General features: G+C 38.4%; 1 long non-coding RNA gene across 1 annotated transcript; it reads left to right on the top strand.

Annotated features, from left to right (window-relative positions):
* The first annotated feature begins 9,442 nt into the window (after positions 1-9,442).
* LOC149209396 (uncharacterized) lies at positions 9,443-15,947 on the top strand. Its single transcript, XR_016252216.1, has 2 exons — positions 9,443-13,149; positions 14,781-15,947. It is a non-coding gene; the product is annotated as an uncharacterized LOC149209396 (long non-coding RNA).
* The last annotated feature ends 272,411 nt before the right edge of the window (positions 15,948-288,358 follow it).

Below are 288,358 nucleotides of genomic sequence, written 5' to 3'. Positions count from 1 at the left end.
CATTGTCACTTTGTAAAAGACCCTTGCGGGCACTTGTATCAAGAAAAAGAAAATTTATTTTTTGTATCTAGAAGTCTCTAGAGGGTTCTCAAGAACAAGTTGGCCAACCAACTAAAGTCAGCCTAGAGTGGGCTTAAAAAGCCACTTGGAAGGCTATATAAGGAAGAACTTCGACCTCCATTTGGACACACATCAAGCATACAAGTTTGGGTTCGATCTACAATTGGAAAGAAGTGCGAAAATCCTAGAAAACAAGGAGAAGGATAATGAAGGAAGAAAGAAGCTCTTGGAGAAATTGAAAGCCTGGAATCTATCCTTTATTGTCCACACATCTCGAATCACCCCTTCTTCTAGGGTTTCTAGGGTCCAAAATTGCAGAGAAAGTTGTAGTGTAGATTGTTTGGGTAAGGACAGAAGGCTAGAAGAATCATTATCTTGAGGGGATGTTTCTTCGCTATCCTTGGAAGAGTCTTGTCTTTTTTTGCAGGAGGAAGGTTAGTTGGCTAGCTTGGTTCTTGGTGGGAGCCCTGGTCTAAGGTTTGGTCTTGGAAGTCTCCTTTGAATTTGAATCTACCAAAGAAGAAGTTCTTTCTGGGTTTTTCCATGGCTTGGGGCCTATGTCTTGTGTTCATGTGATCTATATTGTTTTGGCATTTATTTGATGATAAGAACATAAGCATAATTAAGAAGATGAACATAATGTCACAAATAACTGTCAAGTAAGGAAAACATGAATTAAAATGCTGCCCTAATCAATTTTCCAACAAAATATATTGTAAACATGTAAATATAAAATAAGAAGACACGAAGACAACATTGGAATATGAATCCCAAGGGTCTCTCTCTCCTATGTGTATAGATTAATGTTCCTCTTAATAGAAAATACAATTCTGGAGTTACCATCAATTTTTTAAGACTCCGACTCCGACTCCGACTCGGCCGAGGATCGACTCCGACTCCGAAACGGTAATGACTCGGCCGGCTCGATTTCAATGACTCGGTCGTTGTAAAAAATACATTAAATATTTTTTTTTTTATTAAAAAACATAATTTTAAATATTTTAAACATAATTTTAAAGATTTTCATTCATGTTTCCAGAATCCAAACACACAGCATTATAATATAGATGGAAGACTAGGGGGTTATTCCCCCAATCATGGAGGGATATGTTAATAAGCTAGCATAGAAAATATAACGGGACATTCCCAAACAAACCAATTCTTAGAGAGATTGGTAAGCACTACCAAAGTTTGTTGATGGAAAGTGTGGTTGTCTTGAAATAAAACTATTTTTCAACAAGAACTTGATAACCCAAGGATCACAACTGCAAAGGCATGTGGATTAATGATGAAAACCATCAAAGTGTGGGGAATTAAAGGCCATAACACCCTATTTCTAGATCAACAAGAGAAAGATTGGATAGTTGACCTCCTTATGGGGTAAACCACTTGATGAATCTCAACATTCCAACAACCCTCACAAAGACGAAAAAGCTAGCTTTGAAAGGAGGTAGACTTCAAACAATTGCAATAATCACCACACAATCATATTCTTCGTTTCATAAAGAGTTAAAGGGCAACCCAATGGTAACAATTGTTGAGACAATCATCCTTGATCCACATGAAGATCAAGAATTCAGCTTTGAAAGGACATCAAGAATAACATAACGTAACCATGTTGAAGCTTCGCATTAAAGGGCTAAAACTCCTGGACCCAAGTTGCATCAAGAATATAATTGTCATCAGGGATCCTTCTTTAGTCATCAAACTTATGAATAATGTGACTACTCTGACTGATGGCAAACTTGCTCGGCATATTTTGAGAATCCAAAAGGAATCATATTGCTATGGAAATGTAAGTATTTCCATGATCTAATGGGGCATAGTTTTTTGGTAGATAGCCTCATCAATAATGCTTCAAAATTGAATGGTGGAGTTTTAAAAACAATGAGGAATATCCTCCTTCCGATACAATAGTTTTTATAACAAAAGTCATCCTTGAATGCATGCCCTCCATGCTGCATTTTAAATGAGGCGCAGATCATATAGATGGGGGAAATTTTCAATTGACATTATCACTCCTGTACCTTTGTACACTGCTCAGTTAACGAATAGCTGGCACTTTGAATTGATCTTGACATCAAAGTGTAACGAAGGTGAGATTATGGAGCCATTCATAGGTTTTGGTAACTCTGGTTTGGAGAGTCAGAATTGGAGCAGAGCTCTGTAAAGCTTGCCACCCCTTCAACTGCTTTCTTTCAATTCAACTCCAGCATATCACCTGGGAAGTAACCGTCCCTTTAGGCATGTCTGGATTGGAGCAGAGCTCTGTAAAGCTTGTCACCCCTTCAACTGCTTTCTTTCAATTCAACTCCGGCAGATCACCAGGGAAGTAACAGTCACTTTAGGCAATGTCTGGTTGAACTTTCAGTAGTATGCTTGGGCACTCTTGATTTATTTATAAAATGTGGGTACAAAGTGGCCTGTGTGGAGAGCCTTTTCTTTGGGTTTGGAAAGGAATTGGGTATATTGTCTCCATGCCAACCAGTAAGGACAGTGAGTATGCTTGCAATCTCTGTGAATTTGTGTTCAAAAACAATCTGAGTCAGTTTTCTTTTGGCTAGTCTAGTTGAAGTTTTTTTTTTTTACTTTTCAAATCTCGTCTGTGAAGAGGGAGATTGGTGGCAAAGACCTGTAATCACTTCGATCCTCTTGCAGGATTTTGGTTTGAGACCTTTGGACTGGCCTGCCAAGATTGAGGGGAATATGGATAGCTAAGGTAACAACAGAAACTACATCCGTGAAATCCATAGGATTCTTCACAAGCACAATGAATCCATCACTGGCAATAGGACTTCAATCTTCTCTGTTACAACCAAAGTTCGTGTGCTTGAATAAATTTGGAACAATCAGAATGTGATGATCATTGAAACTTTTCTCCAACAAATGAGATGAATTCAGGCTTTAGAAGCAGAATGTTCCTCGCTTTGAAATATGGTATGCAATTTAAACAAGGGTATAGAGTCTGCAAGATCTAATCTCAAATGCCAATGGGATATGTTCAAGGTGAGATAAACGAGAAAGAAGCAGCACATCAAATGCTGGAAGAAGTGGCCATGGAAAATCAAGAATCACAGCCCGCATATGTCAGCTAGGTGAAAAATCCCAAAAAAATGAATATTTTAATGCGGTTTACGTGTGCCTGGCCGTTCCCTTGTGACTCGGCCGAGTCATGGGTGACTCGGCCAACCGGACCGTTTCCAAGGCCGGGTCACTCCCTCCAGCTGCAACTCGGATCAACTCGGCCGTTTCAGTTTCGAAACGGCTGGTTTTTAAAACACTGGTTACCATATCCTTGATCTGACAATATACTACTATTAGTACTAATATCTTTATTTATAGCCAGGTCTATGATAATAGGTATGTAATATTATTCTTACCATTGACAATATCTATTAATCTTATTATTTAATGTTATTTTTATTAATGCCATTACATTATTAGGGTAGGATCAATTCTTTACTTTATACTTTAGCACTCTACTATTATTAGATAATTATATATTCTAGGGTTTTAGCTTTTATTATACAATATTATTATTATTATATTTAATTGATTAATCTCTTCCTTCCCATTATTTTTTCATTCTTCTTCCTTTCTAGGGTTTTTTTTTTCTTTGTATTTTTGACAAGTCTCTTGTTTAACCCACTTTTTCCCCTCCCTTTTATTGCTTCTCCCTTACCCTGAATCTATTAATGATTAGCTCCTCCCTTTTCCTTAATTGGCATTTGGTCCTGAAGATGAATCCAGCCAAGGATTTGAAACGTTGACTTTTGAGGAAGATGGACATTGTGGAAAATTCTCTAAGAAGCTCACAATTAAATATAAAAATGTCCAAGTGGGGAATATATAGTGTATATAATAAAAGGGGTTATGTTTAGTAGTTTGTGTTGGGAATTGTTTCTCGAGCAGGAACATCTCACATAGGTTCATTGTGAACGTGCAGAAAGTGGTTCAAGACATTTTGAGGGTGACCACCTAGGAAAAATGGTATTTAATTCTATTTTGTAATTCACTTAGGAAGTTAGGGTAACGTGAAATATCTTATATTTTTCAGTTGAGTCTAATAAAGTGCATGTAATGCATTAGTGACTTAGATTTAATATCAACTATACATATCAAGGTCATATTAGGTTTTGGAGATTAGGGTTTCAGAAAAGCATAAATAAGACACAATAGAGAGAACAATGTACAGGTGAAAAGTTGAGCAGGTTTAGTGACCAGAGGAGAGAAAACACAGAGCAGGAAGAGGATCGACTTGTAGTTTTTCAGCAGGTTGAAGAGGCAGCCATACAGTTGCATGGTTCCACACAGGTGGTCTGTACAGCCACACAGAAACCATACAGGCTGTACAGCTGTTTTTTTTTCCTTTTTGTGCAGGCTGTACTTTCTCAAAAGGCCATCCAGCTGAGTTTGAGATGATTTTTTGTAATTATTCAGCTGCTGTTTTAGCAGCTTGTGGAAGTTTCCTTTTAAGTTTGAATGAGGAACAAAAAAGCTGTTTTTGAAGGAGAAATTATCTGTGTATGTGTGGAACTGTTTAATGCAGTGTTGCAAACATCTCGATAACATCCCGACTTTATCTTGAAATCACGATTTTTTGGCCTAGCTAATGTTTTCAGATTTTTACAGATATTTTGATGGTATCTTAATTTTTCCGATGTTTACCGATTTTTACCAATATTTTACCGATTTTTATGATTTTTTGGTTTTTTGAACCCTTGCCGATTTTATCCTGATGCCGATGTTCGCAACATTGGAATTTATTGCTTTCACTGTTTACTTTTTCCAGCTATTGTGTGATTGATGCTATGGTTTGAAATTTAATTTCTGCATTAATTAAATCCAATGACTTATTTGTTTAATTGAGAGATCGAAAGGATAGCAGTCACCTAGGGTTGGAAATTTCTATAGTTTGTTTATCCATTCATTTATCCATCCAAGGATATGCCTGTTCTTGTACTTTATCCCGATAATTTTATTATTCCATGATAAACATGGAAGTAATGGACAGTAACATTAGATGCATCAAGTTGCCATTGAATGACATGTTTTCTATTCTCATTAAGTTATTAACGTGTCAAGGCTACTGCACATTAGTATTATTATAACCAATGTTTTAAAACTCCGACTCGGACTCCGACTCGCCCGAGGGTCGACGACTCCGACTCCGACTCTGACTCGGTATCGACTCGGCCGGTTCGATTTCAATGACTCGGTTGTTGTAAAAAAAACATTAAATATTTATTTTTTATAAAACCACATAATTTTAAAGATTTTCATTCATGTTTCCAAACACACAGCATTAGAATATAGATAGAAGACAACGTATGATCAAACTAGGCTAATGAATATATCCATTATATTAAAATGGGACCCAGTGCACTGTCCAATACATACACAATGATGACATAGAGATCATAACAAAAACACATAACCAAGGAGGCTAGAAATGGCCTCTACAACAAAAGTCTGTGACCAGTACTACTGGCTACTGCTAGAGTTGCCAACATCATCTGGCTCAGTGTTACTTGGGAGCAGGAGCGAAAGCGGGAGTGGGAGCGACATTTTCGGAAGCTCCCGATTTGGGAGCGAATCCCGAAGGAGTTCGAAAATCGATGTCACTAACATCAAGGTACATAAAGGGATTGGTGCTCTTGATTAAATACGAGTTCCATACCCTAATACATGACAAAATTCAATGGAAACATTGCAATCCCCCAATCCTGAAATGTTGGATTTTGAGTGAAATCTAAAATTCTACTTTCTCCATATGAAATCCAATGAGGCCGGAACCACTGTCAAACATCCTGAGTCATTTCATGGTAATGTTAAAAATTTAAGTAAAATCCTTTTACTCTAAGAATTTAACATTACCATGAATAGCATTGCCTTAGTAGGGCAATATGATCAAATACTAGCGTTTGGGAGAGGGGAATGGACCCCAAAGAGTCAAGACTAGCAAACTAATTCATAAACCCCTTTGGAGTCCCCTACACTTAGAAAAATTAAAAAAATAAATAAAAAAGGTGTGTTTTTATGGTTCACTGGCCACTGTCAGCTACCCGGCCGAGTAGTTACGGATCCGGCCAAGTCGGTCGAGTCAGTCATAACTCGGCCGGCCGAACCGAATTTTCTGTCGGGTTGATTTTTTTTTTTGGTTTTTTTATTTTATTTTATTTTCTTCTTTTTTCCGGCTCGGACCAACTCGGCCGAGTCGGTTCCGAGCCGGCCGGATCTTAAAACAATGATTATAACTCCTTACTTTTCTTTCTACCCAAGGGAGATTTATTGGGCTATAGCAGAATTGCTCGGAAGAAAGAGAATTTCCGACTAATACTTGGAACTCTTAATCTGAACCAGCTCAGGCTGATTTGTATTATTATCTGCAATTGTTGATGTAAATTCACTTGCCACTTTCTTATTGAAGAGAACTTATTGGTTTTCAGTATATGCTTGAAGATGCTTGCATCTTATGCAGCCTTTAAGCATTGTTATGAGTTGAAGTGCCCACCTTAATTGGATCATTGTTGTTAGCAGATTCAGTGTCATCAGTAACTTTCCCTTTTTGTTAATTGGCATTGAATGAGTACTTTTTGATTGAGGTTTCAGATAACCAAGTGACTCTAGAAGAAGAGGTGAAGTGCTTGTAAGATTAAGAGGATTTCTCCATGTTTATGATGATGTACTATTTAATGGGTCATGAATTATCCAGAATTTACAATTTCAATGATTTATTAACTTCAGTGTTGCACTTAAAGTGGTAGTGGAGTAATGTCCCATATACAGTTATTTAAAAGAATGATTGATTAACACATGCAATTCTTGTTAATTTTGACACATTGTTGAGTTCATTAATGAGTGTGAAATTTGGTGAAGTATGGTACTTAAGAAATGTTTTGCAATTGTGCTGTACCTGAAAAGTTTCCTCCAAGGAATCTACCAACAATTTAAAAAGTTGGATTGAAATTATTGTTGACAAGTCTGTTGTGTTAGGCTGAGGAATAGCTCCATAGATCAATGCATTTCATAAAGGTGAGCTATACATCAATACAAAGATAAGTGACCTTTGGTTTCATCTTCCAGGAGGTTTGAATGACTCTTCTTATCCACCTATGACTCTTCATATTCCTTGTAAGTTAACATTTACAAGAATATTTACAATTTTTACATGACTCTCAAGGATTAGGTGTCTAACCTTTTCTCTTCCAAGTGCATTGGTGAAGATTTCTGCAATTTGCTCACTTGTAAAACAATGTCTCAAATGAATAGTCTTGGCCTCAACATGATATTGAATCAAATGGTACTTTTTGTTGATATGCTTTGTTCGATCATGGAATCTGGGATTCTTGGCTAACTGGATTGCACTAATATTGCCTACTAGAAGAGAATTAAAATTCATCTGTTTCTCTTGCAAATCTTCAAGTCTTTTCTTGAGCCACACAATCTCCTTTGTTCATTCTGCAACTGCCACATATTTTGCCTCTGTTGTGGAATTTTTTAGAACTCACTGTTTGCATGGTTCCTCTAGTATATAGCCGTTGATCCACGACTCATGAGATAGCCTGAAGTTGACACTCCAATTTCTTTATCCCCATTAAAGTCTGAGTTAGAATATCTAATTGGGTTGAATTCATCCACCTTGAAGACACGAGTCCAAGTGTTGAGTTCCCTTTAGGTATTTTAGAATTCTTTTTGTAGCAGACCAATGTCCTTCACAAGGTTTATGCATAAACTTGAAAAGAATTCTAACAACAAATGAAATATCTAGTGTGGTGGTGGTGATGTAGATAAGACTTCCCACATGTTTGTACTTGATTGCATCCTCAAATTCATTCCTTTCAAATTCTGTTCCATTGGAGTAGAGAGGGTTAATTTCAACCATGCCAAACTTTTTGAATAATTTTCCAATGTCCTGTTAGTAGATGAATATTTACTTTGGATTTTGAGTCACTTCAATAGCCAAATAGTAGGGAAGGTGTCCTAAGTCTATCATCTCAAAGCCTTTGTTCAACTCTTTCTTTATGGATGCAATATAGCTTTCATTGTTCCCTATTATCAATATATCATCTTCATTTACTACAACTACAAGATATACAACAAATTTTCCAATATTCTTGACAAACACAGTTGCATCATCAAGTTTAAAGTGCTTGAAATTCAATTTTAGAAGATGCTTAGTTAGCTTTTCATACAAGGCTCACTATGTTTGTCCTTTCACAACAAAACCTTTTGGCTAAGACATGAAGACATTCTCTTTCAAGTCTCCATTCAAGAAAATAGTTTTCACATCTATTTGATGAACTTATCATCCATTTTGTACTACCAAGGCAAACATGGTATGAATGGTGGCCCATTTTGTTGTGGGGGCAAAAATCTCCTCATAATCAATGCCTTCTTTTTGTGCAAATCCTTTTTGCCACGAGCCTTGTTTTGTTCTTGTCAATTGAGTCATCTGACTTGTACTTGTTTTTGAAGAACCGCTTGAAATTGATTGGTTTGGTTTTGAATGGAGGGTCCACCAACTTCCATTTCCCATTCTTGATGAGAGCATCACTCCTTTTGCATGGCTTCTTTGAACACATCACGAGAAGCAACTTCTTCAAAGGAAATTGGTTCGAAGTTAGTAGATAAATTCAATTCACAATCATATGAAACATCTATATCAACTACATCACATCCATCTTGTATAGTGCAGCCTTTGGTTCATCTTTTTTTGACCTCATCAGGATCAACACTTTCAAGTGTCTTTATGAGCCACTTTGGTGGACCTTTTTGATATGATATAGGCTCCATCAAGGCTCAACCTTTCAATCCTTTCAATCACATCATCCAATTGAACTTCTTGATTTGATGAAGTGGCCTAAACTTCATGAGGGGGAGATGGTGCTTCAGAATTTCAGAGATTGATCCAAGATAGGGATTGTCTCCCTTCAAGATGTGGAATTTCATCATCAAATTCATAATATGTCCTTACATGGGTGAGTCTATCTAGATTCCAAATGATCAAGTTGCTATGCAACGAGTTTGTCATTCTTGGGAGATTCAAGAAAAAATATATCTCTACAAACAATGGACTTCTTATTTATCTCATCGTAAAGACAACATGCCTTGGTGGTATTTGTGTACCCCAAGAAGATGCACTTCCAACTCCTTGCGTCGAGCTTGTTTCTTTGCTCTTTAGGAATTAAGGCATAGCAAGTGGAACTAAAGACCTTGAGATGCCTTACCAAAGGAATGTGTCCATACCACATTTCATATGGAGTCTTGTTTACAAGAGAATGAGATGGACATTTGTTTTTACATATACTACAAATGGAATCACATCAAACCAAAACATCAACTTCACATTTTTGAAAAACATCTTGGAATGAACCATATTTAAAAGAGCCTTGTTCATTCTTTTAGCTACACTATTTCTTTGAGGATTTTGTGGAACTATGGTTGGATGTTGAATCCCATGTTGGTGAAGATAGTTTTCAAATTCATTAGATGTATATTCTCCGCAATTATTAGTATGAAGAGTGCTGAAATGTGATTGTGCTTCATTTTGGATCTATACATGAATATTTTTAAAGGCTTCAAAAGCCTGAGATTTATATTTGAATAAGTACCCTTGAAACATTTTGGTGTAATCATTAATGTAAGACATGATATATTTATTTCCATAATCGATGGAACAGGCATGGGGCCACAAAATTAGAATGTACCAATCTAAGTTTTCTACATACTTTGAAAGTGGAATCATGGAAGGGTTGTTTTCTATGTTTTCCAAGGATACAAACATCACATTACTTCAGTTTCCTAGAAATAGTAGGCAAACTGGAAACACCGTTCTTTTTCAACAAAGGTTGTCATAACTAATGTGTCCACATCTAGCATGCAATAAGGGACTAGATGGCAGTGTACCTTCATTATGGTGAGAGAGGTATGTTGAATTCTATGCATGAACCCATGTAGCTTTCAACTTTAGCAATCTTTCATCCCCCACTCCTATTGTAATGACCATGTTGTTAGAAGCCTCCATTATTTCAACTTTGCCATTGAAGATATGAATGGAGTGGCCTTGCTGTTGAATATGCACAAAGAGACATCAAGTTCTTTCTCATTTCCTAGTGATGCAAATTCTCGAAGGTTTAAAAGTTGATTTGTTTGCAACATAGACTATACCATTTAAATTGTCATTGAGATCTTCAAAGACGTCTCTTCAAAAGGTTACGTGACATGTTTTACCTATTTCAAGCAACCATGCGTCTCGTCAAGTAGCAAACAAAGTATGAAATAAGTCTTCATTTACTCCTATTGCAATGGGCAACAATATAATAAGCATAATTAGTTGCTTTACCTTTCGCTAGATCTGATGCTTTAAGTTTGTCTCCGTTTGATCTTGCTTGTCCTTGATCTTCTTCCAGGGGATTTTGCATATCTTTGCCTCATGCCCATTTTTCCCACAATGGACACAATGAAGATTAGATCTCTCACCTTGATTGTACCTGCCCCTCAGCTTTGAAATTCTTTTTCCACATCTTCTTTTATTGCCTTCTTCTCTAAAGTAATCATGTGATTGGTTCCTCCCTTTTTGAGGAAGGCATACAATCTCTCTAGTGGGTTGAGTTGTCTTCTTCCATAAACTTTTGCACGTTCTGCAAATTTCTCCACGAAAGAGTCAAATGTTATGGACTTGCTTTGGTCACTACCTTGCACAGATCCAAGGTAGTGGGAATGTGCAAGATAAAGGGCCTTGATGAAGGCTATGAGAGGAATGTCCATCTTCACTTCAGTGGCATCTATGTCATGCATGATGGTTTTAATCTCAAAAGCTGAAGCCATGGGATCATCATCTTTCAACTCTAGGTTGAAGAGCCTTACCAACAATTGTATGAGTTCCAATTCTAAGTGTGAGTCATACAAGTCCTCCAATTTCTTTAAAGCACCATAAAAATCCTTAGTAGAAACAATATGGTGACTCATCATGTCACTTACTATTGCGACAGTTAGGGAATATGCTTCTCTGTCTTTGTTCTTCCATATGTCAAGCTCCTTATCTGATGCAGGCTTGGTAGGTCCACTATCATCCTCTCCTTCATAGATGCAATGCCACAAATTGTTAAAAGTCAGTGTGTTTGATCCCTTTAGACATTATGGGTGGTTTTCCTTGCTAGTTAGCATCATGTCAACAATGGAGATGAAAGAATGCATCTTTGACAAAGCTCTAAGCTGGGTTTTGTATAAGAAAAAATTGCTGCAATAATAATAATTTCTACAATATTGGTGGGAAAACAAATTCCAAAATAGCTCTGAAATATCTTTGAAGTGCCAAATATACAACAACTTTCGATTAGACAACAAGGACTTTCGCTTGATAAAAATGTGCCTTTGACAAGTGAGCAGTAAAATCGTGTAATTGTCTTCCTTTAGGAATGAAGGTCTGAAATCTTCTAGTCACATGTCAGGCTTCAATGACCTTAGAGGGATGTCTTGCTGAAACAATTCTAGCTATGTTGCCTATCACATCGAGCTTAAAATCCATAGAATCTAGCAAAAAGCCGTAGCCTATTTCAGCAAATTTACCTCTAAGATGTGTTGGATACCAAAGCTTCAAAAGCTAAACCCTAACTTCTGATAGGAGGTTGGTCAAGGTCTTCTCCAACTATGCCAAATTTTGTTGGACAACCACTAAATCAATTGGGACAAAATGGAAACCTACCAATTCTTTTATCGAGACGGAATAGTTGGGTAGTTTTGGCTAATTTTGAGAAATAAAATAATGGCAAGTTGATTTGTTTTGGCATGAAACGTTCCCTTTTTTCCAGGTTGGCTGTAGGTTCTTAGAGGAGCATGGAAGAGAGAGAGGCTGTGAGTTGAGGGAACGGGTGTGGAGTAGAGGAAACTAGCATGGGAGCATAGTTGAGCCAAGGGATTGGACATTGAGCAAAGGTGTTGATGTCTATAGCAGTGAACTTTACTTCTGCATAGGCTAAGTGTCAAGCATGCAAGGAGTCATCCAAGACCTTCTTAGGAACTTGCTCATGTTGAGTAAGTGTCTATTATGATCTTTTTCCTAAGTTTAACTTAGGAAGAACACATTGATTAATCAATTTATTAATGTTGGCTATTGGCTAAGGTTGTCTAAGGAAAAGTAAATTATTCAGTTTAGCGACTTAGATTTAATCTCAACCATTGATATCAAGTGGGTTATGATTTATCATTTAATCTTAGCCCTCGATCACTTTGGAGATTAGGGCTTTAGATCTAGCTTAATCAAGAATTATAAACACAACTTAAGGGAAGGAGGAAGACACAACACAAGTGGCAACTAATTTCTACATATGAGAGAGATTTTTTCAAATGAGTGAGATAAGGGCTGAAGAGAAAAGAAAAATTGCAGCAGTGAGAGAAAATTCTGAAGAGGGAGATTGAATTGAGGTCTTCCAGCAAAGAGGGCTGTACCAGTTTCTGATCACAAGACAACATCAGCTTGCATGTGCCGCACAAGGAGAGGCCAAAAATCACACATGCCGCATGGAGGAGAGATTTAGTAGGTTCTCACGTGTGGTAGGGATGCACTAGAGTGGCCGTACAACAGTCTTGGGGTGCAGATCAGAATTTTCAGGGGGCCAAATTCTCAGGTTCAGTTTTTTTAAATTTCTGTATTTCTCTGTGGAGCATTATCCTTATAAGGGAGTGCTTATTTATTTGAGAAATAAAAGTGAATGATAGATTGGAGGGTTCATATTTTTTCTGCTCTGTGATTGATTTCCTACTTGTGCTTCTGCTGTTAGAAATTTTACTGTAATTTCAGAAAATAATTCACTGGGCTAAATAAACTTCTGGGTTATAAAAACTACTTATGATATAAATCAGATCTGGTATTTAGGAAATTAACAAGAGGAAACAGGCGTGGGAATGGCAGAATAACATTGGGAGAAGCAGAGACAGGACTACTCTTGATAGGAGAAGCAAAGTTCAGATCTAACGAGGGGCCATTTCTGTATGCAAGAGGAGAGAACCACGGAGTTAAGAATAGACAGCTCTGATACCATTGTCAAGCTCAGGAATAACTCCAATGGATCAATGAATTACATTAAGGTGAGCCATACATTACTACAAAAAGAAGTGATTTTTGGTTTCATCTTTCAAAAGGTCCGAATGACTCTTTCTATTCACCTATGACTCTTCATATTCCTCCTAAGTTAATATATACAAGAATATTTACAATTTACCATAATCTCTAAGGATTAGGTGTCTAACATGATGATTTGTTGGTTTATTAGTATGGTGTTACCTCCTGCACAATTTTTGTTCCAATGATTTATTGAGAGGTGCCTTGTATCAGATCAATATAGTTATATATTGTCACCAGGCTTGTTCCAATGGCACAATGGCTGAGAAGAATAATTTATCTAGCGTGGTGGTGCCTCAAAAATTTTTGGTATCAAGATTTATTAATAGGCATCTTACATCACATCAACATAGTGGATCAGATTGTTATTAATTGGTGCCAATGGGTTCTACTGCCACAATGATCTATGATTTTGTTTTCTTTCGACAAAAAGTCATCTCTCTTTTTGTTTCAGGTGGAAACAATTAGGGATACATTCAGGAATGACTTGCAAAATGCATCTAAACTACCTGGAGACTGAAACAACTAAGGATTAACCACCAAATTCTGGTTACTGTTGGGGCATTTACCCATTTTGGATCAAAGCAGAATGTACGAAAGCAACAAAAAGGACAGTCTAGTAGGCTGTAACCATCCTAGACTTTAGCATAAAGTATCCTGTCCTGGGATAGGGCACATGCCCAAACTAGCGATCTTGTGATTTTTGTTGGTTCTAGTACCAAAATATTGATCAGGTCCTTAGGGGGCTTTGACAGCAAAGATGATCTGGGTCTTGGTGGCAGCAGATCAAATTTCAAGCTAAACTTCATGTGATTTACAGCCTCCACACTGTGACTCAGGAATGATCTTGCATTCAATTCGCATGGAATGTCAACTGGCTTGCAATAAAATATGGGGATCACTAGCTATAGCTATAACTTCGATCTCTAGACACATGGCTTCTGTAATACAAGTGCTTAGCTCATGACATTCGACATGATTGTGAGGTGTAGGTTTGACAAAATTGAAGTACCCAGTATACAAATGATCCAAATATCACAATAACATGCTCACAACCTTAATGTGAAAATCATATTAATTGTAATGATACCATTCACCACGACATTTTCCCTTGGCCCCCGGTTAAGAAAATTTGGTCATCCATGAGCTATCTGACCCTTAGGCCAAGCAAGAAAGGAGGGCTAAGAAATTGTAATTTAGCATACTGCAAAGGATAACATATTTAATAAATAAGCAGTAACAGTCAGATGACATCCCAAAAGAAATCATTTGTCATAGTGAATCTTGGAATGAAGTATGTTTATAATTATAATTAGGAGATGTAAAGTATCTCATTAGGTTCTTTAAGATCTGTATAATTTAATCAGATTGTAAAAAAGTTACATCTAAGAGAACCTTACCAACATGCTTTCTCAACACATATCATGTATTATTTGGATTAAACTATTGGTACAATGTGGGATGCAATCTTGTATATTCTATGCAAACAATTTTTTTCACTTCTATTTATTTTTTATTATTTTTTAATTACTATGTGGCTTGGTTTGCAGTAGTGTTGTTTGTTCTGTCTAATGGTTTTATTCCATGCTACCTGCAGTTTATGACATAACTATCGCTTACAAACATCGATGCCCTCTTTTCATGGATAATGCCTTTGGGACCGATCCAGCTGAGGTCCATGTCCATGTTCGTCGAATAACCTTGCATGAAATCCCGACCTCGGAGAATGAAGCTGCTGCTTGGCTTGTTGAAGCTTTTCGCCTAAAAGATGAACTGCTTTCGAATTTCTACAAAGAAGGGTCTTTCCCCAACCCTGGAACTGAAGAGGAACTCCCTAATTTCAAGTGCTGCTTGAACTTTCTTGTAATAATCGGCTTAAGTTTAATTCTTTTAATTTTAACTTTTTCTTCCTCTATGTGGATAAAAGTGTATGTTGCGTCAAGTTGTGTGTATCTCGCTGCTGCTACATACTTCAACAGCAGGCCAAAACCCATATTTGGATTTCTAAACAGGAGGAATCGTGGAAATAGCAATATATCATCAGATCAAGGTGGTAATTAAATACTCTGTTCCCAAATTCTCTCTCTCCCTTGCACACTAAAGAAAAACTGTGTATTGGATACATTTAATTTTTTGGGGCTAAATGTATTTGTTCTGTGCCCTCAACAACCGAGGCCACCTTTCGTACATGTCTACGGAGTTGGTATTCAACTTTATTTTTTAGATGCACATATCTGTAATTTTGATGATACACTCTTTTGCTCAGAAGTACTTATTTATGGAGAGATTGCATTATCATATGCGCGTCTCGGTTTTCGATAATATCAGAATGTCTCAAGTGATGCAGATTGTTCCAAGTACTAGAAGAGCGCATTCGCTGTTGATTGATCAGGTTCCAAGGATTTAAAACATAGCAAGGCACATATTAGAACAACAATGCATTTTCCTGCAAAAGATGTTGCTCCGAGATTATTAAAATGTTATCATGTTCATATTTCTGCAGTAGTTGATTTTTTTAATGATTTTGGGCTGAAGAAGCCGAGGGTCCAAGTGTAACTCCATACTTATTATTCCTGTTTTCTCATTAGTTTGAAGGTTCATATCGAATCCAAATGTAACTCGATACTTTTTAGGGACCTATTCTCTCATGAGGACTTGGAGGTCCCCATCAATCCAATAGCTGAATAGCTCCCAATATCATATGAGTTTCAACTTTGTGTGATAAAACATACATCTATGAATCATGAGATCTGTTGTTAAGAAATATTTGATACAGCATTAAGGGCATCTTGTGTACATTAATAACATTCCATTCACACCATGGACATTATACTTCTGGCAAAATTCAATAATTGAGATAGCTTGAAATGACATTAGGGTTTGAAGAGGAAAACATTTTATTGCAAAGGTAACAATGAATTAACAAGCTTTGGGGATTAATATTTCTTTGGGATATATGCTTGATAATGCTTAATTATTTGTAATTTGGATTCTATGTAAAGATAACAATTAGATTATAAATCTGCATATAAGTTAATATTTCTTTGGGATATATGCTTGATAATGCTTAATTTGTAATTTGGATTCTATGTAAAGATAACAATTAGATTATAAATCTGCATATAAGTAATGTGTTGTTAAAATTCTTCACTAGTCTAGATAATTATATTTGTTTTTTTTTAAATGTTTTCCGATTAGGATGAGCCTAGGTTGGGACCAGTCCTAATGTTGGATGGAAGAATGATATGCCCACCTACTAGATGTTGTTACAACTCCCAAGGAAGGACAAGGAATGATTGAAGGAAAGAGATGAGAGGTGATGACACTATGTCAAAGCTAGCAAAGGCAAGATGTGAGGTTCTAGGATGGGCCTAGTGAAGGCTAAAGGCAAGAGGAAGCAATGTTAGAATAGAAGTAGAGAAGGAAAAAGGTGAAAGACAACATTGCTTAAGATAGGCATATTGAAAGCAAGAGGTCACAACGCTAAGGCAAAACTAGCAAAAGCAAGGGACAAAAGCTTGAGGGAGATGTCAAAGACATGGTTGAGGAAGCAACCCTATAGTTGTAGCTAAAGTCACCAAGTTCGGTGAATAAAATTGACTAAATTTTAAATTTGTCGAATTTCAATGTTGGGTGAATTTATTCAATGAAATTTGCAAATCTCAAGTCGAACAAGCCAAACACGAACATGAATAATTCACGAAATTTGTCTAAAATTCTATTGAATTTGTTTCAAGTTTGTTATGAAATCAAAGGAAATTCAAAGAGGCTTGTAATAAAAAAATAAGAAAACAATAAAACTCGAAAGGCTAAAACCTATTAGCTTTTAAAAAAAAATTCTAGTTTAATGTTGTCTTTGAAAGTCAAATTTGAAATTCCAATTTGCTTGCACTAACAAAATATTGTCTTTGAATGTCAAACTAGACAACAAGGAAGAGAGTAATACAGTTAAGTTAGTTTTGAGAGAATGTTGGGAGTCGTGTTGTTAATTTACATAGAAAACCGTTTTTTAATAATATTTTTCATTTATATTTGTTTATCTGCACAATAATTTCACAAAATTTGTTTAAAATTCTATTGAAATTTGTTTCAAGTTTGTTGTGAAATCACAAGAAATTCAAAGAGGTTCGTAATAACAAAAATTAAAAAAAAAAACAATAAACTCGAAAGGTTAAACCTACTAGCTTTAAAAAAAAAATTCCAGGTTGCCTACACTAGCAAATTGTTGCCTTTAAATGTCTAACTTGAAATTCCAGGTTGCCAGCGCTAATGAAATATTGTCCTTGAATGCCAAACTAGACAACAAGGAAGAGAACAATACAAGTTAAGTTAGTTTTGGGAGGGATGTTAAGAGTTGTGTTGTTAATATACATAGAATACATTTTTTTTAATAATATTTTTCGTTTATATTTGTTTATCTTCACAATTTTGATATGTTAATTTTTTTTTATTTATACTATACACACTTAAATTATATAAATTTATATATTTATAAACAATTATAATAGAAGTGTAATATTTCAATAAAATATAAAAGTTAAATATATAAAAGAAACACATGTAAATTAAAAAAATATTTTAATCTTCAAGTTTTATTGTCATATATATATATATATATATATATATAATATTTGTACCATACACTTTTAAATTATATAAATTTATATATTTATAAATAGTTATGGTAGAAGTATAATATTTCAATAAAATATAAAAGTTGAATATATATATATATATATATATATAACCGGTTCAATTCTCCGCCTTATTTGAATGTTATTCTTGGAAATAGCCATGTTGAATATATATATAGTAAGTTTGATAATGGTGAGACTACAACATGGCTATTTCCAAGAATAACATTCAAATAAGGCAGAGAATTTTCCAAGAATAACATTCAAATAAGGCGGAGAATTGCACTAGTTACTTAACATCCAGGAGTGTCTTAACAACACACCTAATCACCGTCTATCCAAGATCTTATGGACATAAACATATGTATATTAAAAATATTTCAATTTTTAAATTTTGTTGTGGTATATATATATATATATATATATACTTTTTAATTTTTCTAGTATGTTGAACTTAATACCACATTTTATTTTCAAAATTTTAAATGTAGAGTTTTTGTCAAATATTGAAGTTGTCGAACTCGAACACAAACAAAAACGAAGTGATTTAGAGTTGTAGTTTAATGAGACATTATAACCAAAACCAACTTGTTACGTAAAAAATTTGTCTACAAAGAAGTTATTTTAAGTTGGACCATGCCAGAGGCTGTGAAAATTCCAAACTGGAATCCTATTGTAGCAACGAGAAATTATTCTCCTAATTATTAATTTTATTTAACAATTTATTTGCTGTTTCCTACGGCAAATACTGAATAAAGCACACTGCAATCTACACAAATAAAACCGTGGAAGAATAAAACATGGAAGAAATGCTACCATACACATAAAATTAACACAATTATTTTTGGACAAAAGTCCCCGAAAAAACCTAATGCGGGAAAATCGATGCAACAAGTGAGGCTTTTTATTATTCAGCAACAATGAAATAATCCGAGTACAATCTGGATGCCAAATACTGGCAATCCTATAGAGAAAATACTAACAAAAATCTAGTGAGGAATCTTCCTCACCCCACAGGCAAATCCAGGCTTTGACCACAGTTTCAAGTGAGCCATCCAAATTGCCTCTGCGCTGGCTTTGCGTCACCCTAGCGCAGTCCCTTCTGTGCTCAGTCTGAATCAACCTATCAAGCCATCTAGTCTGCTGCTATCGGGGAAAATGTCTCTCCTGGCCTCTGGAACCTCTGTTTAACTTCTGGCACTGAAACTCGTCTTTCCCCAACAGAATTGAAGCTGCCTCTAGAGGCTACTATGCTGCCCCAACGTTAGCCTCTCTGCAAATGCATAAACTAGATGTGGAAATCTTCTTCTGAATTCACTCTCTGCCCCTCTCTCACGGCTTCAATCTATAGCTCTCTCTCTGGCAATTGACAGCTGCTACTCTGGAAATCAATCTGCTCATGAAATCAACCTCTTTGGTGATTTCCCCATCACCACATCAAATTCCTCTTATAACCCTCTATTGGAGCACCAACAACCAAGATTAATTAATGACTAGGAACATCGTTGGATCGATCCGTGTGAGTTTCTAGATGATTCTTGTCTTGACTTAATTAATATTGATTATTTAACCATATTTCCTAAGTTTCGAATTTAGAAATATTTAAAAATTGGTTAATAATCTAATTAAGTCATTTCTAGGCGGAATTTCTAGAAACAATTTTTGGGTTTTGGGATCTCATGTATTCTAGCCTCTCCACAAAATTTCAAAGCTAGAACACACCCGATGCTATAAAAACTAACACTCTCTCTTAGCGAGGAATGAGTTCTAGTGCTACTGCACACCCTATAGCAACACCCTGTCTCTATATCATCTCATGTAACGTTGCTGATGTCTGTCCATACTTCCCACCAACCACTACGCAACTTTGATATACGCTGCATCTGTGTTGCTGCTGACCCTATTGTACTACTGCCAAAACTGCAAATCCCTCTCATATGTTGCTGTTGCAACTGAAAAACATCCAAAACACTGAATCAAATGTGATCAGTATAATGCATCTGTCACTCGAGTCCCTGACTGTTGCTAGTATCTACACTGTTTATTATGAAACCAACTCACAAAAAGATAGAAAAGATAGATGAACACCTTAGAAATCAGTCTCTTTGAGGGGGAAACCTCCTTTACATTACACAAATGAACAATTCTTGGATGATACAAATGACAAGATCTCCTTTCTATATCTAGGAGTCTAAGGGGACATAATATAATTAGAACCGACATAACAATAATAATGTAATGGCACAATAATAACAATAGTGGGCTTCTATGGGGCACAATAATAACAATATGGGGATTACATGGGCACAACAATATAATAAGGGGGACGTACCTTTTGTAACAGTTGCACCTCGTGTAGATCAAAATATTGCTCTCTCTGTAGTATCCAATTTAATGGATCCTTGCCATCAAACTTCCTCATATTTCCTTTTCTTGATTTTAGGAGCTCGATCTTGAAACAACTATAACTCTGTAATTTCAGATCTCCAAGTTCTGAAATTGCGTCCTGCAGTAGCCCTCTGAGTTCTCTTTCTAACCCCGCAAGTCTGATCAAGATTGGATTCTACAAGGAAGAGTTATGTCAAATCTCCCATGATGCCCTGATTATAGACTTGTTCAGTAGAGCGAACTTGTACGAAGTGCCACGTGTCACTGTTTCAACCATTGGACCTGAAACCGATACACAGAAAGCTACAGTCCGTCCTCTTTCTGTAACTTCTTACGAAATTTCAATCTAATGCTCAAAGAGTGACGATTTTCCCAAGGTCACCTATTTGAGATGTAATTTGGGAACCTGCAGAAACCCTAAATGTCTTGCACTGTATCTCCGAAAATATAACAAAACAAGATTTGAAATTCGGGCCCGAGCTTCACCAAGTTTTCGGCTCAAATGGGTTTTAATTTTAGAGTCTGAAACTTTGTAGAAAAACAATTATAGTGAAAATGCCACGATGACCTGTTTGAGATGGAATTCTAGAGCTTGCAAAAACCCTAACTTCCTCAGATCATATCTCCAAAAATATAGCGAGACAAGATTTGAAATTCGGACCTGAGGTTCAATGAGATGTTGTCTCAAATGGGTTTTGTTTTTAGCTTCTGAAACGTTGCAAAAAAAATGTTATAGCAAAAATTCCACGATGACTTGTTTGGAGCAGCGAAACCTTAGAATCCAAAGCGTTGATACCAAATGTTATGAAACCAACTCACAAAAAGATAGAAAAGATAGATGAACGCCTTAGAAATCAACCTCTTCGAGGGGGAACCTCCTTTACATTACACAAATGAACAATTCTTGGATGATACAAATGACAAGACCTCTTTTCTATATATAGGAGTCTAAGGGGACATATTATAATTAGAACCGACATAACAATAATAATGTAAGGGCACAATAACAACAATAGTGGGCTTCTATGGGGCACAATAATAACAATATGGGGACTACATGGGCACAACAATATAATAAGGGGGTTGTACTAATAACAATAAGGGGTTAAACTAGTAGTATAGGGACCTAACATTGTCACTAAAGAATCTGCGCTACTGTTGACTTTGCATTGTGCTAACTGCACTGCTGCCAACTTTGCACTGCGCTCCCCAGCTTCTGACTGCTACTAGTCTCTGCAAATGTCACTCTAGCATCTGCCTGCATCAATTGTCACTGATCCATCCTTCTACTGAAAACTGTGGCCCTCGTAGCAAGGTATTGATCCATGAGGTGGATTCCTCAAGGATCTTGCCCATCTGTAGCACTTTGTGGCTACAACTCCAAATCAGCCCACCCCACTCCTGGAGCTATGTTGGTGATCATAGCGAAGTATTCCCCCAACCTGGAGGATAGCTTATCGATTTCAGCATGCACTGCAGCCTGGTCCGCTTCTCCTCTTTGTCCTTCGTTCTGAGAGGACACTGGTTACTATAGTGATCGAGTTCACCACACCTGAAACACTTGACCTTCGATAGGTCCTTATTCTTCCTCTACAGCTCTCCATGTCCCTCACTGGGAACCTTAAATGCAAGGGCCACATTCTCCTCCTCCTTTACCTGCTTCAATCCACTGTTGCTTCCACTAATGGATCTTTTCAATAGAGATCGTCTCAACTCATCCTACTATAAATCGGCCCACATCCTGTCCCACCTTGGTAAGATATCATTGCCCAAGGTACTTTGGAAAAATACTTGCCACTCCTCTAAGACACTGTTGAGTGCTAATCACACTAGCTTCATGGGTTGAGACACTTCCCTAATAGCTGACAACTGGTCGCGTACCTCCTGAATCCTGGTGAGGAAGGGGTCGATGCCTTCCCCTTTCTGCATCCTGATGCATCTCAACTTTTCCTCTAAGTACATCTTCTAGTGCTCGTAAGTTCCTTGGTATAACGTGGAGAGAGTCTCTAACATCTCTTTGGAAGTACCTTTTCCAAGTATATGTGAGACAATATGGTCCCAGACTCTATCTAGGATCAACCTATTTGCCCGTGTGATCTCCTTTTTGTACTCTTTCAGCTGATCTGCATCCATCCTCAGAAAAACCCAATGCGGGAAAACTGGTGCAACATATGAGGGTTTTATTTTAGTATGCAACAATGAAATATGAGTACAATATATGGATGCCCAACTGGAAATCCAATCAGCGAGTATCTAGCAAAAATAATTAGAGAAAACAATTCTCTCACCCACAGGCAATCTTGGCTATGGCTTCTATGGAAAACAGGTCATCCAAACCCTAGCATAAGCCCTTTTGCACTGCCTCTGCGCTTCCTCTCACACGTATGGTTTGAATCTGCCTATGATAAAGCTGTCTAGCTTGCCTCTATCATTGGAAGTGACTCTTCGGCACTCTGGAAGACTTTCCCGGCCTCTGGAAATAGAATCGACCTCCTCCTCAACTAAATCGAATTGCTCTGCTTCAGCTACCACGCAGTCCCTGTGCTGCTTCAACATGGATCACTTCTGTCACTTGCTGCTGTCTCTTCAGATCACTGTCTGTGCCCCTGATCCAAATTGGATCATTATATTGTGTCATCCATCTCGATGCACTTGGAGTGGAAAAAGGTGGAGGAATTAGCTCACGGGACTGTTTTTACCGGCGGGACCCACTTTGGTGACACGGGGTCTGAAACCTTCTGGGAGTGTTTTGGGGCATCAAACGACATTTTTTAGGGGTAAAACTTTGCCACTTAAGCACAACACTTTTTCATGCTATTCTGCACACAGAGATATTTCCAACGGCGCAAGAACCACGTCAATCAGAGTCCGTATGCAAAAGTTACGCCACTCAGAAGTTGACCTTCTTGTTTTCACACCTATGGTTCGGGAGGATGCCGCGTCAGCCCCCATTATTCATGGAAAAGGGGCCAACCACGTGTTTGTGATGTAAAATACTCTAAAAGAGTCTATTTTGAACCTCTAGTTAAGAGTTGTAGTCAAACTTAACCACTAGTAGGCTATCAGGATGTGTTATAACCGGGCCAATAGGAGGAAGAGGAATTCCATTCTTTCAAGAGAATTTTGTTCCATAGTTGAGAAAAAATAGCCAGGAGAGATGGTGGTAGAGTACACACAGAGGATCTGTGCACTGTAGCAGCCTACGGGCCACATGCATTACTTTTTTGTATCTGCAGCCATATTTCCAGACAGAGAAAGAGAGCAAAACAACCTCAATTTCTAGTTGGGTTTTCTCCTGAAAGGGTTTCCCAGAGAGCATATCTTGTGTATTATATGTATGTGAGCTTATTTTTTCGTTCTCTACTTTTATGTTTGATTTAATTTTACATTCATGCACTAATTACAATGAATTTTACAGATTTAGAAAGTAAATAAAACTATAATAATGTAGAATCTCATATTTTAAATATAATATTATCAGATTTGTTGTGAGGAGCTGTCCAGTGGAATATCCACAACAATCTACGGATCATTTGGTATCAGAGCAGGTTTCTTTGGATATTTTGTGGAGATTACAGGGATCTAGATCGGCGGGGTCGAAAATCGTAAAACCCTAATCATGGGTGACAAATCTATAAACGAACTTCGGGATCCTGTAGAGGTGAGGTTTTCGCGGCTCGAAGAACAAGTCACGGATATAAAATGCAATGTAAACCTCCTTATGGCATCCCTAAGCAATAAGATAGGGATATTTAGAGAAGAAGGGGGTTCGAATGTAGAGGATAAATTAGAAGGGGGATCGGGAAGACGCAGACAACCAATTGAAGAAAGAACCTGGAAAAGATCAGCCCAGTTCGAGTGCTGTGAACCAATCCCTGTTTAAAGTGGAAGCAAAATTTGTTATGAAGCCATACCACGACAAGAATGACACTCTGAAGCTGAACCACTAGTTGTAACAACTGGAAGTTTATTTCAGTGTCCATCATATCGAGGAAGGGCATAAGATCTCATTCGCATGACTGAAATTGGAGGGCCATGCACTGACTTGGTGGGATAGACACACAAAAACCATAAGGTTGGAGGGAGAACCTCTAGTGACTAAGTGGGAGGGTTTCAAAACCCTCATTAATTCATATTTTTATCCCATTGGGTACGTGGAAGATCAATGGATCTGGTGGCATTACTTCAGGAAAAGCCGAGTCAAAGTGTTTAGGAGTACACCACAAAATGCAGAAAGATGGCTATAATGTTGGGTATCTCTCCAAAGAACCCAAATGTACTCCTCAAGTATTTGGGGGGTCTGCACTGCCATCTGTGTGAGCAAGTGATGTTGTTCAAGCCCAAAATGGTGGACGAGACTTGTGTACAGGCATAGTACTTGGAGAACATAGGCTTGAAAAGAGCGCAATCAAGTGGATCAAAGCAAAATGAGCAACAAGATTCTTCTAAGGATGGGAAGAAGAAGCAAAAAGGGGGAAAAGATAAAAAGACGACAACCACAAAACACCAGTGCAAAGATCCTAGCAACCACTACAACCACTGCAACATTGATGGCCACATAGAAGAGAAGTGTTGGAAGTTGCATCTAGATCTAAACTCGAAGAACAAGAAGAAAGATAGGAAGAAGAATAATCTCATGGCCACTGATTCAAGAAGCCAAGTTCTCAGAGGTGGATGAGAAGATCGTTTGTACATCAGTGCAGAAGAAGGTGAATTTGAGTAGCTTTCAATAACAAGAAGAGAAATAAATGACCAAACTCTTCCATGTAAAGATATAGGTCAAGAAGACGAAGATTGATGCTCTGTTTGACTCAAGATCTCAAGAAAATCTCATTGCAGCAGATCTGGTCAAGAAGTTGAGGCTAGAAGTTCATGATCATCCAAACCCATATCCACTAGGATGGGTACATAAATATGCAGAGCTGAAGGTAACATAACAGTGCAAAATTATATTTGTTAGCAGTGTTGATTTTATTGATGAAGTAGATTTGGATGTGGTTCCCCTTGATGTATGTGGAGTCGTTCGGGAGTCCATATATGTACATGCATGATGCAATATTCATGAGGAGAGATAACTAGTACCGGCTCACCAAGGATGGAAAATCGTTCATCATCAACACGCACAGAGACAAGTCGAAAATTTTACTAGTAAGTTCCAACTAGGGCAAGAAATTGATCATTTCCAACAAGAAATATGTTTTATTGTTTTTAAGAGAAATTCATTCTGTAGAGGAGTTAATAAGAGGCAAGGCATCCCTAGAGGGGTATACTAAGAAACAAAAACAACAATTGGAGGAGTTGTTACAGACATACAAGGACGTGTTCTGAGAGCCTAAAGGGTTATCCCCTTAGGGAGAAGTGGAGCATGAGATCCAACTATTTCCAGACTCCCGATTTCCAAATATTGGGATGTATAGGCAGTCTGTTATAGAAGCAAGTGAGGTGAAGAAACAATTGCAGCAACTACTAGAACAAGGTGTCATTCAACCGAGTACATCACCATGTGGGTCACCCATCATCATTGTGACAAAGAAGGATGGGACTTGGAGACTGTGTGTAGATTATAGGGCGTTGAATAAAATTACGTTCAAGAACAGATACCCCCTGCCCAAGATAGACGATATGCTAGATCAGTTGCAACAAGAAAATCACTTCACCATGATGGACTTGAAGTCTGGATATCACCAAGCTCGAGTCAAAGAAGAAGATATATGGAAGACCACCTTCAAAATCAGACAAGGTTTGTATGAGTGGTTAGTTATGCCATTTGGCCTATGTAATGCACCAACTACATTTATGAGATTTATGAATGATGTACCACGCCCTTTATAGATTCATTTGTTATTGTCTATTTGGATGATATACTGGTATATAGCGCTACCTGGGAGTAGCATATTTCACATTTTATGCAGGTGCTGGAAACATTGAAGAAGCACCAACGGCTAGCAAATCTCAAGAAGTGTGAGTTTGCACAATAGTCCTTGGTGTATTCGGGATATGTGATTGGTGGAGGAGAATTGAACATAGATACTTCCAAGATGGAGGCCATCATGAAATAGCCGGTACCTACTAATGTTATTGAGGTTAGGAGTTTCATTGGAGTAGCACAGTACCCGAGGAAATTCATAGCCTCGTTTTCAACGGTAGCAACGTCGCTCCATGCCATAACAACAAGTGGTAAGAGTTTCTAGTGGGGAAAAGGGCAACAAAAGGCTTTCGATGAGTTAAAGAAGAAGATCAATGAAGCACCAGTTCTGGAATTACCAAACTTGCAACGACCCTTTGAAGTGGAGACATATGCGAGTGGGTATGCTATGGGAGCTGTCTTGATGCAAGGAGGAAGGCCTGTTTGCTACCATTTTGAAGTATTTAATGGGGAAATTATTAACTAACCTACCTATGATAAGGAGATCTATGCCATGGTGCAAGATGTGAAGAAGTGGAAGCACTATCTAATGGGAAAGGAGACAATAATCCACACAGATCACCAGCCGTTACAGTACTTGCAGGCCCAGAATAAGCTACAACAGACTAGGCACTACAAGTGGATGGAGTTTTTACAACATTTCATTTGGTGATAAAGTATAAGAAGGGAAGCACAAACAAGTTGGTTGATATGATTTCAAGGCCACCCACATCAAATATTACAACTTTGGGGACTCTTATGCACATGGATCCATTCACCCATGATGCATACATAGAGGCATATTCAGAAGATGAAGACTTCAAGGAGGTGTATCAGTAGTTGCAGAGTTAGAGTTATGTGCACGATGGCGACATCATCGTTGACTACCATCTCCAGGATGGATTACTCTATAGGATGGATAAGCTATTTGTTCCTAAAGGTGAGCATTTGCAACTGATTAGAGAGGCTCACACCTCCAAGGTTGCAGGGAACTTTGGTGTAGGGAATACCATGGATAACTTGCAGAGGTACATGTATTGGCCCAATATGCAGGAGCATGTAGCTAGGTTCATAAGGGGATGAATGCTTTGTTGTACCGACAAGCCTAGCAACAGGAAACAAGATCTGTATCATCCATTACCTATACCTACTTATCCTTGGGAAAACATTTCCATGGACTTTGTGGGAGGTTTACCGAAAACTAGGAAGGGACATGACTACTTGTTCATGGTAGTTGACAGGTTCAACAAGATGTGTGTTCTGATGCCCTATAAAAAGACCATCAACAGACAAGAAGAAACAAACTTGTTCTTTGGACAGGTCTGGGTACACTTTGGGATACCAAGGAGCATCATTTCAGATAGGGATACAATATTTCTCAGTGCATTCTAGACTACATTGTGGGAGAAGATGGACATGAATTTGAAGATATATACAACATTCCATCCATAGACAGATGGGCAGACAGAAGTAGTCAATAGGAATTTGGTGCAGCTTCTGAGGGGTTATAACCAGAAGCATCCGAAGACCTGGGATGAAAATCTGGTATATATACAACATTCTTATAATAGAGCAGTCCACACTTCTATAGGAAAGTCCCCATTTGAAACTTGTTTTGGATATTTTCCACCTTCACCTTTGGATATTGCATATGGGTGGCAAAGAGGAGTGAAGGAAGACTTTACAGGAGATGCTTTGAAGGATGATAAATTTATAGAGAAGATCAGGAAGATCCATATATAGGTACAAGAAACACTGCAGAAGTCGCAGGTGAAGTATAAGGCCAGACATGATCAGCACAGAACAAAGAAATCATTCAAGGTGGGAGATAGAGTATGGCTACAGTTGAACAAGGAGAGGTTGCAGGGGCATGGTAAGAAAATCAAGGCTTTAAGGTATGGTCCCTTTGAGATAATGGAAAAGGTGGGTGATAATGCCTATCGACTCAGTTTACCACCATATATGCGCATTTACTCAGTTGTAAATGTAGAGAATTTGAAACTCTATGAGCCTTCCATGCTAGACCAAGAAGAGGAACATGTCCTACCTTCTGTGGAGGATTTGGCACTAGACGCTCAGGAAAAGTTGACAGAAGATACAATTTTGCAGAAGAGATCCAGAACTACAAGATAAGGGCAACAAGACCTTTGGCATATTGGGTTGAAGGGACAACTTCTAGGCAAAGCTAAATGGTACACCAGAGAGAAGGTGGAGGAAAAATTTCCTCACCTCATTCAGTAAAATATTTTGGGGACCAAAAGCCTCCAAAAATGGGGAGGTGTGATCTGAATTGGATCATTATATTTTTTTTCATCCATCTCAATGCATTTGGAGTGGAAAAAGTGTAGGAATCAGCTCAAGGACCGTTTTTACCAGTGGGACCTAGTTTGGCGAAATAGGGTCTGAAACCTTATGGGAGCATTTTGGGGCATCAAATGATGTTTTTTAGGGGTAAACTTGGCCACCAAAGCGCAACATATTTTCATGCTATTCTACACATAGAGAGCTTTCCAATGATGCAAGAATCACGTCAATTGGAGTCCGTATGAAAAAGTTATGTTCTTCAGAAGTTTACCTTCCTGTTTCACACCTACAGTTCGGGATGATGCCGCTTCAGCTGCCATTATTCATGGAAAAGGGGCTAGCCACGTGTTTTTGATGTAAAAGACTCTATAAGAGTTTATTTTGTAACTCTAGTTAAGAGTTGATGTAGTCAAACTTAACCACTAGTAGGCTATCAGGCTGTGTTATAACCGGGCCACTAGGAGGAAGAGGAATTCCATTATTTCGAGAGAATTTTGTTCCATAGTTGAGAAAAGATGGCCAGGGGAAATAGGAGGTAGAGCACACAAAGAGGATTTGTGCACTATAGCAACCCATACCACAAACATTACTTCTTTGTATCTGCAACCATATTTCCAGACAGAGAAAGAGAGCGAAGCGACCTCACCTTTCAGCTGGGTTTTCTCCTGAAAGGGTTTCCCAGAGAGAATATCTTGTGTATTATGTGTGTGTAAGCTTATTTTTTCATTCTCTACTTTTCTGCTTGATTTAATTTTACACGCATGCACTAATTACAGTTAATTTTATAGATCTAGAAATTAAATAAAACTGTAACAGTGTAGAATCTCAGATTTTAAATGTAATATCTGTTGTGAGGAGCTGTCAAGTGGAATATCCACGAAAGTTTACTGACCAGCCCCTCACTGACCATGCTTCGATATATTGCTCTCTGGAAATCACTGCTACTCTCACAAAATCGATCTGCCAAAGAAATCGAAATACAAAAGTGTCTTCTCCAAGATCCCATCGACTTCCTCTTATAATCCACTGTTGGAGCACCAACGACCAAGATTAAAATTTAATCAATGGATACGATCATCTTGGATTCGAATTGTGTAAGTTTCTAGATGATTCTCACCTTATCTCAATTAACACTGATTAATTAACCATATTCTCTAAGTTTAGAGTTAGGAAATATTTAAAAAATGGATAATTGTCTAATTGAGACATTTCTAAGTGGAATTTCCAGAAACAATTTATGGGTTTTGGAGATCTCATATATTCTACGTTCTCCACCAAATTTTGTGGCTAGAACATATTCGATGCTACAAAAACTAACACTCCCACTTAGCGAGGAATGTATTCTAATGCTGCACACCCTGCCACAACACTGTCTCTGTATCATCTCTTGTCATGCTGCTGATGTATGGCTATTGCTGCCCACCAACTATTGTGCAACTTTGATGCTGCATCTGTGCTACTGTTGACAGTGCCATACTGCTGCCAACACTACATTTGCACTGCCACTCCCTCTCATCTGTTGATGCTGCAACTACAACTACTGCAACTGAGAAGCATGCAAAATACTGAATTAACTGTGTTCAGTATGATGCATCTACCTCCAGAGTCTTTGACTACTACTAGCATCTACATTGTCACTGAAGAATCTATGCTACTATCAACTCTGCACTGAGCCACCTGCTCTGCTATTAACACTGCATTTCTCTCCTCAGTATCTGAATGCTACTAGTACGCAATTGTCACTCTGGTTCTGACTGCATCAACTACCACTGATCCATACTTCCATTGAATATTGTGGGTTGTTGTAGCCAGGTAATGATCCATGAGGAGGACACCTCAAGGATCTTGCCCAAATATATGCAACTCTGAGAGTTTGATCTACTCAAACTGCTGCTGCTACCTCTATACTGCTGTTGCAACTACTACAATAATGAGTCTGGTCTCTCAGATCATGAAGCACTAGCTTCCATAGGAATGATCCCTCTGAAACTAGACATACCCCGAGTCTAGATCTCCCTATGGGAAGTCCCTCTACTCCTTCCTGACAACTCGCACTGTCCTTCTGCATTGGAAACTGGACTGTGAAGTTCTGCACTGGGAATATTCTGGCTGGAACTACACCTGCATATTGCAGTTGGGAAATTCGCACTAACTATGTCATTGGTTCTAGATCTGCCACTATCTCCTGGGTACTGACTACAACTAGATTTATAGTTGTCATATGAATGAATGGCTGCATCTATTGACACTAAACCTACTACTGTGATACTATGTGTTGGGTGTGGAGCCTGATTGTCTTATGTATTCAAAGGTATCGCTGCATTGGACCCCAGTTTGTAATGGGACGGCAACGTCGCCCATAAATTATTTGCTACAGGGGGGGTCCAGGGGGGGGCGGTTGCGACCTTTGGGAGCCCCCCCCAGGCGGGGGGGTCGGGGGTAGCGCCCCCAAAGCTAAGAATAGATGTAAAATTGCCTTGTAAAATGTTGTAATTTCATAGTCAATCTGGACCGTTCATTAGGCAGAGATCTGACTGTAGAAGTTATGTTTAATTTATGGTTTTTTGCCCTAGATGACAACCCCTCACTATATATGAAGGAATTGTATTGTGTCTATGTAGATCTGTACTCTGAGTGAGGAAGAGAGAGGAGATTGAGAGCGAAGAGGGAATTACAATGGATCTACTGTAGGTTGTATCTCTTCAGTTTGCTGGATAATATAAAAGGAAGGATTGGCTGTTTCTCCGTGGACGTAGCCTAAACTAGGTGAACAACGTATATCTGTGTCTCTCTTGTTTTACGTGTTTTTTGTGTTTATATTTCTGCAATATTTTATGTGTTCTATTGCTCTGTAATATATAATTTTCTAACACTATGGGCTCTTGTAGAAAAGGCGATGGTCTTGCTGCAACAATCTAGAATTGATCTCCTTGTTGCAACTGTGTCGGACCCTGCCCATCTAGCACATTGGAGTTTCATACTACTCCTCCTCTTGGATCTGGTGCCCCACTATATCCTTTTGAGACTAGTCCCTGGCTGGGAACCTTTCTTTCTTTGCAAATCACACTTCCTTCAACACCTATTTCTGACAACTGGAAGTCGAACTACTGCTCAGATCTGCATTCTGGCTAACTTGCACAGTCTCCTATGGAAATATCGTACGATCATCCTTGCAAAGCTATCAAATCTGTGAAACTCAAAACTAGAGAAAATAAACCCGAAAATATCCCTCTTTCCCACTATTTGGCTGCTATATTTTATACTTGCACTCCCTCTGGAGTGAGGAAATATGCACTCAACTACTACCAATCTGCTGCTGGAAAAAATCGAACTTCTGAAACTTGAAGTCCCCTGAGAGAATTTTTCCCTCTGTTGTGTGTGCTTTTCTCTTCCACCCGACGTTGGTTCTGCTGCAACACAAACCCTCTACGTCCAGCCAGAAATATGATCAATGAAAATATGAGCTGCAGCTGCTCCCTCTGACTTCTGGAATCACTCTCCTGGGAAAATCGAATTTTGTGCACCCCTGCAACTGAAAATTGAATTGTAGGTCGAGCAATTTTGCCTGCCTGTTTGAGCACTGCACTGCCTCAAGAATTTTGGCTTGTTGCTCCCTCTGAGTAACGAAATTATTTATTTTCGGTTTTGAGCTTTTGGTTGATCACTTATACTCTGACACCATGTGAAAATTCCAAACTAGAATCCTATTATAGTAACTGGAAATTATTCTCTTAATTGTTAATTTTATTTAACAATTTATTTGCTGTTTCCTACGAAAAATACTGAATAAATCACACTGCAATCTACACAAAAAACTGTGGAAGAATAAAATGTTGGAAGAAATGCTAGCACACACACATAAAATTAACACAATTATTTCTGGACAAAAGTCCCTGGAAGAACTCAATGCGGGAAAACTGGTGCAACAGTTGAGGGTTTTATTATTAAGCAACAGTGAAATAATTTGAGTAAAATCTGGATGCCAAATACTGGTAATCCTGCAAAGAAAATACTGACAAAATTCTAGTGAGGAATTTTCCTCAACCCACAAGCAAATCCAGGGTCTGACTGCAGCTCCAAGTGAGCCATACAAACTGCCTCTATGCTGGATCTGTGTCACCCTAGCACAGTACCTTTTGCGATCAATCTAAATCAACCTCTCCTCAAGCTATCTAGTCTGTTGCTATGAGGGAAAATGTCTCTCCTAGCCTTCATAATCTTTGTCTAGCTTTTAGCACCGAAACTCGTCTTTTCCCAACAAAATCGACAGTGCTTCTAGAGGCTACTACATTGCCCCAATGCCAACCTCTTTGTGGCTCTCTCGCCTCTACAAATGCACTCACCAGATCTGAAAATCTTCCTCCAGCTTCACTATCTTTGCTCCTCTATCGCTGTTTCTATCTCCAGCTCTCTCTTCGACAACTAGTTGCTGCTACTCTAGAAACCGATTTGCTCATGAAAACGAACCTCTCTAGTGATTTCTCCATCACCACATCGACCTCCTCTTATAATCCTCTATTAGAGCACCAATGACTAGGATTAAAACTTAATCAATGGCTAGGATCATATCTGGATCGATATGTGTGAGTTTCGAGATGTTCTTGCCTTGAGTTGATTAATACTCATTAATTAACCATATTCCCTAAGTTTAGACTTAGGAAATATTTAAAAATTGGTTAATAATCTAATTAAGTCATTTCTAGGTAGAATTTCTAGAAATGATTTATAGGTTTGGGAGATATCATGTATTCTAGCCTCTCCACAAAATTTCAAGGCTAGAACACATCCTATGCTACAAAAACTAACAAAGACAACCTAGTTGGGGTCAACCGCTAACAAGGTGACCGGGAAAAGATGAGAAATGTAAAGAAGAGGAGATACAACCTTTAGCAAATCAAGTTAGGGGAGACGGAAAGAGGTGAAGTGAGGGAACTAATGGTATCTTAAGGTAGATAATACTTATCCATAGAATATCCAACATGGCCCCACAAAGGTCCCACTGAAGGATAATGCTTCACTCAACTTGGTAAACTATATTAAAATATGGGGATCTTATGAGGTTAATATAACCTTGAGCAATTTCCAATGAACTAGGAATAAAGGGTGAAGCTTTCCTTGAGTGTTTAGAGGACACACACAAGAGGATAAGAAGTGAGGTGAGAGGGGAAAAAAGGAGGGAATGGAATCCAAAAGGGAGGAGAGTGACTGGTCCAAGTAGCTCAAGGTAGGAAAATAAAAGAGAGAGGATCAAGAAAATTGGTAACCTAGTGGGGTGCGTGGAAGGATTCTCTAGGACATTTGAGGATAAAAGGTATCCTAGTATAGAAGAAGAGTTTGACCTAATTTAGGTGGATTATGGAGGCTTCCAAAGAAGAGGAGGCGATGGCTTGAAATATTCCTAGAGACTACAAGGAAGAGACTAAGGGATGAATCTCATGATAAGCCTTAGGGTAGAGGGAGAGAGGAGTGTTATTTTTATGAACCTAATAAGTCTTTCCTTTGTGGAAAAAAAGAGCTCACTTGTGAGAGTTAGGGGAAGGCCATCACTGCATCCAACCAAGGGCGTTTGAGGATGATATTATACTCCAAGTTTTCCTAGAGCACCATAAAATGGGTGTCCATTGTCTTGGGGCCAAGAGTCAAAGGGATCACTATAACTCGAGTTTTGGTCTTGAATTTGTTGGATTCATGAAGGGCCATAAGGGAAAGAGAGAAGAAATTAACACTGAGAGTGTGAAAGATAAGATTCATTATGATGTTAATGGAAATAAAGGATCAACAACAATTTGTTTGATGAAGTTATCATGACAAAGCTCAATGAAGAATGAGTTAACCATAATGGCCTTTTGATCCTCTATGAAAGGATATAGGAGAGATGAAAAGGAAAAAAAGGATCTTGACCTTGGGTAAGATTGGGGGAGAATTCAAAGGGATTCGATCATATGATATATTCGTTCATGGCATACTCGAAGGAAGTCCATTAAATACATTCTTAAGACATGAAATGATAGCATTTGGACTATGAACTGAAAGAAGATGCACATTACCACCTAAAATAGGCGGTAGAGGAGGGGAGAGTTCAGAGGAATTGAGAGGATATTTCCTTTGGATTTGAGTGATGACCTTGACCCCTTGAGATAAAAGGAGGTAATTGGCATTGTGAGGTTTAGTTCTTGTGGAGGCAGATTTGGCAAGAGACCCTCCTAGTACATTTGAAGGATGATACATAGGTCAATGAGGTTTAGTAGAGAATTAGATGAAGGCAACACCCTTTTTGGGGTGAGATATGGATGGTACAAAATTCAATGAGGTTAATTAGAGAATTAGATGAAGGGAACTCCCTTTTTGGATGAGATATGGATACCACTTTGGATCCAATATTTAGCAGTGTCTAGGCACTTTTGACAACTTGGATCCTTTTTGCAACCTTGGAAGAGCATTTATCAGAAGGATGGGTTAGTGAGAGATTTCCCCTTAGAAGATTTAAAAGGAAATTCTTCTTCTACTTCATCTAAATAATTAGAGTTATGCTTGGTATAACCTTCTTGTTCTTTTTATAATTCTTTGGAGAGTTAGGCACAAGGTCCCTATATATCTCAATTTTAAAATTTACATTTGTGACAACAATTTTTGGTTTTGGCATCATGCTAATTTGACCTTTTTTTTTCACTCAATTGTTTATCTTTTTCGCATTGCTCTATGTTATGAGAGTTACACTTGTGGCGTTTACACCACTTGTTAGTCTTAGGAGGGATCAAATTTCACTTTTTCCTTTTCTTGGGCCAGGGTACCTTTGTCAACTCATCCCTTGTTAGATTTCTATTGGAGACTTGGGGTATTAGGTGTCTTACATTTTGAATATCCAATAATATCATTATCATAGGTATTTTTGAGTCAAAGGAGTTGGTTATGGTGTCTTTAGTAGAGAGGTGATCTTTGATATAAACTTTGAATTTGTTATCAAAATTTAAAGCATCGATAAAAATGTGGAAGGGTTTCTTCTTGTAGATTTACATAGAATTGTGCAAAGCCATATGCCATCAATAATGGAAAGTTGAATTAGGTTCATTTTCTTCTTGTTTAAGGTTAAAAAGGGTAAGAATATTATACTCATCTATTCTATAAATGTTGAATATTGTTGGATGAATTGGTTTGAATATCATAATCCAACCCTTCATGTAGACAATGGAACCAATGAAGTGCATCACTTGTTGGAGAGGTGAACGAGCTTTACAATGATATTTTTGCCTAAGTTATCTTGGTGTTAGAAATAATAAGGTATTCAAAATGGTTCTCCAGATCTTCCCATTGGTCTCATTGAATTTAGGGAATTTGGGAAAGTTGGGAGGAAACCATCCCACTGCAATTTGAAGTGCAAAGGACTGCCTAGATATTTAGGTGAAGGAAGGCCTATATAAGGTGCTCCTTCTATCAGTAGGGCCTAAATTTTGATTAGGGTAACCACTATAGGGATTTAATTTGTTTTTTGAGGGTGGTGCCTTGTCATCACCTCCTATACTTGGTTGAGGATACAAGCGTCTATTGCAAGATGCAAGGGTGTTGAACATGCTCATACTTGAGCTCCAAATTTCTTGAAATTAGTGTTTTGGAGTTGTATCATTGTTGTATAAACACTTGTCAAGGTGATGAGGACCCTATTAGCATGCATACTTGGTTTTTTAGTTTGATATATGTTAGGATGTATGGCAATTGGTTCATGGATTATGAAGAAGTTGATATGATTCATTGTCTCACATTCAAGGCTCTTGTTGTATGAATACTTGGATGAGGCTAAAAGTCTTGGGGTAGAATGTGGACATTCCCTTGGTTGATATTTGGAAAGGCTTGAGAATTTTAATTTTGAGGTTGCATGTGCACTTGGCTTGTTTGGATATATATTTGCAATAGGGTTTGCAAATTTTTACAAACGTATTGAAACTCATGGATCCAAAGGACAAGGGAATGGTTGAAGGGGAGACCCAAGATCAGGTCGGGTTATGGCTAGTGACTGGAAGAACTAGATGAGAGAAAGACATGAGGGGAGACAAACTATGAACATGGATCTTTGTTGAGGAGATTTGGGAAGGATTGGTTGAGGGTAATAATAATCTATGTGAAATGAGAAGCTACCCTAATATTCAAAATAGACATGGGATTCAAGCTAGTCAATAATATTAGGACATTGAGAATGATGACTTTTTATAAATTTAAGACCTTGAGAGAACTCTAGTTCAACAACTCGAACTAGTGAGAAAGAGGGGTATCATGAGCATCCAAATAACTTGCCACATTAATGATTCTAGCATGACTCATAACTTCTATTGTAGTGAGAGACAAACCAAGAAGATATTTGTTTGGGAAGACTGTAATTAGGAAAAGGGTTGGAGACAAGGAAGTGGAACATTCCATCTCTCATAGAAAAATGACACAATATTTTGTATGGTGGAGTACATTATTAACACAAGGGAAAGTTTGTGTAAGAGGTAAGGATTGAGAAGAATTCCTTAGCGGGGTCACCAAAATGTAGCATGATGATTAGAGTGAGGCATCAATGTATGATATGGAGGAAGGATAAATTAGAGTCAATACTTGGTTTTATGGAAAAACCATGAAACCCTAGGAGAGATAAAGATAGGAAGAAAAGAGGGAAATAATGTGTTATGAAGAATTTGGTATCTACGGATAAATACTAGTTCCCTAGATAAGTAGCCATAATATCTAGAACAATAGTTTAAATCAATTTAACCTTTTCCTATAAACAATAGATAAGACAAAGAGAATGAGAGGACCTACTTGTACTTTTTCTTTCCTCTTGTCTCCTTTGTATCGGTCCCGTCGCTCCTTCCCGTACTTAACACGCTTGAGAAGTACCCGTAAACATCAATAGAAGACAAAGAACCAATCAAAGCAAAAGATCTATTGATTACAAGTAAATGGACTCAGATACATTCACACATATAAGCATCATATATCAAGATAATCATATGGAAAAAGGTGTAAATACTTTATTGAATAGAAGGAAGAATTACAACCATGAATCCTGGTTCGAAGTCACTACTCCAACTTTGGTTCCATCCACATCACATCATAAGCATGACATTCCGACAACATAATGACACTTACAATAGTCTCAATTCTCAAACTAACATTATCTCCTTACATTTCATTAAAGTCCAGCCCTTGATCACTTAGATGAGTGCTCAATTTATAGGAAGATGGAGGAGGTTTTGTCATCAATGAGGGTACTGAATGACCTTCCAAACTTAGAATTAGTTCCATGGAGGAAGGGATGAGAGGATAGGAGGTATCTTAACTCATTCCTCATCCATTTTCGAGCTCATAGGAGATGATAAGTGTGGGGATCTTCTAGAAGGCTCCAGAAGATAAGAATATTTCCCAAACCCGATGTGAATTTCGCTCAAACTTGCCCAACGCAGGTCAAACAGGGCCTAAGTGCTTTGCAGAGCACCCTGGCATGGACTTAACTACTCTGTAGCGGACCCTTACATGGGCCTACTTGTGCTGGTCCCTCTAGAGGTCATTTCAGGATGTCTTCAGGCCATGAAACTGTCTGGGAAGGAGGCATTAAAAAGGTTGACTTGTTTAGGTCATGTAGCGACTGAAATTAGGGTTTGTTGAGCCCTAAAACATTGATCTGGATGATGGGAGTGATGTGCCCAAATGGATATATAACAGCTGCCCCCTAAAGCATGAAGTTGAAAAATGTTAATGTCGAGTGAAATTCTTTACGATGTGATGAGGAGGTTCCGAAGTGGTTGGTGACCTGCATCGATTACAATACATAATATCATGATATTTTGATTTTTTCTCATGAATTGCTGAGGGAAGGCATACCCATGCTCAACATATAAACTTTCATTACAAGTACATAGACAATCGTCTACAGATATAGACCCATGATCGGAATGACCATCAATGTAAAGCCATTGTACGGATGATTTGGTACATTTCCTGAAATCGCAGCCCGGATGGATGAAACTAGATCCGGGGTCTTCTATCTCGTTCAATCGTTTGCTCAAGTATGAGTCTAACCATGTGAATATGTGATCTGAAGTCAAACATGGGAAGACACCGTCTGATTACCAGCCAATGATGTAAGCCGTTAATAGACGCGAGAGAAATCACCGATAATGATAATGATGCTCAAGGTACTGCAGTACATTTTGCATGGTGTGAATGGATGTTTTAATGTCGAACACCATACAAAGTCTTTCGGTTGAAGGCCAGTGATGTCAACTTATCATCGGAAGTGAGAAGCTTTCCATTGATGTATGCAAGCCTCAAGGTACTGGAAGGGTGTTTCTAAGTCAACTTCTTGGATAATGTGTTGATGTCAACAAGAAGCGACTCGTTGCAGGAGGGCCTTGATGTATCCCACATCAATGACACGAAATGAGTGTAATTATTTTGGAGACGGAATTTGACTAACGACACAAGGTTCAGGAATGGCGGTCATGAAAATGAAGGTTTATGGTATTGCAAAGGATGAATTTTGACTGAATGACTTCTCTTGAACATGTCGACGACACTGAAATGAATTGGTAGCATTGACCCAAAACAAAGTGATGGATGGTATGATATACCAACAGTATGATAACCATCAAGCTGATAACCCAACCCAAATAGTCATGGTGATGAAGTGAAAGTGTCATGTTCAAGAGCGACCTGCTACCAAAAGTGGTTTACCCCTTTTTCCATTTTCCCTAGTCATTGCTGACCAATACCTCTTTATTTTTTATCAAGCTTGAGGAGGATAACATATGCTTGTTGTATAATTCCAACTTTAGGGTGAATCCATCGCTATGTGATGTTTTAACGAGTCTGGCGAAGGTGAAACTTGGCCTTGTCATGATCGACAAGTTTGTCACTATTTGATGTTTTAACGAGTTTAACGACAATGATAAATCGATCCCTTTCATGTTTAGAGAGTTTGAAAAGGGACGAAAAGAAACTCCACAGTTCTTTTTCATAGATTTGTCTCTCAAGCCTGAAAAAGCGTAAAACAATACGAGAGAGAACCTATTGACCATTTTCGGTCAACGTGTTCCTTTTTTGTAGATAATCTATCTCAGCCCGAAAAAGGGTTAAACTTATACTGAGTAGATGTCATTTCCAATCTGTTAACGAGCTGAAAAGGACAAGTGTTAGAGAGTCTGAAAAGAGCTTAAAGAGGACTCCAAGGGGGTTCCTTTTTCGATGTTTAACAGAGCTTGAAAAAGAGATAAAAGTATGCTCTGTGGTCAAAGATACAACTTACAATCGAGCACGTCAAATTCTATAAGTCAGTTGTAAAACCTACTCAAAACACCACCAAATGGATTAAACATACCTGTTTCATGAGTAAAAATAGGTAAATACTAAAGTTTATTCGATTAATGAACATGAAATAAACATAAAACAAGTATTTACCATGTCATTTTTACCATTTAATATTTACCATTCAATTTTGTGCTTTGGGCTAGTTTTTTACCTCGAACTTCAGCAGCTGATTGCGAGAGATTCTGTGGACCATTTCTCGTGCCGTCTGGACCAGGTAGGAGATCTACCCCTCCTCTTTCTTTTAATGTCATTCTTTTACTATTTCATTCAAGTTTTAGGGTGTTTTTGGGCCTCTAGGGTTATATTTTTCACCCTAGGATCAGCGCATGCTTGCATGTCAAAAATTGTGCTGAAGAGCACCTAGATAGAAGGTTGCCTACTTTGCAGCACACTGTCTCCTTGCCTGGGCTGCGCTGGGCGAGTTTCCCAAACTTGTTTCACCTGTTTGCTCCAAAATTTGTCCTGTTTTTTTGCATGGAAAGGATCCTAATTAAGCTTATGGTTTGATTTTAGGCCTTCATCGGATTAGAATGACTAAGAGAGCATGAAGAACAAGACATGATTTCCATAAATAATTTGGGTACAGTTGAGGCCCTCAAAAACTGTGGGTTGCTCAAATACTTCAGGTTGTCCAAAATGAGGCAACAAATAGAACTATTGCAGTTCCTAGTTCATGCATGGGATCCGACAGATCAGGCTTTTCACATAGGGGACAAAGTGGTCCCTATTATGATCGATGATGTTTACTTTCTTACCGGGCTGTCGAGGCGAGGTGCCCCCATCTCACTTTCAGGATTTGCCCGTGGAGGTGAATCGGTGAGGGATTACATTCGACAGTTTTGTCGGCCAGGTACACAACCTAGCAAGGATGGGAAAATAAACATCAAGGATGTAAGTGATTTTCCTTTGAGAACTATCCTTTTCACTATCACAAAGTTGGCTGGAAGTGTGACACTTCATCTGGTGAACAGATCATATATGCAGTATGCACTAGAGTGTCTTGAGCCAAAAGTATTCAACTGGTGTGAGGCCGTGCTTTCTTATTTGAAAGAACAACTCACAAAGGTAAAAGTGGTAAGACGAAGAATTTTAGCTATGGTTCGACCTTAATCGCTTTTTCCTTAGAAATAATTCCATTGATGCAACCACATCATGTAATGTTGGGTGTAGCTGTTCTAGAGATCCACAGATGCAGAGGTGGGTCAAATTGATGGCTAAACATGCGGGTCGGTCAACAATAATTTTTTCCATTACATCCTTTAGTTGGCTCGATTGACAACAAAATTTCATTGAGGAGCATCCATACTCAGGGATGGATTTTCGTGGAGATCCATATTTGATTTTACCAGTGGGCACTCAGTGGGGTGCTATAGGTAAATTATTTGACCAAAATGTTTTTGATTTTCAAGTTTCTACATGTTTTTGTGTTTTTTTGTTTCCAAGACTAAATTAAATCATTCTCATGCATGCAGATGTGGGTACTATTTGACCTATGAGGCACCAATAGGAGGCAGGTGGGCCAGCGAGGATGAACATCGAGAGAGCGGTTCTCCAGGATTTGGATTTGGCTGAGACCTTGGCAGAGTTGTAGGATCATGTGGAGGGATTAACCCTTGGTATTCTAGATGTCCAGATCAAGGAGTTACCTATGAAGCTGCAACATCATACTATTGGTGTTCCAGGCCGTTGGATGTGGCTCTTGTGCATGATAGCTCAGGCTGTGACCTGTTATCATGAGCATCACTAGGTCTACTTAGGATGTTTTTGCATGCATTTTGAGTTTTTAGGTCAGATGACCAAACGTGTCTTGGACACAAATTTTGTAAAAACTTTTAAAACATCTATCTATTTTTACTTTCAGAGTTTTTATACGTATGGCTATATGCAATCCTATTCAACTAATGATGTGAATTGAAAATTTTCTTTTACATGTGTTGCAAATGTCTGTTTAACACATAATTCACTAATGGGTCGGTTAATGTGTTAAAGTTTCTGGAAATATGTTGATATTTAATGTACTCAAAATGTCTTTCCAAAAGACGAACTCTGAGGAACATACAAAGAATTGATGGATTTCAGACAGTATAAATGTTTGTCAGATGATGATTCGGCAGATGCCAAGTGAAATGGCATCAGAGAGAAGTTCGATCAACGCGCTATACTTAGTGATATTGTTCGTCGATCAACCGATACAAATCCCTTGAAAACTCACTAACTCGCCACTTGGAGTGAAAATGGCCCATGTTGTAGAAGATAGGTTCTGTGTATTACGACTAGCACCATCGACGTAACCAACAAATGGTTTCAAAGGTTCCGACATTTGCAACAAATGCAAAGCGGATTACTTGACCACATAAAAACTCTAAAATACACATTGACACACACACATGCAATTAAAGCGTATATACAATGATTTTTACTACACTTAATTAAGCGTAATAATGTTTGAGATATAACCAATTTCGGGGTTGTGACAATGGAATTCCCTCATAATACACCAACTCATAGGCACCTTTTGCCAAAACACACTTGACAATATAAGGACCCATCCAAAGTGGTTCAAATTTTCCTGCTCCTAGTTTATCAGCTTCCTGATCGTAAGGCAAGACCAAGTCTCCTTCTGAGAAAACGTGAGGCTTGACATTTATGTCATATTGTGCCTTGATTCATTTCTTATGCGCTTTGTTAGCCAATGCAACTTCACGACGGGTTTCATCCAGATGGATAAGTTCCAAGAAACGCACTTCTTCTTCAGAAGTGTTGGGTAACAGGTCAATCACGAGTTTGAGAGATGAGATTTTGCATTGTATTGGAAATATTACCTCTAGACCATACACCAATTAAAAGGGTGTGAATCCAGTTGCATTCTTCACTGAGGTTCGATATTCCCACAAGTCAGAGTACAGGATTAAATGCTAGTTTCGTTTATGAACCCATATCATTCTTTGAAGCATTCTCTTCAGGACTTTGTTGATGGCCTCAACTTGTCCATTCGCTTGCAGATAATAAGGGGTAGAAATATCATGTGAAAGTCCTAACTTAGCAATCAAATCAGCGATCATGTGATTGCGAAAATGCGATCCATGATCTGTAACTATAGCTTGTGGTACACCAAACTGTGCAACCACGTGGTTGAAAAAGAAAAGAGTAGCCGTTTCACCACTATTGTTTAATGTTGGCATCGCCCCGGCCCATTTGGTAAAATAGTCAACGACGACTATAATGTACCCATGCCCCCCGGCCCAAGTGGGGTTACATGTCAAGAAGTCAATGCCCCATTTGGCTGGTCCAATAGCGACGACAAGACGCAATGGTGCAGGTGGTAATCTAGGTTTATGATCATAGATCTGGCATGCGTGACAACTTCTTATAGCAATTATGCAATATTTGAATATACTAGGCCACAAGTAACCAACACGGACAATTCTCTGCGCGGTAGCATAACTAGATAAGTGTCCACCACAAGCACCTGAATGGAAATCATTCAAAACTTTCTCGGCTTCCTCATGTGTGAGGCACTTTCGGTAAAATCGTATAAATACCATGACGGTAAAGAGTGTCGCCAACGATCAGATAATTTTGGCTTGGTGTTAGATACGTCGCTATTGCGAGTGAGAGGTATCAGGCCGGAAAGTTTGGGTCTAGAGATAAATCAGTATATCTCCATACCATGTGTCAGATGACGAAATTAGGAACAGAGACTCATCTAGAATTGATGGTTCTGATGTTGAATCGATAGAAGTCGAGGGAAGGTCACAAAGTAGCTCGGTGAAAACTAGAGATTTCTTTGATTTGGACTTGATGAATTCCAGATCAAACTCCTGCAAAATGACTATCCATTTTGAGTATTTGCCCCCCAACAATTGACGTGACAAAATATATGTCATAGGGTTGCAATTCTAAATGAAAATGGTCTTCCAGAATAGGATATAGTGGCGAAATCTCTGTACAGCTTGAACAACTGTCAAAGCTAGTTTCTCAACATAAGAGTACTTACTTTCTGTATCATTGAGATTGCGGCTCAAATAATATATAAGATGTTCAATCCCATCTTCCTCTTGGACTAAAACCATTCCAATGGTTGTATCTGCAACGACAAGATACAAGAAGTAGTCGTTTTGATAATTCGGGGAATACATTAATGAGGCTCTAATCAAAGTATCTTTAAGAGCATCAAAGGAAGCTTGCGAAACCTGATCCCAATGGAAGGGTATCCCATTTTTCAATAAACGAGTAAATTCTTTATCCATTTCAACATAATTGGGAATAAACCTCCTCAGAAAGTTAGCCTTCCCTTGGAGTCTCTGTAACTGAAGCAGATTTGAAGGTGGAGGCAAGTCAAGAATTACCTGAACCTTGAATGGATCGAGTCGAATTCCCTCCTTAGACACTATGAATCCAAGAAAATGACCAGAACCAACACAAAACACACATTTTTGTGGATTGAGTCATCTTTTGTAGCGTCGACACTATAAAAATATAGCTCTTAAATGCTGCGGGTGATCAGATTGCTTTCGTGAATGAGCAAGTAAATCATCAAGGTATGGTTGAACAATATGTTTGATGTCATGGAAGGCATAATTCATTTCCCTCAGAAATGTGGCCCCTGTGTTCTTTAAACCAAATGGGAGTTTCCGATAAGCGAATGCGCCCCACGGACAAATAAAAGCAGTTTTAGATTGGTCCTGTGGGCAGATATTGATTTGATTGTAGCCGGAAAAACCATCCATAAACGAGAATATTTCACATCCAACACATTCATCAATAATCTGGTCGATAAAGGGAGTGGGATAATTGTCTTTTGGATAAGCCTGATTTACATCCCTATAATCGACACACACTCGTATTGTCCCTTGTTTCTTCATGACAGGAACAATATTGGAAACCCAGTCGGTAAGAGGAACAGGGTAAATGAAACTAGCATGCAAAAGTTTTTCAACTTCTGCCTTAATGGAAGCAACCTTCTTTGGATGAACAGGTCAGAGGCATTGTCATACTAGTTTGACATCAGGATACATTTTGATTTCATGTTCAACTATACTAGAGTCTATACCTGGCATCTCCTCATATGACCATGAAAATATATCTCGAAATTCATGAAAAAGAGCACGATAAATATCAAGTTCTGATGGAGAACAAGATTTTCCAACATGAATGTTTTCTACAATGTTAGGTTTGGTCGAAATATTTACAGAAATGGTTTCTTCAATATTTGACAAGTTTCACTCGAAATCTACTGTATCTATGAAAATAAAATTCGAAAGGAAATCGACAACTGAAGGATGATTAAGTTCATTTGAATAATCTTTGATGTGATCTGGAAGATGGGAATGATGATGATAATCCTCCCATGGTTCTCCTTCCATCATCATTGATTGGATGATTCCTTCATCAATAGAAAATATACGTGAAAAAGGATCGGAAGAAGTACCAAATTCTAATGAACGATCTACCCATACAATTGACGAAAATGGATTTGGGTTCGCCATGCAAGCCAAAAATATTGATTGCTATGCTAGCTCAATAGGGCTTAGTGGCATGATTTCATCACTACTGTCAGCTGAAGTGGAAGATATCATGTTGCAAGTCTCAACTTTTTCCACTTTCGCAAAATTTCATGGTGGTGGTAGTGAAAAATTACCCATTAGGGAATAGTATTTAAAGAGACCTACACCAATGTTTTGGAGAGATAGCGGGGGACCGTGTACCAATGGAATGCTTCCAGTAACCCGTGAACTAGAGGCGAAGAAAGTGAGTTGGTCGATAACTGTGATTCTACCTTTATGAGGAAATGCAATCATACAAAAGTATGTTGAAACCACAACAGCCATTCATAAACCCACGACCTTCCTAGCAAAATGTTGTAGTCAAGGGGTCTGTCAACTACCTCAACTTCAACTGTTACGTTTTTCCTCCTAGTTCAATTTGTAGATTATTCAATATTCCACAAGGCGTATATGTGCGACCGTCAAAAGCTTTTAATGTTGTTGGTGAATGTGACAACGGCGATGAACCAAGTGTTTTCCAACAACTCATAGACATTATACAAGTATATGCCCCCTCGTCAATAATGGTTCGATGAACAAGTTTATTCAAGGCATTTACTTGAATTAGAAATGCTAATTGTGCTGGTATCAGTTGGATCAATTCCACCAATTGCTGACAACAAAGCTTGCTTTTGGGAGGGACAATTTTGTAGCACCTCAAGTGTAGACATAGTAGAAGGTGACTGAGCCAAATATTCTACTATGTTATAGTTCTGTGTAGCTCAAGCTCAAGGGTTAAATTTCGATTTGTGTACAACTCCCTTAGGCGGTTTTATTGTTAACTCTAGTGCAATAGGTGGTGGAATAGGATCATTCAAAGTTTTAGTCGAAGGGTTAGGTTAATCAACCTGGTTATTTGATGACGACGATTGATTTCCATAATATTTACTTCATGTTGATACCAAAAAATCATCTTGCTGCTTAAAGGCGAATAGCATAAGCACTTGGGAAGTGGAAGCTTGGTCTGTAGCAACCATATTTGTCTCCAGTTTTGGAAAAGGATTAGTCAATACCACAAATGTATTAGAAGTCTTCAGAAGTTTTGAGACTTCAGAGTGGTGCGGACAATCTCGCGTAAAATGCTCATCGTTACAGATCAAACACGGGTAACGAGGTTTCCTAGCCGAAGAAGAGGAATCAAATGATTTCTCTTGAGGGGAGTTATTTTGTTTCTTCTTGTTTTCCCCTTTTTCTTACCTCCTGGTTGCTTTTCATTCTTGCCCTTATCAGATGACACAACATTGATTTCAGAAGTAAGAGTATTATCAGGTGCATTTGTAGTTTGATTGGTAATGGCAAGTGTTTGACCAGATGGTCTACCTGCTGATTGTGTGCTTGAAGAACCAATCACACCGTCGCTGGCATGAGAGTCCTTACTCAATGGTGGAGGAGGAACAGTGAAAGCTGGTCAGGGTGCATTCAGAATCTTGTCATAGAGCGTGCTAGACTGTGTATATATCAAGTCCAAATATTGGGCACGAGCAATTACTTGCTCTTCTGTGACAACTCCACCTTTCGCCACATCCTCAGTGATAGATGGTAGCAAAGATTTTATAAACCACTCAGCTAGAAGCTAATCAAGAACATAAGTTTTAACCATTCGACGATGATGACGCCACTCATGAATATGATCAGAGATATGAGTAGTAGTAGTATGTTTAAATTTGGTTAATAGTTCCATTCCAGTCTTATATCGTATGGGTAACTGGAAGTAGGTTAAAAAAGTGGTAGCTAAAGCAGTGAAGTTATCGAAAGAAGCTCGTGGTAACTTGATGTACCACTTTGTAGCCGGACCAGTAAGTGTTCTTTGGAAAAGGAAAAGTCTAACATAATCATCATTCAAGGATTTTGATGAACACCATAAATGAAAAGTCATGACATGGTTGGACGGGTCTTCTCCAGGGTTTCCATTGAATTTCGGAATATCGGAAGGTAACTTATGAGGAATCACCGGCCACCAAGGTGCATAAAGAATTGGGTCATTGGTGAGCCGATTTAGATCTGGTAACTCAAGTGTCACAACGAAAGGCAATTGTCTATTGAGGTCAGGTTGAGCATATCCAGGGTAAGATGGAATTGCCTGGGAAATGGGCCTTTGCATACCAACATAAGGCATCTGTTGCTGGTAACCTTGATATGGGTAAGTTTGTTGAGAAAATCTGGTGTAAGGTTGTTGTTGTTGTTGTGCACCAGGGTAAATTTGCTGTTGTCCAAACCCAGCATAGGCTTGTTGACCAAGGCCTGGATAAACTTGTTGCTGACCAAACCCAACATAAGCTTGTTGTCCAAGTCCATGTTGAGGTTGGTATTGCTAGAATTGTTGTTGTTGATATTGGGGCTGCCAAGGCTGTTGAATCAACTGTTGTTGTTGTTGGTACAATGGTTGTTGATTTAACGATTTTTGTTGCCCACCAATGTAAGGTTGACCAAGTTGTGAATACACTAAACCAGTGTAAGTCTGAGTCATTCCAATAAAAGGTAAACTAACTTGAAGTTGTTGGGCTCCAGACACAAGTGGTTTTTGTAAAACTACCTAAGAAGGCTGGATCTGTATACCTGAAACTTGGGGGTCTGATGTTGAAGGGCCAACTTGCATAGGTTGCAATACAACAATATGGGCTTGTGACCGTGGCACAATTGTAACAACAGGTGTTGTAGATATGGATGATACAACTTGCATAGGTTGTGATGGATACATAAGCCTAGGTTGAATGGGCATGGTTGGTTTCCACTGACATACAATCATTCCAGGCTGACCTAAAGACGACGACATACCAACATATGGTTTCCCCCCAGAATAAGGAGGATAAGGAGAATATGCATATTGTTCTCCATATTGGGGTAGTCGAGTGTTAAACGGATACAGAGGACGGTAACCAGATGAACCACCTTTATATGAACTTGATGGGTCTAGCTGTTCGGTACCAGTAAATGAGGAACCAGATAAAATACCAGTAGAGGACATTGGTGAAGACCAAAGGCTAGAAGCAACAACTGAGCAGGTTCCTGATAAAGATTGGTAACTCAATGGGATGGACAAAAAACCATACAAGTATGACTCAAGTGTCATAGTAAACATCGAAGAGGTTGTGATAGAAGATTCTGTCGTGGCTGTAGCAGATGGTACGGTCTAGGATGTTGACTCTGCCATAGTCAAATGTCCAAATAAGTTTCCTAACGAATCAATAAGTGTCTGAAAATAATCAAGATCGAAAGGAGCAGTGAAATGAGGAGTATGAGGATACAGCTAAAGTCCAGTTCCAAAAAGAAATGGAGTTCTAGGTGATTCTACCTTAGGTTCCTCTTCTATTGAAATCAAACCAGGTGGAAGAACTTCACCGTCTGGTCCGTAATAGATTTCTGGTTGTTGCTGAGGTAAAGAGGAGGTCTCAACGTTACGGATGTTTGAGGATCTACCAGTCAATCTTCTTCCGGTAAGGTAACAACTTCTGATTGTTCCACCTCAAGATCCAAATGTTCTAGTAAAAGAACAAGTTCAGGTTGGGCTTTGTGAACAACTTCTGGCTCATAAGTAACTTTTGATTGAACCATGATGGGTTCGGGATGTAGTTCTAGTTGAACAAATTTAGGTTCAGAAGTAATTTCTTGTTGAACAACTTTAGATTGAGAATCAACTTGTTGTTGAACAACTTGGGTTACCATTTCACTAGATTCAGTTCTAGTTTCCTCAGGTAATTGTGGAGATTCCACTTCAGTAACAGATGTACCAGTAACCGTAGGAGTAACTGGGGTCACAATACTTACCGGTATAGGTGTTTCTGGTAATTCAGATGAAGAACCAGATGTTTGTGAAGTACTGGATCTAGTCAAACAAGACCGCTTTGATCGAATAGGTGTAGCTTCGGGTGGTAAAGGCAGTTTACTCGCTGCTCTCTGCGAACGACGGGGTAAGGGTTGATTTTCCTCCACGATTGCTGATTGATTTTATTACAAAAAAGAAATAAAAAAAAGGGGTAAGCTAGGAAAAAGGTTTACCAAGCAACTGTGAACTGCAGAATACCTCCTGGCAAACCAAGAAGTACGGGCAGGCAATCTCCCCGAATGTTGTGTTCGGTGTATCATAGTGTACAAGGCGACTGATTTGGTTTCCTAAGGATGGATAGAAACCTAATGTTTTCCTCCCATATATACCTGAAAGTATGTGGAGGCCCAATCCATATTAGCACTATCTAATTCAAAACCGCACAGTGAGAGCATTACCATATACTTTCCATACTGTAACACCACCCTATATACCCAAAGGTACATGGATGAGCTACGATATACTCACGTACGTGGAATGAGATATCACACTCGGGATGTATTGCAGACAAGTTAGTGACAACTGCTATGTTTTATGACGCCGGAACACGTCTCTAGCCTAGAACCTCTAAATGTTATTTGTTAGGTGACAATGCTCCATTAAGTAAATTGATGTTAATTTTAAGTTGATCTTGCTTAAGAATTTGCCTTTCAAGGTTCACCACGTGATGTATTTTCAATTCCTAGAATGCAACTAATATGATAAGCATTCTTTCCATTCAATTTAATAATGAAAATCTTAGCTAATAGGCGTAGAACAATCAAATTTCTTTCAATCAAAGAGAAAATAGCACAATTTAATGAAATTTCCCTAAACTATTCCTATGAGCACACACAATCTTTTTTAATGCACGATGCAAGTTTTTTTGTTTTGTTTTTTTTGTTTGTTTGTTTGTTTTGTTTTGTTTTGTTTTTTTTTTGTTTGTTTTTGTTTTGTTTTGTTTTGTTTTTTGTTTTTTGTTTTTGTTTTTGTTTTGTTTTTTTTGTTTTTTGTTTTGTTTTTTGTTTTGTTTTGTTTTTGTTTTGTTTTTTTTGTTTTGTTTTGTTTTTGTTTTTATTTTTGTTTTTTCTTCTTCTTCTTCTCTCTTTTTTTTTTTTTTTCGATTCCCTTAATGTCATGATGAAAAAAAGGAAACTAATGCACATACAATCAATCAATATTTTTACAAGAACGAAGACCTTACGACAATTCTGTTTCGAACGAAAAAAAGACTTTTACGACACTTTCTTTCTAACAAAGATTAATTGACTATAATCTAACTTTGACGATGAATCGATAATGACAAAGAAATCATTTAAGAAACATTAATCAATCAAGTCAAAAAATGGCTAGAAAAGGAGATACAATCTTGGTTTTAGAGACATGACACTGATTGATCATTCAGCAAGCAATCAAACAGAAGAAATTTGGTGAAAAACCTTATCCAAAGGTGGAAAACTGACCCAAGGAGGATCAACGCAACCCTGAATGGGAGACAATGCGCTTTAGAGAACTGTCCCTAAGCCAAGGGTGCTCTGTAGCGCATTGTGTCCCTCACAAGCCTGCGCTGGTGACAGTAAGCCATTTCAAGAGGTAAATAAATACAGTTTTTGACCAAAATTCACTTCAATAAGGCTGAAATACAATCAATGAAAGGAAGTAAGGTCTGCTAGAGTGTCTTAGGATGTGTATAAGCTACTTGGAATGATGATCGTTCCCCAGTATGGTCGCCAATTTGTTATGAAGAATTTGGTATCTACAGATAAATACTAATTCCCTAGATAAGTAGCCATATCTAGAACAACAGTTTAAAGCACTTTAACCTTTTTCTATAAACAATAGATAAGACAAAGAGAATGAGAGGACCTACTTGTACTTTCACTTTCCTCTTGTCTCCTTTGTATCGGTCCCGTCGCTCCTTCCCATACTTAACACGCTTGAGAAGTACCTGTAAACATCAACAGAAGACAAAGAACCAATCAAAGCAAAAGATATATTGATTACAAGTAAATGGAATCAGATACATTCAAACATATAAGCATCATATATCAACATAATCATATGGAAAAAGGTGTAAATACATTATTGAATAGAAGGAAGAATTACAACCATGGAGCCTTATTTGGAGTCACTCCTCCATCTTTGGTTCCATCCACATCACATCATAAGCATGACATTCCAGCAGCATAATGACACTTACAATAGTCTCAATTCTCAAACTAACATTATCTCCTTACAATTCATCAAAGTCCAACCCTTGATCACTTAGATGAGTGCTCAATTTATAGGAATATGGAGGAGGTTTTGTCATCAATGAGGGTATTGAATGGCCTTCCAAACTTAGAATTAGTTCCATGGAGGAAGGGATGAGAGGATAGGAGGTATCTTAACTCATTCCTCATCCATTTTCGAGCTCATAGGAGATGATAAGTGTGGGCATCTTCTAGAAGGCTCCAGGAGATAAGAATATTCCCCAAACCTGATGTGAATTTCGCTCAAACTTTCCCAGCGTAGGTCAAAGAGGGCCTAAGTGCTCCGTAGAGCACACTGACATGGACTTAACTACTCTACAACGCACCCTTGCATGGGCCTACCTGCGCTGGTCCCTCTAGAGGTCATTTCAGGATGCCTTCAGGCCATGAAACTGTCTGGGAAGGAGGCATTCAAAAGGTTGACTTGTTTAGGGCATGTAGCAACTGAAATTAGGGTTTGATGAGCCCTAAAACACTGATCTGGATGATGGGAGTGATGTGCCCAAATGGATATGTAACAGAATGTGACTAGGTTAACTCAGGTTTTAGGGTTAGCTATGTGACTTAGGGATGTAGAATAATTAGGGATAAAAAATAACTAAACATACAGACAAATTAAGAAAGGAAGGCAAATCAACTATGGTTAGTTTATTGGTTTCTTTCTTGACCTTATTAACCTAAATGATGAAGATGAAAAGAGATGAAAATGAACTCACCCAAAAAAGTGTTGTAGGAGATGAAACTTCTTAAGCTAGAGCCGTGCTCCATTTGAATGAACCTACACACATTATGAAACCTTCTTGCAAATAGGAGTTGATCTTGATCTCTAATACAATGTGATAAAACACCTATCTCTACCATGTAAAATAATGAAACAATGTTGTATGTTGACCCAAAGTGTCATTAGAAAGGTGATACCTCTTTTAACCTAACTATGATGGAACATCCCTTGAGGTAGAAGGATTAAATCAACTAAGGTGAGAGAAGGTCTATGTTAGGATTAAAAATAATATGAGAGAAATAATGGTAACAATCAAATACATAAAAATAACACAAATAAACCATGCACACCATGATTTACACGTGTTGTTTTTTTTTCCCAGAGGAAAAATCATAACTTTCATTATATAAAATATTGAAAATTACATGTTGTCGATGCTTTAAAAGCATATCCAAAATGGTGATCTACGCTGACCATGATGCAAAATATACCCCAATATAAATATCTTGGAGAAGATCATACCGAAAGTCAATCACATATGTTCAAAAACTTGTATCCATTCCTATTAACTAACTATCATCCTATATATATATATATACAATGTGGAAAATATAACTTTAAAAAAGTATAATAGTTCATATGATGTCAAGTAAGTGTTGTATCTTGTAATAGATTGTCGATAAAAGGCCTGTGGTAATACTATAAGTGGTTTGGATTAATCTATTATGATATCAACCAAGTACCAAGCTCCTTCAACGCGGCTTCCTTGGACAAACCGTCAGAAATAGTATTCCTTTCCATGTAAACGTGAAGATAGGAAACACAATCAAAATGTGATTTTAATAAAATTACTTCGTCCAACAAATTTATGAGTGTGTGAATGTGACATTCTGACTATTGATTGAAAGATTTAATGATAATTCTATAATCTTCAAATATTTGTAGCCGTCGACACCCTTTTTCAATGGAAAAGAGGAGTAATCTTAGACTGTTGATCTCTGCAAAATTATTTGTACCCATAGCCAGGCCCATTTTTAATTTGAAATAATGGTTATCATTTAGATAAAGGACTGCACCACCTCCACTTCTACCCTATTGAGATGATCCATCGAAATATGCCCATGGAATTGAACGATCAATAGTCTCAACAATAATGTTCTGTGGGTCCTGTTGCTGCTCTTCATCAGGGATAAAGTTGTAAATAGCTGTTATTTCGGCTCCTATTAGATCCAATTGTTTGATTGAATCATGGAATATTTTTTGATTCCTACCAAGCCAAATACCCCAATAGACCAAAAGGGGAATATTTCTAAGTTTATGAGACTATGCCGCTTCCCACCATGAAATCCAATTTCGTTGATATTATCCCCCTGCCATCTTATACGAACATCTAGAGCCCGCTAAATTAGATTCGAAATTTGTGTAGAATAAGAACAATGTAAAAATAAATGGTTGACAATCTCATCATTGTTATGGCGCATCACACACAATGATGGGACCTAAAAAGATCTTGTTTCAGATTTTCCCCAGTAGGAACTTTGTTCTCTAATAAACACCACATAAACAATCTAGCTTTAGCTAGGCTCTTCAGTTTCCATAACTGTCTCCACCACCAGGATAGCGCTTCAGGTTCATGATCAACATAAATAAATATATATCCTTCTTTAGGAGTATACCTACCACGAGGAGAGTATATCCATATGAGTTCATCATTTTGATCGTGAATTCTAATATGTGATGCCAATAAGGAATTTTTGAAATGAAGCCACCTCTAATGCCATTGTTATGGTAGATTTAGTTCCTGAGTTTTTAGACATTTTTGTCCCCAAATAGAAGAATTATCCTGGTCAAAAATCTGGTTTAATGTCTTTTTTCCCATATCTGACATAATTTCAATTAGTTTAGGTGGGAGGAGGTGAGAATTGCCACTTCTAGACCACAGATCGATCCCAATATGAACCTTCTCACCCGATCCCACATGCCAAGCTAATACAAACTGATATATCCAAAGGAATTTAGTACTACCCTTGAAACCGTCGAAATGTTCAATATGTTCTTATTCGGAAGTCGGATCCAATCCTCCAATGAGAGATTTACGTGTGTTATTTTTGTGTATGTGGTTGTTACCATTATTTCTCTCATATTATTTTTAATCCTAACAAGTGGTATTAGAGCCACGGGTTGAGGTTAAAGATGAAACATAAGCTTAATGGGTTTTGATCAACAAGTGTAAGAACGCAAGGGGCCAGAATCCATGTTATGCAACCATCTCACAAAATAGAAGAAAAGATAGATCAACGACTTCAAAATCAGCCACTTCAAGGGGGAACCTCCTTTACGTTACACAAATGAACAATTCTTCGATGATACAATGAAAAGACCTCCTTTCTATATATAGGAGTCTAAAGGGTCCCAATACAATCAAAACCCACATAACAATAATATTTTAGGGGCACAAAAATAACAATAATGAGCTTCTATGGGGCACAATAATAACAACATGGTGACTATATGGGCACAATAATACAATAAGGGGGTTGCACTAATAATAATAAGGGGTTACACTAGTAGTATAGGGACCTAACATGTCCCTCTCCTTCAAAAAGTGTTGTCCTCAACGCTTGAGTAGTTCTAGATGCTCCTGTATAAAATTTTCATCCTCCCATGTGGAATCTTCCGCGGGTAAGTTCTTCCACTCGATGAGATACTCTGAAATTGATCGTTTTCGTAGTTGTCGATTTCTTGTTTCTATGACTGCTTCACATTCCGATATGATTTTTCCTTCCTCTTCAAGTTATAGCAATATTGTTTGAACTGGGATCTTCTGTAACTTTTGAATGAGTGCCCACACTTCTTCGTCATTCTTCCATTCATCCCTTGCTTCGTTTATCCAATCTGGTTGGATAATAGAAATGACACAAAAAATCCTTCCACGTCCTCATCCTTTCTTGAGAGTGCATCTACAACAACATTTTGCTTCCCTTTTTTGTATATGATTTCAAAGTCATAACCCAACATCTTTGTGACCCATTTTTGTTGTTCTTTTGAAGATAATATTTGTTCTAAAAAGTATTTAAGACTATCATGATCCGTTTTTACCTTGAAGTGTCTTCCCATTAGGTATGGTCGCCATTTCTTAAGTGCATATAGTATTTCCAAAATTTCCTTCTCATAAATAGCTTTGTGTAAATACTTTCCTTTGATTGGACGACTTTCGAAAGCAATGGGTCTTTCTTCTTGGATTAAAACATCACCAATTCCATTTCCTAAGGAATCACATTCCACAATAAAGGTTTTTGTGAAGTCTGGCGTAGCCAAGACCAGTGCTTGGAACATTGCCTCATTAAGATGTTCAAAGGCCTTCGTTGCTTCTGGAGTCCAAGAAAATGCATATATATTTAGTGATGTTGTTAGAGGTGTTGCCATTCTCCCATAATTACTAAAAAACTTGAGATAATACTCTTTCAACCCGAGAAATCCTCGTAGATGCTTAATGGATGTGGGAATTTTCCATTCCTTAATGGATTTAATTTTTCTAGGCTCTACCTTAACACCTTCATGAGATACAATATGACCCAAATATTCCACCTCTTGTACTCCAAAGAAACATTTGGAGCTTTCTGCCTATATTTGTTTCTCCTCCTATAATTTTGACACCCTGTCAACATGTTGAACATGATCCTCCCAAGACTTGTTGTAGATTAATATATCATCAAAAAATACTAACACAAATTTTCTAAGGAAGGGTTTGAAAATGGAATTCATTAGACCTTGAAATGTAGAAGGTGCATTGGTAAGGCCAAAAGGCATGACCAAAAATTCTTAATGACCCTCATGAGTTCTAAATGATGTTTTTGGAAGGTCTCCAGTCTTCATTCTAAGTTGATGATATCCTAAATGAAGATCCAACTTGGTGAAGTGAATTGCTCCATGTAATTCATCAATAATTCATCGATGATTGGAATGGGAAATTTACCTTTAATAGTGAGCTTTTTGAGCTCCATATAATCTATACACATGCACCATGATCCATCCTTCTTGTGCACTAATACTAATGGAGCAGAGAAAGAAATTTGACCAGGTTGAAGTATACCAGCCTCTAGCATTTCTGCCACCATACATTCAATTTCATTCTTTTGGGCATAGGGATATCTGTAAGGCCCAATGTTTGGAGGAACACTTCATGGAATCAAATGAATAGCATGATCATGATCAAAAATAGGTGGGAGGCCTTTGGGAGTCTCAAATACCTTGGAATGATTATCCAAGACTTTTTGGAGATCTGGAGAAATAGATGATTTCGATGTGGGAACCTTTAGCGAACATAATTGTGCAATTACGCCTCGTTGTTATTTATTTAGAATATTTTTTCATTCCGTCAGAGCTTATTATATTTCCTGGTGTTAAATTGGAAACTAGGGACAAACTCCATGTGGGTTAGCTTATTTCTGGCAGCTGATATTTTTATTGGATCCCTCTCGTCGAGAGGTGTAGAATTGATCCAAAGATCATTCGATTCCGATAAGTATTTATGGAGATATGAATTTATTTTGTTTATGTAATTATTATCAAGCCGACCAGCACTTATGTAGGCTCTAGAAGCCCAACCGACGTGTCTATTCATCATCCTCGTTTTAGTATAAATAGATGAGGATTTGATATCATTTGCACACATCTCTTGTGATCTCTCTCCACGTGTTTGGGTTTTGTGGACAGAGAGATCTAAAGGAGAATACGTTTCTCTAAAGGCTGATCTAGCCTTACCCTAGCTGCTGATGATGCCCTAATCCAACGCAGTCATGAAGACATCTATACACAGTCAAAGTGATGCTCTAACTCATTGCTAAGGAGTGGCTTAATACGTTGTTCATGGAGTCACACTTGTATGTTGTTCATGGTTATGTTGTACAGTCAACGTGATGCCCTAATTATACACAAGGCAGAGATCCTTACAGGCAATCAGACTCCATACAGACACAACATAATGACTCCATACGGACGCAGCATAATCTATGTATCAGGTCAATACATGAAACAGAATCATGGTGATAAAGTCGCAGAGGGTAGCTGCATTAAAGGTGAAGTAAAGTCGCAGTATATATGCAGCCGCAGTGATAACAAACATGTAGAGCCGCAGGCAATAATACAACGCAACAAGATATATATATTCGCAGGCAATGGCACTATATATATATCCGCAGGTCATGAAGGTCTGTTCATGATGAAGGATATTACGCTGTCCAGGAAGCACCATATACGCAGGTCATGAAGGTCTGTTCATGATGAAGGATATTACGCTGTCCAGGAAGCACCATATACGCAGGTCATGATCCGCTGTAAGTGGAAACACCCCAATCCAATCCACAGTAAATGAAGACACCATATACGCAGACAAAGTGGAGACGTATTAGATGCAGTCAAGGTAACAAAGCCACCGTCATGATAACCTAGCCACAGTAAGCAGCAGAAGGATGATCTACATACGTTGTAATGGGAGTCAACAACATGAAGACTCTATACAACAGTCTATACGCAGCCATGGAACATGTGGCCTTGGAAACATCGAAACGCAGTCATGAACCAACGCAGTCATGAAGACTGATCCAACGCAGTCAACACGCTGTTATAAAGACTCATTCGCAGGTCATACGCAGATATGGAGACACTATTATATGTTGGAAGACCTGATACGACACACAGCGTGGACAGTCTATACGCTGTCATCATACGCAGCAATGGAAACTCTTTATACACAGCCGCAATTATGAAGAGGAATCACTGTAATGGCATGAAGCCATAGAGAGTCGCTTTCAAGCAAAGTCACAGTCAAGGTCATGGAGCCATAGTGAGTTCAGTCTCCTCGAATGGATTTAAGAACTAAAGCGTATCCATTCTCGGCATGGCAATCTTGATATGACAAGGAGCAGTTTTGATTTCGGTGGCAGTCCTGTCGCATACTTGTTATAGTCTTGCCATAAGAATTTAATGAGAAGATCCTTCGCATAAGTATCATCACTACATTCAGATATAGCTCAACATGTTTCGAAGAAGTGACAAGGACAACATGATGAAGAATGAGATCATGATCAATGGACAACATGATAGATAAGATCATGGGCAGCATAGTGATCATGAGCAGCGTAATGATGCATGTTGCAGCATGATGGTGCTACATGGTAAGGTGCAGCAAATGGACGAAAGGCAGCACTACGATAGGTATCTATGCTTAGATCTAGAGAAAGTCAAAGTGTTGACTTATTTTGTAAATGTACTCTCTCTCTCTCTTTCTCTGCTGAACTTTGAAGAACATAAAAGAAGAATTGATCAAGGGTTTCCCCACACATTGTGGGGTTTGTCCCTGGCTTGCGCCACATCCTGTGTCCTCTTGTCTTGGCTTGTCTTCTGCATATTATATTTATGTTCTATCTGCAATTTATCGTAATGCTGATGTGATTGCTAACTGTGAAAATTTAAATAAATTGCTCTAGCATAGAACATACCAAAAATTAATATGGTATCAGAGCTGAGGTGAAGACAATGCCCAAGCAAGAGTGAAATAGCAATCACCGAAGAAAGTTGGGACAAGACAGAAGGATCAATGGGTTCCTAATAATTCACCGAGGGTGAATTCAAAGCAAAGAATGTTATCAGAATGACGCAGCGGAAGATTTTGATGGTCCATCTTAAGATCACTTCATTGGGAAGTTCGGATCTAAGGGTGGAAGGAAAGGTGGATGCCTTGTTGAAATAAGTTCGGCCGTTATGCAAAGGAGTGTCCGAATGGCAGAGACACATCTCTTGATGAAGATAACAATCATTCCTGGGACATATTCAATGATCAAAAGAATGACTGGTAATGCAGGTCATCAAGGAAATGGTCGACTCTTCCACGAAAGCAAGGAACCCCAAAATCTCTTTTATGTACCTGATCGAACCTGATGTCCATCTCGGAAATGGAAGTCAAAGGTTACAAGGTGGCACTTATCAATGGAAAGGTACGTGTTTGAAAATAGATCTTTTAAAGATGTTTTTGAGTTCAGGGTTGTATCAAGTTGCAGGAAGTCCACTGGGGACCATGTCCATTGACTCAGCACCGGAGGTCTGTGAGTCAAATGGTGACTAGGATGCCTGAATTCAAAAGGAAGCATGAAGGTACATGTCTGAAATGTACCAAAGGAAAATATTATAAGGGTACCATTCCCCTCATGCAGCAAGTTCACAGGTTTGGAACAACCCGAGGAGTTTGAGAATCATGATCAAGGAATCTCATGCAGCTGAGATTCACTAGGAGTGAAACCGATCCAAACCATTACTCGAAGGTTGTGGATGATAAACCTCTCGTACCGGCACCTATGTCTGACAGGTGCAGACCCTCTCATTTATAGGAGACAGAGGGAGTTGGATTCTGAATGTGGGAAGATAAGATGCAAGCTTGTGACTGCCTCAAGGATCTTAACTTTCAGAAGTTATATGGTAATGATGTCGGACCAGATTTGGGAAATGCCTCTGAGTTTCATAAACTCATTCGAATTGATGTTCTTGGAGAACCTCCGTCTGGACATGTGTGTTGCAGTTAGCATGGTGAGCTCATATTTGGTTGAGCCTCACTAGATTGGTGCCAAGAATCTTCTAAGATATCTTCAGGGCACAATCTCTCATGAATTGAGAAACATTGCCGGAAATATGAAACCACATGATTATTCGAATGATGAGTGGGTAGGCAGTATGGAGGATCACTATAGCACTTCTCAGTGCTGTTTCTCTTTGGAATCTGCCTCGATATCCTGGATGAGCAGGAAGCAGAAGTCAGTGACTTTGAGCACCATCAAGGCAGAATACATTGCTGATAGTATGGCCATTTGTGAGGCAGTCTAGTTGCTGAAGCTATTCAGTGAGTTGTTTGTACACATGATGAATAACACTATGATTCTCTATGAAAACCAGAGATGGGATTCAATTATTGAGGAATCCCGTATTTGAAAATTGCTCCAGCGGACAGACATCAGATATTGCCTTATCTGGGATATGGAAAGTCGATGATCAAGGAGGCTCCATCACACTGAGATGATGTACAGGACAGAGCCCTAAGGAAATATCAAATTTGTGATTTTCCCGAACGATTTGAAGTTGTCGAGAGACCTTTGTAAAAGGGTCCTGCATGCTGCATACATTGAGCTCTAGGAGCTTTGGGGGTCTTGCAGTTCTATTGGAGCAACATACGACCACAGAGTGACTCACCCTTCCCTGGTGGTGCGCACTGAAACAAGATGATTCGCTCTCTTGTGGGACAAGATGATTCTCTCTCTTGTGGGAAAAGATGATTCGCTCTCTTGTGTAGCAGGATTGATGTGTTCTCCTGTGAGGCCTGGATTGATGTGTTCTCCATGGCGATTGTAGCAGGATTGATGTGTTCTCCTGTGAGGCCTAGATTGATGTGTTCTCCATGGTGATTGTAGCAGGATTGATGTTTTCTCCTGTGAGGCCTGGATTGATGTGTTCTCCATGGCGATTGTAGCAGGATTGATGTGTTCTCCTGTGAGGCCTGGATTGATGTGTTCTCCATGGCAGCCTGGATTGATGTGTTCTCCATGGCGATTGTAGTAGGATTGATGTGTTCTCCTATGAGGACAAGATTGATTAAGTTCTCCTGTCGAGGCATCCTACCCATGCAGTCTGGGACTCATGGGAAGTACCTCTCATTTGATCAATGAGCAGGGAAATGAAGTTAGGGACCATAGTAGTACCGATGGACGCATCGTTGTATCTACTGTACTCCCTGCGCTAGGATGTCCTCCATTGATTTGGGATCAATGATACTGGTCTGGGACCAGTGGTAGGAGTTATACATGCTATGACGCTGACTTCGGGTCGGCTGAGACTGGTCTGGGACCAGTGGTACATACTCCGAGACTGACTTCGTGTCAGTGCAGTACTGGTCTAGGACCAGTGAGAGTGGTACATACTATGACACTGACTTCGGGTCGGTTGAGACTGGTCTGGGACCAGTGGTACACTCTCTGAGACTGCGATATTGGTCTGGGACCAGTGGTAGGAGTGGTACTTACTATGAAGCTGACTTCGGGTCAGTTGAGACCGGTCTGGGACTAGTGGTATGCACTCTGAGACTGACTTCAGGTCAGTGGAGAATGATATGACTCATTCTCGATCAATTCTTCTTCTTCATAGTTTAGCGGAGATGAGCAGAGCAGAGTAGAGCCAGCAGAGCAAAGCTAGTAGAGCTGAGCTGAGCAGAGCAGAGCCAGTAGAGCTAAGCAGAGCAGAGCTAGCAGAGCCAGCAGCGCTGAGCAGAGCAGAGTCGAGCCAACAGAGCTGAGCAAAGCCAGCAGAGCTGAACAGAGCCAGCAGAGCTAGGCAGAGTAGTGCAAGGCACTAATGGCAGAGATAGTACAAGTCGTACATATGGATCAACGGATGGAGTTCTCCGTAGTTGAGAGGGAGTGTTAAATTGGCAACTAGGGACAAAATCCATGTGGGTTAGCTTATTTTTGGCAACTGATATTTTTATTGGATCCCTCTCGTCAAGAGGTGTAGAATTGATCCAAAGATCATCCGATTCCGATAAGTATTTATGGAGATATGAATTTATTTTGTTTATGTATTTATTATCAAGCCGACCAACACTTATGTAGGCTCTAGAAGCCCAACTGACATGTCTATTCATCATCCTCGTTTTAGTATAAATAGATGAGGATTTGATATCATTTGCACACATCTCTTGTGATCTCTCTCCACGTGTTTGGGTTTTGTGGACAGAGAGATCTAAAGGAGAATATGTTTCTCTAAAGGCTGATCTAGCCTTACCCTAGCTGCTGATGATTCCCTAATCCAACGCAGTCATGAAGACATCTATACACAGTCAAAGTGATGCTCTAACTCGTTGCTAAGGAGTGGCTTAATATGTTGTTCATGGAGTCACACTTGTATGTTGTTCATGGTTATGTTGTACAGTCAATGTGATGCCCTAATTATACACAAGGCAGAGATCCTTACAGGCAATCAGACTCCATACGGACGCAACATAATGACTCCATACGGACGCAGCATAATCTATATATTAGGTCAATACATGAAGCAGAATCATGGTGATAAAGCCGCAGAGGGTAGCTGCATTAAAGGTGAAGTAAAGTCGTAGTCTATATGCAACCGCAGTGATAACAAACACGCAGAGCCGCAGGCAATAATACAATGCAACAAGATATATATATTCGTAGGCAATGGCAATATATATATATACACAGGTCATGAAGGTCTGCTCATGATGAAAGATATTACGCTGTCCAGGAAGCACCATATACGCAGGTCATGAAGGTCTGTTCATGATGAAGGATATTACACTGTCCAGGAAGCACCATATATGCAAGTCAAGATCCGCTGTAAGTGGAAACACCCCAATCCAATCCACCATAAATGAAGACACCATATACGCAGACAAAGTGGAGACGTATTAGATGCAGTCAAGGTAACAAAGCCATCGTCATGATAACCTAGCCGCAGTAAGCAGCAAAAGAATGATCTAGATACGTTGTAATGGGAGTCAATAGCATGAAGACTCTATACAACAGTCTATACGCAGCCATGGAACATGTGGCCTTGGAAACATCGAAACGCAGTCATGAACCAACGCAGTCATAAAGTCTGATCCAATGGAGTCAACACGCTGTTATAAAGACTCATTCGCAGGTCATACACAAATATGGAGACACTATTATATGTTGGAAGACCTGATACGACACAGAGCGTGGACAGTCTATATGCTGTCATCATACACAACAACGAAACTCTTTATACACAGCCGCAGTTATGAAGAGGAATCACTGTAATGGCATGAAGCCACAGAGAGTCGCTTTCAAGCAAAGTCATAGTCAAGGTCATGGAGCCGTAGTGAGTTCAGTCTCCTCGAATGGATTAAGGAACTAAAGCCTATCCATTCTCGGCATGGCAATCTTGATATGACAAGGAGCAGTTTTGATTTCGGTGGCAGTCCTGTAGCAGACTTGTTATAGTCTTGCTATAAGAATTCAATGAGAAGATCCTTGGCATAAGTATCATCACTACATTCAGATCTAGCTCAACATGTTTCGAAGAAGTGACAAGGACAACATGATGAAGAATGAGATCATGATCAATGGACAACATGATAGATAAGATCATGGGCAACATAGTGATCATGAGCAGCGTAATGAGGCATGTTGCAGCATGATGGTGCTACATGGTAAGGTGCAACAAATGGACGAAAGGCAACACTATGATAGGTATCTATGCTTAGATCTAGAGAAAGTCAAAGTGTTGACTTATGTTGTAAATGTACTCTCTATCTCTCTCTTTCTCTGCTGAACTTTTAAGAACATAAAAGAAGAATTGATCAAGGGTTTCCCCACACATTGTGGGGTTTGTCCTTGGCTTGCGCCACATCCTGTGTCCTCTTGTCTTGGCTTGTCTTCTGCATATTATATTTATGTTCTATCTGCAATTTATCGTAATGCTGATGTGATTGCTAACTGTGAAAGTTTAAATAAATTGCTCTAGCATAGAACATACCAAAAATTAACACCTGGCTTCCTTGCGATACCCCTTAATTCAACTTCCTTTGCTTCCAAAGAAAAATTCATGAAAAGTTCTTGAAAGTTAAAAGCTATTGTACCCAAGGATTGTAGCCATTGGACTCCTAGTACAACATTAGCACCACCCATTGGAATGGAAAGCATTGGACTATTCAATACATATTCTCCCATGGATAGCTTGATATTATGGCACTTTCTAGAGCAATTTATGGTTCCTCCACTTGCAACCATCACTTGACACTCTAGTGATGGATATAGGAAGCAATTCAATTCCTTGGCTATCTTACAATGAATAAAATTATGGGTACTACCCGAATCTTGATAGTTTGAGGAGTGGTAATTCTGGCCAATGCATTACAAGATATGGTCAGATTCATTTCTTCTTTCTCTAGGGTTTGTTCCTGGTGTATATCCTATTCTTTTGACATTTCTTGTTCCTTTTCTTCCTCCTCTTCACAATATGTGTAAAATAATTTATTCTCAGCACACTTATGACCTTTAGTGTATTTGTTATCACAACTGTAACAAAGCCCTTTTGCTATTTTTTCTTCCAATGGTTGTGGTGACAACCTTGTAGGTTTTGGAAGACTATGGGAAACAAAAATTCCATCCTTATAGTTGTGAGTGGTAGGCTTCCTTGTTGCCATAATTTTTCTTTCCATTTTTCTTGCCAACCTGAATGCCTTCTCCAATGAATCAGGTTCCCAAAGGCAAACCTCATGTTGAATGTTATCCTTTAAAGTCCCTATAAACAGATCAATCCTATGATACTCTGTAATATCATTTACCCTTATATTCAATTTTTGGAAGTCCTCAATGTGCTCCATCATTTAACCATTTTTTTTGAGATTTATCAATTGGCTAAAAAAGGTGTTGCTTTTTGTATCCTCATAATGTGCTATGATTTCTTCCATAAAAATTGCCCAAGTGAAAATTTGTTTACGAGAGCAAAGCCATCGATACCATAAAAACTAATTTGGTTCCAAATATAAAGTTGCAATGCATACTTTTTGTGTGTTTTTCACATTATGGAGATCAAAATATTGCTCCATCTGTAGTATCCATGTTACGAGATCCTTGCCATCAAACTTCCTCATATCTATCTTTAGAACATGGTGGGCCTTCAATCCAACGTTAGAGTCTATGAAATCATGATTAACATTTCTTTTGTTCTCATCGTGAGTTTCCTTTACTACCCTTTCGCCATTAGTAAGCATTTCTTGTAGCAAAATTGTCAAATCTGTCTTCAAATCTTCCATGTTGCCTTTAAGTTTTTCTTCTATACCATCCATCTTAGCGTCCATGCCTTTATTTAAACCATCCATATTATATTCCATGCCATCCATCTTAGCTTCCATGCCTTTCTTTAAACGATCCATCTTAGCTTCTGTTACTTTTTGTGAGAGTGAATTTTGTTGCACTTGGTCTCGCAATTTTGATATACCATGTTGCATTTCTTCCTCTTCTTCATGAGTCATGTTAGAGATTTCAGGTTGCTTACTAGATGTTTCCATTTTCTTTCTTCAGGGCATCAATTAATGATAATTATGCTTCACTATTCCCTTTGAATTCCTTCAAACTATTTTTTCAAACCAAACTTATGCAAAAATTTAAAAAAACTACGCACCTTTTTTCACTTTGTAGGAGTTCGATATTGAATCTATTGTATCTATGTAATTTCGGATCTCCAAGGTCTGAAATTTTATCTCGCAGTAGCCCTCTGAGTCCTATTTCCAACCCCCCAAATCGAATCAAGATTGGATTCTCCAAGGAAGAGTTATGCCAAATCTACCACGATGACTTGATTATAAATTAGTTCAGTAGAGAGAACTTGTACGAAGTGCCATGTGTCACTGTTTTAACCTTAGGACTTGAAATCAATACAAAGAAAAATAAAAGCCATCCTATTTCTGTAACGTTTTACGAAATTGTAATCTGATGCTTAGAGAAAAAGTTATGACGATTTTCCCCAGGTCACCTGTTTGAGATATAATTCGTGATCCTGCAAAAACCCTAACGTTGTTGGATCCTATATCCGAAACTATAGCGATAAAATATGTGGAATTTGGACCCGAGGTTCATAAATATTTCGGGTCAAATGGGTTTTAATTTCAGCTTCTGAAATGTCGTAGAAAAAATGTTATAGTGAAAATTCCACGATGACCTGTTTGGTGTAGTGAAACCCTAGAATCCAAAGGTTCTGATACCAAATGTTATGCAACCAGCTCACAAAATATAAGCAAAGATAGATCAACAAATTCAAAATCAACCTCTTCAAAGGGGAAACCTCCTTTACATTACACAAATGAATAATTCTTTGATGATACAAATGACAAGACCTCCTTTCTATATATAGGAGTCTAAGGGGTCCCAATACAATCAAAGCCTACATAACAATAATATTGCAGGGGCACAACAATAACAATAGTGGGCTTCTATGGGGCATAATAATAACAACATGGGGACTATATGGGCACAATAATACAATAAGGGGGTTGCACTAATAACAATAAGGGGTTACACTAGTAGTATAGGGACCTAACAGTGGTGTTGAAGGTAGCATAACTAAGATGAGCAAGTTTGCGAATGTTGTATGTAGTGAATTGAGAAAGAGAAAATGTACACATTATGTGAAACCATCGTTAGATTTTTGGTAGACCTAGATTAGCATAGATTCTACGGAATTGGCCCCAAGGAATCTTACTTTTTTGTTGGTCGAAGATGACAATCAGGCAATTAGGGTTTCAAATTGGAAATGAGGGAAATGTATTGTTAGGTAAAATTGACTCAGTGAGTCAAAGTTTCTTGGTCAAACAATGGTGGTTTTGGACACATGGTTTTGCTTTCTTGTGGTTTCATCCTATGGATTGCATGTGATGAAGCCTTTAAAAGGCTTGGGAAGAATTCATTGTAATGGGATTAGAGGAAGAAATTCTGGCTCACTTGGTTGGGTTAGCCGAATTTGGCTAAGGGACTAATAGATCTTGTTAGTTGTTTTTTCCATTTTTGGGGTTTTCCAAGATAAATATTGTGTGCATTATTTGTTTTTTTGTTATTGGCTAATATTTATCTCACTTTCTCTAGTTTTTATGTGGTATTAGATCCTCGATTGGCTTGGAATCACTAGCGAGAGTGGCTTGGGTGATGGATTCATTTATTTGGATGTCGGTTTGGAGTATCTAGCAATAGAGGTGTTGAGGCCACACAATTCCCAAGGGCATGATACATATCTAAATTGAGTGCACTGAGTTTAGTTTGATGATGTCTTAATATTTTATAGCGAAGTAGATGTCTACTTACTTCCCTATATAAGGAAATGACGGGCCAATAATGTTGTGTGTTGATGGCAGCGTGAGTATTCCTACGAGTGATGGTGTCAAGCAAGGATGAATATTAGGAGAAGAATATAATTCACTCTGGAATTAGCAAGGTTTTGGTCTCAAAACAAGATTTCACGTGGGTGGTTTAGTGTCACGTGAGGTGTGGTGTGAGCTCCAATGGGAAATTAGCTAGTTTTTCCCTAGATTGATATTTACCAAAATGAAACTTGCGTGTTATATGGTTTGTTGTTATTATTGGTTAATTTATTTCGCTTTGGTAATTTTAAAAATATACAAAAATACAGAAGCATTGGGACAAGGTGGGTATGATTGGGAGGTGATACTGGTATGATGTGTATGTGAGATTGGGAATGAAGGGGAAAAAAGATGGGTATCAAGTAAGAAATTGAATTAGTCTATCTATGAATTAAGGGGACTTGATATGAGAGAGCTAATCAGTTAGTGAATGATGGGGAGAATCTCTGTGTGAGAGAAGGGCATGTGTGATATGTTAGTGAATGATAGTTATGTGAGATGGGTAATGATGGGAATGAAACTTGTCCTTCGATGGGGAATGCAATTTATAGCAAAAAAATTTAAGTAGTATTTTCCTCCCCTACCAAATAAATAGTAAAATGGGCCTCAATCTCAGAGAACCCGTTTGCTTCCATTCAAGCATTCGTTCTAGGTCCTATTATTCTTATTCTATTGGAGTAATATAATTGAAATAAGAGAGGAGGTTTGAAGATACTTTACAAACATGAGAGGACTACTATAAGTAGAAAGGAAAAAATATCAAGGTGTAAGTGAATGGTTAATTGTGGGATCGAAGGCCTATACTATAGATATTTTGTTTAAATGATGCTCTCAAGTATGTGTAATATGACATTAGTACAACCCAAGGCCATTAAGGAACAAAATGAAACATCCTAATCAACTGTGGTTTAGGTAAGGGTATTGAAGCCTTAGTTATAACTAAAATAATGGGAAAATATCTCACTTAAGTACCCAATGTTGATTTTTGATAGCTTGGGAGGTACTCCAAGCCCTAGGGTTCATGGTTTGGAGGTTGGAGCGCTGCAATAAGACATTGTGGGCTTAGAACCCAAGATGTGGGCTTTTCACCCAAGCTGGTGGGTCTGAATCTGTGATGAATTTTGGACATATGATGAATGGAGATGATAGAGCACATTGAGGAGAATCCAACGCACCAAAAATCATTGAATTTCGAGCTGTCTACAATGAGATATGGATTTTTAAAATTTATTATATGTGGCTATAGGTTAATTTGGGAGAAAAGAGTAGGCCGACTTGTGTCCAAATTAGAGTTGTTAAGACCACATGTAGCCCTCACATTTGTGTATAAATTGAGGTGTGTTAAGAGGTTATATTGCATCATCTAAGTGCAAACAAGTCAATATATATTCTCTTTTTTGGGGCGCAGGTCAAGGAGTAAGAACACTGAGGTAGAAGCAGTCGTTTGGGTGAGTTTAGGGTTGATTTGCCTCTGTAGTGAAGGCCAAGTTCACTTGGGAGAGGGTCGAGTGATTTGGGAGGAGATCTAGGTAGTGTGGGTGAATTTTGGAACTATGTTTTGTTATAGGTATGGGCCGCAGACCTTCCTAAAGTTACAACAGGTGTGTAGTCCTTGTTTGAGGAAGATGAGAGGTCTAGCATCCTACTTGGACTAGGCCGCAATCAAGGGAAGGTACAACACAAAACTTGAACCAATTATGGAGCATAAACATAGGAGTTTGCAATGGGGTTTGGGGCTGTTGTGAAGCCCTAACCAGAATTGTCATCTAAGAGTTTAAGTGAAAAAAACCCATGGTCAAGAAGATGTATGATTAGTACCTTATTGTTGACAATGTTTCCTAAGTCGATGATCTGTTTTGGTAGCTTGTAGTAGGCAAAGAGGAGGGGTAGACTTGGTGGTTATATACCCTAACCAGTGGAAAAATGCTACAGTGAATGATAAACAATTGTATTCAGAACCTTTAGACTGTTGGAGGGTAGCATGTAGTTAGCCCAAGTGCATCCCTTGATTACTTGTCACAAAGGGAACTTGGAAGCTAAATGTGGGTGATGTTTGGAGCCTAATGTGTAACACTTTGATGGAAAAAAGTGGCTGATAGATTGGAAGTTTCCTAGCTCAGGTATTGGCCAACCTAGAGGAGAATATTGGATGAGCCAAATTTGATTGTAGCAAAAGTGACTTGCAACAGTGATAACCGACAACCCTCCTAGAGTCTCTATGTGTTGTTTCTTGATGTACTAAGGGGAAACTAGACAATAGATCAGAAGAAAAGGACTGACATGACGAGATATGACATAGAGGTCGTGATTGTCATTGTATCTTGTATTCTTGTACCATTGGATATTTGAGGGCCATTATCCTTGGTACGGGAGCCCTGAATAGTTGTATTATATGTTGATTAATATAACGAAGTTGGGTTTGAAAATTTGTAAAATGTTGTCTATATTTGTGCATGTGAGATTTATTACTGCTTGTATTCCTCTGTGCAAAGTAGCTTTGTTGAGATTCTTGGTTCAGTAGCACTAGAGATTTAAGATTCTATCCTAAAAACCAGGGTCATGGAAATTCAACATGGTATCCGAGCATGTTTAAGCTACTTTAGAAGCCAGTGAATCAAAGAACGCACTGAGAAGTACAACTTAAGAGGGAGTTGGCAACATTGTAGGTGAAGGGCTCACTACAATGTTGAAGTTGTAGGTTGGTCTCTGGTTCGAGGACATGTTGAAAGGATTGTCCAACTATAGTCCATGGAAGGAAAGGATCAAGTTGGTCTCGCAGGTCAACAGGATCTGGGAGTTCATCAAGAAAGCCATCAAGAAGACAACTGACCCTAAGGAGCTAGAAGTGTATGAGGACTTGGATACGAAGGTGAGATTGATCATCCTAGATGGTGTGAAGGATCCCAAATACCTCATTTTTCTGGGAAGAACACTACACATGAGATGTGGATGGATCTTCATAATTTTTTCTAGAATAAGAACTAGAACCATGTAATGGTATTAGAGGATAAGTTTAAGTCCACAAATATGTTGTAGGGCGAAGGAGTGACTTCGTATTTGATGAGGCTGTCTCAGGTCAAATATGAGCGTGCTACCGTCGGTGTGACTATTTTAGATTCAGATATGGTGAGGATTGCTTTGAAAGGGTTCACTGAGGAATGGAAGCCCTTGATAAAGGGGATTGTTGCCAGAGATAAGTTTCGAGACTGGAATATGCTATGGGACAATTTCATTCAGGAGGAGTTGTGAGACAAGGATCTTCATCCAAAGAAGAAGGCTTCAGATGAGGACGTGGCACTTGAAACACGAATGAAGGGAAATCAGAAGAAGGAATTGAGTAAAGTCAAGGGTTTCAACTATGGAGAAATGGGTAATTTTTCGTTGAGATTTTCTATGAAAAAGAAAATGGGAAATGACTCAGAAGAAGAAAGGAAAGCAGGTTTCCAATGTTTCCACTTATGCTGAGATAGATGTTCTCACTAGGAGGTTAGACGAGGAATAATTTTCTATGATCTCTCATATATCGTGGGGTAAAATCTATTAGGATGCATGGTATGTGGACAATGGTGATCGAAACATATGACAAGGTCATAGGAGGTATTCAAGACTCTAGTTGAGTGGGACTCGAAGTTGCACATGGTGTTGGGCGACAAGAATCAGAAGGAGATCTAAGGATCGATATTTGTGCCATTCAAGATGGAGGTAGGATAGGTGATGTGGGTCCAAGATGTACTATTTGTTCCAGGACTCAGATATAGCGTGATATCTGTCTCAGTGATCGAGAAGAAGGGGTTTAAGTTCTTATTCCAGGATAGAAAGGCAAGATTCAGGCCCAAAGGCTCTAGCTCTGCAAGTATTCTATTTGGAGTTAGAGAGAATGGTATATATAGGCTAATTGGAAAGCCTATGGATCATGAGAAGAAGAAGGAGGAGGACCAGGTATAGGTTATAGAGAAGCAGTTGCAGGTGCAGGCTTCAGAGGTATATGTATGGGTTCCAGAGAAGAAGGTCCAAGCTCCAAAGGCTCATAGGGAGTCGAGTTCTAGAGGGAGTTTGCAGGTTCAAAGGGAGACTTTGCAGCCCAAGAAGAGAGAGTGATCAGTGGGGAGTAAGGGTGCATCTACAGCTTCCAAGAAGGAAACATGGAGGGATTGGAAAATGATACAGGAAAAGAATAAAAAGTAGGAATCTTCCAGTGACAGTGACACTTCCGAGAGAGGCGTAGTTCATACTATAGGGATTGCTGCTATTGTGAGCACCAGGAGTTGGGCAAGTGTTGTGGGTAGTGATGATGATGATGAGATACTTCCTAGTCTTGGAGGTACCTCCCTCACTAAGAGGGAGTGTTGATTTTTTATAGCTTGGGAGGTAGTGCAAGCCTTATGGTTCAAGGTTTTGAGGTTGGAGTGCCAAAATAGGGCATTTTGGGCTTGGAACCCAAGATGTGGGCTTTGCACCCATGCTGGAGGGTGTGAATCTGTGATGGATGGAGATGATAAATGACGTTAAGAGAATCCAACACAACAAAAATCATCGAATTCAGAGTCGTCTACAATGAGATATGAGTTTTTGAAAGTTATTATATGTGGTGATAGGTTAATTTAGGAGAAACAAGAAGGTCGACTTGTGTCCAAATTAGAGTTGTTGACACCACATTTAGCCCTCACATTTATGTATAAATTGAGGTGATTTGAGAGGTTATTTTGTATCAAACAAGTGAAAATAAGTCAAGAGATATTGTCTATTTTGGGCCGCAGGTCAAGGAGAAAGAACAATGAGGTAGAAGGAGCCATTTGAGTGAGTTTAGGGTTGTTTTACCTCTGCAGTGAAGACCAAGTTCACTTGGGATAGGGCCGAGTGGTTTGAGAGGAGATTTGGGCAGTGTGGTTACATTTTGGAGCTGCATTTTATTACAGGTATTGGCCATAGAACTTCTTGAAGTTACAACAGGTGTGCAGTCCCTATTTCAGGAAGTCGAGTGGTATAACATTCTTCTTGGAATATGCCACAATTAAGGGAAGGTACAACACAAAACTTGAACCAATTCTTGAGCATAAATACAAGAGTTTGCAGAAGGATTAAGGGATGTTATGAAGCCCTAACCAGAACTGTCATCTTAGACTTTAAGTACACATAACCCATGGTCAAGAAGAGGTATGATTAGTCCCTTATTGTTGATAGTGTTTTCTAAGTGAATTATTTATTTGGTAGCCTATTGTAGACAAATAGGAGGGGAAGACTTGGTGGTTAGATGCCCTAACCAATGGGAAATTTCTATGGTGAATGATAGACAACTATATTGGGAACCTTTGGACCGTTGGAGGGAAGCATGTAGGTAGCCCAAGTGTAGCCCTTGATCAGTTGTCACAAAGGGAACTTGGCAACTAAAGGTGGGTGATGTTTGGATCCTAATGTGCAACACTTTGATGGACAAAAGTGACTACTAGATTGGCAGTTGCATAGCTTAAGTATTGGCCACCCTAGAGGAGCAGATTGGATGAGCCAAATTTCATTGTAGCAGAAGTGACTTGCAACAGTGATAACAAACAACCCTCTTGGAGTATCTATGCATTTTTCGTTGATGGAATAAGGGCCAACTAGAGAGCAGGTCGGAAGTGAAGGATCAACATGATGAGAAATGACATAGAGCTTGTGATTGTGATTGTATCTTGTATTATTGTACCATTGGATGTTTAAGGGCCATTATCCCTGGTACGAGAGCCCTAGACAATTGTATTATATGTTGATTAATATAACAAAGTTGGATTGAAAATTTTGTAAAAAGTTGTCTATATTTGTGCATGTGTGATTTGTTGCCATTTATATTCTACTGTGCAAAGTAGCTTTGTTGAGATTCTTGGTTTGTTAGCATCAGAGATTTAATATTCTATCCTAGACACCAAGGTTGTGGAAATTCAACACCCTAGAGGGTATAATAAAGTCAATCTAGTGACCACGAATCAAAGGAAAGGGGTAAGGACATAGGGAACCCCACTTAAGTTCTAAGCATCCAAAAGTGATGGTTCATCTATACTAGGTCAAGGTGACTTGAGAGAAAGTGATTAAGCATATGGAAGTTTTCATAATGAAGGATGAGAGGTGACTAAGTCATCATAAACAAGGTCATGTATACAAATTCCACATATGTAGGTCATATTTTTATACTTATAAGGGAATAGGTGTATCTGAGTGCTAGAGAAATAAAGCCACACATTATGGACTTTGTGTAGTTAGGGTGTTTAGTGAGTATCCATATTTATGTTAAGAATGGAGTTCTTCAACCAATATTAGAAAACCATCAGACGACCTCTTTGTTTAAAAACAAAACTAATGGGGACATGAGAAAAACTAGAAAACAAAAGCAATGATGTAGAGGTACTGTGAACATGAGGACTTACACATATAGTGTTGTACTTAGAAGGGTTAAAATCATTCTACATCATAGCTAGAGTGCTTGGGAGAAATGAGTTCAGGAAATATTTTTCTAAAAGAGGATGGGGATATGGAATATTGTTATGTGCAAGGAGTCTTACTTAAGTGTGAGGTATACTTAAGATTGGAAAATTGCTGAGGGAATAGAATAATGTGAGAGAAACTAAGAATGGACAAGAAGAAAAAAGTCCATTAAATGGGGGGATACATGGGAGGATGATGTGATATGAATTGTAGTTGAACTACTCTCATTCTTGCCATGTAGTGGAGTTGAATTACTCTCATGCATCCTAATTGTGCGACCAACTTGAAAAACTAGGAGTGAAGTATATGCTTGGAAAATAGTAGGTAAGTGAAGGAAATATAGTTGAGGTCGTGTTCACTCATGGAATTCTTCCTGCACGATAGTTTTTACAAGAGGAGGGTTATAGGGAGAAAAATATATTGGAGTATGAATTATAAGCATGTGCATGTGTAAGAGGTGTGGACATTTCTATTAGAGGAGAGGTAGAAAAAATAAAACAAGATGAAGCCTCTTTAGTGTATCCTTGTGGTTGTAGTAGGATTGACTACAATGTTTAGATCACGGCCTTAATGTCTTCCATTATTTTATTATGAAACTATTGTTGCTACTATGAAAATCCCTACTGTTTTTCAACATATTCTTATTGTTGATTTTCAATAATAGGCCTTATACTCTTGCATTTGTTTGAGCAACACTTGGGAAAAGTTGGAATTGTAACAATGTGTTGATTAAGTAGAACTTTTACAAAGAGTGTTGAGACTTGGGAGATGTTTAAATAAATAAGGTTTTACATTCAAACTAGTTATGTATGAGTTACATGAAAAATGAAGAAAAATAAGAAGGTCCAAATTGATAAAGCATTTCTATTTACCAATTATCAAAATTTTAAGTGCTCACCCCTTAACTCCCAGAGACAAATTTTGAATTAGAACTGTAGTCCCATGGCTTGTAAATCTTAGATAAATATATTGAGTAAGGAAAAAACCTAAAAAGTAATCACAATAAAAATACCCTTGAGAAGCTCTAGTATTAAAGATTTGATACTAATTAATATGAGCACAATATGGATGATCAAAAGAAGCCCAGACAATAATTCAAAAGAATATAATTGCCAAAAATATTCACACATTTTATATATTCATACGAATTACCATACAAAACACAAAATTGTGAGGAGAATGATCAAAACTGACTTAAATATCCAATACAAAACCATAAGTAAGCAGATAACTAAGTTATACCGAAATAACAATCAGTATGAACCTCTCACAACATTAATTGTAATACAAACTAAATATATTCCATTGGATGTAAAATGTCTTTGGTCAAACAATGTATATACAAACGTATTTTACATTTATATTTACATGACAAAATACATAATATTTAAAAACTAAGTTAAAAAATAATGATATATTGAACTACAAATAAAGTACGTTATAAAACATGCTTAGACATATTAAAGCCAAAACTCATGCATTTTATTAAATCCAAAAACTAAAATAAATATTAAATGATTTGTATTATTGAATTGATACAAGAACAAATGTGTGAACTATATATATTTGTAATCCAAACCATTTTGACAAAAAATGTTTATTGATATGCATTTTGGATCTTTACCGTTTAAAATTTTAAAATTACATTTTATTCAATACTTTAGGTTTAACATGCTAAATTAGATTTATAAATTTTGTAAAGAAAAATTGGTATGAATTTGAAAGAGTACTAAATGCCTTATACTTAGTCTATAATTATAATTATTACTCCAAACCATTTTGATTTCATTGATATGCACTTTGGATCTCTTTCTTACATATATATAACACTAAATTTCTTATACTTAGTCTATAATTATAAACACTAGTCCAAACTAATTTGAAAAAAATGTTCATTGATATGCATTTTTGACCTCTATCTCTTAAATTTTAAAATGATATCTCATTCAATATTTTATGTTTAACATGCTTAGTCTATATTTTTTTGTAAGTTTGGAATGGTGAGGCTACATCATTGTCATGTCCAAGAATAACACCCGAATAGGGCGGGGAATTCAACAATGACTTAACATCTAGGAATGCCTTAACAACACACCCAATCACCATCTATCCAAGACCTCGTATACATTCTTAGTCTATAATTATAACCATTAGTCCAAACCATTTTGATAAAAAATGTACATTAATATGCACTTTGGACCTCTACCTATTAAATTTTAAAATGACATCTCATTCAATATTTTTATGCTTATCATGCTATATAAGATCTTGTTGACAGTGCTGGACCCGCTAACATGTCAAGGGGGTCTCCTGGTAAGAAGTCCCAACTAGACCTTCGACCGTTTGGATTAGGAGTCCCTGCTGGTATTATGATACAGGTGTTGTCCTTGATGGCAACTCACTCAGATGAAATATAACAGTACAACATATTAACAACAAAAAATTACAGATCAGACTACAAAGAATGAAGAAAGAGAGGTATATGCAAGTTCACCATGACCAAGCTGCGTATACATGCAGGTTCACTAAACACAAGTAGCGTATACGTACACACGCACTTTAATAGAAGGAAAAGCGCGTATATCTTGGAAAATTAAGTTTTGGTCCCTGGTATTGGTCCATGGTATTTTGATCCATGGTATTGGTCCAAGGTATTTGGTCCGAGGTATTAACCCTAGGTATTTGGTCCAAGTTGGTCCTAAGTGGTTTTGGTCCATGGTATTGAGAAAGGCCTAAAACTATATAAGGAGGAGAAGATCATTAGGCCAAGTGTGCATGGATTGAATATTTGATGATATGTGAGATCTAGTATGTAGGTTATCGGCTTATGGTGCTTTTCTTGATCTGAACCAAGGATGATCCTTAGCGGTTGATGAGAGATAAGATTTAATTATGGATCGGGATCTTAAGGCTTGAAATGAATTATCATTATGTGGTTTGATCATGTATAGTCTAGATCTGAATACTGATGCATGTGTTGTTTTGTTAATGTTATGATCTGGGTCTAACTAAAGTCAGGAATAGCTGCAAAATTATGAATTAATATTTGCAGACATATACGCTGGTTCTCTTTGTTAAAATCGTGTATACACACTGGTTTGGCTCATTAGAGTAGCATATACATTATGAAATATGATATTTGAATTTGCAGTTGGTTCTAGTGGTTGTTGTAGAGTTCTGGGTTCTGCTTTGTGTTCTGGTGACTGTGTTATGATGACAGTATTTTGAATGTTCAGATTGATTGATTATGATTTGCTTCAGTAATGATGGGTTGTCAATGATTGATTGATTCAGTTGTGGTTGATTCAGAGATTGATGATTGAGTTTTAGCAATTGGTTGATACAGATGTATCTGATGGTGGTATTGTATTTGTGATTGATTTTGAGCTTCAATGTTGTTGATGGGTCCAGTATGAAAATTGGATGAAACGTGGCCTTCAGATTGTGGTGTTGTGTTCTAGGAGTATCCAGTCTGAAAATTTATGAAACATGGTCCCTGGAGGAAGAGAGAAGGTCGTAGCCTTCTGTAGGTCGGCGCCTACGTACTAGTAAACATATCGGCTAGTACAAGAGTTAGGGGGTTGTAGCTCCCTTCCAGTAGAAGCTGGAGAACGAGAGAAGGTTGTAGCCAAAAGACTGGCTCCCAAAATCCTGTACTATGAGTTATGAGGTTCTATATATAACAAAGGGTGGGGTGACCTTTGAAATTCCCCTTTGACTCTTTGAATACCCTCATGAACCTTCAACTCCTTTACAAATAACTATTTACATTACATAGTGACTGTTCACATTCCATTAATGATTCTTGGAATTTCACTTACAATATATTTACAAATAATAATACAATTTCCACATATACCCATGTGGGAAAAATAGGCTTGAGTCAACGTAAAAATACAAACACCATCACTCAGAAGCTTGGGGAAGGACCAACTCGGAAACACCCTCTCGAAGGTCTTCTGTGACGAAATGATACCAACCTTGGTACTGTGCTATGGTGTCCCCGTATAGTTTAGTGATGTATTTCTGGAAACAGACCCTTGCCTCCATGGCTTCCGGGTATATGGTTATGGAACCTTTGTCCAAATCATCTTGAAGCATGCATAACATTTTTTTGAGTGTGGCTAGACCACCGATGTACTTCTCCATGTTTTCTGGGCTCAGCTGTAAGTCATCGCTGGTGGCCTCCCGCATTAACTGCTCCATGTACCTCTCAACCTCTAGCTAGACTTGGCTCTTCTTAATGGCTTGGGTGAGGGAACCGCTTGAAGAAATATCGTGTGTCCTCACCATGACATCTAGACTCTTGAACAACCGTGCATAGGAAGCCTCAATGCTAGTGATGAGTAGAGGGAGATTCTCATAGTTTCAGATCAACATCCGAATCCATGCTTTGTCTAGATCTTCCTGTGGCTTCATTATTTTCTGCAAGTAAAGTGGGGCTCCCTTGTACCTCATTGTCCATTTCTGTACATGTGCAATAACAACATGTATTTCTTTAAGAGTTTGGGAAACCTTAATGCACCGCTGCTGAAAACCATACAGATGGACAAATGCCTTGTGCACAGTGACAAATCCGTCATAAAGTTTCTACATGGTGGTCTCAAGAGTCGATACTTCAACAAGTATCACTTTTATCATCTCTACCATAGCGAATATTTTGGATTGTTCCGTCCACTACTTGGCCTCTTGCAAGTCCTTTTCCATCCAATCATTCTCTGCTAACAAGAACTTGACAGTTGAGCTCGTGGCTTCTGCATAAGCCTTAGAGGCATTGACCATGGCAGCTGGATGTTTCCTAACATCTGACACAATCACCCTTTCCTCTATATGTGCATGTGATGCATGATCATCCGAGAGATTCTTTCCCCGTGCCTTTACAATCCTTTTTTGTGACTCATCAAATGATAGATTGTACACATTCGTCACGATCATCATCAAGGAGAAAAACTTCTTCTTGCTTTCTCGGGACCGGTTCTGATTCTGGAGGTGGTGGAGATTGAGATACGACCTCAAATATTCTCAACATGAGGTCAGTATCTTAGTTGTGTGGCTCCTATTATAACTCCATGGCCGTTTCTTCAACCATTTTCTCAATCTACCGAGCAAGTTCCCAAATCTGCACCTGATGACCCTCGTCTTCATTTGGTGGTTATTTTGACTCCTCAACCTGTATAGGTGCATTTTTCTTTGTCATTGTGCCTTGCCTTTCTTCCTGTTCCTGTTTCTGCTTCTTTTCACTCTCTCTATCTTATCTCCTTCTCTTCTTTCAGCTTCTTCTCTATTTCTTGCAACTTCCTTTCTACATCCTCCAACCTTTTTATTGGGCATCGGATCCCCCCACAACATGTTTTGGGGCTCAAAGCCTAGGGTTTGGTCAAATGTATTGTAAGACTCCGTGAATTGCGGGCGCAGAGCGCGAAGTATAGGTTGAGTCATAGGGTTTTCCACCCTAAGTGTTGTAATGCAATGTCATGTCGGCCTACCCATGGTCCGTGGACCATGGGATTGTATAAATAGAGCGAGGCTCTAAGTTGTAAAGATAGCTAACTAGCGAATTGGAGATAGATGAATACGAATGGTTCGAGCATAGAGTAAGAGTCTAAGTGTATTGGGTCATAGTAGTAGGAAGAGGCTCTGCAGCTGAGTGCACAGAGGCCTAGTAGAGTCCACAGCTGAGTGCGTGGACCCCTGCAGCTGAGTGCGCAGGGCGAAGTTGAGTCTGTAACCCAAGAAGAAGAGTAATAAAGAGAAGTTTGATTCTAAATACTGTGTATCTGGTTTTGTATGATTTTCTATGCATTTATACTGTTTTGTTTATCACGCGCACTTATATGAATGTTGGATATACTGTTAATTATCACTAGACTTACACAGATAAGTTAAGTAATCAGATAATAACAGGTTAATAGTAAGGAACTTGGGTAATAATACGGATCGCGCCCTGAGTAGGGCTGCACGAAGGCAACATCACAGGTTGCGAGGGACTAATAGATGCGCGTAGCGACGTGCGCGCAGGGTCAAACCGCAGACCACCAGAGCTCATCAGACATCCCCAGGGTGCGGAAACCTGGTTCTAGCACCCTCCCATACTACTTCGGGTGAGACCTTAGTCTGTGCTCCGTGGACTATTGCCGAAAGGGCCAGTAGTACCGGGATTTGTTTGGCTAAATCACCTCTGAACCTGGGTCAGGCCCCTACAAGCCAACAAACGGTTCCATTGCCGGGATCGGGATCTGTATAAGGGATGTCTGATGGCGTACCACTGGAATCCAACAAAGAAAGAAATTGAAGGGTGGTTGGACAAGAATATTCACGAGTTCGCGGCACAGGGAAACATAAATCTGCGGGTATATAAGGAACAGTGGTTGGAATGCTACTTGTATATGGAAATCCACGAAATTTTCTTTGCATCCTTTCCTTCTGAGCTGTATGAGTGGATCGTGAAGCTAGCAGACAGTTAGGGAAGGTGTAGGCTCGACAAACCAATCGTGTGGACTCCGGAATTAGTGCACAGACTAGAAGCGTCAGGAGATAAGATCGCATGAGCTATGGACCATTGGCTCGACCGAATTATAGGAGGATTTATCACTGAGTTCGTGGTAGATACGACCATCAGCTACAATGAGGTAGAGCGACATTTCCTCAAGGGGCCGCGAGGTAAGTATATCAAATCTTTGAACACTTGGATTAAGATGCTATTGTGTGAAAAGCGGGTTATGTGAATAAATTAATGTTTGGGACTACGCGAAGTGGGAAGATCTACAGAAGCAGAAGTAGTGAAGAATTAGAAACCAATCCCTTAATTCCCCCTCACGGGAAAGCGAGGAAGAGCTTGCGAAAGTTTCTCTGAGAAGCACGGTGTTGAGTTCCAAAACTGCCTCTTTCTTAAGCAACTTTCTCATCCTTTTTCCTTTGCTTTTCCATGAAAAATGCTTCCTTAATCATCAAAATCCATTGCACATTGCCTCAAGGAGTACATTTCAGTGATTTAAAAGTTATATTGTTATGTTTGTAGAACCTGAAGAAACTTACATCAAGTAGAACTCTATTTTTGCACGATTCTTAGTGAATGGATCCGAGGCAGTCTCCTGAAGCCAAGGACGTCGTTTGCCACCTGCAAAAACAGAATCCAACAGCCACTATTAGAAGATTTATTTTTCAAGGAAACCGAAGACAAGATTTCCGAATACATTACATGTCTACGTGTTTTGCTATAGATGACTTCTCTCTTCAAACAATTGTATATTTTTCCTATAAATACCAGCGTTTAGAACGCAGAACAAGTTAATGTTTTTGGTTATGTAATAGTGCAATTTCCGCTTTGTAGTGTGAGAGACTCAGTGCTCTGTTTTTAATATAATAACTCTGTTTTCAATGGATACCTGAAGCGTGTGAAGTGTTGATTCTGTGTTGATAATCCGAAACCTTGCAGAGGGTCCCTGCATGGTCAAGGGTACATTTTATTTCTGTTTGTCTTCCTTAGTTTAATTGTCAATTCACTATGTGTTTTTCATCATGTTCGTAATCGTTTTCTAACTCTGTGTATATTGCAGTGTGTTTCATTTCTTCACTAACTTAGAGTAGTTTTCTTCCAGCGTAGAATAGTCCTTTAGCTTTCATTGCTCTCTAGTCTCTTAACTGTAGTTTTAAGTTGATGTCAGTAGCATAATTTGATTTACTTCATCTACTGTTCCTTAGTTTCTAGATTTTAAATTAAGTTGTTCAATGCCTTTTTCTTATTAGTGTAGTCACTCATGATATAAATGAATGTTTCCAAAAGCCTTTCGTTGATGGTCAATCCTCAAACTAAATGGTGAAATGTTGTATTTATGAACGAGTCTTTCATTGCAATTGTTGTTCATTAGATTTGAGTTAAGCAGTTTAATGCCATTTTATTATCAGTTTAGTAACTCATGATATAAATGGATGTTTCCAAGAACCCTTTCAGTTGATGGTTAATCCTGAGACTAAGTGGTGAAATGTTGCATTTATGAATGAGCCTTTTCTTTGCACTTTCTTGTTTACTTTTCTTAGAATGGTGAAGAATGAAATCTCTCAAAATTGCTATCATAAGGAGGTAGTTCTCCCTGAATTATGTAGCTGAGTGACAGTAATACTTCATTTAGCCTTGCTTACATAATAGAATAATTGCAATTTCATTTTTCACTTAGTTTAGTTGCAATTCCATCTTCAGTTGTTTATTTAGCTTTAATTTTGCAAGTAGATTAGATAGTAGAAGTAATCTTATTTCCAGTATTTCATTTTTGATTTATCATAGATAGCTGTCATTTCATTTTCTCATTTAAGCTTTGGTTTTGTAGTTAAGTAGATAGTAGTTTTAAAGTCCTTTCAGTTCATGTTTTGGAAATAATTATAATAGCAAGAAGAGGGGCTATGTTTTCACCTTCTTGTTTAAAAACTTTACTTCCAAATTTGGCCTAAAAGCACTTTTAGCTCTCACTTCATTTCTCTAGGTTCTTAGCAGCAGTAGATTAATATTTTAATTACATTGTAGAACATTAGGAATCAAAAGAACAAAACCCCAAAACAAACATAAACTTAAAAATAGTGAGGTAAGAAAGGGTCATCTAGCACATATAGTGCACTACACTTCATCAGTTTATGATACCTGGATTGATAATTTATGTAGCAATTTAGGACACTAAATTGACTGAAAATTTTGGCGCCGTTGCCAGGGAAGTGTAACTAGGTAGCCTTCTTTCTTACATTCATAAAAAAAAAATATCAAAAACAACAAAACAAAACAATGACATGCATAGAGAAAGAGATTCTAGGGGTAGATTTATAGCTAGGGGCAGAAGTTCGATTTTCACAACTCCACCTACTCCACCAAGAGTTAGAAAGGACACATCTCCATCCCAGACTCATACTCCCAGCCTTAGGATTCTTGGAATTCAAGGGGCAACAACTTAGTTAGAAGATTCTCCCACTTCATCTACTAAAATAGACCTAGGAGAGAAGACCTTTTTCACCTCTACAGGGGAGCCTATTGTGATTGAGGAAGTAGGAATACATAGTGAAGAGGAAGAAGTAGAAACTCTCTCCCATAATCCATTAATAGAAGAACTAGAGGACTCTGAAGGAACTATAATGGCAGAAGAAGAACAAGATGGAGAATTATCACTATTTGGAGGAGGGGATAGACGGAGAGGTAGAGGAGACAATGGAGGAGGTAGAGGAAATAGGGAAATAGATAAATCATTTGGATTCCCTATAGTAGATTAGGAAACAAATACAACAATGAAAAACATCTCACCATCTATCCTCCCAAACTTTTATGGGTTTAGAAGTGAGGACCCTGAAACATTTTTGTTTGAGTTTGAAGTCTTGTGCAGAGCCTATGACCATCTAGAAGACTCTCAAAAACTCAAATTGTTCCCTTCAACACTAAAAGGGGCTGCTTTGAAATGGTTTATGGGGTTAGTCACTCAATCCATTAGAACTTGGAATGACATGAAACAAGCATTTTTGGATAGATACTTAGATTACTGTATGCCTACCAATCATAAGGATGAAGTGTTCAAAATGATACAAAAGGAAGATGAAAACTTAGAGGATTTTCTTGAAAGGTTTAACTACAATTTGAAAAGAGCAAAAATGAACAATTTAGATGACGAAACTTTGAAATCTCTTTTGTTAAAGGCCATTAGAGATGAATGGATAGATATCCTTAACATGATGGGGAAGGAAGACATCTCTCAACTTCGATTGAGTGACTTAGTAGAACTATGTGTCCATCTCTCAAGGGGGAAATCTAAAACTGGGAAAGGACCAAGAGATCCTTCTCTTGTTAGAGCAAACAAATCTGCAACCGGATCTGTAAGTAGGGAAAAAATTTGCAATATGATTGATGAGTTTAAAATTGACATTTTAGGGAGCCTTAGTGAGTAGCTAGACACCCTCAAAATCCAAAACAAGTAGAAAATAGAGGCTGATGCTTTAGTCATCTTTTGTCTAAAATGTAGAAAGAAACATGCTCTAAGGGAATGCCCTTTAGATGCAAAAATTGTAGAATCTTGTATGATTTGTTCAGAAAGTCATGAGACCAAGGGTTGTCCTTCAATCCCAGGTATTAAGGCTGTGTTTCAAGAGGAAAGAGTCCCAAATTATATAGAACCTCTTTGTTTTAATGCAAGAAGACCTTGGCAGGGGCAAAAAAATCAAGGATTTAACAATCCAATGTATTTTCAGCCTCCACAAAACTGGAATTCTTGGCAGCAAATTTGGCCTCAACCTCAAAATCAATATCAATCTCAACCATGGGCACAAGGGGTACAAAATCCTTATGGCATATTTGCTTAATATTTTCAATATCCTGCATCTTATCAGAGCTATCCTCCCCCAAAATCAACAGCAAAATCAGCAACCACAACTTCCGAATCAAAGCCCTCACCTTTCATTGCCATTTCCACAACAACCTCCACAACAAAGTCAAAATCCTCAACTCTTACTTCCATTTCAACAAAAACCAAATCAACTACCAGCCCAACCATTGCCAAACCCCAATAACAAAAACCCTCAGAATGCTTACATAATAGAAGGACAACAATTTCCTACTTACATGATTGCTCCTCTAGATCTTAATGATGTTCAACTTAGATCTGGTAGGATATTAGAAAAGGAAAAACCTTCTATAGATATTCAAGAACAAGATGCTTCTGAGGAGGACTCTCTGAAAGTTAATAAAAGTTTTGAGGGGACATCCCTCCAAAACCAAAATATTGAAAAAGGAAAACAAAAAGAGTCAATAAACACAACTCCTATAATTGAGAAACCAACATCTACTTCTACACCTCCTTTTCCTGAGAGATTACAAATTGATAGAGGAGTAGAAAAACAGATCTTGTTGCCCAATTATGACTTCCTAGACGAATTTAAGAATGTTTGTATCAAAATTCCTTTGTTACAAGCCATTAGATAAATTCCAATTCTAGCAAAGACAATAAAGGAGTTGAGCATCAAAGTACTAGGAAGAAAACCAAGAGACACAAAAAGAATTCACCTGGTAGGAAAAATAGTAGATATCATGATGGGAAAGATTGCCATGCAAAAATATGTAGATCTAGGAAGTCCAATTGTCAAGGCACATATAAATGGGATTAAAATTCCAAACACATTGATTGACTTAGGGGCAACAATGAACATTATGAGTAGACAAACTATGGAGCAGCTCAAACTTCCTAACCTTCTTTACACACCCACCTTACTGCAACTTGCAGATAGATCAGTAATCAAACCGGATGGTGTGCTAGAAGACATTTCAGTCTCCTTAGATTCTTGGGAATATCCTGTTGATTTTATGATTATAACTCCCAAGGATAATCTAGGAGTACACCCACTCATTTTAGGAAGACCTTGGCTGACCACAGCTGATGCTTTTATTAGTTGTAGATCTGGTGACATGTACATTTCTGATGGTAATTCAACAAAAAAATTACTTTGTATCCTCTAGCAAAAAAAATCATAGAAATAGATGATAAGGAATGGATCGATGATGAAGATGTTATTCAGCCTATCTTTACTATATCAGAAATTAGTGAAGATAGTCAAAATTTGAACACTTTCGAAAATTTTGAAACATCTTCAGAATATGATCATGCACAATTTCAGGAAAAATCTAATGTGAAATACTTGTCATCTAGGTAGATGTCTCTCTATTCTATGGAAGAGTTTGGTAGCTCTACAATTGAAAATTTTCTAGGTAGAACATTGAACATAAACAAAAACTTGGAGAAACTACAACAAGAATAGCTAACCAAAATATTACAAAAACATTCTGCTGCATTTGCATGGGAGTATATTGACATGAAAAGTATTTATCCTAAGACTTGTATCCATCATATCTACATTGAGGAAAACAGTAGACCAATCAGACAACCTCAAAGAAGAATGAATCCAAATCTTAGGGAGATTGTGAAAGAAGAGCTCCAAAAACTACTCAATGTAAACTTCATTTACCCAATCTCAGATAGCCAATGGGTTTCTCCTTTGGTAATTGTGCCTAAAAAAATGGTAAATGGAGGGTGTGCATTGATTACAGAGAATTGAATAAAGCAACCTTGAAAGATCACTTTCCTTTTCCCTTTATAGATCAGGTATTAGATACATTAGCAGGTAAAAAGTATTTCTCATTTTTGGATGGTTTTAGTGGTTATAATCAAATTCAGGTAGCACCTGAAGATCAGGATAAAACCACATTTACTTGTCCATGGGGAACTTTTGCCTATCGAGTGCTTCCTTTTGGGTTATGTAATTCACCAGCAACATTCCAAAGAGAAGTACTAGGAATTTTCTTTGATCTAATATATGATTGTGTAGAGGTATATATGGATGATTTTACAGTCTATGGTAACACATTTGAAGAAGCTTTGGAAAATTTGGAAAAAGTCCTTAAAAGATGTAAAGAAACAAACCTTTCACTAAGCCATGAAAAATGTTTTATGATGTTTACAGAAGGTATTGTTTTATGACATCACATTTTAGGAGATGGGATTAAAATAGAAAAATCAAAAGTTGAAGTCATCTCTAAGTTACCAATTCCAAATTGCCAAAAAGATGTTAGAAGTTTTCTAGGATTTACAGGATATTATAGAAGGTTTATAGAAAACTTTACCAAAGTAGCATCTCCACTCTTCAAATTGCTTACAAAAGATTGTGAATTCAAGTGGAATCCTGATTGCCAACTAGCATTTGAAACCTTGAAAGAAAAAATATCTGAAGCACCTATCTTAAGAGGACCAAATTGGAAACTTCCTTTCCATATTTCTACAGATGCTTCAGATACAGCTCTAGGAGCTGTATTGGGACAAAAAGATTTGATTCCTTATGCCATTTACTATACAAGTAAAAATTTGACTCCCACTGAGTTGAATTATACTGTGACTGAAAAAGAGTTCTTAGCTGTTGTTCATGCAATTAACAAGTTTAGACACTATATAATAGGCTATGAAACTTTTGTTCATACAGATCACTCTGCAATTAGATATTTGATGAATAAACCTATTACTAATGGCAGAGTTACAATATGGCTTTTACTTTTGCAAGAATTCAACATTACTATGCTAGATAGACCTGGAAAACAAAACACAATTGCTGATTTCTTGTCTAGGATTCAAAATATCAAAGAAGACTCTCTGGTTGAGGATAAGTTTCTTGATGAATATCTATTTGCAGTAACTACTCAAACTCCTTGGTTTGCAGATGTTGCTAACTACTTGGTTACAGGGAAGTTACCTTCACATTTATTTCCTAGAGAGAAAAGAAAGATTATTCAAAATAGTGCAAGATATTCATGGATCACTAATGAATTGTATAAAACAGGGCCAGATCTTATGATCAGAAGGTGTGTCAGGGAAGATGAAATGCCTGATATTCTCAAAGCATGTCATGATGAGCCGTGTGGTGGACACTTTGCTGATAAGAGGACAACCTATAAAATCATTTCTTTAGGATATTATTGGCCATCCATCTTCAGAGATGCTAAAGAATATGTCAGAAGGTGCGACAACTGCCAAAGGGTAGGGAAACCTGCTCCCTCAAATGAGATGCCATTACAACCTCAGGTACTTATCGAACCCTTTGAAAAATGGGCTTTAGACTTTATTGGACCTATTAATCCTCCATCCAAGCAGAAAAAGTATATATTGGTATGCACTGATTATGTCACCAAATGGGTAGAAGCCAGAGCATTAATTTTTGCTAACGAAAAATATGTAGTTAGTTTTCTTTTTGAGGATATTTTTACTCGCTTTGGTGTTCCAAGAGAAATTGTGACAGATCAGGGAACTCAATTCACATCCAAAATGATGGAGAGGCTTATGGAAGAGTACAAGATCAAGCATAGGAAATCCACTCCCTATCATCCACAAGCAAATGGTCAAGTGGAGTCTACAAATAAAGTGATTGAAGGAATCCTCACCAAGACTGTGCATCTACATAGAAGAGATTGGGTAGATAGGCTTCCTGAAGCCTTGTGGGCCTATAGAACTACATGGAGGAACACAACAGGACATACACCTTATGAACTTGTTTATGGAAAGCAAGTCTTGTTCCCCATTGAGTTCCAAGTCAAAACTTTCAAGATGGAAATTAAGTTGGGTATGGATTTATCAGAAGCTCAAAAGCATAGAATGGAGCAGTTAAATGAACTTGATGAAATCATACAAGAAGTTGTTCAAAGGATTGGTCTAGTTCAGCAACAAAGAGCTAAGTGGCATGACAAGTACATCAAGGACAAAAGGTTTCAAGAGGGATATTGGGCACTGTTATTTGATTCAAAGTTTAAGGATTTTCAAGGAAAGTTTCAAACTCATTGCCTTGGACCATATGAGATTGAAAAAGTTTTCAATAATGGAGCAGTAAGAATCAGAACAATAGATGAGCATCAAACTCCTCTCCTTGTGAATGGTCATAGGTTGAAAATTTATCAAAAGCCAATCTCAAAGGAGGAGTTCTTCAAGATCTTTAAAAATAATTCTAAAATGAAGTTGGTGAAGAAGAATCTTTCTTCTCCACCAACTTAATCTTTGTTCTTTTCATCAATGAAAAAAATAAAAAAAAATTGTATAAGGTTGAAAACCAATCAGTGATTGGCATGCTTATACAAAAAATACAGGGTGAAAATCAGAAGACTTTGACACCCTATATTTTCCAAAAAATAGTGACTCATTATACATTCTGAAAATTCATTGTTTTACTTCATTTTATTCTATTTTACTTCTGCAAGTTTCACTCCACTTCACCACCATATTTCACTAATAAATTTTTCTTCTTCAACATTTCTTCCATATCCATTTTTCATTTCCATTCTGCCATATTTTCATCCACACAGTCATCTCCATTTTCATTCATTCATAAAGTCACATTTTATTCTCTGTTTTACATTCCGCAGCGGTTCTCACGTTCCACAACTGTCTGCAACTAATCCTATTCTGCAGCCAATCTGACTCTACAATAACAGTTTGATCATTAGCTCAAAAAAATAAAAAGGCCAGTTCATAATAAATTTCATATGCAGGTATTGGAGGAGAAAACAACTTTTGAAGACACATCAGCATCTAAGCACCTAAAAAACAAACAACAAAAGGTTAGCAAGTGGAAAGGTATGGTTCTAGAGGTGAGAATAAAAACCTATTTCAAATAGCAATATAAAACATAAGTTGTATAATTTGTATAATCACACTACTCCTTGACTTGTCATCATGCGATTTGATTGCCGTGATTATTCCACCATGCCTTCCGACTTTAATGCCTAATGGTCTCATGATTTGATCTCCGATTTTAACTCGTACTTCACTATACTTCTCCATTACACCTGTTTAATGGCTAATGACATGACTTAACCCAGTTGGATATGGCTCTTCACAACCCTACTGTTCCTTTATTACACCGAGTTCCTCGATTTTACTTCCGCAGCCTTCTTATGTGTATACAAGCACTCGGAAACAGTGAGCTCACAATCATTCGTTCTGTTTTCGATTCTCTCTGTGTATAAGCAATACTCTGTTTTCCACACAGTCTACGTGTGCAACCACTCCATTCCATACATCTTCTGCACTATTACCCACATACAATTTCCCTATTTCATATACCCTACATGTTTCATCCCCATATCTATCATTTCCCTTCCACATACTCTGATATTTCATCCCTGTATCTATAACTGTTTTTGCTTCCATATACCACTACTGTTTACATAGTCTTCTACACGTAGACAATGAAGGAAATTTGAAGAAACACAGAGAAAAGGAGTGATGGGTCCCATTGTAAGAACAGAACCTATAGGAGTGAAATATATGGAAGGATATCCTCAGTTGAAAGGGATGTTGAAGAAAGTTGGGTGGCTGAGCTTCATTGAGAAATTCGATGGCCATCATAAAGAAATCACCAAGTCATTTGCTAGATCGTTTAATGGGATGGATGTGGAGATTGGTGACATAAATTTTACAGTGACCGAGTATTTCATTGCAGCAGCAACTGAGCTACCAAAAGTTGGAGAGAGATGGTTCAAGAATAAAGAATTCCATGATGAAACTTGGAAAGTCATTCTCCAAAACCTAGGTATGGACACTTCAATTTTTAAGAGAGGAATTCCCATCTCTGCACTAAAGGATAAATGGAGTAGCATGCTATTGATTTTGCAAAAAATTATCACATGCGAGGGAAGATATGGTTCCATGTATGTATATCACATACGATTGCTAATGAATTTTCTTGAAAACGGAACCATCAATCTCCCATTATTTCTGTTGAATAGTCTAAGGATGATGGCCACTACTGTTCAGAAGAAAATAGAAGACATAGAACCTCATCTTTATCACCATGGTCTCATAAAAATTCTAGTTGAATATCACTTAAGAAATGTAGGAGACACATGGGAGAACTTTTTGATCAAAAACTTTTTCCAAGATCCACCAGAATTACCTGAGGGAAGTTCAGTGAAAAAGAGTAGGGGAAGGAAAATTAGTCTTACAATTCAAAACACTCCTACAACTTCAAAAGAAAACAGTAAAGAAGAGCCTCTCTCTGAAACATTAACAGAGGTCATAAAAAAAACAAAACGAAGGAGAAAGATGAAAGGGAAAGTTGAGGAAATCCATAGAAACACTCCTGAACCTTCATCAGAGGATGAAGAATTAATTTCCGAGAAATTAGTCAACATCAAGGAATAATCCAAGAAAGAGAAGGAAAAAGGGAAAAGAAGATAGGTTATAGAGGAAGAAAACATAGGCTCACAAAGTTTGAGGAGAAGTTCCAGACTTAAGTGTAGAATGAAGAAAGCAAAATAAATAGAGGCTTAGTTCATAGACTTGGGAGAAGAAACTCCAACTCAGTCTCAAGATAACATCTCATTTGAGCAGAGCCCACAATCTCCTCAACAAAACTTTGAAAGTAGTCCAAAGAGAGTATCTCCAGAGATTGACCCAGTCCAACAACAGATTTATGATTATATTGAGTCACTGGAACAAAAGAATACATCAGTAGATCAAGGGACTTCATCCAACCCTGAGTAGCTAGCTACATCACAAGAGACTTTGATTAGCTCACTTAAGCAGGAAATCTATGAGCTAGAGGTCTTAAATAGGCATATTCAGAAGGAAAATGAAGCTTTAAAAGAACAAAACAAGCTGGATAAGATCATTCATGATAACACCATGCTTCATTTGGGTCTGTGGCATAAGAAGAATATAAAATTAAAGAGGAAAAACAGGAAGCTAAACCGGGCTCTCATTAACCTCAAATATAGATTCCTCATGAGGAAGCCTAGGATGGCAGTTGTAGCAAAGAGAAGCAAGAAGAGGTTGGATGTTTTAGTTGAAGTCTCAGAGCAGATGCAGTAGAAGGAGGGTGTTTACAATTTTGATTGCATGGGGACATGCAATAGTCTCATAGTGGGGGTATGTTGAGTTCCAAAACTACCTCTTTCTTAAGCAACTTTCTCATCCTTCTTCCTTTGCTTTTCCATGAAAAATGCATCCTTAATCATCAAAAGCCATTGCACATTGCCTCAAGGAGTACATTTCAGTGATTTAAAAGTTATATTGTTATGTTTGTTATTTGAATAGGTTTTTGTTTTTCAGCTATGGAATGCAGCCACATTCCGCAGCTAATCGGCTGTTCCGTAGCCATCTCCACGCTTTTGTAGGTTACAGGTGTCAAGAGAGGAAACAGACCACATGGGTATCTCAGAAAATGTTAGAGCATGGATGGTATCCTATCCATTTGGCCAAGATTGATGAGGAGGACCCCGATCAAAGGGGAGTCAACTGAAGAAACCTACAGCAAGTAGAACTCTGTTTTTGCACGATTCTTAGTGAATGGATCCGAGGCAGTCTCCTGAAGCCAAGGACATCATTTGCCACCTGCAAAAACAAAATCCAACGGACACTATTAGAATATTTATGTTTCAAGGCAAATGAAGACAAGATTTCCAGATACATTACCTGTCTACGTGTTTTGCTGTAGATGACTTCTCTCTTCAAACAATTGTATGTTTTTCCTATAAATACCAGTGTTTAGAACGCAGAACAAGTTAATGTTTTTGGTTATGTAATAGTGCAATTTCCACTTTGTAGTGTGAAAGACTCAGTGCTTTTTTTTTTAATATAATAACTCTGTTTTCAATGGATACCTGAAGTGTGTGAAGTGTTGATTCCGTGTTGATAATCCGAAACCTTGCAAAGGGCCCCTGCGTGGTCAAGGGTACATTTTATTTCTGTTTTTCTTCCTTAGTTTAATTGTCAATTCACTGTGTGTTTTTCATCATGTTCATAATCATTTTCTAACTCTGTGTATATTGCAGCGTGTGTCATTTCTTCACTAACTCAGAGTAGTTGTCTTCCAGCGTAGAATAGTCCTTTAGCTTTCATTGCTCTCTAGTCTCTTAACTATAGTTTTAAGTTGATGTTAATAGCATAATTTGATTTACTTCATCTGTTGTTCCTTAGTTTCTAGATTTTAATTTAAGCTGTTCAATGCATTTTTCTTATTAGTGTAGTCACTCATGATATAAATAAATGTTTCCAAAAGCCTTTCGTTGATGGTCAATCCTTAAACTAAATGGTGAAATTTTGTGTTTATGAACGAGTATTTCATTACAATTGCGGTTCATTAGTTTGAGTTAAGAAGTTCAATGCCATTTTCTTATCAGTTTAGTAACTCATGATATGAATGGATGTTTCCAAGAACCCTTTCAGTTAATGGTTAATCCTGAGACTAAGTGGTGAAATGTTGCATTTATGAATGAGCCTTTTCTTTGCACTTTCTTGTTTACTTTCTTAGAATGGTGAAGAATGAAATCTCTCAAATTTGCTATCATAATGAGGTAGTTCTCCCTGAATTATGTAGTTGAGTGACATTAATACTTCATTTAGCCTTGCTTACATAATAGAATAATTGCAATTTCATTTTTCACTTAGTTTAGCTGCAGTTCCATCTTCAGTTGTTTATTTAGCTTTAATTTTGTAAGTAGATTAGACAGTAGAAGTAATCTTATTTCCAGTATTTCATTTTTGATTTATCATAGATAGCTGCCATTTCATTTTCTCATTTAAGATTTGGTTTTGTAGTTAAGTAGATAGTAGTTTTAAAGTCCTTTCAGTTCATATTTTGGAAATAATTATAATAGCAAGAAGAGAGGCTCTGTTTTCACCTTCTTGTTTAAAAACTTTACTTCCAAATTTGGCCTAAAAGCACTTTTAGCTCTCACTTCATTTCTCTAGGTTCTTAGCAGCAGTAGATTAAGATTTTAATTACATTGCAGAACATTAGGAATCAAAAGAACAAAACCCCAAAACAAACATAAACTTAAAAATAGTGAGGTAAGAAAGGGTCATCTAGCACATATATTGCACTACACTTCATCAGTTTACGATACCTAGGTTGATAATTTATGTAGCAATTTAGGACACTAAATTGATTGAACACGCGGTTAGTCTGATAAGGCAGCGAATTCCGCGCTTATCACCTCCACCTACAATGCCACCCGTCTCACCCTCCTCACCTCCATCTCCACCCACCCCACCTCCGCCACCACCACAGTACAATATGGCGAGTGTGATCAAACTACCGGTATTCAGAGGAGTAGGGAATGAAGATTCAGACCAATTCTGGTTCATGGTAAGGGCGGTATGGGAAGCACAAGGTGTCGTGGATGAAAATATCAAGAAGGCTACGCTGGTGAGCACGTTGCAAGATCACGCATTAACATGGTACATCAAGCATTCTAATGACCATCCAAACGCAAGAATCACAGAAATCTAGACCGCACTGAACAGGGAATTTAGTAGGCCAAAGTCAGAAACACAATCAATCATTAGGTTTAAAGAGATCGCGATGCTCCCGGGCAAGACCCCCTGGGATCTGGACCAAAGACTGAAGGGTATGATTCGTGAAGCCAACATGACGTTGACGGATGGATAGCACCGCGCATGGTTTGTAGCGTCACTAACACCGCACTTAAGGATGACGCTGTCACAACAAAAAATTCCACCTAGGCCGAAGATTTGGAGATGGCTATGAGATTGCATGAGACCCCTATACAAGACCCTGGTTTGGGAGTCGAACAATTCCACGCACAACCGCAAAATTTGCGTCTGGAGATGCAGAGTTTGAAATAGGATAGGACACCTCGGCCAGAGGTGCACAAGGAGGTATGGTGCATAAAATGAAAAGGCCAGGGGCATGACAAGGACCACTGTCCAGTGTTCACGAATTACTTGGTAGGAGGAGGGCTGATGCCATTAAGACCTGAGGCATAGGCAGGACCAAGTGCGACACCTGCATTATGGTGCATGATCTGTCAGATAGGAGGAAAGCAGACTACAAATAACTCTCATCTATTGTAGAAGTATACGCAGACGTCCCAACAATTGTTTTGTAATTTCTGCAGGTTGGTAGGCCATGATGAACGCACTTGCAGAAGCTACGAACTAATGATGGATTAGAATCCTGCTTACAGGGTGCATACCGAAACACGAACCCTCGACCCAAATGCAGGAATGGCGTGCGCTGGATTTTAGGGGCTCGGTCAAGGTTGAGGTGGAATGGAACCAAGGAGGGGTTGCGGACAACTAATTTGTTACAATTGCGGAGGGCCAGGGCACTATGCCCACGATTGTACAAACCCGAAAAGGACATCATGTTTGTACTGTACTCAGTTTGATCATGAGGCAGAAGACTGCCCTACATTGATAGTGAGACTGTGCGAAAATGGGGTACTTCAACCCCCTCCGACTCAGAATTTGCATATGATGAGGTCTGAGCTGTGCGAAGAAGACCCAAATGTAAACATGATGCTCAGGAGCAGTATGACCACTGGCGATGGTAAAAGTAAGTAGTCAAAAGAAAGTGCATGGGTTCGCAAGGCTCCTACAAAGGAACTTGAATTTGATTTATAACGCGTGAAGGAGACATTCATGGAAGCTAAGAAGAGCTTCACGGAGGCCTCCACTTCAGGTAGTAAGGATCAACTAGAACCTGGGATGGATCCTTCAATGCTCACTACATTTCTAGAGACATGCATGAAACAACTACATGATGGCAAGGAAATAAAAGGACTACAGGAACTTATCACTAGGTGCGCAGGGTCAGGAGAATCGCGCGTGGTCTGGAAACTTGGAAAGCATGCATTGCGCACAGGAAGGGAAATGAGGTTGATTGCGCAAATCAACGATTATGAAATGGATGAGGTAATCCTGGATCTCGGATCAGACGAGAATTTATTCCAAAAAAAACATGGGAACACATGGGCAGACCCATGCTACAATGGTCTCCTATTTAGTTACGAATGGTGAAACGACAGAAGTTCTTGCCCATGGGAAGTTCTTGCGCAGGCATATTTTGAAGTGATAGAGATTTTCGACGATAGTAATCCCTATCCTGCACTACTAGGAATAGACTGGGCCACCAATTTGAACGGAGTCATAAATCTGAAGAAGCGCAAAATGATCTTTGAAAAAAAGTCACTATGCGTAGTAGTACCGCTAGATCCATTCAAAGGAGTGCGATACATTGAACCGGTGCGCGACGATGATAGTGATGATGATCTTGATTGTATTTACAATATAACCGTGCGAGAAGAGTATTGGGTGAATCTGACTATGGATGGAAGGATTTCGTGGGAGCGCGAAAGCTCCTGCTCTTCGGATTCAGACGAAGAGATAGAGCGATGGTAGAATCCGTTGCACAAAGTAACAACACTTAATTGCAACATGATTGTTAGATCACTGCATGACAACAGAGGCAAGGGATCTGCCTACATATGATGGGTTGACAATGGTGGATGAATTCCTGAACAAATTTGAAAGCGCAGTACCAGAACAATAGTGGTTCAGTGCTCTGAAGTGGGCACTGTGTGCAACGCCCGCACGATGGTGGGGTATGCATCAAGGAAGTTTTGAGGACTGGCACGGATGCAGAAGAATGATGCGCCTACAATTTGAGAAACTGCAAATATGGCTAGTAGACAAATATGACGGACGGGATGATCCACGCATACACCTAGCGAAATGGACCAAGGTCTATGGGGAAGAGCCACAGCCTGAATGGGTACATTTATTCTATCATACCTTGGATATCATAACCATGAATTGATATATTGAGACAGAGCTCCGCCATGGTATGAGCGAATAGGATGTCTTGCGCGAGGGATTTCTGTTAACTTTCACGTTTGAATATCGGTTGTCAGATACTGTTGGTGATGCGCTACAGGCAGTAAAAGAATTATTTTCAAAATACCCCAGGAGCTAATGGAAGTACTTCAGCCAGAATGGGCGACACAGTTGAGCTGTGCGCTAGAGTGTTACAACATAAATGTTGAGGAGGATGATGAGGACCCACAAAATATTAACATTTCAGAAATGGAAGGTTGTTGCGAGATTCGAGGACCATCACTTGAAGACCCCGACATCACCGCGCCACTAAAGATAAAGCAGGTAAACATTGGAACAAAGGTGGAGCCGAAGTACGCAACGCTTGGGGACTATTGGGACGATGCCACAGTGGATAAGGTCACTGAGTTACTCCGCGAATACCAAGACTTGTTCTTGACCAAAATTATAGGCTTAAAAGGGATCATTGGTGACTTATGGATGATGAAGATCACCTTGAAACCCAACATGAAGCTAGTTAAGCAGCGGCCTTACCGCTTGAATCCAAAGTATAAAGAAAAGGTCCATGACGAATTAGACAAAATGCTTGCAGCCGGAATTATTGAACCATTGGAAGAATTCGACTGGGTGAGTCCTATGGTAGTACAGGAGAAAAAACAAAAGGGTGAAATAAGAATATGCGTGGAACTCAGAAAGCTGAACGATGCCTGTGCACACGATCCATTCCTAACACCATTCATAGATGAAGTACTGGAGGATGTTGGCGGTCATGAAGCATACTCATTCACGGATGGGTTCTCGGGGTACCTTCAAGATCACGTCGGAAGATAGGAGAAAAACAACCTTCACAATAGAATGGGGCTGCTTTTAATACACTGTTATGCCGTTTGGACTAAAGAATGCGCCAGCTATATTTTCGTGCATCATTGTGGCTGCATTCAAAGAATACATCCACAAGTTCTTGGAGGTCTATCTGGATGATTGGACTGTCTTTGGATTAGTTAAGCACCATGTAGCAAGCTTATGCTTGATGCTGGATACTTACCGCTGACACCAGATTGCGCTGAACCTTAAGAAGTGCACATTCCTCGTTCCCTTTGGAAACCTGCTGGGACATGTGGTTTGCAAACAAGGACTGATGGTGGACCCTGTGAAGATTGCCATTATTCTAAATTTGGAAGCACTGCGAAGTGTTAAACAACTGCGCGCTACTTTGGGACACACTGGATATTATAGGAAGTTCATCAAAAGTTATGCCCAAATAACAGTGCCGATGGAAAAGCTATTGAAAAAAGATGTTACATATTGCTGGAATGATGATTGCATGAAGAGTTTGGATGTCCTGAAGGGGAAATTGGCCTCCGCTCTAATCTTGGTCTTCCCAAAATGGGATGTGGAATTTCATGTACATGTTGATGCGTTGTGTATTGCGTTGGGAGCCATACTCACACAGGAGGGTGCAGAGGGCGTGGATCACCCGATCGCGTTTGCAAGTCGGAGATTGTCCAAAGCAGAAAAGAACTATTCCACCACTGAGCACGAGGGGTTGGAAATGGTGTACGCACTCCAAAAATATCAACACTATTTACTCGGAGGACATTTTAAGATGTAAACCAACCATTCCGTGTTGAAATACCTGGTGAATAAGCCTGTGTTGGGGGGGCACATATGTAGATGGCTCTTATTGTTTCAAGAATATGATTTTGAGGTCATAGTCAAGCTGGGACGCCTAAACGCAGGACTAGATCACTTGTCACGAATCGAGACAGGGGAGGAACCAACGAATTTAGAGGAGGGACTACTTGATTCACAACTCTTTGTAGTGCACGTTGCGGATAGACACTTTGAAGATATAATCCATTTTCTAACAACATGGATTGCGCCAAAGGAATATTCAATCCAAAAGAAGAAGGGATTGGTGGTGTGCGTGACGGACTTTTTTGTCATCGTGGGGCACCTCTACAAAATGGGCAATGATGAGATATTGCGAAGATACGTACCTGAATTTGAACGAGGTCAGATCCTCGTGGAAGCACATGGGGGCGCTGCAGGAGGACACTATGCAGGACGTGCGACTACATAGAAGATTCTTCACGTAGGGTTATGGTGGCCAACCCTACACCAGGATTCAAAAGTGCACTGTAAGGCCTGTGATATATGTCAAAGGACTAGAAAACCATCATGAAGGGATGAGATGCCATTAAATCCACAAATGACATTGTAGCCGTTTGAAAAATGGGCAATCGAATTTGTGGGACTGATCAAACCTTAGGGAAAGACGGGTGCGCACTACATCATCACCGCGACGGAGTACCTGACACGATGGGTGGAAGTGTAGCCGGTCAAAGACTGCATGACAGCTACGACTGCGAAGTTTTTTTTCGAAAACGTGTTGACTCGATTTGGCTACCTGAAAATATTAATGAGTGATCGTGGAACACCTTTCTTGAATGAAACCATCAGCGTGCTCACAGAAGAGTTCCAGGTGTATCATCAGAAAAGCACACCATACCACCCACAAGCTAATGGGACAATAGAGGCATTCAACAAAATACTGGAGACTGCGTTGACCAAAGTATGTAATGCGCAGTGAAACGACTGGGACCTGTGCGTACCTACTGTATTATGGGCTTACAGGACAACGTGCAAGAAATTGATGGGACATACACCTTTCCAGTTAGTCTATGGCACGAAAGTTGTCATGTCGATGGAATACATCGTACCTAGTCTGCGAATAGCAGCGCTCACAGGCATGACGAACCACGAAGCTCTAGAAGAAATGATCACGCAATTAGAAGAACTCGAGGAAGAATGATTTCTGGCTGGATTTCATCAGTAGGTACAAAAGTAGCGTGAAAAGGCCTGGCATGACCGCCATATCAAGTTGCGCACCTTCAAGGTAAACGACTTAGTGTTGCTGTATGACAGTAAGTTTGAAAAATTTCCAGGAAAATTCAGAATGCACTGGCTGGGACCATACGTGGTTAAGGAGGTCACAGATGGAGGCATGGTCTAGCTAGTCAAACTAAATGGAGAACCCTTCCCAGGCAAAGTAAACGACAGTCGCTTGAAGCCCTACACGGGTGGGCCGACTATCTGACTAATTGGTCGAAGCACAGTCTTCATGACCCAAGGAGCCAGATAAGGGCGCGGGACTATAAACACATGCAGAAGATGCTGGTACCAAGGTAAGGACACAATTCAGACACATATGATTCAGAAGCAAGAATGCCATAGGTACAATAGGCAGCAGTTCAGTGTGTTGCCAAAATTCAGGCCGTTCGGGACTAGTTGGAGGGACTTCACGCCAAGATCGCCATGTCGATAGAGTGATTCGAGGGCGAGTCACAATGTTTGTGTTGGGGGCCTGTTGGGCATCGGATCCCCCCCACAACATGTTTTGGGGCTCAAAGCCTAGGGTTCGGTTAAATGTATTGTAAGACTTTGCGAATTGTGGGTGTGGAGTGCAAAGTATAGGTTGAGTCATAGGGTTTTCCGCCCTAAGTGTTGTAATGTAATGTAATGTCATGTCGTCCTACCCATGGTCCGTGGACCATGGGATTGTATAAATAGAGCGAGGATCTAAGTTGTAAAGATAGTTAAATAGTGAATTGGAGATACATTAATATGAATGGTTCGAGCAAAGAATAAGAGTCTAAGTGTATTGGGTCGTAGTAGTAGGAAGAGGCTCTGTAGTTGAGTGCGTAGAGGCCTAGTAGAGTCAACAGGTGAGTGTGCGGACCCTTACAGCTGAGTGCACAGGGCGAAGTTGAGTCTGTAACCCAAGAAGAAGAGTAATAAAGAGAAGTTTGATTCTAAATACTGTGTATTTGATTTTGTATGATTTTCTATGCATTTATACTTTTTTGTTTATTGCGTGCACTTATACGAATGTTGGATATATTGTTAATTATCACTAGACCTACACAGATAAGTTAAGTAATCGGATAATAACAAGTTAATAATAAGGAAATTCGTTAATAATACGGATCGTACCCTAAGTAGGGCTGCGTGAAGGCAATATCACAAGTTACGAGGGACTAATAGATGTGTGTAGTGACATGCACGCGGGGTCAAATCGCAGACCGCCAAAGCTCATCAGACATCCCCATGGTGCAGAATCCTGGTTCTAGCACCCTCCCATACTACTTTGGGTGAGAACTCAGTCCGCACTCCGCGGATTGTTGCCGAAAGGGCCAGTAGTACCGGGATTCGTTTGGCTAAATCACCTCTAAACCTGGTGTTAGCACTTGAAATTTCACCTCAGGCTGAGAAAGGTAAACCTCAAGGCTACATCAAACCATTTAGCCTCGTAGCTAGCCCTACGAGGATGGAGAAGGCTCTCTTCGGTCAATCTCGGCAGATCTTCAATGGGATGAGATGACCAACAAGGTAACACTGATATTAGGCTAGTAAACTGATTGAAAAGGTTGATTTGGGGTTTTTTGGGTTTTTGGTGGAAAATTGAGGAATTGCAATTTTGGGTGCGGGGATTTGACACAGTTTCTGCAGGGGGTTCTTTGGGGCGAGGTAGGAGACCGTATTGATGCCTATGATTGAGGTGAGTGGATGGAAAAGACCGGTGAGGAGCTAAGGAGAGCAAATAATACTTTGAATTCTCCTTAAACAGTAGAAAACATAGAAATTAAACAAATTTAAAAGCAGAGCATGGCAAGCATGAATTCTTACTTTAACACTTCATTTGTTTAATATGCAGAAGGAAAGAAAGGAGATGATCACATAAACACACTTACAAGAACATTTAGAAACACACCATCAATACATGAGTCCACAAGAATCCCAAAGAGGACTGCAAAACCCTGGTCTTCCTTAGCCAAAAATTGCAGAGATACAGTGAATAATACAATGATAGCTTCTCCCTCAAGAGTCCAACCTTCCAACCCCTGAAAATGATTGAGAAAATACATAATATAGGCAAGCCAACCTCTTCCCTTGCCTCTAGGGGTCGAGCTCATCCTTCTAGGAGCTGTTTCAACCAATTCTAAACTGAGCACTAAAATCTAGGCAGTCAAAACAACTTGCCTCTATAAACTAGGAAACCAATTCATTCATTTAATTTTTACCCTTTACATGAATGAATCTTCTAGAAGTGTTAAACAAGAGTAAAAGTGTCTTAGAGTTAAAAAAATTACATCAAAGATAATCATCTTCAGCCCCAAAAAGTCAAACTGAGTCAAATCTGCGTTTTCTGGGCTGTACAGTGCAATCTGGCAAAAAAACTGCCTGACAGGTCGCGCCCCCCTGCCTGACAGGTCGCGCCCCCCTGCCTGATGGGTTGCGCCCCTTTGGAGCTCTGTTTGTGGTACTTGCAGGTGGCCAAATTGAGAAAAAGTGGGCTTGTTGGAAAGGTCTGTGAGTCTACTTTCCAACCCAACTGGAATTTTTGAATTTGGAGTTAATTTTCCCTGTCAAAAACCAATTCTCCCAAGACAGCTTTCTGTAGTTCAAAAAAGTGGCAGAAAGTCAATTTTTGCATGTATTTTGACCTTCTGGAGGCCCAAAACTCCATAAAAACTCAAGTCCATCCGTGGGCATATGCAAATTTGCATAAAAAATCAGGAAATTATGAGTTTTTGTGAAAAGGAGTTGCCATGACAAAGGGTCTCACCGGGGGTGAGACCCGTTAAAGAGCCAAAACCTGTAAATTACCAAAAAAATGCCAAAATTACCCAAAATTCTCAAAATTTTTTGGGATTTGAGCTGTGGCTAGGCTATTGAGTGCCATGATCCTTGAGTGAAGCCTCAGCCAAGATACGGAGGGGATTTGGCTTCTTTCTCCGTTTTAGAGCCTCGGTCAACCGCCTTTGAAACATTTTCATTTTGGCCTTGCACACATGCATCCTTGCCCAATAATGATTTTTCATATTCCTCAGCAACTTTTTCTCTTGGTTGGCCTTAGCCAACAGCCTCTCTAAGTGTGCATTCACCTGGATGAGCATAGACTCACGGTCGGCAAGCAATGGATCACCAGGTCTTCTTTGGTTCAAGACTCAGTCACTACGAATCCTCCATAACTCATCAAGTGCTTTCTCCTCCTCCAACTGTTTGTTGCGCTGCTCCAGGTAGGTGATGGTCCATTGTGCACCCTCTAGTCTCCTCTGTACCTCAACCTCTGACACTGATGCTTGGTCATCACTCTGCTCATATGTTTCGGTTTCAGACATGTTTGAGGAGCAGAGTGGACAAAATGTACTGCTGTTTCTGCTTGTAAAAGTGCTGAACTCTATGCTGTTTCAAGGGGACAATGACATGAGGGAAATGTTAGGGGAGGGACCTCTTGCATAAGGAATTGGGAATATATGAATAACAGGGAATTTAGGGAATACATTGCAAACAAATATTTGCATATATACAGGCATACATGTACATAACAAGGATATAGGGAATCATTTACAAAATCACTGCATATAGGAATACATGTATAAACAGTGAACATAAGGGAATACATGTATGTAACAAGGGGACATTTGGAAACTTATTTACAAAACCTTTCACATATTCGCCAAGAAATTTTTATGTTTATAGCATGCATATGGTGAAGCAAGAGAAGGGTTTGAGTTTTTGATGCTTTGGGAGGGGGAAAGGGTTTGCAATTATTTACAACATAGCATGGGGAAAATAGATATGAATGCAAATATGAGTAAAAAGGGAAGGAGGGAAACAATTTACCAAGGGGAATACCTTGAAACAACACAAACCCTAGCACATTTACACATTAACAATGCAGCCATATAGTGTCTTTTCACTTGCATGATTTGAGGTTAAAACACAAGCATGAGGGCTTACATTCATAACCAACCACCAAAATGATGTGTAGAGAGCCTACCTTGAACAAATTTAACAAATTGTGGTTCCTTGGCAGCTCACTGGCAAAGTTCTGTGGAGAAATCCCCAACGGGTCGCGCGCCCCTGACGGGTCGCGCCAGTGTAATTTTTGCACTGGCAGAGGGTGCCTGACGGGTCGCGCGCCTTTGACAGGTCGCGCGCCTTTCAGGAGGCTTTTGGAGGCCTTCCCAGTGTCAGAATCAGGTGCAGGATAGCTCGTTGGAAAGGTATTTGAGTATAATTTCCAACCCAACTGGAATTTTTCAATTTGGAGTTCTTTGACCTTTCAAAAATCAAATCTCCCAAGACTGGTCAAAAAGTGCCAAATGAGGCTGCCTCAAGCAAGAGTGCTGTTGCAGTCAACTTTTGAATGCCTTCCTCAACCCCAAATTGAGCTCATGATAGCTCATTGGAAATCTCTTTGTGTCTAGTTATCATTTTAGCCATCAAAAAAAATCATTTGGCCAACCAAGCTAGGAGAAAACTTGATTTTCCCAGGGTCACTTCAGAGGTGTCTTTGATTCTCCTGAGGCAACTGTATTCTTGACAGTTCTCTCAAACCATGACACCTGTGAAAAAAGTGAAGGAGGCGTTTCTTCCTTGGCATGTTTTGGACAAAAACCTCTCTCAGTTTCCCAAAATTCATCTTTGATTGCTCTGAAACATCATTTGAGTGAAACTTGTCCCGATGTGTGAAACAAGGAATTTTGTCGAAATGGAGCGAAATGAAGGGGATAAGAGGCTTCTAAATTCTTGGGGAAATTTTGGGGAGTAGGGAGGGATGTTAGAAAGTAGGGAAAAGTGGAATCTCAGAGATTGAGTGAGGGGAAGGGGTCCAAAATGGCAAAACACAGGCCCAACCTAGAAAATTGCCAGGTTGTAGCTAGAAACTAGGGTTTGTGAAAAAATGAGGAATTTGGGGGATCTGAGTGTTGGGAAGTGTTTGATAAGGTACTTTAAGGATAGGGGAAGGTGTATGAACATCAGGAAACAAGTTTTGCCGGTGATTTGACCATCCAAGAGAAATTGCCTTCAAAACCCTAGGAGAGGGAAATGAGCTTGCCTAGGCGCAACTGAAGCATTAATAAGTTGTAAAAAGACTCATTAGAGACTGAGATGATAATGAAAACCCTATGAATGATGATAGACTCAGCTGAATGATGACATGGACCGCCATTTGGACAACTTTGAGAAGAGTGAAAGCAAACCCTAGACCTAATGCCTAGTGACCAAATTTTGCTTGAAGACTCACTGAAATGACAAAATTTGACCTTGACACTTCAAAATCACTTTGTAAGAGCACATTTGATCACTGGAGGAAGGCTGGAAAGACTGACACTAACATTGGCTCCAATGGGGATGGTAGCTCCTTGGAGGTGCTAAGAAGCTCAGACCTCTGGGAGAGCATACCAGTGCTTTTCAATCATTGGGCAATGGAGTCAAAAACTCAAGCTGAAATGCATGACTGAAAATTGATGACTTGACAACACAAATTGACTGAAACCTGACTGAAAACTGACTGAAACTTACCTGGAACTTGACTCAAACTAACTCGATGGCAAACTGAAATAACTTGAAAAACTCACTCAACAGACCAAACACAAATGACTCATGACCGAATTAAAACAAAACTTTACAAAGCTTTTGGAAAAACGGCAACAATCCATCAAGATTTGGAATCATGATGAAAACCACCTCATACTGATGAAATATGTACAATCATGTATAATGAGCTTTCCAATGTAACCAATCCAGCAGATGGCTACATACCAAATTTCTGCTCTCGCTTATCTCGAGCAGGCTAAACGATGAACCTGTAGGCAACTCAAAATAACCACTGGAACCAAAGCTTATGATAATGAACCAGGCAACATTTATCTTTTCTAATGCTTGCAGAAGAATGCCAAAGGGATCTTGATAATCCTGAAGCACTACCTTGTTTGGAGATCCAGCTGCAAAAATATAAGTACTCGCTTCATTCTGATCTGAAAGAACAGTGGGTTGCTGGTTGATAGGAAGGCACAGAGAAGTATAAGCTTCTGCCATATGAGTGTTGGCTGTAAATTCCTTGACCGTGAGAAATTTTGACATATTGTCTCTCTCAAGCTTATATTCCTCAATTTCATGGTCTAAGTCATTCTTAAACAGAAAACAATCCTCAAGATCATCAAACATGACAGCCTCATCATCTTCATGAAAGAAAATATTATCTGTTTGCTGATATATGAAACTCATCACAAGACTGTCATCATTTTCAAAAGAGGAAGAAGTTTCACCAACAATTTCGTGACCATGTGCACACTGCCGATTTGCTTTAGCTTGGGTTGTAGCATGACCTTTCCAGAGTTGATCTATCTCATCTTCAGACAAAGGAGATAAGACTTTTGGTTTCCCTTTGCTCAAACAAGTCTTGGCTTCTTGAAATAACATTTCAAAACATGAAAAATCTGAATGACAGTCCTGATCTTCTGAAACTTGGAAACATTGTTGATCATCTTCATATGACATGGCAATCAAACTATCCAAATTATGATTGAAAGAAGATTTTTCACTTACTCGAACAAAGATCTCATCTTGCTGTTCATGAGCTGGCTGAATTACCTCCTCATGCAGATCTAGTTCCGATGGCATCAGAACATTTGGATCAAAAACTTTGTCTATGATCTCAACAACAAAACTCTCCTTTTCAGGATTCGGCACAAGGTATGCTTGGTCACCATGATCTGAATTTTGATCTGAAATAGCTGAGTTGACTGCATTACATTCTAAAATTGAATCTTGGCTACCCTGCACGCTGTCTTCTTCTGTGGGCAGATCTGAAACAAGCTCTTCTCTTTCATCAATTACAGCCATATGGCCATCTTCAACCTGCTGATCTTGACAAGTATCCTCTAAGATTTCTATGTGCTGCTGAAACGGCTTTTCATACAGGGCTTCCATGATCTCTTCATCCATGAAATTATCATCTTCATAAAACTTCTCAAGGCTTTCAATAAAACTATAGGCATGCTTGCAACAGTCTTGAACTAAATTCAATGATGGATAAGAGTCCTTATATCTTTCAATGAACATAGCACGAAAATCCTTTAAACAGTAAATACAAGCAGGTGGCAAACTTTCATACCATGATTGGGCTTTACCTTCCAGAGTGGCCAAGAATATCTTCATCAAGAAATCTTCAGGAAAATTTACCTTCAACTTGCGAATATGCATATGAAATCTAACCAGATGTAGAGCAACGTCCTTCTTACCATCATCATTAAATGTAGGCAAATTCCTTGACCAATCTACCTTGGGAATCTTATTCGGAAAACCTGGAATGTGATCTCGGCTCAAGGGAGCGTATCTTCTTGCAATCTGATCCATCTTGAAAATCTCAAAGCTACTGATCTTCTTGCACTGAAGTCACCATGAAGCATTGGTCTCTGGAGTTTTCAGTGAAGGAGTCACCAGTGAATGATTTCAGCCTTGTTAGTGTCTGATCGTTGTCCACTATCAACAATTAGATCTGAACTTGATCCATGTACTGGGGTAATTAACAAGTTAGATGTCACGTTTACAAGCTAGACCGGAGATTGACTGAAGCAGCGTTTATCTACTTCCGCTTATGCAATGCAAAAGCGTTTCGAAGGCTACCTGGCATAACTTCAAGCTCCGTCTAAGACTTATGAAACAAACACATCAACCCACAAACAATTTTTTCTCCTCAGTATGGTCGCCAGCATGTTAGCGCTTGAAATTTCACCTCAGGCTGAGAAAGGTAAACCTCAAGGCTACATCAAACCATTTAGCCTCATAGCTAGCCCTATGAGGCAGGAGAAGGCTCTCTCCGGTCAATCTCGGCAGATCTTCAATGGGATGAGATGAACAACAAGGTAACACTGATATTAGGCTAGTAAACTGATTGAAAAGGTTGATTTGGGGTTTTTTGGGTTTTTGGTGGCAAATTGAGGAATTGCAATTTTGGGTGCGGGGATTTGACACAGTTTCTGCAGGGGGTTCTTTGGGGCGAGGTAGGAGACCGTATTGATGCCTATGATTGAGGTGAGTGGATGGAAAAGACCGGTGAGGAGCTAAGGAGAGCAAATACTACTTTGAATTCTCCTTAAACAGTAGAAAACATAGAAATTAAACAAATTTAAAAGCAGAGCATGGCAAGCATGAATTCTTACTTTAACACTTCATTTGTTTAATATGCAGAAGGAAAGAAAGGAGATGATCACATAAACACACTTACAAGAACATTTAGAAACACACCATCAATACATGAGTCCACAAGAATCCCAAAGAGGACTGCAAAACCTTGGTCTTCCTTAGCCAAAAATTGCAGAGATACAGTGAATAATACAATGATAGCTTCTCCCTCAAGAGTCCAACCTTCCAACCCCTAAAAATGATTGAGAAAATACATAATATAGGCAAGCCAACCTCTTCCCTTGCCTCTAGGGGTCGAGCTCATCCTTCTAGGAGCTATTTCAACCAATTCTAAACTGAGCACTAAAATCTAGGCAGTCAAAACAACTTGCCTCTATAAACTAGGAAACCAATTCATTCATTTAATTTTTACCATTTACATGAATGAATCTTCTAGAAGTGTTAAACAAGAGTAAAAGTGTCTTAGAGTTACAAAAATTACATCAAAGATAATCATCTTCAGCCCCAAAAAGTCAAACTGAGTCAAATATGCGTTTTCTGGGTTGTACAGTGCAATCTGGCAAAAAAACTGCCTGACAGGTCGCGCCCCCCTGCCTGACGGGTCGCGCCCCTTTGGAGCTCTGTTTGGGGTACTTGCAGGTGGCCAAATTGAGCAAAAGTGGGCTTGTTGGAAAGGTCTGTGAGTCTACTTTCCAACCTGTTAGTGTCAGTCTTTACAGCCTTCCTCCAGTGATCAAATATGCTCTTACAAAGTGGTCTCAGAGTGTCAAGGTCAAATTTTGTCATTTCAGTGAGTCTTCAAGCAAAATTTGGTCACTAGGCATTAGGCCTAGGGTTTGCCCAAATGGCGGTCCATGTCATCATTCGGCTGAGCCTATCATCATTCAGAGGGTTGTCATTATCATCTCAGTGTCTAATGAGTCATTTTACACCTGGTCCATGCTTCAGTTGCCACCCAGGCAAGGTCATTTCCCTCTCCTAGGGTTTTGAAGCCAATTTCTCTTGGACGGTCAAATCACTGGCAAAACTTGTTTCCTGATGTTCATACACCTTCCCCTATCCTTAAAGTACCTCATCAAACACTTCCCATCCCTTAGATCTGCCAAATTCCTCATTTTTGCACAAACCCTAGTTTCTAGCTACAATCTGGCAATTTTCTAGGGTTGGCCTGTGTTTTGTCCTTTTCGACCCCTTCCCCTCACTCAATATCTGAGATTCCACTTTCCCCTGCTTCCTAACATCCCTCCCCACTCCCAAAAATTTCCCCAAGAATTTAGAAGCCCCCTATCCCCTTCATTTCGCTCCATTTCGACAAAATTCCTTGTTTCACACATCGGGACAAGTTTCACTCAAAAGCTGTTTCTGAGCAATCAAAGATGAATTTTGCAAAACTGAGAGAGGTTTTTGTCCATAACATGCCAAAGAAGAAAAACCTCCTTCACTTTTTACACAGGTGTCATGGTTTGAGAGAAATGTCAAAAATACCGGCGAGAACGAAGGTGCTCCAAGGACGGTTGGCCAAAGCACAAAAACGAAGGAAAACGCCCGATCCACTCCAAACTTTGGCCAAAGCCTCTTTGACTGAGCATGGTACTTGATTGGGGACTCCCAGCCCAAATTTCAAGAAATTTGGAGAAAATTTTGTCATTTGTGAATTTTTTGTGCAATTTACAGGTTTTGGCCATTGGAATGGTCTCACCCCGGGTGAGACCATTTTGGAGGACTGCTCGGAATTTTGAAAACTTGGCATTTTTGGAAAGGGCATGCAAAGAGAAAAATTACCAATACTTGGGAGAAGCCTGATTTTGAGATTTGAGCCTCCAAAAGCTCAAAATACATAAAAAAAAATGACTTTCTGCCCACTTTTTGAGTTGCAGAAAGTGACCTTGGGAGAATTGACGTTTGAGGGGTCAAATCAACTCCAAATCCAGAAATTCCACTTGGGATGGAAAGTAGACAGACCAAGCTTTCCAATGAGCCATCTTGCACCTGATTTGGACCAGTGGAACCCACTCAAAAGTTGCTGCAAAGGGGCGCGACCATTTGAACAGGGGGCGCGACCATTCGAGCCAGCTTTGCCAGAATTGACCTTTTTTGTCAAAAAACACTGTTTTGACTATGGTTGACCATTTGTACTTGTAAATGATGGATGTATGGATAATTTTCATGGCACATTGATAGATTTAATCTCTCTTAACCCTTCTAGAAGCTTCCTTGATGTAAATAGTGAATATTTAATGCATGGATGAGTTAGCTAAGTTTTAGAGGCAAGTTGTTTTGGCTGCCTATTTTCTAGTTCTAAGTTTAGAATTAGTTCAAACTGCTCCTAGGAAGCTGAGCTCGACCCCTAGAGGTGGGGAAAGGAGTTAGATGGTCTATATTATGCCTTCTCTTGCTCATTTTCATGGTTGGACTCTTGTGGGAGAAAACATTATTGTGTATTGTACATCTACTTCTGCAATTTAAGGAAAGGAAGGCCAGGGTTTTGCAGACATCAATGTGGATTCTTGTGGATTGATGTGTTGATGGTGTGTTCTCTACATGTTCTTGTAAGTTTGTTTATGTATTCCACATCTCTCTTTTGCTTCTAATTGGACAGATGAAGTGGTAAAGTTTGAATTCATGCTTTGACATGCTCAGCTTTTTAGTTTGTTCAATATTTATGTTTTCTACTGTCTAGAGAGGATTCAAAATGGTTGTTTGCCCTCTTTAGCTCCTCCTCTATCATCCTTGATCATCCATCTTAGGTTAAGGCATCAGCGCCCACTCCTACCTTGCCCCAAAGATCCCCCTGCAAAAACTGTGCTCAATCTCCGCACCCTGAATTGCACTCCCTCCAATTGCCACCAAAAAAACCCCAAAAATCATTAAATCAACCCCCACTGTCAAATTACTAGCCTAAAATATTTATTCTTAATTGGTCAGCCTAATCATATTGAAAGATTTACCGAATCTGACCCGAGAGAGCCTTCTCATACCTCGTAGGGCTAGCTACGAGGTGAAATGGTTTGATGTAGCCTTGAGAGTTTGTCTATCTCAGCCTAGGTGAATTCCAAGCGCTAACATATTGGCGACCATATTGGGGAGAACAAACTTGTTTGTGTGTTGATGTGTTTGTTTCATAAGTCTTAGACGGAGCCTGAAGTTACGCCAGGTAGCCTTCGAAAACGCTCTTGTTTTACATCAGCGTTAGTAGATAAACGTTGCTTCAGTCAATCTCCGTGAGCTTGTGAATACGACCACTTCATTTGCATTTTACCCCAGTACATGTATCAAGTCCAGATCTGATTGTTGATAGTGAACAACGATCAGACACTTGAAAGGCTGAATCATTCACTTGGCGACTCCTTTCACTGAAGAATCCAGCAACCTATGCTTCATGGTGACTTCACTGCAGAGAGATCAGTAGCTGTGAGATTTTCATGATGGACCTAATTGCAAGAAGATATGCTCCCTTGAGCCGAGATCACATCCCAGGTTTTCCAAATAAAATTCCGAAGGTAGATTGGTCAAGGAATCTGCCTATATTTAATGATGATGGTAAGAAGGATGCTGCTCTTCATCTAGTTAGATTTCACATGCATATTCGTAAGTTGAAGGTGGATTTTCCTGAAGATTGCTTGATGAAGATATTCTTGGCCACTTTGGAAGGTAAAGCTCAATCATGGTATGAAAGTTTGCCGCCTGCTTGTATTTACTGTTTAAAGGATTTTCATGCTATGTTCATCGAAAGATATAAGGACTCTTATCCATCATTGAATTTAGTTCAAGACTGTTGCAAGCATGCCTATAGTTTTATTGAAAGCCTTGAGAAGTTTTATGAAGATGATAATTTCATGGATGAAGAGATCATGGAAGCTCTGTATGAAAAGCCGTTTCAGCAGCACATAGAAATCTTAGAAGATACTTGTCAAGATCAGCAGGTTGAAGATGGCCATATGGTTGTAATTGATGAAAGAGAAGAGCTTGTTTCCGATCTGCCCACAGAAGAAGACAGCGTGCAAGGTAGCCAGGAGTCAATTTTAGAATGTAATGCAGTCAACTCAGCTATTTCAGATCAAAATTCAGATCATGGTGACCAAGAATACCTTGTGCCGAATCCTGAAAAGGAGAGTTTTGTTGTTGAGATCATGGACAAAGTTTTTGATCCAAACGTTCTCATGCCATTAGAACAGAGCCTGCATGAGGAGGTAATTCAGTCAGTTCATGAAAAGCAAGATGACATCTTCATTCAAGTAAGTGAAACAGTTCCTTTGGATGAATTTATGGTAGATGATAGAAATGTCATTGGTGCACTTCAAGAATCAGCTGAAGTTTCTTTCCTTATGATTGAAGAATGTAATAAGGAACTTGATAATTTGGTTGTGATATCATATGAAGATGACCTACAGCACATTCACACCATAGAATATTATAGCATTCATGATTTCCATTCAGCTTCTTCATATGTTTCATGTGTTGAAATGTTTTTCCAAGAAGAGATATGCTCATCCATTTGTTCGGAGTTTTTTGAAGCCCATGAGCATACTTTCACCGATGCATATGATAAGAAGGCAAAATCAGAAAATTTTCAGCTAGAGGATGTTGTTTTGAGATGGGATGCTCGAAATGAGGACAAAGGTAAGCACGGTAAGTTTGATAATCTGTGGAAAGGTCCTTATAAGATTGCTGCATATCGTGGTCCTAACGCTTTCATTCTTAAGGAGTTGAATGGCGATGAATGTCCCGGTGGGTCGGTGAATGGCCGGCTTCTCAAGAAATATCATGCTTGAGCAATGCTGCTCTAAATCATTTTCATTGTACATATCATTTTACTTTACTATGGCAAGTGTGAACTGATCTTTCATTCTTGGTTTGGGGCCCAAAGTGAAGGCTATAATTCCAAGCATGAAGATTGGTTGGTGTGGGATTTTCAGTTTGTTTATTTTCTGCAAAAAGTCAGTTGGTCTGAGTCATAGTCCTTTGATGGTTTTCCGCTTATAGTCAAAGTCAAATAAAGTCTTTTTGAGTTGGTTATTTTTTCTATTAGTTGACTCCATCGCCCAATGGTTGCAAGCACTGGTCTGCTCTCCCAGATGTCTAAGGTTCTTGGCACCTCCAAGGAGCTACCATCCCCATTGGAGCCAATGTTAGTGTCAGTCTTTACAACCTTCCTCCAGTGATCAAATATGCTCTTACAAAGTGGTCTCAGAGTGTCAAGGTCAAATTTTGTCATTTCAGTAAGTCTTCAAGCAAAATTTGGTCACTAGGCATTAGGCCTAGGGTTTGCCCAAATGGCGGTCCATGTCATCATTCGGCTGAGCCTATCATCATTCAGAGGGTTGTCATTATCATCTCAGTGTCTAATGAGTCATTTTACACCTGGTCCATGCTTCAATTGCCACCCAGGCAAGGTCATTTCCCTCTCCTAGGGTTTTGAAGCCAATTTCTCTTGGACGGTCAAATCACTGGAAAAACTTATTTCTTGATGTTCATACACCTTCCCCTATCCTTAAAGTACCTTATCAAACACTTCCCATCCCTTAGATTCGCCAAATTCCTCATTTTTGCACAAACCCTAGTTTCTAGCTACAATCTGGCAATTTTCTAGGTTTGGCCTGTGTTTTGTCCTTTTCGACCCCTTCCCCTCACTCAATCTCTGAGATTCCACTTTCCCCTGCTTCCTAACATCCCTCCCCACTCCCAAAAATTTCCCCAAGAATTTAGAAGCCCCCTATCCCCTTCATTTCGCTCCATTTCGACAAAATTCCTTGTTTCACACATCGGGACAAGTTTCACTCAAAAGCTGTTTCTGAGCAATCAAAGATGAATTTTGCAAAACTGAGAGAGGTTTTTGTCCATAACATGCCAAAGAAGAAAAACCTCCTTCACTTTTTACACAGGTGTCATGGTTTGAGAGAAATGTCAAAAATACCGGCGAGAACGAAGGTGCTCCAAGGACGGTTGGCCAAAGCACAAAAACGAAGGAAAACGCCCGATCCACTCCAAACTTTGGCCAAAGCCTCTTTGACTGAGCATGGTACTTGATTGGGGACTCCCAGCCCAAATTTCAAGAAATTTGGAGAAAATTTTGTCATTTGTGAATTTTTTGTGCAATTTACAGGTTTTGGCCATTGGAATGGTCTCACCCCGGGTGAGACCCATTTGGAGGACTGCTCGGAATTTTGAAAACTTGGCATTTTTGGAAAGGGCATGCAAAGAGAAAAATTACCAATACTTGGGAGAAGCCTGATTTTGAGATTTGAGCCTCCAAAAGCTCAAAATACATAAAAAAAAATGACTTTCTGCCCACTTTTTGAGTTGCAGAAAGTGATCTTGGGAGAATTGACTTTTGAGGGGTCAAATCAACTCCAAATCCAGAAATTCCACTTGGGATGGAACGTAGATAGACCAAGCTTTCCAATGAGCCATCTTTCACCTGATTTGGACCAGTGGAACCCACTCAAAAGTTGCTGCAAAGGGGCGCGACCATTTGAACAGGGGGCGCGACCATTCGAGCCAGCTTTGCCAGAATTGACCTTTTTTTGTCAAAAAACACTGTTTTGAATATGGTTGACCATTTGTACTTGTAAATGATGGATGTATGGATAATTTTCATGGCACATTGATAGATTTAATCTCTCTTAACCCTTCTAGAAGCTTCCTTGATGTAAATAGTGAATATTTAATGCATGGATGAGTTAGCTAAGTTTTAGAGGCAAGTTGTTTTGGCTGCCTATTTTCTAGTTCTAAGTTTAGAATTAGTTCAAACTGCTCCTAGGAAGCTGAGCTCGACCCCTAGAGGTGGGGAAAGGAGTTAGATGGTCTATATTATGCCTTCTCTTGCTCATTTTCATGGTTGGACTCTTGTGGGAGAAAACATTATTGTGTATTGTACATCTACTTCTGCAATTTAAGGAAAGGAAGGCCAGGGTTTTGCAGACATCATTGTGGATTCTTGTGGATTGATGTGTTGATGGTGTGTTCTCTACATGTTCTTGTAAGTTTGTTTATGTATTCCACATCTCCTTTTTGCTTCTAATTGGACAGATGAAGTGGTAAAGTTTGAATTCATGCTTTGACATGCTCAGCTTTTTAGTTTGTTCAATATTTATGTTTTCTACTGTCTAGAGAGGATTCAAAATGGTTGTTTGCCCTCTTTAGCTCCTCCTCTATCATCCTTGATCATCCATCTCAGATTAAGGCATCAGCGCCCACTCCTACCTTGCCCCAAAGATCCCCCTGCAAAAACTGTGCTCAATCCCCGCACCCTGAATTGCACTCCCTCCAATTGCCACCAAAAAAACCCCAAAAATCATTAAATCAACCCCCCTGTCAAATTACTAGCCTAAAATCTTTATTCTTAATTGGTCAGCCTAATCATATTGAAAGATTTACCGAATCTGACCCGAGAGAGCCTTCTCATACCTCGTAGGGCTAGCTACGAGGTGAAATGGTTTGATGTAGCCTTGAGAGTTTGTCTATCTCAGCCTAGGTGAATTCCAAGCGCTAACACAACCCAACTGGAATTTTTGAATTTGGAGTTCATTTTCCCTGTCCAAAACCAATTCTCCCAAGACAGCTTTCTGCAGTTCAAAAAAGTGGCAGAAAGTCAAATTTTGCATGTATTTTGACCTTCTGGAGGCCCAAAACTCCATAAAAACTCAAGTCCATCCATGGGCATATGTAACTTTGCATAAAAAATCAGGAAATGCTGAGTTTTTGTGAAAAGGAGTTGCCATGACAAAGGGTCTCACCGGGGGTGAGACCCGTTAAAGAGCCAAAACCTGTAAATTACCAAAAAAAGGCCAAAATTACCCAAAATTCTCAAATTTTTTTGGGATTTGAGCTGTGGCTAGGCTATTGAGTGCCATGATCCTTGAGTGAAGCCTCAGCCAAGATACGGAGGGGATTTGGCTTCTTTCTCCGTTTTAGAGCCTCGGTCAACCGCCTTTGAAACATTTTCATTTTGGCCTTGCACACATGCAGCCTTGCCCAATAATGATTTTTCAAATTCCTCAGCAACTTTTTCTCTTGGTTGGCCTTAGCCAACAGCCTCTCTAAGTGTGCATTCACCTGGATGAGCATAGACTCACGGTCAGCAGGCAATGGATCACCGGGTCTTCTTCGGTTCAAGACTCCGTCACTACGAATCCTCCATAACTCATCAAGTGCTTTCTCCTCCTCCAACTGTTTGTTGCGCTGCTCCAGGTAGGTGATGGTCTGTTGTGCACCCTCTAGTCTCCTCTGTACCTCAACCTCTGACACTGATGCTTGGTCATCACTCTGCTCATATGTTTCGGTTTCTGACATGTTTGAGGAGCAGAGTGGACAAAATGTACTGCTGTTTCTGCTTGTAAAGGTGCTGAACTCTATGCTGTTTCAAGGGGACAATGACATGAGGGAAATGTTAGGGGAGGGACCTCTTGCACAAGGAATTGGGAATATATGAATAACATGGAATTTAGGGAATACATTGCAAACAAATATTTGCATATATACAGGCATACATGTACATAACAAGGATATAGGGAATCATTTACAAAATCACTGCATATAGGAATACATGTATAAACAGTGAACATAAGGGAATACATGTATGTAACAAGGGGACATTTGGAAACTTATTTACAAAACCTTTCACATATTCGCCAAGAAATTTTTATGTTTATAGCATGCATATGGTGAAGCAAGAGTAGGGTTTGAGTTTTTGATGCTTTGGGAGGGGGAAAGGGTTTGCAATTATTTACAACATAGCATGGGGAAAATAGATATGAATGCAAATATGAGTAAAAAGGGAAGGGGGGAAACAATTTACCAAGGGGAATACCTTGAAACAACACAAACCCTAGCACATTTACACATTAACAATGCAACCATATAGTGTCTTTTCACTTGCATGATTTGAGGTTAAAACACAAGCATGAGGGCTTACATTCATAACCAACCACCAAAATGATGTGTAGAGAGCCTACCTTGAACAAATTTAACAACTTATGGTTCCTTGGCAGCTCACTGGCAAAGTTCTGTGGAGAAATCCCCAACGGGTCGCGCGCCCCTGACAGGTCGCGCCAGTGTAATTTTTGCACTGGCAGAGGGTGCCTGACGGGTCGCGCGCCTCTGACAGGTCGCACGCCTTTTAGGAGGCTTGTGGAGGCCTTCCTAGTGTCAGAATCAGGTGCAGGATAGCTCGTTGGAAAGGTATTTGAGTCTAATTTCCAACCCAACTAGAATGTTTTAATTTGGAGTTTATTTGACTTGTCAAAAATCAAATCTTCCAAGACTGGTCAAAAAGTGCCAAATGAGGCTGCCTCAAGCAAGAGTGCTGTTGCAGTCAACTTTTGAATGCCTTCCTCAACCCCAAATTGAGCTCATGATAGCTCATTGGAAAGATCTTTGTGTCTAGTTATCATTTTACCCATCAAGAAAATAAGTTGGCCAACTAAGCTAGGAGAAAACTTGATTTTCCCAGGGTCATTTCAGAGGTGTCTTTGATTCTCCTGAGGCAACGGTATTCTTGACATTTCTCTCAAACCATGACACCTGTGCAAAAAGTGAAGGAGGGTTTTCTTCCTTGGCATGTTTTGGACAAAAAAATCTCTCATTTTCCCAAAATTCATCTTTGATTGCTCTGAAACATCATTTGAGTGAAACTTGTCCCGATGTGTGAAACAAAGAATTTTGTCGAAATGGAGCGAAATGAAGGGGATAAGAGGCTTCTAAATTCTTGGGGAAATTTTGGAGAGTAGGGAGGGGTGTTAGAAAGTAGGGGAAAGTGGAATCTTAGAGATTGAGTGAGGGGAATGGGTCAAAAAGGGAAAAACATAGGCCCAACCTAGAAAATTGCCAGGTTGTAGCTAGAAACTAGGGTTTGTGAAAAAATGAGGAATTTGGGGGATCTGAGTGTTGGGAAGTGTCTGATAAGGTAATTTAAGGATAGGGGAAGGTGTATGAACATCAGGAAACAAGTTTTGCCGGTGATTTTACCATCCAAGAGAAATTGCCTTCAAAACCTTAGGAGAGGGAAATGAGCTTGCCTAGGCGCAACTGAAGCATGAATAAGTTGTAAAAAGACTCATTAGAGACTGAGATGATAATGAAAACCCTATGAATGATGATAGAATCAGCTGAATGATGACATGGACCGCCATTTGGACAACTTTGAGAAGAGTGAAAGCAAACCCTAGACCTAATGCCTAGTGACCAAATTTTGCTTGAAGACTCACTGAAATGACAAAATTTGACCTTGACACTTCAAAATCACTTTATAAGAGCACATTTGATCACTGGAGGAAGGCTGGAAAGACTGACACTAACACCTGGGTCAGGCCCCTACAAGCCAACACGTTTCTTCTCTCTCTTCCTCCGTTCTACTCTCTTTATGCGTTGTTTCCTCTTTGCCTCTATTTCCAAAGCTACTCTCCCAATGAGAGGATATTCTCTGAACTTGTAGCTTTGCTCAGCCTCTGGGTTCTCGGTAATATTCCTTTTGTCTTTTTCCTATGCGGTTTGTTGCTCGCTGCTACTGTTGTTGCTGTTTCCTGTGGTGTTGGTACTTGCAGAGCAACTTTCCATTCTATAGCCATGCTGATTGGTTCATTGAGCCTAGAGGAGCTGTAATAGTACCTCAAAGGATCTTCCTTTGCCAATGAAATGTCCTGTGGATCCATGGATAATACAAATTTTCACAGTGGTTCTTGCATATGCAGTGGGGATCATACATATTGTAGTAATTGGTGCCAAACTCAAAGTTTTCTAAGTCTTTGGCCTCGGCATCCGCATTCTTCAAGCTCTAGATCTCATACAATCCAAATTTCAAAGGAAGAGTAGGCATGGTGCCTTTTTCCTCCTATGAAACCCTACTGATAACCCTGTGGAGATGTGATATGCAACCTCTTGCATAGCCAACTTATTTGTGGCAAACCTTGGTAGCACATGCAAAGTCTTCTCTCCGCCAAACATCCCGATGAAGGTTCCACTGGGTGTGGCATACCAATCTGCAATGTTAAGTAATGCCTACATCACTTCTTGAGACATGCAAGGTGGATCCTTCTCAAAGATCAACTTGTAAACTGGGATGATGAAATGGTTAGATAGTTGTTGAGAAATGGCAACAAGAAATTCCAGTTTAATTTTCCCTTGAATTAAACTGAGAATTAAAATCGAATTCTATTATCATAACAACTTGTAAATAGTTAATTAAGTTTAATTGACTTAATTAACTTAGGAATTTCGAGTTGGAATTCTTTCTGTAGTCATATATATGTTCTCCCTAAATTTTAGGGGTCCAAGATGAGTTTATTTGAGTTGTAATTAGATAATTCAGTTTGACTGAGTTATAGATAGTTAAACTAGTTCTAACTGTTTGTGGAACTAGTAGAGGTCTAATAGTGAGTTTGTGCACTAGTGCATCGTCAGTGCTACTCTAGCTAACTGAATAATCCCTCATGAGAAACTCATGCATGTTAGTTTAGAGAATGACCTAGTTGAGACTAGATGGCAGGGACAATGTACTATCAGTTGTAGAATGATCTGAGTTTTATAGATCATGCATGCAATTAGAAGAGGACCTACTTTTGGATTGTGCAGTTATGGAATAAGGAATTCCCAATTAAATATGGGCTATTCCTCATAGGAAGTGCGCAAGGAAATAGGGGATCAATAGGCAGAAAAAATTGGCTAAGTGTTAGTCAATGCGGGCTTGTGAGGTAGAGAGTTGATCATACTTGTGCGGAATTGTTCTTGTGAGAACAAGAATTGTATTATCACTCAGATTACTGATTAATGCAATAGATAGTCGGGGTTTTGAGCAGTGGATTTCCCCAGAGAAAAAATTGTGTTAAGTGTCTTTGCTTATCTTCCTCTTGTTGATTATTGTTTTCATCGATTCTTGGTTTCCGCTGTTTAAAGAGTAGAGTAGATTCTTGTCTTGTGTTTTAGTAAATTACATGAGCTATGAATCTATAGGAAAATATACATGGCGTCAGAGATGAAGATTGTATACTATAAGAGATTTAAAAGTTTTAAGTTTTGGGTTATAGGTGAAATTAGAATTTGCAATACATACTTTAGGATTGGCAGATGGCGTTCTACGGTTTGCGGCTCAAGTATGCCTTGGAAGGCAACTCAAATTATATAGAATGGAAGGACAGAATGGAGGCTGTGCTGGAGGATAATGGCTTGAAGGAATTCGTTGATCAAGACATTCCTATGCCAACATCATCGGATGCATATAATCTAGCCAAATGGAAGAAGTGTGTGGTGAAGGAGGGGCAGATAATCCTTGAGGGAGTTCGAGACCACGTTTTCTCGAGTCTCCATGGGAAAACTCCGTATGCTATGTGGAAAGCATTGAAAAACCTCTTCTAGATAAAAAATGAACATACAAAGTTGGCATTGAAGGACAAACTTTAAAAAATCAAGATGGAGAAAGGCGAGACCATTCCAAAATACTTGACCAACTTCACTCAGTGTTGTGGTGATCTTTGAAGTGCTCGAATAACCATTTCTGAGGATGATATGGTGAGCCTAGCTCTCCTAGGCCTTCCCAAGAGTTGGAATAACTATTAGGACTCCGTCAATGGGAGGGAGAAGATGCTAGATTGGGAACTACTATGGTCGGATTTGATACAGAAGGAGATCAGAAGGAACACCAAAGATGGTTCCTCATCAAAGACTTATGATGAGGAAAACTGTGCCTTAGCGAGTAAGACAAAGAAAGGGAAAGGGAAGGCATCCCATTCCAAATTGGATTCTTTCCATGGAGGTAAGAAGAAAGACATGACGAAAGTTAAGTGCTTCGTTGTCACGAGCTGAGCCATTTTACTACAAATTTTCTGCTTAAGTAGTGCAAGAAGAAGTCCTCAGGAGGAGTGATGGGTGAGGCTTTGGCCTCTAAATTTGAATTGGAATTTACTCTCATTGCATGCATGGTGTCATCAATGATGGGTAGTGTATGGTACCTTGACAGTGGAGCTTCATTCCACATGGCTGGTGACAAGGAGTTGTTCAGTGACTTGGAGGATAAATATCTCCAGATGCATATCGAGATGGGTGATGATAGGAGGCATAATGCTACTGGATTGGGCATGGTTACTTTTTAGAGGGAGCAGGATGCTCCTCTCACCTTGAGAGATTTTATGTATGTGCTCAGGTTGAAGAAGAACTTAGTATCAGTTGCCATGCTTGAGGATGGAGGCCATGCTATGATCTTCTCGAAAGCAAAGGCGTTCCTTTGACACATAGCTATGGGTCAAGTAAAGAAGATATGGTTTCGAGTTAAGAAGGTAGGGCTTAGCAGATTGTTCTGCTTTGAGAACGAAAGCAGAGAAGGTACAAAGTCGAGACTTTGGTAAGTTGTTGCACAGGCGATTAGTCCACTTGAATCATGGGGCTTTGAAAATCATGCAACAAACCTCTACTGGTCTTCCCAAAGGTACGCTCGAGCAAGTTGATACATGCAAGGGGTGTAGTTTGGGAAAATACACCAAGGCTTCCTTTCATGATAAAGACAATAGAGCAAAGGTGATTATAGAGTGAGTCCACTAAGATGTGTGTGGCCCATTCTCGACAACACCGACGACCAAACACAAGTATTATGTTATATTTGTTGATGAATTTTCTTGTAAATGATGGATATTTTTCATGCAGAAGAAGGATCAAACTTTCACAAATTTTTGTGAATTTAAAGCATTGGTTGAGAAAGAGTCTCAAAAGAAGGTTAAATATTTGAGGAGTGATAACGGTGGTGAGTATGTTTCAAATGATTTTAAGGACTTCTATGCAACAGAAGGGATTAAATGGGAGTTGAAGACACCCATTAACCCACAACAGAATGGGGTGGCTGAGAAGAAGAACAAAATCATTGTAGGGGCAGCACGAGTGATGTTGCATGATGAGGGCCTACAACTAAACTTGTGGGTTGATGCATGCAACACAATGGTTTATTTGTAGAACTGTATCTTGCATCAGATTCTTGGGATGAAGACACTAGAGGAGGATTATTTCGGTAAGAGGCTAGATCTTGGTCACTTCAGTATTTTTGGGTCATCGGTATATTTCCATGTGACCAAATTTGCATGGAAGAAGATTGAGTCGAGAACAGAGTTGGGGATATTTGTGAGGTACACTGATAAACCTCACAACTATCGGGTGTACTTTCTGACCAACATGATTACAATGGTTCACATGGATGTTAGATTCGATGAGGATAAGGCCATGTGAGTTTCCCTTGAGAGGGAGCTTGATCTACACGCGGTTGAGGAGCTTTTAGCTCCTAAGGTTGAGGAGCCCTAGATTGATGTGGAGCAGCCACATGCATAGGATCCTAGAGTGGAGACATCCACTCAGGCAAAGTCTTCCATAGATGGGAGAAAATGCACCAGAGAGGATGACAGGTTATTGCATGATGCATGGGAGAATGTGGGAGCACCCACATCTCAGTGCAGGTAGAGGAGATCACCTGAGAGGTACACTAGATACATGGCTCTTATGAGTGGACGTGTTGAGATAGAGCCATATTTCTTTGAGGAAGCAATGCATTGGCCAGTTTGGGTTGATGCCATGGTGGAGGAGTACGACTTCATAGTTTGTAACAGTGTTTGGGATGTGGTCTCGAGACCAGAGGACAAGTCAGTGATGAGATCCCAATGGATTTACAAGTTAAATAAAGTTTCAGATGGTAGTGTGGAGAAGCATAAGGCCAGGTTTGTGGCTCACGGATTTTCAATGGTAGAGGGGATTGACTATGATGAGAACTTTTCTCTTGTTGCAAGGTACTCATCAATTAGATCTATATTGGCACTATCAACACATATGGGTTGGAAGATACATCATATGGATGTAAATACAACCTTCCTTAATGACACGATTAAGGAAGAGCTGTTCATAGAGAAGTCTGAAGGTTTTGAGACCTTTGACCGTGAGTTGCATGTGTGTCGGATCAAGAGGGAATTGTATGGGCTGAAGCAAGCACCTGTGCTTGGTACACTAGTATCAATAACTACTTCACTAGGTTGGGTTTCACTAAGAGTGAAGCAGGTGTGAACCTGTACCATATAGTGGTGGAAGGTAAATTGTTGATCATTGTGTTATATGTCAACGATTTGGTTTTAATTATCAAATGATCAAGTATTGCAAGGAGGACCTTGCAAGAGAGTTTGAGATGAAGGACATGGGGCTCATGCATTACTTTATGGGAATGGAAGTATGATAGGGTGATGGGGAATCGTTTGTTTCTCAGGGCAAGTATGCCAACGAGATACTTAGGAGGTTTCGCATGGAGAGCAACAAATCCGTGGATACTCCTCTAGCAGGTAACTAGAGGAAGGAGGACGCTACTTCAGGGGAAGTAGTGGAAGCTACTATTTACAGGAAGCTTGTGGGTTCACTCATATATTTGGTGAACACATGAACAAATATGTGCTATGTAGTTAACCAACTTAATCAAGAGATGGTTAGGCCTACCAAGCTGTATTGGAAGGTGACAAAGAATGTGTTGAGATACCTCAAAGGCACTACTCAGTATGGATTGTGGTACAAACAGACAGAGGGAGTGAAGCTTCAAGGCTTCACCGATGCATATTGGTCAGAGGGTCCATCCGATAGGAAGGAAACATCAGGAGGGATCTTCAATATTGGGTCAGTGACAATTTATTGGTACAATAGGAAACATAGATCAGTTGCACTCAGTTCGGCAAAGGCATACTACATGACTACAAGTCAGCCAACATTTGAGGACATTTGGATGAGGATGATCCTAGTTGGTTTGTTTGGTCAGCAGATGGATCCAACTGTGATTTACTGCAATAATCAAAGTTGTATCAAACTCTCTGAAAATCCATTTATCATGATCGGTCCAAGCATATTGATATCCAATATCATCATCTCAGAGATTGTGTATTGAGGCAGATTATGTTATTGGAGTACATTCCCACGGAGGAGCAAGATGCTGACATTTTGACAAAGACATTGTCAAGAAGTAAATTCGAGTTTCATAGAGACATGATCAGGGTAGCTAATAATCCCTTTCTTGTTGAGAGGGAGTTTTAAGAAATGGCAACAAGAAATTCCAGTTTAATTTATCCTTAAATTAAACTGAGAATTAAAATTGAATTCTATTCTCATAGCAACTTGTAAATAGTTAATTAAGTTCAATTGACTTAATTATCTTAGGAATTTCAAGTTGGAAGTATTTCTTTAGTCATGTATATGTTCTCGCTCAATTTTAGGGGTCCACGATGAGTTTATTTGACTTGTAATTAGATAACTCAGTTTGACTGAGTTATAGAAAGTTAAACTAGTTCTCACTGTTTGTGGAACTAGTAGAGGGCTAGTAGTGAGTTGGTGCACTAGTGCATCCTCAATTCTACTCCAGCTAAATAAATATTCCCTCATGAGAAAGTCATCCATGTCAATTCAGAGAAAGACCCAGTCAAGACTAGAGTGCAGGGAAAATATACTATCAGTTGTAAAATGATCTGAGTTGTACAGATCATGCATGCAATCAGAAGAGGACCTAGTTTTGGATTGCTCAGATATGGAAGAAGGAATTCCAAATTAAATATGGGTTATTCCTCACAGGAATTGTGCAAGGAAATAGGGGCTTAGCAGGCAGCAAAAATTGGCTAAGTGTTGGTCAGTGTGGGCTTGTGAGGTAGAGAGTTGATCATACTTGTGCGGAATTGTTCTTGTGAGAACAAGATTTGTATTATCACTCAGATTTATGATTAATGTAATAGATAGTCAGGGTTTTGAGTAGTGGATTTCCCCATAGAAACAATTTTGTTATGTGTCTTTGATTATCTTCCTCTTGTCAATTATTGTTTTCATCAATTCTTGGTTTCCGCTGTTTAAAGAGTAGAGTAGATTCTTGTCTCGTGTTTTAGTACATTACATGAGATATGAATCTACAGGAAAATCTAAAATAGCATCACTCTGACTCGGTAGTTTCACTTAGAAAGAAACTTGCAATAAATGTTCACAACATTATTTGCTGGTGTCCATGTCCAATCCATGCAAGGAAACTAATGCTAGGCGCAAATTGCTACAAGTAGGTATGCAAACATGTAGAATCTCACTTGCTCATCCTTGGGTAGATTCTGGGCATTAGTCACATGCATTTTCAATTGAAGATCCAATAGATCTAACCATTCGAATGCCCTTCCTTCATTCGCCAACTGGTCCAACACAACCACCCAATTCTGCGGAAAGGTCTCCATGCTCTCTCGACTATACAAGTGACATGCAAGATGATCAAGAGCTGGTAGGCCTTTTTGAGTGACTTAGTCTTGTAGACTTGATTGGGTGTCCACCCGAAATTCGATGGCTCTTTCACCCAGTGCTTCATGATGTCTCTAGTGTTGAAATTGCTATTGGGGGTATAGAAAAGTGAATCCATGTAGTTCATCTACTGTGGTGAATGATACATCTGATAATAGTTTTCCATCCTAAAGGTAGCGAGATGTGTGCCACTGGCACTGCTCAATTTCATCGTCTTAGGATCACTATGTGAGACAATCCAGTGAATAATGTCCACACATGGGAAGAAAAGGTACCTGAATGCAACCTTATATAAGCCTGACTTGTGGATGTTGACATAGACTCGCCAATTTTATAGACCTTCCTTGAAGCTACCTGAAAAGATATCCTTGATTTCCTGCCATGTTATCTTCATGTCCTTCTCTATGAACAACTATGTGTCTGCATAGACTAGCAAGTTCATTGATACCTTTTTAACTACATCTCCAGTGCTTCTCTCGACAATATCCTTTGATCCAACTCTCTTGGAAGCCATGTTACCTGTACTGCTAAAATATTCTCAACAACTGTTGTACTTGGAGATAGATAGGACACTCATGGCATGCAAATGTTATCTTGAAATCGAAAGCACTTCAAGACAGACCAAGCAACAAACTGGGGAATTATTGGGAAAGATTGCACAATTCTGGGTTTTAGAGGTGATGGATTGTTAGCTGGATCTGCGCATTGCACAGTCCCAACTACCAGTGGGGAGGTGAAGCTGACTGGAATTGTGCAATGCGCAGTTCAGTCTGGCTTGTGTTGGCTGAGACTGTGTGTTACGCAATCCCAGTAGCCAAGGCTCTGTGACTGGCTCCTATAACTGCGCAGATGGGGCCAGTCACTGGCATCCTTTACACAATTTCTGGAGCCAAGCTAGATCCCTAAGATCCAGAAATGCGCAGTGCATGCCAGGAAGAGCTAGATCCAGGCCAAGGAAGCCTAGATCTACCTAAGGGAAACATGGAAACAAGCATATCTGAATGTTTGAGTGATGGTTGGTGCAAATATGAGTGAATTATTATGGATGCAATCAAAATGAGTGCAGGAATCAGTCAAACAGAAGAACAATGAAGCTTATGAAGAGAGCCGATGCAACAACAACTATTAGTGCAGAAATTGGGTTATGCATGTGACAGATAGGAAAGGCAATGGAAAACATAAAAAAACTTCTCAAGCTAAAACAAATCAAAATTCTAGCGGTCGCTCAATAAAACAAGTAAAACAACATTCTCACAAGCTAAGGAAACAAAAGTGATATAAAAAACAACAAAAGACTAGAAAAGCAAGACTTACTTGGAAAAGCTTCACTGACTGTGCCGAAGGTACCTAGATCTCCTGAGGAATGCCATAGCTCCAATATCAGATGTGAAAATTATCTTTGGCAGTACCCATTAAATAGATTTGATCGATTTAGGATTTATGACACAGAGGCCAAAAATCTAGGAAAAAGTGATACATGGCGATAATTTCCAAAAATAGCTCAAGTGTAACTCTCACTGCTAAAAATAGATCCCTATCTTTTAGGGATGCATTTTCACATTTTTATTTTTTAGTTTTTGGGAAATGATGCCATGCATGCACGGAGAAATTGCGCAGTTTCGAGGAGAACCACACAACTCACTGACACATGCATCAGGTAGCTGATGAGGGAATGATTTGCGCAATTCCTGGGCTGAGTGGCTCTGGTTGCCTCTCATGCTCTATGTAGTTTCTCAGCTGAAGACAAGCAGTCAAATGGGTCTATGGAATTCTGGGGCCAAAGCTCATTGTGGGCTTGAACTGCGCATTTCCTAAGAGCAAGACTGGTTGCCTTCTAAGATTGTGCAGATGATCAAGGCAATGCTAGAACCAGATTGCAACCAAGTCAAGAGGTCAACTTGTTGTTAGAAAACAAATAAAGTAAGAAAACAAAAGCTATAAAGCAAAATATAAAGCTCAATGAAATCACAAGCACTTGGGTCAGTTTAAGATAAGATGCTAGGAATTTAGTAGGGAGGATCCAAAACGAAGCTTAGGCAAAGTTTTGGAGGGTGGTTGTAGCCGCTACAACATTGGTGGCACACTGGTAGAACTCCAACTCTCTGTATGGACCTTGTATCATGTAAAATGAGTCTAACTCTTCCAAAAGTATTGTTTGATTCTTTGATCATTATGGTTCCTTCACTAGATTGAGTTAAAGATATAGTTCCTACCGATCTCTTAATCGGTCAGCACACATACCAATCCAAGTCAACTAAGTTGTTTTGATTGGGGATGAGGGGTATATTGATGCATAATTAATATAAACTATCAGAGTTTCAGTTTCATCTCTGATGTTGCTCCACTTCCAGCAAGCCTGGACAGTACCCCGACAAAGTCACTTCATGAACACAAGAATTGCTCCACTACCAGTGAGCCTGGAAAGTACCCTGGCAGAGTTACTTGCTTCACCTCTTTGCGCAGGAAGCCTTTCTCTTCTTTCGCCTTTTTTTTCATTTTTCATTTTCAGAGAACTGTGCATAGACACTTATTTATTTCATGAGGTGGAAAAGGGATCTCGACTTATTGAGAGAAGAATAGAAGGATGTTTATATATGCCTATGACATACTTTTTAAGGTTTTCCCCCTCACCTTAATCTACTTGACTGAGTTGACAAGGGCTAACCAAATATAGAAAACTATTTAGAGTAGGCGGTACTAGTTAAAAGTGCAAGCACTGTGACTTCACCAAGTCTCACTCTGAAAGGAACATATTTTTCATCAGGGTATCATCAACTAAAAGAAACACAAGATCTTCATAAGGAGAGGGAATAGACAAAAAACCAAGTGTTGATAGTTGTACAAGTCCACTTGTATTTCACCCCGCTTGTCACAAGAAGCTGAATAAGGTTTCATGGGGAAGCTAATCCTACAGGTGCATAAACAACAAACAAGGAAAAAAACAAAGGAGCGAAGTAAAACAAAAGAAAAACCAAGTAAGCAAAAGAAAAAGAAGAAATCAAAAGAAAATTAGAAATAAAACACTACTCCTACTCCTAAGCTAAACAATACATGGGCCTACTCATATGAAGTGATATTTGCAATGTAGACATTGACACATTGGTTGGCCCATGTAGGTGAAGGCATGGTTGGCAAGAAAGATATTCAGGAAAACCAGTAAGCAAGAAAGATCAAGCAATGAAAATCAACACAGTCGAAGTTTGAATGTGTCCACAAAAAAGAAAAAAGTAAAAGCACATGAAAGCCATTCTGCAGACATATCATGGTGTTGTATCACACTATGCGTAGATGAAAAGAATGTACACTCTTTCAATCCTTATAAATGAACAAACATGCAGAAAGAATATAAAATTTATTTCGCAACGTGACTTGCTACGTATGACTCCTCTAATGCATAAGCGATAGGATCATGTGATTCTGGTGGAGGATGTGAAATCTGTAAACTAGATTGATTTTCAATGCGAATAAGAGAGTGATGAGTAGCATGGGGTGATTCAACATATTTATGATCGAAAGTGGAGCTGACCTCAGGGCTATGAGAACCTGAGATAACCATCAACTCGAGCTGAAGTGCATCGACAGCTTAAGGGGTCTCCACTTCATTAGAGGATGTATAATCAAAGACCAATGGCTTAGAAAGATCAAAAGTAAGTGAATCAGAATTGTGATGAAATGAATTAGTAAAAAGATCATGACAACCACGATAAAAAATTCGGGATGTGCATTGACATCCTCATGATATGACGAATCATACATAGGGGTTGATGAGAAGAATAAATTTTCACTCTCTGAATTTTCATTAATGAAAGATGACAGATTGGGTGGATTTGGAATTAAAGATTTTTCCTCTCCGCAATGAAATGACAAACTGCCATCCTATGTGTCCTGTGAATGATCGAAAGTAGAAACATTAGGGTATAAATTTTTACAAGAAAAATTAGAAATGGAAAAATCACATAAGATGTCAGGATAGAGCGGATGAGGTGCAGACAAAAGGAGGTCATCCTTCACCGTGGGTTCTTCTTCAGATTCCCACACATACTCATAAAAAATGAGAGCATAAGTTGGCTTCCCAACACCAACTTTGTTGACAACTTGATCCTTGTGAACATCACATGTGGAATCCAGAACAAATGAATAAGAGACACCGTAATCTAGAGGATCAAAGGAAATAGAGGACATAGGTTGAGAGGATGATATCACTTGACAACCATTAGGGTTGCAGTCCAAATCTATGCAGATATCTAGAGTAGGTGGGGTGGGACGAGGTGACAGTTCAATAGTTGGTTCACAACTTCTCCCACCTCATATTGCGGAACTAGAGTTGTTTGATGAGAAGAGGATAGAGAGTCCCTCGTGATAGCAACCTTGTCTGTCTTATATTTGGAAGCTCTAATACCGAGGTATGCTGGGAGGGGTTTCAAGGATTCTAACTCATGTGGATTTTCAGATACGTATAGAAGATACTAAAATCTTTCTCTGAGAAATTTCCAATCAATTTCATCTTCAGGGATTTGAAAATCAAGATTATGGAAGCGTTCCAAAAATTGCACAATAGATTCATTAGGTGCTTTCCATAATTCCATAATTTTTTTATTAAGTGCTTTACGGTCATAACAGAAGAAAGCATTACCTAACTCTTTGATCATGTGATTCAAAGAGTGAATAGAGGCTGCGGGAAATGTGAGATACCATTGCTTAACGCACCTTTCGAATGTGTAAGCGAACAAACCACAGGAAATGTCATCTGATGGGACTTCATTCCTCTCACAGAAGGCCAAAAAGGAAACTCGGTGTCTTAACAAGGCTATTCCACCTTCACCATCATATTTGAGTCATGACAAGTCATTGATGACATCCTCCAACACTTCAAAATCATGTGCATGAGAAAAACATGAAGTAGTTGAGATTGTGATGTAAGTCATGAATGATGTGTAGAGATTCAAAACAAACGTTAAGGGCTTAGCTTGTCATTTGGCCCTCCTTCTAGCGCCATAAATGTTGATGGTGTTAGACCTGCCAACATGTCAAGGGGATCTCTCCAGTAAGAAGTCCTAACTAGACTTCAAACTGGAGTAGGAGTCCTAGCAGTGGGTGGTAATGTAGTGCCTTGACTGCAGTAGCGCACATAGGTAAGTATGATTGCTTTGGTCGAAAGCAAGTGTGTGACCTTGCAGCGATTCAAGTTAGATGCATGGGGGTTCTAACACACGGAGGGGAAAAGGAAGTGTGTCCCTTATAATCCTGTAATATTATGCAACCTGAAAGGAACACATGAGCGAAATGACATCACAAGATGGAGGCAGAATAGTCCACAAACCAAAGTGACGGGTTAATCCAACAACACGCCTTCAACAAGATTCATATAATTACATACATAATAGTTCATACATAGATGCGTAAGTTAAACAACATGCATTGCTAAAGCAACAAGAATAGTCCAAATATAATAACAAAATATGCATGAAAACCTGATGGCTTAGTTATATTATTAAGTGAAAGTTCCATCCATACATACACCATTGGCAGCTACTAGCCCCAATATTAGAACATTGCAGTCAACACTGCCTGTTCCTCCAAAGAAGTGTACTTGCTCTACGCTATGGAGAAGCCAAGGTTCATCATAATACTCTCCAAGCCTTCTCATAAAAATCCTAGCCAAAATTTTGTACTATGGGTTATGAGATTCTATATATAACAAAGGGTGGGGTGACCCTTGACATTCCCCTTTGAATATTTGACTACACTCATGACCCTTCAACTCCTTTACAAATAACTCTTTACATTACATAGTGACTGTTCACATTCCACTAATGACACTAGAAATTTCACTTACAATATATTTACAAATAATAATAAAATTTCCACATATACCCATGTGGGAGAAAATAGGATTGAGTCAGCCTAACAATACAAACACCATAAATCAGAAGCTTTGGGAAAGAACAACTTGTCAACATCCTCTTGATAGTTGTTGGTGACGAACTGATACCAAGATTGGTACTGCACTATGGTGTCCCCATACTGTTTGGTGATGTCTTTATGGAAACAAACTCTTGCCTCCATGGCTTTCGGGTATATGATTCTGGAACCTTTTTCCAACTCATCTTAAAGCATGCACAACATTGTTTTGAGTGTGGCTGGACCACCAATGTACTTCTGCATGTTTTCTTCTCTCAGCTGTAAGTCATCGCTGGTGGCCTCCCAGATCAACTGCTCCATGTACCTGCCGACCTCAAGCTAGACTTGTTTATTCTTAATGGATTGGGTGAGGGAACCAATTGAAGGGATCTTGTCTATCCTCACCATGATATCCAGACTCTTGAACAACTGTGCATAGGAGGCCTCAATGCTAGTGATGAGCGGACAGAGCTACTCATAGTTTCGGATCAACATCTGGATCTGTGCTTTGTCTAGATATTCAATTGACTTGATTATCTTCTGTAAGTAAAGCGGGTCTCCCTTGTACGTCATTGTCCATTCCCGTACATGCACAATAGCAACGTGTATGTCTTTGAGAGTTTTGGCAATATTCTTGCACAACTGCTGAAAAGCATACATATGGATAGCTGCCTTGTGCACAGTGACAAATCCATCATAAAGTTTCCGCATGCTGGTCTCAAGTATCGATACTTCAACAAGTATCACTTTTATCATCTCTGCCATAGCAGATCATGCAGATTGTCCTGTCCTTTGCCTAGCCTCCTTCAAGTCCTTTTCCATCCGATGATTCTCTGTTAACAAGAACTTGACAGTTGAGCTCATGGCTTTTGCATAAGCCTTAGAAGCATCGACCATGGCAGTTGGATGTTTCCTAACATTTTGCACAATCACCCTTTCCTCTATATGTGCAGGTGATGCGTGATCATCTGGGAGATGATTTCTCTGTGCCTGTACAATCCTCTACTTTGACTCATAAAAAGACAGATTGTACACATTTGTCACTGAATCATCATCAAGTAGAACAACTTCTCCTTGGTCGCTTGGGACTGGTTCTAATTCTAGAGGTGGTGGAGATTGAGGGGTGACCTCATATGTTCTTGGCATGAGGTCGATATCTTGGTCAATTGGCTCCTATTCCAACTCCATGTCTATTGCTTCAACCATTTTCTCAATCCACTGAGCAAGTTTCTGAACCTGAACCTGCTCACATTCTTCTTCATCTGCTGGATGTCCTGACTCCTCAACCTACATAGGTGCAATTTTCTCTGTGATCGCACCTTGCCTTTCTCCCTGTTCCTATTTCTACTTGTTTGCCCTTCCTTTCTGCAACTTCCTTTCTTCATCATCCAACCTTTTCTTTTCTCTCTTCCTCCGTTCTACTCTCTTTATTTGTTGTTGCCTCTTTGGCTCTATTTTCAAAGATACTCTCTCAACGAGAGGATCTTCTCTAAATTTTTAGCTTTGCTCAGCCTCTAAGTTCTCGAAAATATTCCTTTTGCCTTTGGCTTGCGTCGGTTTGCTGCTCACTGCTGCTATTGTTTCTTCTTCCTATGGTGTTTCTTCCTGCAGAGTAACTTTCCATTCTATAACCATGTTGACTGGTTCATTGAGCCTAGAGTAGATGTAGCAGTACCTCTAAGGGTCTTCCTCTACCCAATGAAATGTACCGTGGATCCATGGATAATACACATTTGCATAGTGGTTCTTTAATATGTAGTGGGGATAATACGGATTTTAGTCCTTGGTTCCGAACTCAAACTTTTCTAAGTCCTTGGCCTCGACATCTACATCCTTCAATCTCGGATCTCATACAATCCAATCTGCAAAGGAAGAGCGGGCCTTGGTGCCTTTTTCCTCCTGTGCAGCCTTGCTGATAACCACGTGGAGATGTGATATGCAACCTCTTGCATGACTAACTTATCCATGGAAAACCTTGGTAACACATGCAGAGGCTTCTCTCCACCAAACATCTTGATGAAGGTGCCACTGGGTGAGGCATACCAATCTGCAATGTTAAGTAATGCCTGCATCGCTTCTTGGGACATGCAAGGTGGATCTTGCTCAAAGATCAACTTGTAAACTGGGATGATGAAATGGTCAGATAGCCTTGCCATGACTCCTCGGTAGTTGCACTCAGAAAGAAACTTGCAATAAATGTTCACAACATTCTCTGATGGTGTCCATGTCCAACCCATGACATAAATCTAATGTTGGGCACAGATTGCATCACGTAGGTACACAAACATATAGAATCTCACTTGCTTATCCTTGGGTGGATTCTGGGCATTAGTCACATGCACTTTTAGCTGAAGAGCCAACATATCCGACCAGTTTAATGGCCTTCCTTTATTCGCCAACTTGTCCAACACAGCCACCCAATTCCATGGAAAGGTCTCTGTTCTCTCTTGACCGTACAAGCGACATGCAAATATGATCAAGAGTTGGTAGGAATTTATGAGTGACTTAGTCTTGTAAACCTGATTGGGTGTCAACCTAAATTTTGATGGCTCTTTCACCCAATGCTTCATGATGTCTCTAGTGGTCACATTGTTGTTGGGGGTATAGAAAAGTGCATCCATGCGGTTCACTGGCTGTGGTAAATGATACATATGATGATATTTTTCCATGTTGAAGGTAGCAAGCCATGTTCCAATGGCACTTCTCAATGTCATCATCTCAGGATTGGTATGTGAGACAATCCAATGAATAATGTGTGCACATGGGAAGGCGGGGTACCTATATGCAACCATATATAAGCCTGACTTATGGATGTTGACATAGACTTGCCAATATTCTAGATCTTCCTTGAAGCTGTCTGCAAAGATATCCTTGATTTCTTGTTTGGTTATCTTCATGTCCTTCTCTATGAACAACTGTGTGTCTGCATAGAATAGAAAGTTCATTGATACCTATTCAACTACATCCCCAGTGCTGCTCTCGATAGTATCCTTCGATCCAGCTCTCTTGGAAGCCATGTTATCTATACTGCTGAAAGCTTCTTAACAATTGTTGTACCTGGAGATAGAGAGGACACTCATGGCATGCAAATGTTAGCTTGAAATTGAAATCACTTCAATACAAATCAAGCAACAAACTGGGAAATTGCTAGGTAATATTTCACAATTCTTGGTTTAAGAGGTGAGGGACTGTTAGTTGGATTTGCGCATTATGATGTCCCAGCTACCTGTGGGGAGGTGAAGCTGACTGGAACTATGCAATGTGCAGTTCAGTCTAGCTTGTGCTGGTTGGGACAGCACATTGCGTAATCCCAATGGCTAAGGCTTTGGGAATGGTTCCCAGAACTATGTAGTGCGTAGTTGGGTCTAGTCACTGGCAACCTCTATGCAATTTTTGGAGCCAAGGAAGAGCCTTGAGATCCAGAAATGTGCAGTGCATGCCGAGAAGAGCTAGATCTGTGCCAAGGAAGCTCATATCTGCCCAATGGTAACACGGAAATGAGCAGATCTGAATGTGTGAGTGATGGTTTGTGAAAATTGAGTGAATGATGATGCATGAAATCAAAATAAGTGCAGGAATCAGTCAAACTGAAGAACAACGAAGCTGATGGAGAGAGACAATGCAATGATGTCTGTTAGTGAAAAAACTGGGTTATGCATGCGAATCTTAGGAAAGGAAATGCAGAACTTAAAACAACACTTCTACAAGCTATAAAAAATCAAAACTCTAGGGGTTGTTCAATAAAATGGGTAAAAAAGTGCCCTCACAAGCCAAGGAAACAAAAGCAACAAAAAAAGTAGGAAAAAACTAGAAAAGCAATACTTACCTAGAAAAGCTATGCCGACTATGCAGAAGGTTCCTCTATCTCCTCAAGAATTCTAAACCTCCAAGATTGAATGTGAAAATGGGCTCTAGTGACGCTCATTAAATAGACTTGATCGATTTAGGATTTATGATGCAGAGTCCAAAAATATAGGAAAAAGCGACACATGGTGTAAATTTCCAAAAATAGCTAAAGTGTAACTCTAACTTCTAAAAATAGATACCTACTTTTTAGGGATGCATTTTTGCTTTTTTCTTTTTGACTTTTCGAGAAAGGCTGCCATGCATGCATTGAGAAATTGTGTAGTTTTGTGGAGAACTAGGAAACTCACTGACACATGCATTAGATCACTGTTGAGGGAATGCTTCTGCACAATTCCTAGGATGAGTGGCTCTAGATGCTTCTCATGCTGATCCAGGTGGCTCTAGACAATGCAGAAGTCCCAGAGGACTCAGAGAGGGTCAAAATTCAAAGTGGTTAGAATGCTCCCAGACAAGGACAAGGACGTAGTGCTCGTCGCCCTAATTCCAACGGTGCGTACGACACTCAAATCCGAGCTTGTATGGAGGAGATAGAGCCAATCAAAGTTATGGTCAAATTTGGGTAGTGGGCTAGGTTTAAGTGTCCTATAATTTGACCGACACCGAGGCATGAAACCTAGCTCCCAAAAGCGGGCGAATTTGTTGGATGGTTAAGTTTTGACCCTTATTTTCGTTAAAATTAAAAATGATCAATGTTTTTAAAAAATGAAAAAAATATATATAATGAGGTGGCTGGTCATGACCCTTGCCACCCCCCAAAACCATATGTTAAAAAACAAATTTAATTAAATATAGGCTGACGGGCCATGACCCCCGCTGACCCCAACCAACACACTATATTACAAACGGTTGGGTGGGCCACATACGGTGGACTTGACCCACACCCTCCTCTGGGTTGCCACTTGTTACTCTATGGGCGGTGGGGTTTGAACTCACCCGGCTAGAACGACTGGCCTGCAGCTCGAGCACCCACACCAACGCACAAACAACACACCGTATTAAAACACAACCAAAACCATATTTAAATATAACAAAATGACATGCGGTAGATTGATGTAACAGTTCCATAACCATTGAACCACAATACTCCAAAAGTTATGTAATGGCAGGGCGGGGGTTCGACCTTGTGACCTCCGCCCACCCAACATAGCACACCAAGTTTACACCAGATGGCTCCTTTGTTTAATCTGCTGCCAATCATATTTAAATACTTCTCATTTCATTTGGCTAGGAGAGGAACGAAACTGACAGAGCGTGGGGTGAACTGAATAGAGGCCGAGCTAAAATTCTTCGAGGTGGAACCACACCCCAGGCAGAACCATGATTTGTAGGCTAGAGGCAGAACCTTGACACGTTTTTCGAGACGAGGATCATTCTTTTGATGCCGAAGATTCCTTGGGAGGTAATGTTTCTCAATGTCAGAATGTAATCAAGTTTATAGTCATTTTTCTCATATTTTTGCAAGGAATGCAATGGCAAGGTCAGATTTGCCTTTTGAGTAGCGTATTTGCAGATTCCCAGTGGAGGAGAATCTTTGAGAATCTTGAGGGAATCTTCTAGATTCCTTGGAGGCTGAAATTTCCCAGATCCAGAATGCAACCAACTTTATACTCATTCTTCTCAGAATTTCACAAGGATCTCAATGGCGAGATCAGTTTTCTAATTTGAGTTGCAGATCTCCAGTCAACCCAGAGGAGGGAATATTTGGAGAATCACGAGGGAATCTAAAAGATTCCTACAGGCCCATATTTTTCTGGTGTCAGAATTCAACAAATGGATAGTTGATTTTACACCTCTCAACGACACAAATTTAGTGGTGCAGTCAGTTTTTGCAGTCAATCCTTTTATGTTTCAGCCGTTTTCTACATTGGAGTGACGGTGTGAGATTTCAAAGCATGGACAGTCGATTCTATGCCATTCGACGCCATGATTTCGATGGTGCATTCAGATCCAGCAACTGAGTATTCTATTCTTCAACCAGCATCAGAGTTGAGGTATATGAAGTTTTGTTGTCATGTACTTCTTTGATCATTTGCTGTGAGATGTACTATGTTGTTTTGATTCCTGCTTGATGTATGATGCAAAATCTTTGTGTCTATTTCATGTGAGATGTATTCATCATGGATTGTTATGCATGTTTTGATTGATATCCATTTGTTTCCATGATGGAGGGATACTCATTGTCACCATGAGTGTTTTGGTTGATATCCCTTTGATGCCATGATGGCGGGATACTCATTATCACCATGTTTAAGATTATGTCATGCTGATAGGAGGTTTATTGTGAGTGATAGTTCCTGTAGCAGGACGTCTCGTGGAGAGTCTTTGGCACTCATGTAGAGGGAACATGTCCTTGTATGACATAAGACATAGTCCATGTACATCTTCACCATTTCTAGCACTGAATGAAGCGACCAAAACCATCTTGACACCGGGCCTAGAGACGTAGTCCACACTGGACGAAATCCATTATCAATGTCTCATGTCTATGATTTGATGATTATCATTATGTTTCCATTTGCTTAAGCATGCATATATGTTGATTTATGCTATGTTAAAATGCAATTATAACCACATCACGAGAGTAAAAGATCTTGGTTAAATATGGAAGTTGAGTCAACTTGGATCACATGCTCTGTGCAGTTTCCTAGCTAAAGACAAGCTGTCAAATGGGTCTGCGCAATTCTAGGGCCGAAGCTCACTGTGGGATTGAACTGCGCATTTCCTGAGAGCAAGACTGGTTTCCATCCAGGATTGCGCAGATCATCAAGGCAATTCTAGAACTGGATTGCAACCAAGTCAATAGGTCAACTTGTGGTTAGACAACAAATCAAGTAAGAAAACAAAAGATATAAAGCAAAAGATAAAGCTCAATGAAAGCACAAGTACCTAGGTCAGTGTAAGATAAGTTGTTGGGAATTTAGTAGGGAGGCTCCAAAATGAAGCTTAAGAAAATTTTTGGAGGGTGGGTGTAGCTTCTACAACGGACCTATAGATTTTGTAACAAAAAATTGTTACCAAAGTTTCATCCAAAAATGATTGTTTTTAAAATAATGAATTTCTATCTATAAAGTGTGGGATCACCATGTTGATTAAATTTGTAGGCACTAAGCCTTTAATTATTAAATGAAATCTCATTCAATATTTTATGTTTAACATGCTAGATAAGTTCTATATATTTTGAAAAAAAATAATATTATGAATGTTTCATCCAAAAAAGATGGATTTTAGGATCATGAATTTCTATCTCTTGTTCATTGATATGCACTTTGAACCTATAACCTTAAATTTTTTAAAATGGCTTCTCATTCCCTATTTCATGTTTAACATGCGATAGATCAACACAATGTTAAAGAATTGGCTGGGACCCTTGATATTTTATTACCAAACCAAGGCTCGGGACCCCTTTTATCTCTCTTCTTTGGAAGAACATGTGGCAACCTTTTTATTGGCAGAAGTACTGCTATAGAATTCCCCACAATCACATCATACTGAGAAGGTTCAAAGGGTGCATAAGAGTTGAAGCACAACATGGCATATGCACGGGATGACGTCAACATGACGTGAAATTAAAGACTGGAGGAAACATGGTAGGCATATTCGACGCTTTTAGGTGCCCTAGTGGGAGAAATATAGATGACACATATCACCACTCAGGAGGTGCCACGTGGGCTTGTTGATGTAAGCATGACATCATCCTGAAGGCTTTATCTCGAAAGGTTTTTAAGTTGCAGTAGGCAGAAGCCCCAGGTTGACTAGGCACCGAGATGGCGTGTAGTACAAATCATCCCTGGTGACATTTGATTGGTCCAAGCATGTGGCCCAGGTCCCACATCATCCCGAACCTCGGACCTCATCAGGTTTGAAAAGAGCATAATGAGGGAACTTTGGGTTGAATAAGGGTTGGGATGTGTTGGCAGATACAAGTAATCATGGTGAGATTGTGATTGGTGATACAAGAATAAGGGTGGACCCACGTTGAACATGTAAGCTCTAAAGGCTCACCCCAGAGGAAAACAAAGGTGCATAGGAAAATATGGCCGTGATAACAAGCCCCGGAGACGGGGTTTTTTCTGACATTTGACAGTTTTGTCAAATAACAGAAGGTGTGCCTAGGAGATGGTTTTGTAATGGTTTCACATGTTTTGGTGACTGTGGTCCTATGGGATAATAACAAAGAAAAAGACACTGCGAGAAATCATTTAAAAGATCCTTCAGGCTATTTTCTTAATGAATGCAAACATGAGTGGGTCGACAACTTTCGTAGAAGAGTCTCCATATTTTGAAGGTGTGCCATATGTGGTATTGTTCCACATTTATGGACAACATAACATAGAACAAGTCAACAAATTTTTAAAATAATTAAGGGCGGAGCTTGAAGAACCGTGGGAACATACTTAAAGGCACAGATTCAGTAAACAACCAAATCTGGAAGAATTGGTGCAATGGAAAAATCGACTATTGACCTTTAAATAGATCAGGCAAGCATTTGAAGAATGAAAAGGTTGGCAACTAGCGTTGCTAAAGAATTCAATTGCGAATGCCGAGAGCTTTGGATAAAGACAATGAAGGACCACGATGTGTTGGAGAAAATTAATAAAGCTTGTCTTGAAATAGAGTTAGCCATAACTGATCTCCTTTGCACACTATAAAGAATTTAATGAAAAATGTTGGGTGCAGAAATCAAGCCAAAAACTCAAATTGCCATGTCAAAGTATGTCCTAAGCGTTGAAGAGCCATGCTGCTAGTACATGATGAATTTAATGGAGGATCTCTTTGAGTCTATAGTTTGACTGAGAATTAATTCTTAGTATGGAAAACACTCAGGCTACCATTCTGTGATTAATGCTGCTGTAGTGGCTAGGCAAATCTTGAAAATGCAACAAGAAAAGTCTCAATTTGATTTTTACCTTAATTAAATTGATGAAATTTGAAATTCCATATCAACAGACAACTTGGAGGAATTAACTAAGGTGGCATAACACTTTTCAATCAATTAAGAACAATTATTTTGAGTTAATGATTTGAAGTTCAGTGTACTTGAGTTGATTCCTAAAATAATAGGAGTCTAGTTCAGTTAATTAGAGTTAGGGACATGAATTTTAGTTGTGTGTAGTGGGTTCCTAAATTTTAGGAGCCTGGGTTAAGTTAATTTCAGTAGTATCAATTTAATTCAGTTAAATTTAGTTATGTTCAGTTAAACTAGTTCTAATTGTTGGAGGAACTAGTGGAAGGTCAAGTTGTGGAAGTGGAATTTTAACCACACTCAGTTATCATCCATATAACTAATTAATCAACCTAAATTAGCTCATGCATGTAAAGAATTTGAGTTACCCAGTTGAGATGGAGATTACAAGGCAATGTACTATCAATTGTAGTATATTCCAATGTGTACAGATGGTGCATGCAGTTAGAGGAAGGGCCTAGAAGAATTGTACAATCAAGATGAGGAATTTCCTAATTAATAGGGACCTAATTCCGAGAGGAACAACACAAAAAATTAGGAGGTTGGGAAGGCTTGAAATTGGCTAAGTGTTATCCAAAGTTAGTCAGTTAGGCAGATGGATAGGCTATACATTTGCAGGGTGTGCTCAAACTTGAGCAAGAATATGTATTTATTCTCTACTCTCTGATTAATACAATATACATAGTAAGGGGTTTTGAGTAGTTACTTTCCCCTAGATAAATATTTGTGCATGTGTGATGTTTCTTTTTTCATCTCTATGATTATTGTTCTAGATGGTGAATTAACTTCCACAGCTCAATAGAGTAGGTTAAAGTCTTGTGATTTAGAAAATTTCATGAGCAGTATTGAATCTACACATTAATTTATACAACAAATTAAGGTAACATAAGGATGGAGAGCCACGCTGAAGTACGCTCTGGGGCAGTGTGTGATTGAAAACTGTTGGAAATACTGAGAGTTGGGGGGGTGAATTAGTATTCCTTACAATTAGTATTATTATTAATCTTTCAGAGCATTAGTTAATCTTCAACTATTATCACTATTTGCACAATGATAACAATAAACAAAAAGGAACACAAATGCACACAATTTTTAAGGTGGAAACCCCCTCTGGGACAAAAACCACCTAAAAGCTTTTCTAATAATTCTTTAATCTTCAACTCCAATTGAAAAGAAATCTCCAACTTCCTAAAATCTATAAAATCATTCTTCTCTAGTTCCCACTGGATGGACGCTCCAATGCCCTAGATTCTTCAGTAGTCAACTGAACGGATGCCCCAACACCCAATGAGCTACAACTCACCCTAGCACCACCCTGCTACCATGAATTTTTCACAGGCTTGAACCTATTGGTGACTTCATGTACTAGCCTAGCACCAGCCTACCACCCTATATAAGAATAGAAGAAGAATGGACTCCTGTACCAGGGAAAATGGTCCACTTTACAATGATATAGAATGATGTAGAAGAAGAAGACACACTAGACCATAACCCAAACTAGGACACAGCCACCTAACGATGATCCTAAACCCCTCAACACTGCCTCTTCAACTCTTGGTAGATAGACACTTGTACAACTTTTACAATGACGATTTTACAATGACTGTATTCAGTGCAACCTACTTGAAGACTTCATGTGGTGAACTTCTTGCTGCTATTTTGCACCTTAACTACCCTTGCCCACTCTTCAGAACATTATATTATGCATTGAGTCTTCTCTTGATAAATATATAATACCTACAAAAAGTCTTCAAGGAAATACCCATGACATGATAATATCAAAACTTACCTCATCCTGCAGAGCATATGCCAGTGCTAAACAAAAACAACAAATTAGAATACAAAGAACCTAATGCAATTAAGAGATGAAAATGAATATACAAAAGATACTTACCTGGAGCTTACCTCTGCTACATCATTTTGCAACACCTTTCTCTTTGCTGCCCTAGAAAGTCTAGTCCTTTACAACCCTTGACATCACTTGATCTAGTTTTTGTTTTTTCTTGCCTTCTAGGAGCATGATATTGAATATGATGTATCTTTGTGATTTCAGATACCCAATATGTGATATTTAGTCCTGTAATATCCCTTTGAGTCGTATTTCCAATGCTGCAGGTCTGGCCCGATTTGGATTCTTCAAGACAAAGTTACGCCCAATCTCTCACAATGACCTAATTATGGACTAGTTCAGTAGAGCGAACTTGTACGGTGTGCCACGTGACACTGTTTCCTCCTTCGAATCTCAAATTAATACACAAAAAACTACAGTCCATGCACTATCCGCCACTTTTCACAAAATTCCAATCCTCTTCTCAGAGAGAGAGTTATGACGATTTTCCCAAGGTCACCTCTTTGAGATGAAATCCGAGAGCCTGTAAAAACTCTAACTTCCATAGATAATATATCTAAAAATATACGAACCAAGATCTGAAATTCTTTCATGATGTGCATCAGGATTTCGGCTCAAATGGGTTTTAATTTTAAAATCTAATACTTCACAGAAATAAAGTTATAGCGAAAATTCCACGATCACTACTTTTGAAGGATATACGAGATTTCGTTTTATACAGTTGTGAGGGGCTTCTATAGAGAATGTTGGAGGGATTTTAGGAGCTTAAAAAAATAGTAATTATTGACTATGCAATGACAAAAATCAATTATAAATTCCATTCCGCAACCCCATGGGGTTTTAGGGTCATCCTTGGTGCTGCTTGGATTGACATCAATGACAACCTCAGATCATCTTTAGATCAACAATCTCCCCCTTTGGCATTGATGGCAACACAAGTACTCCCCCTGTGATCAGGGCACCTCTTCTTACTTCCTTCTCTCCCCCTTTTAATGGAAAAGGGTAACTCCCCCTGACACACAAACATCCTGCAGACCTGTACACACTTCCACTCCCCATTTATTTTCTGAATAAGGAAAATCTAATGAGAACTTGGGAGAATCCCAAGCTTCTGGCAAATATATTCAAATGCTTCACGAGGTAAAGGTTTAGTGAAGATATCAACGATTTGTTCTTTTGTACCAACATATTCAAGTTTGATATTCTTTTCAGCGACTTGTTCTCTAACAAAATGATATTTGATCGGAATGTGTTTTGTTTTTGAATGCATGACAAGATTCTTGGAGATGCTGATGGCACTGGTGTTATCACAGAATATGGGAATAGGCTCACTGAATTGTACTTGAAGATCTTGCAAAGTTTGTTTCATCCAAAGGACTTGAGTAAAACAATATGCTGATGCAATGTATTCTACTTTTGCTATAGATAACGAGATTAAGGTTTTCTTTTTGCTCAACTATGATACAAGACAATCACCTAGATAGAATGTTGCTTCACTAGTACTCTTACGATCATCAACGCTTCCCGCCCAAGTTGAATATCTAAAGGCTTGAATAATGAGATTGTTGCCCTTCGGATACCACAAGCCATATTCTATTGTGCCCTTTAGATATCGAAGAATTCTTTTGACGGTAATAATATGTGATTATTTTGGTGCTGCTTGGAATCTTGCTACTTGTCCAACTGCTTGCATATCATCTAGTTGGGAGGATGTTACATATAGAAGACTACCAATCATAGATCTGTACAACCTCTAATCCACAGCCTTAGATGATTCTTCTATGCTCAATTTGCAACTTGTTACCATCGGAGTAAGGACAGGTTTGCAATCTTCCATTTTTAATTTCTTGAGCATTTCCTTGATGTACTTGTCTTGACATATAAATATTCCTTTCTCTTGCTGAGATATTTGAAGCCCTAAGAAGTATGTCAACTTACGAAGTAAAGACATCTCGAACTCACTTTGCATCTTTGTAGCAAAGTTCTTACTTAGTCGATCATCATTGCTACCAAAGATTATATCATCCACATATACCTCAACGATTTTTAAATTATCTTTATCTATTTGTACGTAAAGATTGCTATCAACAGTACCTTTCTTGAACCCTTGTTGACATAGATATCCATCAAGACAAGCATACCATGCTTTGGGAGCCTGCTTGAGACCATACAGAGCCTTCTTTAACCTACAAACATAGTCTTCTTTTTCTGATAGTAGAAAACCTTCAGGTTGTTCGATGTAAACTTCTTCTTCTAATTCACCATTCAGAAATGTTGACTTAACATCCATTTGGTAGACTTTTATTTTTCTTGAACATGCATAGGAAAGAAACATCCTAATAGCTTCCATTCTGGAAACAGGAGAAAATGTTTCTTCAAAATTGATTCCTTCAACCTGTGCATATCCTTTGCAGACCAATCTTGTCTTGTTTCTGGTAACCTGTAATCCTTCAACTATTTTTCTCCCCCTGACCCTTTAATGAAACTACCATCTTGTTCAAACTGCCTTCCTGTAAATCGTAGACTTGTGCCATATATTGCTGCATAGACTCCTCCTGTACAAACATTAAGGAGTCAACAAGCCATATTGTTCAAAATAGTGAGTCACCTAATGGGCCATTGGTGGGCCCCAGTATTGCAACAATAATGCTGCAACTCTTGGAGCTCCCTTCTTTAATTTTATCAACCCGGTAGTTCGTAACAAACTTGGAAGCGACGGTGCTGTATGCACAAGTACTAGCTCTTGCCGCGACTGTCACTTGATCAGCTGGCACAGGTCCGTTAGGAGCTTAAGACAACTTCTATGAGCTCTTAGAAGAATCTTTTTAATTGATCGACAAAATCTTACTCAAAGGAGGCTAATCTACTTGCAGAAAGAAACTAAAAGCGAAAAGGAAATGCAAACCCTAGCAAACCCTAGTTTTGCCGACTAACCCTACTGGTACAAGAAAAATGATGAAATCTACAGAAAGGAATGCCATTGACTCTTAGAAAGGTAAAATTCATGTGACTAAGGTACTTCTGAAGTGAAATCTGAAAGGAAACATCTTTTTGTATTTTTGAGTAAGTTGACAGAATTATTGTGCATGTGCTTTAACTGGTTTTTCACTGTGCAGAGGTGGATTGGCGAGATGAAATGCTTGCAGGAGGTTGGGAAGGATAGAAGAGGGCCTAAGGGGTCCCTAATACCCTTCCAGAGAGTTTCACAGAGTTTAGCTATCAAGAAACCGCTTTTGTGAGCTTCTACAGGAAGTCTGCAGGGGTTCTACAGGATGTTCTGAAATTTCTACAGGAAGTTCCGAAAAGAGGATTTTGGAGGGTTGATGGAGGAAAAATAGTGGGAAAGTGGAAATGGAGGTTGGATAAGGATTTTAAGGGGTATAGGACTTGGTGAATGAGGCTAAGGAGCAATTGGATTTGTTCAAGGATGGAGGGAGCAATGATGCACAAGAATGTAGAAATTAGGGCAAAGTGAGAAAACGTGGCAAATGAGAGGCAAGAATCTGAGTTAGAGGACGAAGCAGGTTGCATGGATGGGGTAAGGATAGATGAGGAGGTATCACAGGTGCTCTGCAAGTTATTTCTCAAATTGAACAAACAAAGACTCAAAAAATCAAGGACCTAGCTACTTTAACCTAATCTGTCCTAAATAACATCAAAGAAAATGAGCAACAGTTTATTTGCAACGAAATAATGTGAAATAGCCATGCAAACTAAGCAATCATGAACCTGAGCATGTAACCACAACTGGTATCAACTTCTGCAAATGAGAATCTAACACTAATAATTGCATGATGAAGCAAAGACAATGTTTTTGGTGGCAACAAGGACACCTTGGTCTCAGCTCATGGTCCCACTCAGGGAGAGGTGAGATTAGAGGTGCTTGACAAACTTTTTCTGAAGATATTCTCTGTTATTAACTTATCCAAATCAATCTGAACATGAAAAGCCTTTTTAATCATCAAAAGCAACCTAAATAACAAAACAAGATTTAAATCTAAATAGCAGATTTTATTCTAAGAATGCAGCAAAAACACATAAAAGTAAACAAAGGATGTACTTGGAACTTGGGTTAGGCCCAACCCCAAGAGCTATAGTTTCCTGAGAAAGAATAGCACTGGTGTAAAGCTGGATTCATCTTTATTTCTAAAAAAATGTTACATTCCAAAAGCTGTCCACAAGAAAAATCTTGAAAATGTGCTGAAATGAAGAGCTAACCTACTGCCTAAGAAAATGACTAAAATCGAACTACAAAGTAGCTAACTTCTGCCAACAAAGTGACTAACTGAAATGAGGCCCCAATCCTTCTTATTTATGCAAATTGAGGACCCCAACAACCCTCCTAAACTTTAGGAACTCGGCTGCCAAAACTTGTAGTTAACAACACCTTTACTAGCCCTTGCTCAGCTGCCCTTGTGATAATTGATTTGGTGGCCCTTGAACTCCGAGCTGATGGTGGAGAATTCGAGGTAAGGGCCCATAAATGAAGGGGACACCTTCCTACAAATCCTCTCCATGAATTTGGCTACCAAGTGCTCATTTAAACCTTTGATTTTGTCTCCAAATTTACCAAAAAGACTGCATAAAGCACACATTAGACTTGTTGGCATAATGACTAACCCAATTCACTCTATTAGCATAAATATAATAAAAAACATGCAATAAACTAATGAGAATGGTGGATTAAGTCGAATTAGGAGGCTAAATGAGCCCATATAATTATCCATTTTTGGGGCTCATCATCACCCCCCTACTGAAAGTGTTGCTCATCCTCTGAGCAACTAATCTATCTCTCCATCTTTGATGGCCCTGGTGGCCTCCCTGTCATGCCAAGCTTCTGAAGTGATGTCCTCTTCTCGGTCATAAAACCATGCTTTTTCTCTCTACTTCTTCTTGCTGCCTGTGCTCCCTTTCTTGTAGCAGTTTTGTTAGCGCCTCAACCTCAGCTGGCAGCTTGTCCTCTCTTTGTTGTTCATCAGATGTTTCCTTATCTTTCCTTCTTCCTGTGATTGTTTGGCTGCCTTTTCCTCCAATTTCTCGGTCTCTCTTAGCTTAGCCGAGTTTCCTGTAGAGAATTCTTAGCTTCCTGTAGAACTGTCTCAGCTTCCTGTAGAGCTGTCTTTGGGTCCATCATCTGAATTCTCTCTCGCCAAGTGAAGGTTTTTGGCTTCCTCATTCATAGGTGATGGATATCTTTGAAGGAGACTCCTCCTTTTGTTTAGCTGTTGTGTCCTTAATGACAATTTTCTCCTTTGACTATGGCTGGGGTATTCCTACTTTGATCTGCGTGCTCCTTCTTGCTTTAAAGTACAAGGAGGTTTGCCTCTTTCTCTTCCTTTTTGGTCTTGGAGGTGTGCTAATGGTGGCAAGCATGGCTACTGCCTCCCTGACAAAAATCTCAGGTGATTTCTCTTCTTGTTGTTCTATTTTCATGCTTCTTGTAGAAATTGTTCCAACTGTTTCGGTCTGCTTGGCTGGATGTGTCTTTCCTTTTAATTTCTGTGTGGTTGCCTTGGTTGTGACAAATTTCATTTGGGATTTCTTGGCCTTTTTCTTCCCAACCTTTTTCCTTTTTCACCCTCTCTGTTTTTTCTATTGTGTCCTTTTTTGTGTCATGCTCAGCGGTCATGTCAAATTCCTCTTTTTCCTTTTGTTCTTCCTCTGTTTTTCCCTCTGCTTGAATGTCTTGTGCTCCCTCATCAATGTTCTTCTCAATTTCTTCAGTTGGCATGGTGTTGAGTTTGTGTTTTAACAAAAAAAAAAGAAAATTGTTCAGGGAAACAATCATTTCACTGCGACAGAGGATAGCTGAATTTTCTTCTTTTTCTGAGACCAAATAAGGAATTCTTCATGTGCTCCTTACAACATCAAATGGCAGTAATTCCCTTGTGTTAAAACTGCTGTCACCTAGAATTGGTCTGTCTGTTTATGAAAGAATTTTTTTTACAGAGCAGAGCATAAGGACATTGGTTTTTTCAACACATTGATAGATATGTAAATTCAAGTTTTTCCACACACACAAGTTGGTCTCTACTGCTGCATGTCTTTCCTTGCAAGGGATTTTTTTTTTTTTTTTTTAATTTTTATTTATTTATTTTTTATATTAAAAATGATGAGGAGATTTCGAATGCAGAAGAAAAAAATGGGTAAACTCAGTGAATCATGCAGGCAGACTTCCACTGTTCTCAATGCACAGGTAGACTTTTTACTCTCGTTTTTCAATTTAATGCCATGTTCAATTCACCATTTTGCACCAAAAAGTCATGCACAAAGAAGTTTCCCCGATCCTACCTCGTTTTGAGCTTGAAATTCGCTAAAAATCCAAGGTTTTCTTTCTGCATGGCTGTTTTCTGCGTTTCCTGTAGAAGCCTTCCTGTAGAACGAAACTGCACTTCCTGTAGAGCCTGATAGGCAGGAGATTTTTTTTTTTTAATGGCAGAAATCTAAGAAATTAGGCAGGAATCTTGCAGAGGACCACTGGTTAACTGATCTAGAAGTGGTGGATGCGTGCTTCAGTTGTGACCGCAGTTGAACAAAGAGTGGTGAGAGTTTCAGTCGAGCATCATTTAATTTTGGCGTGATTCGTGGTGGGGGAGTGAGGTGGCCAGGTGTACGTGGCCACATGTAGACTGCAGTGCTATGATGAACTGTATGTTCTCTTCTTGTTAATCAGTTGCACTGGAGTTCAAACAGCCAACACTACCTGTTTTTTTTTAATTTCACGTGAGTTGTCTATACACATATGCTGCATGATTTCTGGCTGAGCGCTAGAGAACTAGACAAGGCACTGTTGGCTTAATCCCACCACTTCATTCGTTTATGCACTTTCGAATCATATTGATGCAAATAGAGGAACTGGTTTAGACACATACCTGTAAGTCGACGTGCTGCTGGGTCCTTTTTTGCTGCTGCATGCTCACATTCCCTTGCTGCATGCCTAGATCCTTTATGCTATAAGATTTTTGTTGTCTGATGTGTGGTTATTTTTCTTGTGCAGGTATCGTCTGGCCGGATCCACGCTGTAGGAGCTGGCTTCAATGTTTAGATTTGCACCCTCATGTTGTTGATGCTGAATTTTCACAGGACAAAAACTTGTTTTCTCCATTGCTCCCGAACGATAGACCGGATCGATATGAAACTTTCTAAGCATGTTCCTATCATCATTATGCACCTCCCATAGCAAAATTGCAATCAATGGATGCTCAAATTTTGAGAAAAATTAAAAATGGCTGAATATTACAGAGATCAATTTCTCGGAAACCATGCATCGGAATCGATTGAAACTGCTTGGGTAGGTTACTATCACCCATATGCATCTGCCCATGAAACATGTTTTGAAACGGATGCACGGATAGGGAGAAAATGCAAAAATGGATGAAAGTGATGGAGGCTTCTTTCTTGGAAACCGTACACCAGAATTGGCTGAAATTGCTCGGGCATGTTACCATCATCCCTATACAACTCCCCATAAAACGGTTTTGTAAATGGATGCACGGTTTTCACGTGAGGGAAAAACAAATTTCAGCACTATGTATTTTTGCTTCCAAGCATTCTGCAGTTTTTTTGCATGGTAAGAAAAATGAGCTTGGGCTATAATGAAGACTTGGAATTGATGGGATAGAGGTTTGAGGATTGTAGGAGGACTTATGAACCCGTGAGGAAGCTATCATGTTCGCCAAGCTGCCTTTTTGAAATCCATTTCTAGCTTCCTGTAGAAATCTTGTAATTTCTGTAGGAACTTCTTGTAGAACACACAGTTTTTAGGAAAGAAGCACAATGAGATGGAAAAAATGATGGATAAGGGTGAGGGATGGAAACATGGATGCTTTCAGGCCTCATGGACATATTCCTAGCCTTCTGGTCCTCTTCGGAGGTCAATTTTGGCTTGTTTGTAGGCTTCCTGTAGAAGACACAAAACTTCCTGTAGAAGGCATAGAACTTCCTCTGTCTTTGTTTTAAGCGACCCTCCTAACCTACAATGTCCTTGCTGTAACTTGAAATTATTCAATGGAAATTAGGTTTACTTTTTCTTCTTCCTTTTTCTCTTTTTTTTTTTTTGAAAACAACTAGGGTGCCTCATGGAGGTTTTCACCCTAATTGTCTGCCCTGGGCGCCTCCAAGGGAGTTTTTCACCCAGGGATCTTATTCTCTTTTTCTTTTCTCTTCTTTCCAACCCATTGACTGCCTCATGGAGGTTTTCAATCAATGAACCAATCTAAGGTGCCTCCGATGAGGTTTTCACCTTAGATTTTTATTTTTGTCTTATTTTCATTTTTTGTCTTATTTTTTTTTCTACCCTACCCTACTTGAAAAACAAAATCATTTTCAAGTATAAGAATACTTCCAATGGAGCCATGCGCACATCGAGATTAGAGACAAAATGATGTGGATGCTTGAATTGCATGCTTTGATAGCTATCTGGATTTCAAAAACCAAATGATTTGACTTTGAAGGGATCAAGCATAGTTGAGGAAGAGAGTACTGCTGCGACTTAGTGACCGTCTGAAACCATATCTCAATATAGCTCTGATATCCTTGGTCCTTTTGCTGATCTGGATCATTCTCCATATTTTCTTCTATCATGACCTTCTCATCTTCCTCTTTTTGCTGATTTTTCTCCTGAATACATGGAGGATTTGATGGTAACCATGAGGGAACTCTCTCGATCTTTGATTTTGATGTCTTCTCTTCGTCAAGTGCAGCCCATGGTTCTTTGATCTCCTCCATTGAATATTCTTTTGTTGGATGTGGTCCTTCAATGCTTTCAAGATAGTATCTTTTTTGCAATACTCTTCCTCAGCTATGGTGAAGATCATTGAGCTCAAGAGGAGTCATTTGGACATGTTGTGCCTCAACTTTGCAATTGGGTTGAGCTACTCCATTGTATGGGTTTGGGAATGGTGGTATGGGTAGTTGAGTGGGGGTGTATATTTGAGATGGATGTGGATGGGGTTGTGGTTGGGCAGGTGGTGGAGGCAAATGAGCGGGAGGAGAGTTGTACTGGGGCCTCCACCCCTGATGAGGTGCATTACACTAAGGTTGTGGCTGAGCATAAGAGTGAAACGAATGAGCAACTGGAGAAGCATGGTATTGAGGAGGATACGACCAAGGAGGGGGTGTGGAATAGGAAGGATGAGCAGGGGGACCCCAAGAAGGCATGGAAGTGGCGTGATAGGGGTCGTAATAGGTCTAGGATGTCCCTTGCATTCCCTATTGGTAGGGTATGTGTCCATGTGGCCTCCTTTGGTTCATATAATAGAGTGATTCAGTGGCTCCTTTGGCTTTTTGATATGCAGCTTTAAGTCTAGGCAAGGAAGGGCACTGATTTGTAGGATGGTATTCTTCACAGAGGAAACACACTTCTAGGGAGTGCATTGGACATTCGTTCCCAGGATGTTTCTAGTGCACCTAGGACAAAATATGTCCAAAGCCCTCTTGGATTCCTCTTGATTCCTTTGGATCTGTAAGGTATCCAGTTGCATGGCAAGAAACTGCCTCATCTCGCTCTTGAAATCCTCCATCTGATTTGAAAATTCGTTTTTGGATAAGGTACTGCTCCCAACAATTCTGCTTGTAGCCATTTGCTCCAGAGGAATGTTTTCTTCTTCTTCTTCCCTTGAGGTTCTTCAAATATGTCTTGCTATCCACCTAAGGGTTCTTTAATCACAACCATAGAAGAAGACAGAAGGTTGGCTGTGTGAAGCAGTGGGGGTGTTGTGCAATCATTTTTCTGAATTATCTCTACTCCTACAAGGCATGAAAGGAAATCTTTTTGGTTGGTTGGTTTTTTTTTTGTTTTTTGTTTTTTTGTTTTTTTGTTTTTTTGTTTTTTTTTTTCTTCTGCTTGTACCTACAAAACTAAGATAGATTGAACTGCAACTAATATCTTGATGAAATAAAAATGCGGAATTGAAATGAAAGTAGGAAAAGACTAATCTATTTTGCTCAAATGAAATTGCAGGAATGAAATGCTAGGTTACGCTTGCAGAATTGAAATTGCGGAATTGAAATGCTAATCTACGCTTGCAGAATTGAAATTGCAGAATTGAAATGCTAATCTATGAAAGCGGGAAATATCTAATCTACGCTTGCTGAAATGAAATGAAAGCAGGAAATGTCTAATCTACTTTTGCAGAAATGAAATTGCAGAATGGAAATGAAATAAACTACTTAGCAGAAGGTTGTAGTGGAAAATAGAAGAAAAGCAGCAATCGCCAATACTCTGACGCTTCCCCGGCAATGGCGCCAAAAATAATGGTGGGCCCCAGTATTGTAGCAATAATGCTGCAACTCATGGAGCTCCCTTCTTTAATTTTATCAACCTGGTAGTTCGTAACAAACTTGGAAGTGACGGTGCTGTATGCACAAGTACTAGCTCTCGCCGCGACTGTCACTTGATCAGCTGGAACAAGTCCACTAGGAGCTTAAGCAAACTTCTATGAGCTCTTAGAAGAAACTTTTTAATTGATGGATAAAAGCTAACTCAAAGGAGGCTAATCTACTTGCAGAAAGAAACTAAAAGCGGAAAAGAAATGCAAACCCTAGCAAACCCTAATTTTGCCGACTAACCCTACTGGTACAAGAAAAATGATGAAAGCTACATAAAGGAATGCCATTGACTCTTAGAAAGGTAAAATGCATGTGACTAAGCTACCTCTGAAGTAAAATCTAAAAGGAAACATCTCTTTGTATTTTTGAGTAAGTTGACAGAATTATTGTGCATGTGCTTTAACTAGTTTTTGACAGTGCAGAGGTGGATTGACGAGATGAAATGATTGAAAGAGGTTGGGAAGGTTAGAAGAGGGCCTAAGGGGTCCCTATCACCCTTCCAGAGAGTTTCATAGATTTTGGCTATCAAGAAACCACTTTCGTGAGCTTCTACAGGAAGTTGGCAGGGTTTCTACAGGATGTTCTGAAATTTCTACAGTATGTTCTGAAAAGAGGATTTTGGAAGGTTGATGGAGGAAAAATGGTGGGAAAGTGGAAATAGAGGTTGGATAAGGATGTTAAGGGGTCTAGGACCTGGTGAATGAGGCTAAGGAGCGATTGGATTTGTTCAAGGATGGAAGGAGCAATGATGCACAAGAATGTAGAAACTAGGGCAAAGTGAGAAAACGTGGCAAATGAGAGGCAATAATCTGAGTTAGAGGACGAAGCAGGTTTCATGGATGGGGTAAGGATAGCTGAGGAGGTATCATAGGTGCTCTTCAAGTTATTTCTCAAACTGAACAAACAAAGACTCGGAAAATCAAGGACCTAGCTACTTTAACCTAATCTGTCCTAAATAACAGCAAAGAAAATGAACAATAGTTTATTTGCAACGAAATAATGTGAAATAGCCATGAAAACTAAGCAATCATGAACCTGAGCATGTAACCACAACTGGTATCAACTTCTGGAAATGAGAATATAACACTAATAATTGCATGATGAAGCAAAGACCGTGTTTTTGGTGGCAGCAAGGACACCTTGGTCCCAACTCATGGTCCCACTGAGGGAGAGGTGAGATCAGAGGTGCTTGATAGCCTTTTTCTGAAGATATTCTTTGTTATTAACCTATCCAAATCAATCTGAACATGAAAAGCCTTTTTAATCATCAAAAACAACATAAACAACAAAACAAAATTTAAATCTAAATAACAGATTTTATTCTAAGAATGCAACAAAAACACATAAAAGTAAACAAAGGAGGTACTGGGCACTTGGGTTGGGCCCAACCCCAAGAGCTATAACCTCCTGAGAAAGATTAGCACTGGTGTAAAGCTGGATTCATCTTTATTGTTCAAGAAATGTTACATTCCAAAAATTGTCCACAAGAAAAATCTTGAAAATGTGCTGAAATGAAGAGCTAACCTACTGCCTAAGAAAATGACTAAAATCAAACTACAAACTAGCTAACTTCTGCCAACAAAGTGACTAACTGAAATGTGGTCCCAAGCCTTCTTATTTATACAAATTGAGGACCCCAACAACCCTCCTAAACTTTAGGAACTCAGCTGCCAAAACTTGTAGTTAACAACACCTTTTCTAGCCCTTGCTCGACTGCCCTTGTGATAATTGATTTTGTGGCCCTTGAACTCTGAGTTGATGGTGGAGAATTCGAGGTAAGGGCCCATAAATGAAGGGGACACCTTCCTACAAATCCTCTCCACGAATTTGACTGCCAAGTGCTCATTTAAACCTTTGATTTTGTCTCCAAATTGACCAAAAAGACTGCATAAAGCACACATTAGACTTGTTGGCATAATGACTAACCCAATTGACTCTATTAGCATAAATATAATAAAAAACATGCAATAAACTAATGAGAATGGTGGATTAAGTTGAATTAGGAGGCTAAATGAGCCCATATAATTACCCATTTTTGGGGCTCATAAGCCATCTTGACTTGAGTCATTATCTGAAGCAACTGCTAATTCCTCATAACCTTTTTCTTTTACAAATCCTGAAAGAATAACTGATGAAACTTTGTTATTTTCTTTGTCTTCCTGTACCTATTTCCTTTTCCAGACCTTCTTGTTCATGCAGCCTTGAGCCATGTTGCCATAGTTATGACACTTTAAGCATTCAATGTTTTCCATAAGCAATTCCATCTAATATCGACAACCACGAGCGCTATGACCATAGTTATGGCATTTGAAACATTCAATGTTATTTCTTAAATGTTCAAATCTATTGATGTTTCATTGAGCCTTGGGAGGTTCATATTTGATAGATCTCTTGGAATTGTATTGGTTCCTAGGGTACGTGCGACATTCTACAACTTTATGACCAAATTTTCCACATGAACAACAATAGCCATGAAAAATATGTTGGTACCTGGATGGAAATCTTCATCGAGGAATTATATTCCAAGGCTGTTCTTGCGAATCTTGTCCAATGAAGTCTACATGCCTGTCAAATCTCATGGGTTCATTGTGTTTTGTTGTAGAAGGTCCTGCTTCTTCTTCTTTATAACCGAGGCCAATTCTGTCATTCTAAGATCATTGATTGTTAATGAGTTCTTCCAACGCCCTTGAGCTATTGGCATAGTTTTGGACAATGTTTCCCTTCTTCACTTCCTTACGTAGCAAGACTACTTCCGCTTCTAATGCTTCCCTTTCTTGGTTGCTTTCTTCCAACTTCTTTTGAAGTGACTCTTCAATACATTTTTGTTCTTCAACTTCAATTTTGAGACCTTGAACTTGTTCTTCAAGAGTATTGGAACAAATCTTCTCAACCTTGAGCTATTTTATAAGCTTGATTGCCTCCTTAGAAAATTATTCTATGGTCAACCCTTCTTCTTCGTTGTTTGATACCTCTTGTTTAATGTGCTTGGCCATAAACAATACTCTCTCATTGGCTTCTTCTTCACTGTCACTGTCTTCATCAGATGATGAGCTATCTTCTTTAGAGAGAAAGTTTCTTTTGAATCCTTTCTTCTTGCATATTTTTAGTTTTCTCGTAAAGTAAGCATATTATCCATCTAAAAACCCTTCTTCATCATCTTCCCTTTCTTCACACTTGCAGTTGCAGGTCTTTGCCTTTGAAGGTTGTTTGTCCTTATCAGTTCTCTTAGATGCAGCGAACACAGTTTCTAGATGCGACGTACCCTTTTCTTCATCAAGTCTCATTTCATATTCTATGAGAACTCCATGTAATTCCTCTTTGCTGAGTTTGGCCACATTTGCACTATATTCTAAGACCAATACCTTTGGGTTGAATATTATTGGTAATGTTCTAAGAATCTTTCGTATAATATCCTTCTCGTCAACAAGCTCTCCCAATCCTTCCAGAGTTTTGGTTATTTCATCAACATGTTGGAAGTATGCAGCAATGTTGTCATCTTCTTTCATTCTGAGTTGCTCAAATTTTTCTCTATAGATTTGATGCTTTGCTTCTTTGACATTTGAGTCACCTGCACATATATTCTCAAGATTTTTCCATATATTTTTGGTGGTTTTACAACCCAACACCTTATGATAAGAAGATTCAATAAGTCCACTGATAATAATATTCTTTGCTTTTGCATCATTTACCAAATTCTTCTTACCTTGTTCATCCGCTATTGGTGTAAAGCCATTTTGAACAGTGTCCCATACTTCGTAAGCTTGCGCCAAGAGATAAACCTCCATTCTTCCTTTCTAGAGTGCAAAATTATTTTCATTGGTATGCTCCATGATCTCCTTCCACTTGTTAAACTGCTATTGAAGGAACTAAGCTCTGATACCAATTGTTGGAAATACTGGGGGGGGGTGTGAATCAATATTCCTTACAATTAGTATTATTATTTATCTTTCAGAGCATTAGTTATTCTTCAATTATTATCAGTGTTTGTACAATGATAGTAGTAAACAAAAAGGAACACAAATGAACACAGCTTTTAAGGTGGAAACCTCCTCCGAGACAAAAAACAACTGAATGTTATTCTAATAATTCTTTAATATTCAACTCCAATTGAAAATAAAGCTCCAACTTCCTAGAATCTAGAAAATCATTCTTTTCCAACTCCCACTAGATGGACGCTCCAACGCTGGAGATTCTTCAGTAGTCAACTGAACGAATGCCGCAACACCCAATGAGCTACAAATCACCCTAGCACCACCCTAGCACCCTAAATTTTTCATAGGATTGAACCTGTTGGTGACTTCATGCACCAACCTAGCACCACCCTACCACCCTGTAGAAGAATAAAATAAGAATGGACTCCCGTACCAGGGAAAATGGTCCACTTTACAATGCTATAGAATGATGTAGAAGAAGAAGACACACTAGACCATAACCCCAACTATGACAAAAACAACTAACGATGATCCTAGACCTCTCGACACTGCCTCTTCAACTCTTGGCATATAAACACTTGTAAAACTTTTACAATGATGCTTTTACAATGACTCTGTACAATGATACTTTTACAATGACTATATGCAGTGCTGCCCACTTGAAGATTTCATGTGGTGAACTTCTTGCTGCTTTTCTACACCTTGATTGTTGCTCTTGTCATGCTACCCTTTCTCACTCTTCAAAACATTAGATTATGCATTGAGCGTTATCTTGATGAATAAATAATACCTCCAAAAAGTCTTCAAGGAAATACCCATGACATGATAATAACAAAACTTATCTCATCCTGCAGAGCATATGTCAGTGCTAAACAAAAACAACAAATTAGAATACAAAGAACCTAATGCAATTAAGAGATGAACATGCATATACAGAAGATACAAAACACAAACCCCCTTTAATATTCTCTTTCTCTATCCACTCCCATCTTCCCTACTTAAAAAAACACAAGTAAATGGAATGAAACCCCTTTTCCTCCTAGTGGCAGGATTAAAACACAACTCGATAGCCAAAAGCATACTCATGAGTTACAACTTTTACCCTTATAGATTATTCTTCATAGTATTCACATGTATAGCGAACTTTCCACGAATAATGGGAAATGGTGTGACATCCTCTCGAATTGTAGTGGTCAATCATGATAGGTCAACTTCAAAGCATAAATTTTGTGTCAGAACTTTGATTGATGTCTTTCTTACATTTTTGGAAATGTAATTTAGTATATAATAGCATATCAAGGTCCATGCTTAAGTTGGAAAGTTTTACCCCAAAAAAACATCATTTGAGGCCTCAAACTGGCCTTGGAATGTTTCAGAGCCCAATTCTATAAAATGGGTCTTGCCAATAAAACTTCTCTCGTAAGGTGATTCATTTAATGTTTCTACTATGAAAACATAAAGATGCAAGAAAATTATATAGTAATACAATACAGATCATATGCCAAGGTAGTTAGTTATGGTTTGGGTTGAGTTCAAAAAAAAGGAGATCAATGTGCAAATAAGGTGATTAAAATTGACTATGTATTCCTCATTATAAGAAATATATATATATATATATATATATATATATATATATATATATATGGGTCTATCAAGATAATTAATTATGGTGATATTTGAAGTTTATTTTTATTGTATGTTATCCATTTATATGTTAAGATATGCTCATTTGCACTTCATTGCTTTAATAATGTCTTTAGACACCACCTCTTCTTGGAATTAATATATTTTCCCTTTCACAATGTCTTGGTTCTCCAATGTGGTATCAAAGCTCATGATTATAGACACAACATATTTCCTACAAGTCATTTGGCAGCTATTCCATGTACACACTCCTATTGAGTCAAATATCTCTAATAGATTTCTAGAGGGTTTGACTTAGAGACTAAGTTGGAATTTGATTTGTAGAGTGATTATGCATTTTAAGTAGGATTTTATGGTTTTAAATGTCCACAAAAATGGTATGCAGGCACAAGACATGCAAACTCTATTAGAGAGTAAATAATTGTGGAACTTTACACAATCTAGAATTCCATAACCTAAGGATGATCACCAAAATTTAATTGATAAGAAGAAGGATGAGGTTGTAGGAGTTACATCAAAAATAATATTAAGGCGATTCACTTTCAGACAAGTGGGATAAAAAATACAAATGAAATCTTGGAAGATGTTGAAAGATATTGGATATGTGTTGTATGATTTGTAAGTATATCTAATCACATCTTAGTGGGGGTTTAGGGGGGACCCACCCCTTAAATAGGGGGCATGGGGGATTAATAAACCCATGGGATTTTTTTTTTAATTATTTTTTATTGTGCTATTTAAACAAATGGTTTTAGCCCTTTGTAATCTACTCCTAGTTAAGGGATTGTGTGGTAATCTAATCTAGGTTAGTGGATTAAGATTTTGGATGTTGCAGATATTTGAATGTTGCATTGTGAACATTTAATTTAACATGGTGAAGAAGATAGAGATGTGAATCCAAGTTAGGTTTGTTTTCCAATCAAGGATTTTGGGGGTAAACTCTGTGTACCTTGCATATGTGCCATTATTTACTCTGTTTTTCTTGATAATTAGTAAACATTGCTTCACTTATAATGGTATAAAACTTACAAGTTCAATTGTGTAATTGATTGGTTGGTCATGTTGACCATGGTTTTCAATTGGTAAAAAGTTAAGGATTGGTCCATAAACTACCGTGGATATTCCACTAGACAATTCGTCACAGCTTATCTGATAAAATTATACTTAAAAACTCAAAATATACAATATTACAGTTTTATATCTCTTTAGATTTATAGATATGTAGATTACTGTTAATAATGTATGCATGTGAATTAAAATTATGCAGAAAATAGAGAAAAAAGAAAGAAAGATAAAAAACACATTTGGCACATGATATGACTTGGGAAAGCCTTTCGAGAGAAAAACTAGTTGGAAAGTGAGGCTGCTCCTCTCTCTTTATCTAAATGGAAATATGGCTGCAAGTAAAAAGAAGTATGGCCTATGGACCATGGGCCACTACAATGTACAAATCATCTTTGTATGCTATATATTTTATTCCTCTTGTCTATTTTTTCTTAGCTATGGAACAAATTCACTCAAAAGAATGGAACCCCTTTTCCTCCTAGTGGCACAGTTATAACATAGGCCGATAACCTACTACCTTAACTCTTAACCAGAGTTACACTATAGAATATTCTAGAGTCTTCTTCATCATAATCACACGGATAGACCCTTTTCGATGAATTATGGGGGCTAATGTGGAATCCTCTTCAATTATGGTGGTGAAAATAGGAAGGTCAACTTCTAAGTGGCATAAATTTTGTATAAAGACTCCAATTGACACGATTCTTGTGTTGTTGGAAATGTATCCGTGTGTAGAATAGGAAAAAAAGTGATGTGCTAAAGAAGCAAATTTTACACCCAAAAAACATCATTTGATGCCTCAAAACACTGCCAAAAGGTTTCAGACCCCAATTTTCCAAACTGGGTCCTGCTGGAAAAAGGGTCTTGTGAGTTGATTCCTCCACGTTTTCCACTCTAAAACCATTGAGATGGATGGAAAAAAATATAATGATCCAATTTGGATCAAGGATAGAAATATGTATATCCTGGGGTGCCTACGGTGATCAATGTTGAATATGTATTCCTCATTATATGGAAGTTGTTTATGTTTTGGGATATGTTTAGATGATCTTATGGATTGGTTTATCAAGGTAAGTATATGTGGTGATACATAAATATTTTGTTTATTTTGTGTTATCCATTTAAACATTTAGCTATCATTATTTTCACTTCATTGTTATAATGGTGTCTTTAGGCAACATCTCTTTTTGGAATTCATAACACTTCCCTTCTACAATGCCCTAGTCATTAACATTCTAGATCATATGGTATCATGGTTTTGACTTGGGGACAAAAATATTATTTATATTTGTAGAGTGAATACCCATTCTAAGAAATGACCTATGGTTCTAAATGACCACATTTATTCTATGTAGGCATAAGACATGAAAAATATATTAAAGAGTAAATCACTTTGGTAGTTTACAAAGACAACAATTCTAGATGATAAGGATGATCAATAGAAATTTAACATTGATGGGAGGAAGGATGAGGATATAGGAGTTATAATGAATTACATCCAAAGGGGGATTCACTTTCCTACAAGCATGGGAAACTATCCAAATCAAGTCTAAAAATAAGCCAAAGTCCATTGTATGTGTTATAAATTTTGTAGGTAAATATAGTCACATCTTGATAAGGGTTATATCACCAAAATTTTTCTCACAAGAGAAATTCAATCAATCATTCAAAAGCATCATTAGTTGGAAAGAATACGTTTGTGTGGACTGCCTTCACTACCAACTCACAATATTTGCATTGAATATCATTTGAAACTTGCATAATTTTATCTACATGATTGAGCGTAACCTATTTAGTGTGTTTAAAGTTGTAGGCCTAGCTCAAGTGGCTCTAGGTTGATGTATAGTTTAAATTCAAAATATCATCCCATTAATGAGGAATACTATGGTCTCCCAAAGTTTCTTACAAGCATTGGGAACACATTTTGAATGAAGATATTTCAAAAATTTGAAGCCAATTCTTCATGAAGTTAAAAATTTACTTATAAATGAAAGACACAAGGAAATATTTGAAAATTTGAGGAAGACAATGATTACAAGGTTATGCTGGAGGAAGAAGATTGGATATCATCTATAGTACTTTCTCATCTCTTCCATTCATCACCATCATTCTTCCCTATGTTATTTCCTCAAAGAAAGAGGAGTTATTCATTCACCACTGTTAGAGAGGGATTTCATGCAACAAAACTACCTATCCCAAGGAGAGTACTATATCCCATTTTCATTCGACCATTCTGCGCATGTCTTGTTACTCATTTTATGCATTGGACTAATATATGCGTATTGTTGTTTCCCTCCAATTTCTTGTGGTTAATTTTGTAATATAGTCACATGAATGCTCCCTTGTTTTATTTTTCAATAGTAATACTCCTGTGCTTTTCCCACACCTAACATTAGAAGTTTTTTATTTAACTCATAGCCTAGCTTAACAAAGGGGATTTTTCTCACTCATTCAAGAAAATCCCCAACATAGATTAGAGGCTCCAACTTAGATTTAGATAATTTTATATGACTTCTTTGGTTGTTTTTAATATTTTTCTAACATTCAATGACTTGCAAGAACGTTAAATGACCTATATCTTCATTTGAAAACCACCCCTATTGACTATTTTTTCAAAAAATTTATGTTCCAAGAGCTTGATGATTTGTGTTATTATTTAATTTTGTTCCATGCAAGTCTCAAAATAGAGAAACATTCTTCCATGAATTTCCATGTTTAAACTATATGTCACCCACAAGAAATTTTTTTATAGGCCATATGAATATCCCACCACACAACTTGTGTGATCATCTTTATAGAAATATATGATGGTTGACTCAAGTCCAATTTTTAGGCCTTAGATAGTTTATTTAGTTAGTTTAGGTGGAAGATCTCATTTTTTAGGAACTATAGGTTAATATTGTTTTCTCTTTTTTCATTTAGTTAGTATTTACCTAACTGTGGCTAGGGGAGAATCATTGTTCTATACTCTTGCCATGTGGATGGATTCTTTACTTATCATAACACATGTACGCATAGATTAGAGTTTCATTTACTTGATTCCTTTTATATATAAAAAATCACAAACAAGGGACCTAAGAGCCTCTTTACTTATAGTATATTATCTTTGTCTTTCCCCAAAAAACAAACTTGCAAACCATAAAAAGGTGAGTGGTTGAAATAACTCCATTTACAAATTTTTAGTTTTGCAGTGTGATAATTTATTTGCAATTCACAAACATTAAGAAATTAATTAGATGGAGTAATAACCCATAAAATTCATATATGTTTTCTTGTATCAACTTTCTTTATTTTTGTTGCAAATTTTATTTGAGAGCAATGTTAATATTTTCAAAAGTTGATAAAACATCTAGAAATTAATTGGGTGGAGTAAGAACCCTTAAAGTTCACCTACTTTTCACATGATAAATTTTATTAAAATTTTATAAAATTTATTTCCATATGCTCTTATTGTTGGCATTATGATACAGGTGTTGTCCTTGATGGCAACTCACTCAGATGATAGATCATAATATAGCTAGAATGATCAGAGAGCTATACGCAGGGTTCGCTGTGACAAGAATGCATATACACGTGGATTCACCATATACCAAGTCGCGTATACGTACACATGCATGTTTACAGAAGGAAAGGCACGTACATGTTGGGAATCTAAGTTTTGGTCCGTGGTATTTGGTCCATAGTATTTGGGTATTGGTCCATGGTATTTGGTCTGAAGTGTTGACCCCATGTATTGGGTGCAAGGTATTGGTTCTACGTGGTTTTGGACCTGGTATTGAGAGAGGCCTAAACCTATATAAGGAGAAGATCATTAGGCCAAGAGGCATGCAAGTGTGCAAGTGTGAAAGTGATGAATATCTGATGAAGTATGAGATCTAGTATGCTGGTTATGGGTTTGCGATGCTTTGCTTGATATGAACCAAGGAGGCACCTATGCGGTTGATAAAGGTTGATGAACCGAGATCATGAAGACTAAAATGTATTATCATTATATGGTATGATCATGAATATATCTGAATACTAATGCATGTTTTATCTTTTATATCTTATGTTCTGGGTATATTTGAAGTTGGAAATTGCAGCGAAGGTATAAGTGATTATTTTCAGATTTGTACGTGGGTTCTCTCTGGTGAAAGGGCATATACACGCTGGTTCGACATAGTCAAGTAGCGTATACATTATGAGATTTGATGTTTGATGTTGCTGTTGGTTCTAGTGGTTGTTGCAGACTTCTGGGCTCTGCTCTGTGTTCTAGTGATTGTGTTTTGATGACAGGGTTTCAGTGATTTAGAGTTAATGATTGTATTGCAGTAGTGATTGTTTTGTATTTATGGATCCAGTCTGAAAATTTATGAAACGTGGTCCTTGGAAGAAAAGAGAAGGTTGTAGCCTTCTATAAGTCAGCACCTACGTACTAGTACATCAGCTAGTACAAGAGATAAGGGGGTTGTAGCTCCCTTCCAGGAAAAGCTGGAGAATGAGAGAAGGTTGTAGCCTTCTGCAGGTAGAAGCCTGCATACTGGTATAAGGTTGCACCAGTACAAAATTTGTAAAAGAAGTTTCTTATTAAAGAAATATTGAGAAGATTGCAGCAGGTGGTTTTCACCCACATTGGGTTTCCACCTTATATCATGGTGTTCATGTGTGCTTCTTATGTGTGATGATCTATTCTGTTTTACTGCACCTATTTACTATTTATATGGTTAATAATGTTCTGATGCACTCATTAAAGATCAACTAACTGAATCATAAGTTTACTGGATATACGCTAGTTGCATTAAACACAGTTGCGTATACACGTGGGTTGCCTTAACTGAAGTAGCGTATATGAATCTGATAATGGAAATGAAAATATTATTGATTTGATAATACTGATTCACCCCCCCTCTCAGTATTATTTCCAACAATTGTATTAGAGCCGGTCCTTCAGAAGAATCTTGATCGCTTGAAGGAAGATCCATCAGGATGAGTAATCAAGAAAGAGAGGGATCCATCAGACCACCAATCTTCGATGGGAGCAATTTTGTCTACTGGAAGATAAGAACCACAACATATCTACAATCACTTGGAACAGATGTTTGGGGAATCGTGGAAGGAGGATATACATATCCATCAACAATTCCTACATATACAACAGATAGAAAGCAATATGAACTCAATGCCAAAGCTGTTACTATCTTATTGGGAAGTTTGTCATAATCAGAATTTGTCAAGGTCATGCAGTTGAAATCAGCCAAAGAAATATGGGATAAAATCATTCTAAGCTACGAAGGAGATGATTAGGTAAAACGTGCTAAGCTTCAAACTCTCAGAATATAGTATTAAACTCTTAAGATGCTTAGTAATGAAAGCATAGCTAATTACTTCCTACGTATAAATGAGATTATCAATTGTATGAGGAATTTGGGTGAAGAAATTAAGGAATTTGTCTTAGTTGAGAAAGTTTTGAGATCCTTGTCTACTAAATTTGAATCCAAAGTGTCTACCATAGAAGAAAAGGAGGATCTACAAAAAATCACTATGACACAGCTTCACGGAATCTTAACTACTTTTGAGATGAGAAAAGGAGGACCATCAGATATGAGAGAAGCTGCATTTAAAGTATCAGCAAATGGAAAAGAAAAACTCAGTGAATCAGGATACATTTCAGAAGAAGAATATGAGGTAAATTTTGTCAAGAATCTTGAACGGGGATCTGGAAGGTTCAAAGGTAAGCTACCTTTCAAATGCTTTTCTTGTGGTAGAGTTGGTCACTACGCTGCTAGATGCCCTCATAACAAAGGAAAGATGTCTGAAGAAGGTAATAGAAGTTATTATACTCATGATAAAAGTAATGACTCATCCAATAGTGATGAAGACATTAGACTTCTCATGGCATATGAAAATAAGGACGTAGAAACAGAAGAAGTTACCAGATTAAAAGAACAGCTGGAGACAATAACCAGAGTAAGGAAGCAGTGTTGGCATTATGTTTCTGGTATGGCTATATGTTCAGATGTTGTACTTGATGGCAACACCCGTGGCAAGGCTCTCAATATGTTGAAAATTAAGAAGTACGCAGGAGATCAGTTCAGAAAGTGCGTACCCGCAGGTACACTGTGAAGGGACCGCGGCCAGATACGCAGGTCAGTCGTTCAGGAGGTGCGTACCCCCATTGCACTCATTTCAAGGTAGAGAAAAGCACACGTAGGGTTTCTTATGTCTAACCCTTGGTATTTAGCCCACGGTATTTGTGTTACTATGGTTTTGGCTCGTGGTATTGATCCATGATTTTAGGAGGAGCTTGCTTATATAAAACAAAGGAGATCACTTGGCTAAGCATCTTTTGCAAGTGAATATCTTAAGATCTGAAATATTGGGTTATGGTCTTAAAAGCTTGATCTATATGAAGTTGAAAGCGAATCTGTGAAGGGTGATCTCTCGAGCGCATGATCAGATCTGGGCATCTGAGCATCTGTGCCACTCTGGTGGACTGCCTGTTCGGCCCTAATCAGAAGTACGCAGGTGTTTAATAGGAGAGCAGCGTGGGTAGGCAGAGCAGAAATAGGAGATCTGCGTGGGTACGCAGAGCAGAAACAGGAGAGCTGCGTGGGTACGCAGAGCAGAAGAAGGAGAACTGCGTGGGTACGCAGAGCGACAAAGGTTCAGGTGCGTACACACAGTAACTGTACACGGCGCGATAGTATATCTGGGTGCGTACCTACAGCAATAGTACGCGGCGCAATAGTGTCTCTGGGTGCGTACCTGCAGTGACAGTACGCAGAGCGGTTGAAGAAACAGTGCGTGGACACGCAGAGCGGCAGAAGGATCTCTGCGGGTATACGCAGGGAAGCAGAAGGTGAAGTGCGTAGCGACGCAGGCCACAGAAGGAAAAACTGCGTATCTGTCTTAAGATCTTCTGTTGATTGAATTTTTCTGTTGATAAGGTGTTCTGGGTTAGTTCTGTTATTACTGATCTGATTACTGCAGTGGACTGTGTAACTTACATGTACTTGATGTTCATTTGATGCTTTATGAAAAGAAGTAGGGGGTTGTAGCTCCCTTCCAGGAAAGACAGGAAAAAGAGAGAGAGTTGTAGCTCTCTGTAGGTTGCAGCCTGCGTACTGGTAAAGGACTGCACAAGTACAAAACCATTGTAAAAGGAGTTTCTAATTTGAAAGAAGATAGAGACATATTGCAGCAGGTGGTTTTCACCCACATTGGGTTTCCACCTTACATCTTGTGTTCTTTGGTGTGACTATCTGTTTTCTTTGTCCATGCTCATTATTTTGTGGTACTGACATGCAAAAATATTTCAAAGAACAAATAAGGAAGATTTATTAAAAGAATTTGATAATACTGGTTCACCCCCCCTCTCAGTATTATTTTCAACAATTGGTATCAGAGCAGGTCCTTCAGAGAAGCTTGATCGCTTGAAGGAAGATCATTCATCATGAGCAACTACGAGAGGGAAGCATCAATCAGACCACCAATTTTTGATGGGACAAACTTCAATTATTGGAAGGTAAGAGTTACTGCCTATCTTCAATCTCTTGGTACAGAAGTTTGGGATATCATAGACACAGGCTACGCTTTTCCTTCAACTACTCCTACAGATGCGGCCGAAAAGAAGAAATATGAAACAAATGCTAAAGCAGTCAATACTCTGCTGGGATGCTTATCTCAAACAGAATTTGTAAAGGTTATGAAATATAAATATGCAAAAGAAATATGGGACAAGATTGTCTTGAGCTACGAAGGAGATGAACAGGTAAAGCGTGCTAAACTTCAAACTCTCAGGATTCAGTATGAAAATCTCAGGATGTATAATGATGAAAGTGTGGCTAACTATTTCCTTCGGGTAGATGAGATTTTTAATTGCATGAAAAATTTGGGTGAAGAAATAAAAGAGGCTATTGTGGTTGAAAAGGTTCTAAGATCATTGTCCCCCAAGTTTGAATCTAAAGTATCTGCAATATAAGAAAAGGAAAATCTACGAATTCTTACTATGTCTCAGTTACATGGAATTCTAACTGCTTATGAAATGAGAAAGGGAGGTCCATTAGACAGAAGAGAAGCTGCTTTCAAGGCGTCAGGCAGAGGAGATTATTATGAAGCAAGCTACGTCCCAGAAGAAGAAGAAGAAGAATCAAATTTTGTCAGAAATCTTCAAAGGGGTTCTGGAAGGTTCAGAGGTAAGTTACCTTTTAAATGCTTTGCTTGTGGAAGAGTAGGTCATTATGCTGCAAAATGTCCTTATAAGGATAAAGGAAAGGAACCTGCTAGATGGAACAAGAAACAGAGTGCAAATAAGAAAAGCTACTACACTCATGAAGATAGTGATGGTCTATCAAACAATGATGAAGATGAACAAGGTAATGAATATAAATTGTTAATGGCATTTGAAGATGATGATTATATGGATGCTATAGATGTGGATAACCTTTATGAAGAAATTACTAGACTCAAGAGATGTATAGAAGAAAAGAATATGATCATTGATACTCTACAATTTCAAATTGATGAAAAGGAAAAACATCTTGAAAAATTAGAAGGTGAAATTGTTGGCCTTAGAAAAGAGTCTGAGAAAACAAAAGCTATTAATCTTAAGTTTGTCAAAGGATCTGAAACTTTGGATGAGATTATCAATGTACAGTGGTCTCCACTAAACAAGACAGGTCTGGGCTATAATGGAGAAACTTCTCAAGCATCCACCTCAAAAAGTTATCTTGATGCAGCAAGAAGAAATGAGCAAAAGCACAATGGAAACCATCAGGTAAAGCAGGGACGAACTACAAATAGAGACTATCAGGGGCAATCCGTCTTAAGAGTGAACAAAAGCTACAACCAGCCACAGGTAAAATCTTCTCAATTTGGTTCAAGAATGAATGAAAATTGAGATTACAATCACTTGGCCGGTAGATTTGATAACTGCAGAAGTTTCTTCAATGGACAATGTTTTTCTTGTCATAACTTTGGTCACAAAGCAGCTCAATGTGTTGCATATAAAACAATCATGACTAAAGAAGCTCAAAAACAAAGAAGTATGACCGGGATTACCAAAAGGACCTATAACAACTTTTCAGCTCTTGAAAATTAAGTTGAATGTTCTATTTGCAATAACTTTGGTCATGAAGATTCTGAATGCAGGAGCAGCTTTCAGCAGAAAAAGGAACAAGCCTCAAGCACCAAAACATGGAGAATAAGGGAACCACAAACATAAATATGTGGGATAGCATTTTATGCAGAGGGACATGAAAATCTATGGTACGTTGGCAGTGGATGTTCGAAGCATATGACAGGTGATAAAGAAAAGCTTGAGTCATATTCTGCTCTAGAAAAGGGAAAGAAAGTTTCTTTTGGAAATGATACTCCTGCAACTATAAAAGGAAAAGGCATTGCTCAGTTAAAAGAAAAGGTCAAGGCTGGAAATGTTTTGTATGTTGATGGATTGAAGCATAATCTCCTAAGTGTCAGCCATATGTGTGATCAAAGAACCGAGGTGATATTCAGATCAAATGGATGTCTTGTTCGTGATCTTGATATAGGTAAAACAATGATCAAAGGCAAAAGAACTCCAAATAATCTGTACATATTTGAAGAAGGACAACAAAAATGCTATCTGAGCAAGGATGATGAGCACTGGTTATGGCATCGGAGGTTGGGACATCTAAGCTTTTCACAAATAAGGAAAGCATGCAAATATCAGGCAGTTCGCGATCTTCCAGATATCAAAATTCCTGACAACACCATATGAAAATCATGTCAGTTTGGAAAACAAACCAGAACTAACTTTCCAGAGAAGGAAGGATCAGCTAGCATGCCTCTTGAGCTAGTACATACAGATACATGCGGTCCATTTAGGAAAAGAACACCTTGAGGAGAAGAATACTTGATATTATTCATTGACGATTTCTCCAGGTTTGTCTGGTTAGGACTTATGAAGCACAAAGATGAAGCATTCGAAAAATTCAAATCATTCAAAGCCTTGGTTGAAAATGAATCAGGTCACAAAATTAAGTGCCTCAGATCCGACAGAGGTGGGGAATTTACCTCAAATGAATTTTTCGATTTCTATGAAGAACATGGGATAAGAAGAGAATTCTCTACAGCTAGAACTCCTCTACAAAATGAAGTTGTGGAAAGAATGAACAGAACAATCCAACAAATGGCTCATGCTATGCTTGATGACTCAGGAACTCCCGCAACTTTCTGGGGTGAAGCTGCACATGCTGCGGTTGTTATTCTCAACAAAACAAATGTCCAGGTGAACAACACTCAAACTCCTCATGAGCTCTGGAGTGGTAGGACTCCTTCGGTAAAGCACTTCAAAATCTTTGGGAGCAAATGCTATATCAAGAATACTGATGAGCAGCTTGGAAAACTTGAACCTAGAGCAGATGAAGGCATTCTTCTTGGTTACTCTCCACATAGCAAAGCATACAAATGCTACAATAAAAGACTTGGCAGAATTGTTGACAGCATTGATGTAGTGGTTGATGAGAAGGGATACATTCCTAGGCAAGTACATCATTAAGACATCGAAGAAGATGAAGGCTACCCCCAACGACAGAATGATGAAGAAGAAGAACCTCAAGAAGAACCAGTGGAGCAAACAAGAATAGAAGAAAAGACTCCATCCAGATATGTTCAGAAGAATCATCCAGAATCTCAGATTATGTGGCAGAAAGAAGCAGGTGTACAAACAAGAAGAACAGTTGCAGAAGCTTCAAGCTATTTGGCATTACTCTCCTCTACTGAACCACAAAATGTGAAAGAGGCATGCAAAGATGAATGTTGGGTGAAAGCAATGGATGAAGAACTTGAGCAGATCGAAAAGAACAACACTTGGGAGCTGGTTCCTAGACCAAAGGATAAGAATGTTATCGGAACAAAATGGGTCTTCAAAAATAAATTGAATGAAAATGGAGAAGTAATTAGAAACAAGGCCAGGCTTGTTTGTAAAGGGTATGCGCAGCAAGAAGGAATAGACTTTGAAGAAACCTTTGCTCCTGTTGCAAGACTTAGGCCATCCGAATGTTCCTTGCTCTCTCAAGTTTTCAAAACTTCAAAGTATTTCAAATGGACGTAAAATTAGCCTTTCTGAATGGAGACTTGGAAGAAGAAGTATACATTGAGCAGCCAGATGGGTTCATTCTTGGAAATGATCCAAATCTTGTATGCAGATTGAAAAAGGCTCTCTATGGTCTCAAACAAGCTCCAAGGGCTTGGTACTACCGTTTGGACAAATACCTTCATCAACAAGGTTTTTCAAAAGGATCAGTAGATAGAAATCTTTATATAAAAGTTGAAAATGACAAATTGCTAATACTTGTTGTGTATGTAGATGACATTATTTTTGGCAGCAATGAAGAAGCTATGAGTCAAAGCTTTGCCTTGGTCATGAAGAAAGAATTTGAAATGTCCTTGCTAGGAGAACTGACATATTTTCTTGGTTTGCAAATCCAACAAAAAGAAGGAGGAATTTTTTTATCTCAAACCAAGTATCTCAAACAGATTTTGAATAAATATGGCATGGAAGATGCAAAACCAGTATGTACACCCATGGTCACAGGATGTAGCCTCAGTGCAAATGATGAATCTGCAGCAGTACATCAACCAACCTACAGATCTATGATTGGAAGTTTACTTTATTTGACAGGTACTCGACCGGACATCATGCATGCAGTTGGAATAGTTGGAAGATTTCAGGCAAATCCGAAGGAGACTCATCTTCAGGCAGTGAAGAGAATTTTCAAATATCTTCAAGGGACTCAAAATTATGGCTTATGGTACCCTAGAAATACAGATCTCACACTTCGTGCTTATACAGATGCAGATTGGGCCGGAAGCGTGGATGACAGGAAAAGCACAAGTGGTGGTGCGTTCTTTATGGGTTCCAGACTGGTATCTTAGTTCAGCAAGAAATAGAGTTCGATTGCCTTGTCTACAGCTGAAGCGGAATATGTTGCTGCTGCATCTTGTTGCACTCAACTCCTTTGGATGATGCAGACTTTGCAGGATTTTCAAATCACTTGTACACCACCTATCCCCATCTTATGTGATAACACAAGTGCAATTAGCATCTCAAAGAATCCTATCATGCATTCAAAAACCAAGCACATACCAATCAAGTATCATTTTCTTCGGGAACAAGTGCTTGAAAAGAAGGTCAAGTTGGAGTATGTTCCTTCTAAGGAACAAGTTGCTGATATACTCACCAAACCATTGCCCAGGGACACTTTTGAATACCTCAGGCAAAAGCTGGGGGTTGTTGATGCATCATCTTATTGTTGAAACTCTTCTGTTTGATGGCTGTACGCATGGTTCATCTGGGGTATATGCGTACATATGCTGGGTGGCTGATTGGTTGAAGACTGATGGTACAGGTTCAGGGGGAGCATATAATGCATTGTTGGCATTATGGAGGATGTACAGAAGGAGATCATGGAAGTAGCTGCAATATGTCTCTATCTCTTTCATGGTGGATTATGGTTCTTCGTTGCAGATCTGGTTCAGGTGGAGCATGTTCTAAGGGGGAGCACAACCCTTTGCCCTTGATGTCAAAGGGGGAGAATGAAGTTGAAGTTTTTGAGGTTGCCATCAAGTCCAAAGGGGGAGATTGTTGGCATTATGTTTCTGGTATGGCTATATGTTCAGATGTTGTACTTGATGGCAACACCCGTGGCAAGGCTCTCAATATGTTGAAAATTAAGAAGTACGCAGGAGATCAGTTTAGAAAGTGCGTACCCGCAGGTACACCGTGAAGGGACCGCGGCCAGATACGTAGGTCAGCCATTCAGGAGGTGCGTACCCCCAGTGCACTCATTTCAAGGCAGAGAAAAGCACACGTGGGGTTTCTTATGTCTAACCCTTGGTGTTTAGCCGATGGTATTTGTGTTACTATGGTTTTGGCTCGTGGTATTGATCCATGATTTTAGGAGGAGCTTGCCTATATAAAGAAAAGGATATCACTTAGCTAAGCATATTTTGCAAGTGAATATATTAAGATCTGAAATATTGGGTTATGGTCTTAAAAGCTTGATCTATATGAAGTTGAAAGCGAATCTGTGAAGGGTGATCTCTCGAGCGCATGATCAGATCTGGGCATCTGAGCATCTGTGCCACTCTGGTGGACTTCCTATTCGGCCCTAATCAGAAGTACGCAGGTGTTTAACAGGAGAGCAGCGTGGGTACGCAGAGCAGAAACAGGAGATCTGCGTGGGTACGCAGAGCAGAAACAGGAGAGATGCGTGGGTACGCAGAGCAGAAGAAGGAGAACTGCGTGGGTACGCAAAGCGACAAAGGTTCAGGTGCGTACGCACAGTAACTGTACACGACGCGATAGTATATCTAGGCGTGTACCTACAACAATAGTACGTGGCGCAATAGTGTCTCTGGGTGCGTACCTGCATTGACAGTATGCAGAGCAGTTGAAGAAACAGTGCGTGGACATGCAGAGCGGCAGAAGGATCTCTGCGGGTATACGCAGGGAAGCAGAAGGTGAAGTGCGTAGCGACGCAGGCCACAGAAGGAAAAACTGCGTATCTGTCTTAAGATCTTCTGTTGATTGAATTTTTCTGTTGATAAGGTGTTCTGGGTTAGTTCTGTTATTACTGATCTGATTACTGCAGTGGACTGTGTAACTTACATGTACTTGATGTTCATTTGATGCTTTATAAAAGAAGTAGGGGGTTGTAGCTCCCTTCCAGGAAAGACTGGAAAACGAGAGAGAGTTGTAGCTCTCTGTAGGTTGCAGCCTGCGTACTGGTAAAGGACTGCACCAGTACAAAACCATTGTAAAAGGAGTTTCTAATTTGAAAGAAGATAGAGACATATTGCAGCAGGTGGTTTTCACCCACATTGGGTTTCCACCTTACATCTTGTGTTCTTTGGTGTGACTATCTGTTTTCTTTGTCCATGTTCATTATTTTGTGGTACTGACATGCAAAAACATTTCAAAGAACAAATAAGGAAGATTTATTAAAATAATTTGATAATACTGATTCACCCCCCCTCTCAGTATTATTTTCAACAAGCAGTTGCAGGATGTAGTAAAAGATCAGAGCATAACAATTCAGAGACTTGAATCTAAGATCCTCTCTCTAAAAGAAGATCTTAAAGAATCAAAGAAGCATAATAAAGAAGCTCTTGAAGAACAAGAACATGAAGTGCTCGAATTAAGGCAACAAGTGGAAGAAGGAAGAAAAGCTGAAGAAAACATAAGGAAGCAATATTTGGAAAAGGAAGAACAACATCAGGTTGAGGTAAATATCTTAAAAGGTAAATTAGAAGAAAAGGATAAACTGTTATGATTTCAAGACAGTACTAAGATTTTGGATGATATTCTTAGTAGTCAAAGATCCCCTGCTATCAAAACTAGTCTTGGTTTTTATGAAACCGTTGAAGGTGAATCTAGCTCACAAGGTGGGGGAAGGAATTCTAATGCAAAATCTGAAATGATAAACAAGGAGATAAGTGGTCAACCCTAGTAGCAACCAAGGAAAGAAATTATTCAAAGAAAATATTTTGTTCCTAACTGTGGAAGTGATAAATGGTTATTTCCTTCGATGAGTAATGTTGAATGTTATGAATGTCATAATCTTGGACATATTGCAGCCAGATGTAGAAGAAGAATGGTTCAAGACCATCACATAGAAAGATCATCACGTTCCAGGTACTTTAAGGGATATTGTTTTGCTTGCAATATGTTTGGTCACAAAGCAATTGATTGCAATAGAAGGAATACGAAACATGTAAGATGTTATGCATGTAACAAGGTTGGACATAAAGTAAGGGAATGCAGGAGCAAAATTCGAACTCCAAAGCAAGAGGATCATACATCATCGCAATTCCAGGTATTGAAGAAGACAAAATTAGAGTCAGAAAGAGGTGGCATAACTCAGTTAGCAGACGTAACAGACACAGGGGAAACTGAAAGTGTAGACCTTCAGTATTCCAATTTGCATACGCAGATATTATAAATAGAAGTCGTGTATATATGTGAGTTGGAGGCTTCAGAGTCGCGTATATGGAGCTCTGAAGAAAAAGCAGCAGAACAGGAAAAGAAGTCTGATATGGTGGTTGGCACAGGTTCAGGGGGAGCATATGCTTCGAATAATGCATAATTGTTGGCATTATGGTTAGAAGTCTTTGGTGATGATGCTTATTGATACATCTTGCTACTGATTGTTGATTGGCCAAGAGAATGGATTGCAGGTTATAGGTCTGGATGCTAGTGACAGATGCTTATGGTGCAGATCATATATGGTGTACGATAGTTGCTGATGACTATCATGGTCTTGTTTAGATTGCTGGTCATTGTTATAAAAGTCATGTATATCATTTGATGTAAAGGTCATGAAAAGACCCAATTTGTAACCCCACTTTGCATGGGAAGGATGATGTAATAATGTCTATCTCAGTCATGTATAAACATTTGGTATATCCCCACTTGGTTGGGTGGATGAGTTAAAATGGTGTATCCCCACTTGGTTGGAAGATTGATGTATGTATGAGTCATTGGTGATAGGAAGGTCATACTCACTTAGTTAAGTTGTAGAATCATGCTATTCTCCTGAAAAACATTTTTGCAGAACTAGGCATGTGCTCAGGGGGAGCATGGATGGATTGGTACATCTTGGCATGTACAAAGGGGGAGCTCAATCAGAGATTTCAGCATGCACTCAGGGGGAGTATGGACAACAGAATGCATATCAAGGGAGAGAATATCTTGGTCTACCCTTTGCCCTTGATGTCAAAGGGGGAGAGTGACTTGGTGTGGATGTTGCCATCAAGTCCAAAGGGGGAGATTGTTGGCATTATGATACAGGTGTTGTCCTTGATGGAAACACACCCATATGACAGATCATAGTATAGCTAGAATGATCAGAGAGGTATACGCAGGTTCGCTAATGACAAGAATGAGTGTACATGTGGGTTCACCATATACCAAGTCAAGTATACGTACACACACATGTTTACAAAAGGAAAGGCGCTTACATGTTGGGAATCTAAGTTTTTGTCCGAAGTGTTGACCCTAGGTATTGGGTCCAAGGTATTGGTTCTACATGGTTTTGGACCATGGTATTGAGAGAGGCCTAAACCTATATAAGGAGAATATCATTAGGCCAAGAGGCGTGCAAGTGTGCAAGTGATGAATATCTGATGAAGTATGAGATCTAGTATGCTGGTTATGGGTTTGTGATGCTTTGCTTGATCTAAACCAAGGAGGCACCTATGCGGTTGATAAAGGTTGATGGACTGGGATCATGAAGACTAAAATGTATTATCATTATATGGTATGATCATGAATAGATCTGAATACTGACGCATGTTTTATCCTTTATATCTTATGTTCTGGGTATATCTGAAGTTGGAAATTGCAGCGAAGGTATAAGTAATTATTTTCAGATCTGTACGTGGGTTCTCTCTGGTGAAAGGGAGTATACACGCTGGTTCGACACAGTCAAGTAGCGTATACATTATGAGATTTGATGTTTGAGGTTGCTGTTGGTTCTAGTGGTTGTTGCAGAGTTTTGGGCTCTGCTCTGTGTTCTGGTGACTGTGTTTTGATGACAAGGTTTCAATGATTCAGTTGTTGGGTGATTCAGAGTTAATGATTGTATTGCAGTAGTGATTGTTTTGTATTTATAGATCCAGTCTAAAAATTTATGAAACGTGGTCCCTTGAAGAAAAGAGAAGGTTGTAACCTTCTGTAGGTCAGCACCTATGTACTAGTACATCAGCTAGTACAAGAGCTAAGAGGGTTGTAGCTCCCTTCCAGGAAAAGTTGGAGAATGAGAGAAGGTTGTAGCCTTCCGCAGGTAGAAGCCTGCATACTGGTATAAGGTTGCACCAATACAAAATTTGTAAAAGAAGTTTCTTATTAAAGAAAGATTGAGAAGATTGCAGCAGGTGGTTTTCACCCACATTGGGTTTCCACCTTATATCATGTTGTTCATGTGTGCTTATTATGTGTGATGATCTGTTCTGTTTTACTGCACCTATTTATTGTTTATATGGTTAATAATGTTATGATACTCTCATTAAAGATCAACTAACTAAATCATAAGTTTACTGGATATATGCTAGTTGCATTAAACATAGTTACGTATACACATGGGTTGCCTTAACTGAAGTAGCGTATATGAATCTAATAATGGAAATGAAAAGATTATTGATTTGCTAATACTGATTCACCCCCCCTCTCAGTATTATCCAACATGTTTATCAAACATCATTGTTTCTCCATGTGAAGCACACAAATGAAATACATAAAGAGTCTTATTTATCCCAAATATTCTCTTCATCCTATGCCCATAAAGTGATATTGGTAAACCATAAATGGTGGGAAGTCTGAACTACCTCCTTTGTCATTCCACCAAGAAAATCAACTAGTTCATGACGCCAATTTATCCCTTTCATAAAACTCAAGTAAAAAAAGAGTTAATTCCTCCATTGGAGGTTAGAAATCAACTGATGGTCTAGGTTAGGATTGTCAGGATAGGCCTTGAAAAAACTCCCAATAGTCATTCTCTTCAAACATGGAAGTTGTCTTATGGAGCTTGGAAATCCTTCACTTCAAGTGTGCAAAACCCAAGGCAAGAGGATACCCTATGGGGTCATATGCTAAGGTTAAGTTGTTTTTGTTAGACGCATTGAGCCATTCATATATTTTTTAACTATGACCCTTGAGTTCTTTAGGCTAAGATTCCCTTTCCTGCATTTGAGAGAGGTAGGTTAGTGACCAAATATAGGGTTTCTTACCAAGTGGCATTTATGGGCTACATTTTCACCTAAGATGTATAAAAATGGCTATTCGAAACTATTTCTAGTTCTATTGGGGCATGTCCTTAATTCCATTCACTATATCTAACCCTTCCATACCTTCACTAGCCATATTTAGTGAATTCATGCCCCATCCATTGAGAATTTTTTGAAGTCCTAATTACATTTGAGTGGAAGGATATTAGAGTCATATTACAACATATTTTATTTTTTCAAAACCATAGTGAAATAAATACCCTCTACATCAAAACATATTTATCCATTGTATTAACACTATTATAAATATGATCCACTTGAAAATATTAATGAGTCAACCTGACTTGGAACCATTGAGAACCCTCAGGAAATTTGATGTTCCAAAAACTATGGGGACTCCCTCTAGTGATGGGAGGATTTATTGGTCTCTTTATTTCACTAGCAAGATCATCATTTACCTCCTCAGGCTCACCATTGAGTTTGTAATCGTCTTATCTTTCTGTGTTAGAGTGAAGGGGAAGGCTCCTGCAACTATGTGCGTGGAGAGCTTAGTAGGTCTACAACTGTGTGCGCAGACCCCTAGGATTGTAAATGTTAAGATCTGAAGATAATAAAGAAGATTTTGAAGGCATATATGTGTACTTACATTTTGTATTTTACTTTATGCAATTAATTTTTACTTTTTACTGCACAAGATTAGAATTAATATATGAATGTTGTTACAGTTAATTACAACTAAGGTCCATTGATTTATGCACCATAGATAGAGTTTTATATCTGCGAAATAGTATTTTTGTATGAATAGATTGGATTCGGTATAATATAATGTAAGATTGCGTAGCGCAAGAATAGATTTGTAGGTGAGTCAGACTAAGTCAAGATCCACACTCCATATCCTTCTAGATGCAGAAACCTAGTTCCAACATCCCCCTATATCGCCTCAGGTGAGAGTGCGGTTTGCATGAGAAGATCATTGCTGAAAGGGTTGGTGATAAAGGGTTTTGTTGATTAGCACAACTAAATCTAAACCTGGGTCTAAGCCCCCTCAAGCCAACAAATAGTTCCATTTCCGAGATCAGGGTTTATCTAAGGGATATGTGATATGGCATCTGACCAGAAAAGAGATTCAAGATTGGGTTGATCTGAAGTTGTGATAATTTGCAGCACATGAGAATAAAAATCTCTGCATATCAACAGAAAGGTGGTTGCAGAAGTATATCTTTATATAACAACATGAGATCTTTTTCACATCGTTCACTAATGAGCCACATGAGTGGCTTTCAAAACTAGATGAAAGTAAAACCTGTTGGAAGGGTGATGAGCCTACTATGTGGACCCCAGAGTTGATTAAGTGACTTAAGGAGACTGAAAATAAGATCACAAGAGCTGTTGATTACTAGATTGATAGTGTTATCGGAGGATTTATTACTGAATTTTCGATTGACACATCAATATCCTACAGTGAAGCTGAGCACCGGTTTTTCAAGGGTCCACGAGGTAAGTATTTGAATTCCTTAAAGATCTGGATTAAGATGATGTTATGTGAAAAGGGTGTACCACGCATGCAAACAGATTGATGCTTAAAGGAAACAAGTCTGGATCTACGTGGAGTGGAAAGAGATTTAGAATAGACTGTGATAATTTCGCTGAAGCTATTTACAGTTCGTTATTGGGTGAATAAAAAAGTGAAGAAGAAAGAAGCAACCCTAGAATTCCTATAGGTGTGTCGCAGCCAGATAATCAAGGAAATTCTTGGATTCTCCATCTGACCACTCCAACTCCACCTCATACACCTACATCTCGACCTCGACCTCTGCCTCCACTTCCCCCCTTTAATATGGATAACGCAGTAAATATACTTGTTTTTAAGGGTCAGGGATTAGAGGAACCTGAGCAATTTTGGTTTGTCGTAGAAGTTTTATGGAAAACAAAACAAATCAATGATGAAGATATGAAGAATGATCATCTTGTTACATGGCTGCAGGATAGAGCGCTATCATGGTATATTAAGTATATTACAACAAACCCATCCGCTTTTCTAGCCGAAACAAATAAAGCAATGAACGCAGAGTTCAAGAAACCAAATTCGTAGTCAGAATGCATTACGGAGATAAAAGAGGTTAAGAAAGAAGTCAATGAGACTAATTGGTAATTAGATCAGAGATTAAAATGTTTTTTGGGACAATTCAACTTTCAGATCTTCGATGAGCAGCACAAAGAGTGGTATATAGCCATGCTATTACCGCATCTCATATTACTGCTATCACAACAAAAGATCGCATCACAAGCTGAGGCATTAAAAATTGAGATGAAGCTAGAAGCATCGCCAGTACAGGATACTCACGTAGGATTTTAGCAGATACAGAACCAATTAGCGAGCTTACATATGGAGATACAAGATTTGAAGAAGGGAAAAGAAGTTCGGCCTGATATGCGCTCAGATGTTTGGTGCATAAAGTGTAAAGTGGAAGGTCACTATAAGGACCAATGTCCTATCTATCATGATTATTTGGCTGCTGGAGGTCCTAATCCTCTGAAACTAGAACCTAGTGCTAGACCAAGTACCAGATCGAGTGTCTGGTGTAGTATTTGTTGAGTTGCAGGCCAACACCCAACTGACCACTGTTATTTGTTACAGAAGTATGTGCAGTCACCAAAGCAGTTATTTTGTAACTTCTGCCGGTTAGTAGGACATGAAATAAATTGTCACAACTATGATTTGATGATAGAGAAAACTGCAACGTACAAAATGCAAGATGAAGGCCAGGCATAGGAAGATCATGGTCACCTACGGCCAACGGAGGATTTCAAGGCGAAGGACGTGGTCAGGGAGGGGGCGTTGGACGAGGTTGGGGTTAGAATATATGTTATAACTGCGGCAAAGCTAGACATTTTGCGCAAGATTGTCAGAACCCTACTACCCCTTCTTGTAAGTATTATAGATAGTTCGACCATATAATAGAGGATTTTCCTATTTTTATGGCTAAAATGTAGGAAATGAAGAATCAATAGCTTGCATGAAGATGATCCAAGTGTTAACATATTGACACGAAGTGGCACATCTAAAGGAAAAGATAAAACAGAGGGAAAAAATCCCTCTGGCAGATACATAGGTTAGGAAGGCTAGAGAAAAGAGTACCAAGTTCAATATGTGGAGGGAGAAAGAAACCTTCATGGAAGCGAAGAAGAGTTTCATGGACCCAGGAGCTTCGACATCGAAGACTTAGATGAAACTAGTACCACGAAAGAATAATCCTAAAATGGTTACTGCAATGGAGAACCTTGATCCGACCATTCTGAAGTCCTTTATGCAGAAATGTATGAAGTTGCTAAGGTATCAAAAAGTAGTGGAAGGATTGCAAGAGATAATCGAAAACTGCATTGGTAAACAGAAGCCATAGCCTGAACTACGTGTATTAAAGAAAGTATACAGAGATAAGAAAAGAGCTGACTGAGAAATGTGATTAACTACATATATCAGTGAATTCAAAATGGATCAAGTAATTCTTGGCTTGGGATCAGATGCGAATGTATTACCAAAGAAGACCTGGGAGAAATTGGAGCAACCAAAGCTACAATGGTCACCAATTCAACTGTGCATGGCCAATCAGTAGAAAATCATCCTGATGCATCGATTGCATGGCGTTGTTGTGGACATTGAAGGAGTAAGTGTGGTGGGGGACTTTGAAGTCATTGAGATTGTGGATGAAAACAATCAATATCCGGCTTTACTTGGACTTGATTGGACTTTTGATATGGATGCTATAATAAATATGAAAATAAGGATGGTACCAGGGTCATTGTTCCTTTGGACCCCTTTGAAGGAGCGCGATATACAGAACCTGTCCGCGAAGAATATGGCAATGAAGACATTGACAATATCTATAAGTTAACTTCTCGAGATGAGGATTGGACCAACTCCACCGCAGATGGGAGGATAAGCTGGGAAAAGGATAGTTCGTGTGTCTCAGCGTTTGATGAGGAATTGGAGAATTAGCAGAACCGGTTGCATGAAGTTTATACTCTGCATTGTAAAATAATTACAAAATCTCTTCATTTCATCTCAACAGAGGTACGTAATTTACCTTACTATGATGGGATATGTGATGTCAACTTATTTCTTGATTATTTTGAAAGGGATGTACTAGAAGAACAATGATTCTAGGCCTTAGATCTAGCTTTGAAGTCTACACCTGCATGATGGTGGGGCATACATAAAGACAATATAGGAGATTAGAAGGAGTATCATTGATTGATGAGGCTCATGTTCAGTCATGAAAACACAAGGCTCACAGAGAAGATTAATGGTAAGAATGATCCCCAAGAACATTTGTATCGTTGGACTATGGTATGGGGAAAAGAACCTCAACCAGAATGGGTACACATATTTGTCCACACTTTGGATGTGATACCTCTTTTCTAGTTCTATTGCTGAGATCGAGATCTATTTGAGGGACATATGATGTGGCATCTGACCAAAAAATAGATTCAAGATTGGGCCGATTTGAAGTTGCGTGAATTTGCAGCACAAGAGAATAGAAATCCACGCATGTCAACAAAAAGGTGGTTGCATAAGTATATCTTTATAGAACAACACAAGAGTTTAAACTAATCTACCAAAGAAGGACTTTGTCGAGGAGGAAGTGCTGTGCGGTATTAAGGAGGATGGCACAGATGGAGGAAGCTACGACGAAGAAGGAGTAACCACGCTATAGGGAAGGGTTTGATGCAGTTCATCTAGAATATGATCATTGGAGTTGCTACAGTTGATTTGACAGGGCAAATGTTGTTAAAAGGAGCAGGGGGGACACATTTCATGGGCATATATGGGAAAATCTACTGCCAAATTCACATTTATGAGGTGGATCTAAATGATATCATGGAGTTTTAAATTCCAAAAGGTTATAAATATGGAAACCCACTCCACATTCGAAAACTTTGCTCACTGAGATTTCAACTGGTGATTTTTCGCTTAAGTGTGAGTTGAGCATTCTGTTGCATGAATTGGGAAGAGATTGAACAAGAATTTATTAGATGAGGACTAGGATTCCTCATGACTGCTACACTGCCAACGCATGTCACTGGATTGAAGTCCCCAAGGAAGAAAATTTCTAGCGCAAGCATGCAAAAGAAGAAGAAGCCTCCAGCCAGGTAATTGCCAAGAAAAATCACTAAGGAGCAGAGAACTAAGGAGAGGATGGACAAGCAGAAGAAATCAATGGATCCCCAAGATTCATATGTGGAAGAAGTGGCCGACGGAGTAGAAGATATCGACATAGAAGATGTGGAACCGATCTTCAAGTTTCCACCCTATATGCTGCCATGAAATCCAACCTCAAAGGTTATCAGGGACCCCGATGATATCAAATTCAAAGTCTTTACACCACTGTTACCAGATGAGGTGCTGATTGAGGGAGAGTTGTTGACAAAGGTGCCACAACTGCACATGGATGTCTGGGATCTTAACGATCGGAGAAAGTATCCCTAGTTCAAACCTAGCAAGTACTTGAAATCAATTTACTATGAAGAATATGGAGTAAAAAGGGTCAAACCGATGCCGTGGGAAACATGAATTCAGCAAGATGGGCTGTTGAATATGCTATATATTCCGCACTTTGGGCAGGACAATATCAACACAATCTGTGTGTGCCAACTATTGGCTTGGTGCATGATGGATGTCTATGGATGGGGACAAAAATTCCCATTGATGTTATGTTGATTAGAAGAATAACCGTGTTTCCCTACCAAGGAGAAAATATCAAGGCTTCTATGGAGAATATAGCCACTACATTCAAGGACTATAGCTAGATCCTCAAAGACACTATGGAGATATGGGCCTCATTGCAGGAGGACCCACATGTACAAAAGATACAGGAAAAGATCCATGACAAGCAGCAACAATTTGATGAAATCAAAGTGACGGCGTACCCTAGCACTTGCGCAATGATTTTCCCGTCTCTAGGAGGGAAAGTTTTTGTAGGGACAGATCGATGAGCTATGGAAAAAGGAGCAGATCAATTTACCCTGAACAAAAACATGCACTGATGAAGCCATTTAACTCTCATAGATAGTGGAGAGCAAGATGAAGATCATAAGGTAGGTGCAAAGAACCATCAGTCTGGCGACAACACGATCGACGATAGAGAATATGGTAGAGGAAGTACGACAGGCCACCATGCAGTGCACAGAGACACTTCAACTTTTGAAGGACACATACAATGGTCTCAAAGAAAATATTCAAGGCATACCAACTGAGTGACTCGGGATGAATCACATCTTTGTGTTGGGGGCCTGTTGGGTAGGGTCTCCCTAGGTCAAAGTTTTTTAAAGAGCCCAAATTTTTGAGGAGCGGAGAGCATTTCACGTGGTGTTTTAGGAGTCATAAGGGCTTTGGGGTGGGTCAAGTCCCCTTATTTTGTAAAAGGATGGGACCAATTTGTATGTTTTCAGATCCGCCCATGGGTTGTGGACCATGGTATTCTAAGAGGAAAAGATATATAAAGGGTTGTCTTAGTAAGTAAAATATATACAATGATGGATATGTTTTGATGTTTTGAGTTTGTAATCATCTTATCTTTCTATGTTAGAGTGGAGGGGAAGGCTCCTACAACTATGTGCGCGAAGACCTTGGTAATTCTACAGTTGTGTGCACAGGGTAAGAAGGATTATAACTGTGAAGGTTTGAACATAATAAATAAGATTTTGAAGGCAGATCTGTGTACTTACATTTTGTAATTTACTTTATGCAATTACTGTTTACTTTTGTACTACGCAAGATAAAAATTAATATATGAATGATATTACAGTTAATTACAATTAAGGTCCATTGATTTAGGCACTGCATATAGAGTTTTAGATCTGTGAAATAGTATTTTTGTATGAATAGATCAGATTCTGTATAATATTATGTAAGATCTCATAGCACAGGAATAGATCTGTAGGTGAGTCAGACTGAGTCAAGATCCACACTCCATATCTGCCTAGATGCGGAAACCTAGTTCCAACATCCCCCAATATCGCCTCAGGTGAGGCTGTGGTTTGCGTGAGTAGATTGTTGCCAAAATGGCCGGTGATAAAGGGTTTTGTTAGGTAGCGCAACCAACTATGAACCTGGGTATGAGCCCCTCAAGCCAACAACTATTTATGGAAAGTCCATGTAAATTGTGTGGGTTCCCTAAAGGAAACTTGTACAAGTATACAAAATTTAATGTTCCATAGTTTTTGAGAAATTGATTTGATGCATATATTAATGCCATGATACAAATCCATAGTGATGATTATTTTGTTAATCATATGCATTTCTATGAGTAAGTTTTAGGTGATAACAACTGCCCCTTGATGTGTGAGATTAGGAGAAAACACATAAATGAAATACATCATCATTTGCATATTGCAACCAATAATTTGTGAACTAATACTATGGAGAGAGAGGGTTTGAAGGATCCAAGGACAACTTGAGAAGGAATGTGCTAGCATCAAGTTTGCACCTTCAATTCAAGGCAATATTTATTAGTTCATTATTACAAAGTCATGGTTATGTAAAGGGGATATTAATTTTTTGTGAAATTTTCCATCTAAGCCTAGGGATATGTCTAATCAATTTTTTTTTACCTCCCTAACTTATCCTAATTTTTTTGTAGCGCATTTAACCTATTGAAAATCTACAACTGGTGCTATGAAATATTTTTGTAGGGCTCACTGAAAAATTTTAAAACTTGGTTTTCGAGCTGTCAATGCCATTATTCTGAGTACCCAAGTGTTTGTTCATGAAGACTTAGCCCTTTTAATCCATGATTTTACAACTAGTTGTATTTTAAAGCCCAAGAGATCTATTGAAAATTAAACCCTAATATGCCTTGTTTACCCTAAAATAACATTTTCCAGCAAACCCAGATTTTTAATTTCAGTGCGCAGGAAGATTTCTTAGTGTTTTGAAGGCTGTTTCGAAGTTGGGAAAGGTGTTTGAAACATCATATATTTTATAATATGGGCCGATCTGGTTATGTGAAGAGGTTTGAACCTAATGGTATGTATTTCGAAGTTAATCCAGAGATGTTATTTAGTTTGTTTTTGTTTTTGTTTTCATTTTTGTTTTTTGTTTTTTCGTTTTGTTTTTTTGTTTGTTTTTTTTTTAAAGAAATGAAGGATGGGAGCTAGTGTTACAACACTTAAATAGACATAATCTTAGTTGGTGCCATGATTTCTGTTGGGTGCGATCCATCTTGGACTAGTTTTGGTCAAAGACTCTGCATTTTGAGGAGTGAAGTGCGTGGATTCTGTGAAGTTATATTCACCACACAATGTCTAGGGGCTTTAGGATGGGTCAAAACCCCTCATTCTATAATGGGTATCAGGGTTTTAGTTCATTGTTTGGTAGAACCCATAGTATGTGGACGATTAATGAAATATATATAAGGATATGTAATGCTTTGTTGAAGAGATCCAGATGTGGATGAATTGATCATATTTTCCGTCTTTAGTCTGTATTTTGGGCCTTAAGGAAAGGCTCCACAACTGAGTGCGCGGAGGCCTTGGAAGAGTTTGTAGCTGAGTGCATAGACCACCTGCAGCTGGGTGCATAGGTCAAGGAAGTTGTATGCACTGAAAGATCTATCTTAATAAAAAGAAGAAGTTTTGGCGAAGTCTTGTGTATCTGTATTCATAATCTGTGTTCATATGTACTGATATGCATGCTTTTTACTTATTTATGTGAAATAATACATGTTTTAGTGTTCTATGCTATGTTTATGTAATAAGTGCAAATATGACAAGTAAATCATCAATGCGAGGTCTTTTATATATGTGAAGTTGTATATGAGTATAGAACATAAGAAAACACATAGGTGCCACAACGCAATATCCCTCTTCCTGCAAAAGCCTACCTCTGCAACCTCCCATAGCTGCTTCAGGTGAGACTGCGATCTGCTTGTAGGTCATTGTCGAAAGGGCCAATGATTGAGGGTTTTGTTCGTGTGCAGTACACTTTGAACCTAGGTCTAAGCCCCTTAATCCAACAAATGGTTATATTTCTGGGACTAGGATCTGTTTGAGGGATATGTTTTGGCATCCATTGAAGAAGGAAATCCAAGAGTGGGTTGCACAAAAAGAGCAAGGATTTGAAGTTCAGGAAAGCAGAAATATGCGATTGTCGATTCAAGCCTGGTTGTAGAAGTATCTTTTTACAGAACAATACAAGATCTTCGTAACATTTTCTAATGAAATATATGAATGGGTATCAAAGTTGACCGAGCATAAGACTTGTTTCAAAAATAACGAACCTATTTTGTGGAGGCTGAATTGATACATCGATTGAGGAATAATAACACTGGTATCTCAAGCGTGGTTAATTTTTGGATTGACAGTATCCTGGGAGGATTTATTACTGAGTTTGCAATAGACACGATTGTATCTTACAATGAATCTGAGCGAATATTTTTCAAGGGTCTCCAAGCTAAGTACCTAAATTATTTAAAGTTGTGGATAAAAATGATTTTTTGTGAAAATGGCGTACTACGAATGCAGTGAGATTAATGTTTGGACGAAGAGGGAATAAGTTTGAACCAAGATCCGGGTCTACGCGAAGTGGAAAGAAATATAGAGTAGATCGCGAACCAAAGAAATTTATTGAGACTGACTATATTCCCTTGTTAGATGGGTCTGGGAGTGAAGAAGAAAGAAGTAACCCTACAACCTCGCGGTATTCCCCCTCCCATCCTGAAGGTGCATCGAAGTTAGGAGTTGAGAAAAATCAGGGCATCTTTGGGATTCCCCATCCATCTACTCCCCTTACCCCCATCCCCCTCCACCTAATCACCCCCCTTCCCCTCCCCTTAACCCCCCGAGAAGAAAAATGGGCGATGACATTAATATGCCTATCTTTAGAGGACTTGGATCAAAGGAACCTGATCAATTCTAGTTATTAGCTGATGTAGTATGGAAAGCAAGACAAATCACTAACGAATATGTAAATAAGGCACAACTCATCACGATGCTGCGAGAAGAAGTGCTGACATGGTACATGAATTATTCTGTGACTAATTAGGCTGCTTTGCTGGATGAAATTAAGAAATCATTGGTATCATAATTAAAGAAGCCGAAATCTGAATAACAATGCATTACGAAGCTGAACGAAATCACACAGATGGATACTGAGTCTGTGTGGGAGTTGGATCAATGATTCAAGGTGTTAATGGGACAAGTAAGATTTAACATATCCCCTAAACAACATAAAGAATGGTTTATAGCTGCCTTACTGCCACATATCAGGTTACCCTTGATGCAGGAGAAGATCACGACTCAAGCCGAAGCATTGGAGATTGCAATGAAGCTGGAAGCCTTGCTGCTCAGAGATACTCATGTAGGAGTACAACAAATTTAGAGTCAACTAGAAAATTTGACCCTGGAATTGCAAGGTCTCAAGAAATGTAAAGAAACCAGATCAAAAGTGTGGTGTACAAAATGCTAAGATGAGAGCCATTGTAAGGATCAATGCTATGTGTTAAAAAATTACTTGGCAAGTGGAGCACCTAATCTAGTAAACCCAGGATCAAGTATGTGGTATGAGATATCGCTCTGAAGATTGATATTTATTACAAAAGTATGTGTAGAACCCAAAGCATTTGTTTTGCAAATTCTGTAAGCCAGTGGGCCATGATGAGAGAAATTATCGAAGTTATGACTTGATGATGAAGGGCACTACTGATGCTTATAGATTGCAAGCTAAAGGACATACACGTGAGGAGCCACGCCAACATGCTGGTTATGGAGGCTTCCATGGATGAGGAGGAGGAGGAGGAGGAGGATCTAGTTGAGGATACAACTAGATTATCTGTTATAACTGTGGACAAACAAGACACTTCACAAGAGACGGTCAGAACCCTATTACAAACTGCAACTACTGCAAATATTTTGATCACGTGATAGAAGAATATCCCATCCTTATTGTGAAGATGCATGAGAAAAGGAACCAACATCCCACAGAAAATATTCAAATTATGACTGCTGGGCCAAGAGAGGATGAACCGCACATCAACACCATAACAAGGAGTGGAGTTGTGACCAGAGATAATAGAGGTAAGAATAAAGTAGAATAGGCATGGGTAAGAAAGATCGCAAAAAATACCCCTGGGTTTAGTATACGAAAGGAAAAAAAATGATCATGGGAGCGAAGAGAAGCTTCATGGATGTTGGGGCTTAAAACTATAGTGCACAACCAAATTTAATGCCAAAGAAGGACTGCGACAAAGTGCCTACTCTAATGTAAGAATTAGATCCAAGTATTTTGAAGTCGTTTTTATAGACTTGCATGAAGTTGTTAAGGAATCAAAAGACTGTCGAAGGACTCCAAGAGTTGATATAATCCTGCGCTGATAAAGAGGTATCACAAAGTGATCTGTGTGTAGTAAACAATTTACATCGACAAAAGAAGAGAATGAGGAAGGAAATGAGGTTAACTGCAAAGATCAGGGAATATGATATGGATAAGGTAATATTGGATTTAGGATCCAATGCCAACATGTTACCTAAGAAAACTTTGGAGTTAATGGGAATACCAAAGTTGTAGTGGTTGCCAATACAGTTAAGGATGGCCAACCAACAGAAAATTGTCCCTATGGGAAGGTTACCTGGCATAATAGTAGACATCAAAGGAGTCCGAACCATTGTAGACTTTGAAGTGATTGAAATTGTAGATGATAAAAACCCATATATGATGATTTCTAGATTGGATTGGAATTTCGATAATTTGGCGATAATAAATTTGAAGAAGAGACAAATGGTGTTCGAAAAATATGATATGAGGGTCATTGCCCCTCTAGACCCCTCAGAAGGAGTGCGCTATATAGAGCCCGTCCGTGATGAATACTGCAATGCAGATGTCAAAAACATTTATCAGATAATAGCTAAGGAGGAAGATTTGATTAATCCTACTTCAAATGGAAAATTGGGTTGGGAACATGACAGTTCTTATACTTCATATTTTGAGGAAGAATTGGAAAATTGGCAGAACAGGTTATATGAAGTTTCTACTGCAAAATCACTTCGTTGCATAAATTCTAAGGTATGTGATCTGCCTTATTATAATGGGATCATAGATGTAAGGTTGTTTCTTAATGAATATGAAAGAGAAATACCAGAAGAACAAAGGTTGCAAGCTTTGGATGTAGCCCTGAAGGCTACACCCACTAGATGGTAGGGTATTCATAAAAGAAATATAGTAGATTAACACTAGTGTTGAATATTAATGTGGAACAGGTTTGACTCAATCGACATAGAAATAGAAATAAAGTATGATGGTAAGTTTGATCCCCGAAAGCATATTCATCATTGCACTTTGGTTTAGAAAGAAATTCTAGAACAAGAGTGGGTACATGTGTTTATCCACACACTGGAAACGATTCCTATGAATTGGTATCTTGAAACAAAACTGCGACATGGAACTGTGAACTAGATAGATTTGGTTGAAGGGTTCATACTAACATTCAGTTTTGATGATGATTGCCTATGTATAGATTCACCTGTTCAGGAAATCAAAGCAAAGAGTTTTGAGAATGAAGCTCCATTGACTTGGCAACATGATTGTGTTGTGTAGTTATAAAATGCATTGGAATGTTATAATATCACTGTTGAAGAAGACAAAGATCTGCACAATATTGATATACCAAAATCGAAAGGACATCGCAAAGTTGTTGGACTAGAACCAAAAATACCAGATAGAAGGCAGCTAATAAAAACATAGAAAGTGAATATCGGGACATAGGAAGATATGGAGTTTGTGACGATTGGGACATAGATATAGTTAGTAAAATTACAGAGTAGCTACATGAATACCAAGAGCTATTCTCTACGGAGTTTTTAGAAATTAAGGGCATATTAGGGGACCTAGGAGTTATGAGGATCCCTCTGAAACCTGACGCAATGCTTGTGAAGTAAAGACCCTATAGGTTGAATCCGAAATACAAGGAAAAAGTGAAGGAAGAACTAGACAAAATGTTAGCAATAGGGATCATCGAACCTGTCGAAGAGTTTGAATGGGTAATGTTGGCTTGTTGGGGCCTGACCTAGGTTTAGAGGTGATTTAGCCAAACAAATCCTGGTACTATTGGCCTTTTCGGCAACATTCCACAGAGCGTGGACTAAGGTCTCACCCGAAGTAGTATGGGAGGGTACTAGAACCAGGTTTCTGTACCTTGGAGATGTATGATGAGTTCAAGTGGTCCGCGGTTTGACCCTACGTGCACGTCGCTATGCACACTTACTCGTACCTCGCAGCCTGTGATGCTGCCTTTGCGCAACCCTACTTGGTGGCCGAACAATGTTATTACCCAAGTCCTTACTAGTAGTCTAATATTAGTTGATTACCTAGCTTATCTGTAGGCTTTCAGTTATACTTAACAATATTCACATTTCATACAAGTGTGCGTAGTAAAGAAATAATATATTCGCAAATGATATCAAACATGTAATAACTCAGAATAGATACACAGAAGTGGTAATAAAACCTTTATTTATTAATCTCTTCTCCGGTTACAGACTCAACTCTACCCTGCGCACTCAGCTGCAGGGGTCCGCACACTCAGCTACAGAGCCTTTTCCTACTCTACGAGCCAAGACACACTTCGCACTTTGACTTAATCTCTAAGACCCTTCACGCCCATCCATTTTTCCATGTCTTTACAACTTAGAGCCTCACTCTATTTATACGATCCCATGGTCCGCGGACCATGGGTAGGCCGACATTACATTCAAAACTAGGGAGGACAGCCTTATCACTCTAACATACATTTCGTGCCCGCAATTCGCAGAGTTTTACAAAAATATGAACTCAAAACTTGGGCTTTGAGCCCCAAAACATGTCGTGGGGGGATTCCATGCCCAACAGGCCCCAAACACAAACATCGTGACTTGCCCTCGAGTCACTCTGCCGGTGCGACGATCTTGGCGCGGAGTCCCTCCAACTGCTCTCGATCACCTTCAGTTAAGGTGATCGGGTCAATGGCCAACTTCGAGGCCTTGACCTTCTTCCTTGGTCTTGCTCGCTCTACGATGTGTGGCTACTTCAACTGTGTGGACACGGCCCCTGGGTTCGTGCTCCCTTCTGCTATTTCTGTTTCTTCTGCTTCCTGCCCCTATGAGGACGTTGCTTGGTCCTCATCCACCTTTGCTGTTGCTTCAGCCGCCTGTGCTGCTGCTGCTTCTGTAACCTTTTTCTGCTCTGCCGCTTTCTGTGTCGCTTCCTGCACTGCCTTTTCCTTAGCTACTGTTGTTTCCTGCCGCCTTTTTTCGACCAATTGGGTGACGCGCAACTTGGCATCATCCTTTTTCTTCTATGCTGCCGCCTTCTCCCATTCTGCCAGATCTGGGGCTCACCATTCCGGAGGCCATGTCTCGAAGACAATGAAGATAGCATTGTCGGTGGCTATAAATAGAAGCTTCATCCACTACTTCATTGTATCCTTGCACAACCTAATGTAGAAATTATGCATGTTGAATTTAAACTTTGCAAAAATTTGTAGACTATTATACACCGTAGGTGACAGGTGCAGCCTCCGATTGATTCACATCCGGATGCTCATCTCCATGAGCACCTAGAAAATTTTGGTGTTGCTAATCCGTTTTGTGTCCTTTGTGGCTCCGGTAAGTCTCTGTCAATGTTAGGGACTTGACTGTCTTCTAGTAGTTCCCCTACTACGAGCATGATGGATAACAAAAACCACACGTAGTGGAAGGTTTACCCTGCTCTTGGGTTGCGCGACAGTTTTTCAAAAATTCCTTGCAGAGGAATTCAGACCAGTTGAATTGGACCCCCTCCATGCATTGCTTGGCCAATGCGACCACTGGCGCTGGTACCTCATCAGCGCGATACTTCCTCATAACTTTGCTGGCCAAGAGTTGGGTTGCTACACGTACCCCTTTTTCCTTGATGCTGGAGATGGCATAGCCCCTCTTCTTCTTCTCCAGCTTGTATTTTGCCTTCATGGCTTCTGTGAGAGCCAAATCGCTGCCCTTTCCTTCGGCTATGGTTGCAGGGTCCTTTCCTTTACAGGGGAGCCGAGAAATGTGGTGAATGAGGTCTTCCATGATGGGAATAGGCTCCTCCAGCCATAGATACCCATCATGCACTAGGCAAAGCAGCTGCCTGATGATGAAAATGGTGATAGGCGCGTGGTGGAAGTGTGGTATCCATAATAAGTGCAGCAACCCAAACTTTTCCACACCGCGCAGCCACTTCCGCAGCTCTAATGTTATCACTGCCTCCTCAGTGTTCTGCTTCATTAGGTTCCCAGTCTCTAGGTATGGGAACTTCTCACGGTTAGTGAGGTCCCAGTATTCAAATTTCATGGTGGGCATGCAGCCTATGTGCGTGCCCTCAAATACAATGCCATCTGGGAGGAGCGAGGTCTGGAGTGAACTTCGTTTCATCCAGGTCCTTCGACACTTTGGTTTTCCCTTTCCATGGAGAGACATACACAGGCAGTTTTATTGCAGAGCATATAGGTTGAATATCTTCCTCCATATCTTCATCTTCTTCTGTTGTGATGATAAGGGCTTGTAAATATTCTTCTTCCTCATCTATGTCGACCGTGACAAATTTTCCTTTATCAACCATTGATAGCATACCGCGTAGTGGGTTCCTTAGGGACATGCATATCGGGGCCATTGATTGTTTATCTTTCTTGGGCCTCGGCGTTCGCAGTGATTTTGGGATTTCTGTCACAACCCCGGCACATTCTGGAACATCCTATACCATTGGGTTTTGCGCAGCCTTGCCGGTGGTTACCTCTTTAATCCCAAAACCATCCTTAGTGGCTGTCATCGTAGCTAGGCTGTATTCTGTCACTTGCAAACTTAGGGGCTCAATTATCGCTCGACTCTCAATGCTCAGTGCTGTGCTCAAGCACTTAATTCTCAAATGACCAAGTGTTGTACACTGGCCAGCTCTTTGTGTTTTATAGCGCCTTCCAAATTCGAATTTGACTGTTCCCCCCAAATTCAGGCCATTAATGCTTTCTTGGTGGCATATTTTCCCAAATCTGGCCCATAAATCACGTCTTAAATGCCCACCACCCACTCCATTTTGCCTCAAATCGAACATCCCATCGTGAATAGTGACACCAACAGTCACTTTCCGACCAATTCGCGCGACAGTGCAGCCGTCCATGCGTGGTTGCAGACCCTGTGACGCTCTGATTCTACACGCATCCCCAATATCACGCAGCTTCCGGGTAGAATAGTTTATAGTCCCGCGCTTCCTTTCAACTGCTTGGAGCACTAAGACTGTCCTTCCTACGACTAGTCAGGTGGTCGCACCACCCATGTGGAGCTCCATCCCATCCTTCACCATGGTTCATGGAGAATCCCCACCTTCCATAGTTGTGGTCGACATCGCGCACTCTACTATTTGCAACGCGCTACCCTAGTCACTACGTTTGGTGAGACACGGTCTAAGCCAAGGTAGCAGACTAACCAGTTCACGACGATAGTTCTCCCATTTGTTAGTATGATCGTACGCACCCTGTTTTACCATCCTCGGTTTTTCGATGAGAAATGCTTCCTTTATTCCGTCTTCCAACTTCTTGGCCTCCACATCCATCAAAGCACTTTTCTCCCATAGCCGTACCCAGTCTTTTTTGAGCTCGCGAAGTCTAAGGTTTCCCTGTCGGATTTCTTCCTCGAGTCTTATGTGTTCCGTTTCTCGCGGCTATGTGATTCCTTCATTCCGGGCGTTGCGGACTGTTGTATCTACGAATGCTACTATGCACAAACTAGGCTTCACATGCTCCATATGGATCACAGCCCTGCTTCATACTTCAGCTTTGGAAGTGCTTGTGCGATCAGGGTTTTGTACATGGTCCTATAAGCCCATAGAACTGCTGGTATGCACAGGTCCTAGTTAGTGTGTCTCACATGATGGACCATGTTCAACACTTCACACACCTTATCAAAGGCTTCTACATGGATCATTGTTGGTGGGAATGGTATTATCCAACTTCGTTGTTCGCACCCTTGTCTTGCCCGCTCCTACTTGTTGTTCATGTTTTCTATCGTGAGGATGGTGTACATTCGTGCAGGTTGCATACCATACGCTTGTACCCATCTGAAGAGTTGGGCACACAGGCTATTTCATCCATCATACCTAGCTTCCATCCATAGCTGAGGCTTTCCAAACCATATAAGCATCACCGTTCTTCATTTGTGCCAATTCTCAAAACTTCTTTGATGCATACCCCACCATCTTGTAGGCGTAGCGCGTAGTGCCCATTTCAGAGCGTCAAAACGTTGTTGTTCTGGCACTTCTCTTTCAAATTGTTCAGGAATTCATCCACTGCTGTCAACCCATCATATATAGGTAGATCCCTTACCTCTCTTGTGACCTAGCACAGTGATCTTATCATCGTGTTGCAATTGAGCGTGGTTACCTCGTGTAACCGGTTCTACCATCATTCTATTTCCTAATCTGAATCCGATGTGCAGGAGCTTTCTCGCTCCCACGAAATCCTGCCATCCGCTGTTGGATTCACCCAGTTCTTCTCCCGTGCGGTGATTTTGTAAATAAAGTCTAAATCATCACCGCTCTCGTCGTCGTGTACGGGCTCTGTGTACCACGATCCTTCCATAGGGTCTAAAGGTACCACTACGCGCAGTGACTTTTTCTCAAAAATCATTTTGCGCTTCTTTAGGTTTATCACTCCATTCATGTCAGTGGCCCAATCAATTCCCAGTAGTGCAGGATAGGGATTGCTGTCATTGCCAATCTCTATCACTTCAAAATATGCAAGCGCGCTTGCACCCTATATGTCTACCGTTATTCCTTTCAATCTTCCCATCAGTAGGATCTTCTACTGGTTCGCCATTCGCAATTGAATATGGGAACATTGCAACGCGGGCCTGCCCATGCACTCCCATGTCTGCTTTGGCAGTACATTCACGTCTGATCCTATATCCAAAATTACTTTATCCATTTCATACTCACTGATTTGCATAGCCAATCTCACTTCCCTTCCTGTTTGCGATGTGTGCTTCCGGACTACGCGTGGTTCTCCTGACCTACCACACCTAGTGATGAGTTTATGCAGTCCCTTCATGGCCTTGCTGTCATGCAACAGCTTCATGCATGTCTCCAGAAAGGTAGTGAGCATTGAAGGATCCATCTCCGGTTCTAGTTGATCCTTACTACCTAAAGTGGAGGCCTTCATGAAGCTCTTCCTAGCTTCCATGAATGTCTCCTTCGAATGCTCCAAATCGAACTCTAGTTCCTTTGTAGGAGCCTTGTGAACCTAAGCACTTTCTTTGGGTTGCTTTCCCTTGTCATCTCCTATCGTGATACCACTTTAGAGCATGATGTTTACATTCGGGTCCTCTTCGCGTGGCTCAGACCTCATCATTTGAAAATTCTGAGTCAGGGGAGGCTGGAGTATCCCTTTATCGTGCAACTTCGCTATCAGTGAAGGGCTGTCCTCCATCTCATGATCAAACTGAGTACAATATAAACATGATGCTCTCATCGAATTTGTACAATCGTGGGCATAATTCCCTGGCCCTATGCAATTGTAACAAATTAGCTGTCCGCGACCCCTTCCTTGTCCCATTCCACCTCGACCTCGTCCGTGCCCTTGGAATCCAGTGCGCGCCATTCCTTCATTTTGATTGAGGGCTAACATTTTGGTATGGACTCTGTAGGCAGGAGTTCGATCCATCATCAGTTCATAACTTCTACAGGTGTGTTCATCATGGCCTACTGATTTGCAGAAATTATAGAACAACTGCTGGGACGTCTGTGTATACTTCTGCAAGAGATGACAATTATTCGTAGCATGTTTTCCCCCTATCTGACAAAGCGCGCACCATAATGCAGGTGATGCGCTCAGTCCTGCTTGTGCCTTTGGTCTTAATGGCATCGACCCTCCTCCCGCCAAGTAGTTCGTGAAGACTGGACAATGGTCCTTGTAATGTCCCTGTCCCTTACACTTTATGCACCATACCTCCTCGCGTGCCTCTGGCCGAGTTATCCTATCCTGTTTCAAACTCTGCATTTCCAGACACAAATTTTTCAGTTGCATGTCGCTTTTTTGGACTCCCAAGCCAGGATCTTGTATTGGGGTTTTGTGCAGTCCCATTGTAATCTCCAAAAATTTAGCTTGGGTGGATAACTTCTGCTGTGATAGCGCCGTCCTTAAATGCGGCGTCAGTGACGCTACAAACCATGCGTGGTGCTGTCCATTCGTCAAGGTCATGCTGGCTTCACGAATCATACTCTTTAGGCTCTGATCCAGCTCCCAGGGTGTTTTGCCTGGAAGAATCATGATTTCCTTAAACTCGATAATCAATTGTGTCTCCTATTTTGGCCTGCTAAATTCCCTGTTTAGCGCAGCCTGGATATCTGTGATCCTCGCGTTCGCATGGTCATTAGAATGCTTAATGTACCATGTTAGTGCGCGATCCTACAATGCACTTACCAATGTTTCCTTCTTTATATTGTCATCCATGACTCCTTGTGCTTCCCATACAACTTTTACTACGAACCAAAATTGGTCCGGATCTTCGTTCCCTACTCCTTTGAACATCACAATTTTATCGCGCTCACCATATTGAACTGTGGTGGTGGCGGAGGTGGTGTGGGCGGAGATGGGGGTGAAGATGGTGAAACCGGTGGTGGTGTAGGTGGAGGTGGTATGCGCAGAATTCACTGCCTTATCAGACTGATCGCACTTCTTGGTGAAACTTTCACGAGCTCTTCCTCACTTTCTCGCCTAAGGCAAAATCAAGGGGATATTTTCTATTTTTTCTCTACCTTCGTTTCTATAGATCCTCCCACTCTGCGTAGCCCCAAACATCAATTTATTTGCATAACCCGCTTTTCACATAATAGAATTTTAATCCAAGTGTTCAAAGATTTAATGTACTTACCTCGCGGTCCTTTGAGGAAGCGTCGTTCTGCCTCACTGTAGCTGACTGAAGTATCTACCGCGAATTCAGTGATAAACCCTCCTATAATTTGATCAAGCCAATGGTCCACATCACACGTGATATTATATTTCGATGCTTCTAGTTTGAGCACCAATTCTGGAGTCCACACAATCGGTTTGTCAAGCCTATACCTTCCCTAATTGTCTGCTAGCTTCGCGATCCACTCATACAACTCAGAGGGGAAGGATGCAAAGAAAATTTCCTGGATTTCCGCATATAAGTAGCACTCTAACCACTATTCCTTTGATACTTGCGGATTGCTATTTTCCTGCACCGTGAACTTGAGAATATTTCTTTCCAACCACCCTTCAATTTCTTTCTTCGTCGGATTCTAGTGACACGACATCAGACATCCCTTATGCAGATCCCGGTCCCGACAACGAAACCATTTGTTGGCTTGTTGGGGCCTGACCTAGGTTCAGAGATGATATAGCCAAACAAATCTCGATACTACTGGCCCTTTCAGCAACAGTCCATGGAGCGCGGACTGAGGTCTCACCCGAAGTAGTATGGGAGGGTGCTAGAACCAGGTTTCCGCACCGTGGAGATGTCTGATGAGTTCAAGTGGTTTGCGGTTTGACCCTGCGCGCACGTCTCTATGTAAACGTACCTCGTAGCATGAGATGTTGCCTTTGCGCAACCCTACTCGGGGGCCTAACAATGTTATTATCCAAGTCCTTACTAGTAGTCTAATATTAGTTGATTACCTAGCTTATCTGTAGGTTTTCAGTTATACTTAACAATATTCACAATTCATACAAGTGCACGCAGTAAATAAACAGTACATTCGAAAATGATATCAAACATGTAATAAATCAGAACAAATACAAAGAAGTGGTAATAAAAACTTTCTTTATTAATCTCTTCTCTGGTTACAATCTCAACTCTACCCTGTGCACTCAGCTGCAGAGCCTTTTCCTACTCTACGACCCAAGACACACTTCACACTTTGACTTAATCTCTAAGACCCTTCATGCCCATCCTTTTTTCCATGTATTTACAACTTAGAGCCTCACTCTATTTATACAATCCCATGGTCCACGGACCATGGGTAGGCCGACATTACATTCAAAACTAGGGCGGACAACCATTTGACTCTAACATACATTTCGCACCCGCAATTCACGGAACTTTACAACAATATCAACTCAAAACTTGGGCTTTGAGCCCCAAAACATGCCATGGGGGGATTCCATGCCCAACATGTAAGTCCCATGATAGTTAAGGAAAAGAAGACTAAAGGAGAGATAAGAATTTGTGTTGACTTGAGGAAACTAAATGATGCATGTGTGCATGACCCTTTCCCTACACCATTTATAGATGAAGTATTGGACAATGTAGGAGGTCACGAGGCCTATTCTTTCACAAATAGATTTTTGGGTTACCATAAGATTAGAATTGTGCCATAAGATAGACATAAGATAAATTTTGCAACAGAGTGGGGCTCATTTAAGTACACAATGATTCCTTTTGGCTTGAAGAATGCACCTGCCATATTTTCTAAAGTTGTAGTCACAACATTTAAGGAGTACATACATAAATTCTTGGAAGTTTACTTTGATGATTGGAAAACCTTTGGGCTATTAAAGAAGCATATTGCGAGCTTAAGGCTTATGATGGATACATGTAGGCAACATCAAATTTCACTTAAATTGAAGAAGTGTATATTTTATGTGCCTTGTGGCATACTCTTGGGGAAAATTGTGTGAAAACAAGGATTACTGGTGGACCCTGCAAAAATAACATTCATTGTAAATTTTCCAGCACCAAAAATAGTGAGACAACTGTGCACTACGCTTGGACACTCTAATTATTACAGAAATTTTATAAAGGGGTATGCGCAGATAACTGTGCCAATGGAGAAATTATTAAAGAAAGATATCACTTTTAAATGGGACAAAAAATGTTAGAAGATTCTGGATATACTGAAGGAGAATATGGTAACTGTGCCGAGCTTAGTCTTTCTAGACTAGAATAAGGAATTTCATGTACATGTCGATGCATCTTGCATAGCATTGGGTATAGTGCTAGCACAACTAGGAGCAAGCGAAGTTGATCATACCATAGATTTTGCAAGCATAAAATTGTCCAAGGTAGAAAATAACTATATTACAATAGAAAGACAAGGGTTAGCTATGGTTTATGCATTACAAAAGTTCATGCACTACATGTTGGGAGCACATTTCAAGATGTTCACTGATTACTCAGCACTGAAATATTTGGCGAATAAGCCTGTTTTAGGAGGAAAAATCTATTGATAGTTGTTTTTGTTTCAGGAGTATGATTTTGAAGTTGTGGTCAATATGGGAAGATTTAATGTTGGGCCTGATCATTTTTCGAGATTGGAGATAGGAGAAGAACCCACCAGTATAAAAGTTAACCTACCCTATGCGTAGTTATTTGCAATTAGGGTTGCAGATGATCACTTCATGGATATTATTCAGTTTCTGGCCACAGAAATGCCGCCCGCGGAGTACACTACATAGTAGAAGAAGGAGTTGGTGGTAAAAGCAGCCGATTTCATGTTGATTGCAGAGAAATTGTACAAAATGGTACCATATGAAATACTGTGAAGATACATGCCATAGCATGAAAGGTAGAGTATTTTAGCAAAAGTTCATGGAGGAATCACAGGTGGACATTATGTAGGAAAGGAAACTGCGTAAAAAAATATTGAGAGTTGGGTTATGGTGGTCCATAGTACATAAGGATGAAAATGATTTTTGTCAAGCATGTGATATATGTCAAAGAATAGGAAGGCCATCTAGAAGAGACGAAATGCCATTAAATCCATACGTGACATTGCAAGCACTTGAAAAGTGGGATATTGACTTTGCTGGACCTATTAACCCACTAGGGAAGAATACCGACGCAAGATACATAATCACTGCAAATGATTATTTGATGAGGTGGGCCAAGGCACAACTAGTGAAGGATCACAGTGTATATATCACTGTGAAGTTCATTTTTGAATACATTTTGTCCCGATTTGGGTGTCCAAAGATATTAATGAGTGACCAAGACTCACATTTCTTGAATCAGACTATTGAGGCACTGACTGAAGAGTTTCAAGTACACCATCAGAAAATTACCCCATATCACCCTCAAGCAAATGGGACAATCGAAGCTTTCAATAAAATTATGGAGAATGCACTCACAAAAGTGTGTAATGTGAACATAAATGACAAGGATCTATGGATTCTAGCAGTATTGTGAGCATATAGGAAAATATGCAAGAAATTGATAGGTTAGAAACCTTTTAGGTTGGTATATGGACAAAAAGAAATCATGCCTATGGAGTATATTGTGCCCAGTTTAAGAATTGTTGCTTTCACATACATGGAAGATTATGATATAATGGAGGAGAGGATGGCACAATTTCTTGCTTTGGAAGAGGACATATTTATAACATGTTTTTATCAACAAGTATAAAAACCAAGGGAGAAAGCCTGACACGATAGGTACATCAATCAAAAGACATTCGGGGAAGGAGATCTTGTACTCTTATATGATAGAAAATTTTCGAAGTTCCCCAGAAAATTTAAGACACATTGGTTAGGACTGTATATCATCAAACATGTCTCTGATGGTGGCGCAGTTCAACTCGTGAAGTTAAATGGTCAGCTGATTCTAGGATGAGTGAATGGTAGAAGATTGAAGGTTTATAGGGATGTCTCTGTCTCTAGAGCTTCACACTGAAAGACGAAAGGAGAAGAGTCTTAGTGCCACATGCAGTTGAAAGTGGGTAATGGACTATAAACTACTATGCAGAAGGGGACTTTGCCATAGAAGGCTACTGTGAAATATTCAGGGGCATGTCGAAGTCTGAAAGAACTGTGCCAAAGGAGGATTACTGCACAATATTTAGAAGTATGTCGAAGTTTGGACTGCGCCATTGTCGAAGATAACTGGAAAAATATAACCATTGGAGGGAAAAAGATACCGTTAAAGGAAAGTTTATGTTTAAAGGTGAAAGGGGAATGCATTTATGAAGCATAGCTAGCCGACTATAGTGCCATAACTTCATTAAATGATCAAAATCTAAGCCAATCATGAGGTTCAAAATTCAAATTCACTATAGAGGCCATATCCCTCGCCACATTTTACACTTTGCTTCCTAGAGAATTTAATTTGTGAAATTGCAACTGTGTGAGAGAAGTGAGATGCTACATGTCTAAGAGAAGATTTGAGGAAATTTCTAGAGAATTTGCAAAGAAAGGGTTAGCATGTATCATGGAAGCGCAAATTAAAAAAACTGCAACAGGGAGTGTACCCATGTCCCCACGACGCATGAGGGCATTGAGAAAATAAGTATTTACAAAAGAAAAACATAAGAAAAGGCCTGAAAAGAGGTCAACTGAAGCCTCTGGAGTAGATATAAGAACATCCCTAAGGAAGAAGAAAAAAGAAGAGTAGAAGAGAAAGCCCAAGAAAGATAACAAACCTAAAGAGAAGTTGAAGAAGCTAGTAAAATAGGAAGAACCAAAGGAAATGCATGAAAATGAGGAAGAAGTCGAGATGCCTCAAATAGAGACAAAGGGCACAAAAATTCCCTCTGTATTGCCACCATATTTTCCACCGAGGAAATCAGGTGACAAGCCCATAAAGGACCCGAAGGATGAAAATTTTAGTATGTTCACACCATTTCTACCGGGAAAAGTTCCATTTGAAGGTGAAGTGTTGGGGAAAATCCCGCAACTGAAAATGGAGGATTGAGAATTTAATGATAGAAGTAAATATCTGCAGTTCAAACTAAAAGTACCTACACCAGGACTATTTTCCAGAGAGCAGAGTTATGAGGTTGGAGTCGCACTAGTGGGCTACAGGATTGCAGAGATCAGGCTTGTTAAACATGCTATATGTGCCACACTTCGGTAGAAGCACATCCAACACAGCTTGTGTATGACAACTATTAGAATTAATGCATGACAGAAGCCTCTGGTTGGGGATGAGGATTCCGATCAATGAAATACAAGACTTCCTCACTAAGGAAAGGATCTCGCTGAAGAATTCATTGGTAAGAACCAAGAAAAGGCAATGGCATAGACCATGAAGGAGAAGTTCGATATTATCAAGAAGTTGCGCGGTTATGATATCAACTCTATCAGTGACCAAGGGGTGCGCTTTTCCGCACACATTTTAGCAGGGAAAATAATGATGAAATGCAAAGAAAATGAAGTTACCATAGCCATGGTTTCTTTGGTTGCGTAGTGCAGTGATGGAGTTCTATTCAACTGGGATGGGTACTTATGCAGGGAGTTTTTGGAGGATTACCAGGAAGCGCAGGAGGAAGGGAAAATATTTAATTACACATGGTTGATTTTGATCATTGCACTGATCGCATGGAAGGAGCTGGAGGACTCAGTTTCCTCCTGTTGAAACAAATGTATGTGAAGCCGCGTGGTATGCCTCACTGTGGCATACTAAGGAGCTATTACACGCACAGGAGAACATAATTTTCTTTGTGCTATTGAGCATGGATTTTCACATGGTGGTGAACTAGTTTTCTAGGTTATCACCTAGTTTGTATGAGAAATACCACAACATCACAACATTCAAGGCTGATTTTCACATGGTCTACATCAAGGCACGGAAGGATCCAATAGGGGCATGGCACCCTCTGCCATACTTGGTCACTAAAGACAACCTGGTCACAATAATACAACAATGGTCAGCCGAATAGATGACCCCAACCATAGACGACACTAAAGAAACAAGGGGCACCACGCAACATGCGGGTCCAAGTGGGACAGAAAAGGAAAATAAGTAGAGGAGCCAGACCCAGAGACAGGGCTAGAGATATAATAAGATATCCAGGACCCTCTCAATGACATAGATCCAATAGAGGAATCACCATTCATCATCAAAAAGAGGGTACCTACAGTAACTATGCCAGGTGCAAGGAAGAAACAGAAGGAGAGAAAATCTAAGGGCGCGATACCACTACTCCTCATTGATTGGGACATCGATGAGATTTGTGAAAAGATCCAGGGAAGTAACGATAGAGACCTGGAGCAAGCTCGATGATTGATACAAAAATATATTGACAGATGTGCAGCAAGGCATCGTGGAGTTAAAGGTATTGGCGTAGAGAACCATACAACCAACACATATAGGTCAGCTACAACAACCAGAGCGACGAATAGAAACAACATTTGGAGTAAAGATTTTGCAGGTAACAATTGGAGCGTTGCAGTTTGAATCACTAGAGGATAGAGAATGAGAAAAATCCTAGGACATCATCAACATGACAAATTTCTGTGCTACCGATTCAAGTATTACATGAGCCCCATAAAAGTATTACAGATGAACTGAAAGAGTGAGAACATTGCACTTCACTGTTAAGAATTCAGGTGGAAAAGGACAGAGATTCCATGAAGCAGAAGCTCAATCAAATGATCAAGGAAATGGATGGAGCACGGTAGTAATAACAACAACTAGAAAAAGTCATCTCATAAACTTGTAGCATAGTTCCGAACATATGGGTTGGCGAAGAAGAGTCACCAGCAGAGAAGGTCGCTAAGATTTCCATTGCGATAAGGGACTCAAAGAATAAGCTTGCAGAGATGAATTTCAATTATGAAGTCAAGATTACTGAGCTACAAATGAGGCTACAACTAGTCATTCCAATGGAAGTACATGAGCACGGGAAAAGGATTTGAAATCTAGGAAACTGTGAAGACCTTACTAGTCTTGCAAGGATCACTGAAGGAAATATTCTTCAAAATCAGATTGAAGATCTTCGACAAAAGGAGGATATTTTTATAGAAATAACTCAACCATGGTAGGATGAGGCCTTCCATCTTTCGTAGGCAGTCGACAATAAGCTCACGGAGCTACATCAGAGGGAGAAAGAAGTGCTACAAAAGATTGCCGGACCAACCACCGAGCTATTGTTGGAAGAAGTGTGCCGAGAGGAGAAGTAGGTAGCAGAAATACTTCAGCAGTATAATGCCATCAACATGAGCATCACAACAAATATTCACGGCACAAAAACTGAGTGACTTGGGACGAGTCACATGTGAGTGTTGAGGGCCTATTGGGCGTGACCTAACTTGGTCCATTTTTGGTCAAATACTCTGCATTTTGAGGAGTGAAGTGTGTGGAATCCACAAAGTTATATTGTTGCACAATGTCTAGGGGCTTTGGTATGGCTCGAAACCCCTCATTTTTTAATGGGTATCGGGGTTTTAGTTCATTGTCTTGTCGAACTCATAGTATGTGGACCATGGTTTTGTAGTAATGAAATATATATCAGGAGATGCAATGATTTGTCGAAGAGAGGCAGATGTAGATGAATTGAACATACTTTCTGTCTTTTGTCTGTAATTTGGGCCTTAAGGAAAGGCTCCGCAGTGGAGTGCGCGGAGGCCTTGGAAGAGTCTGCAGCTGAGTGTGCAGACCACTTGCAGCTGGGTGCACATGTCCAAAAAGTTATATGCAATGAAAGATCTATCTTAATAATAAGAAGAAGTTTTGGCAAAATCTTGTGTATCTTTATTCATAATCTATGTGCATATGTACTGATATGCATGCTTTTTACTTATTTATGTGAAATAATACATGTTTTATTGTTCTCTGCTATGTTTATGTAATAATTTAAAATCTAAGAAGTAAAGCATCAACACGAGGTCTTTTATGTATGCAAAGTTGTAGATGAGTATAGAACATAAGAAAACACATGGGTGTCACAACGCAGTATCCCTCTGGCTGCAGAAACCTGGTTCTGTAACCTCCCATAATCGCTTCAGGTGAGATTGCGATCTGCTTGCAGTTCATTTCTGAAAGGGCCAATGGTTGATAGTTTTGTTGGTGCGTAGTACACTTTGAACCTGGGTCCAAGCCCCTTAATCCAACAATTTCATATATTCTTTTGATGGAAACACTGCAAGAATCAAGACCTTGGAGTTCATTAACATAGAAGAATCCATTAATGAAGTAACAAGTTTTCCAACTAAGGGTAAAAGGTGGTTTAAAAAACAGAGGCTGGAAATTGTAGACTTGAATTTTTTCCTAAAGGAGGACTATTAGAATCAACATTGGAATGTAAGGGTCCTACAAAATATGCTAAATCCCGAATAGTCTACCACCCTAAGAACTGTAAAACTCTTCTTCACCTCTGAAGGAAGGTATTCTAAATCCTACTTGTATCATACAGGGTTTCTTTGTCATTTGGAAGGTTTTAACAAGATGAATTTACCATATTTCCTTCACTAATTTTTTTTAAAGATGTGCACCAAAGAAAGAAAAAGACCTGAGCTACAACCCCATGATATTTTTCATCATGAACTAATTAAAATCCTATACACTCATGAGTTAAATAAGTAGGGGAGTAGTTGAGGAAATTGAGATGGAGAAACCTAAGGCCACTTGCACCTAGAAGATCAAGGAGGGGCCAAACCAGAGTTTCTACCCAAACCATAGCTCAGGAAACTAAGGGAGAATGTAGTCACATCCTAGTTGATAAACACGATGAAACCCCTGTGAAAGAACCAAAGGTTAAGGTTTATGAAAGGAGGACTAGAAGCCAATAGAAACTGATGGTAGAGGAAGAGGAAGCAAAACAGAGAGTAACAAAAAGAAAAAAAGAAAAATATAAGATATAAATAGAGATGAAGAAGCTGGGATAGTACCTATGGTTTATGACAATAGGACCTCACACTCACCCTACTAATAATCTAAGACTAAACTTCAAAGCTAAAATGAACCTTAGGCTGAAAGAAACAATGATTATTGATGCAGAGGAGGAAACTATACAAACTTCAAATAGCAGAAAGAGACATAGGAAAATAGAGCATGTGGACGGAAAGAAGGAAAAAAAACTAAAGGCTGCCAAAATCACATAGAAACATATTAGGAGGGTGAGAAGGAGTCATAACAAGCTAGACATCCTTGCTCGGCCTAATGAAGCCATGGTTAAATGACCAATTTACTTCATGGGGCAAAGAAATACACAAACCCTAGTTTTGTTGCACAAACCCTAATGGTCTCTCAACATTTTGATATATTGTGGTAATATATCATAGGTTTTTGTGGCTGAGGGAGTATGAGTTAACATGAGGAAAGAAATCCTTGAAATGAGGATGCATTTAGATAGGTTGAACATGATTTACAGGTTCATGCACCAATTTTCTACAAGGAGGGAAGACAAGCTTTAGTTCAAGATATCAAACCTACAAACAAGTGAAAAACTCTAGATCTTATAATGCAGTAGTGACCTCGTCCTTGTTCCAGGATACTAGCAGGATATACGAATAACGGTTCTACAAATACGTTTTGACCAATGGTATGTGCTAGATAGAAATACGAGTACCTAAGATGATAGGTTATGATTATTTATGTTAATTAAACTTTTGGACTATGTACATATCTTGTAGTTATTGCTACCAAACTTTGAGGAGCATATATTTATTGTATTTTTCCTATATATTACATGAGAAATATGGAAAAAAGGGTTGGTTTTTGAAGGAAAGATAGCTATTGTCTTTGTGTTGAAGAGTTTATTCATTTATAGTTTTCCAATATCAGTAGTGTAGGAATTTACAGGGTAAGTTCCTCAGAAAGAATACCAAAAGGACACCGCTCACAACCAGATCTCAAATCAATACACCAGTATTTTTGACGTGGTTAAAACCCTCAGAGTGCAAGGAGGGAAACAGTCCACGGCCTGTCCCAACGTGGGTACAGACAATTTATTAATCAAAGAATGAAAATTTACATAAGCTTCTCTCATGCACGGATTACCCGAACAATGACCCTCCATGCGCTTTAAATAGAACTCATGGACCAATCGGGTGTCAAGCCACGGATCAAGTGTCGATAATACCGAGGTGAGAGTGAACCGTCGGATCACTACATATCGTGACCGTCGGATTGTAAGTTACAATATGTACAACGGTAAAGAAAGACACTTTACCTAACTCTATACCTAACTCTAAACTAGACCAAGTTGATCTTAACTATATCCTATGTGTCGGAATATCCTAACAAGTAGATTTTGACCAGTGATATAAAGATTCATGTGATAGTAAGCCTTAGTATGGATTCTATGTATGTTTCAATGTTTCCTTCTTTATAATATCATTTGAATGTATGATCTTCTGAGTATTTGAATAATATTAATTGATTTAGAATTCATCCATGGTTTTATGCTACGAGTTAAGATATTCAAGTATTCCAATTTTAATCCTCTAAAGCTACTGAGAGGATTCATTTTATATGCCCTACTGTAGTGGATTGTTCTCCTATTTTCTCTCTCCGAATATAATGATGACAAAGGTCTAAGATGTGCTATCTACCTTTCCTTTATCAATGCTGATCAGATAACTGGTTATCTTGGTAATTTGACCTAAACCCTAGCTGTTTGACTCTATTTCCCAATGCACTATATTTCTCAGGCCCAACCAAACCTTACATCTACACAACATAGTTGAAGATCTAGCTGTTTACTCAATTTAGTGTTCCTAAATTGATGTCATTAATTGTCAACCCGGGGCTCGTAAGCTGATGAAGTGAGGGTGTACTATATGTACTTAAGCAACTTTCTTAGAGCTTTTGTCGTTTGGGGGGTTGTTTATGGTTAACTTATCTTCCTAATGATGGAGTGATGATTATAGACAGATGAGTGCAAGTGTGTGAAAAGTGAGTTCTAGATGAGTGAAAGTGTGTGTGAAGGTGATTTCTAATTACTTGCTGAATTTGTAAAGGAAAAGAACTTGAAAGAAATGAATGAATTGAAATGACTTGAAAGTAAATGACCACGTTCTAATGGCATTAGTCTCTATCCATATTGCTGCAAATAAAAGAAATAAGAAAATCACTTCAAGGATTGATGTTAATGATTATCTCCTCCTAACTCCCTGCTTCTACCACATAGTACTGCGTAAAACACGATTAGGAGGTAGCTGAAGACAAATCCAAGAATTGATAAAACTCTAATCTACTCTAATTGACAAATTGTAACACTACTAAGCCTTTTCCAACATACTGCTTCCTACATATGTGATTATGTGTAACAAGTGGAAAAAGTATTAGTATCACAAGCCAAGACTACTCAAATACAAGCTGCAATTAATTAGTGTTCTGTTCTCTTGAAATGTAAGCCATTCATGATAAAGAGAGCATAAATTAGTTAGCATCCAACTTGTAAAACTAAGCTAAAACTAGTCTAGAAAACAGAGTAAAAAGGGCAGCATCATGAACAAGACAACTGCAACTACCATTAGATTTTAAAGCAAACACAACACACTTAATCCCGGGTGAAAACCTGCAAAGAAGTAAATCTGATCAGTGAAAATAAAGGCTGCAGCAATAAAGAAAAATCAAGCTGTACATAACTCAAGGAAGGAAATTCTGTTTGTAAAATAAAGAAATTGCAGAAATATGAACATGAAAATACTTTACAAGGCTAATACGAACAGGGGCCCTCCATTCATATTATCCACAGAAAACTCAGATGCTCTTAAGACTTCAAAACAACGTTTCCATTACTTTATATGCAGAGATACATAATCCAAAAGTGCTGGAACAGCTCTTATAAAAACATAGTTTGAAAACGTGCCAAAATTCTCACAAATACATACACTACAGCATCTGAAAAAAAAGGTAACATAAGCGTACGTAGACGCAAATATATATAGGCATCTGCAAGATAGCCTGATACGTAAAGCATAAAACAGAAAATAACTGAAAAGCATGCGTATTGAAGGTGCAGTTAACACGTCATAGGTTTCGTGGTCAAGCTGGAGGTCCTGGTCGATATGGGCAATGAATCTAACATTAGATCATGTCCCCCACGGCTTTCAAAACACGGACAGGTCACCTTTTCCACCGACGTGATCAAACAGCTTACGTATCCACGTTAAGCTGCCTTTATTTGACCGAAACTTGACCCCCTTTGACCGGAGGTACAAATGACGTGGCCGGCTGAACTGATGGCACAGGAACCTCGAGCACGTATATTCCAACATGCCCACGTGGCTCATTCTGCAAAATAGCACGTGGAACCTTGAAATCAACAAAATGGCTACGGGATCATCAGATGGCTGCGGAATCAGCAGATGGCTGCGGAATCAGCAGAAAGCTGTGGAATACCTGCAAGTATGTCAAAAACTAAACAAAAAAATTACCCATTAGCAAAGCTCACTTGATCATGTTTAATGACAACTAATGTAATGATCTGGGTGGAAAATGAGGCAAAAGAGAGAGGAAAGTGATGAAAACAGTAGGTAAATGATGGATGATAAGGTGTAAAGTAGGGACTCTACATACCCCCACTACGAGGGCATTGCATGTCCTCATGCAAAAACACTGATCAATTAACCTGCTGTGATGCCTCTGCCAAGACATCCAATCTCCTCTTCTTTCTCTGTGTAGACACATTTACCCTTGGCTTCTTTACTAAGCATCTGAACTTTAGGTTGATCAAGGCTCTGTTGAGCTTTTTGCATCTCTTCCTTAACTTTTTGTTATTTCTTTGCCACAGGCCCAAATGTAACATGGTGTTATCATGAATCATCTTATCCAATTTGGCTTGCTCTTTCAACTTCTCATTTTCTTGCGTGATATGTCGATTTAGAACTTCAATCTCAAAAAGTTCCTGTTTCAAGGAGTGGACTTGTTGTTCTAAAGGCTGAACATTACTTGGGCCAGCGGCTGCTTGCTCCAATGTTTCTAGATAATTATACACTTTTTGCTGCTCCGGGTCCACTTCAGGTGACTTTTTGGGACTTGGTTCATAATCAAATTCAGATCCATGTTCATGCTCAAGTTCATGTTCAAACGGGCTTTCCTCACGTGGAGGAGTAGTCTCAATGTGCTCAGCGTGTGGAGGACTTGTAGCACCTTTTTGAGGTGAGCTTAAGTCAATGAAGAATGACTGTTTACCCTTTGTGGCCCCTACTTTCCTATTTTGTAATCTGCTGCTCCTTCTTACAGAGGTACTCTGTGTTTCTTTTGGTGCTTTCTGCTGTTTTTCTTTTGGTACTTTTTGCTTCTGTTTTTCCTCCTTTTTAGAGAGGGCAGTTTTATGAAGTTTGGCCATCCTTTGAGCTAGGGGTTGAGTGTCTTCCTCACTAATATCCTCAGGAGTGAGGGGAGTTTCTTGGACTACAGATTTACCCTTATCTTGCTTACGTTTCTTCTTCCCTTCTTTCCTTTTCTGAGCAATTTCTTGAGCAAGTTTTGAAAGGGTTTAAGAGATAATTCCTTGGGCTGCTTGGTTATCACCTTCAGTAAATCTAGGATCGATATCCTGTTCAGAATGCTGTATATCAGTTTCCTCATCAAACTGGTCTTGAACTGTTTCCTCTTGGGCAGTTGTTTCAGGCATAGTAGTATCAGGAACAGTGGTTTCTGTTTGGGCAGTGGTTTCTTGGTTAACCCCCTCTCCTCTTTTTCTTCTACTTCTTTTTGGCACTTGAGGGGACCCTCCAGAAGTTTCTCCTAATTCTTGAAAATGGTTTCTTATGAGAAACCTCTCCCATGTGTCTCTTTTTGGTTTTAATTGTTCCTCTACCAACAATTTCACAAGACCGTGATGACATAAATGTGCTTCAACATTTCTAGGGTTCTTTTGGACCATTGCACACATTTTCTTAAGACTTGAAAATAGAAAGTAAGGGAGGTTAATATCATCTCCTAGAAAATGCATCATCACCTTTGCATGATAAACATATAAGACCCCAAATCTTCCTTCACAAGTGAAAAATTTCTGCACTAACAAGAGTAAAGTGGTCCATTCTTCTTTAACATAAGAAACCGGAATCCCTTTGGTAAAGATAATTGTGTCCATACCTGGGTTTTTCAAAATTCGTGTCCACTGCTGATATTGAACTGCCCGGTTCTTAAACCACCTTTCTCCGGTCTGTGGAAGTGAGGTAGCTTGAGCTATGCTGCTTTCATTGACTGTGAATTGTAAGTCTCCTATCTCCACGTGACCATCTTTTTCTCTGAAGGACCTTGCAAAGGCCTTTGTCACCTCCTTATGTTAGCCTTTGAACTTCTGTACGCATTGTAACCAATTTTCCTTTTGTAATGCCTCCTTGACCTGAGGATAACCCTCCAAAAACTTTGAACCTTCCGGTTCTGCCCTCAAGAGCTTTCCCATTGGCTTTTACGGCTCTGTTCTAATTGAAACACGGCTTCAAAACGGCTTCACACAGTCAATTCACGGCTTTGGTTTCAGAACACGGCTTCAACAAGGGTTTTACACAGTAAATTTACAGCTCTGTTATGGAACATGGCTTCAACAAGGGTATTACACAGTGAATTCACGGCTCTGTTTTGGAGCTCGGCTTTAAAATGGCCTTACACAGTGAATTTACGGCCTCAACACAGTGGATTATGGGTTCAGCTTTGAATACGGCCGTAACAGACCTCCACTGGTGTTTAGAATTAGCGGAGAGGGAAAAACAGAGTATGGTGAATGGCAGCGTAGTGAGCACAGCATAACAGAGTGTGGTGAATGGCAGCGTAGATGGAATGAAACATATGAGTGGAAATGGGAGTGAAATGATATGAGCGTAAGAGGGTAGAAGGGTTAATGAATGAACAACGGCTATGTCCTTAGATCTCGGCTTCGAAATTACACTTGGCTGCATGAGTTAATGTCGTAGAGACGTAGTACATTAGGTTACGTCACCTAAGTACGAGATCTTAATGAAAGAAGCAGCTGGAAGTGAGATTTAAAATCGTGGTAATCAAGGACTTATAGACGTGGATGATACGTGGGTATATGGTCTCATGGCTGGTAATCATTACACTTAGTGGCAAGAAACACAACTTAGAAAACTTTGCATAATGGAATAACTGTAAGCTTAGGATTTGAAACATACCTCAGATTCCCGCTTAGATTTGCCTTTGATGACTTGCCACTTAACCCTTCACTGACTTATGATTGTTGCATGATTATTTTCCATTTGTTATTGATGACTACTGCTGTAGAGAAATTTCAAACAGACTGTGTTTTTTTATTTATGCAGGTACAGAGAGCTGCAGAATCGTTAGTTGGCTGCAGAATCCTCAGATGGCTGCGGAATCTGCAGTAGTGGCCTCCGACTGCACAAAAAAACTTTATTTGTAAAAAAAAATGACTTTATTGATGGAATGGAGTGTAGTGGGTGGATGGATGAATGAAAACAAATGAGGTGGAGTGAAAATGAATGAAATGGTGGGTGAAATGGTGGTGATGATGAAATGAAATGAAATAAGGGAAGAAAGAGAAATTTTTTTTCTTTAGAAAACATGAGGTGTCAGGTGACCCTGATTTTCACCTCAAGTTTTCTGTATGAGACTGCCAATCAGAGATTGGTTTTCAGGCTCATACATTTATTCCTTTTTTTCTTTTCTTTTTTTCTTCTTTTTTTTTTTCTTTTTTTTTTTTCTTTTTTTTTTCAAAAACCAAAGCTTTAGGCTGATGGAGGAGAAGAATCCTTCTCCACCAGCCTGATTGCAGAATCTTCCTTGAACAATTTGACAAACTCTTCTTTTGAGAATGGCTTCTGGTAGATTTTCAAGCGGTGGCCATTCACAATAAGAGGAGTATGAAATTCATCGATAGTTTTTACTCGAACTGCTCCATTGCTAAAGACTTCATCAATCTCATATGGCCCAAGCCAATGAGTTTGAAACTTTCCTTTGAAGTCTTTGAATTTTGAATCAAACAATAGAGCCCAATCTCCTTTCTGAAACTTTCTTTCTTTGATATGACGATCATGCCATTTAGATCTTTGGTGCTGAACTAGATCGGTCCTTAGAATTGCATCTTGTCTCATTTCATCTAGCTCATTTAGCTGGCCCATTCTGTGTCTTTGAGCTTCTGAGAGGCTCATTCCCAATTGGACTGCCATCTTGAAGGTCTTGATTTGGAACTCAATAGGAAGCAGGACTTCCTTCCCATAAACAAGTTCATAGGGAGAATGTCCTGTTGTGTTCTTCCATGTGGTCCTATAGGCCCATAAGGCTTCAGGGAGCCTTTCCACCCAATCTCTTCTATGAAGATGAACAGTCTTGGTGATAATGCCTTCAAGAACTTTATTGGTAGATTCCACTTGACCATTGGATTGCGGATGGTAGGGAGTAGATGTTCTGTGATTGATCTTATATTCCTCCATCAGCTTCTCCATCAAATTAGATGTAAACTGGCTGCCTTGATCTGTCACAATTTCCCTTGGGACACCAAAACGAGTGAAGATATCCTCAAAAAGAAATTGAACAATTGAATTTTCAGTGGCGGAAGGCAATGCTTTTGCTTCTACCCACTTAGTAACATAATCAGTAGAAACCAGTATATATTTCTTTTGCTTTGATGGTGGATTAATTGGTCCAACGAAATCTAGAGCCCATTTCTCAAAGGGTTCGATGCATACCTGAGGCTGTAGAGGCATTTCATTTGAAGGAGTTGGTTTCCCAACTCTTTGGCAGCTGTCACACCTTTTAACATACTGCTTTGCATCTTTAAAGAGAGAAGGCCAATAATATCCTAGAGAAAGGATTTTATAGGCTGTCCTCTTGTCCGCAAAGTGCCCGCCGCATGGTTCATCATGACATGCCTTAAGGATGTCAGGCATTTCATCTTCCCGAACACACCTTCTGATTATACAATCTGGCCCTGTTTTGAACAATTCATTAGAAATCCAAGAATAATGTGAACTCTCCCAAATGATTTTCTTTTTCTCATTAGGAAATAAGTGTAGAGGAAGTTTCCCTGTAACAAGATAATTAGCCATATCTGCATACCAAGGTGTCTTGGTAGTCACTGCAAACAAGTATTCATCTGGAAACTTATCTTCTACTGGAGAATCCTCATTAGTGTTTTGGATTCTAGACAAGAAATCAGCTATTGTGTTTTGCTTTCCAGGTCTATCTAACACAGTAATGTTGAATTCTTGCAAGAGTAAAAGCCATCTTGTAACTCTACCATTAGTGACGGGTTTGTTCATTAAGTATCTTATGGCAGAGTGATCAGTATGGACAAAGGTTTCATAGCCGGTTATGTAATGTCTAAACTTGTTGATTGCATGTACCACAACTAAGAACTCTTTTTCTGTAACAGTATAATTTAACTCAATAGGAGTCAAATTCTTACTTGTGTAATAAATGGCATAAGGGATCAAATCCTTTTGTCCCAAAACAGCTCCTAGAGCTGTATCTGAAGCATCAGTAGAGATGTGGAAAGGGAGTTTCCAATTTGGCCCCCTTAAGATGGGTGCTTCAGATATTCTAGACTTTAAAGCTTCAAAGGCAGATTGACACTCAGGATCCCATTTAAACTCACAGTCCTTGGTAAGCAATTTGAAAAGAGGAGATGCTATCCTAGTGAAGTTTTCAATAAATCTTCTGTAATACCCAGTAAATCCAAGAAAACTTCTAACATCCTTTTGGCAATTTGGAACAGGTAACTTAGAGATGACTTCAACTTTGGATTTATCAACCTTGATCCCATCTCCTGAAATATGATGTCCTAAAACAATCCCTTCAGTAAACATCATAAAACACTTTTCATGACTTAAAGAAAGATTTGTTTCCTTACATCTTACCAGTACTTTTTCCAAATTTTCCAAAGCTTCTTCAAATGTATTACCATAAATTGTGAAATCATCCATGTATACCTCTACACAATCATGAATCAGATCTGAAAAGATTCCTAATACAGCCCTTTGAAATGTAGCAGGTGCATTGCACAATCCAAAAGGGAGTACTCGGTAGGCAAAAGTTCCCCAAGGACAAGTAAATGTGGTTTTGTCTTGATCTTCAGGTGCTACCTGAATTTGATTGTACCCACTAAAACCATCCAAGAATGAGAAATACTTTTTACCTGCTAAAGTGTCTAGTACCTGATCAATAAAAGGTAAAGGAAAATGATCCTTTAAGGTTGCCTTGTTCAATTCTCGATAATCAATGCAAACTCTCCATTTACCATTCTTTTTGGGCACTATAACCAAGGGAGAAACCCATTGGCTATCTGAGATGGGGTAAATGAAGTTTACCTTGAGCAATTTCTGCAGTTCTTCTTTCACAATTTCCCTAAGGTTTGGATTCATCCTTCTTTGTGGTTGCCTAATAGGTCTGCTATTCTCTTCAATGTAGATGTGATGAATACAAGTGTTAGGATCGATTCCTTTCATGTCAGTGTATTCCCATGCAAAAGCAGTGGAATGTTTTTGCAACAGTTTAGTTAATTCTTCTTGTTGTGGTCTTCCCAAGTTTTTGTTAATGTTTAATGTTTTCCCTGGGAGGATTTCAACTGTAGAACTACCAAACTCTTCCATTGAGAAGAGAGACATTTGTCTAAAGGAGAGATATTCAATGTTTGCATCTATCTGAAAATGTTCAGAGTCATATTCTAAAGATACTTCAAAATTTTCTAATGTATTTAGAATTTGACTATCCTCACTGATCTCAGAGATGGTTAGAACTGGTTGTATAGTATCTTCATCCTCTACCCATTCATCTTCTCCTATTTCCGTTATAGCTTTTGCTGGGGGATACAAGTTGAACTTGGTGGAATTACCATCTGATATATACATGTCTCCAGATCTACAGCTTATGAAAGCATCAGCTGTGGCCAGCCAAGGTCTTCCTAAAATAAGAGGATGTCCTCCTAGATTGTTCTTGGTAGTTAAAATCATAAAATCAACAGGATATTCCCAAGAATCTAGAGAGACTGGAATGTCTTCCAATACACCATCAGGTTTAATGATTGATCTATCTGCAAGCTGCAGTAGAGTGGGTGTAAAGAGAAGGTTAGGAAGCTTTAACTGATCCATGGTCTGTCTACTCATGATGTTGATCGCGGCTCCTAAGTCAATCAGAGTATTTGGGATTTCAACCCCATTAATATGAGTTTTGACAATAGGGCTACCGGGATCTACATACTTTTGCATGGTAATCTTACCCATCATTATGTCTGCAATTTTTCCAACTAGATGTATCCTTTTAGTATCTCTGGTTCTTTTTACTGTTTTCTTCAAACTCAACTCCTTTATTGTCTTCGCTAGAATGGGAATTTCCTTAATGGCCTGTAACAAGGGGATCTTGATACATACATTTTTCAATTCATCTAGGAAGTTATAGTCAGGCACCCATATCTGCTTTTCCACCCCTTTATCAATTTGCAATCTTTCAGGAAAGGGAGGTGTAGCTGTAGGTGTAGGTTGCTCAACTAGGGGAGTTGTAGAGATTGATTCTTTTTCTTTTTCTTTTTGGATATTTTGGGTTTGAAGTGATACTTCAGAACCTTTATTGACTTTGAGAGATTCCTCCTCAGAAATGCTTGGTTGTTGAACACTTGTGGAAGGTTGATCTAGGATTCTGCCTGATCTAAGTTGTACTTCATTAAGAGGAACAACCATATAGGTAGGGAATGGTTGACCTTCCATCATGTAAGCATTTTGAGGGTTCCTATTATTTGGATTCGGTAATGGCTGAGAGGGAAGTTGATTGGATTTCTGCTGGGATTGAAGTGCTAATTGAGAATTTTGATTTTGTGGAGGAGGTTGTTGTGGTTGAGGGTATGGCAATGATAGTTGTTGACCTTGGTTTGGAAGTTGTGGAGCTTGCTGATTCTGAAATGATGGAGGATATTGATAGAATTGTGCAAATCTCCCATAAGGATTTTGCATGCTTTGCATCCACGCTTGGAAAGCATTTTGAGGTTGAGGCCAAGGTTGTTGCCAAGGATTCCAACTTGGTTGGGATTGAGAATTCATAGAGTTGTTAAACCCTTGATTCTGTTGTCCTTGCCAAGGTCTCCTTGCAATAAAACAGAGAGATTCGAGTGTATCTGGATCCTCTTGAAAGACTTCTTTGAGGCCAGGGATTGAAGGACAATCCTTGGTCTCATGAGTTTCTGAGCAAATTACACATGTTTCTACAACGTGTGCATCTAAGGGACATTCCCTTAAAGCATGTTTCTTTCTACATTTCGGGCAAAAGATAGCCAAAGCTTCAGCTTCTGCTTTTTGTTTATTGTGAATCTTAAGGGTATCAAGTTGTTCACTAAGACTCCCTAAGATGTCAGTTTTAAATTCATCAAGCATACTGCCGATTTCAGCCCTACTCACTGATCCTGTTGCAGATTTATTCGCCCTAAGGAGAGAAGGATCTCTAGGCCCTTTTTGAGTTTTTGATTTGCCCCTTGAGAGATGGATACAAAGTTCTGCTATGTCATTGAGAGAAAGTTGAGAAATATCCCCTTTCCCCATCATGTTTAAGATGTCTATCCATTCATCCCTGATGGCTTTTAATAAGAGGGCTTTTAAGGTCTCTTCATCCAAGGTGTTCATTTTTGCTCTTTTCAAGTTATATTGAAACCTTTCAAGTAAATCTTCTAGACTCTCATCTTCTTTTTGTACCATTTTAAAAACCTCGTCCTTGTGATTAGGAGGCATGCAATAGTCTAAATACCTATCCAAAAATGTCTGTTTCATCTCATCCCAAGTCCTAATGGATTGAGTGAGTAACCCCATGAACCATTTCAAGGCTTGATCCTTCAGTGTTGAAGGGAACAACTTGAGTTTCTGAGAGTCATCCAGGTAGTCATAAGTTCGACACACCACTTCAAACTCAAATAAGAATGTTTTAGGGTCCTCAGTCCTTAACCCATGGAAGTTAGGGAGGACAGATGGTGATATGTTTTTCATAGTGGCTCGGGAATCCTCATTAACAATGGGAAACCCAAATGAATTATCCCCATTTCTATTTCCTCCTCCTATGGGACCTCTACCTCCATTATTGTTATTGTTATTTCCTCCTCCTCCTCTACCTCTACCTCTACCTCCTCCTTCTTCCTCTGCCATGATGATTCTCCTAGGGATTTCAAAATCTTCTGGTTCCTCTACAAAAGGTGAATGAGAAGAGATTTCTTCTTCTTCTTCAGATGATTCCAATTCCTCAATTACAATTGGTCTTCCTGTAGGAGAAAGAGAAGAGTCTCTTCCTAGTTCAAACTCAATAGAAGGTGTAGGAGAGTCAACTCTTGGCTCTTGAATTTCAGGAATTCTAGGACTAGGAGTTTCGGTTGGAGATAAGGGGGGTGTCTCTTGTCTATCCCTTGAAGCAGATGGACTTGTAAAAATTGAACTTCGAGCTTTAGCTAAAAACCGTCCTCTAGAATCTCTAGCTCTATGCATGTCATTTTTTATTTTTTCCTTCAAGTCAAGTTAATAGTTCTTTTTCTGATCTTCCAGTTCACTCTAGGTGCAAGAAGAGAGCATACTCAAGAGACTACTAAATCAATAACTTTCTCCTTTCTGATCCTCCAGATCACTTTAAAGTGCAAGAGGAGAGCATACTTGGATAGGTTATTAACTTCTTTCCTTGAAAATTTTTTATGTTTTTTTTTCTCTAAGTATGGCTACTTAATTTCACTTCCCCGGCAATGGCGCCAAAATGTTTACTCAATTTAGTGTTCCTAAATTGATGTCATTAATTGTCAACCCGGGGCTCGTAAGCTGATGAAGTGAGGGTGTACTATATGTACTTAAGCAACTTTCTTAGAGCTTTTGTCGTTTGGGGGGTTGTTTATGGTTAACTTATCTTCCTAATGATGGAGTGATGATTATAGACAGATGAGTGCAAGTGTGTGAAAAGTGAGTTCTAGATGAGTGAAAGTGTGTGTGAAGGTGATTTCTAATTACTTGCTGAATTTGTAAAGGAAAAGAACTTGAAAGAAATGAATGAATTGAAATGACTTGAAAGTAAATGACCACGTTCTAATGGCATTAGTCTCTATCCATACTGCTGCAAATAAAAGAAACAAGAAAATCACTTCAAGGATTGATGTTAATGATTATCTCCTCCTAACTCCCTGCTTCTACCACATAGTACTGCGTAAAACACGATTAGGAGGTAGCTGAAGACAAATCCAAGAATTGATAAAACTCTAATCTACTCTAATTGACAAATTGTAACACTACTAAGCCTTTTCCAACATACTGCTTCCTACATATGTGATTATGTGTAACAAGTGGAAAAAGTATTAGTATCACAAGCCAAGACTACTCAAATACAAGCTGCAATTAATTAGTGTTCTGTTCTCTTGAAATATAAGCCATTCATGATAAAGAGAGCATAAATTAGTTAGCATCCAACTTGTAAAACTAAGCTAAAACTAGTCTAGAAAACAGAGTAAAAAGGGCAGCATCATGAACAAGACAACTGCAACTACCATTAGATTTTAAAGCAAACACAACACACTTAATCCCGGGTGAAAACCTGCAAAGAAGTAAATCTGATCAGTGAAAATAAAGGCTGCAGCAATAAAGAAAAATCAAGCTGTACATAACTCAAGGAAGGAAATTCTGTTTGTAAAATAAAGAAATTGCAGAAATATGAACATGAAAATACTTTACAAGGCTAATACGAACAGGGGCCCTCCATTCATATTATCCACAGAAAACTCAGATGCTCTTAAGACTTCAAAACAACATTTCCATTACTTTATATGCAGAGATACATAATCCAAAAGTGCTGGAACAGCTCTTATAAAAACAGAGTTTGAAAACGTGCCAAAATTCTCACAAATACATACACTACAGCATCTGAAAAAAAAGGTAACATAAGCGTACGCAGACGCAAATATATATAGGCATCTGCAAGATAGCCTGATACGTAAAGCATAAAACAGAAAATAACTGAAAAGCATGCGTATTGAAGGTGCAATTAATACGTCATAGGCTTCGTGGTCAAGATGGAGGTCCTGGTCGATATGGGCAATGAATCTAACATTAGATCATGTCCCCCACGGCTTTCAAAACACGGACAGGTCACCTTATCCACCGACGTGATCAAACAGCTTACGTATCCACGTTAAGCTGCCTTTATTTGACCGAAACTTGACCCCCTTTGACCGGAGGTACAACTGACGTGGCCGACTGAACTGATGGCACAGGAACCTCGAGCACGTATATTCCAACATGCCCACATGGCTCATTCTGCAAAATAGCACGTGGAACCTTGAAATCAACAAAATGGCTACGGGATCATCAGATGGCTGCGGAATCAGCAGATGGCTGCGGAATCAGCAGAAAGCTGCGGAATACCTGCAAGTATGTCAAAAAATAAACAAAACAATTACCCATTAGAAAAGCTCACTTGATCATGTTTAATGACAACTAATGTAATGATCTGGGTGGAAAATGAGGCAAAAGAGAGAGGAAAGTGATGAAAACAGTAGGTAAATGATGGATGATAAGGTGTAAAGTAGGGACTCTACACTAGCCGCTGTGTAAAAGCACAATCAATTTTTGATTCAATAATTAGATAATCAGATAGAGCCCTCTCTGGATTGAAGGGTCTAGCCTTCAATCTATAAGTTGGATTGCAAAGGTTACCGTAGAGACTCCTCTCCTATAGCTAAGAAGACATTTCTGAGTGCTAACAGAAAGAGAGCTACCCACCTACAAAACTAAAATATTATAAATTCTCAATTACTTTATACAAATGTGGTGGTCATGTCCCATGTTCATGATATTACCAAAATCTATTTATAATAGTAGATAGTAGGCCAAAGGGGTTAGTCCTATCATAACATAATCTCCAAATATGGATGATTTTTGCTGTAGCTAGAAGATTAATGATGTATATTTCTGCATCACCCTTAGGGGTGCGAATAGGAAATAACTTATTTAAGGGAAACAATCCCTAGAACCTGATTTGAACACTACTAAAAAAGTGTTCTAATATGTTGGCATTGATATTGTAATCAAGCCTAGGAGTCTTCAACTAAATTATGGATGCAATTGTTGCAAGGTATGACTTAAGATGATGTGGAGACTTTGGTGGAGTTGAAGATCAGGTTGGTAAATGGAAACAAAGAGAAATGATGACTTTGACCCATCTAGGGCTCACATTTTTTATGGTAATGGTAACTAATATATTGAAACATTCCTAAAAAGGATGAGATAATGTCGAAAAGAATGGAGATACAACCATAAAAAAACAAAGAAGTCCTTTGAAATCCACAATAAAGTGACCAAGTAACTAATGTTTATATATCTATATATATATATCTCTCTCTCTCTCTCTCTCTCTCTCTCTCTCTCTCTCTCTATATATATATATATATATATATATTCAGAATGGGGGACAAGGTTGTAAAAAAAACTTCCATTGGTCAAAAAAATTTGATGGCTAAAATGGGTGTCAACAAAAAATCCAACTAGATGAAAGATGATCTACCTTGCTAGGAAGACAAGTAGATATCGTATATTGAAGTCAAGTTGTAACTAGGTTTTTAGTGGTTGTAGATGGTGTGGGGAATTGATGTTGGCATTACTGGGGATCACAATGTATGATACTAGAATGCTAGGGTTGCATTCAAATAATAATGACCATGTAGGCAAAGATGACTCAGTATAGATGCTTCGAAGCAAGGGTGAATGGGTCTTCCACCAAGTAAAAAAAATGAAATTAGAAAGGATGACACTTTTGGTGAAGGAATGATTTATACAAATATCAATGAATATAAGAATAATTGGGTTGAAATTATAAAATTGGAGATGGATGCTCCACTAATCACATGAATCAACATTGAGAAGCCAATAATGATATGAAAATGGTGGAAGGGGGCCCCAAGATCGAGGATCTATGGAAGTCGATGAATGTAGATAATCTACTAATTTTGGGGGGATAAGAGGAAAATGAAAATGAAGTAATGTGTTTGATGAAACCAAACAATATCAATGAACTAGTAGTAATTTGAGATAACGGGATAACATAATGAGGAGAAATAAACATGACGTTCATTCTCTAGTATGTGAACTATGAGACTCCCATACTATGGGATTAAGTAGCATGGGTGATAAAAAATGTAAAGAGTGTTATGTAATTGGGTAGCCTACAAAGGTGAATTTCTATTGGTTGGTTGACACATAATGCATGTGGAGCTAGGTGATGTGGCAAACACAATTGGATAAGAGAGATCTAAAGTTATACTCAGGTGGAAATATTGGCTAATGCATTTATCCTAGAGGGATAGGATTACATGCTCATTTAAAGAAGTATATACATGAAGGAAATGAGGGATTTTCCAAGAGTAACTTGTAACCAGGGGAATCCCTAAGAGTGTCCCTGCATACATGAAAATGAATACCACAAGTGATAATGTTGATGAGACAGAAAATACTTAATGGAATCAAAATTGTATAGCAGGTAGATAATTTGTATATACCTAACAAGTATGTGGAAAAATAAGGGTATGGAATTGATGGTACGACAAATGAAATGGATGAAATTGTGCTAGCACTGGTGAAGCTAGGATTCGAGGGGCTTAAATGGTCTTGGAATGGATGTTCCGTGCTCTCAAATAGGCCTTGGGATGTTCAATTAGGGGGTATATATATAAAAGTGGCGAGGGATGGTGGGGGCTATGTTAGGGGTGGGAATTAATAAATTCCTTCCCAAGAGTGTTTGACTAGGATGGTATGGTAGCCTTAGATGATTGAGACTAAGCTAGATAACAAATGATTTATCTAAGTTGATAGGGAATCAATGTCAACATATACCAATGGGTTGAATTGATGTAGAGATATTTCAGGTGAAGAGATATAGTAGATAGGATCCAAGTCATGTGTTCCACTTTTACCTTGTGGAAATGAGGTTTCCCATGGGTGTGTGGTTGGTGAATTGGGCACGAAAAGTGGTGGATTTGATTGATGTTGAAAACCTATAATATGAATTAGAAAAGGATAAGAAACACCATGCACCATAGAGTGAGGATACAATTAAAAGTGTGAAGTGCTTTGATTGGGAGATTGAGTGCTTCTCGAATCTATTACTACTCCATAGCATGCCGAATTGTTGGAAAATCAAATTAGTTATATTGGAGTTTGATTCTCCTTTCTTGATAATTACTTGTGAATGTGTTGGCTTCTTTTAGTTTTTTTATTATCTTATCTTTGATCAAGTAATTACCATATTATGTGTGTATGAAGATCACAAAACAAGAGACACAAGATATAGGCACTATGCCAAGGAAACACCCCCATCGAGGGGAAAACCTGGTCAAGATAACTCTTCCTTTCAATAGTATTCTTTGAGACACTTCACCCTAGGCCAAGAATAGACCTTCCCTCCACACCAAATCAGCCTTCCAGGTATTCAACCCCTTCTAGAAACTTCGACTAGGAAGTAACTTCCGACAACAGATGACTTCTGACAACAATGAAACTTAGGAGACTTTGATCTCCTAATCCAGACCACGAAATAGAGAGATAGAGGCACACAAATTTTAATTTTTTCTTTCTCCCTAGACTTCCCCAAACTCGCATTCACTATGGCTTCCCGATAAAAAAATTCACATCTTTTCCCAACTACAAGAGAAATTAACACCTTGTCCTAGATACAAGAGATATTGAAATTGTGTGAGAGAATGATGATCCAAATGAATTCAATGAGCTTGTATTTATAGGCTCCATGTGAGGTTGAATAGGGTCCTTAGGGCAACTTGATATTCTTCTAGGTCGACATGGTTTGGTGGATACATAATCATATTTGACTCAATACTTAACCTTTTTACATGATTCAAAAGCCCAATAAGGGTATTTTTAAAAGTATAATGACTCTATTGACTCGGAATAAATCCTAGAAGTCCTGAATGGGGAATTTGACCTAAAACAAGGTGACCCAGGCATGAAACTCATGCGTTAATAAGTCACATTACATGATGACTCAAGTACATTAATGAAGATCAAATATAGTTACATTTTCCAACACTCCCTCTTAACTAGGGAGGTATTCATAATGTACAAATACAATGGAAGATCTCAAAATTTATGAACCATGAAGAAATTTAGGCACCATAATGCCATGGACTAGATTCTTGACCAGGGCAATCTATCCATTGGTCTCTCAACAATCTAGGCACCACAATGCCACAAACTAGATTCTTGACAAGGGAAATCTATCAATTGGTCTCTCAACAATTTAGGCACCCCAATGCCATGGAATAGATTCCTAACCAAGGAAATCTATCCAAGTGGGAATAAGATGGACTCAATCTTTCAACCCCTCTAGGTACCACTAGGATTACTTGCTAACCACCAACCCAAACATCTAGGTGTATCCAAAACAGAGCTTAATAACCAACACCACATTTCCAACTTTGGAACCCATACATCAACACAAAGTGTCAGCCATATGTCTTCCCAGACAATGATTCACTCACAAAGCCTCAACATCACTGATCTAGCAGATCAAGGACCACAAATCTCTCCCGATCAAACTTATCGGTAACTAGCATGCTATAAAAAATATTCGAGATATTTACCTATACAAATACAACCCCAATCAATAATATACTTTCACATGTATATAATCAAAATATAAACCTCCAGGTCATTCTAAATGTTTCTCCTCAACATAGTAGGACTATCAATCGAATCTTTGACAAAAGATTCCTAAATCATATTCTTTCCTACTTTTCATGTAGCAACATATCCTCTGAAATTCATTATTCAATTAAAACCAATCTATACCCTCCCTCTCAACTAGGGAGCATCTTATTATCCAAACTCCCTCTTAATCTTAAGGAGATCTCTTATATTCATGCTTCCTCAGGGAGATCAACTTCTTCTTTTTTACATCAAAGAATATTTCACGACTTCCAACCATTTCATTAGAGGTATTATCATCATCATCATGCTGGTCACATCGAGAATCTTCACCATATTGAAGATTGTGTACCTACAAAACTTAGATAGCAAGTATAACAAAATATATAGAAGCATGAAGTTAGCTAAATCAGAATCATAGAATCATTTCAACTTTATACAAATCAGATACCCCGACTTAATTACAAACAAGTGACATATACTCTTCAACATATTGCTAGGGACTTTGTCATAAACCCTAGAGTAATTCATAACAACTTTCATTCCATCTAGGGTTTCAATGTTCCTTCCAAAGGTATGATATACCTTGCTACAACATATAGAAAACCCTAGAAACAATTTAGACAAATATAAAACATCCAACAACCTTTCAAAATTCATAAGTTAGACTTCTCACTAGGGTTTCATACAGATCCTAGATTTCACACAAAGGAATTAATCAAAACGAATCACATCTTAGGCACTAACATGACCAACTTCCACTAGGGTCATTTGCAAACCCTAGATTTTCGATCAACTATCAATCCCAACCAAAAAACTCAAATTTCAACAATCTTACACAAATATCAAATTATCATATAGTCAACATACATCAAATATTTCTACTTCTACTAAGGTTCAACTCCAAAACACTAGAATTCCATTTTCACAATCTCAACAATCATTATAAATGGATCTCAGATTGTTATATCACACATACTAGAAAATTTAAATAGTACTAGGGTTTAACTGCAAAACCATAGATTTCCAAATATCATCATCCTATAATCTCAGACAAGGACTTCCATGAAATCCTAAGACTTATGACCATCAGTAACTAGGTCAACACACATATCTAATAATTCATAACCATACATAGTCATATCATATGTCCTATAATATTAATACATCGAACTAGACCAAGCTAGGGATTCAACCAAAAGGACATATCTATATATTCCTAGATTTCATCATCATGAAAATATATTTCATATCATGCGTTAGTCAAGCCCAATTTCACAAATAATATCAAATAAGAGTTAGACATACAAACTTGATTACACTAGGGTTTGATTAGACAAACACACCCATACCAAGGAAATCATTTCTAAAACAATATAAGGGTCTTTCTCACACATTCCATAAAACCATAATGAGCTAGGGTTTCAATGTAGAAACATAGCGAACTCAACATTACCAAAAATCCAAAGGTTAAGGATTTTAGACCTTATCATTACACCCTAACAAGTTAGGTTTTCCTGATCATACCAAAATCCCAAACATGACATCATCAATAAAACTTCAATATCCCTAAGCAGATTAGGGTTTCATACATTCACATTAGTATACCCTTTGGTTAAGTTTTTCCGGAACCTATATAGGGTCCTACAAAATCAGTTAAGTGGGGTGGGTAGATTTATCAAGAGATGAATCACCCAAAACAAATATCATTATAATATATATATATATATATATATATATATATAAATATACATAAAAATGTTAGTAATAGTATGTCAAATGAATAATCCTTTCAATATACAAAAATAGATGTATTTAAAGCATAGCAAACCTTGTCTTGAGAGGTCCTACTTCATACCCCTTGAGAATATAGCAGATGTCTTTCAAAACATGAATATATGTTGGACTTCAAAAGATTCAGAGGTGATCCATACTTGGCTTCTTTCTTGTGAATACTTCTTCGGGTGTAGTATTATCAAGAATCTTATGCGGACTTCTATTTTGAATGTATATGGATGTCATCGTTGCTTCTGCCCATAAGAAATTTGGTAATCTTGATCAAGGAGCACAGTTCGAATGGCTTCTTCAATGGACCTATTCTTCCTTTCGAACAATCCATTTTGTTCAGGATAATAGGGAACAATGAGCTCCCTCTTAATACCTGCTTCCTTACAATATGCAATTAATTCCTTAGAAGTGTATTCCCCACCATTGTAAGATCTCAGATTTTTTATTTCCTCTTCAACCCTAAAATCCTTGAACCTATCAAATACTTCATCTTTTATCTTAAGAAGGTAGAGCCATGTCTTTCTAGTGAGGTCATAAATGAATGTCACATAATAGAGATGCCCTCCAAGTGATTTGTCAGATATGGGACCACACACATTGGAATGGATGAGGTCTAATATCTCTTTAGACCTAGTTTCACAAACTCCAATAACCCTAGATTTATCAATACTATAGTATTTTTCTCAAACCAATAATTTTCCATCAACAAAAAAATTCTTTCCCTTTTATCTTCTAAACAATAAAAAGCAAATTCTTTTTCAAACTTGGAACATATAAAATGCAACTTCGATCCATTATCCATATTCAACGATGCTGATCCCAAGACTATAAGATCATAGCTTTTGTTGTCACCCAATTCCATTGCATGAGAAGATGTCTCCTTTGATAGTGTATGAAATTGTTTACTTTCACTTGTCATGTGTCTCGATGCTACACTCTCAATGATCCATGCAATGTCATCGGTAAAAGAACCTGTAAGAGCAACCAATAATCCTTGACCCTTGTCCTTGTTGAACAAGTAGTAGAAGACCTTCTTGATCTAGTTTCCAGCAATGTTGAAACCAATTCTTATGTATCTCATCATAGAGAGATAATCGATGCCAAAAATATGATCTTCAACTTTCCCTGACCTTAACTCCAATCCCATGTTGGAAAATCAAAGTAGTTATATTAGGGTTTGATTCTCCTTTCTTGATAATTACTTGTGAATGTGTTGGCTTCTTTTACTTTTTCTATTATCTTAGCTTTCATCAAGCAATTACCATATTAAGTGTGTATGAAGATCATAAAACAAGAGACACAAGATATAGGTACTATGCCAGGGAAAAACCCCCCTCGAGGGGAAAACCCAGTCAAGATAATTCTTCCTTTCAATAGTATTCTTTGAGACTCTTCACCCTAGACCAAGACCAAACCTTCCCTCCACACCAATTCCGCCTTCCAGATCTTCGACCCCTTCTAGAAACTTCGACTAGGTAGGAGCTTCCAGTGACATACGACTTCCGACAACAAGGAAACTTAGGAGACTTTGATCTCCCAACCTAGACCACACAATAGAGATATAGAGGCACCAAAATTTCGGTTTTTCCTTTCTCCTTAGACTTCCCGAAACTCACATTCATTTCGTGTTAGCCTCTCTCATAAAACAATAATAAATCCAAAATAAATAAATTAATTAAATATTCAAAGTTAGGAATTTGTGCCTAACTCTTGGGTTGTTCCTCTAAGATAGGAGTTAGTTTAGGTAACTCCTATATTGGTGTGTCTGGTGAGAAATTATCTCAACCAAAGGAGAAATTATCTCAACCAAAGGTGTCTAAGATAGCCCACACTATCTTGAGAACACTGTCTCTCAGCTATTTATTTGTAACACTATATTCAATTATTTTTGTAATGTGTAGTGAGAGAGAAGCATGAGGCTTCAGCCTTTTTCCGCCAATATTATGTCTCTGGTTTCTATGTGTGATTTATATATTTTATTGAGTTAATGTCATTTTCATCATGTGGTATCAGAGCCAGTTTAGCTGGTTTGTTGTGAGAGGCGTGTGTTGTGAGCCATAGCTCCACCGTGGATTTATTGAGCGCTTTGCTGGAAAAGAAGCATGGTTGTGACGATCCGCCCCTCAGATTTGCATCAGTTGGAACAATCTTGGTCCGACCTGCCGGATGTCGAAAGAGCTACGGGTGAAGTTGTCTGCCGCCGAGATTCGGTGTCTGAGAGGTGAAAGCGCTCCCCTCCTCCAACGAAGAGTGCAGTGGTGATTTGTCAAAGCGCCAGTTGGATGTGACTGTGATGGCTGGTCTTTTTTGCGTCAGTTCGAGGGTATTCTGATCGTTTCCTGTTGAGTTTCTTCTCACGACAGGCTTCTGTTGAGCTACCTCCATGAACTGGAAGTCGTTCTCTTTTTCCTAGTACGCTGGATGTTAACCAATTCCATCAGCAACATTCATAGTGCCGTTCAATGTGAGTCTCAATGTCTCAGGTTTAAGTCTCATGTTGCCTGTGAAAAATATGGCAGTTGTTCTAATTTTCATTTGATAGCTAGTCTTCAAGATCGAGGGGTGAAGGCAGTTATTTTTGGCGTGAATTTTCGCTTATGTATCTTTAAGTATTTATTTGGAGAATTTGTTTACATTGTCTATTTTTTGCCGTCTCCCAAACGCTGCCTAAATCGGCTTTCCGTGGGCAGCAGTCCCTTTTGTAATTAGGAGTTACTGGAAATCTCATCCTCAATTGTTTAGATATGCTTCCAGAATTGAGAATTATATTGCACCTTCTAAATGGATTTTGCCGAAGAGAGCTTTACTGCTCTGTGTAGTTGGTTCTAAAATTCTACTTGGTACAAAGACAAGCTGTCTAGCTTTCTTACATTTGCATGCCAAAATGGTGTCGAGAAGAGGACTCATCTTTGAGTATTAACACACAGTTTTGTGTGCTAGGACAAGTCCAATTTACACAGAGTCAAATCGGCTGCTGATTGGTTTGAGGGTGAAAGGGTTGGTTGTACAGATACTTATTTTTTTTGGCAAAACAGCACTACGTAGTCTTCAAAGCTATTGACTATAGGATCCTTGTTGTCCAAGGAAATCCGCAAGACAGAGGTCTCTGCATAACCAATAGACTTTCAAATGCGTTAGACCTTGATTCCATGTAGAAAGGAGAGAAATCATTGCAGCAACTGTGAGGAAATAAAAGAGTGTGTAAAGAATTTGTTGGCGCTGGAGAAAATCCGCTAGCTGGATACAATCAAAGGCAACAGAGGGTTGGTTTTTGTGGAAAATCGGCTACAAAAGTCTAAAGGAAATCTCTTCATCATCCTGAGGCCACAATTTTTCCTTCTATGCACTTTTCCTCATTGAATTTTCTAAGAAATCAAGGCCATACTTACCTCTGCATAATTATTGTATCCGAGCAATTTAGCTCTCTCTAATCGAAGTCTCAAAATCTGATAATAACTGGAGTGTTATTGAACTTTCCAGTAGAGGCACGAGTAACATAAGCACGATAGAGCTCCTCACGAAGACTGCGATCACGTGCATGCTGTTGAAAAGGTACGTGTGAAGCTTGGAATTACATGGATGAATGCAATTCACTTTTGATAAAGTGACTTTAAAACCATTAAAGTGTTTTATGGACCTTTAAAAAGGAGTATATTTTGTAATGAAGCGTGGTAATTTTTAATATATGATGAGAGATAGTAAGTGGAATGTGAGAGAATGAGTGGGGGTGAGAATGAAGTTTAACCCTTAATGTTTCATGAAGTTTAATGGGTTAGAGTTAGTGGAGAATAATATTTGGGATGAAGAGAGAATTAATGGTGAATATGATGAGAGATGAGAAAGGCTGCTTTAATTTTTGAAATTTTTGAAGTGATAGATTTTTCAAAGGAGAGCTCATTGATGTAGGAGGTTGAGTCAGGTTTTTGAACTCATTTCTTCCAAATTTGTGAGTGTCAAATTCTCATTGTTTGAGAAAGATTTCATGGCAATGTTGTAAAAGATGAAAGGTTGATGATCTCAATACTCAATAAAGACATATTATTTGTGGTAATTGTGTCCTAGATCTGCCCGAAATTGAATAAGGGGATATTAGGTACACCATGTGTATTTGTGATGGCGAGTTTTTTTTATGGCTTCATGCCTTTGCTTTTCTGATTTGTGTCTAGTTTTGACACATAAATGATCGCACTTACCACACACATAAAGTTCAATGCAAGTAAGCACAACACTTGTAACAGAATAGCGTCAAGGAAGGACAATTGAACTCAACACTTGCATCTGTGCAAATACAATTCATAATCATAGATTGTCAACATCAGCATTCTACATCAAAAAGCAAATTCACTTAATCAAGTTAAAGCATTTCAAAGCAAAAGTCTACATCGACATTCTTGCAAACAAATTTAAGAACTTGTGAATCAAATTCCAATTACATTGCATTGTACGGGTGCTGACTCAGTCTCTTGTTGAGCATCCAGCTTTGGCGGTTTTTTCAGGCAATGTTTTTGAGGATCAACATGAGAACTTGGAAGATGGTTCCTCGTGCTTATTTTGGATTTATCATTGAAGGGGGGAATGTTAGCCTCTCTCATAAAACAATAATAAATCCAAAATAAACAAATTAATTAAATATTCAAAGTTAGGAATTTGTGCCTAACTCTTGGGTTGTTCCTCTAAGATAGGAGTTAGTTTAGGTAACTCCTATATTGGTGTGTCTGGTGAGAAATTATCTCAACCAAAGGAGAAATTATCTCAACCAAAGGTGTCTAAGATAGCACGCACTATCTTGAGAACACTGTCTCTCAGCTATTTATTTGTAACACTATATTCAATTATTTTTGTAATGTGTAATGAGAGAGAAGCATGAGGCTTCAGCGTTTTTCCGCCAATATTGTGTCTCTGGTTTCTATGTGTGATTTATATATTTTATTGAATTAATGTCATTTTCATCATTTCGGATTCCCGACAATGGACTTCACATATTTTCCTACCTACAAGAGAACTTCACACTTTTCCTAGCTATAAGAGATATCGAACTTGTGTGAGAGAATGATGCTCCAAATGAATTCAATGAGCTTATTTATAGGTTCCATGTGAGCTAGAATAGGGTCCTTAGGCCGAATTGGTCTTCTTCTAGGCCGATATGTTGTGGAGGATACATAAATCATATTTGAATCAATACTTAACCTTTTTAAATGATTCAAAATCCCAAGAAGGGTCTCTTTAAAAGTACAATGACTCTATTGACTCAGAATAAATCCTAGAAGTCCTCAATGGAAACTTTGACCTAAAATAAGGTGACCCAAGCATGAATTACATGCTTTAATAAGTCACAATAATAATAATAATAATAATTTTCTTTATTCTTTTGACAAGTACATTACATGATGAATCAAGTATATTAATGAAGACCGAACATAGTTATATTTTCCAACACGAATCTAGTATGAACCAATGGCTAGGCATTGAAAGGTGGAATGGATGTATTGATCACAAAAAGCACATGAGAAACTAAGCTGCTCATTAATGGATGTGCTGATATAGTAGACGTTTTTATAGTGTACTACACTAGTGATGGTTTTGACACAGGGTCACTAGTTTCAAAAACATGGTTGGGGAATTATGTTTGATGCACTTCCCTTAATTCATTCCCAAATCTATTAATCTCTAGGAAGTGATGAGTCTATATCCAAAACGTGGAAGTGATAGGATACAATTTGTAGGTATGCAATTATTTTTTTCATGATGGGGAATTTTTGGATGATGTCACAATGGGATTAGTGGTTAAGGGAGCGATCAATAAAGGCATTGCTTGAGGTACATGAAAAAAGTGCCATAGATCTATGAGAGTGGGGCATTGGTGAGTAGGGTGACCAAAGCCATATAAAAGAGTGCAAGAGAGAACTACTCAAGGAGTGAATTGAGTGTTTATATTTGGTTTCTTATTTGGCTTGGTAGTGGTAGCTTCTTGGGTGCTCCCATGTACTGGCCTAAGGCTCCCTTTCATTGGTAAAATGCCTTCAAAAACTATGTTAAGTATTTGTGGTCTGGAAGTTTGTTATGTCAAAGATATTGGCGGGGAAATAAGGTAAATCACAAAATTGGGGGAGGACATTAATATGGGGACCATAGAGGAGGGCTATAGGTACCAATGAGAATGCCCAACACCATATTTGGTAGTGTTAATGTACCATAACTTGATGTGAGATATGGAAAATAGGTGGAAAGAAAAATATGGTTTGGATGAGAGGGATTTGACCCATTCAAATGGGAACTAATCGGTTTGGCATATGAGTGTGTGCCAATAAAGTACTTCTTTCAGAATAGGTGTTTTCTCTGAGATAGATGTTTATTCGAGGGTGGGTAATGGAGAGAAAATTTATACCATCAGGGACATGATGACGTAGGATTTTCTTGTATGGGAAGAAGAGATCAATGAGGATCATTTTGGTAAATGCCAAGAAGGGTGAAACCTTTGAAGATTCCTGGGTCGGTCTTGCTAAGCCCCCAAGGAAAGGGAGAATGCTATCTAATGTTGGTGTAGGCCATGGATCATAGTGAGTGACTTGGTCAACCATGGAAACCTTCTCATTGTTGAAAAACATCATCATATAAAATATAGAGGAAGTCGTTTCCTTCATTGAATACATGCACTTACATCCCAAGAGGATATTATAGTCTATAGGTTAATTAATGACCTCAATTTTGATTATAACAACCTTGCCCGCAAACTTAATGGTCACATTTTGATATAGGTCCTTGGACTAAGAGGAGTGGCCATTATAGGCTTGAATGAGAGTGGCTAAGGGAGGGAGCTTAGGGTAGCCCAAATATTTCTAGAATATTTTAGACATAATGCATGTAGACGCACCCTCATTTATGATACATTAATGAATGGTGATACTTTATATAGTGAAAAAAATCTAAAGTATGTCTAAGGAGGGTATTCAAGGCCGAGAGTTGTCAAGAATGGATGTAATTATATGTGAATTAGAGAGGTCCACTTCCCTTATTGTAGATGATAGAGCCGTATGTTGGGAAAGACATGTTTGTAAAACCTTGAACATAGAGATGGTTATGGGTGATTGAGCAAGGTTGTCCAAAATGTTGTAACTATGTGTTACCTTAGCATGAGGGTTGTATGTGGTACATCTTAGAGGTTCTCTTGGCATCCATGAGGTGGGTTCTTTATTCAGACTGTAGGTTTTAACAATATACAATTAATTTCTACAAACAAATTCTTAATAAAAATAAAAAAGGTGAAATGACACTCACACTCATTTAATACATAGATATTACCTTAGAAATCCAATTAGAGAAAACTACAAATATTTTTTAGCATAATATGTCTTTAAAATGTTACAATACAATATTTATATCCTATGAAACCCATTAACCATGGATTAAAATGAAACTACTTTTCTTTATCCAAAATTACGAAACCATCGGATAAACCACCATGCCCCACAAAACTGCTAAAAACAAAAACTGTGTACTGAAAACCACCAAAAATGGATGCAAAAAACCAACCAACATTTTTAGGTGCTTCCCCACCACCCATGACCCCCCAAATAGTGGGGGATTCTACCTCCACCGTGACCCTCCTATCGTTTCTGATGTAACATACAACACATTGATGTAGTTGTGAAAATAATAGAACAAATACCAAACATTTTCCCACTTGTTGTTTTGTTTGCATACAGGGGTCACAAGAGTACATTATCAACAATACAAGGAGCTAATTCCCAATATTACTCTACACCTAGAGAACTTCTCAATGCTCACATACTTTGTTAGTGAATCTGCAACATTCTTTAGGGTGTGTCCACTTTCACCAACAAAACTTTCTTGTCTGCAACCATGTCTCTTAGAAAGTGATATTGAATATAAATATGCTATTTCCGTGACATCCCCTATGGGTTAATTCCCCTTGTAATTTTTTTCCTTGTAGTTATGTAATTATAAATTAAAATGGTTGAGATATGGACACGAATCCCATCACTTGAGGAGAGAGATTTCTTGAGGAAGTGGTTTGTTTTAAATATCAGTCATGGGATGAATGAGTGGTTGGGAATGAGCTAATTGTGTATTAACTCAGCTGCAAAACAAGAACGCACCCATGTTCTTTTTGGGCAACAATTACAAGAAAAGAAAAGAAAAATTAAATGGGATGTGGTGTCAAGGGGTTTGTTTGTGTAGACCACTTAGGAATGGAGATAACTATTGGGTCTAAGAAAAAAAGGGCACACACTATTCTCTATTGGCATGCTCTCACGTGTGGAGGAGAGAGAGGAAATGCCCACAAAGAAAGAATGGCTAGGAGAGGCTCTTGAAAGAATAAAAAAAGGAGGTCAAGAAGGTTTGGAAAATTATACTCATGCACACATGTAGAGAAGAGAACATGGAAAATATAAGTCCAAGAGACTCTTGAGGATCAAGCACATTGCTGAGAGGGCATAATAGATATTAAGAATACTGAGAGAATTTAGAGATAAAATAAAATATGATGATATCCAACTGGAAAACCCATGAGGCTTGTTAAGTGATTATCATAGAGCAGCGGTTGTGTCTTAGGGCCGATAAATCCAATGGGGGCTAGGCAGATTGATAACCATTGAGAGATAGAGGCACCCAGGGCTAGTGGAATGACAATACCTACTAGTAGTTCCATGATAATGGGTTGAGAACACAAGTGGAAGATTCCACTAACCTACTGGAAATTGCAATCTCATTCCTTTAAAGGTAACATAGCTAGTAAACTCTCCATGTTATTAACTATATCTCGCTCTCCATCTTTAACGCAGTCCATAACTTCATGAAAAGCTACATGCCACTTCTTCATTTGGAGAAAGAAAGTAAAATTTCTTCCAATATTTCTCAAACTGATAGGTTTGCGATAACGAACACCAGGTGACAACATGCATTTGTATAACAAGCCCACTATTGTTATTTTTGTGCCCTTACATTATTATTGTTATGTAGGCTCTGATTATATTGTGGTCCCTTAGACTCCTATATATAGAAAGGAGGTTTTTTCATTTCAATCATCCAAGAATTGTTCATTTATGTAATGTAAAGGAGGTTTCCCCCTCAAAGAGGATAATTTTTAAGTCATTTATTTATCTATTTGTGAGCTAGTTGCATAACATTTGGTATCAAAGCTTTCGATTCTAGGGTTTCCCTGCTTCAAACAAGTCATCGTGGAATTTTATTTATAGTTTTTTTTACGAAGATTCAGAAGATGAAATTGAAACCATGTGGAGCATAAATCTTGGTGAACTTTGTGTATGAATTTCACATCTTGTCCCGCTATATTTTGGAGATATGATCCGAGGAAGTAAGGGTTTTTGTAGGCTCCAAAATTCCATCTCATATAAGGGACCTAGGGAAAATTGTCATAACTTTTTCTCTGAGCATTGGATTTGAATTTCATAAAAAGTGACAGAAAGAGGATGGAATTTAGTTTTTTGGGTGTCATTTCCAGGGTTAAAGGTCAAAACAGTGACACATGGAACTTTGCACAAGTTAGCTCTACGGAACCAGTCTATAATCAAGTCATCGTGGGAGATTGGGCATAACTATTTCTTGGAGAATCCAATCTTGGTATGACTTTTTGGGTTGAAAATAAGACTCAAAGGGCTACTACAAAACAAAATTAAAGATCTTGGAGATTCAAAATTACAAAGATACAACAACTGTAATATCTAGTTCCTAAAAATCAAGAAAAAGGTGTGACTTTTTGCATAAATTGTGTTTGAAAAATTAGTTTGAAGTGATTCAAAGTGCATAGTGAAGCATAGATATCATTGTTTGATTTAAAAATTCCTCAAAACAAAAAAATGGACACACTTAGTGAGAAATCATAAATATCTTATATGACACATGAAGAAGAGGAAGAAATACAACATGATATGTCAAAATTACGAGATTAAGTGCAATAAATTTCGCTTTTGCAAAGAGTAACAAAATATGAAATGTAAGATAAGATGGATGGTTTGAAGAATGATTTAAAATAAGACATGGAAGTTTGAAGGATGGAATGTAAGCTAAGATGGATGGTATAGAAGCAAAAATGAAAGGTAACATGGAAGATTTGAATAATGGTTTAAAAGTAGACATGGAAGGTTTGACAAAGTTGTTACAAGAAATGATTCCTAATGGTGAAAAGGAATTACATGAAACTCATGATGAGAAAAAAATAAATGTTAATCATGATTTAATAGAATCTAACGTTGGATTGAATACCCACAATATTCTAAAGATCGATATGAGGAAGTTTGATGGCAAGGATTTGGTAACATGGATATTACAGATGGAGCAATATTTTGATCTCGATAATGTGCAACATACAAAAAAGGTACACATTGAAAATTTATATGTAGAACCTAATCAATTTGTATGGTATAGATGGATTTGTTCTCGTAAATAAATTGTCACTTGGTCAATTTTTACAGAGGAAATGGTAGCACATTATGTGGATATAATGAGAAACACCTTCTTTAGCCAATTGATAAATATCAAACAAAAGGGTTCAATGGCAGAGCACATTGAGGACTTCCAAAAATTGAATATAAGGGTAAATGATATTCGAGAGGAGCATAGTATTGATTTTTTCATATGGACTTTAAAGGATAACATCCAACATGAGGTTTGCCTTTGGGAACCTAATTCACTGGAGAAGGCATTCAGGTTGCAAGAAAAATTGAAAGAAAAATTATGGCAATAAGGAAGCCTACCACTCACAACTATAAAGATGGAAGTGTTGCTCCTAGCTTTTCATAATCTATAAGGTTCACATCACAATAATTGGAAGAAAAAGGAGCAAAAGGGATTTGTTATATTTGTGATAGAAAATACACTAAAGGTCATAAGTGTGCTGAGAAGAGATTATTTTACATAGATTGTGAAGAGAAGGGAGAAAAGGAACAAGAAAATTCAAAAGAAGAGGACATACACTAGGAACCAACCCTAGAGAAATAAGAAATGAATCTGACCATATCTTGTAATGCATTGGTAGGAATTACCACTCCTCAAACTCTCAAGATAGAAGGACATATCAAGAACAAAAAGGTAATAATGTTGATTGATTCGGGTAGTACCCATAATTTTTATTCATTGTAAGATAGCCAAGGAATTGAATTTCTTCCTATACCCATCAACAGAGTGTCAAGTGATGGTTGCAAATGGAGGAACTATAAATTTCTCTAGAAATAACCATGGGGGAATATGTATTGAATTGTCCAATGTTTCCATTCCAACGGGTGGTTCTGATTTTATACTAGGAGTCCAATGGTTACAATCTTTGGGTACGATAACTTTTAATTTTAAAGAAAGTTTCTTGAATTTTATTTGGGAAGGAAAGGAAGTTGAATTAAGGGGTATCAAAGGGAAACCAGGAAAGATAATCAACTCTAATGGTGTGACAAATATTCTAAAGAAAGAACAATGGGGCATAATTGCACAATTATGCTCACCAGAGGTTCAAACATTGAAATCATCTATTTCTACAGATCTCCAAAAATTCTTGGACAATCATTCCAAGGTATTTGAGACTCCCAAATGCCTCCCACCTATTTGTGATCATGATCATGCTATTCATTTGATTCCAAAAAGTGTTCCTCCAAACATCAGACCTTATATTTCCCTAGTCCCAAAAGAGTGAAATTGAACGTATGATTACAAAAATGCTAGAGGTCGGTATAATTCAACCTAGTCAAAGTTATTTCTCTGCTCCAGCAGTATTGGTTCACAAGAAGAATGGATCATGGCTTGTGTGTCCAGATTATAGGGAGCTTAACAAGCTCACTATTAAAGATAAATTTCCCATTCCTATCATTAATGAATTATTGGATGAATTGCATGGAGAAATTTACTTCACCAAGTTGGATCTTCATTCAAGATATCATCAAATTAGAAAGAATACTAAAGACATTCTGAAAAAAACATTTAGAACTCATGCGGTTCATTATGAATTTTTGGTCATGCCTTTTGGCCTTACCATTGCGCCTTCATTTCAAGGTTTGATGAATTCCATTTTCAAACCCTTCCTTAGATAAATTGTGTTACTATTTTTTGATGATATACTAATCTACAACAAGTCTTGGAAGGATCGTGTTCAACATGTTGACAGGGTTCTCAAACTATTGGAGGAGAAACAATTATATGCAAAAACCTCCAAATATTTCTTTGGAGTAAAAGAGGTGGAATATCTGGGTCATATTGTATCTCATGAGGGTGTTAAGGTAGACCCTAACAAAATTAAACCCATTAAGTAATGTAAAATCCCCACAACCATAAAGAATCAACAAGGATTCTCAGGTTGATAGGGTATTATCACAATTTTGTTAAGAATTATGGGAGAATAGAAGCATCTCTAACAACATTATTGAAGAAAGATGCATTTTCTTGGACTCCAGAAGAAATTAAGGCCTTTGAACATCTTAAAGAGGCAATGGGCTAAGCATCGGTCTTAGCTATGCCATACTTCATAAAAACATTTATTGTGGAATGCTATGCTTCAGGAAATGGAATTGGTGTTGTTTTAATGCAAGAGGGAAGACCCATTGCCTTTGAAAGTCATTCAATCAAAGGAAAGTATTTACACAAACCTATTTATGAGAAGGAAATGTTGGCAATACTACATGCCCTAAAGCAATGGCGACCTTACCTAATGGTAAGAAACTTCAAGGTAAAAACATATTATGACAGTCTTAAATACATTTTTGAACAATTATCATCTTCAAAAGAGCAGTAAAAATGGGTCACAAAGATGTTGGGTTATGAATTTGAAATAATGTACAAAAGAGGGAAGCACATTGTTGTTGTAGATGCACTCTCAAGAAAGGATGAGGATGTGGAAGCATTACTTTGTGCCATTTATATTATCCAACCAGATTGGATAACTAAAGCAAGGGATGAATGGAAGAATGAAGAAGAAGTGTGGACACTCATTGAAAAGTTGCAGGAAGATCCCAATACATCTGATACATTTAAGTGGAAAAATGATTAATTATGGTACACAAATAACTTATTCTTTGTAATAGTTCCCAAATCAACCAAAAGATTCTTTTGGAATTGCACACCTCTCCCTTAGGAAGGCATTCAAGATTTTTAAAAACTTACCACAAGTTCAAGAAGGAATTTTTTTGGGATGGCCTTAAATCCGATATTCAAATTTTTGTGGAAGAATGTTCAATTTTCCAACAAAATAAAGTTGAGACAATTAAGACCCCGAGTTTGTTACAAACTTTATCCATTCCAAGTCAACGTTGGGAGGAAGTTTCAATATATTTTATTAGAGGTTTACCCAAGTCTGAAGAAAAAAGTGTCATCATGGTGGTAGTTGATAGACATACCAAGTATGCACACTTTTGTGCATTATCTTATCCATTTAAAGGTAGTACAATTGCTACCACATTTATGGAAATAATTCAAAAGATACATGGAAACCCAAAGATTATTGTAAGTAACAAAGATCCCATTTTCACTAAATATTTTTGGACGAGATTATTTTCTTGTCTGGGTACTCAATTAGCTCATAGCCCATCTTATCATCCTCAATTTGATGCAAAAACTAAGATATTGAACAAATGTTTGGAAGGATATATTCATTTTTTTGTATCTAATAAATAAACACAATGGGTCAAGTGGTTACCTCTGGCTGAATGTTGGTATAACACTTCCTTCCATACTGCAACAAAAATGATCCCATTTATGGCACTTTATGGATATCATCCACCATCCATCACAACATATTTGAGATAAAACTATAAGGTTCAAGTAGTGGAAGATCACATCGAGCATCAACAACAAGTTCTCCAACTCTTAAATGATAACCTCACTTTGGCGCAAAATCGAATGAAACAACAAGAAGATCAACACCGTAGTGAAAGAAGTTTTGATGTAGGTGACTGGGTATTTTTATAGCTACAACCATACAAATAAATTCCCTTCAAGCAAGCTAATAAGGATAATAAATTATCACCAAAGTACTATGGTGTTTACAAGGTGTTGCAAAATATTGGTACTATGGCATAAAAATTGGAGCTTCCTGCATCTTCCCAAGTGTACCCACTTTTCCATGTTTCATGCTTAAAGAAGGTTATAAGTGACAAGGTCCCAGTTCAAACAATATTTCCAGAACTTGACGAGGAAGGAAAAAACATATTGGAACCTGAAGAAGTCACAGAAACAAGAACTTGACAACTATGAAACTGATGAATTTTAAAGTATCTCATCAAGTGGAAGAACTTACCCGCTGAAGATTCCACATGGGAGAATTAGAATTTTATGCAGAAGCATATAGAACTACTCAAGCATTGAGGACAACACTTTTTTGAAGGAGAGGGACATGTTAGGTCCCTATAATAATAGTGTAGCCCCTTATTTTTATTATTGTGCCCATGTAGTCCCCATATTGTTATTATTGTATCCCATAGAAGCCCATTATTGTTATTATTGTGCCATTACATTATTATTGTTATGTAGGCTCTGATTATATTGTGACCCCTTAGATTCCTATATATAGAAAGGAGGTTTTTTCATTTAAATCATCTAAGAATTGCTCATTTATCTAATTTAAAGGGGTTTTGAGGATAATTTTTAAGTCGTTGATCTATCTATTTGTGATCTTGTTGCATAAAAGAGGGAGAAAGAGTTTACCTAGTGGACAATTTGTAAATCCCATTTTAAGAACCACCACCAGTTCCCATTTAAGTTTGAAGTTGCTGGATCGCTTCCCGAAGTTCAGGGTCTAAAGCCTACTATTCCAAGGACTAGATGTAGAGGAGCTGCTTCATGGGGCTCGAAACCTATATGGCACAAGATCAAGTGGCGTAAACTAGCCTTAGGTCACAATTTTTCCAACTGCATCAAAAAGGGAAAAAGCTAGTGGGTAAGCTTGTGCTTTATTATTCAATACCAAAATACATTTTCTCCCTAACTTTCTGAAATTTATTATTCAATACCAACTATACATTTTCTCCCTAAAATTACTAATGTTTCTGTGCATTTTCTCTCTCAAGTTCTAAATGTTTCTTACATTATTTCTTATAGTGGGGTGAAGAGACCTAAATATTTTTTCTAAGCATAAATATCTAAAGAGAAAATTCAGACTAGCCCCACTGAAATTCTAATGGGGTTTCAACTAAATTAAGATAAATTGTTCTTGAGATACTTACCAACATAACCAACTACAAATTGTCACTTTCCTAGATCCACACCTCCAGCGAGCCTTGCATCTGAGATGCCAGAAGACCTCCTCCACCACCGCATTAGGTAACTCCATCAAATCCCTAAATAGATTCTCCCATGTCTCCTTTTCCATTGATAATGAATCTCCAATGGGTGTCTCACCTAGAGCTTGATTACAAAATAGTAGGGTTTTAAATGTTCCATACTCATTTGTCCTACCACTACTGTCATTATATAAGGTGAAACCCTATCTCTTTCTTTCATTCAAGAATGAAAAATTACCTTAATCTCTCTATATACAATCAAAGAGGTGGTGTTCTCCTAGTGGCCTTATGGAATGAATGACAGGGGCACTCCATATTTCTATTTCCTCTTCCACATTTCCAAAGATCGACTGAACTATGTGTAAATATGGATCAATGCATGATCCAACAATAATAGTAATGAGACCATCTACTCAAACAATCTCGTCAATGTCCCTTCAGAGTCAATAATAGATATAGAGAGAGAGTTGTAATGTGGGAGAAATGTCCCAAAGAGGGAAAGTATCTGACATGTGTTAGGGAACAATTTCATTGAACCAACCATGGAGATGGTCACATCAAATACCCTCCCTAGAGCACTCATCACATAGAGAACCCCTACTTAAAGCCATTAGTAAATTCGAAAAATGCACTGAACTATATAAATGCTAGGTTGAACTTATATAGCATGAAGCATCATTGCATCATCATTGTCATTGTAAATTACATGATTTTATTTGGATTTTTTTTGACCCAAGCAGACGACCCTTTTTTACTGACTACTGGGTGTTATTAATATTCTATTCACCGAGTCTTTGCTCCAACTCTCTTCTTTTCCCGACAGAGAGTCACAATGCTATTGGAATGAACCCAATGACCTAATCACAACTTCAATTTTGGGCATAGTAGGTGAAGAAAAAATTGACTCCATCATGCACAATAGATTCGACAGGGCAAGAAAAAATAATAAAAAAAAGCCAGTGGAGATTCACAGGAAAACTAATACACTTGTGTTACTTAACTCTCCTATTTCCCACATAAAATAATTTTAAGGAAAGAAAATCTTGATCTTTTCTTATATTCTTCACTTGGCATGCATACAAACCCTAACCTACCAAAAAACACATACTGCAATTCTTGAAATAAAATTTGTAAAGGATGTGAAAACCTATACTAACTATGAGTCCTGCCAAGCTTGTTCAACAAAGATATGAGAGAAGATAACTTATTCGAAGGTAGAAACATCACCATGGTGAAATAAATGAGGAAAATAGAAAATAGATATAGCTTGTAACGAAATAAAGTAGCTAAGCGAAAGTTGAGACACCTTGGGTTGCATGCACTCCCCCCACATGCTTGTCGAATAAGGTTTTTTATTTATTATATTTCTTATTTTATTTTTTATTAATATTCTTTTTTGAATTTCAATGAGTATTCATGCATTTATTATGCATTCATTCATTTAATTGATTGAATAAATTAAAAAAATGGCACATGGATTTATATAAAATAAATAAATAAATAAATAAATACTAATTCTTAAAATAACATGTGCAATGTCCTAAGTTGCATGCTTTACACTTGCCTACTTCGATGTTTGTCCAGATGCGATTATTCTACCTTGAACCTTGCTTTAGTTTCAATGTTACTCATGCTTTAGTGTGAAACTCTAGGCTAGTTGTTACCACTGCACACTAGGTGAGGTAGTTGATATTGAAATATTCTTTGAGTAATCTGGGTTCTTTGTTGCCTCCTGCTCTAAAAAAGTGAGCATACCAATATCTCCACAACAATGGAGGCAATAATCACACTCAAAATCACGGTGCATGTAAGAAATGTGGAACAAGTGATCCAACCATGGAGTTGAAGCTATACAAATTTAGTTCACTTGAAGTACTTTACAACTCAAACCTGATACATTGTTCCACGAAAATAAATTAAATGGTCTCAATCTGTGAAAAAACTATATTTTGAAATTTATTTTTTTCAACTAGTATCAACTAATATGTTATGGGTATTCTATGGAATTCCTTTTTTGTTTACATGTTTTATATTGGTTGAACCCATGACAGTCAAGTTTATTTTATTTTATTTCTTGATTAAACTTTATTTCCTACATTATTCTAACCAAAATTTGTCCACATTTTATCTTTATTCCTATTTAGTGTTTTCCATTTTATGTTATTTTTTGGTTCATGTTTTTTACCCCTTCCTTCACTATACTTTTGTGTTATTTTTTTACCCCTTCTCTCATGCAACCAATCTGTTTTCATTTTACCCCTTCTCTCACACAACTAGTCTGTTTTCATTGAATATGTTTACTAAACATATAGTTTAAATTATTTTATGAACATATATACCAATTTTGTTCACAAGGTAATGGTTTGACTAAAATCAATCTTATTCATTGTATTTCATAATGAAATAATAAAATTTCAATAACATTGTATATTTCCTTAAACTTAAGTAGCTTATAAATTTCTTGTTGGATTTTTGTTATCATGCTACGATGTAGAGTTAAATTATGTCTGGGATTCTAACACCTTCAGTGCCAGGTAGGAACTATGGCCTTCTCACACTTATATGTTCACCTTTAAATGAAATTCTAGTTACTTATCATGTGCTACAATGTTTCATTTGTTTTGATGTGATCGGATATTTTTGTGACTTGTAACAGTCTAACAACAAAATTTTTATGTTATTCTTGTACAACTTCATTAAGGGAGGTTATTTAGAAGAAATTAAACCTCCAATTTTATAACCTCCTTCATGCTCTATGTGTTCTTCGAAAATGTTTTTTTTTGGTATATTCTCATCCAAAGGACTTAGGTTGGTTAAGGATTTTTTTTTTGGTTATATTCATTCATAGGACTTGAGATTGGTTAAGAAAATAGTGATAGTCACAGTCACTACAGGCAACTAGTTTTCCTCTCCTTCATCATATCGTGAGATATCATTTTAAGGAATTGTACTCTTTATTTTCATATCATAAGTTATAATTTTAGTACACTGTATGGCCTATTGACAAAGAAAGAGCTTGAACTTCAATGCCATGGTTTTTTTCCTATTTTCCAGTTTGCATTTTCTAGAAAAATTCTTGAACTTGAAAGCCATGGGTTGATTGACCATTTTCTAGTTTGCTCTTTCTATCCAGATTTTTAAGTTAGGCCCTTTTCAATAAACTTAAACCACACAGTGGTCAAAGACTCGTAGCTATTTTACCCCTTGTTTGATTGATTATTTTATCAAATGTAGGTGGATTTTGTTAATTTTCTCTTGAAGGTGGTATTAGGAAACAAGGTGTCATCCCATTTGAATGCCTAAGTTTTCTCGACTTCTAAGTAGCTTGGGTCCTAAAGGGAAAGATTGAGAGCATAAAATGTGCATCGAAAACCTCGTGTTTACTGTGCTTCAAATTATTAGATAAATTTTGTACTTTTAAGGCTATTTTTTAATCATGTCAGTATTGAAGGTACTCCCCCTGTTATGCAAGCGTTATTATGGAGGATTGAATACCATGGGAACACATTAAGAAATCACTCATTGAGACATCTCCAAGTGAATTTCATAATTAGGATACTGTTGAGGATTTTAGGCTAGAAGATCATGTAGAATAAGGCCGAAGCCATTATAACAATAAATTCAATATGAGTTAAACATGTCACTCTAGGAAATTGAATTTGGGCGAGGAGGTAAAAGCCATTGTAATGATAAAATTAATATGATTTTAATGTGTTACTTGAGGAATTGAATTTAGGTGTGGAGGACAGTAATAATTTGGTGAGAAAGATAACAATAATTGCTCCCAACCACATGATATAAAAAATATAAGCAAGCATCAATTTATTAAACTTTTTGGATATATTTTAATTATGAATATGTAAAATACAGATCTATTTATCTTTGAATTTATCAACCATGAAAAAATGTCTAGAATTTTGGATATCTGAAGGATTTTTAAGATAAGTTATACTAATTTTTAGCTTAGTTTTTCCAATTTAGTTGTTGCAATTCACATAGTCTGATGAGTGCAAAAATGAAAAATTTTCAAATAAAATTAGATGATAAATTTTAAATGGTTTGGATCCTAACAATTATTCATTCATGTGTGTTAAACGTTGATAATGTAGGTTGATATTGACTTGCCTATGCCCATTCTGTATATGCATTTTAAGGCTGGCAGACATCATATCTATATGTGACATATACAATAAACATTATTTATGACGACGATTCTTCCAACGATTCTCCTCCGAAAAGGATATTGAATTCCAACCAACCTATGCTTCCTACTTGATTAAAAAATATGGGGTTCCATGGGTCTACCAGACACCCAAAATATGTCTGAAGGAGTTGGTTAATATGAAAGCACCCTTTCACTACCCTGCTGGATGATGGCTTCCTTCTCTATTTTCTATTACCCATGGTTTTATAATGAGGTTTTCAAACTCTACTTTTGAAACCCTACTTGTGAGATGTTGGATCCTAAAGCCATGTTTGATTTCCAACCATACTTAGTTCTTCTTATCAGGCAATAGGAAATGCATGGAAAAAAACCATTTGCCTTGACCTTGGAGATAGGGAAGACATAGAATTTGGCAATCACCAATTCTTTTAATGAACTATTTGTTTTTTTAGTCATCATGGGAAAGTCATAGGTTCTCTACTTATGTTTATCGTGTAGAAATTTTGAATAATTTAACACATATTCAATGGAGATTATCCTGATCATGTACTAATGCGGAAAACATACACAATACATAAGCTCCTCTACGTTGATCAAGAATATAGCAGCATCAATAACAATAAAACATCAAGAGCATTCACACATTAACACAGTATGTATCACGGGGAAAGAATCTCGCTAAAAAACCCCACACTATCTGTATATTAATGATTGAGTCATGTAACATTACACAGCATAATACTTCTCACAAGTATCTCCACCTCTGTTACACACAATACAGCTCAGATCTGATCTCCAAATCTCTTCCACTGCTTGCCTGCCTCCACTGCTCAATACCTGCTCAAGAACTAATGAGAATAGCTTCCCAAACTCGATTTTCACCTGCAAAATAGTCACTCACTCTTTGTGGACGTGAGCAAAGGCTAAAATGTGGGCCAAATACGTGAGCAAACTCATTGGCATACTCAATCCCTTGATTGTGCAAGATCTGGTGCACAACTATAGTCACAACTGATAGCAATCTGATTCTCTACCACCTGTCCCTGTTGAACTGAACATGCACTGACATGAAACTGAGTTAACTGATGTATTCTTTAGTTGTATTATGAGTTAATAATTAGTTTAACAACTCATCATTAGTCTATCTGCAGTTAGACTAACTACAACCAGTTTAACTAAGTTAAACTGAACACAACTCCATCAACTGTACCTCCAGTCCACTAAACTCAACTCACTTGAGTTCTAACTGAAGTCATGCATGCAACAACTCAACTGACTCATAAGAAAAACGAATTTCCTTATGACAGCTGCATGTGCCACTTCCGTAGCTCAAACTGAAGTGCTCCAAGAGAATAAGATTAAGTTTATAGTCCAAATATTATTGTGAGATAATAATATTTGACTTTTCTATTTTTGACAGCCAGTCTAAAAATAGACTTGATCACTCACACTTTCATCAAAAATAGAAGTCCATCTATTTTTCCCAACTTGATCAATCATCCATAAACATAGACATGATCCATATGTCTAAAAATAGACATAGTCTAAAAATAGACTTGCGCCAAAAATAGCCTGCGGGCCCACTTAGTGAAGGCGACTCTTTTCACTAAGCTCCATCATCTTGTTGCAATCTCAACACTCCCTCTCGACAAGATATGGATTATCAGCAACCCCTATCCTGCCTCGGTGGTACTCGAATTTGCTCCTGGTGAGAGCCTTCGTCAGAATATCAGCATCCTGATCCTCCGTTGGAATGTACGAAAGTAACATGATCCTCCGCTGCACACAATCTCTGATATGATGGTACCTGATGTGCTTGGACCCGAAAAACCCGACCAGGATCATCCTCATCCACACAGATCTCTGCTTCCTGCTGTACCAAGAAACTACTGTCGATCTGATACTGAAGACCCCTCCTGATGTGCTCTTTCTGTCCGTTGGGCTCCCTGCCCAATCTGCATCCGTGAAGCCACATAGCTTCACCTCATCCTCCTGTCTGTACCACAAACCATATCCCGATGTGCCTCTCAAGTAGCGCAATACATGCTTGCCCGCCTTCCAGAAGAGCTTGGTAGGCTTAACCATAGCTTGTGAAAGCTGGTTAACTGCATAGCATATATCAGGTCGTGTATTGACCAAATACATCAGCGACCCCACCAACTGTCGATAAACAGTGGCATCCACTTCTTCTCCCGAAGTGGCATCCTCCTTCCTCCAACCTCCAGGAAGAGGAGTATCAACAGGCTTGCAGCCATGCATGTTGAACTTCTCCAGTATCTCCTGAGCATACTTTCCCTGAGAAACAAACAGTCCACCACTGCGCTGCCATATTTCCAATCCTAGGAAATAGTGAAGGAGGCCCAAGTCCTTCATCTCAAACTCTGTAGCAAGATCCTTCTTGCATGACAGTATCAACAGCTCATCACCTGTTAGAATCAAATCATCAACATACAGTACAATGATAAGCAACTTACCCTCCACCACAATCTGGTATAGGTTCGGATCCGCCTCGCTCTTGGAGAATCCAAGTCCTGTGAAATAGCTGTCTATCCGTGTGTACCAAGCACGTGGTGCTTGCTTCAACCCATACAGCGCTCTCTTGAGCCTGCACACATGCGACTCGCTGCTGAAGACTTCAAAGCCTTCGGGTTGCTCAATGTACACCTCCTCCTCAATGACTCCGTTGAGGAACGCAGTCTTCACATCCATCTGATGAATGTGCCATCCCATCTGTGCTGAGAGAGCAAGAATCGTCCGTATGGGAGAATACCTTGCGACAGGTGCAAAGGTCTCCTCATAATCGATCCCCTCAATCTGTGAAAAGCCTCGGGCAACAAATCTTGCCTTGTACTTCTCCACACTCCCGTCAGCTGCCTGCTTAACTTTGTAGATCCATCTCGAACCCACCACTGATTTCCGTTCCGGTCTAGGAACAATCTCCCATGCACTGTTTCTGACAATAGAATCATACTCTTCCACCATGGCGTCTACCCATGCGGGATCCTCCACAGCTTCCTCGAAAGAGGATGGCTCAGTCACAACACACTTGCTCATAAGAGCCATGTATCCAGTGTACCGATCAGGTGACTGTCTCTGCCTGCGTTGGGCTGTAGGTGGTCCTACAACTTTCTCTGCATCTTGAGCCAGTCGCTCAGCTTCTGTCAAGCGCTTTCGCCCTCTGATGGTTGGCGCTGCATGAGTGGTCTCTTCCACTCCATGAACCTCGTCCTGTGGCTGATCCACGTCCTGAAGCTCATCCTTAGGAACTAATAGCTCCTCATCTGCATGCAAGTGTAGCTCCCTCTCAAGTGAACACTTCATGGCTTTCTCCTCCTGAAATTTTATATCCCGTCGCACAACAGTTTTACCACTGTCTGGCAAATACACACGATAGTTGTGGGGCGTATCAGTGTACCCCACAAATATCCCAACCTCTGCAGTCGGCTCCAACTTCTTTCTGGCATCCTTCGTCACATGCATGTAAACGTTAGCACCAAAAATCCTCAAATGAGAAAGATCAGGCTTCTTACCAGAATAAGCCTCCTCGGGTGTACTCATGCCAAGTATCCTATGAGGACAACGGTTCTGCACATAAACTGCTGTATTGCATGCTTCCGCCCACAAGTGAAGGGGTAGGCCCTGATCATGCAACATTGCCCGTGCAACACCCACAATCGTTCTGTTCTTCCGCTCAGCTACCCCGTTCTGCTGTGGGTTATGGGGAGCTATGAGCTCTCTACGAATCCCTTCTGCCTTGCAGAAATCCTTGAACTCGTCCGAGATGTATTCACCACCATTATCGCTCCTAAGAGCCTTCACCTTCTTCCCCGACTCCTTCTCGACCAGTGCTTTGAATTCACAGAACTTTGAATATGTCTCGCTCTTCTTCTGCATGAAGAAGATCCAACACTTACGAGAGAAATCATCAACAAAAATCACATAATACCTGTTTTTTGCTGTCGAAGCAACTGAGAAAGGTCCACACACGTCTGTGTGAATTCTCTCAAGGATCGTCGTGGCGCGACTATCCTTCTCGTGAAAGGTGGCTTTCACAAACTTCCCCAAAGTACACCCCTTGCACTGATCTGACTGCGCAAGTGTGCCTTTAGGAAGCCCTGTAGTGATCTGCTGCAGTATCTTCAAGGCTCCATGGTGAAGGTGACCCAATCTCCTGTGCCACAACTCGCCATCATCCCGGCTCACCAATCCTTCTGCCTTGCCTGCCATTGCTGCGCATCCATCTACATGCAACTGATAAAGGTTCCTCACTCGAACCCCTATCTTCCGGGTCTCACCAGTTGTCTTGCTGCGCAGGAAGGCCTTTCCCTCGCTGAAAACAACATCATACCCCTTGTCTTCTAACATCGCCACTGAGATGAGATTCTTCTTCAATCCTGGAACATGCATGACTTCCTTCAATACAAAGGGTTTACCAGACTCCCTCTCAAAGGAAATGGTACCGATACCGGTCGCACTGTATCTACCATCATCGCCCATCTCGATGTGCACTCCAAGATCTTTGTCCTCCAGATCAGAGAACAAATCTCTATCTCCCGTCATGTGAAAAGACGCACCACTGTCCAGGAACCACACTGATCCCATCACACTTGAAACCAAGCATGCGATCAATGAAAAATCAAGCTCAAACTGAGAAGCTAAAGCCTCTCCCCCTGCAGATCCAGCAGCTTGCTTGTTCTTCTTCTTCTGCGGACAATTTGTGGCATAGTGTCCGTGCTGGTGACAGTGAAAACACTTCACTTTGGACATATCCTGCTTCTTGCCTTTCGCACCGGAATGAGAAGCTTTCTCGTTCTTCCCTTTCTTTGCTCTGGCAGCCAAAGCGCAATTCTCTTCATCAGATACCTTTGATGAAGATCCATTCTCACCTTTATTGTTACTGAGTTTATCCTTGAGCGCCAAGTCGCTCTTGCTTTGGAATAACATTTGCAATCCGTTGAAAGACATTGCTGCGTTGTCACCAAGAAAACACTACTGCAAATTCGAATTCCACCAGCAACCAACTCAATTGCTTCCGATCAATCCTCGCTTGATATCCTGTAAAAATCTCTTCTACAAATCAAGCTGCTCCGATACCATGTAGAAACTTTTTCTACAATTATCTAGCTCGCTCTGATACCATGTAGAAATTTTGAATAATTTAACACATATTCAATGGAGATTATCCTGATCATATACTAATGCAGAAAACATACAAAATACATAAGCTCCTCTACGTTGATCAAGAATATAGTAGCACCAATAACAATAAAACATCAAGAGCATTCACACATTAACACAGTATGTATCACGGGGAAAGCATCTCGCTAAAAAACCCCACACTATCTGTATATTAATGATTGAGTCATGTAACATTACACAGCATAATACTTCTCACAAGTATCTCCACCTCTGTTACACACAATACAGCTCAGATCTGATCTCCAAATCTCTTCCACTGCTTGCCTGCCTCCACTGCTCAATACCTGCTCAAGAACTGATGAGAATAGCTTCCCAAACTCGATTTTCACCTGCAAAATAGTCACTCACTCTTTGTGGACGTGAGAAAAGGCTAAAATGTGGGCCAAATACGTGAGCAAACTCATTGGCATACTCAATCCCTTGATTGTGCAAGATCTGGTGCACAACTATAGTCACAGTTGATAGCAATCTGATTCTCTACCACCTGTCCCTGTTGAACTGAACATGCACTGACATGCAACTGAGTTAACTGATGTATTCTTTAGTTGTATTATGAGTTAATAATTAGTTTAACAACTCATCATTAGTCTATCTGCAGTTAGACTAACTACAACCAGTTTAACTAAGTTAAACTGAACACAACTCCATCAACTGTACCTCCAGTCCACTAAACTCAACTCACTTGAGTTCTAACTGAAGTCATGCATGCAACAACTCAACTGACTCATAAGAAAAACGAATTTCCTTCTGACAGCTGCATGTGCCACTTCCGTAGCTCAAACTGAAGTGCTCCAAGAGAATAAGATTAAGTTTATAGTCCAAATATTATTGTGAGATAATAATATTTGACTTTTCTATTTTTGACAGCCAGTCTAAAAATAGACTTGATCACTCACACTGTGATCACTCACACTTTCATCAAAAATATAAGTCCATCTATTTTTCCCAACTTGATCAATCATCCATAAACATAGACATGATCCATATGTCTAAAAATAGACATAGTCTAAAAATAGACTTGCGCCAAAAATAGCCTGCGGGCCCACTTAGTGAAGGCGACTCTTTTCACTAAGCTCCATCATCTTGTTGCAATCTCAACATATCGCTATGCAGGGAGTCAAAATAGGGACACAATGTTTCTCCTTGGCACTAGTGCGCAAAGATCGATTATTAGCTTCAAGTAGTTAAGTACTAGTTGGGAAAGAAAGGCTTGCCAACCTATTGCATAAAGTTATATCCTACAACACTTTAGTTAGACTATAATTATAGTATGTTGGTGTTATGGGAGAGAAGATCCCTTAGTGACAAACTTGTTTGAAAAATCTCTCGGTTCTTCCATCTTAGAACCCATTGTCACACAAATTTGGTCCTCTTACATTATGTTATCTTCCCTTCACTTCACTAGATTTTAATGACTAAAGCCTCCAAATTAATCACCTTATGACTGGACACAAGTTGCACATATGTTCTTTCACTTATCTCTTTCTATCAAATATTTTGACTGGTTCTATGCCATAGTTATCAAAACTAGATCAATCATTGAACTGGTGGACCCCCCGGATTGGGAACCAGTCAAAATTGTACTAAAACCAGTAAAAAAACACAGACCAAAAAAGAGGTAAAAAAAACACATAAAATATTCAAAATTTAAAGAAAAAATCATATATTCATGTACATCCATATGAATCCAAAACATTTATACAAAAATAAGCAAAAGTTCGCATTTATATAGCATGTAAGGGTGCACATAACCAAAATAGCAGCAGGTGCAATCCATCTCTAAACCAAAAATACATCAACAAACAAGCTCCACATGGCCTCTAGAATCCCAAAAAAAATATTCTATAACAAATACCTACATATCATTAGAATAATTTCCTATATTGGGATCTTCATCATCAACATCACCCTCTAAGCATTAAAATAAGATAGAAAAATCATAAAATGTCAAGTCAAGATTTTGTTTGAGTGATGGGTTTTTTTAGTAGGATCATGATAAAGGAGTTCAGCAACCAATTCCACTAACATCAAGGTACATATATGATTTGGTGCTCTTTATTAAATACTAGTTCCATACCCTCTTACATGAGAAATCCAATGTAGCGTTGCAATCCCCCTAATCCCGAAATCCTGGAAAATTGTTAAGTCTATTGAATTTTGAATGAGATCTAAAATTATACTTTCTCCATATGAAATATAATGAGATCAAAAACACTCTCAAACATCCTAAGTCATTTCATGGTAATGTTAAAAAATTAAGTAAAAGGATGAAAATGAAAGATAAAGATAAGTAAATGCATAATAATATTGGGCCATATGATTGAATATTAGGCACCTATTTTAAGATAGTTACTAACTAAGAAAACATTAAAATAAAAAAATCAAAATATGCCCCACTTGTTGCGTTCTACATGGCTTTTCCGTACCGAACCAGATAAAAATGGTTTAAGTCACAAGTTCAAACCGATTGTTTCCTCAAAATGGTTGAATCGGTTTGAATCGGCCAGTCCGGTTCAATATTTATAACACTGTTCTACGTTCATTTTGCAGGATTGATAATTTACTAAGCACATTATGTTTTTGTCTACCTAAACAAAGTTCTCAAGTATTTTGATGTAATGTTAAAGTTATGTGTTTTTCTTGTGAAATTTCTTTATTGTTGGTTCAAAACAAGGCATTTACTAAGTGAATAAGTCAGTTTAGAGAAAGCCATCTACTAAGTGAATAGGTCATATTGGAAATAACTCCATTTCACATCTAGGTGAGAGAACCAATCCTTATCAAGGTATAAGTATAATTCCACCCTTTGAAAATGGTGTTTTACCCATAGAACAGTCGAACAATGTCATTACACTTCTCTTCTAGAGTAAATGTGTCATTAGAAATATTAATTTCTTTCCTTAGAGACATATATTCACTAGTATATTAGGATAATTCCTAAATGTACTCTAGATTTGGCCCAACACAATCTGACATAGGATTCCTTGACTAATAGTTATATTTCATAAATGAATACATCACCTAAACCCACCCCTTGTCCTTCATCAAATCTCCAAATCATGTACTAATCAAATAAGGCATGTGCCAACTCCTTAACGATAATGATATTTCTCTTCTTATAATGGATTACACTCCAAAAAGTATGTTTTTTTGGATCACCTAATGTTCGAAGGCTCCAAAAAGTGGGGTTTTCTTGATCACCCAACATTGGAAATGTTTAGTTATGGGTTGGTCCAAATATGTTAGCCCTCTAATGGGTGATATAAATATAAATAGTCTATAGCTTTCTCTTGTAGAGTCAAAATGGAGAGAGTCTCACTAAACTCTAATCCTCCTCACCATTGTTGAAAGATATGTGTATTGAAAAGATTAAACTTTCATCCTTTGTATCCACTCCTAAGTTTAGAACTAAGAAGCCATGGATGAAATTTTAAAAAATAAAATAGCATAAAACTGTGTTCTTGACCAAAAATAACCTATACAAATATTAAAAAAATCCTTTACAACATTGAACTTAATGACAAGGTTTTAATCTTGTAACATTGTATAAAATTCTACCATAACCTAATGAATTTGTAACATACATAATTCTTCCTCTTCTAAAAGAAATTGAAGAAAATCTCCTCTAACCATATAGATTTCTCGTTACCACTTTTACTCCAAACCTTTGCCAATCATTCATCCATTGAAGGAATAGTCTCTCTTTTGGCCTTGCAATGAGATAGGAGAATGCTCATATACCACCAATTAAAATTTGGAAACTCCTCTAAAAAAATTCATGGTGATCATATATATAACCCCTTTTTGGTTAAATAATGATACTAGTTTTGTTTACTTTAAAATAAAAATAAATAAAAATTGTTTTTTCCCTTCATTTTGGCCTTTTGGCCTCTTTATTCTTCTTCTTTTAAGAATTTGTTTGGGAAATAATTTATTGTTTATGGCATGTTTTAATAAATGTTGCAATTTTGAGTCACTTGAAATGGTGTTATTATTAGCACATTTACTTATTCTAGGGTTGACTTTAAAATTTGAATGTAATAGTAATGATTATTAAAACAATGATTTCAAACAAGTTGTAATTTTAAATCTTGATAAAGCCAATAACATCACTTTTTAAGTCAAGAATTGATTTCAAATTTTGGTTGCAATGATACCAAATGTTAATATCACAATTTTAATTAAATTTGAATAGAAATATCGTTATTGATAATGCCATTTTTCGATTCAGGAATTCATTTTAAAATTTTGATTACAATGGTATCAATTGTAAGATTATGATTTCAAACAAACTATAATTTAATTCCAAAAAATGGGTGTCACTAGTAGCACCAATTTTCAATTTAAAGGTTGATTTCGATATTTTCTTTACAATGATACCAATTTCTAAGGCCATGGTTTCAAACTTTTTTTATTTCAACCCTAAAAATTTGGGATGCTATTGGTAACATCGATTTCCAATTTAGTGGTTGATTTTAAGATTTTGGTTGAAACGATATTTGATTGTTAAGTTCATGGTTTAAACATGCTCATAAAAGTGGTAAATTTAGTATTATTACATCATTCCATTCCATCATTCTTAATATTTTGACTACTGCAGCTCCTAGAGAAAAGAGGAGTGTGACCCTATGATACTATTACCTTATTGACCCTAGGTTGATTTGCAAGTGCACTTCTCCTTAGGTTTCCTTTTTATAAGCTAGACCTCTAGAGGGAGAAGTGTCAGGATGGTTTCCCTAGTGTAAGGCCTAAATGGCACTTAGAGACTTCTAAGAGTAGTTGGAACTCTTGGAGCCACAAGACATTGAGACTCCTTTGTCCACCCTTTGTCAGCCTATGTTGGAGCCTTGAAAGTGTAGTGGTATATCCTTAGGGATTGTAGATGCAAAGAAGGGACTGCACTACCTTGGGTTGTACAAGCTAGGTTGGAGGCTATTGGAGTTTTGTACCTTGGCCTATTACATTATCTGTAGACCTTAGTTGGATTTAAGAAGAAATTTTCCCTTATGGAGTCATAGCCTCAACTCACAGGTGACCCATTGCTAAGAGATTATGGGTAGTGAGATCTATCACTGGGAGAAATGTCTAAGGTTTGCAACCTATTGGTGGTTAATTTGAAAAAAATAAGTGTTTCTTATTATGTTTATATGTTTTTCACTATGTTACATCATGCATTTACATATGATACTCATGGTTAATGAGTCTACATATGTTTCTCATAATTTCATGGCTATGCATATGTCATATTGTGTGATAGAATACATTATGCATGTACGACAAAGATTGTATAAACCAAATTCAAGGAAAATTTTCAGATTTTAGGTTTGCAAAGATAGTAATATGCAACAATGGGTAGTTAAGGGTGTTATTGAGTCCCATGAGTGGATGTTCATGCTCACACCTAATCAATGACAATTGAGCTTGATGAACAACTAAGTGTTGTGCTCTATATTCCCACCATAGTCATGTGAATCCAAATAAAGAGAACCATCCACATCCAAAATATCATCTACATAAATATAAATACCAATTGTGGATTTGGAAGGAACACCACCTCTTGAGAATACATAAACCAAAAAATTCTAGTTTTACCCCTTCCTTGTTTAAAAAATTGTTGCCATCGATGTCAAAGGGATTATATCAGTTATATTATATTTAAGTGTCCAAGTATATTAAAAAAGAGGTTCTCATGAAAAAATGATAATTCAAAACGTGAAATTGTGGTTCCAAACCAATGGATGGTGGTTTCAAACCCATGCTTTGGGAAGCCCATGGTATTTGGAAAAAAGAGATAAAATGGGGAATTAATTATTTAATTGATGAATTTACATGACTTTTTGAATTAACATGTATTTTCATAAATGATTACGATAGTGTATAAAAGGAGAAAGCATTGGAAGGAGAGCGCGAGTGAGAAAAAATGTAATTTGTAGAGTGAACCTCAAGTCATCTTGGTCATTTTTTCTATTTTTCCTTGTTTTGGGCTACTTCAAATGGTGAAAGTTTGATCATATTGAGGAGAGATTAAGGGGAACATCTAATTAAATTTTAGATATTGGTTCTCTAAATTTTTTGAGTTATATGTTTTCGAAGTTAGGTATTGTGATTGGAACAAAAATCTAATTCAAATGAGTCATCTCGGGATTTTTGCTATAACTTATTTTCAATGATTATATAGATTGTGAAATTTTGAGGAGATAAAGGCGAGATATATAGGTACACGTGTTCAAGATTTTAGACATTGGTTCATTATAATTTCTGAGATATTCTTGGTGAAAATTAAGGTTCTTGTGTAAGTTTTAACCCTGTACAAAAATTACCTGCATATGAATTCTAAAACATAGAAAATAAACAATGCAAGAGCATAACACATAAAACACATATACATAGAGACTTTCCCCTGGATCCCAAAATTGGGATTGCCAACTTGATTTTTCATTATGTTCCTTTCAATGTTACAATACATATTTATACATGCCGAAGCATCCAATACCATGGACCGAAAACCATCGCATCCAAAACCATGGACCAAAAACCATCGCGTCCAAAAGCATGTGCGAAAACCATGCACAAAACCATAGGTAGGTCTGCCCAACCTAATATAGGGTCCAATTTTTTTTTTTTCCCTAGGGCACTGCCCCAGACCCCGTAGAGGGGGGCTACCTGCCCCCCTCAAACCCCACTACTGTGCAATCAATGCAACGAATGGGGGGATTTTCCCCCCCTCTAACCCCGAGTTAACTACGTAGGCTAGTCATGGAAAGAATATAACACAACCCAACATTCTCCCACTTGTTGTTTTCTTTCCACATGGGGCCACATGAGAGGTTAGTCATTTATCCATCCCTGCAATGCCCATTGTTTCTCTATACCAAGAGAACTTCTCAGAGCTCATAGATTTTGTCAATGCATCTGCCGTATTCTTCAAAGTGTCCACCTTTACCAGCAACACCTTTTTGTCTTCTATCATATCCCTCAAAAAGTGATACTGAACTGTAGAACATCTGTATGTAGGTTAACCCGATAATGCAATATAAATCAAAGCATAATACTATAACCTACTTCTACTATCAATTTGCAGAAGCTTAAAGATCGAGCTGAACAATATAACCAGAAGAAGAAGACTCAATCACATAATACACATGAAAATACTTTGGGGAAAGCCTCAGATATAAACCCCACTATCTTTATTATCATACAAGGTGGAAATACATAGGAATTATACAAAGCTTTAGCTCTCACAGCTAGCTAGCTCTCAGTACAATCCTCACAGATGCTCCCAAGCAATCTTCGCTGCTCTCCAACCTTCCTCTTTGCCCTCCAAGCTCCTATTTCTTTGCGCTGTTCCTTTGGGATGATTCACCTTCAACCAAGTGGAACACTGATCTCACACACTGTCAAAACTGCGCAATCCTCAAGGAATGATTCCTTGACTGCATGCATGAGTTTTCTTTATAAGAAAACACATGCAACTGATAGTACACTGTCCTTGACTTTAATCTCAACTGGGTCTTTCTTAGAATAGACATGCATGAGTTTCTGATGAGGGAATCTTCAGTTAACTGGAGTACACTAGTTGAGTGCATGCATGCATCAACTGACTGTTAACTCTCTATTAGTTCCTCAAACAGTTTGGAACTAATTTAACTGGACTTAACTCAGTAAACTGAGTTAATTAATTACAACTCAAATATAACTCAATCTTATCTCCTAAATTTAAGGGATAACTCTTGCATGACTTCAGAAAGAATTCTAACTTGAATTTATCCAACTAATTGAGTCAAAATAACTTAATTAATTATTTTCAAGTAGTTGTTAAGACTAAATTCGATTTTAATTCACAATTTAATTCAAGGACAAATTAAATTGGAATATTCTTGTTGCCACATTTTAACATGAACATCAATTTGTTTTGTCTTTGAATGGTAAGCAGGGTTCTTTGCTAAGAAGATTGCACTTTGGCTGTCATAGTATATCCTTATAGCTCGCTAAACTAACCCCATACTTGAACACAACCTCTGCAACCAAACTGCTTCCTTGCTTGCATGAGTGGTTGCCATGTATTCTGCCTCTGTAGTTGATAGTGGCACTGCAGATTGTTTCTTTTTCATCCAACTGACTGCACCTCCAAATAGGTTAAACACATACACACTTGTAGATCTTCTCTGATTTAGATCTCCATCCCAGTCTGCATCAACAAAGCCATGAATATCCAAAACTCTGTCCAATCCCAGTCTGCATAAAAAAAGCCACAAATATCCAAAACTCTATCCAATCCCAATCTTCCTTAGTAGCACAAACCATAATCACTAGTGCCACGCAAATACCTAAAAACCCGCTTCGTCGCTGTCCAATTCTCCTTCTCTGGTTTTGACATAAAGCTGCTCAATACTCCCACTGCACATGCAATGTATGGTCTCATACAAACCATCACATACATCAGGCTATCGACTACACTTGCATATGGAACACGAGACATGTCCTCTTCCTCTTCTTGTGTCTTGGGACACTGTTTAGTAGATAAATTTACACCTACAGGAATAGGAACCTTCATCGGTTTACTATCCTGCATATTAAACCTCTGCAATATTGTATCGACATACATCCTCTGGTTTAACCAGGGCTTCCTCTTTGCCTGATCTTTTTTAATTTCCATGCCCAGAATATAGTTTACATCACCAAGATCTTTCATGTCGAATTTGGAGGAAAATTGGGTCCTAAAATCCTGGATAATTTCTTTGTCATTTCCAACTAGCAACATGTCATCCACATACAAGACTAGATAAATAACACGGTCACCAATTAACTTAAAATACACATAGTGATCTTCTTTGCTTCTGGTGAAGCCAAGTCCCCGTATAAATGTATCAAATTTCTTTAACTTCACCGTAAAGCCTTCAGGTTGCTTCATGTAGATCTCCTCTTCCAGATCCCCGTGAAGAAATGCTGTCTTCACATCCATATATTCTACCTCAAAATCAAAAGCAACAATAATAGATAAAAGTAATATAATAGAAGCTACCTTTGTAACAAGAGAAAAAATGTCACCAAAATCAATTCTCGGCACCTGGGAATAACCTTTTCTACCAACCGAGCTTTGTATTTCTCCACCTTTCCTTCTACATTTGTCCTCTTCTTAAACACCCATTTGCCACCAATGGGTTTCCTTCCAGTCAACAACTCCACCAGATCCCAAAATTCATTTTTTAAAAGATGCCATTTCATCAACCATGGCCTCTTTCTAGAGTTTTCCATCCTCTGAATCTACTACTTCGTTCACAGTTCTGGGATCATCATCAGTATCAGATAAAGAAAAATTTGAACAGAAAGCAGATGGACTATAACTTTCTAGCTGCCTTCTTTCTCGAACTGATCTTCTCACACCCAAAGTTTGTGGCTCTTCATATTTTGATTCCTCCTCTTCTGTAGAGTCTGATTCTTCCTCCTTGAGCTCAAACTCTATATTCTTAGGCTCCTTTGGTTGGACTTCATGTTTAATAGCATCTTTCACCTCTCTGAACACCACATCTTGGCTATACACAACCTTCCTTGTTATTGGGTTCCAAAGCTTATAACCCTTTAAACCATCCTTATACCCAATAAAGATGCACTTTTCAGATTTACTATCCAACTTGGTTCTTTTCTCCTTTAAACATGTACATATGCATCACATCCAAATACCCTAAGATGTGAAAGGGAGGGTTTCTTACCAGTCCATACCTCTTGTGGAGTCTTATCCTCCAACACTGATGAAGGTGATCTGTTGACCAGGTAACATGTTGTCTCCACTGCCTCTGCCCAGAATTCCTGTCCTAACCCGGCACCACTGAGCATGCTTCTTGCCCTTTCCATCAACATCTTTTTCATTCTTTCTGCAACTCCATTTTGCTCAGGTGTGTATGGAGTAGTCTTCTGCCGTGCTATACCACACTTCTTACAGAATTCTTCAAATTCCTTGCTGCAAAACTCTCCACCGTTATCTGACCTCAACACCTTTATCTTCTTCTCTGTCTGGTTTTCCACCAGAGCCTTAAATTCTTTAAATGAGTCAAAGACTTCAGATTTCTTCTTAAGGAAATATATCCATGTATTCCTTGAGAAGTCATCTATAAATGATACATAGTACACAAACTTACCCAGTGATGGAACCTTCACAGGTCCAAACACATCACTGTGCACAAGCTCTAATATCTGTTTCGCCCTCTTACCACCAAAGGGGAAACTCACCCGATTCTGCTTCCCATATACACAATTTTCATAGAAATCAAAATCCAGAGAGCTATTACTCATACCTTCTACCATACTTTTACCATGAAGTATTCGAAGGCCCTTCTCTCCAATATGTCCAAGCCTTTGATGCCACAACATGGTCTTCTCTCTAGAGACCACTAGATTTTCTGCTCCACTTTCAGGAACCAAAGAATTGTTGCACCCATCAACAATAATGCTACCTTGCAGCTTGTACAGAGTTCCAAACTGAACTCCCCACATCAATACCAATGCTCCTCGAACCATCTTGCATGTATCCTTCTCAAACACTGTTTTTAAACCTGCATCATCCAGCTTGCTTACGGAAATCAGATTTGTGGCCAATGCAGGAATATGCAGAACACCCGTAAGTGTTCTAACCATTCCACCTTGAAACTTCAACTTTACTTTTCCGTGACCAATGATTCTAGCCTTCCTGTCATCCCCCAAGAAGACATCACCACCATCATATTTATCATACTGGCAAAACCACTCTCTATGGAGAGTGAAGTGAAAGGATGCACTTGAGTCAATCAACCATGCCTCATGATCTACATGTGTACTTGAAGAAGCCAAGTACACATCCCCACTTTCATTTGAGGTGGTTTTCTCCTTTGCAGAAGGAGCATCATCAGATCCCTTTCCTTTGTCAGGAGCTTTAGTTTTACAGTCCCTTTTGTAGTGCCCTTCCTTTCCGCATTTCGAGCACACCACCTTTATAGGTTTTCCTAGAGATTTAGATCTCTCTCTAGATTTAGATCTCCCACTCGATGACTTATTTTTGTTTATGTTCTGGGGCCATCCTCATACATACAAGGCATCACCATTTTGTCTCTCCATATTTTTCCGTCTCATCTCCTTCGTTAGCAAGGATGAGACTATTTCATCAAACTGCAAGGCAGTTGCATTGCTACCTATTGCAATAACCAAAGTATCCCACGAATCTGGTAGAGAACACAACAAACTGATGCACTTATCTTCATCTAAAATTTTAATATCAACAGATAATAATTGACTTACCACAGTATTAAATGTGTTCAAATGCTCTGTCACTGAGTCGCTATCTTTCATCCTCAGGTTATATAGCTTTTTCCGTAGGAACAATTTATTCACCAGAGACTTAGATTGGTAAAAATTCCCTAACTTGTCCCACAAAGCCTTAGCTATAGCTTCCCCTAATACATTTAGAAATACTAAATTTGAGACACACAATCATATTGTGCTCTTTGCTTTTCGATCCAACTTCTTCAATTCTTCATCGGACACTCCCATTGGTTTAGTACTCGGATCTACCACAATCCACTGATCTTTATCCACCAACAGATCCTCCATCTTGAGTTTCCACAACTCAAAACTTTGACTAATAATTTTCTTGATCTCTATCTTTCCACTGCTTGCCATCTTATTTCACCACCAGAATCAATCCCACAGATCTGCCACTGAACAAGGTCTACCACAGGCCTGAGCGAAACCCCTCAGCAACAAAGGCGTCCCCTTGAAGCCAAAACAACTCCGATACTAAATGTAGATTTTAACCCCATACAGAAATTACTTGCATATGAATTCTAAAACAGAAAATAAACAATGCGAGAGAATAACACATAAAACACATATACACAAAGATTTTCCCCTGGATCCCTAAACTGGGACTACCAGCTTAATTTTTCATTATGTTCCTTTCAATGTTACAATACATATTTATACATGCCGAAGCATTTAATACCATGAACTTAAAAACATCGCGTCAAAAACCATGGACTGAAAACCATCACGTCCAAAACCATGTGCAAAAACCATGCACAAACCATAGGTAGGTTTGCCCAACATAATATAGGGTCTCATTTTTTTCCCCAGGGCGCAGCCCCGAACCCCGTAGAGGGGAGCTATCCACCCCCCTCAAACCCCTAGGATGGGGGGGCCACCACCCCCCTGTGATCCCCCCGCTGCTCAATTGGCGCAACGAAAGGGGGGCTCTACCCCCCCTCCAACCCCTCGGTTAACTATGTAGGCTAGTCGTGGAAATAATATAACATAACCCAACATCTTGAATGCTCGTGAAATCAATTTCAAAGAGGTTAGTTTTGAATTTTTGCTATAAATTATTTTCTGGGATGTTTTAGACCGTGAAATTTTGAGGATACAAAGGTGAGATCTCTAAGTACGTGGGATAAAAATGTTATAAATTTTTTTGTATACTCTTTAAGATATGCCTTATCGAAGCTAGAGTTCCTAAATGCTAATAAAATCAATTTCAAACATGTTGATTTGAAATTTTTTCTATAAATTATTTTTTGGGATGTTATATGTTGATACATATAGCAATACCTGATGTAAAAAATTCAATATTTGTTTCACTATACTTTCAGAGATATGCCCTATGGAAATGATGGTTTTTGAAGGGTACTAAAATCAATTTTAAGCTAGTCAACTTGACATTTTTACTATAAATTCTTCTTTGGTACTTCATTATGTGAATATTTTAGAGATCCAAGGAGACATAGAAGTATCTTCGGTAAAAAATTTAGAATCAAATTTTTAAAATTGGATATGTGGCGTGTTATATAAGTTCATTGTTAGGAAGAAGCCAAAAGCAAGAAGCTTTAGGAGAGTTACCATAATTTCATTTGGAGATTCCAATTTTGGTTATACCTGGTGAAGATAGAAGTATTGAGTAGACTTAGTGAAGTTAGAAGATATAAATAGACTTGGTGAAGGAAAAAGAAACGATAAGACCTTGTGAAGTTATAAGTATCAATAATATTCAATGAAGGTAATGTGAATGTTATCATCTTTTGAAAAAATTATATGCACTAAAGAAGAGTTGTAATTAAGGGTGGTCACCCAAACAAAGGGATTTGTGTCTCTTGCTAAGTTGGTTCTTAGTGGCGGGGACCAGTGTCTACAATAAGTCGATACCTAATAAAATTTACAATGATGGTGACTGGTGTCTCTAGTAGGTTGGCGCCTACAAATATTTGCAATGGTGGGGATTGGTGTCTCTAGTAGGTTGGTGCTTATCAATATTTGCAATGACGGGGATTGGTGTCTCTAGTAGGTTGGTGCCCATGAATATTCATAACAGTGGGGATTGGCGTCTACAAATATTTGTAAGGGTAGGTTGGTGCCCATGAATATTCATAACAATGGGGATTGGCATCTACAAATATTTGTAAGGGTAGGTTGGTGCCTACTAGGGTTTGTACCAATGGGGATTAATGTCTCAAGTAGATTGGTGGCTATAAAAATAAGTTTCAAGGTTTTCTATTAAAAGGGTTTCCAAGTAAATATTGTATTCCATGTTCTAAAGTGGATAAATCTCATATGTGATTGTTTTCTTATGGTTCATGAATGTTTATATAAGTAAAAATCATATTACATTGATTTAAATATACTTATTCAAGCCTCCTCCCCCAAGTATACGTGTGTGATCAATAATTGGTATTAGAGCAGGTTCCTTCATAAAGCACACATTAGAAAAAATGGAGAGTCCTTTAACTCTCGACTCAAAAAGAACATAGTTGACACCCACCATAATCAAGTCTCAAATCCATCTTTGCCAAGCACTCCCATAAAATCAGTCACATCATCAATTTTGAGGATTTTTAAAATTCTGGTTTTGTCTCCTTTCTATTCCTAACACATCATCAAGCAATCCCTAGAAATAGGAAAACACCTCAACAATTTCAATCATGAATAGGGCTATAAACTCATTTTGATCCAAGGAATTAGTTTAGTGCTCAAAATTCAAAGTGCTAAAAAATTCCTGAAACTTATATGATTAGATAGATCTCAATGATTTGAACCCAACACAATTTGTTTCACTCAAAACCGATATCTTATGCTCCTAATATCGTGTTCTGATCAAATTGCCAAATAATTAAAATTCTAAAAGTTGAGTTGCAAGTATGCCCAATTAGCACTCCTTACACTAACTAGGAAGGTTATTGGATAGGTTGACTGTGCATTGTCGGGCCAGTGGTGGCTCGCCAAGTGTCCTATGTTGATTGGTCTAAATTTCATGGTTTTTGTTTGTTGGCTTGTTATTGGTTCAAGTGTGATTGGGTGGACCAATCAGGAGATGCCATGTGGGACAATCCCTGGCTACCACTTGGCCTCCTATTGGTTGTGTAAAATTTTTGTTATGAGGGCGAACTACCTCCACAAGATTCGAAACCGCAACCTGGCAGCACACAACAACATGCCTCCACCACCATGCCACAAGTATTTCTTGTTAAAAGTATGGGCAAAAACATTATTTAATGTTTGTATAATATACATATGGGGGAGGGAGTCAGGCTAAGCCCTAGCCCTAGGCCATCCCAGTGCCACGGGACCATACACAAGGGGCCAAGGGCTAGGCCTTAGCTTGGCCCATGGCGACACCCCTATACATAATGCAGTTTGAGAACAAACATAAGGAGATCAAGGGCAGAAGTAAAGGGGCTCAACCCCAGGTCATAAGGAGCCATGCAACCATGGGCGTGGCGGAAGGAGAGGGGCCAGCCCAGGTTGTATGAACCATGATATGACCATTGATAGATGGAAAGGGGCATAAATATCCGTTAGCCCTCGACCTGGAATATTCGACACCCAACACGGTCGCATAGCGCCACATGACCACAATATTCAGAAATAGGGGCTTAATGGCAGAGTTATTCGACCTATAATTTTTCCCGCTGAACATGAATGTAGGCTAGGTTTCTGTGCCATTTCCATGTTTGGGGCACTCAATCTAGGTTTTGGGTGAATTATATGATCATTAGTTAGAAAATTTGGAGACATGAAGAAACAATCATAACTTACTCAATTTTTGGCCAAATGAGGTGTAGAAAGAACCAAAATGGGGTTTTATTATAGTGCTGGATCCATTGGAGACATTTGTTCTATTGTTTGAGTTTTGTAAAGCATGTAAACGAACTTTTGATATTTTTTAATGAAAGAGGCCCTGCATTGGAAGCTGAACCAGGAGATGTAGCCCAGGAGAGGGGTGAACTCGTTTATCATGATTTGTGTTATGTGTTTTAGATATTCTTATTTTGTCTCTATTTGGGTGTAAATTGTGGTTAATATTTATTTGATTATGTGTTTAGTAAGCCAATCCTTTACCCAAAACACATATAAATTTAACTTGAAAATTGTTTAAAATATTCAAGTTTACACATACAGATCATTTCGGTATTAGAGGAACATGTTATTGTGAAGATTTGATTTGTTTGCAAGTGTTTTTATGATGCTTACAAGGTTGAATCTTAAAAGAGGAGAATGATAACTTGTGGAGCCAAGAGCTCAAATTGTTTCAAGGATAACAAACACACCTCAAGCTTCAATAGACATGGAACATGAAGAAGGTCTTGAAGGGATGTTTGAAGATGAGAAAACTTTCAGAAAAACATTCTTTGAGATGTCTAATATGGTTAAGGTTCTGTATGAGGAGAGGAATTCTATATTGTATGGATAGAGTTCAAAGCCTCCAAAGTTAGATGGATGAAAAAGAGACAAGCCTCCAAAAGGGAATGGAGGGAATGGTGACAAACCACCACCTTCACCTCCATCCTCATCCTCATCTTCATCTTCATCTTCAACTTCTTCTACCCTTTCACAAACACCTCCAAATTCCCCAAGGGGTCATGGTAAAACTCCTTTTCTTAAGCTTGATATTAAGTTTGAATTGCCTATGTACAATGGAGAGGTAAATGTAAAGAGATTGGATAATTGGATTCGTCAGATTGAAGTGTATTGCAGGATACAAAGAATCAAATATGATGAAACCAAGATTCAAATTACTTCTCTTAGATTGGAAGGTGCAACACTAATTTGGTGGGAAGCCAAAACTCAAGAGGACATGAAGAAACATGGTAAGGTTTTATCCTCTTGGAATGATTTTTTTGTTGCAATAAGAAGGAAATTTTATCCATTAGCATACATGCAAAAAACTATTATGGATTCGAAAAACTTTAGGCAAGCTACGGGGGAAAATGTTCAATATTATACTCAAGAATTTTGAAAAAGGGCTTTTTATTTTGGGTATAGATTTGTCCTAACAAGATAAGTTTCTCAAATACATTGGAGGATTGCATAGTTATTTGAGAGACACAATTCTCATGTTTAACCCTACTAAACTAGATGAATTTTGTGTACACACAACTCATTTAGAAGCAGGAGGGAAGAATGCTCCTCAAGAGGGAAGAAAAAGGCCATTCACAAATGGTGACAAAGGAAAGGGGAAATTCAAAGGCAAAGGAAAGAAAAATTCTTTAGTTAAGAAAGAGGTTGAAAAGATAACCTGTAAACATTGTTCAAAAGAAGGACATGATGATCCTAAAATGAGATCCAAAAAGTTTAACAACAAAGGGAAACAAAAGACTGCTGCAACTAACATGATTTAGGATCTGACTATGGAGATGAAACAAACATCACAACCATAGGATTCAAAGGTAAGGACCCTATTGCAAGTATTAGTTCTTCAAGTAGTAGCCTTAATGAAACTCAACATGAAAAGGAAATAATAGAGCTTTTCCACATTAGAGTCATTTCAAAACATACCAAGATAGATACACTGTTTGATAGTGGTTCACAAGCAAACCTCATTTCTGAAGACACTGTCAAGAAATTGAATTTGGAAACAAATCCTCATCCTAAACCATATCCTTTAGGTTGGATATGTGACAATGCAAAATTGCATGTGACAAAAGTATGTAAATTAAGATTTTCCATCATTGCAAACTTTATAGATGAGGTAGAACTTGATGTCATTCCACTTGATATTTGTGGTATTGTTTTGGGAAGCCCATATCTATATGATCAGAGAGCCATCTTTCACCGCCATGATAAAAAATATCACTTGTTTAAAAATGGAGTTTCAATTGTTAGAGAACATAGCAAGAAGTTGAATTTGTCACTTGTAAATGCTAGACAAATGAAGAGGCTAGTCAATGCTAGTAATAACTTTTTACTCTTGATGATCAAACCCAAAGAGAATGTTGAAAATGAAGCTTTCCAAGGATGTACAAAGTTAAAATCTGATTTTTATGAGATTGTTAACACGTATGATGAGTAGATGTTTCAAGATCCCAAAGGATTGCCCCCTAAAAGAGGTATCCAACATGAGATCCAATCGCAACAAGTTTGTCTTGTTCCAAATATTGGCATGTATAGGATGTTGGTTATGGAGAATGCAGAGATTAAAAGACAAATACAATATTTTCTTGAAAAAGGGTTCATCAAACCAAGCACATCACCATGTGGGTCACCAATTGTGTTAGTACCAAATAAATATGGTACATGGCACATGTGTGTAGATTTCAGAGCCTTGAACAAGATAAAGGTAAAGAATCATTACCCTCTTCCTTGAATTGATGATTTGCTTGATCAATTGAAAGATGATATGTATTTCACTAAGTTGGAATTGAGAAGTGGTTATCATTAGATTAGGATTACTGAAGGAGACACATGGAAGACAACTTTCAAAACAAATAAAGGTTTTTTTGTATAGTTGGTTATGCCATTTTGGCTTTGTAATTCTCCTGCAAGATTCATGAGAGTTATGGATGATGTCTTAAGGCTTTTTATTAATGATTTTGTAATTGTCTACTTAGATGAAATATTTATATTTATCAAGTCTCATGATGAACATGTTAGGTATGTGAAACAAGTTTTAGATGTCTTGAAGAAATAAAATTTGTTTTTAAAGACGTCTAAATGTGAGTTTGTAAAGACCTCATTAATTTATTTGGGACATATTGTTGGAGGGGGTGAATTGAAGATAGATCCCCCAAAGATAAAACTCACTGTTGATTGGCCTAAGCCCACTAATGTAACTGAGGTGAGAAGCTTTTTGGGGGAACCCAATACTGGAGAAATTTTATTTACAACTTTTCTTCAATTGCAACTCCATTACATGCCTTGACAAGCATTAAGCAAGCTTTTCAATGGGGATGAAAGTAGCAAAAAACTTTTGATGCATTGAAGGAGAGAATTAGTAAAACTCCAGTTCTTGCACTTCCTGATTTAAGATGACCATTTGAGATACAAACATATGGAAGTGAATATGCCATGGGAGTGGTCTTGATGCAACATGGTAAGCCCATATGTTACCATTTTGAAACTTTTAATGGTGCAGTAGTTAACTATCCTACTCATGAAAAGGAAATGTATGCATTGGTGAAAAGTGTGAAAAAGTGGAAACACTATTTGATGGGAAAGGAAACTATCATCCACACAGATCATCAACCATAGCAATAATTGCAATAAAAAACTAAGCTACAACAAGTGAGGCACTTCAGAAGGATGGGTTTCTTGTAGCAATTCCACTTGGTGATAAGGTATAAGAAAGGTATCTATAATAAGGTTACTGACATGATTTCGAGACCAATTGTTAGTGCTTTAGTTATTCTTAAGCATAATTCTATCATGCATGAGAGCTATATCGAACATTATGCTTTAGATGAAGACTTTAAAGATGTATATGCAACTTTGTGTCAAGGCAACCAAGTAGAGGAATTGGATTACCATGTGCATGATAATTTTTTTTATCATATTGGAAAGCTATGCATTCCACAACGTGAAAGAGTCAACATCATAATGGAGGCGTATACTTCTCTTATTGTTGGCCATTTTTGTGTAGGCAAGACAATGACACAATTACAAAGGTATTGTTATTGGCCTAGAATGAATGAAAGTGTATCATGATATGTAAGAGGATGTTCTTTATGTGCTACAAGTAGGCCTAGAAATAGAAAGTTGGGATTGTATACTCCACTTCTAGTTCCTTCCTTTCCTTGGGAAAGTGTTTCTATAGACTTTGTAGGAGGATTGCCTATGTCTAAAAGAAATCATGATTATCTCTATGTTGTGGTGGATCGTTTCAACAAGATGTGTATTTTAATGCCTTGTAAGAAGCAAGTTATTGCTAAACATACTGCACAAATGTTCTTTCAACATGTATGGGTATATTTTGGATTTCCCAAATCCATTATTTCTGATTAAGATTCTCGATTTGTCGGGAACATTTGTTTAAGCTTATGGGCACTCATGGACACCAAGTTGAAAAAGAGAACAACATTCCATCCACAAACCAATGGTCAGATAAAAGTGGTGAATAAAATGGTAGTACATCTTCTTCGTGGTTATTGCAGAAAACATCCCAAGCTATGGGATGAACACTTACATTATATTCAACATGCTTATAACTAGGCAAAGCATTCATCGACTCAAACATCTCCATTTGAGGTGTGCTTTGGTTACTTACCAAAATCCCCTTTAGATTTTATCTTTGGTAAGGATGTTGCTATTGATGGTCATAGTGACATTGATAAGGCCAAGTGGTTCATTAAGAAAGTTCAATTGGTTCATCAAATGATTCAAGAATAGTTGGAAAAGAGCTAAGCCAAGTACAAGACAAGGCATGATAAGCATCGTGTTGACCACAATTTCCAAGTTGGAGATGAAGCTTGGATTTACATTACAAAGAGAGGCTTAAAGGAGAAGGTAAAAATATGAAACCAATAAGGTATGGTCCTTTTAAGATTTTATAAAATATTGGTAACAATGCCTTCCATTTGCCTCCTTATATGACAATGTACGTAGTGGTTAATGTTGAGAATTTGAGACTATATGAACCTCCTTTGGTTGATGATCAAGGAGAGCATGTTCAGATTCTTTCAATAGAATATTTCTTGCCAGAATTTCTTGAAGAATTGCAACATGATACCATCCTTGAAAAAAGGAAAAGAACTTTAAAACGAGGGAATGTGGAGTATCTTCGTGTTGATCTCAAATGCACAAATCCAAGAAAATGTAAGTGGATTGAGAAGGGCAGGGTGGGGGAATTATACCCTCATCTATTTGTTGATTGAAAGTAGTCTTTTGGAGGTCCAAAATCTTCCAATGGAGAGGAGTGATCCAAGGGATCAATTTAGTGCTCAAAATTCAAAGTGCTTGAAACCTGTACAATTGGATAGATCTCTGCGCCTAAACCCAACACAATTCGTTTCACTCAAAATCGATATCATATGCTTCTGATATCGTGTTCTGATTGAATTCCCAAACAACTAAAATTTTAAAAGTTGAGTTGCAGGTACACCCAGTCAGCAGTCCGTAAACTGACTAGGTAGGTGACTGGAAAAGCTGACTGTGCATGTCAAGCCAGTGGTGGCTCACCAAATGTCCTCCGTTGATTCGTTGAAATTTCATGGTTTTCGTTTGGTGGCTTGTTATTGGTTCAAGTGTGATTGAGTGGATCAATCAGGAGATGCCACGTGGGCCAATCCCTAACTATCACATGGCCTCCAGTTGGCCATGTAATTTTTTTGTTATGAGGCCGAAATATCTCCACAAGATTTGAAACCACAAACTGGCAACACACAATAACAAGCCTCCACCACCGCGCCACAAGTATTGCTTGTTTAAACTTACTATGGGAATTTTTTTTATTTAAAGTTTGTATAATACACATATGGGGGAGGGGGCTGGGTTAAGCCCTAGCCCCTGGCCACCCCCATGCCATGGGACTGTAGGTAGGGGGCCAAGCGTAGGCGTTAGCCTAGCCCATGGCCACAAACCCGTACATGATACAATTGGAGAGCCACCATAAGCAGACTGGAGGCAGAAATAAAGGGGGCTAGCCCCAGGTCATAAGGAGCCATACAACCACAGGCGCAGTGAAAGGAGAGGGGGCAGTCCATGGGGGCCAGCCCTAGGTTGTATGACCCATGATATGACCAATGATGGAAGGAAAGGGGCACAAAGATCCATTAGCCCTCGAACCAAAATCTTCGGCACCCAACATGGTTGCATGGCGCCACATGACCACAAAATTTGGAACTAGGGGCTTAATGGCAGAGTTATTTGTCCTACAATTTTACCCGCCGAGTGGGAATGTAGGCTAGGTTTGTGCATCGTTTCCATGTTTGGGGTGCTCAAGCCAGGTTTGGGGTGAATTGTAGGATCACTAGTCAGAAAATTTGGAGAAATGAAGAAACAATCATAACTTACTCAGTTTTTTGCCAAATGAGGTGCAAAAAGAACCAAAATGGGGTTTTCTGATAGTTATGGATCCATTAGAGACATCATTTCCACTGTTTGAGGTTTTTAAAGTATGTAAACACACTTTTGAGCATTTTTAATGAAAGAGGCCCTACATTGGAAGCTGGACCAGGAGATGTAGCCCAGGAGAGGGGTGAACTCCTTTATTATGCTTTGTGTTATGTGTTTCAGATATGCTTATGTTTTCTCTGTATGGCTGTAATTGTGGTTATCATTTATTTGATTATGTGTTTAGTAAGATGATCCTCTACCCAAAACACATATAAATTTAACTTTCAAATTGTTTAAAATCTTCAAGTTTACACATACAAATCATCAGTCAATTTTGGAAACCCACCATCCACTTCCTATCTAGAAACTCCCAATCACCCAATACCTGTCTCTAATCTTTTATTTCTTCCCTTCTTCAACCCTACTCTTTTGTTACCTCCTTCTAACCCCTTTTTTATTTTTTTTCCTCCCCTCCTCCTTCATGACCCCCCTTCATCCTTGACCCTTACCCTTTTTAAGTACTTTGAAGCCCCCTCCCTTTATTTAGCCTCTCTTCCCTCCCCTTTATGTTTTTCATCAATTTTATTTTCTCTACCTTTAAATCTTTTAATGTATAAACTTTTCCCCTATTTTAGAACTCAATCTCCCACACTTAGATAATCATTATATTCTTTAATTTTCTTCTTCTATGTTTCCATTCACTCTCCTCTTTATTAATTTTAACCATATTTCTCAATAGATTCAAATCAATATCATTTACTCTACCTAGCTTATTATGCTTTTTTAAATCCCCGTTCAATATTAATTCGAAAATAATCTAATGTCACCGAAGAGAAAATTTGATAAAACATGAATTTCATTAATTGAGATTTATATTAACAATATTATTCAATTAAATTATTGAAATATTAATAAATTCAATCTCATAAATATTACTTTCCCTATTAATAGTTTTAATAATATTATAATTTATTCCAATAATAATAACACTTTATTAATGTCATGTATGAATTGATTATTATTTTTCGAATAAAAATATCACTTTTAACATTACTATAGGTCCTAAACTATTATAAAAATAATAATTAACAACAATAATATTATTATAATCTTTTTACTAATATTAATAATAATATAATATTTTTATAACATTAATGGTACTTCTATTATTCTTACTAAGTAAACATTTTTTTTGTCATAGAAAAATAAGCTTAATTTTATTCATAATAGAAAAAGAAAATTACAATTTGCCTATGTGCCAAGCGCATTCCAAAAAAATTCACCATATGAAACAAGGGAAAATTCTTTACATTTAAAGAAGAAACCCTAAGGAAAACATACGCCAGGATAAAACATTGAGAAAAAACAATAACCTGGCACGCAGGCCTGCTGAAAACCTAAAGGGAGCATCAAACAAAGCCCAAAAACGTGCAGACAACTATTTCATTGTGGGTCGACAAAAAACCAGAAGGAAAATACATTAGGAGATTGGGAAACAATAGGCAGGGATGGAAGGGCCACAACATCTGACGACAACTCCAAAGCCAGTGACCATAGACACATCTGGAAATTAGAGACCCTAGCAACCAAGGAAAAGGTGACATCACAACCCCGAGTAGATGAAACCCTGCGCAGAAGACCAAATCACAGACGACAACATCAAAATGAAAAAACTCTAGCGCACACAAAACCCCCACACTGCAGCAAGGCCTCCGTGAAACATCATCTGTAGCTGTACCTACAAGGAGAAAACCTCTACGACTTGAAAAATAGGGGAGGCACGAAATAAGGGAGGCAACTAGGGTTTAGTTGGTCCGTCCCCACTCCCTCAACTCCCCTCTTACTAACTAAACAATTAATAATAATTAAGATAAATAATATTAATTATATTAGCAAATTTAAGATAATTAATAATATTAATATTATTAACTAATTAATCTAAAAAAGAATTTTTTTTATAACCTAAATATTTTTTCAGTGATTATGGACCATCAATTAACTAAAATTTCTATCACATTAATATTGATATTAATAATATTACTAGTAAAACATCACTAATATTAATAGGCATTGCCTTACTATTCTACGATTTGGAGTTTTCGGCCAGAATTCAATGAAACAATTTTTGGTCAAAATCATGATATTGTATTGTTTAAAATGCATTTTTGACTGCATATATAGATTCAATACCGTGAAAATCCTTTGAGGCACTTAGAGTGTAGAGAATTCACAACTCAAACTTGTGATTCTAATAAATCTTTGTCAGATTCTTGTCAAATTCAAGCGGAAAATATGATTGGAAAAGCCCCAAAACATATAACAAAAAGACTATGGCATATTAATATTATAAAATAATAAAATAATTTAATAGCGTCTTTTTTTGGGATGGGTTTCACAAACTCCAGAGATCGGTGACAACTATGTCTATAGAAACATTGTTCTAGGAAGATGCACGTGAAGGGATCACTTCCTATGCCTATAGAAACATTGTTCTAGGAAGATTCACGTGAAGGAAGTGGAGTTCGGTGACAACTATGTCTATAGAAACATTTTCGAGGAAGATTCACGTGAAGGGATCACTTCCTACGTCTATAGAAACATTGTTCCAGGAAGATTCATGTGAAGGAAGTGGAGTTCGGTGACAACTATGTCTATAGAAACATTGTTCGAGGAAGATTCACGTGAAGGGATCACTTCCTATGTCTATAGAAACATTGTTCCAGGAAGATTCACGTGAAGGGATCACTTCCTATTGGCTCATTAACAAAGCCTAACCCTAAGAGTGTCGAGAGGAATTGACCACATGACCTCTGAATAACGAGGTGCTTTAATGATGGGAACTCGACCAATTGAGATAACTCTCAAGGCTAATTTAATAGTATTATTACCAATATAGATATTAAAATTAATAATAATATTATTAAAAATAACACTTATAACACTATTATTTAAAAATAAAAAGAAACGGGTAGTTTATATTTATCTAAATGGAACCATGCCAACACCTTTACATTCAGAGATTGTTCATCTTCAACAACATTCCAAAATTATTCAAAGAACATTCTACTTCCACCTTTCCTTTTCTTAACTATGATTCTAACTAGATGTAGTTTATAGAGCCTCCGTAAGACTCCATCATATACTGCAAATTTACAAAACATTCAAAACTGAGGAATTAAACTAAGTAGTTATGATAACCACTACCTTCTTGTTTAGGTTGGAGGCTTCCAACATGTTTGTCCTAGTCAACTTCCATCTGGATGTTGGAAAATATAACTATGTTCGGTCCTCAATAATGTACTTGTCAAAAAAATGAAGAAAAATAATAATTATTATTACTGTTGTGACTTATTAAAGCATGGGTTTCATGCTTGGGTCACCATGTTTTAGGTGAAAGTCCTATTGAAGAATTCTAGGATTTATTCTGAGTCTATAGAGTTATTGTACATTTAAAGAGACCCTTGGGCTTTTGAATCATGTAAAAAGGTTAAGTTTTGAGTCAAATATGAATTATGGAACCTCCACAAATCACCATGAAACACATACTTATCCATAGAAAGCTTCAAATCCTTATAGATTTGAACATCCTTATCATCATCCTGTGTATGTGCAATTTGTTTTGCTGGGACTTGCAATTTTTTTGCCAAATTGACATTTATGAGATTTTGCTTGCAACTTGGATTTATAGACACAATGATTTTCTCCTTCTGAATCAATCCATGAACCTGCAATAAGGAGATACCAGCAGAAAATAACCCTTTAGGTTCCTTGGTTTCCTTCTTTCCCATAAAAATAAAATCTTTGCTAGGCTGTGTGTCTGTCTGTGTGAGCTTATCCACAAGATTAGCTTTTCGGTCAAAGCGGTCCATAAGAGCTTTAGTGAATTTGTCCCAAGTCAAGGGCCAACGATAGCGACGTTGATGCCCTTGCCACCATTGCAATCTTTCATTGTCCAAGTACATTGTTCCCAAATTCAGCTGAGTCTCATCATCCATGATGTAACTCAATCTAAAACATTTCTCCATTTGTGCTAGCCATTTGGCTGGATGAGAGCCATCAAATGGATATAAGTCATTCAAATTCAGATCTCGGCCCGCCATCACAAAAATTGGCGAAAATTTGAAATGGTCACAGTTTCGTCAATATTGCTTAGAATCCTTATTATGACCTGTTTTTAGAAATGGAACAATCATTCTGCATCTGCCCATGTGATAGAAATCCTGATCCAGGCACTAGAATTCCAGATCTGCGCTGCTACTCTCCCGCTGTCACCCAAAATTTCTACAAAAAGAGCTGATTTTAAATCAACGATATCTCCCTCATCTGGACTCTGATTCGACTGATTTTTTTTTTGAAGTTGGGTATTTTTTCCCAAAGAATCCAGATCTGCAATTATATTTTGCAGATCTTGTACCAGGACGTCTATATCTGTGCCGCAAAATCGCTGCCCTGAAAATTGTCTACAACCCCACTGATTTTTAGATCAGTGATATCTCCTTCATCCGGACTCCGATTCAACTGATTTTTTTTTTTTTGAATTCGACTATTTTTGCACAAAGAATCCAGATCTGTAATTATATTTTACAGATCTTGCACCAAAACGTACAGATCTGATCTGCAAATTCGCCACCCAAAAAATCCCTGCAAAAATGAAAAAAAAATCTCCACGGTTTGCCCAAGAAAGTGCTCTGATACCAATTGTTGTAGATCTAACCCAAAATAATATGGATCTGATAAGAAAATACAAGACAATGCAAATAAACCCCGAAATAATATGAAATGATACTTTATTGATCAAACCCTTAAGGTAGGGCAACACCATACATTCACTCCTTAAGGAAGGAGAACACTCCACAAGCCATATGCCTGTTCATACAAGAATACTTTTCTTCATATTCCTCCCTCCATGTGGAGTCTCTAGCCTTTATATAGGCCTCATACATACAATACCATGTATCATTACCATGGTTTCCTCATAACATCAACTAATACCATGGGCCCCTTACATTATTATTAATTACTTGTGGTCCCTTACATGACATGGGTTAACCACCTTATTTATTACTATGGTCCATCCCATTATTACATTATTACCTTGGGTACCTCCCTTGGTACCCCATATTATCCCCCCTAGGTACATAACAACTGTTGTGACTTATTAAAGCATGGGTTTCATGCTTGGGTCACCATGTTTTAGGTGAAAGTCCTATTGAAGAATTCTAGGATTTATTCTGAGTCTATAGAGTTATTGTACATTTAAAGAGACCCTTGGGCTTTTGAATCATGTAAAAAGGTTAAGTTTTGAGTCAAATATGAATTATGGAACCTCCACACCATGTCGGCCTAATAGAAGATCAAGTCAGCCTAAGGACCCTATTCGACCCCACAAGAAGCCTATAAAAGGAAGGTCACTGAATTCATTTGGAGCATCATTCTCTCATCAAGTTCGAATTCTCTTATAGCTGGGTATATGTGTGAAATTCTCTTGTTGTTGGGTAGATGATCAGATATTGATCCAGGGCCTTAATGATAGCTCAAATTTCAAATTGTTCGAAAGAGTATCGAACCTGAGCAACCAGATAGATCTCGTCTTTCTGATTCTGGTGCCATGAACGGTTCGAAAAACCGACATCGTATGAAGGAGCTATCACAATTTGAAAAAGTCCAGTAAACTGCAAATTATGGACATTTGAGCAAGATTAATTTGGTTTTAAGCGCTAAACCTTTCCTTAAGTGCCTTTCTTAAAAGTGTGAATTAAACACATGCATAGTATTTGAAAAGTGGAAATTGGTATCTCGCATGCCCTAAAGGTGGGAAGCAGTATTCCTAAATTTCACACGATTACCCTTAGCGGGCGACACGTAGCATGGGAAAACTGCTTTTCTCGCGCGCTCTCAACTTGATATTGGTCATGCAAGATTACACAAGATTGCACGATAGCCGTTCGATTGGATGGGTCTCATTGACGGTGGATATCGGCCAAGCTAGTTGGCAAGCGGGTGACGTGATAGCCGTTGGATCGGATGGGATAGATCGACGGTGGAGATCATCTGGGTTAGTTGGTAAGCAAACGACGCGATATCCATTGGATCTGGAGAAGTGAGATCAATGGCACAGATTGAAGCGCTTGATAAAAGGGAAAGTCAAAGAAGGATCAAGTGGGATTGATCGATGGTGGAGATTCCGCTAAGTAAACAGTCCCACGTGGTTGCCGATTAATATGACCGCCAGCCTTATCCCTAACTGCCGGGATTATACCGCTACATATATGCGCTAAACCATTGATGTAATGGCTCACCTCCAACATTCAGCTTGGTGGAGCACCTAAACTTAGAGGTTATGCTAAGTTTAACAGGATATAGGTGCATTTCACCAAATTTGGTGGAGTATCCCTAGGGGATATTAATTAAATGCACTCCAAGAGCAGATTTTCATCTAGAGAGCCAGAGAGCAAAAGAGAGACAGATAGAGTGAAAAAATAGGCTAGCTAGGCTAATTGGAGCCTTCTGAAGCCAATGGAATAGTCTAGAGAAGTTGAAGAAGTCATTTTCATGGAGATTTTCATCCAGGGAGATGTTGGAGCTTAGGGCCACCAGGAGTTGGAGGTAGTTGTAAGAGCTACCAGTACTTGTTCTCAGTGAATCAATAGTAATTCTTGACTGCAATGAGCCTTCTTAATCCATTGTATGGATTTGTAGAAGCATTTGAAGACTTCTAAAGGCTGAGATGCTCTAGGGAAGTTTAAGGCAACCCAGTGCCAACCGTGGAGGAAGGCCTAGTTTGGGGATGTAGTGCTCATTTTGAGCAAATGTTCAGTCTATTTTCGGTGTCTGATATGTGCTAGAGATAAGAGATGAAGTTTTAGTGACAGTTAAAGAATTCTGAAGGAGTTAGTGCCATCAAGAAGCTCCAGGTAGCTCAGAGCACTAATTGAAGGAATCAAGTCTAAGGGAGTTTAGATCTGTTTGTAGAGTGATGATAGCCATGACAAGGATATAGATGGTTTTCTAAGCCTATTGGTTCAGTTTAGTAACCTTTGGAGTTAAGTGTGGAACTTGTAAAAGAAACTTTGCCATAATCCCAAAGAGCCAAGTCAAGATGACAAAAGCTTAAGGAGATGTAGCCCATGATATTTGGGCAAACTCCTAGATTAAATTTGCTGTTATGTGTGGTCATTTATTTCCTGCATTATATGAATGTTATATGTGATTAATATCAACATAAAAAATTGGACTTAAAGCACTTCAACAGTTAAAATAAAACATACACCTGTTTCAAGTATTTAATTCCGCAAATGTCATATATAAGCTAGATAATTTATTTGTTAAACTGAATGGGAGGTTCTTGTAAGCATAACAAGTTATCAAACCCCCATTTCAGATCAGGTGGTATCATAGCATGGTTGCTTGATTGACAGAGCAAGGTTGCTTGATTGGCAAAGCAATAGGTTGCTTGTTTGACTTGAAAGGTGTTTAAACAATATAAACAATTTGACTGTTTGTAAACTGACTGCTGTTTGAGTTTGCAAAGGTGAAGGGAAAGCTATTGATAGCTAAGCTATGGAAAGGAAAAGAAGGAAGAAGAGCTGAAGGAATTCTCCTTACCCAAAGGACCTCAAGGCAACCCTTGAAACACAAAAGGGTTTGTTTGCAAAAGGCTGCTTGAATAAGAGTTTGACTCTACAACCATTAGTTCTTTGAAAGCTTTGTGAATTTTGTTGAAGTTATTTTGTTCATTTCTACGATGACAACTTCTACAAGTGAGTTTTCAAAATCCTCCTCCTTCACGATATTCTTTGATGAAGACATGAAGTGAGACTTGTTCATCATGATGGATATGGTGAAACAAATGTATGAGGATGAAAGGAAGAGCACCAAACTTCGAGAGCAGTTGAATTCCATGAAGGAAGAGAAGCAGTTGACTTTTGACAAATTGCAGGAAATGGAGAGCCAACTTCATATTGAAAATATGAACCTAGAAAGGATGCATGAGTTGGAGACACAACTCCTTGTTGCCAAACAAGCCATAGTCAAGCATCAGTTTGAATAAGAGGTAAACAATCCTAGTTTGTCTTCAATTTCCTCTAGGAATGTTTATGGTTCTTTTGAAAAACATACAAGAGGCATAGGGTCCAAGTTTATGTTGAAAATGGGCTATGAAGGAAAAGGATTGGGAAAACATGCACAAGGAATTGTTGAGCCAATGATGGTTGAGGAAAGGCCTAAGTATTTGGGTCTTGGCTATGGACAATCTTCTGGAGAAAGTTCCAAAGCAGCCATGAAGGAAATTGAAACAATTCCTAGAAGGAGTTTCATTTTAGGCTCTCTACCTCAAGTTTGTAAACATACTTTGCAAGAAGAAGGTGTTCATAAGCATGCACTCGAACAAGGGAGTTGTGAAAACTCTAAAATCATTGAAGAGATTGTTGGTGTTCCGAAGGGAGCAACTTATTCATTCAATTCACCTTCTCATGAAGGCAACAAAGGTGAAAGAGAAAGGTATAAATCTGATTTCAATCACATTTCTTTTGATTATGTAAAGCATGGTAAATTTCCACATAAGCATTGGAAAAAAATTGCATGTTCCTTTTGTGGTTTGGTTAACCATAGTGTTTCTAGATGTTGGAAGAAAATGGCCACATACAAGAAACTTTTGAAGAAAAGAAGGCAAGAAACCAAAGGTCCATTGGACAAGGAAAATTATGCTGTAAAGAGGATGAACATGTGTTGCAATTATTGCCATAAGCAAGGACATATTGCTGAAAAGTGTTGGATTTTGAATCCAACAATGCTTCCACGAAATTTGAAGAAGGTGGAAAAAGAAAATGGAAAGAATGGAAAGGAAGTTTCCATAATTGATGTGTTTCAGGATGATTCACATGTTGATGTCGATGTGCAGTTAAAGGAAGCACCTTTAATGTGGATTGGTAAGAAATGGTTAGAATTATTATCCAATTAAAGGTTGCATGTCTTTTGATTTGATACATTTCTTTGCCAATGGAATGCAAGTTGTAGGGTTTTACCAAAAAGGTGAATGGAAAATTTGAGTATGAGACTCGCTTTATTTTAGCAAAATTATATTCATTTCAGCTTTGTAAGTACATTTACATATGACTGAGAATCTTTCACTTATGATTGTGCTTGAGAGAAAGTTGAAGAATGGAATACATGCATGAGAATGGTATGTATGAACAAAGGAATGTTGATGACTTCATTCTATTTGAACATGTATGTGTAATTGACTTGATGGTCGATTGCTTTGTTTAAACATGCATGCAATGTCATATTGTGATGCAGGAGCATTCTTCAAAACTTATAAGACCCATGAGTCTTAGTTCACATTTACTAAAGGGAGTGGGTTCCCTTAATCATTTTATTTATTTTCCTAAGTTTAGTTGAGTTGAGGGGATTTTAATTGTAAATTTATCTATGGAGAATATGTCGTGAATGTAGAGATATTAGAGAAAATTGATTAATCCTAGGAAGAGTGAGGATTTGAGGGATTTAAATGATTAATTTTGGATTCTGTTTGAGAAAAGAGTGGAGATGGAGAGATACTTTGGGAGAGAGAGAGATTGTTGGATTTGAACTAAATTGGTTCATGAATATGTTTTTATATAAATTTTGATCTTTTGAATAATTCGAGAGGTTAGCTAGATATTAGCTAGAGGCTAGCTATGGGTTAGAGAGCTAGAGGATAGTAAGAGCAAGAGTGAGGAGTTAGGAAGAGTAGTAGATGGATTTTATGGAAAAGAGCTGAAACAGTCGAATGTGACTGTTTTCCTTGTAAATATTTTATAAAAATACCAAAACAGTGTGAATTTGTATATATCATGTGTGGGAATTTGTGTCTATATGTGTCTTAATAGGCTTATGGTGCATTGACTGTAAATATAAGAAATACAGTGGAATTTTTGTGTTGAATAGCATGAATGACTAACGAAATTTCCTTTACAGGATTAGTATTTAATTGTCTAATAAAACCTGTGTATAGGCATGTAGAGATTGAGATTTCCCTTTTAAATGGATGGAGGGATTAGCCAGAAGCGAGTGCAATTGGTTTTCACAGTAGATAGAGGAAGATTGAGAACTATCTTCTATAGTGGAGGGTGCAGGATTTTTCTCAAGGATTGTAAAGAGATAGTGAAGGGTGAAAGAACAGTGGAGATTAAGTCACATCGTTGAAAATGGAGGATGGACGACTCATATTAAAGCGCATATTGCATGTTAAATCGGTCAACACTTCACAAGTCAGCAGTCAGCGACGTTTATGGTAAGTGGTATCTCACATGGGTAAGAAAGTGGTAACCGATATTTCTAAATTTCACGCGATTAGCCTAAGTGAGTGACATGTAGCACACGATGGAAAAGGAAAACCACTTTTCTCGCATGCTCTTGACCAAATATCGATTGTGCTAGAATCTGCATGAGATTGCGCGATAGTCGTTCGATTGGACGGGTCACATCGATGGTGGAGATCGTCCGGGCTACTTGGCAAGCGAACGACGCAATAGTCATTGGATCAGCACTGAACCAACAGTGGAGATTGTGGCGCTGGAATAAAGAGGGGGACACGTGTTGGCTCAGTGCTTAATTTATGGTATAAAGTTCTATTATGGGTATTCACATCGGGAGGTCCCACAAGCCATGTAGAAAAGGGTTGCAGAATATTTTGTTTAATAGAATTAATTTAGAGGAAAAGTTTTCGCTTATAGAATTGATTGATGATAATTTGGAGTAAGTTTGAAGGGAGGTTTCCTTTTAACCCATAGTAATATATTAATGATTAATCACCTAGAATCAGAGCATTAACCTAGGTTATACAGTGGGGTTTAGTGTTAACCTTACATGATTGTTGGGTTAAAGTACTAGCTCTGCATCATTTTGGTATCAGAGCAGAGACTAATTCTCTGTGGAGATTGGTGAAAGATTGAATTTTATTCTAAAAATGTGTATAATTGCATCGGTAATAGATTAAGATATAGAGGGATATGATTGGAAAGGAATTGGTGTTGGGAGATCAAAATACAAGATTTTATGCAGAGAAGAATTCTGAAATGTTACAGGCAATGAAGACTTCAGTTGGTTCATTCAAGATAGACTCTGGAAAAGGGATTTTAGGAAGACAGGATTAGGAAGGATCTTGTAGGTTTTAAAACTTCAATGATGTATGTAGGTGAATGCAAGTAGCAGGTAATGAAGTTTCAGCCAGGTAGCTGTGACAAAGGAGCAAGTGAAGGAATTGCAGCAGAGATACTGTAAGGAAATAAAGTGAATATGGATGTACTCAGCAAGAATAGAAATTCAATTGAAAGAAGAACTGAAGTGCAGACAGTGAAAAGTAAAGTAGCATGTGTATTGCCAAGCCAGTGAAAGGTTAAAGAGATAGACCATCAGGTATGAGTTGTATTTTGATGTTGGTTCATTTTAATGTATTTTGATGTAGCAACAACACACAATAACAGACCATGTAGAGAAAGGGAGGAGTTGTGTTAGTGGTAGTGAACCTAAATATTCCAGCTGAAAGTTGGATAGGGAGGACAATTAAACTATTCTCAAGAGAAGGCGAGTTGAGGATATAAGCCTAAAGAGAGCAAAAGAGAGTGCTTAAGAGGTTCCAGAGATAGAGGACCAGTGCTTGCCAAAAGACCAAGTCCAGAGAAGGGGATTGGTGAGGTAAGTGACAACAGGGAGGACTTGCTGTTGCAAAGGCTTAGTGCAACTCATAGTGAGTGAGGAACTCATAGAGATAATGAGGAAATGACTACTGATAGTCATAATAGGGGTTCAAAGAGAAGCCACAACGAAAGAAAGAAATATGCCAAGGAAAATGGAAAAGGAGAGGAGATGAGTCAAGAGATATTTGACAGAGACATTGCAGAATTGAAAGCAAGTGTGGATGCCATAATAATGCTGCTAGAAAAATGTGAAAAGGACCAAAGTTATGGTTGGACTATGAAAAGAAAGAAGATAAAGTGGAAGCTATTGCAGAAACAGATAAAGAGGAGAATGTATATCAAATTAAGAGAAGAACTCAGAGCAGCTGAGTTAGAGATGGAAGATGACTATTATAGACCTGAGAAAGAAGATTACCTTGTTGAGGAAAGAATTATGAATGATTTTCTTAACTATTGGACAAGTTCGGATCAGTAGAGAGATGTAATGATTGAGACATCAAAGAAAGAGGAGCCTAGTATTTTTGAAATTGATGATTTGTGTATGTATGTAGGTGATGAACAACCTTTAGAAGATATGTTTATGCAGGTTGTTGAAGAAATGAAACTGTTAGAAGAGATGGATGTAACAAAACAGTTCTTGATTGAAAATGTATTCAAAGACACTAAAGATGGACAAATGTTGAACACTACTAAGGAAGCTGAAGATGATGAATCTAGTAAGACTTGACAAAAAGATGACAAATGACCTGAAGACAAAAGGAAATTGCAGATTGCAAAAGGAGAAGTAGAAAAGAGGTATGAAGATAACCTTATGACAGGAGCAAAGAAGAGTATATGTGCAGTGCAAACACTTGAGGTAATGGGATTATCTCTTCAATTTTTATTCAAAAATTATGAACGTGTATTGATAGTTAATGGACAAGAAATTATCTTGGGAGGATATAATGAAGCATTAATGGAAAGGAATCTTACCAAAGAGTGTACTATGGAAGATAGCAGAACAAAGATTTATAAAGAGAATTCAACTCAAGGAGGAACAGTTAGTCTAGAAAAGGCTATGAAGAGGAGAGGAAAGGAGGACATCTAAGAACTTAAGAATAGGTTGGCAGAGGCTGGTGCACAATAGAAATTTGAAGACAATGTTATTTGTACAAATTCCAAAAAGAGTAAAGGTGAATGTAATCAACAAACTGAAAATAGACAGGCAATCTCAGAGGATGAAGACAAGGATGCTTTCATGAACTATGCATATGCAGTGAGCAGCAAAGGAGTTCAATGGAATGTGATATTCATGGTGTTGACAATAATTTTTATTGTTGTAAAAGGGACGTTACAGTGGAATGAAAAATCTATTGTATATGGTGATTTTGTTTCCTGTATAGAAACAAAGAGAACTTTAGGTTCTAAAATAAGAGATTGGTAGATTTTGGTTGAAAAGGAAGGGGCATGGAAAAGGCAATGTAGTGGCTTAAAGATTTGTAAGGAAGAAACACTGTTGAGGAAAATTAATTACGTATCATTTAATTGTAAACCTGGGGGTTTCGTAAAACTTGTGAAGCATGTGTGCACTGTATATTTAGAAATTAACTTTCAATTTAGATCAATCTAACTACGAAACCAAATAATGACAAACCGAATTCACCTATTCTAATTCAACACTCAATTCAAAAGAAATTATAGTACAACGTGCATAATTGAAATCTTAATCTTTCAATCTTGCAGGAACTAAAAAGCACACCACTCTTTCAAAAATTAAAGAAAAAAAATCATTCTTAACCTCTCACACAGGAAAAGATATGAAAGAAAATAAAAACAAATGCTCTTAACTTCTAGGCAGAAAGAAAATAAAAACACTCACTCTTAACCTCTCACACAGGAAAAGATATGAAAACAAATAAAAACAAATGCTCTTAACTTATAGGTTAAAAACAAATAAAAACAATCACTCTTAACCTCTCACACAGTAAAAGATATGAAACAAATAAATCTTAATCTATGAAACCAATAAATCTTAATCCATGAAAAACAATAAATCTCACACATTGTAGGTGGCCAATCCATAATTATGAGAGATGGAAAGCTAAGAGGCTCCAAATGCAAGCATAACCAAATCAAGGTGAACATCACTCATGAGCATGGTGCCAAATCCAAATTCTATATTCAAAACATGAGCATTTCCCAAACTTTACACATGCCTTTCAAAGGAGAAGGCTCTCCTATTTATACAAAAATATAAGAAGCTACCTCATTAATGGAGGTCCATTATTCTCTCCCTAGATCCCTAGAAAATCTCATAGAGTTACAACTTAAATAGGTAATGATGAGACACATATCCTCTTTGACCTTTATCCAAATATTCTTCCATATCTTGAAGATAATTTGAATTTGAGCATTGGAGGCCACATAAGGGTGCCTTGAAAGCTTCCAAATGACCTACACATGTCATGAAACTCAAGCCACTTTTAAGTATTAGCAAGTATATGTCATTTTTCTAAGTTTTAACCATTTAATTCACTTATAATACTAGAAATCATTAGCTTTTGGAAAACACAAATGGAACCCATATAATTATGAAAATGGAAGCTAATGAAAGGTTATATGGTCATGGAGTTGTGACATGTGAGTGAAATGGTGGTGATAAAGGTGAAAGTGGATGATATTTTGAATACATTTTGGAGACTCTACAAACACGAAGAATGAAAAGGAGTGTGAAAGGAAGGAAGGCCAAAGAGAAGAGCAGAGAACAAAATTCAGAAATTAGACAACATTTAGAACAAAGTGAAGACAAATAAGACTTTTCAAGACAAGACAACATGACAAGTTTGGCATGTCATATGAATATCAAGAGAATGACAAATAAATAGTCCCACGCAGTTGCCAATTAATATGACCGCCAACCTTATCCCTAACCGCCAGGATTATAACGCCGCATATGTGCGCTAAAGAGTTGATATAACAGCTCATCTCCAACAGTTATCCTGGTGGAGTGGCTAAACTTAGGGGTTATGCTAATTTTAACTAGAGATAGGTGCAGTTCACCAAATTTGGTGGAGTATCCCTAGGGGATATTGATTAAATGCACTCAAGGAGCAGATTTTCATCCAAAGAACTAGAAAGCAAAAGAAAGACAGAGAGAGTGAAACAAGAGGCTATCTAGGCTAATTGGAGCCTTCTGAAGCTAATGGAATAGTCTAGAGAAGCTGAAGAAGTCATCTTCATGGAGATTTTCATCCAGGGAGATTTTGGAGCTCAGGGACACCAAGAGTTGGAGGCAGTTGTAGGAGCTACAAGTACTTGTTCTCAGCGAACCAACAATCATTCCTGACTGTAATGAGCCTTCTGAATCCATTGCATGAATTTGTAGAAGCATTTGAAGACTTTTGAAGGAAAATATGCTTCAGGGAAGTTTAATGCAGCCAAGTGCCAACCATGGAGGAAGGCCTAGTTTGGGGATGCAGTGCTCATTTTGAGCAAATGTTCATTCTATTTTTGGTTTCTGATATGTGCCGAAGACAGGAGATGAAGTTTCAATGACAATTAAAAAATTCTAAAGGAGTTAGTGCCATCAAGAAGCTCAGGTAGCTCATAGCACTGATTGAAGGAATCAAGTCTAAGGGATCTTAGATCTGTTTGCAGAGTGATGATAGCCATGACAGGGATATAGATGGTTTTCTAAGCCCATTGGTTCAGTTCAATAACCTTTGGAGTTAAGTGTGGAACTTGTAAAAGAAACTTTGCCATAATCCCAAAGAGCCAAGTCAAGATGACAAAAGCTCAAGGAGACGTAGCCCATGATATTCGGGTGAACTCCTAGATTAAATTTGTTGTTATGTGTAGTTGTTTATTTGCTGCATTATATGACTATTATATGTGATTAATATTAGCATAAAAAAATGGACTTAAAGCACTTAAATAGTTAAAAGAAAACATACACCTGTTTCAAGTATTTAATTCCTCAAATGTCATATATAAGCTAGATCATTTATTTGTTAAATTGAGTGGGAGGTTCTTGTATGAATAACAAGTTATCAAACCCCCATTTCAGATCAGTAGAAGTGCAAATTTCTCTTGTAGTTGGGAAGAAGTGCGAAATTCTCTTATTGCTGGCATAAGTGCAAATTTCTCTTGTAGCTGGGTAATGGTATGAAGTATGTTTCTGGGAAGCTGAAGTGAATGCTATTTTGGGGAAGTCTAAGGAGACAAGGAAAATCAAAATTTTGGTCTCTCTCTCTCTCTCTCTCTTTGTTTCATGCCCTAGATTAGGAGATCAAAGTCTTCCAAGTTTCACTATTTCCGAAAGATGTCAGTTACTGTAAGTTTTTGGGAAGAGGTCAAAATTTTGGGAGGATGACTTGGTGTGGAGGGAAGGTCTGGTGAAGGTATAGGGTAAAGAGTATCAAATAATACTATTGAAAGTAAGAATTATCTTGACTGGGTTTTCCCCTCGAGGGGGGTTTTTCCCTGACATGTGCTTGCATATGGTGTCTATTTTTTTATGTGCTACTGCTTTTGGTAATTGCTTGATGAACTAAATAAAGAATATATAAAGAATCATAGTAATAAGAAACATCACAAGTAATTATCAAGATCAAGAAAATATTTACTTCCTTTCTGATTTTCTAACATGGTATCGGAGCTTTGGTGAAGAAGGAGGAAAAAGGAAGTCTCACACACTTGATCCATTCATAGGTACTATCCCAGGGAATGAGTCTATTACATTCAAGGAGGATGTCTAACTCAATCAAGGGTGAGAAAAAACTTGAAGGAGCGTCTAACTTTAGATCTTGGAAGAAGAGGATTGACCTAATCCTTGAGAAGATAAGGTGTTGGATTTGGTAGAAGGAAATGTAAAGAAGCCTACAGAAGAAGCTGGTGATGCCGACAAAGAAAAGTTCAAGGATTTAGAATTGGTGGCAATGAATCTTATGGTAAAAGGGATAAAATACAATCTTGTCCCATTCATAGTTAACATCGATCATGCTCAAGAGATGTATGAACCCTTGTCAAAGTTGTTCACTATTAAGAACATTGGTCAAGTAGCAAGTTTGAAGAATGACCTGAGGACTACTAAGATGACTAAAGAGGATACTCTGACAACCTTCTTTGTGAATATAGCTAGACTCAGGGATGATCTCTTGGCCATCGATGAAATTGTTCCAGACAAAGAACTTGTGATCACTTCCCTATTAGTATTGCCACCCTCTTGGGGTGCATTTGCTGCAGGTCTCAATAGTTGGAAGGTAGCTCCCACTTTTGAAGAATTATGGAGCACCTGTAGTCAAGAATAATTAAGGATCTAAATGGTTGCCAATATTGAAGGAGTATCAAATTCTTATGTTTCTCATCATAAAGGAAAGATATCAAAGGGATTGAGGAAGAAATTTGACATGTCCAAGATAGAGTGCTACAAATGTCATAAGAAGGGTCACTACAAAAGTGATTGTCCTCAGAATCCAAAGAATAAGAAGAGAGGAAGGGATCAATCCAACCTTGATGTATAAGGAGACTCAAAGAAAGTCAAGCTTGAAGAACTCAAAATTAGGGAGTTACACTATTAAGTCCTTTGCTTGTATCTTTACATATCTTGTTTTAAATGTTTTAGAATTTATAGGTATTTAACATATTTTGGAAAAGAAATTTTTGTATTATTTTTATAAGTTTGTAGGTATCCCTCAAGCTTTGGAGGGAGCCCCAAACAACTCCCAAAGATAAGTATCTCTTGTATTTTCGGTTTGGGGTTCATGTACTCATTTAGTTTTGATTATATTAAAAAATAATCACCTTTATCCCTCTATTGTCTTGGTTAGGGAAAACATCTGCAAGAAGGAGGATCACTCAAGACAAGGTTAGTCAAGAAACAAAGGTATGATTTGAATAAATTAATTGAAAGGATTATTCATTTGATAATCGATTACTAACTTTGTTGTGACTAGATGTATTGTTTATTATTGATTCATGTTTTGGTGATTCATTTCTTGATAAATATACCCACCCCGCTCTTAACTGTTTTGGTAGAACCCTAGACAGGTTTTGGAAAAACCTAACCAAAGGGTATGCTAATGTGAATGTATAAAATACTAATTTTCTTAGGGATATTGTGAAATGTTATTTGAAGTTTTATTGATGATAACATGTTTGGGAATTTGGTATGATTAGGAAATCCTAACTTGTTAGGGTTGAGTGATAAGGTCTAAAATCCGAGAACCTTTGAAGTTTTGGTTATGTTGAGTTTACTATGTTTCTACATTAGAACCATAGCTCATTAGGATTTGGTGGAATGTGTGAGCAAGGCCCTTATATTGTATTAGAAATGTTTTCCTTGGTATGGGTTCGTTTGTCTGATCAAACCCTAGTGAAATCAAGATGGTTGGGTGTATAAATCTTATTGATATTTGTGAAGTTGGGTATGACTAACACATGATATGAAATGTATTTGCATGATGATGAAATCTAGGCATATATAGATATGTCCTTTTGGTTGGAAACCCTAGCTTGGTCTAGGTCATATGTATTAATGTTGTTGGACATATGACATGCTTGTGGATGATTATGAATT

The sequence above is a fragment of the Pinus tabuliformis genome, chromosome 1_2, assembly GCF_031772625.1.
Source record: "Pinus tabuliformis cultivar Carrire ecotype Pingquan chromosome 1_2, CPIR1, whole genome shotgun sequence".
NCBI lineage: Eukaryota > Viridiplantae > Streptophyta > Pinopsida > Pinales > Pinaceae > Pinus > Pinus tabuliformis.
The sequence above is the reverse complement of the archived record's forward strand: the minus strand, read 5'-3'. Positions and strand labels throughout refer to the sequence as shown.